The sequence below is a fragment of the Narcine bancroftii genome, chromosome 5, assembly GCF_036971445.1.
Source record: "Narcine bancroftii isolate sNarBan1 chromosome 5, sNarBan1.hap1, whole genome shotgun sequence".
Lineage (NCBI taxonomy): Eukaryota > Metazoa > Chordata > Chondrichthyes > Torpediniformes > Narcinidae > Narcine > Narcine bancroftii.
In genome coordinates, this window is record NC_091473.1 from 215,842,893 (window position 1) to 216,115,568 (window position 272,676).

Consider the following 272,676-nt stretch of genomic DNA (forward strand, 5'->3'; position numbering starts at 1 on the left):
ATTAAGTAGGAGTATAAAATCAGCTTATTTGCAGATGACATCATAGTATACCTAACAGAACCAGAAATATCAATAAAAGAATTACATAAGAAATTGAAGGTGTATGGAGAAATATTGGGGAACAAGATCAACGCAAATAAAAGTGAAGTGATGCCAATGAGTAATGCGGATTATACAGAACTTAAGAAAGAATTACCATTTAAATGGCAAGCACAAACAATCCGATACCTAGGTATTAGGTTAGATAATAACTTAAGCCACTTGTACAAATTAAATTATCAGCAAAAAATTGCAGGAAGACTTAGAACATTGGAAAAAATTACCGCTAATGTTGATAGGGAGGGTAAATTGCATTAAAATTAATGTTTTCCCAAGGATACAATACTTATTTCAATCGTTATCAATTCCCTTAACAGTGAAATTCTTTAATGAACTAAAGAGAATAATAAGGAAATTCTTGTGGAAAGGGGAGAAATCGAGGGGAGCATTAGATAAATTAACAGAGAGATATAACCAAGGTGGTTTGCAGTTACCAAACTTTAAAAATTATTATAGAGCCACAGAATTAAGGTATTTATCAGATTTTTACCAGACAAGTGAAAAACCAGAATGGACTAAGATAGAACTAGATAAAATAGAGGAGAACGTACTGGAACATATACTTTATAAGTGGGATGAAAAGCTGGTGCAATATAAAAGCTCACCAGTATTGCATCATTTACTTAATATATGGAAGAAGATCCACTTAGAAAGGAAAAAAATGAATTACCAAATACCAAAATTGTTATCGACACAAAACCCACTAATCCCTTTTACAATAGATAATGTTTCCTTTAGAGAATGGGAGAGAAAAGGAATCAAAAGAATAGAAAATTGTTTTTTTGGGAAATAATTTATTAACATTAGAACAGTTGAAATACAAATATGGAATAACTCATGGTACAATGTTTGCCTACCATCAACTGAAAGCCTACTTAAAGGAAAAATTGGAACTGAGATTACCAGAAGGATGCAGCTTTAAATATATGATTATGGACACAATGATAATTAAAAGATTTATAATGAACATGTACATTAAGCTGCAACATAAGAAAAATTATGAAATAAGATATCAACCTAAACAAAAGTTGGAAAAGGATTTAAACATAAAGATAAAAAAAATGAAGCATGGGAAAAGTTATGTTCTGGAAATATGAAGAATAAAATAGACACAAGGTTATGCATGATACAGTATAATTGGTTACACAGGGTATATATATCACGCCTCAAAAGTTAAAAGAATGGGATCCAACATTATCAGATAGATGTTTTCGCTGTAAGAAGGTAATGGGAACAACAGTACATGCAATTTGGGCATGTACGAAAGTGAAAATGTTTTGGGAGGATCTAAATCAGATATTAAATAAAATCACAAAATATAACATACCAAAAAATCCAGAGATCTTTCTTCTAAGTAACATAAGAAATAAGGAATTAGGCCTCAAATTGGATAAAGTGCAAAAAAGATTTATTATGATGGCCTTAGCTGTAGCAAAAAAATGTATAATGTCAACTTGGAAAATGGAAGAGAGCCTGAGAATACAGCAATGGTGCATGGAAATGAATAAATTTATTCCATTGGAAAAAATAACATATAATTTAAAAAATAAAGTCACATTATTTGAACAAAATGGGGAACCATACATGGAACATAACGGAGGGCTTGCCTCAGACACCCACCCCCTAAAATGATAAGACAAAACTACTTGATTCAGTGTGTAAAAGTAGATGACACATTTTTCTTGTTTATTTTTTGTTAGAAACAGAAATACCTTCACAGAATTTGCTCGAGACAAAAATTGAGAACAAAGAACATTTATTGTACAACAATGCAAAGTTGGGTGCTTCCCCTTACCCTGGGAATACACATACACTGGGGCTCACCCAACTTTTATACAGTTTATTTCAGTATAGAAGTGCCCTCCCTCTTAAGTCTTCTGCCTCCTGGATTTTGGCATTAGGCAATCCTGTCTGCCTACGTGCTGTTTCTGTGAACTTGGAGGACCAGGGGATATCCTATCAGTGTCCCATCATGTCACTGTCCTTATTCACCTGCCTTTGTCCTTATTCACACCTTCCCAACCCTCAGGGCTTACTAATTATATGCAGAACTTGCTAACTAAATTCTGTCTAAGGCTTACTAATTACATATGCGGAACTTGCTGACTCTCTCTAAGGCTATAGAAGACCCTTATCTTATTCAGACTAACTTTACTTCCTACATTCTATTATCTACCCTTATCCTATTCAGACTGGCTTTATTCATTACACATATATCCATACTAGCTTTCTTCATCTCTCATATTTTCATATTAGTTTTACTCATCTCTCACAATCCTCATTTTTCTTTTAGCTACGCTTCGTGAATTCTCAACTGGAATGTATTACTTGTAAACTTGGTCTTTTTCCCACCGAGTCAGTAAACGAACTGCAGTCTCAACATCATCAGACAGAATTTGGGAAACATACATCCTTTGGGTTATAGTGATCTGATGAGGGATCCGTTGAATTAAATACTGCACACAAGTCTTTAGGCAGGGGAGCACCATAATGGCCAGAATAGCGAGTCCAGCTGCTATAAGGGCTATGGGTATCAGACTCCAGTTACCAATAAAAAGTCTAGTCCGTCCCGAGGTTGCCAAGTCTGAACCTGGGCATGGGAAGATTTTCGAACTCCTGAAGAAGTGTCTTTAACCGCCTGACCGTTGTGAGCATTGTCATTAACCAGTCTTTCACAAACGCTGCCTTCAGCAGTCAACGAGTAATCGAGAGCCAGGCGGTTTTGTTGAACTGTGGCTTGTATCTGTCGTCTTTCTTCAGCCCATAAATTCAGGGCCATCGCTGTCTGTTTGGTGATGATCTCCAAGGCTGGAGTCTGATTAAACGATTTAAATGCCAAGCAGCTGTGGTGTTCTGGAGCAGCTTACGTCGTTTACAACTGGAACTCCCCTTACAGTGGTGGTTCTTAACATTCCGAATGTCTGTGTGACTCAAAGGATGATTTACAGGAGACCAAGTTGGGGAGGGGTGTTTCTTGTCACTTAACCTGTGAGTTGCAGCTTGTCTGTGAACATTAGCATATGTATTCATTCTATCTCTGCTACATGTACAATTCTGACTAACATTCTATCTGTCATTGTCCCACCATCTTCTTTGTGCTATCTCTTTAAAACTCCTCTTTTTAACACCTGTAGAGTCCGAAATACAAATCAAATCTACTCCTCTAGGGCCGTTCTGTTCTCCTGGTCCATGTTGGGATCCTATATTAACCCATACCCCACTATGACTATACTCTATACCTGCGCCCTGTCTACATTCTAAAGTTAAATAATTGTCACCTCTGCTGCCCCTGTTCCAGGAGGACTTAATACATTGTGAGCAATTTGGTGATTTCCCAAAAATTGGGAACCAACAAGTGAACATAACAACAAATCGTAAAAACAGCACTACAGCACTTTTTCCCGGCGTAGTGTAACTTTTAGATCAGAAGGATGAGGGACTGCACGCCAGGTGGAGGGTAGATTATAAATGTCGTTAGTCTGTGGTTCAGCAGCTCGTTTAATTCATTGGATGTGGCTCCATCCCTTTTCTTTCGATTGCACCGCAGTGTCTGTAATCAAAAGTACACAATAGCGGCCATCCCAGACAGGTTTTAGTTGGAGATCTTGCCATGCTTTTACGTATACCCAATCACCAGGTTTAAAAGAATGAATAGGATACTCCAGGGGTGGGGTTTGAGGTAATAAACCCTTCTGTCGTAAGTCATGGAGAGAAGTAGAAAGTCCCTGTAAATATTTAGATATGTATTGGTCATTAGCCTCAGGGATAGGGGTATCAGTGTGGAATCCCATGTAAGGAAGACCAAACATCATTTCATATGGTGAGACAGCAAGGTCCTTACGAGGAGCTGTGCGAGTCCTAATTAAAGCTAAGGGTAAGCATTTAATCCAGGAGAGGCCAGTTTCCTCATGAAGTCGAGTGATTTTTCAAGGTCTGATTCATTCATTCAACATGGCCTGAGCTCTGGGGGTGCCATGGGATATGTAGCTGCCAATCTATTTCCAGTATTTTACACACACCCTGGAGTACCTGAGAGGTAAAATGTCTTCCTCGATCTGAGTCAATGGTTTGAATCATACCATATCGTGGAATCACAGACTCCAGTAGTATCCTGATAATGGTGCTGGCACGATCATTAGGGGTCGGGAAAGCCTCAACCCATCGTGTGAAATGATCTACCATCACCAGGAGGTATTTGTAAACCCCTATCTTAGGTAATTCCGTAAAGTCAATTTGTATCCGTTGAAACGTGCGTACAGCTATATCGCGACCACCAGGCATTACCTGGCACATAACTTTCTTATTTACTCTCTGACAGATTGGACAACCCCGAGTACTTTGTTTTGCTATAGTGTATATTGCTGAGCAATGAAAAGACCGTACAAAAGTATCCACAAGTGCCTGTGTTCCCCAGTGTGTCTGCTGGTGGAGCTGATCAATAATTTGCCGAGCCAAGGCTCTGTTCAGCACTTGGCGTCCTTCTGCCGTCCACCACAACCCATCAACAGTTTGACACATTCCCTGGTCTTTCATGTAAACCTCCTCTTCCCGTGAAAAGATGGGAGTCTTTTGAACCTGATATAGGGTGGGCAGTAACAGCTGCATGTCTATTTTCTCCGTGAGCGCAGCCTGTTTGGCAGCTGGATCTGCCTGTCTGTTCCCCTGTGCTTCAGGACTGTCACCACTTTGATGGCTCCGTACATGAACTACAGCTATTTCCTCAGGTAATGTAAGAGCATCTAGATATTGGACAATTAAGTTTTCATGGATCAACTTTTGTCCTTTCCCAGTTATCATTCCCCGCTCTTTCCAGATCCTCCCAAAGGGGTGCACTACACCAAAAGCGTACTTTGAGTCTGTGTAGACCGTGCCCACTTTGTTCTCTAGACCCTGGAGAGCTCTACAGAGGGCATACAATTCACAAGATTGTGCTGACCAATGACCAGGAAGGCGACCGGCTTCAATCACTACTCCTTCCTTCCCATCCACTACACTATACCCGCTATAGCGAGTGCCATCAATGCAACGGGAAGATCCATCAATAAACCACCTTTCACCCTCCTGTAAAGGCTCATCGCTTAAATCCTCTCTAATTTTGGTCTGTAAATCTATTACCTCTAAACATAAATGCTCTAAATCATTTATGGTATTGTCAGAATTTGAGGAAAACTTTGTTAGAAACAGAATTACCTTTAAAGAAATTGCTCGAGACAAAAATTGAGAACAAAGAACATTTATTACAACAACAATGCAGAGTTGGGTGCTTCCCCTTACCCTGGGAATATACACATACACTGGGGCTCACCCAACTTTTATACAGTAAATTTCAGTATCAGAATACCCTCCCCCTTACATTCTTCTGCCCCCTGGATGGGTTTGGCAGAGGCAATCCTTCCTGCCTATGTGCAGTTTCAGTATACTTGGAGGACCAGGGGGTATCCTGTTGGTGTCCCTTCATGTTATTGTCCTTATTCACACCTTCCTGATTCTCGGAGCTACAGTCTCTTGGTATGTAGAGTTGGCTCATCCTGTCTAGGATTGGCTAATTTAATATGTATAACTTTGTAAATCTGTGTAAGGTTAACTAATTAGATATATAGAACTTGGCACTTCTGTCTATCCAGACTACCTCAACTTCCTACATTCTATTGTTCCTTACCGCTCCTTATCTTATTCTTATGGTGGCTCATTGATCTTGTCACAAAGACTAGAAGATTCTTATGTTAATCGTGCTGACTCTGCTTTCCTGCATCCTAATTCCCAAGCTCATCCTGTTTGTACTGGTTACAGCCATTAACTGATGTATGAATTTTAGTTTCCTTCATGTTCATAATTTTAGATCAGTTTTCCCATCTCTCACAACATAAAAACTGCTGGATTGTGTTCTTTATTCGTAATCAGGGTCAAATAATCCCTATCCATTAGGATCGCTTCATATTTTAAAATTCTAGAGTCTGTGAGCCACCTTCCAGCACGTTGTAAGAGAATATTGCGGACTGTGTGAGGGGTGTGAACTATCATCGGGGCACCAAACGTAATCTTTCGTCCCTCCTCAACTAAAATAGCAGTGGCTGCGATGGATTGCACACATTCTGGCCAACCACGACAAACAGGGTCTAAAACTTTTGACAGAAAAGTAACTGGCTGTCTACAGCCTGCCCTCTCTTGTGTTAGTACTCCGGTGGCCACACCTCCTTTCGCATTGGTATATAGGTCAAATGGCTTATTTAGGTTAGGTAAAGCCAACACTGGGGCACTAATAAGGCGCTGTTTCACCAAGTTAAAATCTTTAATCTCTTCCTCTGTCCAGACAACAGCTTCGCCCCCTAGAATCGTGAGTTTATCATATAGAAATCTGACCAGGCTAGAATAATTTTCAATCCAGATTCGACAGTATCCCACTAAACCAAGGAATTTCCTAAGTTCTTGGGCATTCTTGGGAGGTGGGATCTGTAGAATACCACATATCCTCTCTGGACTTATTTTCCTAGTCCCCTGACTCACCAGATGACCTAAGTATTTAACTTCTGATTGAACAAATTGTAATTTGGATTCGCTCACCCTGAGACCCTTATTCTCCAGAAAATTCAAAAGTTCAACAGTATACTGTTTAACTAATTCGTATGTTTTTCCCGTGATTAACAAATCATCAACATATTGTATCAACTGGCAATTCTCTCTCCGAGGGGCCTCGTCTAGTATTTGTTCTAAGACCTGGCCGAATAAATTTGGTGATTCTGTAAAGCCCTGGGGAAGGACCATCCACCGAAATTGATTCTCGCATCGAGTAAAAGGATTTTCCCATTTAAAGGCAAACATGTCTCTGCTCTCCATTGCTAACAGACAGGTCCAAAAAGCATCTTTGAGGTCAATCAAACTAAACCATTTACTATGGGGATCGATTTTACCCATTATCGTATAAGGATTAGGTACAACCGGGTGACGGGTGAGAATAATTTTGTTCAGCTCCCTCAAGTCCTGCACTAATCGATAGGTACCGTCTGGTTTTTGGACAGGTAAAATTGGGGTATTAAAAGATGACATACAAGGTTCGAGAAAACCATCTTTCACCAACTGGTCAATTACGGGCTGCAGCCCCTTTCGGCCAGCCATAGGAATTGGGTACTGTTTTCGTCTAATTACTTGCTCAGGATCTTTTAAAGTAACTTGCAGGGGAGGAATATCTAACACTCCTCTATTGCCTCTTTTTGCCCATACTCCAGGATTTATTAGTTCCCGATCCTCCTCGGTTAATACATACAATTGAACCCCGATACCTGATTCCAGTGGTCTGGTGCCGATAGCCAATTGGTCCTGTAAATCTCATCCTAACAAACAAACTCCAGCTTGGGGAACTAGTAAAATATCCTGTTATTATCTTTTCTCCCATTTGTATTCTTACATCCCTTTAATACAGGGACAGTAAAATCTCTTCCTTCTACTCCAGAAATTATCTCTGTCCCCTCTATCTTAACACCCTTGGGTGGTTGTAAAATACTAGACCGGGCTGCCCCAGAATCTACTAAAGAGGTCATCTTGTCACTGTGGGGTCTTATGCTTAATTTTACCAATGGTTCTCCATGCAGCCCCACGGTGTGTATTGACTGAGAACTGTGACCCCCCCCCTATTCATAATCTGCTTCCATCAGGGCGTAAGATCGCGTCTCCCTGGCTCGCATTGGGCATTCTCTCTTAAAATGTCCCTCCTTTTTACAATGGTAGCAAACTAATGCTCCTGTTTCCCAATTTCTACCGGGATTACTACGAGGTCCCGGGAACAGTCGTCGTCCCCGGAATTCCCCTCTACCCTTGCCCCTGCTCTGGTCTCTACTCTCCCACTCCCAGCGCTCCTCCCAATGTCCAGGAGCTGGCACACAGCCCCTACCCTTTCCTTGCTGTCCCTCCACGACTTCCTTGACTGCCTGCATCAAAATCTTAGCCTTTCCTTTCTGTTTATCCTCAGACCTCTGGACATATGCCCTTTGTGCAATCTGTAAAAGCTGTGTTATTCCCTGTTCATGCCAATTCTCAGTCTTCTGCAATTTCCTTCTAATGTCTGGGGCTGAGTTTGTAACGAAGCCCGTTAATACCAATTGTTCACCTGCTGGGGATTCTATATCCAGACCCCCATATTGATGTATGGCCTTACGCAATCTATTCAGAAATGCAGAGGTGGTCTCCTCGGGACCATGGGGAACCTCAAATGCTTTCTTAAAATTCTGTCCCTTTGGAACAGATTCCCTGATTCCTTTTATCAGATTAACCCTATATTCCTCCATTAATGTGCGACCATCATTAGTATTCTTATCCCAATTTGGTTTTGCCAGGGGGAATTTAAGTTCCCCAGGTATCGCCTCTGGTCCCCCTTGGTGTTCCCTATCCCAGACTCTAATCCCTGCCTGGCGAATCATTCCACATTCATCCAAAGTGAACAGAGCCCTAAAGATCGATATTAACTCATCCCATGTATATATATTTGGTCCCAAAAATTGATCTAATTGTTCAGCACATCCCTGAGGATCTTCTATCAGGAGGTCATTTCTTGTTTACGCACCTCCGTACTAGTCAGGGGCACATTTATGAACCCGAGACCCCCTCCCACGGGAACTTTCCGTAAAGGTCTCATCCAGTTAATTTCTGGCTTATCCTCTCCTTTATAATGTCTAGGTTCCTGCTCTCCGTGAAATGAATCAAAGGGTTCTGCCCTTTCCTCCCAGAGGGTCTCACACTGTTCTGAGTCCAAGTCTCCTCCCTCTCTTGTCAATTGAGGTGGTAATCTAGTACTTTGTGAATGGTACATCATACCACCCCTACTTTCTTCTCCTTTCTTTAGCTGTGGGGGAGGAGGGGAAGGTGAAGAAGGGTAGAGCATAGGAGAGAGGGGAAAGATAGGAGACGGCATAGGAGGAGCATAAGGTGGAGGAAGGGAATGTAACACATCCCATCCTTGTGTTTCAGGGACAAAAGGTTCCTCATCCTTCTTATCCTTACATTCCTTTTCATTCAAAACCAGTTGATCAACTGATCCACTGAGCCAGCAGGCTGCATATTTTCTGCTCTCAATATTATCTCTTTGGTTTTGATAGAGCCAGATGTTCAATGCCTGACACATCCAGTCCTCATCGGATCCGAACTTTGGCCAATATACCGAATTCCCTTTTATCGGGTTTTAAACCCATTCCAGACAGTGTGAGAGATGGGAAAATTGATCTAAAATTATGAACATGGAAGAAACTAAAATTCATCAGTTAATGGCTGTAACCAGTACAAACAGGATAAGCTTGGGGGTTAGGATGCAGGAAAGCAGAGTCAGCACGATTAACATAAGAATCTTCTAGTCTTTGTGACAAGACCATAAGACTAAGAAAAGGAATGGTAAGTTACAATAGAATGTAGGAAGTTGAGGTAGTCTGGATCAGATAAAGGTCTCCTAGCCCTGGACAGAAGTACCAAGTCCTACATATCTAATTAGCTAACCATACACAGATTTATACATATGAAATTAGCCAACCCTAGATAGAATGAGTCAACTCCGCATACCAAGAGATTGTAGCCCCGAGAATCAGGAAGGTGTGAATAAGGACAATGACATGATGGGACACCCACAGGATACCCCCTGGTCCTCCAAGTGTACTGAAACTGCACGTAGGCAGGAAGGATTACCTATGCCAAACCCATCCAGGGGGCAGAAGAATGTAAGGGGGAGGGCACTCTGATACTGAAATTGACTGTATAAAAGTTGGGTGAGCCCCAGTATGTGTGTATATTCCCAGGGTAAGGGGAAGCACCCAACTTTGCATTGTTGTTGTAATAAATGTTCTTTGTTCTCAATTTTTGTCTCGAGCAATTTCTTTAAAGGTACTTTAATTTCTAACAAATGGGGGCTCGTTCGGGATCACACTCCCTCCACTGACAGAGTACCCCGACGACGAGAGTAGGTGCACCCCGGCTGATTCAGCTGGACTCACGGGCGACGGGTGGCTGGTCAGTGGAAGAAGCGAGTGATATCCGAGAAGAGGCATTGAGAACAAACGATGGGAGGAAGCGCGCTAGACCATTGCTACTGGAACTCGGTAAGAGGAGTTTTACTTGTTTATAAGTATGGGAATAATGAGTAGCAAGGAAGAGAGTCCTGGTTCAGGATGTGAACACCAGATAGCTACGTACAGCCCGCCTGGGTTGATGTTATCTGAGTGGGGCACGGGAAAGACCCGTGGGAAAGACAAACTGACAATGGTCAGGTATTGTTGTATTGAATGGGTTAAATGCCCGGTTAAAGGGAGCTCCGTGTACTGGCCAAAGTTCGGATCCGAGGATGAATGGATGTGTCAAGCTTTGAACATCTGGCTCTATCAAAACCAGAGAGACAATGTTGAGAGCAGGGAATATGCAGCCTGCTGGCTCAAGGGACCCATTGAACAACTGGTTTTGAATGAGAAAGAATTCAGGGATAAGAGAAAGGAGGAACCTTTTGTCCCTGAATCACAGGGGTGGGATGTGTTACATTCCCTCCCTCCACCTTATGTTCCTCCTATGCCGGCTCCTATCTTTCCTTCCCCTCCTATGACTTACCCTTCTGCACCTTCCCCTCATCCCCCACAGCTAGAGAAAAGAGAAGAGAATGACAGGAGAGAGAGATTGTTGTAATTTAGAACAGAGTGAGAACCTACTGGAAGAAAGGGCAGGGTCAGAAACAATAAGCTAGAAGTTAGCTGGATGAGACCCCTGCGGGAGGTTCCCGTGGGAGGGGGTCTCGGTTTTGTAAATGCGACTGAAGTGCATAACTTTAAGAAAGAACTGACCTCCCTGATAGAAGATCCCCAGGGATGTGCCGAACAGTTAGACCAATTTTTGGGACCAAATATATATACAATATGGGGGTCTCGACATAGAATCCCCAGCAGGGGAACAATTGGTACTAACAGGTTTTGTTACCAACTCAGCCCCAGACATTAGGAGAAAATTACAAAAGACAGAAAATTGGCATGAGCAGGGAATAACCCAGCCTCTACAGATCACACAAAAAGCATTTGTCCAGACATCTGAGGATAAGCAGAAAGCAAAGGCTAACATTTTGATGCAAGCAGTTAAAGGAATAGTAGATGAGTAACATGAAAAAGGCAGGGACTGTGTGCCAGCTCCTGAATGTTGGGAGAAGCGTCGGGAGTGGGAGAGTAGAGACCAGAGATAATTTCATAAATCACGACTTCCCACTTCAGTCACTGACCAATATTGATTAAAATTCATGCTAAAAATTAAATGTCATAAATGATTGTTTTTCAATACTGTAGAATTAGCAAATTTAACTACCAGTTAATTCCAATTTATGAAATAAATTGTATTCAAATGTGATTTTGCACAGGGAGTACCTGAGAGTTGTGATGTTATAACATTTGCAGGGAGAAATGTTTGCGCAAATAGGGTGAGTTCGACACATCTTATTTTAAGTGTATGTAAGATAAAGAAAGGATCTGATGTGTAAAGTGGCTGGATCAGCCAGTTGAAGGGGGAGTGTGCATGTCCCTTTAAGTGCACTGTGGCACTTGAAATTGAGGCTTCAGGCTCTTGTCTTGCAGTTAGAGGTATGGAGCCCTATCAACACATTTAATACATTTCTTCTACACATTCAGCAGTCAAGGTCCGTGAGTTTAAAGATCACCCACCTCTGGAGAATAAAGATACCTCTGGGGATTCCTATGGGGATTCCTATAAGTTTAATCATTCATTTCTCTGGTGCATTTTCCTCCGGAGTGAAATTAATGCCTCAGCACAATTTCTCTGTATTGCCACTGTTATTTAATTCATGATAACTTTCCCCCATTCATCAGGTTTATATTTAAATCCGGTAGTGCGGAAGTTACATTGTAAATAATCACGGAGGTAAACCTTGCGCGACTGGATTCAGCTTAATGGAGAAATAAACCTGCGAACTGGTCTATGGTGGTGTGTGAGTACTGCAATAGGTGGAATATGATTTACATTGGTGGCATCGTTCAGAACAATTGGGCGCATAGGAATAATAATAGCATTAATTACTCACAGATCTTGTACCTGATGCTATTCACTACGTCCCAGCTTCAGGACTGGGAAATTGGCATGGTACAGAGAAATTGCCATGGCACCAATATTTCTTGATTCACTAATGACTCCACAAGCTCCAGGATTCATGCAGCTAAACTTTAAGTGCAATATTATAGAAACTAGCCGGTACTTAAATGATTGTGTGTGCAATCAACATTGCAAAAATATGAAAGGTAATACAGGTGCTCCCCTACTTATGATTTTACGATGACACAATAGCATGACTGTCATTTACTTTCATATAATGTGTTAAAGGTCATCACAAGCATCATTGATTTTTCCAATAAACTTTGATAATTTCTCTAAGGTGAATTTTTTGTAGCCTCGTTGGTTAATCACATTTTCGGAAAGCTTACAGGGACTGTTGGGAGAGAGCAGGGTAGTGAGATCAGTATGAGGACTGATACAGTGCTGTTAATGTTAGACAAGGTACGTCTCCAATTAAGATTTTTTTTCAACTTACGCTGGGTCTGCTGGAACGCAACCCTATCGTAAATTGAGGAGCACCTGTGATGTTCTTCTATCTAAAGCCAGCTTTAGATAAACTCTTATCATTCTGACAAATCCAGGTCTAAGCCTAATTTTCCTCCAGCCTTTGAGCAAGCGCTTCCACTGCTGCATCTTACTGATCACCTCCTCACCAATGAATCAGAAGACCATGGTGTATGGCACTCACTGCACAAGCAGTCTGAAAATGTATACAAGCCTGTTCAACTTCATTTTACAAAATCAACAATCGGTTCCAGGCTCCCCAATGCTCTCTGTGGAGAGAAAATTGCCAGATGTTTACTCTTTTAATGCCCTTGGTTATGTTTGCCTCTTCTCAAAGATTACATGGCTGCACAGAGGAGCAAGGCTGAAAGTGCCTTGAAGTAGTCTGTTGGCTGCACTTGTGACCTTTAGTCAGAAAATGCATGGGCTCTTGTCTCACTTTGGGTAGTGCAGCGGTTAGTTCAACTATATTACAGTGGCACTGATGAGTACATGGATGTGAGGGGGTTGGAGGGTTATGGACAGGGAGTAGGTAGGTTGAACTAGTTGGAGTATCATGTAAATCGGTGCGGACTAGAAGGGCCAATATGGCCTGTTTCTGTACTGTTATTGCTATATGGTTATTATATGGAATATGGTTGTGAGCTGTGGCACAAGGCATTTTACTTAAGGCAGAACTAAAGGTTGAATATGTTTCAAGTTCTCTTGCAGAGGCTCTTGTGCTACAATGTCTGTTATGTACTCTAACAAATTGGAGGGTTGTGCCCCATACAGACAAGCAGCTCCAACTGCATTTTAATAAGGTCTAACATATTCAAAACCCATGCAAATATGGTTTGTGTTTCATTTTACAATTTTTACACTAACACAAAGGAAAGTCAGATTGTTATTCATTTTATTAAAATCTAGTGATTGGTTATATGTAAAAGCATGGCAAGAGGATCAATTAAAACCTGCCTGGGATGGTCCCTTCTGTGTACTTTTAATTACAGACACCGCAGTAAGAACAAGAGAGAAAGGCTGGACCCACATTCAAAGAATTAAACCAGCTTCTGAACCACAACATCACGACACACAGATTCAACCCTCAACCTGGCGTGCAGTTCCTCATCCTTCAGACCTGAAACTTACACTGCGCCGTGACAAAGTGCCGTAATGTTACATTTATTGTTGTATTTTTTTAACTGTTTATACATTTATTGTTGTATTTTTAACTGTTTATTTTTTTAACTGTTTATTCATTTATTGGGGTATTGTTTGTTAACTGTTTATGTCACTTCATTACTCGCTATGTTTTAAGTCCTCCTGGAATAGGGGCAGCAGAGGTTAAAATTGTGCTCCTTTAGAATGTAGACAGGGCATAGATTTAATGTATAGTCATAGTGGAATATGGGTTAACAAGGGATTCCAATACGGACCAGGGGAACTGAACAGCTTTAGTGGAGTACATCTAATTTGTATCTTAGCCTACACAGGTATTAAAGACAGGAGTTTTAAAGCAAAGGACATGGTGGGACAAAGACAGACAGAATGGTAGTCAGGATTGTACATGTCGCAGAGAGAGAGAGTTAATACATATGCTAATGTTAGCAGACAAGCTGCAACACACAGTTAAATCACAAGAAACAATCCCCCCCCAGCTTGGTCTCTTTTCATCACCCCGTGAAGGGGAGCACCAGTTACCAACAACGTGAGCTGCTTGACACTTTAATATCAGGCTCCAGACAGCCTTCGGAGATCGGTGGCCCTAGGGTTTGGGGCTGAAGAGGACATCAGATACTAGCCACAATTCAACGGAACCGCCTGACTACTCGTTCGCTGCTGAAGGCAGCGTTTCTCACAGACTGCTACTTGTTCGCTGCTGAAGGCAGCGTCTCTCACAGACTTCGTCAGGACAATGCTTACAAAAGTCGGGTGGTTAAAAGACACTGCTTCAATGTTTCAACGTGAATCTGCCCATGCCCATGTTCAGACGTGGCAACTTCGGATTGATGTGGGATGGACTAGACTCTTTACTGAGAACTGGAGCCTGATACTCGCAACCCTAATAAGCAGCTGGACTCGCTACTCTGACCTTCATGGTGCTCCCCTACCTAAAGACTTTACACAGAGATTACAATTTGGTTATTGACCAGCTGGGTAAAACAACACCTTACACTTGAAAGATCAGTATTACTGATCTAAAAGAAAATTGAGGAGGGGGGGGGGATCAGTCACACTGACACTAGTAACCAAAGATCAGTAACACTGATCATGGTGAAAGATCAGTATTACTGATCTAAAAGAAAAGTGAGGATTGTGAGAGATGGGAAAATTGATCTAAAATTATGAACATGGAAGAAACTAAAATTCATCAGTTAATGGCTGTAACCAGTACAAACAGGATAAGCTTGGGGGTTAGGATGCAGGAAAGCAGAGTCAGCACGATTAACATAAGAATCTTCTAGTCTTTGTGACAAGACCATAAGACTAAGAAAAGGAATGGTAAGGTACAATAGAATGTAGGAAGTTGAGGTAGTCTGGATCAGATAAAGGTCTCCTAGCCCTGGACAGAAGTACCAAGTCCTACATATCTAATTAGCTAACCATACACAGATTTATACATATGAAATTAGCCAACCCTAGATAGAATGAGTCAACTCCGCATACCAAGAGATTGTAGCCCCGAGAATCAGGAAGGTGTGAATAAGGACAATGACATGATGGGACACCCACAGGATACCCCCTGGTCCTCCAAGTGTACTGAAATTAAACGTAGGCAGGAAGGATTACCTATGCCAAACCCATCCAGGGGGCAGAAGAATGTAAGGGGGAGGGCACTCTGATACTGAAATTGACTGTATAAAAGTTGGGTGAGCCCCAGTATGTGTGTATATTCCCAGGGTAAGGGGAAGCACCCAACTTTGCATTGTTGTTGTAATAAATGTTCTTTGTTCTCAATTTTTGTCTCGAGCAATTTCTTTAAAGGTACTTTAATTTCTAACAACAGCAATACCTGACCATGGTCTGTTTGTCTTTCTCGCGGGTTCTCCCCGCACCCCAATCAGATAGCATTAATTCTAACGGACTTTGCTAGTTATCTGATCGTCTCGTCCTTCCTTAGGACTATCTCCCCTGCTACTCACACCTCCCATACTAACAGGTAAGTAAAGTTCCTCTTACCGGGATCCAGTAGCTATTCCTAGCGCGCTTCCTTAACGTCCTCCTGTTGTTTGTTCTCAATGCCTCTTCTCGGATATCACTCGCTTCATCCACTGACCAGTCACCCGCCGTCCGTGAATCCAGCTGAATCAGCCGGGGTGCACCTACCCTCGTCGTCGGGCACTCTGTCAGTGGAGGGAGTGGGATCCCGGATGATCCCCCATTTGTGAGAAACAGAAGCAAACAGAAATTGCTCGAGACAAAAATTGAGAACAAAGAACATTTATTATACAACAGTGTAAAGTTGGGTGCTTCCCCTTACCCTGGGAATACACATACACTGGGGCTCACCCAACTTTTATACAGTTTATTTCAGTATGGAAATACCCTCCCCCTTACATTCTTCTGCCTCCTGGATGAGTTTGGCATTAGGCAATCCTGTCTGCCTACGTGCTGTTTCTGTGAACTTGGGAGGACCAGGGGGTATCCTGTCGGTGTCCCATCATGTCATTGTCCTTATTCACCTGCCTTTGTCCTTATTCACACCTTCCCAACCCTCAGGGCTTACTAACTCTTATATGCAGAACTTGATAACTAATTCTGTCTAAGGCTTATTAATTACATATGCAGAACTTGCTGACTCTTTACTTCCTACATTCTATTATCTATCCTTATCCTATTCATACTGGCTTTATTCATTACACATATATAAATACTAGCTTTCTTCATCTCTCATATTTTCATATTAGTTTTACTCATCTCTCACATTTTTCATTGTGTGATGACATTGTTTTATGGTTTTATTGTATTGTATATGTTGAATATTTATTGGTTTTGGAGGGGGTGGGAAGGGGGTTGGGGGAAAAAAAGGAGAAACGACCACTGTGTATATTTAATGAAAAACGTTTGTATATATTTTGGTTGATATGGTTCACAGTGTGAAAAATAAAATTATTTTAAAAAAAATAAAGTTGACCAGCTCATCATGGATGCAGGAAGCAGCACTAATGAAGTTGTCAATGTGCATGAGGCAGCACGAATGTGGAACAATCCAGGCTGCAAGACTGTACAGATAAGAGTCCTCCACCAGACACATCGCTGGGGTTATGCACAGAGGTAATGCGATGCAAACCAGGGGTTCAGAGTGAAAGCGGAAAAGTTTAGAGGAATTTCATCACATTTCAAAGGAATTTGGTCAGGTATATGAATGGGAGAGGTATAGAAGACTATGGACTGCGTGCAGCTCAGTGGGACGAAGCAACAAACATGTTTCATCCTGTTTCCGTGCTCGATAAAGGCGGGACCATGGAGGAGGGGAAGCACGCGCTGACGTCACAGAGGAACGGGTGTGCCAGCGGACGCGTCGACGTGGAGACGCACCGCCGCAAAGACACCCGCCTGGGCCTGGGCGCCATCAGCATCGCCGAGGACCGGCGCCAGCGGCGCCGGGTAAGTATGGAGAGCCCGCTTTCGCAACACCACCGCGACGATGGGCCGAGTTGACTGGACGACCACCGGCCGCAGAACCTCTCCCTTCACCACCGAAAGCTGTTCGTCCTCCTGGCTCCGCCCTTCCCTGACGTCACCTCAACTCGTCTGTGACGTTACACCACGCTGTCCGATCCCACCCCCCCCCCCCCCAACTCAGCTGCCCTAGGCAAAACAAATCGTTCGGCACAGATAAGAAGGGCCGAAGGGACCTGTTTCAGTGCTCTTGTGTTCTATGAAGGCGGGGCCATGGTGACTGACAGCGGCAGTGACCACAGAAGGACTGGGTGCAGAATACGTCTACGTGGGGATGCACCGGCGCCTTATGCAATTTTACCTTTATTTAAAGGTCACTGACCCGTTGAGCCACCCAGTCTCCTCCCTCAACCTGACCTCGCAGTTGTCAGTCACCCAGTCTCCGCCCTCAACGTGACGTCGCAGAGTTGTCAGTCACCCAGTCTCCTCCCTCAACCTGACGTCAAACAGAGATGTCAGTCACCCAGTCTCCTCCCTCAACCTGACGTCATGCAGAGTTGTCAGTCACCCAGTCCCCTCCTTCGTTCTGACAGTCACCCAAGTCTCTGCTCTGGTCTCATGACAGTTGTCAGGGGTGAGTGCAGGTCGAGCTGCAAGTGTTGGGGGTGGGATTGATGGCACAGTCAATGCTTGACATAAAGGATCCGTGCTCAGACCTGTGGCAGGGAGTTCTGAGTGTACTGTGGAGTGGTGCTGGTCATGTACATCAGGATAGAGAGAATGGAGGGGGATGCATCTGCACAGAAAGGGATGCTACCTGCAGTGGAGGATTGGGGACAGAGTTCCTGCGGCCTGCATAAGGTGCTCTCACCTACACTGGGGTAAGCAGACTTAGATCGGATGGGGGATGAGTGTGGAGACATCAGCTCTCAATCTGCCAGGTGACCTTTGCTGCTGCTCTAACTTTAATCCACATTGCTACCCCATCGTGCACTATTACAACGAGGTGCAGAACAGCTCAGAGACCTACTTCTCACCTTCCACTTGGACAGTAGACTTAATCCTCCACTCCAGCTGTTGTTCACAGAAAGTCCCTTGGTCTCATCCAGAATTCACTGCACCTCCACCCACCTCAATCAAGAGATGCTGGAAATAGTGGGCCAGGCAGCATCTTGAAGAGAGAAACTGTCAATGTTTTCAATCTGTGACCCTTCATCAGGATTGTTGGTGATTGTCATTTTAGTTCTGGGGTTAACAACTCTGTCTTAGCCTCATTCCATTACAGAGTCCTGAAGTCAACAATCTCCCCACTCCCCCATGACAGGGTCCTGGGGTTAACGATCTCCCCCCCCTCCTGTGATAGTATCCTGGGGCTAATGATCTCTCCCCCCTCCCCTATTACAGGGTCCTAAAGTCAACGATTTTCTGCCCTCACCGCTACAGGGTTAACAATTTGACACCTCCCCCATTACGGGGTACTTTGCACATCAATCCCCTCCCCCATGACAGGGCCTCTTGGATAATGATCCCCCTCCATTGGGACAGGGCCCTGAGGTTAACAATCTCTCTCCCATTACAGGGTGCTGAGGTTAATGATCTCCCCCTCCCTGTTACAGGGTCCTTTGGGTAACGATTCCCTCCCCCAGGACGGGTTCTTGAGGCCTATGGGCACCCTGTGCCACGGGATGCTGCGGTGCCTGGACCGACAGTGCACCTTCCGCCTACTGCTGGTCTCACAGCTCCTATTCCTGCTCTACTACTCGTTTGGAGGAATCCGCAACGTGGCTTCGCTGCTGTGGCGCAGTTCCCAGCCTGCCTGGGACTACTCCAGGACGCAGGATGTCTATACCAACCTCAGTCTGATCCAACAACCCATCTCCGAGACCCACCAGCTCCTCTACTGTTCCCAGTATCCTCCTCACTTAGGTAAGAGGCTAGATGCGGCGTGGCAGGTGGATGAGAGCTTGAAATCCAAGGGGGTTCCCAGTGCAGGACTCACCAAAGTTGCAAGTTGAGTCAGCAGTAAAGAAAGGAAACGCAACGTCAGCATTCATATCGTTCTCTCATGTCTGCGTTAATTTCCTCCATGTGCTCTGGTTTCCTCCCACCCTTTAGTAACGGATGAAGATTGTAGGTTAATTGATGTACTTGGGTGACGTGGGCTCGTGGACCATAAGGGCCTGTTACCGTGCAGTTCAGCTGAATTAAAAATTTTGCAAGAGTGGAATATAAAGGCAAGGATATAATACTGAAGCTTTGTAGGGTGTTGGTTAGAGCACATTCGGAGTACTGTGACCAAGTTTGGCCCGATATCTAAGGAAGGATGTTCTGACATTGGAGGGGGTCTACAGCAGGTTAACATAGGAGGAGCATTGGAAAGCTGTGGACTTGTACTCATTGAAGTTTAGACGGATTGAGGGGGTTTTACATCAGATTTATTGTCAGAGTACATACCTGAACAAAAAATGGTGGCGCTGACAGAGCTGCCGTAATGGCAGGGCTGCCGTTAGTGTGGACCCAGGGAGAGCAGGGAGCGGAGATACAGCCCTCCCACAGGGTCCAACCACCCAGTCCGACTGCCGTCAGCTCCAAACATCCTGTTAATGGAGCCGACGGTGGGTTTATTGAAAAATTCTGCCACTGTGGGGTCTGAGCCCAAGATGGCGGTCCCTACCCTTGAGGGGTTGCAGACGCCAGGGAAGCAGAGCACTGGTGCAGGGCACCAGAAAATGAGCAGAACACCCTCCATTTGGGAGGGAGAAGCAGAGGAGATGACTCACGGGTTGGTGACCACGGCGGCGGACCAGTGAAAGGTTCTGCGGCAGAAGAATAGACAGACTGTTGGCGACTCGAGGCGAGGAACCCATGCAGACTGCTGCTGGTGACTGCAGTCGCGGGATTCACAGCAAGCGGGAAGATTGCTGGAAATCGGCCCAAGACTGGCTGAAAGGGCAGCAGGTGTCGTAACCGGGATGCAGGTTGGGGTGGTGTCGAGGGTGTTGATTGTGTTGGAGGTTCGGATCTGGAGCTCATGCTGCTGATGGTTTGGAGTGGACTCTGTGTGGCTGTGGGGTCTGCAGCAGTGCTGGAGGTGAATCCACGGACACTCGGAAACTGAGGGGGACTCTCATTTGCTTCACTTTCTCTGACTGTAAGAGGCACTTCAGGCATTTTCTGCCGATGGCAAATCTGTTGGCATTGTGGGAGACGAAATCAAATTCCGTGTAATTTGCTGTTTTCATTACATGACAATAAACGGATCTTGAATAACATCACATACATACCTGAGATTATTTTACCCTGTGGGCCAGGCCGAATTACCACTTATTGGTTGTGCAAAGAGAAAACTGACTCAATGTACACATGTAAACAAATTAAAGAAATGCAAACAAACAGACTGCAATACAACGAGGAAAAAAGTCAATAAAAGTGCACAAATAGGAGTCCTTAAGAGTCCCTGATTGAGTTTGTTGTTGAGGAGTCTGATGGTGGAGGGGCAGCAGCTATCACTGAACCTGGTGGTGTGAGTCTTATGGCACCTGCACCTCTTTCCTGATGGTAGCAGCGAGAACAGAGCGTGTGCTGGGTGGTGTAGATCCTTGATGATGGCTGCTGCTCTCTTGATGGCAGCGTTCCCTGGAGATGTTCTTGATGGTGGGGAGAGTTTTGCCTCTGATGTCCTGGGCTGTGTCCACTACCTTTAGCAGGGCTTTACACTCAGGGGTGATGCAGCCGGTCAGGTATTTCTAATTGAAACCTGAGATCAAGAAAGTGTGGTTTTGGAGATGATGTTTCTTGCAGTGAGAGAGTCTAGGACCAGAGAACATAACCTCAGAATAGAAGAACATCTTTTTAGAACAGAGGTGAGGAGAAACTTCCTCAGCCAGAGGGTGGTGAATCTGTGGAATGCATTGCCACAGATGGTTGTGGGGGCCAAGTCATGGATAGATTTTAACTGGAGGTTGACAGGTTCTTGATTAGATTATGGGGAGAGGCAGAAGAATGGGGTTAATGGGAACATTGCATAAGCCATGATTTGAATGGTGGAGCAGGCCCAATGGGCTGGATGGCCTCATTCTGCTCCATCGTCTTATGGATGACAGGAATGGGCCTAGGATGTGAGATTGAGTGGTGGAGAGTAATGGCTTAGGACGGTTGGAACTCTCTCCACACTTGCATCTTTGTCCCCGCTCTATCTCTCTCCCTCTCATCCTCTCTCCACCTGCTTTGTCTCTCCCATTCTCCTTTCTCTCCCCCCACTCAACTCTCTGGCACCCCCCCCTCCTCAATTCTGTCCACCTTGCTCTCTCTCTCTCTCCAGTGGGACCTTTATCCATCTCCTTTAACCGGACGCCCTCGCTGGTTGAGATCCAAGATCGGAACCACCTTGTCAAACCTGGGGGATTCTACACGCCGCCAAACTGCCAGTCACGTCACCAGACAGCAGTGATTGTGCCTCACCGTCACCGGGAGCCGCATCTCCGCCACTTCCTCTACTACATCCACCCTTTCCTCCAGCGGCAGCAGCTGCAGTACGGGATCTACGTTATCCACCAGGTGAGATGACCTGCCCTCTTGAACTCCTGGCCCCCTTCGTCCCAAACCACCCCCCCCCCCCGCCATTTCGCTATTCCCCCATCCTCCTTCACAACCTCCCTCATCCCGCTTGTCCTCCCATCCACATCTCTCACCCCCATGCCCCCTTCCCTTTCCCCCTCAATTCCATCCCGTTCAACCTCATGCACACCTATACCCCCTCAACCCCAGAACCCCTTCCCCTCACTCCCATCCCATCCCATCCTTCATTTCCACAAGCCCGAATCCCCTATATGCCACGTACTCTACTCTGCTATCCCTCAACGCTTTGAATTTCCCCATCCACCCTCCTGCCCCCTGTGTATCCTTTAAACCTCAGAATCCCACCTCCTTCTACACCGGTCCCCTAATACCTCACCCCTTGGGGACCCCGTGAGTTCCCCCTTCCCTGTACCCCAAGTCACTCTGTACCCCCACCCTGTTACCTCTCTCCCCTGGAGCAACCCAACCTGTACCCCCAAACCTATACCGACTCCTGCCCCCCATATCCGGCCACCATCCTATACACCAATAACCAGATGGAGAAGGGCTAAAGGACCTCCTTTTTCTGTAAACCAGGGGGAGAGGAGCTGAAGGGCTTCCTGTTCACTTCCACCAGAGGGAGAGGGGTTGAACGGCTTCCTATCCCTGTACAGGAGAGGGGAAGTTCTGAAGGGCCCCTGTTCCCTTACACCAGTGGGAGAGGGTCTGAAGGACCTTATCCCTATACATCAGGAGAGGTATAGACTGAGGTGGGGGGGTGGCATAAGTCTCTCTGGCATGGGTAACAGCGTACTCCTGACCAGGCTGGCAATGAGACGTTTAACCGCGCCAAGCTGCTGAATGTGGGGGTGAAGGAGGCGATGAAGGACGAGGACTGGGACTGCCTATTCCTGCATGACGTGGACCTCATCCCTGAGAACGACCACAACATGTACACGTGTGACCCCGCACACCCACGGCACGTCTCCATCGCCATCAACAAGTTTGGCTACCAGTGAGTACCCAGTGCAATGTTCGCGCACACGGTCACGCACCGTCCCATGCGGTCCCACCTAAACACACACACGATCATACACAGTCTCTCTTTCACACACACACACACACACACACACAGACACACACAAATCCACTTCTCTCTTTAACACACAAACTACCGCTCTTTAATACAAACACATACACACAACCACTTCTCTAATACATACACACAACCGCTCTCTCTAATACACACACAACTACCTCTCTAGATACCATCACACACAACCACCTCCCTCTAATACACACACACACAACCACCTCCCTCTAATACACACACATACACAACCACCGCTCTCTAATACAAACATGGGAACATAGGAAGTAGGAACAGGAGTAGGCCAAAAATGGCCCATCGAGCCTGCTCCGCCATTCAATAAGATCATGGCTGATCTAATTTATGACCTAACTCCACCTACCTGCCTTCTCCCCATATCCCCTAATTCCTCTATCATGCGAAAATTTATCTAACTGAATTTTAAGTATGTTTAATGAAGCAGCCTAAACCACTTCCCTGGTTAGAGAATTCCAAACATTCACTACCCCTCTGGAAAAAAACTATTTTTTCTCATCTCTGTCCTAAATCTACTCCCACGAATCTTGAGACTGTGTCCTCTCGTTTTAATTTCCCCGGCCAGCTAAAAAAACCTTCCTACATCTATCCTATCCATACCCTTCATAATCCTATATGTTTCTAAATATCTCCTCTCATTCTTCTGAACTAGAGCGAATACAATCCTACATGATTTAATCTTTCATCATAAGTCAACCCCTTCATCCCAGGGATCAACCTAGTGAACCTCCACACATACACACAACCACCTCTCTAATACATACACACACAACCGCTCTCTCTAATACACATACAACTACCTCTCTCTCTAAATACTCCATCACACACAACCACCTCCCTCTAATACACACACACAACCACCTCCCTCTAATACACACACACAACCACCACCCTCTAATACACACACACAACCACCTCCCTCTAATACACACACACAACCACCTCCCTCTAATACACACACACAACCACCTCCCTCTAATACACACAACCACCTCCCTCTAATACACACAACCACCTCCCTCTAATACACACACAACCTCCCTCTAATACATACACACACAACCGCTCTCTCTAATACACATACAACTACCTCTCTCTCTAAATACTCCATCACACACAACCACCTCCCTCTAATACACACACACAACCACCTCCCTCTAATACACACAACCACCTCCCTCTAATACACACACAACCTCCCTCTAATACATACACACACAACCACCTCCCTCTAATACAAACACACTACCACCTCTCTCTAATACACACACACAACCACCTCTCTCTCTAATACACAGACATAACCACCTCTCTCTCTCTAATACCCACACACAACCACCTCTGAAATACACACACACACAACCACCTCTGAAATACACACACACACAACCACCTCTCTAATACACATACAGAACCACCTCACTCTAATACCCACACACAACCACCTCTCTCTAATAAATACAATCACCTCTCTCTAATACACACACAACCACCTCTCTCTAATACACACACAACCACCTCTCTCTCTAATACACACACAACCACCTCTCTCTCTAATACACACACAACCACCTCTCTCTCTAATACACACACAACCACCTCTCTCTCTAATACACACACAACCACCTCTCTCTTACACAACCACCTCTCTCACTAATACACACACAACCACCTCTCTCTAATACACACACAACCACCTCTCTCTAATACACACACAACCACCTCTCTCTAATACACACACAACCACCTCTCTCTCTAATACACACATCCACCTCTTTCTAATACACACACAACCACCTCTCTCTAATACACACACAACCACCTCTCTCTAATACACACACAACCACCTCTCTCTAATACACACACAACCACCTCTCTCTCTAATACACACATCCACCTTTCTCTAATACACACATCCACCTTTCTCTAATACACACACAACCACCTCTCTCTAATACACACACAACCACCTCTCTCTAATACACACACAACCACCTCTCTCTAATACACACACAACCACCTCTCTCTAATACACACACAACCACCTCTCTCTAATACACACACAACCACCTCTCTCTCTAATACACATATCCACCTCTCTCTAATACACACACAACCACCTCTCTCTAATACACACACAACCACCTCTCTCTAATACACACACAACCACCTCTCTCTAATACACACACAACCACCTCTCTCTAATACACACACAACCACCTCTCTCTAATACACACACAACCACCTCTCTCTAATACACACACAACCACCTCTCTCTAATACACACACAACCACCTCTCTCTAATACACACACAACCACCTCTCTCTAATACACACACAACCACCTCTCTCTAATACACACACAACCACCTCTCTCTAATACACACACAACCACCTCTCTCTAATACACACACAACCACCTCTCTCTAATATACACACAACCACCTCTCTCTAATACACACACAACCACCTCTCTCTAATACACACACAACCACCTCTCTCTAATACACACACAACCAACTCTCTCTAATACACACACAACCACCTCTCTCTCTAATACACACATCCACTTTTCTCTAATACACACACAACCACCTCTCTCTCTAATACACACACAACCACCTCTCTCTAATACACACACAACCACCTCTCTCTCTAATACACACACATCCACCTCTCTCTAATACACACACAACCACCTCTCCTAATACATGCACACAACCACCTCTCTCTAATACACACACAACCACCTCTCTCTAATACACAAACAACCACCTCTCTCTCTAATACACACACAACCACCTCTCTCTTTAATACACACATCCACCTCTCTCTAATACACACAAAACCACCTGTCTCTCTAATACACACACACAACCACCTAATACATACACACAATCACCTCTCTAATACACACACACTACCTCTAATACACACACAACCACCTCTCTCTTACACAACCACCTCTCACTAATACACACACATTCACCTCTCTCTAATACACACACAACCACCTCTCTCTAATACACACACAACCACCTCTCTCTAATTCACACACAACCACCTCTCTAATACACACACACAACCACCTCTCTAATACACACACACAAGCACCTCTCTAATACACACACACAACCACCTCTCTAATACACACACACAAGCACCTCTCTAATACACACACACAACCACCTCTCTATAATACACACACACAACCACCTCTTGTTCTAATATACACACACACAAGCACCTCTCTTTCATACACACACACAAGCACCTCTCACATATGCCCACATTCACACACAACCAACCTCACACTCAATCATGCACACAGAAAGCCAAACACAGATAACCAGCCAAATCCATGCACACACACTCACACTGAAGACACCATACAAGGCATATTCCTTGGAAGAATGGCTGTACCTGTGGTAATTTGTCGAGGGTGTACAATATGCTGTTCCTACTGTTACAGACTGCCATACAAGACATATTTTGGGGGTGTCTCTGCCGTCACTCCAGACCAGTACCTCCGAATGAATGGGTTCCCCAACGAGTACTGGGGTTGGGGCGGTGAAGATGACGACATCGCCACCAGGTAATTCAGTGCCTCCTGCTCCCCTTTCCCCGAAATCAGATCCCAGCCTGTGACCCACTCCCAGGGATCTGTTATTTTATATATAAACCTGCTGAACCCCTGGATCAGGTCCCAGCCTGTGACCCACTCACAGGGATCTGTTGTTCTACATATAAACCCCTGGACCAGATCCCAGCCTGTTATGCCTCATTTAAACACTCCCACCACCGAATGCCTGGATTAGATCTCAGTCTGTAATCCACTTCCAGGGATGGGATTGGGTGAACTGTTCCATGTGGGAGATTGTGAGGGAGTGAAATGAAGAGAGTGTGAGAGTTGGCATGTTTTGAAAGCAGAGAGGGAGAGCGAGTCACCCAACACTCTTGATTTTCCTTATCAATTGTACCTGTTGTTTTCTGTCTTGCCTGATGTATCACTCATTTTACATTCTTTCTTCCAATCCCACACTCTCTCCGTATCCTTGTTATGTTTCAGTTCCAGGAACTCGGACACTTGAAGGTGAGTGCAACACCATCCCTCAGTGACCCCTCTTGCCTAGTGCTCTATGTCACTGACTATCCCCACTGATGTTAATCCCCCTCACTCACGCCATCCCTCAGTGGCCCTCTCCCCCAGAGCCCAGTGTCACAGACTTTCCCCACTGATGCTAATCCCCCTCACTCACACCGTACTTCAGTGACCCCTCTTGCCCAGTGCCCCATGTCACTGACTATCCCCACTGATATTAATCCCCCTCACTCACACTGTCCCTCAGTGACCCCTCTCCCCCAGGGCCCAGTGTCACTATCCCCACTAATGTTAATCCCCCTCACTCACACTGTCCCTCAGTGACCCTCTCCCCCAGGGCCCAGTGTCACTGATAATCCCCACTGATGCTAATCCCCCTCACTCACACCACCCCTCAGTGACCCCACTGATGTGACCCCGTTGAATCTAACATTGGGATATTTATTGCTCTCTTTGCCCCTGCTTCCCTCCCTGACCTATTTTGCTTGTTTTCCCTTTCAAACCTGCTCTCCCACTATCACTCTGTCTCCCCTCTCCTCTCCCTGCTGTAATTTGCTTCCTTCCTCGTCTTCTCTCTCTCTTTTGGTTTCCCTCCCCCTTCTCTCTCTCACTCCCTCTGTCTGTCTCTGACTCTACATCACTCTCCCTCTTCTCTTTCTCTCTCACTCTCTCTCCTCTGTTTTCTTTTTTGGTCTTTGGAGCTGTCTCTGCATGTGTCTCCCTGTCCTATTTTCTTCCTGAATCTCCCTGTTCACTGTCTTCCTTTATATCTGACAGTGAATCCTTTGGTCTCCCTTTCCCTCACCTTGCTTCACTCCAGCTCGCTCCCTCGTCTCCCCGTTTCTTTCCCCAAATGTTTCCTTCCTTTCAGTCTCTGCCTCCACTGGTCTGTATTCTCTCTGCCTCTCTCACTTCTGCTCCTCTCCCCTCCCAGTTGCCCAATCCCACTGCCTGACCTCTCTGTCTGATCCCTAGGCTCCAGCTGGCAGGGATGACTATCTCCCGCCCTTCCCTGGCTTTAGGGCGCTACAAGATGATCAAACACCCCTCGGACCAGGGAAATGAGCAGAACCCACGGAGGTGGGTGTTGAAGAAGGGAGGGGGGAACTGGTGGGTGAAGGGGAGTGGTACAGGATGGGACTCAGCAAAACAGATGTGTCCCGATGAGGATTCCCTGCTGTGTGGGGGGTGTCGGGCAAAGGAGAGAGGATTGGGAGGGGGTTTGGGGCAGGTCTCAGCGACCGGATCCACCCTAACAGGGATTCCCTGCTGTGTTGGGGGTGTCAAGTCAAGGGGAGGAGACGTAGGGAAAGGGGGTTGGGGAGGGTCCCAAGGGGACTTCCTGCTATGGTTGGTGGTATGGTGGAGGGGGTGGGGGTGGCAGTAGAGGTGAGGCTGATCAACTGTTTAATTATCCAATGATATTGTTTGTCTCTTTCCCTCCCACCTTCTCACCTGCCTTGTCCTCTCATCCTCTCTCTCACACAATTTTATTTAATTGGCCTTTGTTCCTTTCTCATTATCTTTCTTCCATTTATCTTCCTCTCTGTCCCCCTCTATCTACCTTTTTGTCTCTCTTATCCCCCCTCTCCACGCCTTCCCCTCTCCCCTCCTCCCTACCTCTGCCCCTCTCCCCTCCTCCCTACCTCTGCCCCTCTCTCCATCACACACTCCTTTCTTCCCCACTCTCCCCTCATCTCCACACCCTCTCCCCTCCTTCCTCTCTCACTACCCCTTCTCACTACCTCATCCTCCTCTCCCCTTTCTTCCTCTCACCTTGTCATCACATTCTTCCCTCACTTTCTCACCTCTCCCTCTCCTCTCTTTATCCCCTGTCTGTCTCTCTTCATCTCTCCCCAAACACCTACCCTTCTCACCGCCACCCCACCCTATCAGGTTTGACTTGCTGTTCCGCACTCGCCGCTCCTGGTCCCAAGATGGGATGAACTCTCTGGTGTATACCACCATTGCTCGCCAGCACCTCCCCCTGTTCACTAACGTGACTGTGGATATTGGGCCTGCCCCCAACCGGACTCCAGGAACACATGCTCCTGGACCCCGTGGGGGGGCTTCGCAGGGGGTGGGAGTTGGGGGGTCGTGAGGAGGGGCTGACGGGGCAGTCTAACGGAGATCACAGCGAAGGTTATGTTTGCACCCTCACCCCACTCAACTGGGCCCCCTCCTCACTGTAACAGGATGGGAGGTCACAGGGGTGTGGGCGTGCCTGAGGGAGATGAGAGAAATCCACCACACCGCTCTCCCCTCCCCATTCCTGCAATTGTTGCGGCAGCCTAGGGAATGCCCTTCTCTTTGTTGGGGTCCTACCCCAGCCATGGTACGGGGATGTTAGCCCGAGGTCCCCCTCTGTCGTTTTGGGGGGAAGTTCCTGTACCTGTCCCTTGCTCCCCCCTTCTGTGGGGGTGGAGATAGGCTCCCTCTCCCTTTTTGTGTGGACAAGCGTGTATTTGTTTGCGGGTGTGGAGTGTGTGGGTGTGTGTGTGTGTGTGTTTGTGGGGGGGGTTTTGTGTGTGGGTGGAGGAGTGTGTGTGTGAAGCAAAAGTATATGTGAGGGGGTGTGCGTGAGGGTGCATGCATGAGGGTGAGGGGTCAGTATGTGCGTGAGGGGAGTGAGAGGAACGTGTGTGCGAAGGGAGTGCGTGAGGGGATTGTGCATGAGGAGAGAGTGATGGTGTATGTGTGAGGGGGAGCATGTAAATGAAGGTAGTGTGCATGCAAGGGGAGTGTGTGCGTGGGGTGTCTGTGTGTGAAGAGGAGTGTGCTTGTGATGGCGTGTGTAAGGGACGTGTGTGATGGCGTGTGTGCATGATGGTTTATGTGCAAAGAGTAGTATGTATACAAGGGGAGTGTGTGTGTCTCTGTGTGCAACATCTCTCCATGGCTCCCTGTGTGGACTAAAGTCACTTTGAGGAAGGGCTCCGGCCCAAAACGTCGGAAATATATTTTTACCTCCTATGGACGCTGTGAGAGTGGCTGAGTTCCTCCAGCATCTGTGTTTTGACCACAATCACATCTGCAGACGTCCGTGTTTCACTATCTGTGTGGACTGCCTGCTTGTCTGCTTTGATAATGTGCTTTTAATCTCGGCTTCAATTTTCTAGTGGAAATGGATATATGGAGATAAATAGTTTAATTTTTGTACAACTTCCTAGTCTCTGCTTTTCTAAATCGAAGTGAAGCTCCCTCTACACCCTCTCCCCCCCGCTTTTTCCTGGTCGCACAATCCCGAGGCACGGGTCAGACCCAGGGGGAAGCTCCCTCTACACTGTCCCGTCACACACTCCTGGGACACGGGTCAGACTGAGGGGGAAGTTCCCTCTACACTGTCCCATCACACACTCCTGGGGCATGGGTCAGACCCAGGGGGAAGCTCCTTCTATGCCATCCTTTTGCACACTCCCGAGGAATGGGTCAGACCCAGGGGGAAGCTCCCTCTACGCTGTCCCGTCACACACTCCTGGGGCACAGGGACCCAGGGAGAAGCTCCTTCTACGCTATGCTGTCGCACTCTCCCGGGGCACAGGTCAGACCCAGATTGAAGCTCCCTCTACACTGTCCCATCACCCACTCCTGAGGCATGGGTACTCCCAGGCACGGGTCAGATCTGTCACTCCCTGGCTATGCAAAAAGAATGACACAGCACCAAGGGAGCACTGAACTCTGGGAGCAAGGATAAGGTTGGTAAGGGAGCTTTGTGGGAGGGGTGGAGTGAACTCTGTGGGAGGGGTGGTGAGGGAGCTCCATTGGAAAATGGGTTGAACGATCCCTGCAGATTCACAGAAGTGAACCACCCTACCAGCCTTTGCATTCAACATATCCTCTGCAATTTCCACCACTTGCAATGTGATCCCACCTCCTGACACATCTTCCCCTCTTTACCTTTCGCAGGGACCACTCCCTCCATGACATGCTTGTTCACTTATCCCTTCCCACTAATCACCCCTGTGTCCATAGGAAGTGCCACACTTGCGACTACACCTCCACCCTCACCACCATTTGGGGCTGCAAACAGACCTTCCAAGTGAAGCAACATTTGTGAATCTGCAGAGGTCATGAACTGCATCCAGTGCTCCCATTGTGGCCTTCTCTACATTACGGAGAACGGACACAGACTGGGAGATAATTGAGCACCTTTCCTCTGTACCTTGCAAATACCGGGGATCTCCCAGTGGCCAACCATTTCAATTTCTTGCCCCACTCCTACACCAACATGTATATCAATGGCCTCTTGCACTGCCAAGCCAAGGATACCTACAAATTGGAGGGACCACACCTTATTTTGTCTGGGCAGTCCACAACCAGAAGGCATTAACATCAACCTCCAGTTTTGGTTAACCCAATGGTTCTCAACCTTTTCTTTCCACTCACATGCCACTTTAAGTAATCCCTATGCCATTGGTGCTTTGTAATTAGTAAGGGATTGCTTAAGGTGATATGTGAATGGGAAGGGAAGATTGAGAATCAGTGCTCTAGATTCAACTGTTACTGAAATAATTTGCTTGAGAAAAATTGTCATTAGCCCAATTCCTTTGGAGTTATGGAACTGCACATAATGAATCAGTTAGGTACAATTAAAACAGTGGTTTTCAACCTTTTTCTTTCCACCCACATACCACCTTAAGCAATCCCTTACTAATCACAGAGCAATTATGGCATGGGGAATACTTAAAAGTGATATGTGAGTGGAAAGAAAAAGGTTGAGAACCACTGCATTAACCCCTTCCTCCAGTCTCTGTCTTTCATGACCCGTCTTCTTTCCTCCAGCCTGGGGGGCTCTGGTTTCCTCCCATCTTTCAAAACATACCAGTGGTGTAGGTTAATTGGGTGCAATTGTACAGCATGGACTTGCAGGCCAAATGGACCTGTCACCATGCTGTATGTCTAAAATATATCACTGATCTGGATGATAGTATGGTAAATTGCATCAGTAGGTTTGCAGATGACACAGATAGTCGGTGTTATGGATCGTGAGAAAGGTTTTCAGAACTTGCAGAGGGATCTGGACCAGCTGGAAAAATGGGCTGATAAATGGCAGATGGAATTTAATGAAGAGAACTGTGAGGGGTGGAAGGACAAACCAAGAAAGGACATAACATGGTAAATTGTAGAACACTGGGGAGTGCAGTAGAACAGAGGGATATGGGAATACAGATACATAAATCCCTGACAGTGGTGTTGCAGAGTTGTAAAGAGAGCTTTTGGTATATTGGCCTTCATAAATCAAAGCATCGATGATAGGAGTTGGGATGCTATGGTAAAGTATAAGACATTGGTAAGACCAAATTTGGAGTATTGTGTGCAGTTTTGGTCACCTAACCACAGGAAAGATATCAATAAGATTGAAAAGGTGCAGAGATTTACTGGGATGTTGCCTGGACTTCAAGAACTGAGTTACAGGGAAAGGTTAAACAAGTTAGGACATTTTCCTCTGGAATGTAGAAGAATGAGGGGATATTTAATAGAGGTATTTAAAATTTTGAAAGGTATAGAAAGAGTAAATATAGATAGGATTTTTTTTGACTGAGGGTTGGTAAGATACAAACCTGAGGATATGGGTTAAGGGTGAAAGGGGAAAGGTTTAGGGGGAACTTTCTGAAGTGTGGAATGAGGTGCCAGGTGAAGTGGTAAATGCAAGGTCAATTTTAACATTTAAAAAGTATTTGGATAGGTACATGGATGGGAGTGGTATGGAGGGCTATGGACTGGGTGCAGGTCAGTAGGACTAGGCCGATAAATAGTTTGGCACAGGTAGAAGGGCCTGTTTCTGTGTTATAACGTTCTATGGTTCTACTCTCCCATCACAGCTTTTATTTATTATTTTATTATATACACCTATTAATCCACCTGTTAGCCTGTACTCCTACCCCTGCCCCATCCTTTGTCCTCTCCCCCAATCTTTTTATTCAGGCACCTCCTGTTTTTCCACATTCCCAACAAAAGGTCCAGGCCTGAAACTTTTCGTGAAGGCTGCATGAAACTGCTGAGTTTCTCCAGCAACTGTGTGTCCTGCCAAGGAACCACTCGAGCTCGGTTTGGTCCTGTTTTTGTGGTGGGCTTGTGGCGGCTGTCCCTTGGCTGTGGTCTACATACATCACTGATGGGGATCTGACAGATGCCATGTTTCAGGGGTTTGAAGATTTGGAGGGAAGCGGCTGAAGTCTCGAGTGGAGATGATCTGAAGGGAAAACTGGTGGAGGTGGGGAGAGGGTGGTGGAGAGAGAGGGGCAGCCATGAGCCCAGCCCAACAGGACGATGGGGTGTTCTCCGCCCCGGATTTGCCAAACCTGACACCGAAGGTCACCAGCCAGCCTTTGCACGGGACTGAGATGATGGGCGCCAGGTGACACAAAGGCTTGTGGGCAACTACTTGAGCGCATGCGTTTTTGGTCGTCCTGCTCCGACGTCAGCGCATGCCCAACAGACGCAGTGGTGAGGGAGGAGGAGTTGAGTGCCTCATGCCATGCACATGCGCCTTCCTGTCCTGCGAGACGGCGGTGGCGAATTTCAGGTCCTCCCACAGGCCCGAACGGCCGGAGCCGGTCCTCCGACACTGAGCATGCGCAGTCGGCATTTCGGCGGGGATGCCGGAGGTAAGAGAGCCGGCGCAGTTCATTAACTTTCATTTCGTCCGTTCTCTCACCTCCTGATGTGGTCGTGGGATAGATGAGACTGTGGTGCACAGAGGTGCTGCAGGAACTCGACAGATCATACTGGCCAGTGAAGGCTGACCAACGTTTCGGCCCTGGGTCCTTCGTCAGGGATCACCAATAATAGACAGGCGCCTGAATAAAAAGGGAGCAAGGGAAGGGGCATAGGCCAAAGGTCAGAGGTGGATGCAGAATTTATTGCAGTGAATATGTCACGAAATTCGTTGTTTTGTGGCAGAATCACAGTGCAAACAGTCATATAAACCACCTTACAAAGTAAATAAAAATAGCGCAAGGAAAAGTAAGGTAGTGCCCATGTTCCATTGTTCATTCAATGCAAGCTATACCACCTTGAACTGTAAGACCCCGCAGAGGATCGTGAAGTCAGCGGAAAAGATCATTGAGGGCTCTCTTCCTAGCACAGCGGACGTCTACAACACACGATGCAGGCGGAAAGCAATAAACATTGTGAAGGACTCCACACACCCATCACGTAAACCATTCTGCCATCTGGCAGGAGGTACCGAAACACTCAGGCCATTGCATCCAGATTGGGCAACAATCCCCCCTCCCCACCTCCCCAAGCCATCAGGCTCCTGAGTTCCCAGAACATATGTGGATAGGGTGCCTTGGATTTTTATTGCATGTGTGTTAATATTTTAACTCACATTTATGAAAATCTGCTCTGCAGTCCTTGAGAAACACTTGTCTTACCGTGCAATGCATGGTATGAATGATATATAAAGGTCACGATTTGATTCAGGAATCTGATGGCAGTGGGAAAGAAGCCGTCCTTGTGTCAGTCCTTAGGCTCCTGTACTTTTTTCCTTATGGTAGCAATGTGGTGAGGATTCTTGAGAATTGAGGCTGCTTTCTTAAGACACTTTCTCATAGATGTCCTTATTGGAATGAAGTCTGGTGCCTGTGATGTCACAGGCCAAGTTAACACCCTCTGGAAATTTTTACTTGACCTGAGTGTTGGCACCTCCATAGCAGGCAGTGATACAATCAGCCAGAATGCTCTCCACAGTACACCTTTGGAAGTTTTCAAGAGTCTTGGGTGTCATATTTGAGTGTCTTGCCCTCCCCACTTTCTGCAGGGACCGCCTCACCCACAGTTCTCTTCCCATCAATCGCCCCCTTGGTACCTACCCCTGTGACTGCAAGAAATGCTAAACTTGCTTTCACATCTTCTCCCTCTCCGCTGTTCAGGGCCCCAAACAGTCCTTTCAACTGTGAATCTGCAGGGGTTATTTAATGCATCCGCTGCTCCCTATGTTGCCTCAATTATATCAGGTAATTTGGAGATCACTTTGTTGTGTACCTTTGCCCTCCCTGCTGCAATAATGGGGATCTCCCAATGGCCAACCACTTCAATTTCATGCCCATTCCTGCAAGGACACATTTGTTCGTGGTGTCATGCACTGCCAATCCAAGTCCATCGCAAATTGAAGGTGCACTCCAGCCAGATGGCATTAACATCGACCTCCAATTTCCCTCTTCCCCCAGTATCTCTCTTTCCCTGTCCGTCGCTCTCCTCCAGCTCCCTTCACATTCAGAGAGCTACCCTCTCCCTCCATCATATCCCAGTTTTTCTCCTCTCCCCTTCCACCTGTTAGCCTCTGCTCCTCCCCTTGACCCCACCCCCCACCTTTTTTTCAGCAGCCTGTTTGCTTTTGTTCATACCTAGACAAAGTGCTCAGGCCCAAAACAGTTGCCCTAGTTATAGATCAGTGGTTCTCAACCTTTCTCTTTTCACTCACATACCACCTTAAGTAATCCCTTACTGACCACAGAGGACCTATGGCACACATGTCAAACTTTGGCCCGCGATATAATTATATTTGGCCCGCAAGATCATTTCAAAAATGTATTAGAGGTGGCCCGCTGGCCGCCGCGCCAGTATAGCGCATGCACAGCTAATACTATAAATCCCAGAATGCATTGGCGTCAGTCAGCTAATCACCCCCACCTCCTCTGTTTACGTTGCAGGGTCTCACCATGGACTCCGGTTCCGGGCGCTTCCCAGCGCCCGGAACCGGAGGCCTCGGGCCTGACCTCGCCAGGACCGTTGCCCACTCCCCCTCCCTGCCGCAGGCCGACCCGCGACTCACGGTGACGGGGCCGCTGATCCGCTGAGATGCCCCCGCACTGTCGTGTCCCCCCGCCCGCCCCCCCACCGCAGCGCGGCCTGGCCGGTGTCAGGGGAAGCCAAGGCCGCTTCCCAGCGCCTGGAACCGGAGGGCTCAGGCCTGACCTCACCAGGACCATTGCCCACTCCCCCTCCCTGCCGCAGGCCGACCTGCGACCTGCGGGCTGCTGATCCGCCGAGATGCTGCCCTGCAGCGAGAGCCGATGCCCCCGCACTGTCGTTGTCCAACCCGATCGCCTGCAAACCCCGCCCTCCCGCACACAGGCCTGAGTAAGTATTATGAACTTTAATCTCAGGATAAAATGATCTTCCAATAGTTTCATGTCACAGTGATAAATATATTCCTGGTTAAAAATGGTCCTGCACCTGGATACAAGCTCATTAGGCATAAAACTTGAAAAGTGTGTAAATCAAAGGATATCTGTACCGATGGAAAAAGGGCATGGCAAATAACCCTGCTAGAGTTCATGCCCACAATCAGTCACCCATTTGATTGTTTCAGGAATCATGTTATTCTCCCACATTCTCAATAGCCCTCAGATTTTACTATTCGACAGCACACTTGCAACATTTGACAAATCCTCTATAGAGAAATATTATTTATTGAATATTTTATTTCTCATTTGTTAATGCTTCTGGAAAGAGTTTATCCAAAACTACTATTAAACATTTATTTTAATAAGAAAAAGTTTAACATTACATATGTTGAAAGAAGAGAAAACATGCAGATGTTGTTGAAAATTTTCAATAAATATTTAGTTCGGCCCTCGACTTAGTCCAAGTTTTTAATTTTGGCCCTCCGTGAATTTGAGTTTGACACCCCTGACCTATGGCATCCTATGAGTGAAAAGAAAAAAGGTTGAGAAACACTGCTATAGCTGCTATGTGGCCTGCTGACTTTCTCCAGCAGTATCTTTATGTATTAGGCCAAAGGGCCTGTTTCCATGCTCTATGACTCTGAGGAAGGAATTTTTTTAAAAACATTTTTTATTTTTCACACTATGAACCATACTGACCAAAATACACACAGACATTTCCCTCTTGGATATACACAGTGTCATTTTTCCCCCCTCCCTTCCCTCCCTCCTTCATCCCCTCCTTCCCACTCACTCAATGTTCAACCTATATGATACATTAAACCCATTAAACAATGTCATCACACAATGAAAATAAGCAAGAAATTTGTGTCTTCTACTTTTACATACTGGGTCAGTTCATTTCGTCTTCTGTCATTTTAGGCAGTGGAGGTCCGCGGTAGGACTTCTCTATTGTGTTCCATGTACAGTTCCCAAATTTGTTTGAATACTGTGATATTATTTCTTAAATTATATGTTATTTTTTTTCCAATGGAATACATCTATTCATTTCTATGTACCATTGCTGGATTCTCAGGCTATCTTCTAATTTTCAGGTTGTCATAATACATTTTTTTGCTACAGCTAAGGCTATCATAATAAATCTTTTTTGTGCTCTATCCAAATCGAGTCCAAGTTCTTTACTTCTTATATTACTTAGAAGAAAGATCTCTGGATTTTTTGGTATGTTGCTTTTTGTGATTTTATTTAACACCTGGTTTAGATCTTCCCAAAACTTTTCCACTTTCTCACATGCCCAAATTGCATGTACTGTTGTTCCCGTTTCCTTCTTACAGCGAAAACACCTGTCTGATACTGTTGGGTCCCATTTATTTAACTTTTGGGGTGTGATGTATAGCCTGTGTAACCAATTATATTGTATCATGCATAACCTCGTGTTTATTGTATTTCTCATAGTTCTGGAGCATAGCTTTTCCCATGTTTCATTCTTTATGTTTAGATCTTGTTCCCATTTTTGTTTAGGTTTACAGCTTGTTTTCTCATTCTCTTTCTCTTGCAGTTTGATGTACATGTTTGTTATAAATCTTTTAATTATCATCGTGTCTGTAATCACATATTCAAAATTGCTTCCTTCTGGTAACCTCAGACTGCTTCCCAATTTGTCCTTCAAGTAGGTTTTCAGTTGATGGTATGCAAACATTGTACTATGAGTTATACCACATTTGTCCTTCATTTGTTCAAAAGATAATAATTTATTTCCTGAAAAACAATTTTCTATCCTTTTGATCCCTTTTCTCTCCCATTCTCTAAAGGAAAAATTATCTATTGTGAAAGGGATTAGTTGATTTTGTGTCAATATTAATTTTGGTAGTTGATAATTTGTTTTATTCCTTTCTACGTGAATCTTCTTCCAAATGTTGAGCAGATGGTCCAGTACTGGTGAATTCCTATGTTGCACCAGCTTTTCATCCCACTTATATAGTATATGCTCAGGTACCTTCTCCCCTATTTTATCTAGCTCTAATCTGGTCCAACTGGTTTTTCCCTTGTTTGATAAAAATCTGATGGGTATCTTAATTGTGCTGCTCTATAATAATTTTTAAAGTTTGGCAGTTGTAAGCCTCCTTGTTTATACCATTCTGTTAATTTATCTAGTGCTATCCTCGGTTTCCCCCCCCCCCCCCCCCCTTTCCATAAGAATTTCCTTCTTATTTTCTTTTGCTCCTTGAAGAATTTCTCTGTTAGGTGAATTGGTAATGATTGAAATAGGTATTGTATCCTTGGGAAGATATTCATTTTAATACAATTTACCCTTCTTATCAGTGTTAGTGGTAAGTCTTTCCAATGCTCTAAGTCGTCTTGTAATTTCTTCATTAATGGCTGATAATTTAGTTTGTATAGATGGCCTAGATTATTATCCAGTTGTACACCTAGGTATCGAATTGCTTGTTGTTGCCATTTAAATGGTGATTCTTTCTTAAATTTTGTGAAATCCACATTATTCATTGGCATTGCTTCACTTTTATTTGCGTTGATTTTGTACCCCGATACTTCTCCATATACCTTCAATTTCTTATGTAATTCTTTTATTGATATTTCTGGTTCTGTTAAGTATACTATGATGTCATCTGCAAATAGACTGATTTTATATTCCTTCTCTTTTATTTTTATCCCTCTTATTTTATTTTCTGTTCTTATCAGTTCTGCCAGTGGTTCTATAGCTAACGCGAACAGTGAGGGAGATAGTGGACATCCCTGCCTAGTTGATCTGCTTAATTTAAATTGGTCTGATATATATACATTTACTGTCACCTTCACCAATGGTCCCTTATATAATGCTTTAATCCAATTAATATATTTCTCTGGTAGGTTGAACCTCTGTAGTACTTTGAATAAATAATTCCATTCTACTCTGTCAAAGGCTTTCTCTGCGTCAAAAGCAACCGCCACTGTTGGCTTCTTGTTTCCTTGTACAGCATGGATTAAGTTAATTAACTTACAGATATTGTCCGTTGTTCATCTTTTCTTAATAAATCCAGTTTGATCTAGTTTTACTATTTTTGGTACACAGTCGGCCAATCTGTTTGCTAATAGTTTAGCTATTATCTTATAATCTGTGTTAAGTAGAGATATTGGTCTATATGATGCTGATGTTAGTGGATCTTTCCCCATCTTTGGTATTACTGTAATTATTGCTGTTTTGCATGAATCTGGCATGTTTTGTGTTTCTTCAATCTGGTTCATTACTTCCAGGAGAGGAGGAATTAATAAGTCTTTAAATGTTTTGTAGAATTCTATTGGGAGTCCATCCTCTCCCGGTGTTTTATTGTTCAGTAGTTTTTTTAATATATCCTGTATTTTCTCTATTTCATATGGTTTTATTAATTTATTTTGCTCCTCTTCTTTAGTTCAATTTTAGCTAGAAATTCATCTATTTTGTCTTCTTTCCCTTCATTCTCAGTTCAATATAGTTGCTCGTAGAATTCCCTGAAGTTTTTGTTGATCTCCGTTGGGTTATATGTAATTTGATTGTCCTTTTTCCTTGATGCCAATACCATTCTTTTAGTTTGTTCTGTCTTAAGCTGCCAAGCTAGTATTTTGTGCATTTTTTCTCCTAGCTCATAATACTTCTGTGTTCTCTTTTTTTATGTTCTTCTCCACCTTATATGTTTGTAGTGTTTCATATTTTATTTTTTTTCCGCCAATTCTCTTCTTTTTGTTGTATCTTCCTTTATTGCTAATTCTTTTTCTGTACTTGCTATTTCCCTTTCCAACTGTTCTATTTCCCGATTGTAGTCCTTCTTCATCTTAGTTACATAACTTATTATCTGCCCTCTGATGAACGCTTTCATTGCATCCCATAGTATAAACTTATCTTTCATTGATTCCGTATTTATTTCAAAGTACATTTTAATTTGTCGCTTAATTGATTCTCTAAAATCCTGTCTTTTAAGTAGCATGGAGTTTAATCTCCATCTATACGTTCTCGGTGGGATGTCCTCCAACTCGATTGCCAACAACAGGGGTGAGTGATCCGATAACAATCTAGCTTTATATTCCGTTTTCCTAACTCTCCCTTGGATGTGGGCTGACAACAGGAACAGGTCTATCCTTGAGTATGTTTTATGTCTACCCAAATAATATGAGTATTTCTTCTCCTTTGGGTGTTGTCTCCTCCATATATCCAAAAGTTGCATTTCCTGCATCAATTTAACCATAAAGTTGGTTACTTTGTTCTTTCTGCTACTTTTTTCCAGTTTTATCCATCTTTGAGTCCAAATTAAGGTTAAAGTCCCCTCCTATCAGTATATTCCCCTGCGTATCTGCAATCTTCAAAAAGATATCTTGCATAAATTTTTGATCTTCTGAGGAAGGACTTTGAAGGGAATCTGAATGCAGTTGTTATCTGGAACTCACTGCCAGAGGAGACAGTACAATTAGATACGTGGAAGAGGTTTTTAGACAGACTATTAACTAAGCAAGGAGGAGAAGACATAGAACAAATGTTGTATCCCTCTCTGAGGCAGGAGGCAGTAAGAGTAATGGAAATATTTTGGATTAAATTGGCCAAAAACCAGGTTATGGGACAAAGCTGCGCACCTCTTTCTGTGTCTCCCTCCCTCCCTCCCCTTGGCAATGAATTCCAGGTATGGACCATTCTCTGTGTAAATAAAAAGCTGATTCCTCAATGCCCCTTCACACTCCTTCCTCTCGCAAACAAGATACTTGCTCCCCTCCCTCTATTTCCGGCCCCCCTCTCTGCCGATCTCCAATTTCCAAGCTCAAGTTCATATCCCTCCAACCTCTCCTATCCACATACCTGACCACCTCCACCACTTCCTCTGACAGGCTGTCCCACAGACCCACCACCTTCTGTGTGGTGAAAACCTGCTCCACGGGTTCCTTTTAAGTCTTTCCCCTCTCACTTTAACCCTCTACCCTCGAGTTTTAGATTCCCTTACCCTGGGGAAAAGGTGATCATCCACCTTATCTCTGGTCTCATCATTTTATCAACTTCTGTGAAGCCATCCCCACGCTCCAATGAGAGAAGTCCCAGTCTTTCCAACTTCCTGTGACTCGAGCCCCTCCAGTCCTGGCAGCATCCGAGTAAATCTCTGCACCCTTTCCTGATTGGTGACATCCTTCCAATAGCTGGGTGTCCAGAACTGCACACGGAGCCCTATGTGTGGCCTCACCAATGTCTTGTCCAGATTTAACGCGACGTCTGCTCCTGTACCCAGTCCCCTGGACAGGGTGGTGAAGAAGTTCAGCATGCCAAACACCTTCTTCACCACCCTGTCCATGTGTCACCACTTCTAAGTCTACATACCTGAACCCCTCCTCGTAGACTGTTAGGCTTCCCATTGACCCTCTGTGCCAGAGTCAGAGCCCCTTTTTTTGCCCACCTGATTTCCCCTTTGAGTGAATTACATACCCAACGCTCCTCTTAAGGATTCACTTGACCCCAGCTACCTAGACCTGATATGTATGACTGGACCCTCAATATTCCTCCTCATCCAGGGTTCTGCAGCCCTACCAGCCTTACCTTCACTCTAACAGGAACACACTATCCTTGGGTTCTCCCTATCTCTCTTTGAAAGATGCAATACAAGTGCTGGAGAAACTCAGCAATCTATGGGAGGTAAAGGGCAACCAATGTTCTGGGCCTGGGCCCTTTGTTAGGATTCCTCATACCTTACAAGGGCTCAGGCCCAAAACGTTGACTACCCTTTACTTCCTATGGATGCTGCACAAGTTTCTCTAGCACTTTTGTGCATGGCACTTGGCCCCAGCCCCTACAGACTTCTTTTTTTTCAATTTACTTTAAAAGCCCACCACTTACCTGTGCCCTTTACCTCCCAATTAACCTTTGAGAGTTGATGTCTGATGCCATTGAAAGTACCCTTGCTATGTGACCAATTAACTCACTAACCCATACATGTCTTTCGAACTTGGGAGTAAACTGGAGCACCTGGAGGAAACCCACGCAGGTCACGAGGAGAGTGCAAACTCCTGACACACAGTGGTGGATTTGAGCCCAGGTTGCAGACATTGTGATGGTGTTGCGCTAACTGTGCTTCCCAACTAGGATTTTAACACAGGGAACCAGTCCCATCTTCTTCCATAACTATAGCAAACCAAACACGAAAAGAAAATCACAGAAATAGAAATACGGGTTTAAATTTGACACGCCTCGCTGTTAGTTCATCAATCACACAATACAAGCAACCGGAAAATTCACTTTTCCGGCATCTATCAATCCCCATAGGTGCCGGATACCAAATTGAACAGAGTTGTGTTCACTGGTGCCAACCATTGACAGCTCAGCTGGGCCACGTTTCCCAAGAGGAAGTCTAGTGTTGTCCCCTCCACACCCCCCCCCCCCACACCCCCATAGGGCCATCGACAGTCGCAGGAGAAAACTTTTCTCTCTTACCTCCCATAGATTGCTGAGTTTTTCCAGCACTTGTATTGCATCTTTCAAAGAGAGATAGGGGGAGCCCAGGGATAGTGTGTTCCTGTTAGAGTGAAGGTAAGGCTGGCAGGGCTGCAGAACCCTGGATGAGGAGGAATATTGAGGGTCCAGTCATACATATCAGGTCTAGGTAGCTGGGGTCAAGTGAATCCTTAAGAGGAGCGTTGGGTATGTAATTCACTCAAAGGGGAAATCAGGTGAGCAAAAAAAGGGGCTCTAACTCTGGCACAGAGGGTCAATGGGAAGCCTAACAGTCTACGAGGAGGAGTTCAGGTATGTAGACTTAGAAGTGGTGACACATGGACAGGGTGGTGAAGAAGGTGTTTGACATGCTGAACTTCTTCACCACCCTGTCCAGGGGACTGGGTACAGGAGTATATATACAACCTGACGGAACAGTGTTTCTCAAGACTTTGGTGTACGCATGTACATACACAATACAAAGCACATAATAATCACATGTACATAAAGACAAAATAGAAAAAAACCCATATAAATATATATTTTGGAATTATTTACTCGGCTATAGGATACCATTCATCAATCTCCCAGCCTGGCAGCCCTGATTTTATTGCTTTAATGCTCCTGTACTTCCTTCCTGATGGTAGTGGGTCAAAGATACTGTCTTCATGTAGGAAAGGGACCTCAATAAATCTTTGAACCCTATTTAAGAAACGCTCCCAGTGAATGTCATCAATTGAGGAAAGGGAGACTCAGTGATCTTTTTGGCCGTTTTGAATATCCTCTGTATTGAGTTCCAGTCCGATGCTTTGCAGGTACCGTACCATGCAATGATGCAACCAGACAGTCTCAAATGTGCTCCTGTAAAATGCTGTCCAGATGGGACCCAGCAGCCTTGCCTCCTCAGCCTCCTGAGGAAGTGTATATGCTGTTGTGCCATCCTGTCAAATGAGGAAATGTGGGTCCAGGATATAAGTATATGCATCCCAAAAAAACATTTTGCTCCCCACTCTCTCCATGATGTGTAATGGGAGTGGTTGACCTTCATCCAGCTGAAGTCCTTTGTCTTGTCCACTTTGAGACTCAGATTGTTCTTCTTTCAAATATGATGAGCTGCCCAACCTCCTCTCTCTAAGTCAGGGGTGGCCAAACTTGCTTATTGTAAGAGCCACAAACGATAAAGCTCAGATGCTTGAGAGTTGCAGGACAAGAACAAAATTCACACATACGTTTTTATTGTTACATGCACATTTTGTAACAACAATGTTTAAAAATGCATGTTAAATGCAATAATATTTATTCCTGCTTGCAGTTTTTAAACTGTTAATTTGTATCAGTTTCAGTAATAACAAAGACACAAATATGTAAAAAAAGTAAACCAAAAAAATGAGAGATATTTTAATCAGATTTCCACCTTACAAAATTAGTCTTAGTATAATAATTTCTTTTTTTTTTTTTAAATTTTTTATTTTTCACACCATAAATCACAATAGCCATGATGTACACTTTTTCTTTTCCACACATTTACAGTGACTTTTTCTCCCTCCCCCCTCCCTCCTCCCAAGCCACCCCCCCACCCCCCCCCCTCTCATCCATTTTAGGTATACAATCTAGGTTGCATTAATTCAGTTAGACAATGTTGTCATTCAACAAAAATACACCAGAAATTCTACTTAGTCCATTCTTTTCTTTTCTTCTCCTTCCATCAACTTAGGTAATGTTTGTTCCCGGTAGGTTTTCGCTATTGTATTTAATGTAAGGCTCCCATACTTGTTCGAATATTTCAATATTATTTCTTAAACTATATGTTATTTTTTCTAATGGAATACATTTATTCATTTCTATATACCATTGTTGTATTTTCAAATTATCTTCCATTTTCCAGGTTGACATAATACATTTTTTTGCTACGGCTAGGGCTATCTTGACAAATCTTTTTTGTGCATCTTCCAAGTCAATTCCAAATTCTTTATTTTTTATGTTACTTAGGAGAAAGATCTCTGGATTCTTTGGTATATTGTTTTCTGTTATTTTATTTAATATCTGATTGAGATCATCCCAAAATTTTTCTACTCTCTCACATGTCCAGATTGCATGAATTGTTGTTCCCCTTTCTTTTTTACATCGAAAACATCTATCAGATACTGTTGGGTCCCATTTATTTAACTTTTGCGGTGTAATGTATAGTCTGTGTAACCAATTATATTGTATCATACGCAGCCTCGTATTTATTGTATTTCTCATCGTTCCAGAGCATAACTTCTCCCATGTTTCCTTTTTTATCTTTATATTTAAATCTTGTTCCCATTTTTGTTTAGTTTTACCATTTGTTTCCTCATTCTCCTTTTCTTGCAGTTTAATATACATATTTTTTATAAATCTTTTGATTAACATTGTATCTGTAATCACATATTCAAGGTTACTTCCCTCTGGTAAACTCAAGTTGCTTCCTAATTTATCTTTCAGGTAGGATCTCAGTTGGTAATATGCCAGCGCTGTATCTCCAGTTATATTGTACTTATCTCTCATTTGTTCAAAGGATAAGAATCTACTTCCTGAAAAACAATTTTCTATTCTTTTAATCCCTTTTTTTTCCCATTTTCTAAAGGCAAGGTTGTCTATTGTAAAAGGGAGTAGCTTATTTTGCGTCAATATTAGTTTTGGTATTTGGTAATTTATTTTATTTCTTTCTACATGAATCTTCTTCCATATATTGAGGAGATGGTGTAATACTGGAGAAGTTCTATGTTGTACCAATTTTTCGTCCCATTTATATAATATGTGTTCAGGTATCTTTTCCCCTATTTTATCTAATTCTAGTCTCGTCCAGTCTGGTTTTTCCCTTGTTTGATAAAAATCTGATAGGTACCTTAATTGTGCGGCTCTATAATAATTTTTGAAGTTTGGCAATTGTAAGCCTCCTTGTTTATACCATTCTGTTAATTTATCTAGTGCTATCCTCGGTTTCCCCCCTCTCCATAAAAATCTCCTTATTATTTTCTTTAACTCTTTGAAGAATTTTTCTGTCAGTTGTATTGGCAATGCCTGAAATAAGTATAGTATCCTTGGAAAAATGTTCATTTTAATACAGTTTATCCTTTCTATCAGTGTTAGTGGTAGCTCTTTCCAATGCTCTAAATCGTCCTGTAATTTTTTCATTAGTGGATTGTAATTGAGTTTATATAATTGGCCTAGATTTTTGTTTATTTGCACACCTAGGTATCTTATTGCCTGCGTTTGCCATCTGAATGGGGATTCCTCCTTAAATTTTGAGAAATCCGCGTTATTCATAGGCATTGCTTCACTTTTATTTACGTTTATCTTGTATCCCGACACTTCTCCATATTCCTTCAATTTCTTATATAGTTCTTTTATTGATAGTTCTGGTTCTGTTAAGTACACTATCACATCATCCGCAAACAGACTGATTTTATATTCCCTGTCTTTTATTTTTATTCCTTTTATATTATTATCTCTTCTTATCGATTCTGCTAGTGGTTCTATAGCTAGCGCAAACAATAATGGTGATAGTGGGCATCCCTGCCGCGTTGACCTGCTTAAGTTAAATTGCTTTGATACATGTCCATTTACTGTCACTTTCGCTAACGGTCCCTTATATAATGCTTTAATCCAATTAATATACTTCTCCGGTAAACTGAATTTTTGCAATACTTTGAACAAGTAATTCCATTCTACTCTGTCGAAGGCCTTCTCTGCGTCTAAAGCAACTGCTACTGCGGGTGCTTTATTTCCTTCTACTGCATGAATTAAGTTAATAAATTTACAAATATTGTCTGTTGTGCGTCTTTTTTTGATAAATCCAGTTTGGTCTAAATTTACCATTTTCGGTACCTGTTCTGCTAATCTGTTCGCTAATAGTTTAGCTATTATCTTATAATCTGTGTTTAGCAGAGATATTGGTCTATATGACGCTGGTGAGAGTGGATCTTTCCCTTGTTTTAGTATCACTGTAATTATTGCTGTTTTACATGAATCTGGTAAGTTTTGTGTCTCATCAATCTGGTTGATTACATCCAGGAGGGGCGGTATTATTAAGTCTTTAAATGTTTTGTAGAATTCTATTGGGAGTCCATCCTCTCCTGGTGTCTTATTATTTGGTAAATTTTTTTATTATCTCTTGTATTTCTACTGTTCCAAATGGTTCTGTTAATTTATTTTGTTCCTCTATTTGTAGTTTTGGTAGTTCAATTTTAGTCAAAAATTCATCTATTTTCCCTTCTTTCCCTTCGTTTTCGGTTCGGTATAATTGTTCATAGAATTCTCTGAAGTTTTCCTTAATTTCTTTTGGATTATATGTAATTTGTTTGTCTTTTTTCCTTGTTGCCAATACCATTTTCTTAGTTTGCTCTGTCTTAAGCTGCCATGCTAAGATTTTGTGTGTTTTTTCACCTAGTTCATAATATTTCTGTTTTGTCTTCATTATATTCTTCTCCACCTTATATGTTTGTAATGTTTCATATTTTATTTTTTTATCCGCCAATTCTCTTCTTTTGGTTGTATCTTCCTTTATTGCTAATTTTTTTTCTATGTTTATTATTTCCCTTTCCAACTGCTCTGTTTCCTGGTTATAGTCCTTCTTCATCTTGGTTGCATAACTTATTATTTGCCCTCTAATGAATGCTTTCATTGCGTCCCATAGTATAAACTTATCTTCCACTGATTCCGTATTTACTTCAAAGTACATTTTTAATTGTTTTTCAATAAATTCTCTAAAATCCTGTCTTTTAAGTAGCATGGGGTTTAATCTCCATCTATACATTCTTGGAGGGATGTCCTCTAGCTCTATTGCCAATAACAGGGGTGAGTGGTCCGATAATAGTCTAGCTTTATATTCCGTTTTCCTAACTCTCCCTTGAATGTGGGCTGATAACAGGAATAGGTCTATCCTTGAGTATGTTTTATGTCTAGTCGAGTAGTATGAGTATTCCTTTTCTTTTGGGTTTTGTTTCCTCCATATGTCCACAAGTTTCATTTCTTGCATTGATTTAATTATAAATTTGGTTACTTTGTTCTTCCTGTTAATTTTTTTCCCCGTTTTATCCATATTTGGATCCAAATTCAGATTGAAATCCCCTCCTATTAGTATGTTCCCTTGCGTATTAGCTACCTTCAAAAAGATATCTTGCATAAACTTTTGATCATCTTCGTTAGGTGAATATATATTAAGTAGATTCCAAAGCTCTGAATATATCTGACATTTTATCATAACATATCTCCCTGCTGGATCTATTATTTCCTCTTCTATTTTAAATGGCACATTTTTGCTAATTAATATAGCCACTCCTCTTGCTTTTGAATTATACGATGCTGCTGTTACATGTCCTACCCAATCTCTCTTTAATTTCTTGTGCTCCAATTCAGTTAAGTGTGTTTCTTGGACAAATGCTATATCTATTTTTTCCTTTTTCAGTAAATTTAGTAGTTTCTTCCTTTTAATTTGGTTATGTATTCCATTAATATTTAAAGTCATATAGTTCAGCGTAGCCATTTTATATTTTGTTTATCTTCTCTTTCCGTTTTTCCATCATTACCTTTCCTCCTTTTCCATTTCTGTTTTCTTATTTTCAACCCTTTACCAGACAACATTCCTACAACATCCAACATTTTCCTTATTCTCCTATTTCTATCTTCTTTATCCCCAGTCTCCCCTTCCCCTCCTGAGTTGCCCTTTATCCCTTGTCGGACAACCACATCTCCCCTCTCCATTTGGATTTGCGAATCCACTCGCAAGCGTCAACTGATTTTGCAGTGACCGCTCTGTATAATAATTTCTTTATGATTAAAATCCAATGCTACAAATATCAGGCAAATTAAGACGCGAGTCGGGCGGGCGAGGGGGAGAGACCGGCAGCGTGCCGCATCTTAAAGGTCGAAGAGCTGCATGTGGCTTGCAAGCCGTGGTCTGGCCACCCCTGCTCTAAGTCGACTCCTCTTTGTTACCGACGAGGCCAACTACAGTTTTTATCATCTTCCCACTTGATGATTCAGTTAGAACTGAATTTGACAGTGCAGTTGTGTCAGCAGCGGGCACAGTGGCAGGCTGAGCGCCCAGCCCTGAGGTGCGCTCATGCTCAGTGTGATAGGACTTGAGAGTTACAGAGGGGGGAAGCAAGGACATTTTATCCACCAGCTGCTAGAGTCTTCTTCTTTGGCTTGGCTTCACGGACGAAGATTTATGGAGGGGGTAAAAAGTCCACGTCAGCTGCAGGCTCGTTTGTGGCTGACAAGTCCGATGCGGGACAGGCAGACACGATTGCAGCGGTTGCAGGGGAAAATTGGTTGGTTGGGGATGGGTGTTGGGTTTTTCCTCCTTTGCCTTTTGTCAGTGAGGTAGGCTCTGCGGTCTTCTTCAAAGGAGGTTGCTGCCCGCCAAACTGTGAGGCGCCAAGATGCACGGTTTGAGGCGTTATCAGCCCACTGGCGGTGGTCAATGTGGCAGGCACCAAGAGATTTCTTTAGGCAGTCCTTGTACCTTTTCTTTGGTGCACCTCTGTCACGGTGGCCAGTGGAGAGCTCGCCATATAACACGATCTTGGGAAGGCGATGGTCCTCCATTCTGGAGATGTGACCCATCCAGTGCAGCTGGATCTTCAGCAGCGTGGACTCGATGCTGTCGACCTCTGCCATCTCGAGTACTTCGACGTTAGGGATGTAGGCGCTCCAATGGATGTTGAGGATGGAGCGGAGACAACGCTGGTGGAAGCGTTCTAGGAGCCGTAGGTGGTGCCGGTAGAGGACCCATGATTCGGAGCCGAACAGGAGTGTGGGTATGACAACGGCTCTGTATACGCTTATCTTTGTGAGGTTTTTCAGTTGGTTGTTTTTCCAGACTCTTTTGTGTAGTCTTCCAAAGGCGCTATTTGGCTTGGCGAGTCTGTTGTCTATCTCATTGTCGATCCTTGCATCTGATGAAATGGTGCAGCCGAGATAGGTAAACTGGTTGACCGTTTTGAGTTTTGTGTGCCCGATGGAGATGTGGGGGGGCTGGTAATCATGGTGGGGAGCTGGCTGATGGAGGACCTCAGTTTTCTTCAGGCTGACTTCCAGGCCAAACATTTTGGCAGTTTCCGCAAAGCAGGACGTCAAGCGCTGAAGAGCTGGCTCTGAATGGGCAACGAAAGCGGCATCGTCTGCAAAGAGTAGTTCACGGACAAGTTTCTCTTGTGTCTTGGTGTGAGCTTGCAGGTGCCTCAGATTGAAGAGACTGCCATCCGTGCGGTACCGGATGTAAACAGCGTCTTCATTGTTGGGGTCTTTCATGGCTTGGTTCAGCATCATGCTGAAGAAGATTGAAAAGAGGGTTGGTGCGAGAACACAGCCTTGCTTCACGCCATTGTTAATGGAGAAGGGTTCAGAGAGCTCATTGCTGTATCTGACCCGACCTTGTTGGTTTTCGTGCAGTTGGATAATCATGTTGAGGAACTTTGGGGGACATCCGATGCGCTCTAGTATTTGCCAAAGTCCTTTCCTGCTCACAGTGTCGAAGGCTTTGGTGAGGTCAACAAAGGTGATGTAGAGTCCTTTGTTTTGTTCTCTGCATTTTTCTTGGAGCTGTCTGAGGGCAAAGACCATGTATGATCATGATGAACAGCAAGATGAAGTCAATGAACAATTTCCAGCTTGCTGTGAGCTCCCAGTGCATTCTGCTATGCTGGGGTGTAGCTCAGATCCAGGGCAGACCCCTGCTTTGACTCCACCTGGGAAGCTGCAGTGTGTTTGGAGAAGATAACAAGGAGAACAGATCAGCTCTGAGCCTGCCATCTCCCCCACCCCATCAGTCACAGAGTCCAAGGTCACCGGCCTCGTGGTAACTTCATATAGAGGCAGAGACACAGCTACAGATGCAGGCCAGCTTGGTACAGGGGTGGGGGGGGAAGGACGGGATGCTCCATTTTGCCACACACAGGTCAAGTGTAGAGTCAGGGAGGAGGACAGTGGGCTGGAACCAGTTAGACTGCAGAGAGTCCTAGTCATCACCTCCCTCCAAAAGACATGGAGAGGGTGGGGATCTGAAATGTTGTTGCTGAGAAGAGGGATAGGAGAGGGTGAGGTTGGAGGGGTGAGGGACAATCACCAGAGGGTGGGGTCTGGGATTCATTGCCTTAATGACAGATGAACAGAAATCCTTCAAACCTGTGACCCACCAACAGGCCATTCAGCATTCAAACTGTGGAAGGTACGGGAGGAGGCATCAGATTGAGGCACTGCACAAACGTTTCAGATAGTCACTCACTGTGTCACCCTGATAAACAGACAAGGAGCAGGAAATTGAACACAAGTACTGAGGCTGCAGCACGGAAGGCAAGTTCATTCATCTGGTTGTCTCTCATCCTTGTTCCCCACACTCTCCGCTCTCTCACTCTCTCTGTTACCCTCTCTCTGACACCATCTCTCTGTCATCCACTCAACTTCTCTCCCACCATCACCCTCTGTCTCTCTATCCTCGATCACTCACTCTCTGCCCCCTTCTCTCTACTTTTCTCCCTCGACCCTTCTCTCTCTTGACCCCTCTCTCTCACCCCCTCTCTCTCTCACCCCCTCTCTCTCTCACCCCCTCTCTCTCTTCACCCCCTCTCTCTCTCACCCCCTCTCTCTCTCACCCCTCTCTCTCTCACCCCCTCTCTCTCTCACCCCCCTCTCTCTCTCACCCCCTCTCTCTCTCACCCCCTCTCTCTCTCTCACCCCCTCTCTCTCTCACACCCCCTCTCTCTCTCACCCCCTCTCTCTCTCACCCCCTCTCTCTCTCACCCCCTCTCTCTCTCACCCCTCTCTCTCTCACCCCCTCTCTCTCTCACCCCCCTCTCTCTCTCACCCCCTCTCTCTCTCACCCCCTCTCTCTCTCACCCCCTCTCTCTCTCACCCCCTCTCTCTCTCACCCCCTCTCTCTCTCACCCCCTCTCTCTCTCACCCCCTCTCTCTCTCACCCCCCCTCTCTCTCTCTCACCCCTCTCTCTCTCACCCCCCCTCTCTCTCTCTCACCCCCTCTCACTCTCAACCCCCTCTCTCTCTCATCCCTCTCTCTCTCTCATCCCTCTCTCTCTCTCAACCCCCCTTAACCCCCTCTCTCTCTCACCCCCCTCTCTCTCTCACCCCCTCTCTCAACCCCTCTCTCTGTCATCCCCCTCTCTCTCTCTCTCTCAACCCCCCTTACCCCCTCTCTCTCATCCCCCCCTCTCTCTCATCCCCCCCTCTCTCTCATCCCCCCCTCTCTCTCACCCCCCCTCTCTCTCTCACCCCCTCTCTCTCAACCCCCCTCTCTCTCTCTCACCCCCTATCACTCTCAACCCCTCTCTCTCTCATCCCTCTCTCTCTCTCAACCCCCCTTAACCCCCTCTCTCTCACCCCCCTCTCTCTCTCTCACCCTCCTCTCACTCTCAACCCCATCTCTCTCTCATCCCCCCCTCTCTCTCTCTCTCTCAACCCCCCCTTAACCCCCTCTCTCTCTCATCCCTCTCTCTCTCTCAACCCCCCTTAACCCCCTCTCTCTCTCACCCCCCCTCTCTCTCTCTCACCCCCTCTCACTCTCAACCCCTCTCTCTCTCATCCCCCCCTCACTCTCTCTCTCTCTCAACCCCCTTAACCCCCTCTCTCTCTCATCCCCCCCTCTCTCTCTCTCTCACCCCTCTCTCTCTCTCACCACTTCTCTCTTCCTCTCCCCTCACCCCCCACCCCCACCCTCCTCCCCAATCTCTCATCCTGCATATCCCCATAGTCCTTATCCCTCTTTGTGTTTCAGCCCTGATGCCGCAGACAGTGATTGTCATTGGAGCTGGAATTAGTGGCCTTGCTGCCGCCCTCCACCTTACTCGTGCAGCAGCAAACCCGAAGGTAATGATGCCATTGGCAACTCCTCCACTGACCCACCCTCATCACGGAGCTCCCGCACTCCCACTCTCCCAGTGTGGACCTCCCCCACCTCCCCCACTGCCTCTCCCACAGTGCAGAGCTCCCCCACTGCCTCTCCCACACTGCAGAGGTCCCCCACTGCCTCTCCCACAGTGCAGAGGTCCCCCACTGCCTCTCCCACAGTGCAGAGGTCCCCCACTGCCTCTCCCACACTGCAGAGGTCCCCCACTGCCTCTCCCACAGTGCAGAGGTCCCCCACTGCCTCTCCCACAGTGCAGAGGTCCCCCACTGCCTCTCCCACAGTGCAGAGGTCCCCCACTGCCTCTCCCACAGTGCAGAGCTCCCGCACTGCCTCTCCCACAGGTCAGAGCTCCCGCACTCCCTCTCCCACAGGTCAGAGCTCCCTCACTGCCCCTCGCCCAGTGCGGTGCCCCCTCACTGCCCCTCGCCCAGTGCGGCGCCCCCTCACTGCCCCTCGCCCAGTGCGGCGCCCCCTCACTGCCCCTCGCCCAGTGCGGCGCCCCCTCACTGCCCCTCGCCCAGTGCGGCGCCCCCTCACTGCCCCTCGCCCAGTGCGGCGCCCCCTCACTGCCCCTCACCCAGTGCGGCGCCCCCTCACTGCCCCTCGCCCAGTGCGGCGCCCCCTCACTGCCCCTCGCCCAGTGCGGCGCCCCCTCACTGCCCCTCGCCCAGTGCGGCGCCCCCTCACTGCCCCTCGCCCAGTGCGGCGCCCCCCCCTCACTGTCTTTTCCTTCAGCACGAACCTCCCTGACCATCCTTCGCACTCTCCCTGCTCCTCCTCCAGTGGAGCCCCCTCACCATTCTTCTGCCATCCCTGAGCTCCCAAGTGTGACCTGGTATCTCATGTCCCAGATGTAGCATAAAGGTTGAGGTTGGAAACCAGTGAGGTGTGTGGAAATGCTCCGTTGCTCAGCAGTCTTGCAGACTGGAACAGGGAGCGTGGGGTCTGTACTGGCGGGATGGTCTGCTTCTGAACTGTTGGGTGGAGGTTTGCTTATTCTGCTCCCATGAGTTTAAATTGGTGATGTAATGGGATGGGAACCAGAGCAGACAGTGGAGTGGCTGTGGAAAGAGCTGCTGTTAAACCTACAGGCAAAGACAGGAATCAAAAAGTTGTGGGTGGTGGGAATCATGTTCTGAATTGCGCCAATTTCAATGCAAGGAGTATTGTTGGAAAGGTGGACGAGCTTTGAGCATGGATCAGCGCGTAGAATTCTGACATTGTTTTGGTCATTTAACTACAAGAAAGGTATCATTGATAAATGGCAGACCTGCTGCTGGTGTGGACCAGGAAGAGCCACTTAGTCATAATGCCAGTGGCACCATACAGACGTGAAACATTCTGTTATTGAGCCCATGATGTTTTTCTAACTAAAATCCTGCAACCTTGGGTCTGCACCCAAGGTGCCTGTGCTTGGCAGCGGCCACAAGGGGTTGCAGGCTCCGGAAAGCAGGGCATCAGAAATGAGGAGAGCATTTCTCACCCCTCCCCCCACCACCACTGTTGAAAAGGAGAAGCAGAGGAGGTGATCCTACAGGACAGTGGCCATGGTGGCGTACCAGCAAAGAACTCAGTAGCTGAGAGACCCACGCGGCTGCAGGCTGCTGGAGGCTCACAGGAACCAGGTATCAGATCAAGGGTGCTGATGGCAGGAAGGAAGGACTCCTGAAGGGCCTCAGGTGCTGAAAGTATCCAGATCATGTTGAAGGTTGAGGTCTGGAGCTCAGGTTGCCAATGGATTGAACAGGACTTTGTGGGGCTGCAGAGGCTGTGGGACTACTGGAGGCAAATCAACGGACACTCTGTGACTCTGGAAGGACTATCCTTTGCTTCCCTTTCTCTCAAATTATAAGGGGTGCCGAGCAACACTAACTCTTTGTCTCCCTAAGGTAGGTAGAAGACTATTTTGTGTTATAAGACATAAGAGCAGAAATAGGTTGTACATCCACCCCCAAGTCTCCCCCATCATTTAATCATAAGGTGATCCATTTTCCCACTCAGCCCCACTGCGTAGTCTGCTCCTCATAACTTTTGATACCCTGGCTAATCAAAAATCTATCAATCTCTGCCATATGTACACCTAATGATCTGGCCTCCACAACCACCTGTGGCAACATATTCCACAGATTTACCACCCTCTGGCTGAAGGAATTCTTACACATCTCTCTTCCAAGTGGACATCCTTCAATCCTGAAGTTGTGCTCTCTTGTCCCACCATGATAAACAACCTTTCTACATCTGCTCTGTCCACGCCTTTCAATATTCAAAATGTTTCAATGAGATCCCCCGCCCCCCCCCCCCCCCAACTCTATTTTCCTAAATTCCAATGAATAGAAAAGCTGTCATACACTCCTTTTGTTCCTGGAATCATCCAAGTGAACCTCCTTCAAACTCTCTCCAACTTCAGCACATCTTTTCTTAAATGAGGAGCCGAAAACTGCTCACAATACTCTTGTCAGGATGTCTCATCAGTCCTTTATAAAGACTCAACATTATATCCCTGCTCTTGTTCTGACAATAAAGGAATCTTGAAACAATAGGAATGAAAGGTTGCAGAGAAGATTTACAAGGAGGTTCCCAGGATGAGGCTTACAGGCTTCATACTTTATTCCTTGGAACGTTGGAGAATGAGGGGCGAATTGATCAAGGTTTACAAACCAATGAGAGATCGTGAAAACACAGAATTGCTGGAGTTACTCAGCAGGTCTCGTAGCAATGTCGGCCATATACCTTTACTCCCTATGGACGCTGTGAGACCTGCTGAGTTCCTCTAGCATTTTTGGTTTTCACTACAATTACAGTGTCTTCAGATTTTCGTGTTTCACAGAGGTACAGATAGAGTTATTACGAGCAGGCTGTTTCCACTGAGGTGAGGTGAGACAAAAACGAGAGGACATGGGTAGAAGGTGAAAGATGAGGTGTTGAAAGGGAACAACTTCGTGCAGAGTTGTGAGAATGTGGAACGAGCTGCCAGCTGAAATGAATGCAGATTTGATTTTGACATTCAGGAGAAGGTTGAATAGGTCTATGGATCAAAGGGATGTGGTGGGCAATTGATGGGACCGAGGTCAGTGGTTCTCAACCCTTTTTCTTTCCACTCACATTGGTGCTCTGTGATTAGTAAGGGATTGCTTAAAATAGTTTGTGAATGGGAAGGGAAGGTCGAGAATCGCTGCTCTAGACCCAATTGTTACTGAAATACTTTTCTTGAGAAAAATTGTCATTGGCCCATTTCCTTTGGAGTTATGAAACCAAGCACATAACAAGTCAATTGGGTATGATTAAAGCAGTGGTTTACAAACTTTTTCTTTCCACTGACATACCACCTTAAGCAACCTCTTACTAATCACAGAGCACCAATGACATAGGGAATAATTAAAGTGGAATGTGAGTGGAAAGAAAAAGTTTGAGAACCACTGGACTAGGTGGAATTATACTTCGGCATAGACTAGACTGGCTAAATAGCCTGCTTCTATTCTGTAGTGTTCCATGGTTCTCAGGCTGAAGCAGTTGGTGTTCCGAATCCCTTGTATGTTAACCTCTCTCCTTCTATCGCACCTCTGTCCACCCTTCTTTCACCCCACCCCTCCGCGTGACTGCCCTTAATCCCCACCCAACCTGGACAGGTCATCCTTTTGGAGGCCACTGATCGTGTCGGTGGCTGGCTGCAGACATCACGGACAGAAGAAGGGGCAATATTCGAGCATGGACCCCGAGGGGTCAGACCTGCAGGAGCAGTGGGCAACAACACACTCCGACTGGTGAGGGAGTGGGGCCACGGCATGGGAACAGGCTGGGGTCTGATCCAGGAATACGTTGGGGATCTAATATATTGACTCACAAATTCCTGGGAACAGGTCACAGGCTGGTGTCTAATCCAGGGAGGTTTACATATTGAATATCAGGTCCCTTGGCGTGGGTGAGAGGCTGGGATCTAATTCAGGATTTTGGGGATTATTAATAGAATAATAGACATCTGGAAGTGGGTCGCAGGCTGGGATGTAATCCAGGGTCCAGGGTGTTTATTAAAAAATAGTTCCCAGGAGTTTATATATGGAATAACAACCCCAGGAGTGGGTCACAGGCTGGGATTTAATCCAGGGGTTTTAAACCGAGGACTAGAAAACACTGTTTCATTGGGTTGTACTTGTGCAATCAGATGACAATAAACTTGACTTGACCTGGTGTGGGTCACTGGTTGGGATCTGAAGCAGGAGTTTGGGGAGTTTATATATGGAGTAACAGATCCCCAGAAATGGATCACAGTCTGGGGTTTGATTCAAGGTGGTCACTTTTTAAAAAATCTTTTCTCTTCCTCTGTTTTCATCCAGGTGTCCGAGCTGGGTTTGGACTCTGCAATTCTTCCAGTTACTTACAGTAATGCTACATCCAAGAACAGATATCTCTTTGCTGGCGGAAAGCTTTGCAAGTTACCTTCAAGCTTCTGGTGGGTGACCCCTTTTGACGACTTCCCATATGTCTCAGTCCTGTGTCCACCACTGACCACCCAGCCCCTGACCCCATCATCAATCTGTCTCATTTCCATCTCTTATATTAAAGAATCCTCAACTGTGCATGGTGCTCCTGATGTGGTCTGTCTTAACCTATGTGTCTTTGTGTCCATGGCGCCCAATTAACCTACACTCCTGGTGTGTACACATGGCCTGAAATGGCCTGTTACTGTGCTGTATGTCTAAATTAAAAATGTAAAATTAAAAAGTTGGCTACCCCTGGTCTAAAGGATACAGAGACCAGAACTGTGCCCGATACTCGCAGTGTGGGATACCGAGACCAGAACTGAGCATGGTGCTGCCATTGTAATTTGGTCCTTGTGATTGGCTGGCTTGGAGCAAGGCAGGAGGTGGGGACTGGCTGTGTTTTGAGCGGGAGATGGGGATTGGCTGGACAGGCACTAAGCTGGGTGGAGATTGGTTGGCTGGAGTCTGGGGATGGACAGGGATTGGCTGAGTTTGGAGGGGAGGTGTGGATTGGCTGGGTTTGGAGGAGTGATGGGGATTGGCTGGGTTGGGAGGAGATGTGGGGATTAGCTGGGTTGGGAGGGGAGGTAGGGATTGGCTGGCTTTGGAGGAGTGATGGGGATTGGCTGGACAGGGACTAGTTTGGGAGGAGATTGGCTGGGCAAGGCCTGGGATGGACAGGGATTGGCTGGATTTGGAGCGGAGTTGTGGATTGGCTGGGTTTGGAGGATTGATGGGGATTGGCTGGGTTGGGAGGAGAGGTGGGGATTGGCTGGATTTGGAGGTGTGTTGGGGATTGGCTGGGTTTGGAGAAGATATGGGCATGGTCCGAGCTGTATTTGGATTAGCTGATCAGGGGCTAGAAGTGGGGATTGGTTTGCCAGAGGCTATGCAGAATGGAGATTGGCTGGGGAGCATCTGGGCTGGGTGGGAATGGGCTGGATAGGGTCTGGGTAGGTGTCCTCTGTGCTAGCCATTGATCAAGTCCTTCACTGTGACAGGAGTGCCTTCAGCAGACATCCCCCATTCTCCAAGCCACTGTTCTGGAGTGTGGCCCGAGAACCCTTTGTGTCTCGGGGCACGGAGGCAGATGAGAGTGTGCATGAATTTGTCACCCGCCGGTTCGGGGAGGAGGTGAGGCTCTTTTGGCAGTGTGGTGACATGTATTCTCCTCCCATCCACGGCCATCCCCTTCCCCATCACTCTCCCGCTTCCCATCATCTATCCACCTCCCCATCTCTACCTCCCCCATTTCTCCCTCTCCCTGCTCCTTCCCCCTCAGCCCTCCCCTATCACTACCTTCCCATCACTCCCTCCTCCTCTCTCCTTTCCCCTCAACCCCTCCCATGCCTGGAGCAGCAGTCACCTCCGCCAAACCCCCCCTCCCCGTTCCCTTGCGTCACAGCCTCTCAGTCCCTCCCCCTTTCCTTTCTGCTCCTTCTTTCACACCCCCTCTCCTTCTTTCTCTCCTCTCTCCCCTATCCTTTTTCCATCCTCCCTCTCCCTCCCTCCTCATCTCTCCATCCCCATTCTCTCTTTCTTCCTCCTCCCTCCCTCTCCATACTCGCTCTCTCCTCGCTCCATCTCTATCTTGCCCCTCTCCCTCTACTCTCATGTCTCCCCCGCCTCCCTTCCTTGCCCCCATTCCCATGACTAGATCAGTAGCCTCCATTCACTTCCCTCACACCCTCCCATATTCCCCCGCATCTCTCAGCCCTGTTCCCCTGACCCTGCCCCTACTCTCTTCCCACAGCTGGCAACCTATGCAGTGGACAGTCTGTGCCGAGGGGTGTTCGCTGGTGACAGTCGGAAGCTCAGTATCCGGTCCTGCTTCCCTGCCATTTTCCAGGCCGAGAGGCGCTATGGGTCCGTGTTCATCGGGATGATGGCTGGGACAGGTCAGTGAGCTCCCTACACCATCTGACCCGTTCCACGACCCTATCCCTCAGTACTTGACCTTCACCATGACACTGAATCCCCAATCCTCACCCTGTCACTCAACCCTGACCCTCACCCCAACCCTCACTCCTCAACCTTCAGCACCCAACCCTCACACCCCAACTATGACCTCCTGTCTGCTTGCTGCCTGATCCAGTAATTTCTCATCAGAAGACCACAGTCAGTATGAATTGGAAACAACATCTCCTCCTCACTGATCATCAAGGATGCATGCTTAGCCCACTGCTGTACTCGTTATTCACGCATGACTGTGTGGCCAGACACAATTCAAATGCCATCTACAAGTCTGCCGATGACACCACAGTTGTCGGTAGAATCACAAACGAAAATAAGGAACCGTACAGGAGGGGGATAAATGAGCTCATTGAATGGTGTAATGACAACAACCTTGCGCTCTACGTCAGCAAAACCAAGGAGATGATTGTGGTCCAGGAGGAAGTCAGGGGAACACGATGCAATCCTCATCGAGGGTTCAGTAGTGGAGAGAGTCAAAAACTTCAAATTCCTGGGTGTCAACATCTCCGAGGATCTGTCCTGGAGCCTCCGCGTTGATGCAATCACCAAGAAGGCTCGCCAGCGGCTGTACTTTGTGAGGTGTTTGAGGAGATGCGGTATGTCACTGAAGACTCTTGTAAACTTCTACAGGTGTACCATGGAGAGCATTCTGGCTGGTTGTATCACTGTCTGTTACGGAGGCACCAACTCAGGACAAGAATAAATTCCTGAAGGTTGTTAACTCAGCCTGCAACATCACAGGCACCAGACTCCACTCCATTGAGGACATCTACAGAGTTGGTGTCTTAAAAAAGCAGCCTCTATCCTCAAAGATCCCCCACCACCCAGGCTATGCCCTCTTCACTCTGCTACTATCGGGGAAAAAGTAAATGAGCCTAACCACGAGCACTCAGTGGCACAAGAACTGCTCCTTCCCTACTGCCATTAGATCCCTGAATAATCAATGAACCAAAGACACTGTCTTTCTTTTCATTCACGATTATTGTTAATGTTATTTTATTTTTTATAGTTATGTCGTAAGATGGTTATAATATGAATGTTTGCCCTGTGACGCTGCTGTCAAACACTGAATTTCATGACTTGTTCATGACAATAAATCCTGATCCTAATTCTGATTGTCCCTTTATCCTGCCAACTGTGGCCCATTTCCCTCCCTTTAACCCCTTGTCTGACAACCACCCCCACCGATCTCCACCCCATTTCTCACATGCCCTCACTCCCCACCTCAGCCCAGCTCCAACCCTGCCGCCTCGGGTGGTATGCTGGGTGTGGGGTCACCCAGTGGGGGCCACACCACCTGGCCATTAGATATACACTCCTCCACGTGCACTGATGTCCTGAGATTCTGTTCCCCCACAGCTGTGAAGGAACGAGGCCTGCAGACGGGGCTGATGAAGCAGGCCTGGGCTGAGCGCTGGGCTCAGTGGAGCCTACAGGGGGGGATGCAAACTCTGCCAGAGGCCATGGAGGCGGCCCTGCACAGGAGGGGTGTGGAGATCCATCTGCAAGCACCCGTCACCCAACTCCGGCCCTTTGCAGCAGGGGGCTGCCAGGTGAGTGATGGCATCCTATTAGCATCGAGTTACGGGGTCTACTCATCCCACCGTGGTACCGAGGAACCGTTACTCCCAGAATATCCCATCCTATCCTATCCCCAAGGCAGTTTCCAGGGCACACCACACCTGAGGCATCTCACCCAAACCCCTGGATTAGGTCCCAGGGTTTCCCAACCCCTTTCATCATGTTCCAAGGTTCCCCAACCCCTGGATCAAGTTCCAGGGTTCCCCACAGCCCCCCTGACCCAGGTGTGAGTTGTGTGACTCCTCTGACCCTGTTTGTGCTGTGTGACCTCCCCAATGCCAAAATGTGTTACCCAAGTGTGAGCTGTATGACCCCCCCCGGCCCCAGTGAGGGCTGTGTGACCCCTGACCCCAGTGTGAGCTGTATGACCCCTGACCCCAGCGTGAGGTGTATGACCCTCCCCCACCGACCCTGGTATTAGCTGTATGATGCCCCCTGGCCCCAATGTGAGTGACCTCTGACCTCAGTGTGAGCTATAAGACTCTGACCCTGGTGTAAGCTGTGTGACCCTTGACCCTTGTCTGACCTTTGTGAACACTCCTCCCCCCCAACCTAGGTGAGAACTGTGTGGTTCTGACCCCAGTGTGAACTCTGACCCCCATGGCCCCAGTGTGAAATGTGTGACCTCCATCCCATGACCCTGATGTGAGCTATGTGCCCCACAACCCAGTGTGAGCTCTGTGACCCCTGAACCCCAGTGTGAACTATGTAACTTCTGACCCTAGTGTGTGCTGTGTGACCCCTGACCCCAGAGTGACCCATCTGTCTACTCTGTCTCTACCAGGTGCTGTTGGATGGACAGGTATTGACTGCAGACCACGTTTTCTCTTCAGTTCCCGCTCAAGGTTGGTACACTGGTGTGGGATCCGGCCGAGCATCATTCCCATCCCACTGGAGCAGCATCTCACCTCTGCTCTCCTCTCTCCAACAGTGCTAAGCCGCCTGCTACCCCAGGTCAGCCTGACCCTCACACAGGCTCTGCGAGCGATCACCAGCGTGTCGGTGGCTGTCGTGAACCTGGAGTACCAAGGCCTGGTGCTGCCTGTCATTGTGAGGGAACACTCCTATTGGTTGAGTCCAGCTCTCTCCCTGCTCCCTCACTCCCCTCTCCCTCACCCCTCTCTCTCCCTCCCCTCTCTCTTCCTCCCCTTCTCTCTCTCCCCACACCCTTCTCTCCCTACTCCTCTCCCCTCTCTCTCCATTCCCTTGTCTCCCTTCTCTCCCCACATCCACCCTCGCTTCTCCCTCACTCCCAAATTGGATATGATTGCACAGCATGGGTTCATAGCCGAAGTGGTCTGTTACTGTGCTGTATGTTTTAATTTCTCCCTCTCCCCCTTTCTCCCTCCCTTCCCCCTCTCTTCCTCCTCTCTCTTTGCTCTCCTACCCCCTCTCACACCCATTTCTCTCTCCCCACAATGCTCTCTGTAAATCTGTCTTTCCCCTCTCTCACCCCTTCTCACTCACTGCACCCACTCTCTCCACAGGGTTTTGGACACCTGATTCCATCAACGGTGTGTGGGGAGATTTTGGGTGTTGTTTATGACTCCTGCAGTTTCCCTCAGCAGGACCGGCCAGGACAGCCCACCACCCGCCTGACGGTACCATCCTGGATTTAGGAGGGGGTATTTGGGAATGGGCAGTGGGGCTGCTTGGGATGGGGTTGGGAGCACTGTGTGGGTTGGTGGACTACATGGAGGTGTGGCTGTGGTGGATGTGTGCGCATGTTTGTGATGGGGATGGGAGACTCGGTGGGATGTAGGTGGGAGGGGGTTATGTCTGAGTGGGGGATGTTGAAGGAAAAAGGGACAATCAGAATTAGGATCAGGATTTATTGTCATGAACAAGTCATGAAATTCAGTGTTTGGGGAGGGTGGGGAGCTTAGAGATCTGTGAGATTGGGGCACTGTGTGGGATGGCAGGATGGTGGGGCTGGGAAGGTTAGGTAGGGGACAATGTGGTGGGAGTGAGGATAGGGAGTGGGAGGCAGGTGGGATGGGGTGGGGATGTGGGGGGGTGGGTATGGGAGGCTGGGTGGAATGGGTAACTGTGAGGGTATTGGAGGAAGGGATGTGGCATGTGGTGCTGGGGAGTGGGTGGGAGATTGGGTGAGGGGCTTGTGTATAGGGGTTATGGTTGAATGGACTTGGGTGGGGTGAGGGGCAGTGTGGCCATGTGGGAGGTTGGGGATGGCAGTTGGGGGGTGTTGGGGGTGTTGTATGAGACATTGGGCCTGCTTGTTGCTGTCAGAGACCAGTACACCCTGCCCATTGTTCCTTTGTCACATTCCTGTGTACAGTCTACCCTACCAGTCCTATTCCCCTGCACCCTTTCTCCCCTCCTTCACCCTGCCCCCGGATTCTCTCCCCTCTCCCACTTGATGCGGCCAAGTTACCGTAGACGATTCACGTCCTAACCCTGTGTATCACACGGAGAATGTGCAAACTCCATGCAGACAATGCCTGTGATCCACGGAGCAGGGGGTATCAGTACTACCTGTGGCATTGTCGTGCCTCTTGGTCAACTATGGGGCAGAGTGTGGTTACTGCAGCAGGTACAAAGAATTCCATGGGGGGGAGAAGCAGAAGAAGGAGCAGAGCTGCTGCCTCCCAGCTTGTGATCCCAGGTTTGACCTCCACCCCCACCGATGCCCAGATTCTATCCCCACCCCCACTGCTACCTGGAATCGATCCCTAATGAGGATTCGGGTCAGGGGGGTCAGAGTTCACACTGGGGTCAGAACCACACAGTTCTCACCTAGGTTGGGGGGAGGAGTGTTCACAAAGGTCAGACAAGGGTAAAGGGTCACACAGCTTACACCAGGGTCAGAGTCTTATAGCTCACACTGAGGTCAGAGGTCACTCACATTGGGGCCAGGGGGCGTCATACAGCTAATACCAGGGTCGGTGGGGGAGGGTCATACACCTCACGCTGGGGTCAGGGGTCATACAGCTCACACTTGGGTAACACATTTTGGCATTGGGGAGGTCACACAGCTCAAACAGGGTCAGAGGAGTCACACAACTCAGGTTCGACCTCCACTGCTACCTGGGTTCAATCTCCAATCCCTCTGCTACCTGGGTAAACCCCACCCCCACCACTACCCGAGTTCGACCCCCACCGCTACCGGGATTTCACCTCCACCCCCACTGCTACCCAAGTTCAATTGCCATCCCCTGCTTCTGCTTCCACACGGACTTGGGTTCCATCCTCACCTCCAGGTTTCATCCTCACTCCGGGTTAGATCCACACTCGTTAGAGCCCCACCTCTGGGTTAGATCCCTACTCCATGTTAGATCCCCCACTTCTGGTTTGATCCCGACCTCCACTGCTGCCTCCCTGCTCCACGGACCCATTTGATCCCCTCCACCTCTGCTGCCTCCCTACCCCAAGGCCCCACCTCTACCATTGTCAACGTAGAATCTACACATTCTCCCTGTTTGAATGGTCATTGAGGAAATGGGTCTCTGTAAATTGCTCGCAGTGTGGGGGTGAGTGGGGCCAATTTTATACGTGTATTTTTTTTTACCTATTATTTTATCCTTATTTATTTTCCTCAATTTTTTTTTGCTGGTTGCTTGAATTTCAGATACCAGGGGTTTTTACTGCATATGAATATTTGCGATAATTTACTTGGTTACAACTATTCATTAATCTCACAGCTTGCGGAAAGAAGCTGTTCCCCAGCCTAGCAGTCCTGATTTTGATCGTCCTGTATTTCCTGATGGTAGTGGTTCAAGGATACTGTGTGCTGGATGGAAAGGGTGCTCAATAATTCTTTGAGCCCTATTTAAGCTACGCTCCCAGTGAATGTCGTTAATAGAGGAAAGAAGATCCCAATGATCTTCTGGGCCATTTTGAAGATTCTCTGTATTCACTTCTGGTCCAATGCTTTGCAGTTATTATAACCACATGTTGGTGCAGCCAGGCAGGATACTCTCAGTTGTTTTCCTGTAAAATGCTGTCAAGATGGAGACTGGTAACCTTGCCCTCCACAACCTCCTTAGGAAGTGTAGGCATCCCTGACTAATGAAGAGGTGTTGCAGTCTGGGATAGGTCCTCTGTCATATGCGCCCTGCACTCTCTCCACAATAGAGCCACTGAGGTGCAATGAAGAGTAGTCAACCTTCATCCTCCTGAAGTCCACAACTCCTGAATGTAGAGGTGGTGGTCTTCAGGCTTCTGTACCTTCTGCCCAAAGGTAGCAGTGAGGAGAGGTTGTGGCCGGGGTGATGGGGGTACTTTATGATGGCTGGCTGCCTTCTTGAGGCAGCAACTCACATAAATGTCTGCTGTGGATGGGAGATTGGAGCCTGTGATGGACCTGGATATGATTGCCACCTTCTACAGCTGGCGTTGCAGATGTCCCTGACTCCTCTTCTTCCCCATTGCCCAGTGGGGCAGTGATTCACCTGCACCGGCCCAGGGAGTGACCGATGTCAGGGTCCACGTTCCCTCCAGATGGGGAAACCAGATACCGATGAGAGGTTACTTTATGGAGCACCAGTACTCAATCTGCATGGGTTGTCCTGATCTCCTGCCATTCTGTTTCCCCATCTCCTCTTTGGCCTCTCACTGCTCCTACGTAAGCTTGATCAAATATTCTGCACAGAATTAGGGCCTTCGGTCTGCTAGTCACCTACACTAATCCCGCTGCCCAATGCCTGATTCACAACACCCATCCTGCTCGGTGATCCAAGGTCATCCAGAAACTGCTAAACTCTTCCCACCACTCCCTCAGGCAGTGAGTCTGAGTCTAACCCCATCCTCTCCTCAGGGAGGGGAGCTCCCCCTCAGACTCCCTTGACTGGGAAAACTAGGTTGGTCGAGACAGTTAAGGAGTCCTTAGAATGTATCCATGGTAGCTTTCTTATACGTTACTGAACCCACAGGGGAAAGTGCTGAGGCAGATCTGGTCCTGTGCAAAGAGAGGAGTAGCATTAATGATCTTGTAATCAGAGAGAATGATCGTAGAGTGATTAAATGCTCATACAAATAAACACCAGTGGTCTAATGGGGTGAAGGAGGAAATGGCTTGTGTAGTCTGGGAACTACAGTGGAAGAAATTCAAAGAGATTTTTCATGGTGCTCAACGGAAATAAATTCCAGTTAAAAGTAAGAACAGTAAAGGTGTGTAGAGCTAACATTGAAAATAAAGCAGGGCATCGAACTAAAAGCTCATGCATACAAAGTCATGGATAGTGTGGAACTGGAAGATTGGCAAAACTTTGAAAAGCAATGATGAACCACCAAGCAAACAATAAAGAAAGGGAAGATAGATTACAAAAGTAAAGTAGCAAAAAATATAAAAAAACAGACGGTAAGAGTTCTATCGTTAAATAAAGGGTGTGTGAAATGAACGAGGTTCCTTGGAGGATGAGAAGGGGGAATTAATATTGGGTGGTATGGAAATGGCCGAGGCTTTCTGTGCTGGTCTTCATGGTGGAGAACTCGTCTACCATTCCCAAAGTGATGTGTTCTGGATGTGATGGGAGCTGGGGGCTTGGATATGACCATCAGCAAACTTGTGGGTCTAAAGGTTGATAAGTCCCCTGGTCCAGATAGAATGCACCCCAGGGTGTTGAAGGAAATGGTGAAAGTTATAGTGGAGACATGTGATAATTTACCAAAATTCTCTGGACTCTGGGCAGGTCCTGGCACATTGGAAGACAGCAAATGCCACGCCACTGTGAAAGACAGCTCATAATAGGCCAGTTAGTTGAACGTCTCTAGTCCAGAAAACTGACCGTAAGGAAGAACTGCAGCACCCAAATGTGTTGGAAAACCACAGCAGATCAGTCAGCATCCATAGGAAGTAAAGGGTGACATCTTGGTAAGGTATGAGCAAAAACAGACATGCCTGAATAAAAAGATGGGAGAGGAGGGAGGATGGGGCAGAGGGAGGACCGCGGGCTAATGGGTAAGAGACCATGGGTAGCAACAGGTGGGAGGGTAGAAGAGGAAAAGCTGAGGTGATCGGAGGAGGGGTTAGCTCTGATAGGAGACGGAAGGGGTGGGGAGTTGGAGGAAAGGAGACAGGTAGGGAGGGTGTTATTGAATGTTAATGCGGGACACTATAAGGTGTTGCCCCTTGAGTTTGTGAAAGGCCTTGTTTTGGCAGTGCACGAGGCCATGGACAGACATGTCAGTGTGGCAACGGTGAGTGGTTTTGAAGTTGTTGTTGCTGGAAGATCCCCGCTATTGAAGCATACAGAACGAAGATGCTCAGTGAAGCCATCTCCCAGTCTGTGACCGGTCTTCTTGATGTAAAGGAGGCCACAACGGGAGTACCGGTTGCAGCAGATGAGCCCTGCAGATTCACAGGTGAAGTGTTGCTTCACTTGGAAAGACTGTTAGGGGCTCCAAATGGTGGTGAAGGAGGAGTTGTGAGGACAAGTGTAGCACTTCCTCTAGTCACGGGGTAGGTACTGAGGAGGAGATTTGTGGGGAGGGATGAGTGGATGAGGAAAGTAGGAGGGAGAAGATGCTGACGAACCTCCCTCTTCCCTCTCCAGTTCTAGCACAACCTTCCTGTAGCGTGAACTACACGTAGCACTCAACCAGAGATCAGTGAGAGTGTTATTGGCACAGGTTGAATGGCGGGGATGGGTCACGATGTGGGAGCTGTGGAAGGGGACAGAACAATTCTCTTGTTGGGGGGGGGTGGAAATTGGTAGTTCCCTTGCCACTCCAGGATGATGTTTTTGGCAGAGGGTGTGTAAGAAATCAGTTGCCTTATTAGATCCAGGCAAACCTCCTGGATCTCCGCTCCCTAACTTTGTCCTGATCTCTGCAGGTCATGATGGGGGGCACCTGGTTTGCTGATGCCTTTGGGAACCCGCAGACAGTGTCGCAGGAGCTCCTGCTGCAACGGGCCAAGGAGACAGTGCAACAGCAGCTGGGTGTCACTCAGCAGCCACTGAGGGCTATCGTACGGGTGCATCAGGTGAGGAACAGTGGGCACTGAGGGTACACTCCCAGAGCACGGGAGAGGGGGTGGTGGGTACTGGGGGGGGTCACTCCCAGTATATGGGAGAGGGGATGGGGGTGCAGGAGAGAGGATGGGACACAGGAGAGGAGGCGGTGGGTACTGCAGGGAGTTACTCCCGGGGGTGGGGGACACCAGAGTTCACACATCTGGGCAACAGCGGAGAGGTCACACATCCAGAGAAGGGGGTAGGGGGGGGTCACACTTCTGGAGAATGGGGCCACACTCACTGGGAACAGTGTAGATGTCACACTCCTGGGGCATCGGACAGGCCCAGGAGAATCTCCCTCTACACTGTCCATCACACACTCCCGGAGCACAGGTGAGACCCAGGGAGAAGATCCCTTTACGCCATCTTATCACACACTCCCGCTGCACAGTTTAGACTCGGGGGAAGCTCCCTCTACATCATCCCGTCACACGCTCCCAAGGTATGGGTTAGAGTTAAGAGTTAAACTGGAAAAAATTTAGAGAGTGATGAGAAGATGCCATTCCTACCTTGATGGGCAGGTTTTCTGGAGCTGTTGGGGAGTGTTTAAACTAGTTTGGCAGGGGGTGGGAATCAGAATGTGAGTGTCGAGATTAGGATAGAAGGACAAAAGCATGATGCTATGTGTTCTGAGTTGGTGAGGAAGGACAGGCATGGGAAAACCTAAAGTTAGCCAGTTAGAGGGGTTGAAAAGTATCTGTTTCAAGCTAGGAGTATTGGAAATAAAGGGGATGAACTTTGAGCATGGATCAGTATGTGGAACTACAATGTTGTGGCCATTACAGAGACTTGGCTGAAGGAAGAGCAGGATTGGCTGATGCAGGTAACAGAGTTTAGGTGTTTTAAAAAGAATAGGATGGGAGGTAGAAAAGGGGCTGGGGAGAATAGCATTTCTGGTCAGGGATAGAATCACAGCTATAGAAAGGGAGGACACTGCAGAGGGAGTGTGGGTGGAAGTCATAAACAGGAAGGGAGCTACCACTGTGCTGGAAGTAATCTATCGACTCCCAAAAAGCCCTTGGGACACTGAGGAGCAGATAAGCAGGCAGATTTTGGAATGGTGCAGGAAATACAAGGTTGTAGTTATGCGTGATTTCAACTTCCCTAATATTGACTGGCACCTCCTGACTGTAAGAGGGTAGATAGGGCTGAATTTGTCAGGTGGATACAAGAAGGATTCCTGACACAGTATGTGGACCAGCCAACTGGAGGAGAGGCCATACTGGATTTGGCTCTGGGGAATGAGCCTCGTCAGGTGGTGGACCTCTCGGTGGGGGAGCATTTTGGTGACCACAACTCCCTTAATTTCAACGTAGCTATGGAAAAGGATAAAAACAGTCAAAATGGGAAAGTGCTCAACTGGGGAAGGGCTTATTATGAAGATGAGGCAGGGACTAGTGAGAATAAATTGGAAATAAATGTTCAAGGGTGAAAGCACAGAAGTAATGTGGAGTAAGTTTAGGGACCACGTACTGGGTTCAGGATAGGTTTGACCCACTAGGACAAGGAAAAGATGGTAGGAAAATGGAACCGTGGCAAATGAAACAGGTCAGACAACTAGTCAAGAGAAAGAAGGAGGCATACATTAAATATAGGAAACAGGAAGGGCTCATGAAAAATATATGGTAGCCAGGAAGGAGCTTTAGAAAGGATTTAGGAGAAGTTTGAAGGGGGCATGAGAAGGCCTTAGCATGTAGGATTAAAGAGAACCCCAAGGCATTCCTCATGTATGTGAATAACAGAAGGATGACGAGAATGAAGGTGGGGCCGCTAAAGGATATAAGAGGCAACGTGTGTGTGGAGGCAGAGGAGGTTGGGGAGCTTCTAAATGAATACTTTGCTTCATTATTCACAAGAGAAAAGGATCTTGATCAGGTTGAGTTCAAACAGGATTGTGAGCTGGACAATGTGGAGATTAAGGAAGTGGAAGTGTTGGATCTTCTTGAAAACCACGATTGAGAAGTCCCCAGAGCCGGATGCGATATTACCCAGATTGCATTGGGAAGTGAGAGAAGAAATAGTTGGGGCATTAACGATGATCTTTGCATGCTCTGGCTACAGGGGATGCGCTGGAGGATTCCAGAATGGCAAATGTAGTCCCCTTGTTTAAAAATCATGGGAATTATAGACCGGTGAGTCTTATGTCAGTGGTGTGTAAATTAATGGAGAGGATTCTTAAGGATAGGTTCTATGAGCTTTTGGAGAAGTCCAGTTGATTCAAGGATAGTCAGCATGGCTTTGAGAAGGGATGTTCATGTCTCACAAGCCAAATTGAGGTAACAAAGGAAATTGATGAGGGTAGGGTGGTACATGGATTTTAGCAAGGCATTTGACAAGACTCATCCAGGAAGCCATGAGGTACAGGATCAGTGGAACCTTGGCTTTATGGATTAAAAAAAAAAATTGGTTTGCAGGTAGAGAGAGTAGTAGTGGAAGGAAAGTTTTCTGCCTGGAGGACAGTGACTAGTGGAGTACTGCAAGGATCTGTTCTGGGACCCCTGCTCTTTGTGATTTTTATAAATGATCTGGATGAAAAGGCGGACAGATGGGTCAGTGAGTTTGCAGATGACAAGAAGGTTGGAAGAGTTGTGGGTTTAGCTAAAGGTTACAAAGAATATTGTAGCATCGAGTCCACGCTGCTGAAGATCCAGCTGCGCTGGATGGGTCACGTCTCCAGAATGGAGGACCATCGCCTTCCCAAGATCGTGTTATATGGCGAGCTCTCCACTGGCCACCGTGACAGAGATGCACCAAAGAAAAGGTACAAGGACTGCCTAAAGAAATCTCTTGGTGCCTGCCACATTGACCACCGCCAGTGGGCTGATATCGCCTCAAACCGTGCATCTTGGCGCCTCACAGTTTGGCGGGCAGCAACCTCCTTTGAAGAAGACCGCAGAGCCCACCTCACTGTCAAAAGGCAAAGGAGGAAAAACCCAACACTCATCCCCAACCAACCAATTTTCCCCTGCAACCGCTGCAATCGTGTCTGCCTGTCCCGCATCGGACTTGTCAGCCACAAACGAGTCTGCAGCTGACGTGGACTTTTTACCCCCTCCATAAATCTTCGTCCGCGAAGCCAAGCCAAAGAAGAAAAGAAAAAAAAAAGACAAGAGAATATAGACAGGATGCAGAGTTTGGCGGAAAAGTGTCAGGTGGAGTTCAATCTGGATAAGTGTGAGGTGATGCATTTTGGAAGGACTAACCAGAAGGCTGAGTAAAGGGTTAATGGTCAATTACTTAAGAGTGTGGATGAACAGAGGAACCTTGGGGTGCAAATCCATATACCCCTCAAGGTCGCCACATAGGTTGATAGGATAATTAAGAAGGCCTATAGGATGCTGGGATTCATGAATAGGGGGATTGAGTTCAGGAGTAGAGAGGTCATGTTACAACTCAATAAAAGTGTGAGACCACACTTTTGTGTTCAGTTCTGGTCACTTCTATAGGAAGGGTGTGGAAGCTATGGAGAAGGGGCAGAGGAGATTTACTAGGATGTTGCCTGGATTGGAAAACAAGTCTTATGAAGCAAGGTTAACAGAGCTGGGACTTTTCTCTTTGGAGCGTAGAGGATGACAGGAGACTTGATAGAGATCTACAAGATTATGAGAGGCATAGAAAGGCTGGACAACCAGCGCTTGTTTCCCAGGGCAGGATCAGCAAACACCAGAGGACACATGTATAAAGTGAAAGGAGGGAAGTTTAGGGGAGACATCAGGGGAAAGTTTTTTTACACAGAGAATTGTGGGTGCCTGGAATGCTTTGACAGGGATGGTGGCAGAGGCTGAAACATTAGGGGCATTTAAGAGATTCTTAGCTGCAGGGATGAGAGAAAAATAGAGGGTTATGGGGTAGGGAGCGTTTAGTACTTTTTTTAAGGAATATGTGGGTCGGCACAGCATCGAGGGCCGAAGGGCCTGTACTGTACTGTAGTATTCCATGCAGAATTTTTAAAAATTCAATAGTTGAAAGCATGTGATTGTGGAGAATGAAAAGTTGTGTAACATGTTGCAAAAGTAAAATTTTCAATGTGTAACGTGACGGGAAAAGGGCATGGGTCAGTCATGGAGTTAAGGTTCCCGTCCATTCTAACTGTGTTTCTGCACACAGGACTGTATCCCACAGTATGCATTGGGACACTGGAAACTCCTGGGTAAGTTGTGGAAACAGTGTGTTTGAGCTGTGATATGTGACTCTAGACACAGCAAGTCCCCACCATCATCGCTTTCCAAGTTTCCATAAACTGCTTGTCTGTCATCCCCACTCCTGTCTGTAATCCCATCCCCATCCCCATCTCTGTAACACCTTCCAGTCCATATACCCCTCTGTCTCTGTAAATTCCTCTGTCCCCCATACCCCTCCCTTTCTCTGTGCCATCTTCTACTCCCTACACCCCTCCCTATCACTGTAAAAACCTTCCAGTCCCTATCTATGTAACCCCTCTGACACTCCTACTCCCTTCCCCACTCCAATCCCCAACATCCCTTCCTACCTCTGTAACCCCCTCCCATCTTGACACTCCTCCCAATCTCTGTAACTGCCCTGCGGTCCCCTGCACCCCTCCCTATCTCGTTAACCCCTTCTGGACCACACACCCCATCTCTGTCACTGAAATCCCCTCTGGTTCTCTACACATCTCTCACTGTAACCCACACCAGTTCCCACACCTCTCCCTTTCTCTGTAACCCCTTCTGATCCCCACACCCCTCTCTGTCACTAAAACCCCCTCCAGTCCCAACACCCCACTCTGGCTCTGTAACCCCCCCCCCTCCAGTCCCCATCCCTCTCTGTCACTATAACCCCCTCCGGTTCAAACACCCCTCTCTGACATTGTAAACCCCCCCCTCCAGTCCCCACTCATTTCTGTCACTACAACCCTCTCTGGTCCCTATACCGTTCTCAGTCAATGAAACCCCCTGTGTCCCCACACCCTATCTCTGTCTCTGTAACCCCCTCCGGTCCCCTACACCCGTCTCTATCACTATAAACCCCTTGGTCCCCACACCCCTCTCTGTCACTGTAAGCCCCTCCGTTCCCCATATCTCTCTCTGTCACTGTTACCCCCTCTGGTCCCCATACCCCTCTCTGTCACTGTAACTCCCTCCTGTCCCCTCTGGTGCTGACTGTGGGGGCGCAGGAGTTGGACATGATTTGGAGTTTCCTTCCTTCACCTCATCCTTCACTCCTGACGATTCCCAGCAAAATTCTCGTCATTCCTTCATTGGGTTATTGCTGGGATGTAGCAGTTTCACCAATGTGTCCTGTGGACAATCTGCCCTCACTAACTGTACATTTATTTCTCCCAACACCTACTCCCCCTTCTCTTCTCCTCTCTATCTCCCCCTCTCTCCCCATTCTTATCTCTCCACCCCCTCCCCCCCTCCCACTCTCCCCTCTCTTTTATCCCGCCGACACCAGCTGACATCTCCTCCTCTATCGAAAATACTACACTGCCACTGACTCCCATTGGGGCATCGTACCACGGTGTATCGGTCAATGACTGCATCTACTGGGCACAGCATGGAGTCGAGCGTCTCACTGGATGAGGTGGGGGCATACCTCCCCACCCAGGACTCCTCGCCATCCAGCAAGGTGCCTGTGGTCCTGACCGGGTAACAGGACCTTCACCAGCTACCTGGGAGGGGTGGGTTGTGACCTGTACACAGTGGGGTGGGGCCACCCAGACATTGCCCACAGTCTGAGGATGAGAAGAAGTGAGCAGACGGGGGTGAGAGGCGCTGGGGGATAAGGAGAGGGAAGAATTGGAGGAGAGAGAGATAGAGTGGAGACTGAGGTAGAGGGAGAGAGGAACCGGGGGGGGGGGGTGTGGAGGAGAGAGAGAAGGGCCAGGGGAAAGGGAGAGAAAGGGATCCCGTTTGGATGGGGAAAGGAGGAGAAGGGGAACAAGATGCGAACAGCCCTGTGGATGATGAGGGTATCTCTGACAATAAACAAATTTGAATTATATCTGGGTATGGAGTCTCTGTGACAGGGTGAGGGGGTGTCTCTGTTGGGGTGAGAGGGGGTTCTCTGTCAGGATGGTGCTGTGAACTTTATCTCAATAAAACTTTCCCCTGGTTCATCTTGTGGGGGCACAGACTGAGCAAGCTTGCAGAGGCTGGTGGGGCGGGAGGTGACACAATGAGGGGAGGGGAGGCAAAGAGTCCAGTGGTGTATTTCAGGGGAAGGGGGATTGGGAGGGTGAGGGGGATGTAATGGGAGAGTGGCAAGGGGGCTGGGAGGGGTGGTGGCACAGATTGGATGTGAATAGAGGATGGGGGAAGGGCCAGTTAGGGATGGGGGAGAATCAGAGAGGGTGCAGCATAGGCTCTTCTCTTCCCTTCTAACCCTTTTCCCCTTCCCCTTCTCTCCTCACTTCCCCATCTTCCCCTTCTCCCTTTACTCCCTCCTTCCCCCCTCTACCCCCTTTCCCTTCTCTTCCCATCCCCCTCTATTACCCCCTCTTTCCTTCCCCCCTCTTCCCTTTCCCACCCTTCCACTTTCCCCTCCCTCTCTCTGCACCCAGGTTGAGGACTTCCATGCCAGATCCTCGGAGATGTCTTCCTTCTTCAAACAATGTGACTCCCTCTACAACCATCAGCTCAGCACTCACCCGCATATCCTCCATTACCCGCACATATGTCCTGGCCCCCTCCACCCCAACACGCAACAAGGACAGGATCCCACGTCCTCACTTACCACCCTATTAGTCTCTGCACCCAACACATCCTCCTCCACCATTTCCATCCCCTACTACATGATCCCACCACTAGACACATATCCCCCTCTCTGCCTTCCGCTCCCTCCGTAACTCCCTTGTCCTCCCTCTCCACCAATCAATCCTCTTGGGACCTGACCCTGTGACTGCAGGAAATGCTCCACTTATGCTCACACCTCCTCCCTCACGACCATTCAGGACCCAAACAGTCCTTCCAAGTGAAGCAACATTTCACTGGTGAATCTGCGGGGGTCGCCTACTGTTTCCTCTACATCAGAGAGACTGGACACAGACTGGGAGACCGCTTTGTTGAGCATCTCTGCTCTGTCCACCGCAATAGCGTGGATCTCCCAGTGGCCATCTATTTCAATTCTTCATCCCATTCCCTTGCTGACATGTTTGACTATGGACCATGCATGGCCAGACTGAGACCACCCACAAATTGGAGGAACAACACCTCATCTTCTGACTGGGCTCCCTCCAACCAGATGGACTTTTCATCATAAATTCTTATTTCGTCCCTTATCATATCATTAACACCTTTTATTGCTCTGGATTCCTCCCCCAGTCGGCCCTGTCTGTATTCTGAGATTTCTTGCTTCTGGCTCATTCTGCTTATTCCTTGAAGAAGGGCTCAGGCCCGAAACATCGGCAGTATATTGTAATGGATAAATATTGGGAGGAATTTAGTAAGATTAGAGTGGGTTACATACATACACACGTTTTAAAACAGATCTTATTTGAAATACTGAAGAATTCATATTCAGTAACATTGCATGGCGAATGTTATGCACATTTCACAGGTAGGTGCTAATTGAAATGATGCCGTGAAATGAATAGACCATTGTTTGGAATTGGAGACAGGCTGGCTGGTTGGATAACTACAAGGCTTCTGGCCTTTCTGCAAAGTGCTCACAGAAAGGTCACTCTTGGGTTTTGTTTATCTAAGACAACAGATGGGAGCAGAAGGATAACTCCTGTTGTTTGCTGAAGAAGGTGGGGGGTCTTGCAAGTGAGAGAGTCACATAGGCTTTCTAGCAGTTGGAGAGAGAGAGAGAGAGGGGGAGGTGAGACCAAGCTCTCTCAGTGCAGTGTGTGTGTGACACTGAAAGCAGCTGATCAGTGCAAGCCAGGAAGAGCTGGTTGAAACAGAAAGTTCAACAGACAGAACGGCGGATGGCTGGAAGTGCTATCTGTCTGATGTTTCTCTTGGAATATTAGGAACAGAAAGGAACTCTGTGATAGCCTGAAAGAAAGAGGTTATCATCTGGAGAACCTTGATGGAGCAAGTTTCATCAGCGATACATTGAGGTGACTAATGGTGGTACCTCAGTTGTGGAAATTCTGAAACAACAAATCTCTCTGCAAACCCAACAAGAACCTTCCTGAGCGGTAAACATTTACCTTACGAGCACCAAAGCCCGGTGAACTTTATACATGTTAAGTTCTGTGCACAGTATAAGAATTGCCTACAACCAGTGAACTTGGAAGGAGAAGTGAGATTGAACTGAACCAAAGAACTTAAATTTAAACACACATTACATACACTTGCACTTAGAATTAGAAGGGGATTAATTTGGGTTAGTTAAGTATAGAGATAAGTTAAAGTTTGATTCTGTTTTCATGTTTAAAGATAATTAAAAACAATTTTTGTTTAAGTAACTACTTGTCTTGGTGAATGTATATTGCTGCTGGGTTTTGGGGTCCTTTAGGCTCGTAACATTTTCTTTGTCTCCTATAGACATTGAAAAGACCGGCCGAGTTCCTCCAGCATTTTGGTGCTTTTACTCCCCTCCCCCCCCCCCCCACGAACCTCATCCTCTAAACCTTTGCCTGTGGTTCGACGCAGACTGCTTTCCATGAATCCACAATCCTTTCCAACCCGATGTTTGAAAGTCCAGAACTCTTCCTGCTCCCAATTTCAGATGGTTCATTGATGCTCATCTTAAATCAACAACGATCCTTGGGAAGACACTCCACCCCTCCCTACCTGAGTAACCCCTCTCCAATTCCACCAGCACCTCCCTTACTGTGTATCCACCATCTGCACCTACCCCTCCCCTATCTCTGTAACCCCCTCGAGACCCACCTCTCCTTATCTATGTAACACCCCTCCCCTATCTCTGTAACCCCCTCTAGACCCACCTCTCTATCTATGTAACACCCATTCCCCTATCTCTGTAACCCCCCACTAAGCCCACCTCTCCCCTATCTATGTAACCCCCTTCAGTTGCCTCACCTCTCCATTATCTCCATAATCCCTCCAGTCCTACATCCTTCTGAATCTCTTTAACCACCCCTCCCCCCCCCCCCAGGTCCTTACACACCCCCATCTCTTTTTTTATAATTTTTTTATTTTTCACACTGTGAACCATATCAACCAAAATATGTACAAAAGTTTCTCATTAAATATAAACAAGCTTTTTTCCCCCCTTCCCACCCCCCTCCAAAACCAATAAATATTCAACATATAAAATACAATAAAACCATAAAACAATGTCTTCACTCAAAGGAAAAACAAAAAAGAAAAATGTGTCATCTACTTTTACACACTAAATCAAATAATTTTGTCTTATCATTTTAGGGGATGGAGGTACGAGGCAAGCTCTTTCTGTTCCATGTATGGTTCCTATATTTGTTCAAACAATATGACTATTTTTTAAATTATATGTTATTTTTTCCAATGGAATACATTTATTCATTTCCATGTAAAAAGCTGTATTCTCAGGCTCTCTTCCATTTTCCAAGTTGACATTATACATTTTTTTGCTACTGCTAAGGCCATCATAATGAATCTTTTTTGCGCTTTATCCAATTTGAGGCCTAATTCTTTATTTCTTATATTACTTAAAAGAAAGATCTCTGGATTTTTTGGTATGTTGTTTTTTGTGATTTTATTTAATATCTGATTTAGTTCTTCCCAAAACGTACTCACTTTTGTACATGCCCTAATTGCATGTATTGTTGTTCCCATTTCCTTCTTACAGCGAAAACACCTATCTGATAATGTTGGATCCCATTGGTCTATCTGATGCTGGTGTTAATAGATCCTTCCCCATCTTTGTAATTATTGCTGTCTTACATGAGTCTGGCAAGTTTTGTGTTTCTTCTGTCTGGTTCATTACTTCCAGGAGAGGAGGAATTAATAACTCTTTAAATGTTTTATAGATTTCTATTTGGAATCCATCCTCTCCTGGTTTTTTATTGTTTGGCAGCTTTTTTAATATATCCTCTACTTCCTCTGTTTCAAATAGTTTTATGTTTGTTTTGTTCCTCTTCTTGCAATTTCGGCAGTTCAATTTTAGCTGAAAACTCTTCTATTTTATCATCTTTCCCCTCATTCTCAGTTTGGTATAATTGTTCATAAAATTCCTTAAGGTTTTCATTAATCTCTGTTGGGTTATATGTGTATTTCTTTTTCCTTGATGCCAATACAGTTCTTTTAGCTTGTTCTGTTTTAAGTTGCCAGGCCAATATTTTATGTGTTTTTTCTCCCAATTCATAATACTTTTGCTTTGTTTTCATTATGTTCTTGTATGTTTGTAATGTTTCGTATTTTATTTTTTTGTCCACCAATTCTTTTTCTTTTTATCATCCCTTTTCATGAGTTCCTTTTCTATACATGCTATCTCCCTTTCCAGCTGCTCTATTTCCCGATTGTAGTCCTTTTTCATCTTAGTTACATAACTTATTATCTGTCCTCTAATGAAGGCTTTCATTGCGTCCCATGGTATAAATTTATCTTTCACTGATTCTGTGTTTATTTCAAAATATGTTTTAATTTGGCATTCAATAAACTCTCTAAATTCCTGCCTTTTAAGTAGCATGGAGTTTAACTTCCATCTGTATGTTCTTGGTGGTTTGTCCTCCAGTTCTATTGTTAATAACAGGGCTGAGTGATCTGAATGTAGTCTAGCTTTACACTCAGTTTTCCTGACTCCCTTGAATATGGGCCAACAACAAAAATATATCAATCCTTGAGTATGTTTTATGCCTACTCGAGTAATATGAATATTCCTTCTCTCTTGGGTGCTGTCTCCTCCATATATCCATAAGTTTCATTTCCTGCATTGATTTAACCATAAGTTTGGCTACTTTATTCTTTTTGCTTGTCTTTTGTCCAGTTTTATCCAACAATGGATCCAAATTAAGGTTAAAATCCCCTCCTATCAATATATTTCCTTGTGTGTCTGCAATCTTCAAAAAAATATCCTACATAAACTTTTGATCCTCCTTGTTAGGTGCATATATATTGAGCAAGTTCCAAAATTCTGAGTATATCTGACACTTTATCATTGCATACCTCCCTGCTGGATCTGTTATTTCTTCCTCTATCTTGATTGGTACATTTTTGTTAATTAATATAGCTACACCTCTAGCTTTTGAATTATATGATGCTGCCGCTATGTGTCCTACCCAGTCTCTTTTTAATTTGTTGTGTTCTATTTCAGTTAGATGCGTTTCTTGCACAAATGCTATATCTATTTTTTCTTTTTTTCAGTAAATTTAGTAGCCTCTTCCTTTTAATTTGGTTATGTATTCCATTAATGTTTATAGTCATATAGTTCAATGTGGCCATCTCATACCCTGTTTACACCTCATTTCTGCTTCCTCCACCACCATTTCCCCTTTTCCCATTTTTATCTTTTAGATTTTCTCTTTTAAACTCAATGTATGACAACACATTTAAAACATAAAATACTCCAACAATTCCCACACCCAATAACACCTCAACCCCAATGCACCCCCCCCCCCACTGAGTTGCCCCTTATCCCTTGCCAGGCAACCACAACTCCCCTTTCCATTTGGTTTGCGATCTTGCTCTCAAGCGTCAACTGATTTCGCAGTGATGGTTATTCTCTCCCGCCAGCCCTCCCAGAAAAAACTTTTTAAAATACATATAACAAAGCTCTCTTTTCCCCGCCCATTTTTCCTTCCCTTCTCTTTTCCATTTTTAGTTCTTTACATATACATTGTTTTTACATCTTTATATATACTTTATCGCCGGTCTTCTTTCTTGTTACATCTCTTCTCCTGTCCTGCAAACATTCTGCGAATTCTTGTGCTTCCTCCGGATCCAAGAACAGTCTGTTTTTCTCCCCAGGTATAAATATTTTAAGTATGGCTGGATGTCATAACATGAATTTATAACCTTTTTTCCATAAAATCGTTTTCACTGTATTAAATTCCTTCCTCTTCTTTAAGAGTTGAAAACTTATGTCTGGGTAAAAAAATATTTTTTGACCCTTGTATTCCAATGGTTTATCATCTTCTCTAACTTTACTATTTCCATTTCTTCCTGCATTTCTGTCATTCCCAGGACCTTTGGGATCCATCCTTTTATAAATTCCTTCATGTCTATGCCTTCTTCACCCTCCTTCAGGCCCACTATTTTTATGTTGTTTCACCTACTATAGTTTTCCAACATAACAATTTTCTGAGATAACAACTCTTGTGTCTCTTTAATTTTTTTGTCACTTTCTTTCAATTTTTCTCTTAAATCATTTACTTTCATTTCTACAGCCATTTCCCGCCCCTCCACATTCTCTACTCTTTTCCCTATTTCTGTCATTACCAGTTCTAACCTTTGCATTTTTTCTGCTCTTTTCATTTTTCTTTTAATTGCACTAAATTCTAATGATCACCATTCTTTTAATGATCTCATTTGTTCTTCAAAAAAAAAAGCTTTATCTATATTCTGTCCATCTGTTTTACCTTCTTTTTCCCTATGAAGATCTTGGTCTTCTTCTTCTTCTTCTTCTGTGTCTGTACCTGTGTTTGTGTCTTCTTCTCTTCTTTGTATCTGTGTTTTTCCTGATGAATTACTTCTATGTCTTTGTCAGGCCTCCTCTTGCTGGGCCTCTTGCTGTTGGTGTTCCTTTTGTGGGCTCTCTGTCTATCAGGCCTCCTGCTGTTGATCCTCTTGTTGTCGGTCACCCTGCTGTCGTTCTCCCTCGTCTGGCTCCTCGCTCCTTTCCTCACCATTATTTTTATCTTCCAGTTGAGCACCCTGATGCTGGGTGTCCCTCATCTGGTCGTATTGTAACTGCCTGCTCCTCAGCTGAGCCCCTCTCCCGCTGGTGTTCACTTTTTCCTTTGATTGTGCACTTTTGTTTGGCTCCGAGAGCCATTTTTGGAGTCCACCAGTTGGGAAGTCGCAACTTTTCAGGGCACTCACCAACCTCGGAGATCAGCTGCTCTTCACCACCGTAGCTCCCTGCTCCTTCTTGCAGTTAAGGGCTTCTTCTTTCTTCTCCAGTGATTTTTCTTCTTTTTTTCCCCTTGTTCTTACTTTCTCTTTCTTGGGTGCCATCTTCTTATTCTTCTCTGTAACTTTATCTTCTATTTCTTGTTTTATATTCGTTGAGCTCTGTCTTTTCCAAACTTTTTTTCTGGAGAGGGCTGGTTCAACCTGACCGGCCACTACTCCATCACGTGACTTTCCCACCACCCCATCTCTTTAACCCCCTTCTTTTCCCCACCTCCCTCTCTCTAACCTGCTCAGGTCCCTACACCCCACCCAATCACTGTAACATCAGAAATAGGAGCAGGATTCAGCCGTTGAACCTGCTCAGACATTCAATGCAATCATTGCTGATCTGAAGATGGGCTCATCGCCACCAACCTGCCTTTGTCCCATATCCCATAATTCCCTCACTGTGTAGAAATCTCTCCAACATTGTTTTAAATATATTCACTGAGGTCATCTCCACTGCTTCCATGGGCTGTGAATTCCACAGGTTCACCTTCCTCTGTGAAAACCAGTTCCTCCTCATCTCTGTCCTAAATTTACTTGTCTGAATCTTGAGGCGATGTCCCCTAGTTCTAGTTTCCCCCACTAATGGAAACAACGTATCTACCTCAATCTTATCTATGCCTTTAATATGTTTCTATAAGATCCCCCTCATTCTTCTAAATTCCAGTAGAATCCCAGGAGACAATCTCTCCTCATACGCCAACCCCCTCATCTCTGGAATCAACCTGGTGAACCTCCTCTGCACCACCTCCAAAGCCAGTACATCCTTCCTCAAGTAAGGAGACTAGAAGTGCATGCAGCACTCCAGATGTGGGCTCACCAGTACCTTGCACAGTTGCAGCATAATCTCCCTGCTCCTAAATTCAATCCCTCCAGCAATGAAGGCCAATATTGCATATGCCTCCTTGACCGCCTCCTGCACCTGCAAGCCAACCTATTGCGATTAATGTATAAGCTCTCCCAGGTCAATTAGCATTTCTGCAGTCACTTGCCATTTAAAATGCTTTTAACTCCTCCAGCTATTTACACCCGTCACTTAACCCCTCCAGTGCCTACACACCTCCCTATCTCTGTAACCCATTACAGTTCCCATACCCCCAGTCCTTCCATATCTCTGTAGCCCCCTATGGTCATTTTAAACCTCTATTTCTCTATCCCTTACCTCTGGTTGTATACAAAGGAGGTGATGAGTCAGCATACAGGAGGGAGATTGAAAGCTTGGCTGAATGAACCTCGCACTCAATGACACCAAAACTAAGGACCTGATCATTGACTTCAGGAAGAGGAAGCCAGAGTGTATGATCCAATTAACCTTGGGGGATCAGAGGTGAGGAGGGGGAACAAATTTAATTTCTTGGGAGTTATTATCTCGGAGGACTGACACACCAATGGCGTCATGAAGAAAGGACGCCAGTGCCTCTACTTCCTCAGGAGTTTGCAGAGATTCGGTATGACATGAAAACCTTGGCAAATTTCCACAGATATGTGATGGAAAATGTGCCTTTTGGTTGCATCACAGTCTGGTATCGGAACACCAATACCTCTGAGCGGATATCCCTGAAAAGGGTAGTGGACACAGCCCAGGACATCACAAGCAAAACCCTCCCCATTATCAAGTATGTCTACAGGGAACATCTGTCGGAGAGCAGCAGCAATCATCACCACCCAGCACATGCTCTATCCTCCCTGCTGCCATCAGGAGAGAGGTATAGGTGCCACAAGACTTAGGGCACCAGGAACAGCTGCTCCCCCTCCATCATCAGACTCCTCAACAAACTCAATCAGGGACTCATTTAAGGTCTCTTACTTAATTACTGATTTTTTTCTGTTTATATTTCTTGTACATGCATCTTTTTCAATATTTTTATTAAACATTGAAATTTCTCATCCATAATTAGAGTACATACAGATACATGTTACAATTCTAAAAGATACATTACACTTAAATCAAAACTTAAATCCAAGGTCCCCCACATTTTAATCAAACAGATTATATTGCAGATTATAAACCAAGAAAGAAGCTGTTTGGCCAAAAAAAAAACAGATTTCTTATCAGAGATAAAATTATCTCATGAGTCAACATTTCTACCTTCATAAGAAATCAAAGATTATGAAATTAATTCAAGAAGAGTCCCCACAGTGTTTGAAAAATTTCTCAAGACTGGCAGCTCCAGAACATTTGAGTTGTTTAAGCATTTCTTACAATGAGGAGATACATCCGCATAAAAACGAGATACGTATCTCTTGTGCTACTGATAATTCTGCATGGCCCGCAGGAAAAGAGCATCTCAAGGTTGTATGTACTCTGACTTGGTCCCGACACAACCTCCCTACTCTGGCATTCCAGTTCAGAGAAGGGCAGCGGTCCTCTCCCATGGTCCTCTTTACTGAAGAACTGAGTTACGCTCATGCCCGTGCCTTCTGTCCCTCCTGGCTGCCTAGAGTGTGTGTCATGTTTCTGGGACCGAGGCAGCAGTAGGCAGGATGACAATGACAGAGACCAGAGGTGGCTAGGTCTGTATCCCACACTAGTTCAGGTCTGCCTGAACTCCCATCACTGTTACAACTCTGGGTCTCCAGCAGTTCTATGGTGGTGGGGGAGGAGCCTGCATATCAGCATGGAGGGGCCGAATGCCCTTGTGCTGTCCCAGCATCTCCAACTTGGAGACCAACTGCCTTCTAGCCTGGCATTCTCTAAGGATTGGATGGTCCATCCGTGATCGTGGCACAAATGGCTGATTGGTCCCGGTGAGGGTGAGTCCCCTCTTGCAGCCCTGCCACTCATGAGGTCCTGGTGTGGGTGGTCCTTTCACCAGCCTTGCTCCTCATGAGTGTGGTCCGCTCGTCCCCCTCGATCCGGTGAGGCTGGTCCCTTGTTCCTCAGGTTGAGCTCTAACCACAGTACTCGCAGGCAGATCAACAGCACCAGAAAAAGCACCAATCCAGCAAAGAGAGTGAGTCCTGTCCGAGAGTGTACGTGGATCCCTGTAGCACAGAGAGGAAAAGGGTCAGAGAGGGAGGGGTGGTTATTACAGGGAGAGTGGAGAGAGGGGAGGAGTGGCGGATGAAAGAGAATGAGGGGAGGGGTGGGAAGATGGGAATGGGGAGAGAGGGAGGGGTGGGGATAGAACAAAGGCATGGGTAGACAGAGGGGATGGGTAGGGGAGAGAGGAGGAGGGGGTGGGGAGAGGATGGGGAGAGAACAGGGAGAACAGAGCATGTGCTGGGTGGCGATGATTGTTGCTGCTCTCCGACAGCAGCGTTCCCTGTAGACGTACTCGATAATGGGGAGGGTTTTGCTTGTGATGTCCTGGGCTGTGTCCACTACCCTTTTCAGGGATATCCGCTCAGAGGTATTGGTGTTCCGATACCAGACTGTGATGCAACCAAAAGGCACATTTTCCATCACACATCTGTGGAAATTTGCCAAGGTTTTCATGTCATACTGAATCTCTGCAAACTCCTGAGGAAGTAGGTGGAAGAGGAGGTGGTGGGTTAAAGAAGAGAATGAGGGAGTGGGTAGGGGAGAGGAGGAGGGGATAGTGAGAGGGAAAGGAAAGATGAGGGGTTCAGGGAAAGATGGGAGGGGGTAGGGAATGAGAGGGGAGATGGGGATGAGGGGGATGGTGGTGAGAGAGGAGGGGGAGGGGCTGGTGCGGGAGGAGTGGGGAGAGATGATGAGGGCTGAGAAGAGAAGGGATTGGGGAGAGAGAAAGGGGATGTGGATAGAGGGAAAGGGGTGTGGTGACAGATGGGAGGGGTGACAGAGAGAGGGAGGGGTTGTGGAAAGAAGGGTTAGGGATAGAGAGGCAGGGGGTGGGGAGGGAGAGATGGGAGGTCAAGGGGAGGAGAGGGCAGTGAGAAGGAGTGGTTGGGGAAGAGAGGATGGGTAGAGATGGGAGCAGGTGGCAAGAGGGGAGGGAGAGGATGGGGAGAGGGTGGTGAGAGAATGGAGGGAGGGGTGGGGGCGATAGAGATGGGAGGTGGGAGGGAAAGGGGAGTGGGTGGGGAGAGCATCACTGGGATTGGAAGAAAGGGAAGGGTTGGGGAAAGGAGAGGGATGGGGAAAGGTAAGGTATGGGATGAGAAGATGTGAGGGTGGGGTGAGGAGAGAGGTAGGAGGGAGGAGTGGGAGGGGGAGAGTTGAGTAGTGGGGGTGAGAGGATGGAGGAAGTGAGAGGAGAGAAATAGGGAAGATAGGGGAGTGGCGGCTCCTGGAACAATGAGGATCGTCAGAGAGAGTGGGTGGGGGGGAGAGGGAGTGGGGCTAGAGTAGGGGTCTCCAAAGTGGTCAATATCAACCCTTGGGGATCAATAGGCCTATCCAAGGGGTCAAGAAATGCTGGATCCCTGCTCCTACCCTGGGAACCCAAGGACCCTACTCCTGCCGGGAGCCCGAAGCTACTTTTTCAATGCAGACGGCCCAATACCCAATTTTGAGAATGGAGTCGCCATCCCTGATGCTGAAGACATGGATCCAGCTCCATCTGGCATCTTCCCGGCCAGTTATTGTCGTCACTTACTTGATGAATTTACAGATTTGTTACTTGGCGATTGGGGTGTTGTAACAGAGTTTGGGTTGTGGCTGGGAGGCCCAGACACCATGCATGTGGAATACAATTTCTCTCACTAACGCAGATGGAAACTGCACGGCTATCCTTCCATCTATTTATTTATTTATTTACATGTCTGTGGGTCTATGAGGGATCATGGATTTCAGGCGTCGATGGTCTAAAATATTTGGGGACCCCTGGGTTAGAAAGAGAGATTTAGAGGCGTCCAGGTCCGTCAAACTGTGACAGGAAGGGGTTCAGAAAGAGGGAGAGAGTGAGGCAGAGGGAGAGTGTGGGTAGAAGAGGAGAGAGAGGGTGGCAATCCTACAGCGGGGGGACTGGGCTCTGTCCAGGTCCCCGAACAATTCAGGAGATGGTGAGAGAAATGGAAGGGGTGCAGAAGGGTGGGTTGGTTAGAGTTTGGAGCAGGGAGGGTGGGGGGGAGTGGTGTGCAGGAAAGAGAGGGGGAGAAAAGAGTGTGGGGAGAGAGAGGTGGGGGTGAAGGGATAGGGTGGGAATAAAGGGTCCATGGGTGTCCAACAGAGAGATGAAGGATCAGAGAGAGTGGGTGGGGCTCAGGGAGTCAGAGGGAGAGAGTCAGAAAGAGAGGGGGAGAGGTGGGAATGTCAGAGTAAAGGAGGGAGGAGAAATTCAATGAAAGAGAGGGGGATGTGAGAGAAAGAGAATCACCAAATCGAGGTTGGGGTGGTGGTCAGAGAGAGTGGTGGCAGGGATGTATGAGCAGGAAGTGGGGGGGGGGGGGTTACAGAGATAGGAGTGTAGGGACTGCAGGGGGTTATAGAGAGAAATGTGTGGGGACTGGAGGGGGTTACAGTGATAGGGAGGGCTGTGGGTACCAGAGGGTGTTACAGAGAAAGGTGGGGGTGCAGGGGACTGGAGGAGGTTACAGAAAGGGAGGGATGCAGGGAACCAGAAGGGGTTACAGATAAGGATGGGTACAGGGGACCAGAGGGGGTTACAGAGAGGACTGTAAGGGGTATTTCAGAGAAAGGTAGAGGTGCAAGGGACCAGAAGGGTTTACAGAGAAGGGTGTAGAGTGTGTTACAGAAATAGGGATGGGTGTGCCATTACAGAGAGGTGTTACAGGGAGGGAGAGATGCAAAGGGTAGGTGGGGTGAGAGGATTCCAGGCACAGCTTTGCTGTCAGGTGCTGAGGGATGCTGGGTCTTACCACTGAAGGGATTGTGTGCAGGACGGTGGGGATGGGCTGGGCAGGAGGTCTGTCCGCTGCTGGTACGGTTCAGCCTGAGGTTGGAGAGCACACAGCGGAGATGGGGTCCCCAGCTCAGGTCAACCTCCAGCACACTCTGCAGCCAGAAGGTTCCGTCCGCAACCTGCCTCCTGGTTGTTGCCGAGGCCTGGCCGGTGAACTGGCTGCCATTTGCCCAGACCCAGCGCAGCTCATAAGAGGGGTATCCCCCCGATGACAGGCAGCTCAGCCGCACCCCAGCTCCATCCTGGTACCCCTGCCCCTCCAGTTGGGAGCAGCTCACCTGAGGCACGGTATAGGATGCTGGTCAGGTGGGGAAAAGGGGAGGGGGAAAAGGGGAGGGGGAAAAGGGGAAGGGGAAAAGGGGAAGGGGAAAAGGGGAAGGGGAAAAGGGGAAGGGGAAAAGGGGAAGGGGGAAAGGGGAAGGGGGAAAGGGGAAGGGGGAAAGGGGAAGGGGGAAAGGGGAAGGGGGAAAGGGGAAGGGGGAAAGGGGAAGGGGGAAAAGGGGAAGGGGGAAAGGGGAAGGGGGAAAGGGGAAGGGGGAAGGGGGAAGGGGGAAGGGGGAAAGGGGAAGGGGGAAAGGGGAAGGGGGAAAGGGGAAGGGGGAAGGGGGAAAGGGGAGGGGGAAAGGGGAAGGGGAAGGGGAAAAGGGGAAGGGGAAAAGGGGAAGGGGGAAAAGGGGAAGGGGAAAGGGGAAGGGGAAAGGGGAAGGGGGAAAGGGGAAGGGGGAAAGGGGAGGGGGAAAGGGGAGGGGGAAAGGGGAGGGGGAAAGGGGAGGGGGAAAGGGGAGGGGGAAAGGGGAGGGGGAAAGGGGAGGGGGAAAGGGGAGGGGGGAGGGGGAAGGGGGAAAGGGGAAGGGGGAAAGGGGAAGGGGGAAAGGGGAAGGGGGAAAGGGGAGGGGGAAAGGGGAGGGGGAAAGGGGAGGGGGAAAGGGGAGGGGGAATGGGGAGGGGGAAATGGGGAGGGGGAAATGGGGAGAAAAGGGGGAAAGGGGGCAGAGATTAGCTCCTACATCACTGATTTCTCACCCGTCACTGACTCCCCTCTCGCCCACACTCTTCACCGACTCTCCCCGTAACCCACCCTGCCCACCCACAGCCCATGGACCATCTGCTTCCACCCCAGAAGAGACCTACCCCCCTACCGTGTGGGTCTGCCCAGGTCCCCTGCCAGGACCACCCACTCACCGATGACACTGAGGAGCTGGTGTTGCTCCAGTTTGATTCTGGGGGTGCGGATGATGCACCTGTAGGTGCCCTCGTCAAAGGGTGAGACGTTGCGCAACATGAGAGAGGCGTCTCCGTGCAGCAGCAGTGACTCATTCACCACGGCCCTGCCGCGGAACTGTGGGTGTTGGTACTCGGGCAGGGGTGATCCCTGATGGTAGCTGTAAACCACGCGGGGTCGCGGGCTTGTCCGCAGGGTCCACTCCACCAGCACATCCCTGGACTGGTTCTCATCGAAGTGGCAGCTCAGCATGGCGTCCTGGCTGACCCAGGCGGGGGTGCTCACAGCCCCAGCCCCTGATGACAGAGGGACAGGAACATCATCTGGATGTTAGGCAGGGGGTGGCAGCGCTGCTACCCACCCACCCCCCCCCCCCCACTCCAGGGCTCTCCACTGGAGGATTACACCCCCAACCCAGGGCTCCCTGCCAGCTGATTACACCTCCACCTCAGGGCTCTCCACTGGGGGAATTACACCCCAAACCCAGGGTACTCCACAGGGGAGTTAAACCCCACCCCAGGGCTCTCCAACAGAGGATTACACTCCACCCCAGGGATCTACACCGCAGGATTATACCCCCACCCCAGAGCTCTCTGCAAAAGGATTACACCCCACCCCAGGACACTCTGCAAAAGGATTACACCCATGCTCCCTGGTTCTCTGCCGGAGAGTCACACCCCCACTCCAAGGCTCTCTGCTGGAGAGGCAAACCCCCCCCCCCCCCCCCACCACCCCAGGGCTCAGTCTGCATGGGTCACATTCCCACCCAAGTACGCCATCCACACCCTCATGACCGCCACACTCCTGGCCCCCGCCCTCTCCCCGATCCCTGCACTCCCCATCCCCGCACCCTTTCCCTCACCCCACATTCCCTTTCACTCCCCACCCACTCACTGCCCCATTCCCTTGCCTTCCCCACCTCCATGTTGCCCCCTCCCTCCACCACCCTCCTCTCACTGCCCCATCCTCAGTCTCCCCCTTCCCACTCCCACATTCCCCTACACCTTACCTGGCAGGAACAGGTGGAAGAGGAGAAGTGCTGTTCCCATGGCCCTTTGTCTGTTCGGCATGGCTCTCTCTCTCTCTCTCTCTCTGCCTGCTGCTCTCTCCAGGCTTCAGAGTGAGTTGCCTCTGCCGGCTGCTCACTCCTGGAGTTGTGGTGGGGATATATTAACCTGTCCGATTGTCTCCGACCTGCAGCTCACGAAGGTCACCACCACTTCCTGCTCTTCGTGCCAAGCATTTCAATAGAACTTTCACCCTCAAAAGGAATGTTCTGCTGGCACGGAGGGAGGGAGGGAGAGGGGGAGAGAAGAATGACAGGCTAGGGAGAGCAGGAGATGGTGAGGGAGGGAGGGAGGGAGGGAGAGGGGGAGAAAGGGGAGGGAAGAATGACAGGCAAGGGAGAGCAGGAGATGGTGAGGGAGGGAGAGGGGGAGAAAGGGGAGGGAAGAATGACAGGCTAGGGAGAACAGGAAATGGTGAGGGAGGGAGAGGGGGAGAAAGGGGAGGGAAGAATGACAGGCTAGGGAGAGCAGGAGATGGTGAGGGAGGGAGGGAAGGAAGAATGACAGGCTAGGGAGAGAAGCAGATGGTGAGGGAGGGAGAGGAGTAGAGGGGGAGGGAAGAAATGACAGGCTAGAGAGAGCAGATAGTGAGGGAGGGAGGGAGAGCAGGAAATGGAACAGAGAAAGGGAGGGAACCGACAATGGGGAGAGATAGAGAGAGCGGGGAGATCTAAAGTGGAGAAGGCAGAGAGGAGGGGAGTTTAGGATTAGAGTGTGTGGTGTAAATGGGTGTGTGAGAGAGAGGGGTGTGGGGCTGAGGTGGGAGAAGGGAGTGGAGTGAAGGGGGGAGTGGAGTTGAGGGGTGGAGTGAGGGTGGGGGAGTGGGGCTGAGTGGGTGGAGTGGAGTGAGGCAGGGGAGAGGGGAGTGGAGCTGAGGGGTGGAGTGAGGGAGGGGGAATGGGGCTGAGGGGGAGGGGTGTGAGGCAGGGGGAGTGGGGCTGAGGGGTAGAGGGGAGTGGAGGGAGTGGGGCTGAGGGGGAGTGGGGAGTGGAGTAAGGGGGGAGTGGGGCTGAGGGGTAGATGGGAATGGAGTGAGGGAGTGGGGCTGAGGAGGGAGTGGGGAGTGCAGTAAGGGGGGAGTGGGGCTGATGGGGTAGAGAGGAGTGGAGTGAGGAAGGGGGAGTGGGGCTGACGGGGTAGAGGGGAGTGGAGTGAGGAAGGGGGAGTGGGGCTGAGGAGGGAGAGGGGAGTGGAGTGAGGGAGGGGGAGTGGGGCTGAAAGGGGAGTGGAGTGAGGGAGGGGGAGTGGGGCTGAAGGGAGGAGTGGAGTGAGGCAGGGAGAGTGGGGCTGAGGGGTAGAGGGGAGTGGAGTGTGGGGGGTAGTGGGGCTGAGGGGGAGAGGGTGGAATGAGGGAGGGGAGGGGGAGTGAGGCTGAGGGGGGAGGTGGAGTGAGGGAAGGGGAGTGGGGCTGAGGGGGAAAGGGGAGTGCAGTGAGGGAGGGGGAGTGGGGCTGAGGGGGGAGTGGGGAGTGGTGTGAGGGAGGGGGAGTGGGACTGAGGAGGAGAGGGGAGTGGAGGGGGAGTGGGGCTGAGGGGGGAGTGGGGAATGGTGTGAGGGAGGGGGAGTGGGACTGAGGGGGAGAGGGGAGTGGAGGGGGAGTGGGGCTGAGGGGGTTGAGGGGAGTGCAGTGAGGGAGGGGGAGTGGGGCTGATGGGGAGAGGGGAGTGCAGTGAGGGAGGGGGAGTGGGGCTGAGGGGGAGGGGAGTGGAGTGAGGGAGGGGAGTGGGGCTGAGGGGAGAGGCGAGTGGAGTGAGGGATGGGGAGTGGGGCTGAGGGGGAGGAGTGGAGTGAGGTGGGGAGTGGGGCTGATGGGGAGAGGGGAGTGCAGTGAGGGAGGGGGAGTGGGGCTGAGGGGGAGGGGAGTGGAGTGAGGGAGGGGAGTGGGGCTGAGGGGAGAGGCGAGTGGAGTGAGGGATGGGGAGTGGGGCTGAGGGGGAGGAGTGGAGTGAGGTGGGGAGTGGGGCTGAGGGGGAGAGGGGAGTGGAGTGAGGGAGGGGGAGAGGGGAGTGGTGAGGGAGGGGAGTGGAGCTGTGGGGGGAGAGGGGAGTGGAGGGGGAGTGGGGCTGAGGGGGTAGAGGGGAGTGGAGTGAGGCAGGGGGAGTGGAGCTGAGGGGGAGAGGGGAGTGGAGGGGGAGTGGGGCTGAGGGACTGCGAGCAGATTACTTACAGAACCCACTGCCGGTCAGGCACTGCCTGTCCTTGTTTCTCCACCGATATCTGTTCCCGAAGGACGGTTGTTTAAAGTCGGCCAACCAGGAGGGATCTGTGTCAGGGAGGGTAGGAGGGAGGGGATTAACCCCTTCCCCACCCACACACAGGACAGTCTATTCCTCAGGGGAGGGGATTAACCCTCTCCCCACCCTCACACGGGATAGTCTGTTTTTCAGGGGGAAGGGATTAACCCTCTCCCCACTTACACAGAACAGTCGGTTCCCCAGGGAAGGGGATTAACCGTCTCCCCACCCACACATGAGCTACTCCGTTCCCCAGGGGAGGGGATTAACCCTCTCCCCATCACACATGGAACAGTCCATTCCCCAGGGGAGGGGATTAATCCTCGCCCCACCCACACACACCTGTTCCTCAGGGGAGGGGATTAACCCTCTCCCCTCCCACACATGGGCTTACTCCGTTCCCCGGGGAGGGGATTAACCCTCTCCCAACCACACAGGGAATAGTCCGTTCTCCAGGGGAGGGGATTAACCCTCTCCCCTCATACAAACAGGACAGTCCTTTCCCCAGGGGAGGGTACTAACCCTCTCCACACCCACACACAGGATAGTCAGTTCCCCAGGATTTGAAGTAAGTTACCGGTGCCGAGCTCAGCTTTAAAGCATTGGTTTTATTTTTTGCTGAAGGGTTTGGGATTGTTGGGACTGGGTCTGGTACTGGATCCAGAGGGGTTGGGGATTTACAACTGGGTCTGGGACCAGATCTCAGGTATTGGGAGCAGGCCTTTAGTGACTGTTGGTGCCAGTTCGTCCGGAGTGCTGGGTCTGGGATCGGGTCTGGGACTGGGTCTAGGGGAATTGGGGATTTTGGGACTGGAAATGTTGGGATTGGGAGTAGAATTGAATCTGGAGTATTGGGTCTGGGTCTGGGACTGGGACTGGGTCCAGAGGGATTGGGAATGTTGGGACTGAGTCTAGGACCAGCTCTGGAGTATTGGAACTGGGTGTAGGAACGTGCATGGGACTGGGTGTGGAGGGTCTAGGAATGTCAGGACTGGGTCTGGGACCAGCTCTGGAGTATTGGGACAGGGTGTGGAAATGATCCTAGCACCGGGTCCGGAGGGTGTGGAAATGTTGGGACTGGGTCCAAATGGGCTCTGGAGTATTGGGACGGGTGTAGAAATGATCATGGCACCAGGTCCGGAGGGTGTGGAAATGTTGGGACTGGGTCCGAATGGCATGCAACCAGGTGTGGAGGGTCTGGGCATAGAGGGCTTGGGCATGGAGGGACTGGGTATGGAGGTACTGGGCTTGAAGGGTCTGGGCATTGAGGGTCCGGGCATGGAGGGTCCAGGCATGGAGGGACCGGGCGCGTAGGGACCAGTCGCGGATGGTCTTGGTGTGGTGGGTCCAGGCTTGGGGGTCCGGGCATGGAGGGTCTGGGCGTGGAGAGACCGGGCGTGGAGGGTCCGGATGTGGAGAGTCTGTCCAAGGAGGGTCTGGGCATGGAGGGTCTGGGTGTGGAGGCTCCGGAGCATCCTCACACAGCTGCCCTGTCTAGTCCTCCAGGTTGTGGAAGGCATTGTGCATTTCCTCCAGGAGCGAGGCGAAGTCGGCCTTAATCTTCAGCTCTCCGTCCTTCACTGGGTCCTAGTTAGGGAGAGAAAGGGGTCAGGGTAGGGAGACCATGGGATCAGGGTGGGGAGTGAGAGGGGTCAGGGTGGGGAGTGAGAGGGGTCAGGGTAAGGAGAGCATGGGGTCAGGGTAAGGAGAAAGGGGTCAGGGTAGGGAGACCATGGGGTCAGAGTGGGGAGAGGGGTCAGGGTGGGGTGAGAGAGGGGTCAGGGTGGGGAGAGAAAGGGGTCAGGGTAGGGAGACAGGGGTCAGGGTGGGGAGACAGGGGTCAGGGTAGGTAGACCATGGGGTCAGGGTGGGGAGAGAGAGGGGTCAGGGTGGGGAGAGAGAAGGGTCAGGGTAGGGAGACCGAGGTCAGGGAGGTGAGAGAGAGGGGTCAAGGAGGGGAGAGAGAAGGGTCAGGGTAAGGAGATCATGGGGTCAGGGTGGGGAGAGGGGAACAGTGGGGTCAGGGTGGGGAGACAACCCTTCTCCCTCTTCATTCTCTCCATCCTCTCCCCTTCTTTCTCCCACATATCTCTGCTTCTCACTCTCCCTCCTCTCCTACTCACTCCCCTTCTCCATTTCTCTCTCCTTATGTTTCTTTTGCCCCTCTTTATACCTTTATCTTCTCCCACTTTCTCACACCCCCTCCATCTCCCACCTCTGAATTTTTCTGTTGGCCTTCTCTCGCCCCTTTCTCCCCCCATTCTCTTCCCACTCTCTCTCCTATCTCTCACCCATCTCTCGTGTTCTGTCTCATTTTCGCCCCGACTTTCTCTTGTCCTGTCTTTCTTTCACTCCCCTCACCCCCACTTCTCTCTCACCCACTCCTCTCACCCCCGTCCCTCTCACCCCCTCTCATGCCCTCTCCATCTGTCCCTCTCTCAACTCCCCTTCTATCAACCCTCTCCCCTCTCTTTAGCCTCTCTCTAACCCCCTCTTTCTCCTCACTCCACACTCTCTCCTTCCCCCTCCCGTTTCTGAGCTCCTGACCTTGAACTTCATGGCACTGAGTTTGTAGAGGACATCTCCCAGGTTGTCTCGGATGATAGCCCAGGTCAGCTGGTTGTCAGAGTGAGCCGTCGTTTCCACTGAGTGACGGGCCAGGTCGTAGAATGCAATGATGTTCTGCAGGATTCCCACCGTCTTGTAGAAGGGGCAATACCTGGTTGGGTGGGGAAGAGGTAGTGTGAGAGGGATAGAATTGTCTTCTTCTGTCCTGTGGTAACAGGCCTGAGAGGGCTGAATGGCCTCCTATTCTGATGGATCAGGCCAGGGATAGGCAGAATGGTCTCCTCCTGTCCCAGGGTAACAGGCTGCAAAGGGACTGTGGGGAGTGGGGGTTTATCTGTAAAGTGCATTTCCCCACATTCCCCTTACCCCATCACCTCTGCCCTGTCTCCGACACCGTCCCTTCCCCACGCCCCTCTCTACCCTACTCCTCCCCATCCCATCTCCACCTTCCTTCTCTCTCTCTTACCTCATACACAATCTTCTCACCTGACATCCCTCACCCTCCCTTTCCCACCAACCTAGTTCCTCCACTCCCTCCCTCTTACCCTAACGTCTCTTCCTTTCCCACCCTTGTCCCTTCTCCTGTCATTCCCCATACCTGTTTCCCCCATACCTCTCTCCCCATACCCTCCCCCCTTCTCCCTTCTTCCCCTGACGCCCATTTTTCACTCAATGCCCCTTTCCCCACATTCCTTCGCCTATCCCCCACTCTCCCCAGGACCTTCTCCCTTCCCAACTCCCTCCTCCCTTCCCATACAACCATCCCACTTGACCCCACATCCCCCTCCCCATGATCCTCCCCTTCACCTTCCACCATACATCCACTTCATGCCCTTACCCTGCACCTACTCCTTCTTCGACACACCTTTTTGCAAGCTTCTCCTCTTCCCCCCACATTTCTCCCTTTTGCCCCACATCCCTCCCCCTCTCACCATACCCCACCCTCTTTAGACAGATATACAGATCAGCACAGTAACAGGTCCTTTCAGCCCAGGAGTCCGTTCCACCCAATTTACAGTCAATTGCCCTACAAACGCCTGTCTGTTTTGAATGGTGGGGGGATATCAGAGCCCCCCGTGAAAATCCACACAGGCATGGGGAGGACATACAAACTCCTTACAGACAGCGAGGGAGTCAAACCTCGCTCCAGTCCTGATCGCTGGCGCTGTAAAGGTGTTGCATTAACCACTACGCCAACCATGCAGCTCTCTTCCTGCCACATTGCCCCTACCCACACACCCCTCACCTTCACTCACATCCTTCCCCAGGTCCCACACCCACTTCCCTGGCCCTCACCTGTCGTAGGGTGCATGTCCGTTCTGCTGGAGGAAGTCATCCTTCAGCAGCTTGGCCACTTCCAGTGTGATCTTATCCAGCTCAGCTAGAGAGCCCTGTGGGGGATGGTGAAGGGGGGGCATCAACACAGTCCTATTTAGACTATGGTTCGGGCCATGTTTCGACACATACGAATGTCCGTGGGCTCCCTGCACTGAGGTGGGCTCTGATGGTCAATACAGTAATTGATCCAGGGATGTGGGGAATGATCAGGGTGGGACACAGGGGAACGAGGGGCATGGGGGCACAGGCATGAGGGCACGAGAAACATGGGGAATAGGAACATAGGGGCATGGGACACTGGGGCATGAGGGAATGAGGGACATGGGAGCACAAGAGACACAGGGGTACGAGGACATGGGATACGAGACATGGGCATGAGGGCCACAAGGGACGGGGGAATAAGAGACATGGGGCACGAGGGACATGGACCATGAGGATATGGGGGAACGTGAGGGCAAGGACACTGGGGCCCAAGGATGAGGTGCAGGAACTTGGGTATGGGGGCATGAGACATAAGGATACAAGGACATGGGGGCACGAGAAATCTGGCACGAGGACCCAAGGACATGAGAGCCATGAGGAATGAGGGGACAGGCACAAAGGGACCATTGGCATGGGGGACAGTCAGATTAGGCAGCAGCCCAGGAGGCAAAGGTAGATAAGAGGATGACATTGTAATGAGAGGACTGGAGGAGAGGTAGGGCTGGGTGAAACTGGGGGAGGAGAGAGTGATGGGTAGATGGGTATGGGGCGACACGCACCAGCTGCTGTGCCAGGATGGGCGCGCGAGCACACACACACACACACACACACACACCCCATATCTCATACACCACACACACATAAACCGTACTTCTCTCACACACGGTATATAATTAATATTCAATATATAATTAATATTCAGTATAGAATTCAAGTTCGGTATAGAATTAGTATTCAGAATAATATTAATATTTGGTATAGAATTAATATTCAGTATATAATTAATATTCAATGTATAATTAATATTTTGTATAGACAATGTTCCATATAGAATTAATATTCGATATAATATTAATATTTGGTATAGAATTAATATTCAGTATATAATTAATATTCAATGTATAATTAATATTTTGTATAGACTTAATGTTCCATATAGAATTAATATTTGATATAATATTAATATTTGGTATAGAATTAATATTCAGTATATAATTAATGAAATTCAATGTCCACAAACGGGCGAGTCTGAGCGCAGGTTTCTGCAGGGATTCTCATTGCCTTCTATTTTAGGGGCTTTGTTCCCTTTGGCACTCACTAAATTGAATAAACAAATGACGAATCATAATTAAACATTCAATATGAATATGGTTTCAATTTTGTATATTTTCTGGATTGAATAAATTTATATTGTCAAGTCCTATTCTATCTAATTTTTTCTTCCAACCATCTAGAATTGATCAAGCTTTTCTTTGATGGAACACGAAGGGAATAGTGTGTTTTTGCTATTTATTTATGGATAACTGTCTCGTGTTTTTTGAGCAGTTGTCTAATAAATATAATTTGCCCAGATCACATTTTTTTCAGATATCTGCAGATTAGGAACTTTTTAAACATTACTTTATCTACTTTTCCGACACCACATCAGTCTGAAGTTACCGATAAAATGTTATGTTTAAACCCTTTTTTGAAGAATTTAATAGCAACAGTTTATGATTTGATCCTGAAAATACATCCAGTGATTTCTGACAAAATTAAGAATAAATGGGAACGAGAACTTCAGATCCCTTTACCTATAGACACGGGAGAAAATTCTCCAATTAGTTAACACTTTTTCAATATCCTATTCCTGCCTGTTTTGGATGACCAGTTTTGGACTCGGGCCACTGATCTGCTTCAGCTCATCATGTGATTGCACTTGTGACTTTAATAGCCAGGAGATCCATCTACTCAAATGGAAAGACCCGGAACCACCTACTACCTTTCAATGGGTTTCCCAAACCATAGCATGTTTACATTTAGGGAAAATGAGAAGTGGTTCTGTGGACCCTTCGGTTAAATTTGAGGAAACAGATTAGTCAACATTTTCATATGATGTAAGTTGATCCTTTCTAACATTTTTTGTGAGTGTAGAAGAGTGGAATAAACCCCAAAATAATAGATTAACCACTGAAGCATGGTCACCTGGCTTTTGTTTCCTTTTTTGGTTGGGGATGTTTTTGTAATAAAATTTAATCCTTTTCACGTTTGGCCTTTAAGAGTCTGGGAGGCACAGTTTACATCTGTTGCTCGATGGCCGTGTTGGTAGATGTTCATCATTGTTAATGCAATCCCCGTCTCATCTCTTTGTTTATTAATCTGATTCAAAAAGAAAGAAACACCCCACCCCAGCAGTCCTCTCCATGCTTCTGACCTTGCCGACCAACTGCACGATCTCTGCCAGCTCCTCCTCCTCCTGCAGGATCTCCTTGGCACGGGTGCGGAGGGAGACGAATTCAGGGAAGTGACGCTCGTAGTAATCATCCAGCAGGCGGCCGTACCGACTGTAGCTGATCAGCCAGTTCACGGAGGGGAAGTGCTTGCGTTGGGCCAGCTTCTTGTCCAGCCCCCAGAACACCTGCACGGGTCAAGACGGGACGGGGTGAGGGCATCACCCGAGACCATGGACAGGATGGGGGTAACACCAGAGACTAGGGACAGGTGGAGCTCCCTCACTGCTTCTCCCCCAAAGCAGAGCTCCTTCACCTTCTCTCCCCACAGCATGGAACTTTCTCCCACCCCCCCAACATGGAGCTCCCTCACCCCCCCTCTCTTCAGCAAGATGTTCCCTCACCACCCCTCCCCTCAGCATAAAGCTCCTTCACTGCCCCTCCCCTCAGCGTGGAGCTCCCTCACTGCCCCACCCCTCAGCGTAGAGCCCCATCACTGCCCCTCTCTTCAGCGTGATGTTCCCTCACCACCCCTCCCCTCAGTGTAGAACTCCCTTACCCCCCCTTCAGTGTGGAGCTGCCTCACACCCACTCCCCCATTGTAGAACTCCCTCACCACCCTTCTTCATAGTGTGGAGCTTCATCACCACCCCCTCCCCCATCACGGTGCTCTCTCACCTCCTCTCCCCTGGTGTCGAGGCATGGTGCTCCAGGCCCTGTCGGAGGTTTACTTGAGTGAGGGAGGGGGGGGGTGTGTGGATGTGAGTGAAGCTTCGTGCTCTCCACCGCTCCCAGTTTTGATGCCTGAGGCAGTGGGAACCGATCTCACCCTGGCACCGAGATGGAGGAGCAGACAACAGTGTGGGCTGTGTCAGGACGAGACACTGTCTGTCAACACAAGCCGGGACAAGGAGACGCACTCAGGTCGACTGGAGGGGAAGGAGGGGAGAGCAACATGGGACCACATTCAGGAGCTCGGGTCCAGGGGGCTGAAGGATCAGTCATCAGGAATTGGAGGGAGGGTGTAGGGACCAGAGGGGGTAATGGGATAGGGAGGGGATGTAGGGAACGGAGAGGGTTACAGAGACAGGGAGGGTGTGTAGGGACCAGAGGGTGCTACAGAGATAGGGAGGGTGTAGGGACCGGAGGGGGGTTACAGAGATAGGGAGAGTGGAGGGACTGGAGGGGGTTACAGAGACAGGAAGGACTGTTGGGACCGGAAGGGGTTACAGAGGTAGGATGGGGTGTGGATAACTGGATGAGTAACAGAGGTAGGTTGGGGTGTTAAAGCTTCTCTTCAGGACCACCCAACAGGTGGGAGATGGGTGTTGGAAAGAATGGAGGGTTTGGGCAGGTGTCTGCACAATGACCCACATTACCAGTTGAAAGTCAATGAGCATTCTGATGATGCATACCCCTTCTGGGGTCTGGGTCTGGGGTTCCATGGGGAGTGAGAGCCCTTCTGAACCCCCCAGCCTGGGGCCTCATGGGGGTACCCCTCCATCCCCACCCCACTCTTAGATACTGACACCCACATTCTTTTTCCCCATCCACAGAGACGGATGGGGGGAGGGGTGGGTGGGTGAGGAACACTTTCTCCCTGCCTGGGTGAGTGCAATCCAAACAACTCTCGATAAACCCACCCAGGGCAGAGCACCCCCTCCCTCCCCTACACTCCCACCCTCCCTACCTCCAAACCCCCTCCCTCCCTCCAAAACACACCCTCACCTGAACTATACCGAGGGTGGCTGCAGTGACTGGGTCAGAGAAATCTCCACCGGGGGGTGAAACACTGTGGAGTGGACCGTGGAGGGGAGGGGAGAGGGGGAGGTGGGGGAGGAGAAGGGAAGGGAGGGGAGTGGATGGATGAAGGGGAGAGGGGAGAGGAGTGTAGAGTGGGGGACAGGATAAGGAAAGGGGAGAGGAAGGGATTTTTAGGGGATGGGAGGGGGAAGGGGAGATGGGAGAGAGGAGGGAAGAAGGGGAGAGGGGAAGGAGAGACATGAGGAAGGAGAGAGGGGAAGGAGAGGGAAAGGGAGGAAAGAGGGGAAGAGGGGAGGGAAAGAGAGAAGGGAAGGGGAAATGGAAGGAAAAAGTAAAGGGGAGGAGGGAGAGGTGCAAGGGAAGGAGAGAGGGGGAGGGGAGGGAAGGGAAAGCATTAGAGCAAAGGAGGGAGGCCAACATTACCCTCACACCTCCCTCCACCTCCTCACCTCCCTTTGCCTCCTCACTCCTTCTGCCATCCACACTCCTCACACCCCCTCACCTCCCTCAGTTCCTGCACTTCTCCCTCTGCTCCCTCACACTTCCCTCAGTCCCCTCATGACCCTCCACCACCTTACCTCCCTCTTCCCCCTCACCTCCCTCCACCCCCTCATACATCCGTCTACCCCTTGCCTTCCTCCACCCCTCACACCTCCCTCTGTCCCCTTACTTCCCTCTGTCCCCTCACCTCTCTCTGCCCCTCACCCCTCTGCCCCACCTCCACCCCTCACCTCCCTCCGCCCCTCACATCCCCCTCACCACCCCTCACCTCCATTCACCCCCTTACCTCTCTTCATCCCCTCACTTCCCCATCCCTCACCTCCCTTTCCCCATCCCTCACCTCCCTTTCCCCCTCACACTTTCTATCTGCCACCTCATACATCTTCTTCTGCCTCCCCTCCTTCCCCAACATCCTCTCCCCTACACCCTGCCACATTCAATCTCCATTCACCTCCTCCTCTCCTCCCCTCCATCCCTGCCTCCCCTTTAACCCCCAGCTGTCCTTCCTCCTCTCCCAGCCCCATTATACCCACCTCCCATTCCCAAACTTCCTTCACTTCCCCCCTACCCCACACCCCCACACCTCCCCTCCTTCCCCCACCAACCCCACATGCAATACCTCTCCACACCACCTCCCCTCACCCTCCCACCTCCCGTGCCAGCATCTCATCCCTCCCCCATATCATCTCCCCCCACTGTACTGGCATCCACCTCACCCCTACCCCTCATTTATCCCTCTCCAACTCACGCTCCCACGATGCTGACGCTGCCCTCTCTCTCAGGATTACCCAGGCACCTCACCCATCCTGCCCGCTCGTAGAAGGAAGCAAGCCGGGCTCCGAGGTAGGCTGGGTACCCGCTGTCTGTGGAGAGAGGGGGAGATGTCATGGACGAGACACATGCCCCAGGAGTGTGTGATGGGATGGAGTAGATGGACCTTCCCCCCGGGTCTGATCTGTGCCCTGGGAGAAGAGGAAGGGATTAGATGTGATTCCTCACCTGCAGGCATCTCTGCAAGACGACCAGAGATTTCACGAAGAGCTTCAGCCCAGCGGGAGGTGGAGTCGGCCATCATGCTAACATTGTAACCCATGTCACGAAAATACTCTGAGATTGTTATACCTGTATAGGAAGGGGATGAGAGGGAGGTGAGTAAGAGGGAAGGAAGTGAGAGGATGAGGAGGAGAGACAGAAGGGTGAGAGGGAACAGTGAGAGGAAATGGTGAGGGGGAGAAGGAGGGGATTGATGGGGAGGGAGTGAGTGGGAGAGCGAGAAAGAAATAGTGTGAGGAGAGAGGGGGGAGAGGGAAGAGTTGGCAGAGAAAACAGGGACACCACAGGAGGGTTGGGGAGAGAGGATTACACAGAGAGGGAGGGGAAAAGTGGGGATGATGGGCAGGGGAGAGGTGGGGGTAATGGGGAGGGGAAATGTGGGGGTGATGGGGAGAGGTGAGGGTGATGGGGAGGGGAGAGGTGGGGTGATGGGGAGAAGTGGGGAGAAGTGGGGGTGATGGGGAGAAGTGGGGGTGATGGGGAGAGGTGAGGGTGATGGGGAGGGGATAGGTGGGGGTGATGTAGAGGGGAGAGGTGGGGGTGATGGAGAGGGAGGTTCGGGGTGATGGGGAGTCAACCGACAGGATGATGTGGGATGGGGTAGGTTTGGTTCATTGCATGGGGGTATTTGAGGTGTGACAGGGTTGACAGATGGGATAGGGGTGGGGTGGGATGGGTTATTTGGGTGGGGTTCCTTGGGAAGGAGTGGGATAGTGGGGCGAGGGTCTTTGGGAAGAGGTGGAATAGTAGGGTGGGCGTCTTTGAGAAGGGGTGGGATGGTAGAGTGGGAGTCTTTGGGAAGAGGTAGGATGGTGGGCAAGGGTCTTTGGGTGGGTCGAGGAGGGGGGCTGACCAGTGTAGATGGATGCCTCACGAGCAGCCACAGGCATGTTGGAGGTGTTGGCGATGAGAGTCGTCCGCTTCATGATGGTGTCCATCTTCCCCTCCACTTCCAGTGTCAGCTTTGGGGGGTGTGGGGGAGGAAGAGATGGTAACCATGAAAATGGTCTCACTCCACACTTGGGTCACATCACCTGATCACATTCCCCACACCTCGAGATAACCCCAACACCCCCTAGCAACAGCTTGCTGAGACCCCCAACCCAAACAAATCCCACCTGGACACACCCCAACCTGGGCACACCCCAACCTGGACACACTCCGACCCGGACATACTCCTACGTGGATACATCCTGACACAGATACACCCCGACACGGATACAGCCCAACACTGACAGACTCCACATGGACAGACTCCAACACGGATACACCCCAACATGGATACACTCCCACATCGATATAGCCTGACAGGAGTACTCCCCAACATGGATACACCCTGACATGGACCCACTCCGACATGGATACATCCCAACAAGGATATACCTTGACACGGATACACCCTGACACAAATACCCCCTGACATGGAAACACCCCGACATGGATACACCCTGACCTGGATACACCCTGACCCCGACAGACTCCGAAATGGATACAGCGCGACCTGGATACAGCCTGACCCGGATACACCCCATCACAGACACGCCCTGACCCAGACACACCAGACACAAATCCATCCTGACGCGGACACACCCTGTCTCGGATACACCCCAACCCCAGGTTCACCACATCGCCATTAATCCCTGACCCCGGGTGACAGGCCCTGGTACCTCAGGGAAGTCGCGGAGGACCTCAGCCATTTCATTACCACGCTCCCCACAGCCCACGTAGACGATGACGTCGCTGTTGGAGAATTTGGAGAGGGACTGGGCAATGACTGTCTTCCCACAGCCAAAGGCCCCGGGGATGGCCGTGGTCCCGCCTAGCACACAGCTGGGGACAGAGAGCAGAGGTCGGGTCACAGCCAGGAACACTGGTGTCTGCACACATTCCCTCCCCACTCTCCTCTCGCATCCACCTATGCCCCCTCTAACCCTGAATCTATCCCCTCCCCACCATCTCCCTTGTTCAACAGCCCTGTCTGCCCGTGCAGAACAAACTGTCCCACCCACATTCATCCCACCAGCCTGCGTTTGGCACATATCCCTCTCAGCCCATCCTATCCATGTCTCTGTTCAATTTTTTCTTCAAAGTTGCAATAGTACCTGCGTCCACCGACAGCCCATTTCTTACACCTACCACCCTCCTGTTCCCCCTCACCTTAAACCCATGTCCTTTGGTCACCAATTCCCCTTTTCTGGGCAAAAGACTCTCTGAGTTCACCCAATCTGTTCATCTCATGATGTTGTACCCCTCTATGAGATCACCCCTCATTCTAATGTGCTCCAAGGAATAAAACCCCACCCTGGTCAACCACTCCCTGTTGCTCAGGCTCCTGAGTACAGGCAACATCCTTGTGAATCTTCTCTGCACCCTCTCCAGCTCGACACCTTTCCTGCTGCATGGCGACCATAACTGAACACAACACTTGCAGATGGGGCCTCACCAATATCTTATACAACTGGGGCATGACCTCTCCACCACTGAACTCAGAATCAGAATCGTGAACAAGTCATCAAATTTGCTGTTTTGAGGTAGCATCACAGTGAAAACATTCATATTAAAACCATCTTACAACATTACAGTAAAAACATAACAATAATTGTGCCCGAAAAGTAAGGCCGTATCTTTGGTTCATTCGTGAATCTGACGGCAGCGGGGAAGAAGCTGTCTTTGTGCCACTGAGTGCTTGTCTTTAGGCTCCTGTATCTTTTCCCCGATGGTAGCAGAGTGAAGACAGCATGGCCTGGATGGTGGGGGTCTTTGAGGATAGAGGCTGATTTTTTAAGACACCACGTCATGTACGTGTCCTTGACAGAGTGAAGTCTGGTAACTGTGATGTCACAGGCCGAGTTAACAACCCTCTGAAGTTTATTCTTGACCTGAGAGTTGGGGCCTCCAGACCATATAGTGATGCAGCCAGCCAGAATACTCTCCACGGTACACCTGTAGAAGTTTACAAGTCTTCAGTGACCTTCTGAATCTCCTCAGACACCTCACAAATTATAGCAGCTGGTGAGCCTTCTTTGTGATTGCATCAACGTGGACTGATCCTTGGAGATGTTGACACCCAGGAATTTGAAGTTCTTGACCCTCTCCACGACTGAGCCCTCGATGAGGACTGGGTCATGTTCCCTGAATTCCTCCTTAAGTCCACAATCATCACCTTGGTTTTGCTGACATTGAGCACAAGGTTGTTGTTGTGACACCATTCAACGAGCTGATCTATCTCCCTCCTGTACACTTCCTCATCATCGTTTGTGATTCTGCTGACAACTGTGATGTCACCCGTGAACTTGTAGATGGCTTTGGAACTGTGCCTGGCCACTCAGTCATGGGTGTATAAAGAGCAGGGCTGTGAACTAAATGTACATCCTTGGGGTATGCCTGTGTTGATAAATCAGTGAAGAGAAGACATTGTTTCCAATTCATACTGACTGTGGTCATCCAATGAGAAATTCAAGGATCCAGTTGCAGAGGGGGGTACAGAGGCCCAGAGTTTATAGCTTCTTGACCAGCACTGAGGGAATAATGGTGTTGAAGACAGAGTTTTAGTCGATGAAGAGCTACCGTATGTATGAATTCCTGTTTTTGAGGTGATCCAGAGTTGAGTGGAGAGCCAGTGATATTGCATCTACCGTGGAGCGATTGTGATCATAGGCTATTGCAGTGGGTCCAGATCTTTACTTAGGTACATGTTAATTCTGACTGTGACCAGCCTTTTGAAGCATTTCATCACAGTAGTTACTGCTACTGGGCGATAGTTGTTGAGGTAGCCCACCCTACTCTTCTTGGGCACCGGGATGATTGCTGCCCTTTTGAAGAAGGTGGGAACCTTTGACTGCAGCAATGAAAGGCTGAAAATGTCCATGAATGCTCCGGCTAGTTGGCTGGCGCAGATTTTCAGTCCCCTGCCAGGTACGTCATCAGGGCCTGATGCCTTGTGAGGGTTCATCCTCATGAAGATGTTCTGACGTTGCCATCGGAGACAGATATCACAGGGTCCTCAGCCTTTTCAGGATTCTAGTAGGCACTATTTGGTTCTCTTTCCCAAAGCGGGCATAGAAGGTGTTCAGCTCATCGGGTAGTGAAGCATCACAGCCATCTATAGTGTTCGCCCTCACTTTGTAGGCTGTAATGATCTGCACTCTCTGCCATAGCTGGCATGTCTCTGTCTCTGTCTCTAGCTTCCTCCAGAATTCCCATTTCCCTCCGAGACGGCCGTCTGCAGGTTGTGCCTGATCCTGATCCACGGCCTTAAACACCCTTGTTCTTGCCCTCTGCAGGTTGCGAATCTCTGATTGATCCCGGGCTTCTGGTTGGGGAATTTGCACGTGGGCACACGCTCATCTGCGCAGGTCTTGATGAAGTAGGTGACACCTGTTGCATATTCATTCACGTCTATGGATGAGTCTTGAATAGCTTCCTGTCCACAGATTCACAGCAGTCCTACAGACACTCCTCCACCTCCCTTGACCACACCTTCGCTGTCTTCACCACAGGCGCTGAGGCATATTTGCTTCTCGGATTCCCATTGACTGGAGCCTGTAGTATACTCCTTATCTCCACCCATACGGCCCCACCAGCCAACCCATCTGTAATGTCACCTCTGATCATTGCTATGACAGCCTCCTTAAGCAATAGCACTCCCTCTTCTTTTCCCTCCACGTCTGTCCCTCCTGAAGTCACTGATGAGTTGCTAGCCCTGCCCCTCTCTTCCTCTAGTTTCTTAATGATTTCCACATCCCAGTGTTTATCTGACCAAAGTTCATCCCCCTCAGCTGACAAGCCTCTAGCATTAAAATAGCCGCGAATTAAACGAACAGCTCTTCCTTGCTCCAAGCCTCTCTCCTGCCCACTGAACATCCTCCACCCCCCTCCATACATCCTTCCTAACACTTGCCTCTGTCCCTCCTTGCATCCCACCCCTCTGCCAATCTAGTTTAAACCCTCCTGTGTTGCACCAACAAACCCGCCAGGATGTTGGTCCCTCTCTGGTTCAAGTGCAACCCATCCCAATTCTCATCTCTCCTCTCCTGTCCTTACCCACGTCTATCGCTTCTTGCCTGTCGATCCGTGCTCGTCCCCCTGCCATTTCTTCCTTCCTCACCCAGCCTTTTTTTTCACCTGCCTGCCTGCTTTTTGCTCACACCTGGACAAAGGGCTCAGGTCTGAAACGTCGGTAATATATCTTTACCTCCTCTGCACACTGAGAGACCTGCTGAGTTCCGCCAGCATTTTTATGCTTTTACCTCGTGAACGGGACTTTGAGGCAAGGTTAGCATAGCTGGGACTTTTTCTCTTTGGGGCAAAGAAGGTGAAGCACGATCAATTGCACAAAGACTGAAGTAATCGAAACTGAAGGCTTTTATTTGCAAGAGATGGATGGCATCCCATGTCACACTGACCCGGACTCGAACTGGGCTCAGGCTTGTGGCATTACAGCCTTTATGGGGGAGGAGTCACAAGCCAGTGAGAACAGGGTCAAACAGGAAAGGTCATGGCATTTACATATAACGAATATGTACAATGCGTCTTCATTGTTGGGGTCTTTCATGGCGAGATGGCAGAGGTCGACAGCATCGAGTCCACGCTGCTGAAGATCCAGCTGCGCTGGGTGGGTCACGTCTCCAGAATGGAGGACCATCGCCTTCCCAAGATCGTGTTATATGACGAGCTCTCCACTGGCCACCATGACAGAGGTGCACCAAAGAAAAGGTACAAGGACTGCCTAAAGAAATCTCTTGGTGCCTGCCACATTGACCAACGCCAGTGGGCTGATAACGCCTCAAACCGTGCATCTTGGCGCCTCATAGTTTGGCGGGCAGCAACCTCCTTTGAAGAAGACCGCAGAGCCCACCTCACTGACAAAAGGCAAAGGAGGAAAAACCCAACACCCAACCCCAACCAACCAATTTTCCCCTGCAGCCGCTGCAACCGTGTCTGCCTGTCCCGCATCGGACTTGTCAGCCACAAACGAGCCTGCAGCTGATGTGGACTTTTACCCCCTCCATAAATCTTCGTCCGCGAAGCCAAGCCAAAGAAGAATATGTACAATAGTGGTTTCACCACTGAAGGATAAGGGGAGACTTAATAGAGGTCTACAAGATTATGAGGCATAGAGAGGGTGGACAGCCAGTTTCCCAGGCGAGGATCAGCAAACACCAGAGGGCGTGTACAAAGTGAAGAGAGGATGGTTTAGGGGAGACATCAGGGGTAATTCTTTTTTACACAGAGAGTTGTGGGTGCCTGGAATACCTTGCCAGGGGTGGTGGTGGAGGCTGAAATATTAGGAACATTTAAGAGACTCTTAGACAGGCACATGGACGAAAGAGGGGAGGGCTTCGCATTGTTTTGGTAGGAATATACAAGGTCGGCACTACATCGGGGGCTGTGTTCTATGTTCCATGCCTTCTCTCCCCCAGAAGAGATCCCAATGATCCAAAAATCTGAATGCCTGTCCCATGCATTTTCTGGCCTGTTTTCCTATTTCTGACCTCACCAGCACATTGAGAGTTGGGAGTAATCCAGAGATCACTGCCCTTGAGGTCTGGCTTCTCAATCTCTCCCCAACCGCCTGTGCAGGACCTCATCCCATCCTTTACTGGTCGTTTGTGCTGGCGTGTACAACCCACTCTGCCTGACCCCTTGCCCTCACCAGCCCGTTGGCACCCGGGAGGCAACACACCTCACTAGCATTCCCCTCTCCCCCACTCCCCACTGGTCCACCTACACTCCTCTCTGCCCCATCCCAACATAGGAGATTATGCTCCCCTCATTCCTAATCAGGGGTTCACGCCATCCCTGCTCTCACCCCCATCTGGAGGTTTGCACTCCCCTGCCTCCACCCCGACCCAGGGGTCCACACTCTGCTCACCCCCAGCCAGGGGTTCACAGTCCCCCAGCCCAACCCTGACTTGGAGCTCTGCACTGCCTCTACCCCACTACTACTGGGGTCTGTGCTTTCCCCAAACATCCCCACCTCGGGGTCTGCACCCCCCATCCAATCCCCAGCCAGGAGTTCACAATCCCCCTACCCGGGGTCCACACCTCCCTCCCCCACCCAGGGGTCTGCACTCCTCACTCACGGAAAGAGCGCATCCAGTACGCGTTGCCCGGTCAGCAGGGGCTGTGTACTGGGCAGTTTCTCAGCATAGGGTCGCACTTGACGCACGGGCCAGGGATGGGTCAGAGAGAGAGGCTTCCCCTTCCCCTCGAAATCCAGCTCCAGCACCACATCCTGGGGTGAGGGGCAGGAAGGAGGGGTTAGTGAAATAGCAGAGCCCCCCACTAACCAGAACCCCCTCAGCAACCCCCACACTGACCCTCGCCTCCCATTCTGACCCTTCCCCTCCCACACTGACCCCTCCCCTCTCATAGGGACCCCCCTCCCACATTGACCCCTCCCCTCCCACTGACCACTCCCCACACCCTCCCCCAATGTTGACCCCTTCCCCACGCATGACCTACCCACCCCACTCCCACACTTCATCCACCCACCCTGGGCCCTGGACACCCATCCCTCTCTCCCGTGCCCCACTCACCTTGATGGTGTAGTTTCCGGGAGGGGCAATGTAGCTGACGGTGCCCCGCGCCGACGGGGGCACCAGGACCCAGTGCCGGATCAGAGTGTTCTCCTCCACCCAGCCGACAGCGTCGCCCCCCGTCACATGGCTGCCCACCTGGGGAAGAGAAGGGTGAGCACCCGGAGTGGCCCCTCCCCCACTTGACCACCAACCCTTCCCCCACTGACTGCCTTCTCCAACCCCTTCTCCTCCCCCAAACAACTCCCCATCTTCCCTCAATCCTCATCCTCCCCCTCCCCCTCTCCCCCCACACCCTGCTCCCTCTGACCCGGAGCCCGTTGGTGGGGGTGAACTCCCAGTTCCGCTCGGTGTCCAGGGGGCTGACGTTGATGCCACGGGGGATGTAGATGCTGCCTGTGGTCAGACCGATCTCGCTTAGGGGCCTCTGGATGCCGTCGAAGATGGCTCCCATGATGCCGGGTCCCAGCTCCACCGAAAGTGGCTTCCGTGTCCTCAGGACTGGGTCGCCAACACTCACACCAGCTGGGCATGGCTCAGGCCGCAGTGGGAAACAGGTTGGCTCCCGCTCCCCTCTTCCCCCTCAACCTTCCCCTTTCCCCTCTCTACCCATCCACTTCCCCCCCTCCCCAACCTCTTCTCCCTTCCCCCTTCTCCCTCCTCTTCCCTTGTCTCCCCCACTTTCCGCCTCTTCTTCCCTTTCCCCTCCACCACCCTCTCCCCTTCCCCCTCTGCCATACCCCTCCCCTCTCTCCCTCCACACACCCCCTCAGCTCTACCCCTCCCTTTTAAAATTTCCCACCTCCCCTCCACTCTCTGCCATCCTCCTCTGCCATTCTCCTCCCCTTTCTTCTGTCCCCTTCTCCCACCTCCAGCATAGGACCCCCCTTCCCCCAGACGCCTTGCCCCCAGGAAAGGCCAGCAGTGTCTGGGTCTCTCCCCCCCATCACCCTCCCCCACAGCGGGCCTCAGCGAGGACTAGGCCTCAGGCCTGGTCTACATGGAGATGGCTAATCGTGAGCTCCTGCTGGAGATCAGCTCAAAATTTGGGGCCACACCACAGCCACAGGTTCAGCAAGTTTACCACCTCCTGCTCAGTCCCAGGAGAGCCCCACACACGGGCAATGAACAAAAGGGAACGTCACCCCCCCCCCCTCGACAGTGGAGGGACCTGCTTCCTTGGCACAGCAAGATCCCAGAGGGTGCATGATCCAACCAAGCAGGACAGACCTCAGGACAATCTAACTTCCCTCTGCCTTCCATATCCTCTCCCCACTCCCCCTCCGTCCCCCACCCTCCTCATCCTCCACATCCCTTCCGCACTCTTCCCCATCCTCTCCCCGCTTTCCCCAGTCCCTCCCTCCCAATCCCCACCCTGCTCACCCCACTCAACCCCCCCCACCTTCTTCATGCTTTCCCCAGCCCTTCCCTCCCCACTCTCCCTCCTAACCCCACCCTCCTCATCCTCCCCACTCCCTCTCTGCACTCTCCCCCACCCTCCACACTCACCTGCCCTACCATTTCCTCTCCCCACTCCCCTATGCCCTCTCTTCACTCCCCATTCCCCTCCCAGTAGACCCTTCTCACTCTTCCACCTCCCTCCCTGACTCTCCGGTCCCTCTTTCCTGGCCACACTGGATGGTGGAAGGATACAGGTCTCCTCATAGACTTGGATGGTAGCAAGGTCCCCCTCTAGACGGATGATCTCTCCCACCAGCTCTTCATGGCCGACCCGGACTAACTCGTACATCGCCGCGCCTGACATGTTGGATGCCACGACAACTGAGGGAGACCAACATTGGTTACTACAGTTCCCTCCTCCCTCAGAGGGATATCTGTACATTGACCAGTGTGTCTCTGTCCCTCTCACTAAGGGGGATATCTGTACATTATCCTTTGTCTCTCAGTCTCTCACTCAGGGGGATATCTGAACACTGGCCAGTGTCTCTCAGCCCCTCTCACTCAGGGGGATATCTGTACACAGACCTGTCTCTCTCCGTCCCTCTCTCACTGACCAGTGTGTCCATCCCTCCCTACTCCTTTGTGGTGATATGTAATTACACCACTAGGTCACCAGGGGTCATCCCGGTGACCTTGTATATAAAGCAGTCCAGAGTGACAGTCTAGCCTTCCAGGTTTGTCTTGCAGGGAGACAAGACCTCTGAGTGTACATATTAGTTTATTAAAGCTGTCTTATACTCGCACTGCTGTTGAGGTTATTGTCAGTATATCCTTGTACCTGGGCCTGAGACTCCGTGGACGTATCCCATACTGCTCTCTCGTTCTTCATCCCTGATCTTTGGGAGTGTTTCGAAGTCCATGTTGTCCCCAGATCTGTTGTGGGGGAGGGGGTGGAGGGTGTGTAGGGTGGAGGGATGGATCGGGTTCGATGTTGACAGGGATGTGGGTAGATGGGTTAGAAAAAAAAAGCTTGTGTCAGACACAGACATTTCCCCGCAACTGACTCTCACCTCTCACAGACACTCTCCCTGTCACCCATTTCCCTTCCCACGGGCATTCTCCTCATCACTGATTCTCCCCTCCCACACATACACTGCCACATCATCCACACATCTCACCCATTCACCCCTGAGGGTCACTGAGCTCGGTGCTGGGGTTGTCACAGGGCTGGAGTGAGTCTGGGGACTCTCTTTACTGAATAACAGCCTTGAATGTGAGAGCTCTGCATTGAACTTGAAACCCAACAAATCTCTCCCTCCTCCTCCCTCTTGCCTAACCCCTCTCCCCTTCCCTCTTTTCCTTTTTTACTCTCCCTTGTTGCCCCCCTCTCTCTCTCCTCTTGTCTCCCTTCTCCCTGACTCTGGCCCTTTCTCTCTCCCTACCCTATCTCTCCCACCCTTCTCTCCACCCCCTCAGGTTCTCCCTCACTCAGGCTCCCCCCCTACCCAACTCATCCTTCTCTCACCTTCTCTCACTCCTTCTTTCACCCTTTCCCTCCCTGCTCTCAACCTGTCTCCCCTCCCTCTCAACCACTTCTGCTCACTTTCCCCATCTGTCTCTCTCCCTTCCTCTCCATCTCTTTTCCATCCATCCTTTTCTCCTCGCTTGCTGTCTCTCACTTTATCCTTTTTCCTCTCCACCTCTCTTGAGTTTTCTAGTTATTTCTGCCTGTACTGGATTCTCTCATTATTGCCTATGTCTCCCCTCACTATCTCTCCCTGCCTCAGATCCACATTCCCTTCATCTCCCGTGTCCCTCTAACCCTCTCTCTCCCTCCCTCCCTCTCTCTCCATCTTGCTGCTTCGGACCGTCTCTCGACCTGTCTGCCCCCCTACCTTGGTTCCAGCCGTCTCTCCCTCTGTGGAACGATCACAGTAATGACCCTGTCAGTGTGGGCAAGGGCTGTGTGCAGCCAACAGTGTGCTGGAACCAGTGTTAAGTGGAGATGGTGGAGCTGAGCGGGATCAAACCAACATCCAAACAGGTTCAAACTCAATGCAGTTTACCCAAAAACACACAAAACTTTGCCCTCCTCTTCACTTATATACACACACTGGAAAAGCTGTTCCCTGCACCACTTCATCGAACTAAAACCCCCAATCCAGTCCATTGCACCCCTCCCCATGACTGTAACCCCTCTGTTCACCACACCCCTCCTCATGACTGTAACCCCTCTGTTCCCCACACCCCTCCCCATGACTGTAACCCCTGTTCCCCACACCCCTCCCCGACTGTAACCCCTCTGTTCCCCACACCCCTCCCCATGACTGTAACCCTTCTGTTCCCCACACCCCTCCCCATGACTGTAACCCCCTCTGTTCCCCACACCCCTCCTCAACTGTAACCCCTCTGTTCCCCACACCCCTCCTCAACTGTAACCCCTCTGTTCCCCACACCCCTCCCCATGACTGTAACCCCTTTGTTCCCCACACCCCTCCTCAACTGTAACCCCTCTGTTCCCCACACCCCTCCCCATGACTGTAACCCCTCTGTTCCCCACACCCCTCCCAATGACTGTAACCCCTCTGTTCCCCACACCCCTCCCATGACTGAAACACCCTCCCTCCACACTCCTTCCCATGAATGAAACCCCCACCAGTCCCCACACCCCTCCCTAGGTCTGTAACACCCTCCAGTCCCCACACCCATTTCCATGACTGTAACCCCCACCAGTCTCCAAACCCCTTCCCATGATAGAAGCATCTGGTTCCCTCACCACTCCCCATCTGTAACCCACTTTGTCCCCACAGCCCTCCCTGTCTCCGTAATCCCCTCTGGTCCCTACATCCCTCCCTATCTCTGTAACCTAGTCCTGTCCACTTCAACCTCCTCTATCTCTTTAACCCCCTCTGGCCTCTACACCCCTCAATGTCTCTGTAACCCTCTCCAGTCTCTACACTCCTCCCAGACTCTGTAACCCCCTCCTGTCCTCACACTCCTCCCAGTCTCTGCAACCCCCTCCAGTCTCCACACCCCTCTTTGACTCTGTAACTACCTCCGGTCCCCACACCCCTCCCAGTGTCTGTACTCCCTCCTCCCCTCTTCCCTCCCACACCTGGGGCAGCCCATTCCCCGCTGGAGATTAACCCAACCCCTTGCTCCCAAGCATTCCTTAAGAACAGAGAAGAGGAGGAGAGGGAGGTGAATCCTAATGTTGTTGCCAGGTCTTTGGATAGATTTCACAAGGGGGGAGACAGGTTCTTGATCAGAAAGGGAATCGAGGATTAAGGGGAATACTCCTAATGGAATGGCGGAAGGACGAGATGGACCAAGTGGCCTAGTCCCGCTCCCAAGGCCCATTGTCTGGAGATGAGGCGCTGGCACCATCTTTAGCTGAATGTCCCTGCTGCGTCTTTGCAGCATTGCTGTAAAGCATCGATGAATGTCTCCAGGGGAACTGTTGCTAGGCGACAAGCACTGCTGCAGGAAATGCAGCTACAAACAGTGAGAGGCTGAGAGGGAGGGGGAGATAAGGGGGAAAGGGTTGGGGAGGAGACGGGGAGAGAGCGAAGGGGAGAAAAAGAGATAATGGGGAGGGGAGATAAAGGGGAGAGGGAGGAGGGAAAAAATGGAGAGAGGGTTGGAGAGGGGGGAGACGGGGGGAGAGAGAGAGGGGGAGAAAGAGAGAGAGAATGGGGAGGGGAGGAGGGAGAAAATGGAGAGGGGGAGATGGGGAGAGAGAGAGGGGGAGATGGGGAGAGAATGGGGAGGGGGGTAGAAAATGGAGAGAGGATTGGAGAGGGGGGAGAGATGGTGAGAGAGTGAGGGGGAGAAAGAGAGAGAAAGGGGAGGGGGAGATAAAGGGGAGAGGGAGGAGGGAGAAAATGGAGAGAGGTTGGGGGAGACAGGGACAGAGTGAGGGGAGAAAGAGAGAGAGAATGGAGAGGGGGGAGATAAAGGGGAGAGGGGGGAGATAAAGGGGAGAGGGGGGAGATAAAGGGGAGAGGGAGGAGGGAGAAAATGGAGAGGGTTGGGGAGACAGGGAGAGTGAGGGGAGAAAGAGAGAGAGAATGGGGAGGGGGAAGATAAAGGGGAGAGGGAGGAGGGAGAAAATGGAGAGAAGGTTGGAGGGGGACATGGGGAGAGATTGAGGGGGAGAAAGAGAGAGAATGGGGAGGGGGAGATAAAGGGGAGAAGAAGGAGGGAGAAAATGGAGAGAGGGTTGGAGAGGGGGGAGATGGGGAGAGAGTGAGGGGGAGAAAGTGAGAGAATGGGGAGGGGGAGATAAAGGGGAGGAGGGAGAGGGAGAGAGAAGGTTAATAAGGAGAGGGGAGACAGAGAAGGGGAGAGAAAGAGAGAATGAGGGGAGGGGAGAAATGGTGAGTGGAGTGGAAAGAGTAGGAAGGAGAGAGGTGGAGATGGGGATAGAGCAGTGGGAGGGGGGTGAGAGATGGGGAGAGAGAGTGGTGAGAAACAGGTGAGGAGAGAGGGGGAGATGAATGGAGAGAAGGCAGAGAGAGTGTGAGGGAGGGGTAGAGAATGCGAGAAGGCTGAGGGAGATGGGAGAGGGAGGGGGTGGGGAAGAGAGATCGGAGAGAGAGGGGACTGGGAAAGAAAAAGAAGTTAGGGAGAGAGAGAAAAGGGAGAAAGATGGGAGAGGGAGAGAGAAGGAGAGGAGAGAGGAGAGAGAAAGTAGAGAGGAGCAAGAGGAAGAGGAGAGAGAGAGAGGGAGGGAGGAAGGGAGAAGGGGGAAAAGCTGGGTGTCTGATGTGCTAAATAGCTGTGCATATGGTGCTCCTGATTGGCTAGGCATCTGGTGATGCTGATTGGCTGGACAGCTATGGTTCCTTCCTCAGCCCCTCACCCTCTCTTCCTCCTGTGTTGCAGAGCGGCGCGGCAGGGACCTGGGCCCGGAAGGTTCCAGAAGCCAGATGGAGCTGGAGGAGGGTGGGCTCCTCGGCATTGCTGGCCCGCGCCTTCCACAGCGCCGACCTGGTGGGGGACAAATTGGTGGTGTACGGGGGGAGGGGCTCGGCGGACCCCCAGGAGAGGCCGTTGTCTAATGCCGTTGTCCTGGGGGCTGGCTTACTAGAGGTGGAGGGGGTGGTACCAGATGGACCCCCTCGCAGTCACCATGGCACGGCAGTGATGCAGGGACGCTGGCTCCTGGCAGTGGGAGGGTGGGATGGCAGGAGGAGGCTGGCTGGCCTGCAGGCCCTGGATTTGGGGGGTTCAAGCCCGCCCTCCTGGAGGCTGCTGGAGCCCGAGGTGGGCAGCCAGCAGCCTGCGGGGCTGAGTGGCCACAGTGTCACCAAGCTGAGTGAGCAGCGGTTGTGGGTGGTGGGACGGGAGGGAGGTGTCCGCACCCAAAGGAGGTTCAGCAGCATCTTCCAGCTCCACGTCAACATCCAACGAGGGAGTTACCGGTGAGAGCAAGGGGAAGGGGAAGGGGATGGGTGAGGGTGATGGGGAGGGGGGTGTGGAGAGGGATGGAGTAGAGAAGACAGAAATCAGGCTGTATTTTGATGTATTTGGGATCTCAGACCCTGATACGCAGTCCGGATCTGATTGTGTAGTGGGGTACCCTGGAATCAGATCATGTATTGTGGTGCCGTGGAATAGAGATTGGTGTGTTTGGGATTGGACTATGTATCAAAGTATGGAATCATACTGTGTACTGGGGTCAGGGATTAGACTGTGTGTCTGGGTGTGGGATCAGACTCTATCAAGGAATGGGTTGGACTGCGTATTGGGGTCTGGGATCAGACTGTGTATCAAGGCTTGGGATAGCACTGTGTATTGGGGTCTGGGATTGGACGATGTACCAGGGCCTGGGATCAGACTATGTATTGGTAAAAATAAATTGCTGGAGAAATCAGCAGGTCAGTTATGTAGCGAAGGTAAAAATACAAATAACCAACGTTTTGGGCTTGTGCCCTTCATATAGGTATGGAAAATTGACAGCAGAGTCGGGGGGGGGGGGGAGGGGGGAGTGTGGTCACAAAGGCTGGAGGTGACAGGTAGAGAAGGGAGGGAGGGGGCAGTAGTGATCAAGGGGAGGAGGGATGGCTGGGTGAAGGGAGGGGGAAGGGGGAAACAGGTTAGCAGAAACTGGAGAAATTGATGTTAATGCCATCTGGCTGGAGTGTGCCCAGATAGAAAATCAGGTGTTGTTCTTCTAATTTATGGGTGGTCTTGGTGGGATCGTACACAAGGCTACGGACAGACATGTGAGCATGGAGGTGTGACACACAATTGAAATGGTCAGCCATTGGGAGGTCTCTGTTATAGGAGTGGACAGAGCAAAGGTGTTCAGTGAAGTGATCGCCCAATCTGCGCCCAGACTCTCCAAAAGCCACAAAGGGAACACTGAATGCAGTAAATCAGTCCTGCGGATACAAAAGTGAAGTGGTGCTTCACGTCAAAGACCTGTTTGGGGCCCCGGACCATGGTGAGGAAGGAGGTGTGGGCACGTGCGGCACCTCCTGTGGCCACAATACAAGTTGCCATGGGAGGGGATGGGTGGGGAGAGATGAGTGCATGAGGGAGTCACGGAGGGAGCAGTCGCTACGAAAGGCCGAGAGGGGAGGAGAAGGAAAAATGTATCTGGTGGTGGGGTCCCACAGTAAGTTCCGGAAATTCTGGCGGATAATGTGTTGGATGCGGAGGCTGGTGGGGTGGTGGGTGAGGATGAGGGGATTCATCTGGGGGCAGAGGGGGCCAAAGGAGATGGAGGAGATGCAGGTAAGGGTTGAGTTGATAGTGGGGGAGGAGAAGCCACGTTTGTGGAAGAAGGCAGACATTTTGGAAGATCTGGACTGGAAGGCCTCATCTTGGGAACAGATGTGGCAAAGATGGAGAAATTGAGAGAAGGGGATGGAATCCTTGCAGGGGGCAGGGTATGAGGAGGGAGTTAGTGGGTTTGTAATATATATTAGTGGAAAGTTTGTCTCCTGAGATGGAGATAGAGAGATCCAGGGAGGTGAGAGTGTTGTCAGTGATGGACCAGGTGAGTTTGAGATCAGGGTGGAAGTTGGCAGCAAAGTGGATGAAGTTGAGAAGTTCATCGTGGGTGCTTGAGGCAGCCCCGATGTAGTCGTTGATATACCGGAGGAAGAGTTGGGGGGGGGTGGTCTTGCCTGTGCAGGCTTGCAAAATGGATTGCTCCACAAAGCTCACAAACAGGCCAGCGTAGCTGGGTCCCATGTGGGTACCCATGGCTACTCCTGTGATTTGGAGGAAGTGAGATGAGTTAAGGGAGAAATTATTTAGAGTGAGGACAAGTTCTGCCAGGTGGAGAAGGGTGGTGGTAGAGGATAACTTGACGTCTCTGGTCCAGAAAGAAGCAAAGAGCTTTCAGACCTTCTGTGTGGGAGATAGAGATATAAAGGGACTGGACATCCATCATGAAGATGAGATAGTCTGGTTTAGGGAATCTAAAGAGATGGCGGGCATGTGAGATGTTGCGAATGTAGATGGGGAGGGATTGGACCAGGGGAGAAAAGATAGAATTAGAGTAAGATGAAACTGCACAGGACTGTGTATCAGGCTGTGGGATCTGACTGTGTATCATGGTCCAGGATCAGACAGTATATCTGGGTCTGGGATCAGACTGTGTATTGAGGTGTGGGATTGGAGCATTTATTGGGGCATGGTTTGGATTGTGTATTGACCCCAGCCCTGACCCTCTGTCCCTCCCCAGGTACAAGGAGCAGGCCTCGCACTCAGACTCACGCTCCGGACATACGGCCATCCTGTGTCAGAATGGCAGAAACTTCCAGCTTCTCCTACTCGGGGGACGCAACACCCCCTTCTTCCAGCTTGCTGGGCAGTGGGGTGAGGGTGAGATCAAGGTCAGTGTCGGGGTCAAGGTCAGAGGAGAGGGAGGGGAGGGTTAGTGTCGGGGAGGGGAGAGGGAGGTGAATGTTGGGGAGAGGAGGTGAGGGTCAGTGTCAGGGAGGGGAAAAGGAGGTGAGTGTTGGGGGAGAGAGGTGAGGGTCAGGGCTGACAATGACAATGGTTTCCAAAGATTGCAGTGGGGTCTTGATCAGTTGACCAGGTGGGAAGGGGGTAGTGGAGGAGAGCTGGGGGAGGGGTGAAGGAGAGCTGTGAGGAGGTCGTGGAAGGAGAATGAGGGAGGTCTGTATAGGGAAGACGGTGAGGGAGGGGTTTGGGGAGGTGGGGAAGGAGGGTGTGGGAAAAAGTGGAATTGTGGGACGAGGGGAAGTGGGAGAGTGGGGCATGGGGGAAAGCGGGTAAGCATGGGTCGAGGGAAAGAGTCCTGGCGAGGGGCATATGATGGAAACTGTGAATGAGCCTGCCCACTCATCTGATTGTCCTCAGGATCGGCCCCCCTCTGCTCCACGCCTGGTTGAGAGATTGAGCTCCCTGATCGCGGATAGGTTGGTGACTCCCAGCATCCCGAGGGCCAGAAGACACCACTGCATGGTGCAGGTGGGACCTTTCGTGGTGCTGCATGGGGGAGAGTGCTTCAACAAGACCTTTGACACTGTCTGCAGCGACCTCTACATCTACGACACACGTGAGTCTCCAACACAGCAATAGGGTGGTGCAGAGATTCTGACCATGCCCCGGGAGTGTGTGATGGGATACTGTAGAGGGAGCTGCCCCCTGGGTCTGACCCATGCTCCAAGAGTGTGTGATGGAATGGTGTAGAGGGAACTTCCCCCTGGGTCTGACCCGTGCCCAGGGAGTGTGTGATGGGATGGTGTAGAGGGAGCTTCCCCTGGGTCTGATCCATGCCCCGGGAGTGTGTCATGGAATGGTGTAGAGGGAGCTTCCCCCTGGGTCTGGCCTGTGCCCCAGGAGTGTGTGATGGGATGGTATAGAGGGAGCTTCCCCTGGGTCTGACTCGAAAACGTGGATGGGATGGGCTGACGCGACCGTTGTCTGATCCTGTTCCCTCTGCCCTCAGGACCCAATGCACAGCAGTGGTATCAGTTCCCTCCCAGTGACCCAGGGCTGAAGAGGGTCGGACACAGGATGGTGGTGCTGGGGGAGCAGCTCTGTGTGATTGGGGGTCTGGGCCCAGACGGCAAGCACTGCTCCCCCGATATCTACACCCTGGATATAGCCACCTAACGCCTGCAGTGTCCTGGGCTGTTACTGGTCAGGAGCCCATGTGCTCCAAATAAATCAGTGACAACAGGTCACTGAAGGTACATCATATTTGGGCCAACAACTCCATACTTACCACTGGATCCCATCTCTTTCCATTCCACCTTCTATCTGGACTCTGGTTCCCCACTCCTTGGCCATGTTCCCCGTACTCCCCACTCTCCCTGTTCAAGTGTTCCCCCTATAACCCACTCTTCCCTTCCATGTTTTCCCCGTACTCCCCACTCTCCCCGTCCATGTGTTCCCTGAACTCCCCACTCTCCCCGTCTGTGTGTTCCCCATATTCCCCATTGACCCCGTCTGTGTGTTCCCTGAACTCCCCACTGTCCCCGTCTGTGTGTTCCCCGTACTCCCCACTCTCCCCATCTGTGTGTTCCCCGTACTCCCCACTCTCCCCGTCTGTGTGTTCCCTGTACTCCCCACTCTCCCCGTCTGTGTGTTCCCTGAACTCCCCACTGTCCCCGTCTGTGTGTTCCCCGTACTCCCCACTCTCCCCGTCTGTGTGTTCTCCGTACTCCCCACTCTCCCCGTCTGTGTGTTCCTCGTACTCCCCACTCTCCCCGTCTGTGTGTTCCCCATACTCCCCACTTTCCCCGTCTGTGTGTTCCCTGAACTCCCCACTCTCCCCATCTGTGTGTTCCCCATACTCCCCACTCTCCCCGTCTGTGTGTTCCCCGTACTCCCCACTCTCCCCGTCTGTGTGTTCCCCATACTCCCCACTCTCCCCGTCTGTGTGTTCCCCGTACTCCCCACTCTCCCTCTCTGTGTGTTCCCTGTACTCCACTCTCCATCCATGGGAAGAGATAGCTGGGGCATTACTGATGATCTTTGAATCCTCTTTGGCCACAAGGAAGGTGCAGGAGGATTGGAGAATGGTAAATGTGGTCCCTCGTTTTAAAAAAGTAATGGGGAGAATCCAGGGAATTATATCAGTGGTGTGCAAACTATTGGAGAGGATTCTTATGGGCAGGATTTATGAGCATTTGGAGAATTACAGTCTACTCAGGGATAGGCAGCATTTCTTATGAACCTAATTGAGTTTTATGTGGAGGTAACAAAATAAATGGATAAAATGTAGGGCAGTAGATGTGATATATATGAATTTTAATTTGGTTTGCATAGTGGTTAGCTGATTCGGTGCCAGCAACCGGGACTTGGTTTCGAATCCAGTGCTGTCTGTAAGGAGTTTGTACATTCTCCCTGTGTCTGTGTGGGTTTCCTCCCATGGTTCAAAATGCACTGGGGGTTGTAGACCAATTGGGTATAATTGGGCAGCATGAACTTGTGGGATGATTTTTTTTAGATTTGACAAGTCACCCATGAGAGATTTGTTCAGTAAGTCATGGGACATGGGATCCATAGAACTTTGACTGTGTGGGTTCGGAATGAGCTTGCAGAGAATGATAGGGGCAGAAAGTATTCTGTCTGGAGGTCAGTGACTAGTGGAGCTCCACAGGATTTGGTTCTGGGACCCCAGGTCTTTGTGATTTTTATAAATGAGCAGGATGTGGAAGGATGGGCCAGTAAGTTTACAGATGGTGGAGGAGTTGTGGATGGAGTTGAAGGTTGTTAACAAGAGGATATAGACAGGCTGCAGATTTGGGGAGAAAAGTGGCAGATGTGTGAGCTGATGCATTTTGGAAGTTCAAACCTGAAGGCTGAATGGAAGGTCAATGTCAGATAATTAGCAGTGTGGAAGAACAGAGGAACCTTAGGAGTCCAAACCCATAAATCTCTCAAGGTGGCTACGCAGATTGATAGGGTAGTTAAGAAGGCCTATGGGATGCTGGGCATCATTAGTCGGGGGACTGAATTCAAGAGTTGAGCGGTCATGTTGCATGTCTGGTGAGACCACACTTGGAATATTGTGTTTAGTTCTGGTCAACTCATCACTGATGCAGACCCATGGAGGGGGGGAGTGGAGACACAGCTCTCCTGCAGGGTCCACCCATCTAGCCCGACTGCCCGTTATCTCCGTCCAGGCTTCAAACGGCCCGTTAAAGGCAGTGCCTCTGATTGGCAGCAGCCACAAGGGATTGCAGGCTCCGGGGAGAGCAGAGGACTGGCGCAGGGCACCAGAAAACAGGGAGACCATCTGAGAAGGAGAAGCAGAGGAGATGACCCACGGGACAGTGACCATGGCAGCGGATCAGTGAGGGGTTCTGCTATTGATGACTTGAGGCAAGGAATCATGCAGGCTGTGGGCTGCTGGAGACTGTGGTCAAGGGACTCACACCAGGCTGAGGACTGCTGGAGACTGGCTGAACGGGTACCAGAAATGGGGATGCGAGAGGGAGCCAAAGGTGCTGAAAGGCTTCTGCTTGTGTCGTATGTTCGTATCTGGAGCTCGGGTTGCCGATGGTTTGGACTGGACTCTATGTGGCTCCAGAGGCTGCGGGAGCCCTGTAGGTGAATCCACGGACACTCGGCGACTCTCTTTTGCTTCTCTTTCTGACTGAGCTTCAGGAAATGTTTGCTGATAGCGACTCTGTCTACCTTACAGCAGACAAAAGGCAATTTTGTGTAATACTGTTTTTTATTACGACAATAAATTGAATCCTGAATCTTGGAAGCTATGGAGAGGATGCAGAGATTTGCCAGGGTGTTGGCTGGATTGGAAAATAAGTCTTATGAGGCACGGTTAGCAGAGCTGAGACTTTTCTCTTTGGAACGTAGGAGGATGAGAGGAGACTTAATGGATTTCAGGAGGAAATAAGGCGAACATCGTGGGGTCAGCAGTGGAGAAGGTCAAGAACTTCAAATTCCTGGATATCAACATCTCCTAGGATCTGTCCTGGAGCCTTCATGTTGATGCAATCACAAAGAAGGCTTGCCAGTGGCTATACTTTGTGAGGAGTTTGTGGAGATTCAGTATGTCACCGAAGACTCTTGAAAACGTCTACAGGTGTACCATGGAGAACCTTCTGACTGGTTGCATCACTGACAGGTAAGGAGGTATGAATGCTCAGGACAGGAAAAACTCCAGATGGTTGTTAATTTGGGCAGTGACACTCAGACACCAATCTTCACTCAATCCAGGGCACCTACAAGAGGTGGTGTTTTAAGAAAGCAGTCTCTATCCTCAAGGACTGCCACCCCTCTGCTACTATTGGGAAAAAGGTACAGGAGCCTGAAGACGAGCCCTCAGCAGCACAAGGAGAGCTTCTTCCCCGCTGCCATCAGATTCCTGAATGATTAATGAACCACAGACACTGCCTCTCTTTATCCACACACATATGGTGTCTACATACTTGTTCTCAGGTGTAGGAAATTTAATTCTAATTTAGAGATGCAGTACAATAACAAGCCCTTCTAGCCCATGAACCCGTGCCACCCAAAATATACCATGTGACCAACTAACCTCCTAACCCCATAACGTTTTGGAAGGTAGGATGAAACTGGAGCACCTGGAGGTTGCCCATACAGATATGGGGAGAACATACAAACTTCTTACAGGCAACGCTGGATTCGAACCCGGGTCACTGGGGCTGTAACTAACTGTGGCTACACACAGACTGCTGCCTGATAACACAGGGTTCTGAGGACTCCTTTCAGCTGGCACTTTCAAAGTTCTCCCCTCTGATTGTGGGCCTTGCCAAATCTCACCTCTACTTTCTGGGGTGGGGTTTAAGGAGATTGGACGTCATTGATACTCTATCCAATCAGTACAGGTGCACTCTGGAAAGTACACTAGCTGGTTGCATCACAGCCTGGTTTGGGAATACAAGGGTCAAGGAACGTAGGAGCCTGACACAGCCAGGTCCATCACAGGCTCCAACCTCCCCATCCACTGCAGACATCTGTCAAGAAGGCAGCCAATGTCATCAAGGACCCCCCCCCCCCCCCCGCCGCCCCCATCACCCTGGTCACAAACTCTTCTATGACCCTCGGGCAGAAGGTAGAGAAGCCTGAAAACCAACAGTTTCAAGAAGTTTCTTTCTTACAGCTATCAGGCTCTTGAACCTTCCATTCTTACACTCACCAGGGGGTGCTGCAACTCCACAAAAGGGCTGTCTGCTTCTCTTTTCTTGCACTATTTATCTTTTATATCTTTACAATTTAATTGCAGACTACCAGGTGGCATGTTTAGCACAACACTATTACGGTGCCAGTGACTCAGGTTCAAATCAGGTGCTCTCTGCAAGGAGTTTGCGTCCGTATGGGTTTCCTCTCTGGGCTCTAGCTTCGTCCCACGTACCAGCTGTACAGGGTTCGTGGGTTGATGTATATGGGTGTATTTGGGCGGCGTGGACTCATGGGCCAAATGGGCCAGTTACAGTTCTGTATCTCTAAATTAAATTAAAAATTAAAGCTGTTCTTTTTCTCTATGAAAGTGCTGCGAGGTTGCAGCCAGAAAGGATTTCAATACACACGGACCTTCTGGTATGACAATAAACATCATCCTTGATACGCTTCTATGTAAATGCTGCCTCCGGTTTTCCATCAGCAGGCATTTTGGAGCTGGATCAGTAGATTCTTATGTCTCCCATCCTCGCTCCACCCTGAGCTGTGCGCCTCCTTCACCTGCAATGGTCTGCTTTGACACAGTGGACCTTTGGGACCATTCACCATTCGTGGTGACACTTGTGCTGTTCTCCAGAATCATGAAGGCTCCCAGCATACAGGACAAGAGCTTTAATATATTTTGCGATAGTATCTCAGTCCTGTCCAAGACTGAACAACAGAAACAGTTCCACTCCACATCCAGCAACAGGTGGATAATGACAATAACATTTATCATTGTCCACATTGCTAAATGTACATTCTCACTGCAGCAGAACAAGCATTTTTAAAGGAAAATGATCATAGTAAACTAATTGAATTAAATTAAAATATAATAATACATAAGAAAGATAAACGTTCACAGTGATCCTAGTGCAAAGGTGACTACCAACTGCAGACAGTTCTATTGTGCAGTTGGAGTAGTTCCTGATTAGGAATGCTACATTTAGAATGTAACATGTCTATCATTCTTTAACTTTTGCCTACCATAAGGCAGACAGAGAGTTGCCACTTTGTCCAGCACCCCTCACAATGATCCCGGTAGATCACATCGAGGTGGAGGGGGGGGAGACACAATTGATCCGCTCTGCTGCTCTTATAGCCTTGTGGATTGACCTCTGTTCCCATTTCTCTGCAGAAACTGCACCAAACTGTGATGCAGTCAGCTAGGATGTTCTCAATGGAGCTCCTATCAAAGCTTGACATAATGAAGGTTGCCCGCTTCAGTCTTCTCAGGAAGTGCAGTCGCTGTTGTGTCTTCCTGATGTGAGGTCACTGGTTAAGTGAATTTCAAAGAACTTGGTGCTTTCCACTTTCTCTACTACAGAGTTGTTGATGTGTAGTGGAGGGTGGTTGTTCCTGGTCCACCTGAAGTCCACGATCATCTCCTTCGTCTTGTCCACATTGAGACTCAGGTTGAACTCCTGCACCATTTCACGAGATTTTCCACCTCTTATCTGTAGTGTGATTCATTGGTGTTGGTGATGAGGCCGACGACTGTTGTGACATCTACAAACTTGATGACACTGTTGGAGCAGGATCTGGAGTGGGGTGAGCACACAGCCCTGAGCTGCACCAGTGTTCAATGTTTTGCTGCCAACCCAGAGGGACTGTGGTCTTTCCGTTAGGAAGTCCAGAATCCAGTTACAGAGAAAGGTGTTGATTCCCAGTGAGGACAGTTTCTCCACCAGCCTCTGGAGATTAATTGTATTAAACACCGAGCTGAAGTCAATGACCAGCAGCATGGCATATGAGGCATCGTTCTCCAGGTGGGTCAGGATGAAGTGAAGTGACAAGGCTATAGCATAGTCTGCAAAATGGTTTGTTCTATACGTACGCTTTGCTGTGTTCCATCACCAGATGCTCAAACCATTTCATAATGGAGGTCAGTGCCACAGGGCAGTAGTCATTGAGGCCTGTTATTGTCACCCTCTTGGGTACCAGGATGATGGTGGCTGTCTTGAACCCTATGGGACTGGTGCAGTGAGCTGTTGAAGATGTCCATGAAGATCTCCGCCAATTGGTCTGTGCAGTTCTTCAGTACCCGACCAGTATGTTGTCTGGTCCCGCTGCCTGTGAGGGCTCACCTTGGATAGGGTTCTCCTCACCTCGGCTGCAACTACGCAGGGAGGCCCGTTCATCAGGGGCACACGGAGCTTTGTTTGGCATCATCCTGTTCTTGTCATCAAACTGTGCATAGATGTTTAGTCTGTCTGGAAGGGAAGTGTTATTGTCCTTAACTCGAAAGGTTGACGTGACCCGTTATAGTCTTGATCCCTTGCCATGTGCCTCATGTCACAAGAATCCTTGTTTGGATGCAGAGATCCAGGCCCGTAGGTCTACTGTGCGTATCCCTGCTTTGCCTTCTGGATTGCATGGGTGAGTTCAGCCCTGGTTAATCTTAATGCCTTCCTATCCCTTGCCTTGAAGGAAACATCACAAGCTCTGAGAAGGGCCTGGATCTCTGCATCCAAAGATGGATTCTGGTTAGCCCTGGTTGTGAAGCATTTGATCCCAGTGACATCCTTAATGGACTTCCTGATGTAGCCAGTCACTGAGCTCGTGTACTCCTCTATGTTTACGTAGGTGGCCACCTCCCTGTAACAGCTCCAGCACGGTCTTAAAGCAGTCTTGCAGCACTGTTGTGCCCCCATACACCTCTCCCTTCAACCCAGCCACATCCTGATATGTGAACTAACCTAGTTCCGTTTGCCAGTGGTCTGAATGTCAGGGTTAGGACGGATATATGATCTGAGTAATCAAGGTGGGGGTGAGGTGCAGTCTTTATGCACTGGGGACGTTGGTGTACATCTGATCCAGGGTGTTCTCTCCTCTGGTGGCGAAGTTCACATGCTGTTGAAACCATGGTAAGACCATTTTCAGGTTGGTGAGATTGAAGTCGCCAGCAACAATCACTGTACCATCAGGGTGTGAAGTCTTGGCTTCACAGATGGCACCATAAAGCTCCTTCATGGCTTCACCCTCATTAGCCAAAGGTGGAACATAGACTACGGCAATCAGCATGGCTGAGAATTCCCTGGGCAGGTAGAAGGGTCTGTATTTCCACCAGGAGGTGGAAAGGCAAATCTAAATAGTTCATATGCATTATATGGTAGGTTATTGAGATGTGCAGAGCAACAAAGGGATTTAGGAGTTGTGGTAAATAGTACCCTCAAGGCTGATACTCAGGTAGATGGTGTGGTGAAGAAGGCATTTGGAATGTTGGCCTTCATAAATCGGAGTATTGAATTCAAGAGTAGGAAGGTTATGATGAAATTGTACAAGGCATTGGTGAGGCCAAATTTGGAGAACTGTGTACAGTTTTGGTCACCAAATTATAGGAAAGATATAAACAAGATAGAGAGAGTGCAGAGAAGGTTCACGAGAATGTTGACAGGATTTCAAGATTTGAGTTACAGGGAAAGGTTGTGCAGACTGGGGCTTTTTTCTCTGGAGCGTAGAAGATTGAGAGGGGACTTGATAGGTGTGTTTAAGATTTTAAAAGGGACAGACAGAGTAAACCTGGATAGGCTTTTTCAATTAAGAGTGGGGGAGATTCAAACTAGAGGGCATGGTTTAAGATTGAAAGGGGAAAATTATAAGGGGAACATGAGGGGAAATTTCTTTACACAAAGGGTGGTGGGGATGTGGAATGAGCTTCCGACAGATGTGGTCGAGCCGGGATCATTGGTTACATTTAAGGAAAGACTAGATAGTTACATGGATAGGAGAGGACTGGAGGGGTATGGACCGGGTGCTAGTCAGTGGGACTAGGAGGGTGGGGATTTGTTATGGCATGGACTAGTAGGGCCGAACTGGTCTGTTCTGTGCTGTAAGTGGTTATATGGTTATATGGATGTGCATTTCTTTGCTTAACTGAATGAGGCAAGCAAAGTAGGTATATTGAAGCAAGGCTGATGAAGGACAAGCACTGAGGTGAGAGGGCTAAATGTGTTTAACACAGAAGTCTGTTGGGGAAAATAGACAAGCTTTGCATGGGTGGGATGTAGAGGCATGCAAGGAGAGCAGGAAAAGAGATGGGGTTTTTGCAATAATAGCTGGAGGGTATCACAGTAGTCTTTGGAGAGGACAACTGTGTGGGGTGGTCACCTAGCAGTCATTGGGAGCTGGAGGATCAAATATGTAAAGAGATGGTAAAGCCTGTAAAAATAGCAAAGCTATTACTGTAGGCTAGGGGTGGCCAAACCTTCACATGCGAGCCATATATGGCTCTTGACATGTAATGTGCATCTCATGGAAATATGTTGGCTGAAGGAGATACCAGTGCTCCCAATGCCACTCTGGGACACTCCAAACCAGAGGATCCCGGGATGATCACAACCGAGCTGAGACAAGGAGAGGGAAGAGGGAGTGGGCACTGGAGTAACAGCCTCTGCAGAGGAGTGGCGCAAGGAGGACATACCGGAGTTGGGTTCTCCTCGCTCAGGCCAGGCAGCACCACAGCAGAGTGCCACCAACATGCAATATGAAATAGGAGGGTCCTCTGCAGAGGTTGGGAAACTGGGGCTGGGCCAGGAGAGCTCTGATGAGGCATATTCTGCCCCAGAGGTGTCTTTCCGAGGCAGGCACTCTGGCACAGGGAAGCAAGGAGACAGAGACAGGGAGATGGTCTCAATGAGGACATCATCCAGGCACCAAGCCAGGACAGAACTGGAGATGGCAGCAGCAATGAAAGATCTGTCAGTGGCCATCGGCAAGTCCTGGCCCTATCAGATGGAGAACCAGCACCAGACTGCAGAGGTTAGACCGCTCAATATCCCAGCCTCCACTCCCCCCCTCCCCATCCTGCCAGGGACTGGGGAGAGGGAAGCAGAGCTGTGGGCCGCCTGGCCTCACCCTGCTGCAGGAGGCAGCTTTGGATCTGGTCACTTTCCGCATTAAGCACTCAATTGTTAGCACTGCAATGGTGCTGGTATTTGCAGAGACCAGTGGCAGGAGGAATCATCCATCCAGCCCATCGAGCCTTCTCCCACATTCAGTGAGATCACAGCTGATCTGGCCGTTGTCCCAGCTCCACCTTCCCCCATAACTCTTAATTCCCCTACGATGTAAAAATCTCTGATTGTATCTGAAATATATTTAATGAGGCAGCCTCAACTTCTTCCTTAGGCAGAGATTTCCACAGAAAATCAGACAGGATTTTGACAATATTTGGTATGTGTATGTGCACTTTTTGATTATTGAAACTAATTCAAATTAGTAGTTTAAAAAGCTACATACATGAATAAAAGTTAAATAATATTTATGTAACATTTTTATAACAAAATATGCACGAGTAAAAATGTGAATAATTTTATTTTTGCCTTACGGCTCTCCAACATCTTAAGTTTATTGTATGTGGCTCTTGCATGAAGCAAGTTTGGCCACCCCCTGCTGTAGGCAATTTCAACTTCCTAACACTGACTGGGAATGTCAATGTGTCAGTGTTAGGGATTCGATGGAGTTAATTTTAAGTTCCAGAACTTTCTCCAGCAATATGTGGATAGGCTGCCTGGGAAGGGGTGATATTGTAATGGGGAGTAAAGCTGGTCAAGTAACTAGCCCAGTTATTGCTCCTGCCTTGCTGCTAAAGTTATCTCCAACCGCCCCTCTTTCACACGATTTTGGACGCAGTGTTATCTCCCCTACCCTCACCATGCTGAAGTGAGCTGCTCAAGGACTGGGGGGGGGGGGGGGGAGGGAGGTGGGGAGGAAAAGAAACAAGACACGGATTTTGCTTGATGGCTGAATAATTCTTCAAATTTCCAATCCACCGCAGAGCGCTGGTTCCTGAAACATCCTTATCTGCTCATTGTGTCCAAGGTTAGCTCAGAGCTGCATCGATGAGGTTGACAGTCACCCAGCATGGAAACAGGCCCTTCAGCTCAACTTGCTGACCAAAATACCCCACCCACACTGGTCCCTTTTGCCTGCCTCTGGCCCATATCCCTCTAAACCCTTCCAGGTCATGTACCATCCAATTTTATTTTAACATTATAATAGTACCTGCCTCAACCATCTCCGACAGCCCATTCCATGCACCCACCACCTACGGCGTGCAAAAAGTTACTCGTCAGGTTCCTGTTAAATCTCTCCCCCCTCACCTTAAACTCATGTCCTCTGGTTACTGAATCCTCTACTCTGGGCAAAAAAACTCTGCGCTCACCTAATTTATTCCTTTCAAGTGTTTCTGCCCTCTCCTACAACAGGTCTTGGGAGCAATCCACCCTTCACCCATCCAGGCCCATTTGCAGACATGACACTGGACTCCTCCTCACCCGATCCCTGAGCAGGAAGCCCACCTTGGACATGAACAACATGGAAAGATTCAATTGGGACCTCACTCTACCTCCAGGCTGATTGCCCGTTGTCCCGAATGGGTAATTCCTTTCCTCCATTACACCGACACCATTAACAGGCTTCTACAAAACCTTCAAACTCACCTTAATCCTGATTGCCCGTGGCATCGAGCCCTCTTTCTTGCCTTCCTAATTTATTTTCTATGCACCTCATTATACTGCAGTTGACCTTTGCCAGGACCAGTCTTATTTTTTAAAAAAAACAAGTTCTCTCTTCCCCCATTTAACTCTCTGTTTCAGACTTTTCAATAACTATACACTGAGTTATGGTCACTATTCCCAGGATGCTCCCCCCACTCAGACACCAAGATATGGTTCAGTGATTCCCAAATGGCATCAAAAGTCTCCCTGGGCACTGTCCAAACCCCCTCCACTTCATATCAAGGTATTCCCAGCTAATATTTGGGAAATTTGACCCCCCTACCACATTTTTAACCATGACCAATTGTCTGCTAACATACCTGTTAGTCCATTTCCTGTGAGCAGTCGGCACAACATTGTGGGTGAAGGGCCTGTACTGAGTTAGAATATTCTATGTTTAAAGACCACTGCGTGTCTGGAACAGGTTGCCAGAGGAGGAGGTTGAGGCAGGTACTGTTGGGGCAGATACCTAAATAGGAAGGGTTTAGCAGGATTTGGGCTAAAGGCAGGTGGGACTAGTGTGGATGGGATTGATTCATGTGAGGAAGCGAGTTTCTCCTGCCCCCCATCCCCAAGCTCTAACCCCCAGCTGGGCTCTCACCACTAGGGCTGGCAGTGGTCTAGGGTTTAACCCCCAGGGTTCCAGTCTCCCACATCTCCATCCCTTGGGCACCCATCTTCATATTAGTCAGCCGGTTGTCCCTTGGTGATGGGGCTTCCCTATCAGCCTGGCTTCACTGGACCCTTTACACAGACTGTTCAGCCCCTCTCCAGCATATTGTAAAGAGCTCATGAGAGATTTGCCCAGGCTACTGTGGAAAGTGAGGGAGGAGATTGCTAAGCCACTGGTGATGATCTTTGCACTTTCACTGGGGATAGAAGTACTGGAGGATTGCAAATGTTCACATTCAAGAAAAGGAGTAGAGATAACCCAGGAAATTATAGACCTGTTAGTCTTACTTCAGCAGTGTTTGAGAAAGATCCTGAGAGACATGATTTACAAGCATTTCAAGAGGCATAATCAGTACGACTTTGCTAGGGGAAGATCATATCTCACAAGCCTGAATTCTTTGCGGATGTCAAAAAGCTCATTGATGAAGGTAGAGCAGTGGATGTCATGTATATGGATTTCATTCAGGCTTCTGACAAGGTTCCCCAAACAAGGCTCATTTGGAAAGTAATGAGGCCTTGCTTTCTGAATAGAGAATTGGTTTGCCCATAGAAGGCAGAATGTGGTTGTCGATGGTTCATATTCTGCATGGAGGTTGGTGACAACGGGGATCTGTTCTGGGACCCCTTCCTTTGTGATTTTTATAAATGACTTGGATAAGGAAGTGGAAGGGTGGGTGTAAGGTAAAAACATCATGAGATGGGACCGGAGAAGGAGTCACCCAGTTCTAAGGAGTAACAGAATGCAGATGTGACCTTGTCCACTCAAGATAAGCTTTGCACTAACAAGAATGATGTGCAGCAGACTAACAGAGAAGGGTAGCAACAGCTAATTCATTGGACAATGTCATGGTATGATAATTTACTAAGTACGTATCCTGAGGTATAAAAAAAACACCACTTGCTGTTAACGGCAGAATGTGCCTTCTCCAACTAACACGGTTAGTTGCAAGTGTTACAATCCGGTAATAAAGAACAAAGAACCTTGATTTCAACTCAGTCTGGTGTCTGACTCACTCATTCATGAACAAAGCAGACTTAACATGGGTCAGTCAGTTTGTAGATGACACAGTAGTATTGTGGATGCTCTGGAGGGCTGCCAGAGGTTACAAAAAGATTGACAGGATGCAGAGCTGGTTTGAGAAATGGCAGGTGGTTGAACCCAGAAAAGTATGAAGTGGTTTATTTTGGTTGGTCAAATTTGAGGGCAGAACACAATGTTAATGGCAGGACTCCAAGCAGTGTGGATGAACAGAGGTCTTGGGATCCAAGGGACACTCAAAACTGCTGAACAGGTTAATAGTGTTAAGAAGATGTATGGTGTGTTGGCCTTCATTAATCTTGGGATCAAGTTCAAGAGCAACAAGGCAACATTGAAAGTCTACAAGTTCTTGGTTAGACCCCATTTGGAATATTATATGTTTAGTTCTTGTCATCTCAATACAGGAAGGATGTGGCTGCTATGGAGAGAGTGCATAGGAGATTTACAAGGATGCTGTCTGGATTGGAGAGCAGGCCTCATGAGGATAGGCTGAGCGAACTTGGCCTTTTCTCCTTGGAGTGACAGGATGAGGTGCACAACTGATATATGTGCACAAGATCATGAAAGGCATTGATCAAGTGGATACCCAGAGGCTTTTTGCCAGGGCTGAGATGGCTAAGACAAAGGGGTTTGGGAGTAAGTATGGGAACGACACAAGAGGCAAAGTTTTCACACAGAGAATGGTGCAGGCAGGTACAATAGGATCTTTTAAGATGGATACATGGAACTGAGAAAAATGGAGGGTTACGCAGTCAGCACAACAGGTCCATCGTGCTGTAAACTTCGAAGTTCCATATTCATGACCAACTGTGACCAAGCTGAGTGACACGGTAAAAGACTCCAAAACCCAGATACAACCAACCAGTTTACTGATCACGTTAACAGGTACAAATATTACAACAGAGGTGTGACGCAATACAGGACAGGGAAGGGGCCCCGGGGCCAGAGTCTGGAGAAGCAGAGGGCCATGCCCCGCCCATGGGCCCATGCCCCACCTATGGGCCCCGGAGGTGGTGCAGAGGAATTTGGCGTGGGATCCAGCTAGGACACCAAGACCCCGGTGCCTGTGCTCTTGCCACTGGAGTCAGTGTCCCGGGCTGAGCGATCCTCCTCGTTCATCAGCCGGATGTTGTACTTCTCCCGGTACTCTGTCAGCTCTCGGCCCTTACTCTGGATCTGGCTGTTCAATTTCTCGATCAGTTTCATCACCTGCAGGAAGTGGAGAAGGAGCGACAGCAACATCAGCTCAGCCAGATGCACCATAGCGCTGCACATACCCTGGGATGCCACAGGGAACCCCAACCTACGAGCTTTGGAATTCCAACCAAAGTGCCCTGATTGACTGTTCATGGGACTGACTCTTTAGCCCATGACAATTATTCACACCCACTCCAGTTTTCATCTCTTTCTCCACACCCAGGCACCAGGCAGCAACCATTAACCACCCATCCCGCACATCTTTGGGATGTGGGATACCCTGAGGTGGGGGGGGGGGGGTCCACAGGGAATATGCGTAAAGTGAGAGAGCGAGCGTGAGAGCAAGATGGGGATCAAATCTGGGTCTCTTTCAACATTATCATAGAACCACAGAACACTGCAACATGGAAACAGGACCTTTGGCCCATCTAGTTGGTGCTAAACCATCATTCTGTCTGGTCCCATCGATTTCCATAGTCCTCCCATCCATGGACCCATGCAAATCTTTCAATATCAAAATCTAACCCACATTCACCATCTCAGCTGGCAGCTCGTGCTACACTCTCTCCACTCTGAATGAAGGAGTTGCCTCTAAACTACTGTTTATCCATGTTTCCTAGGACTTGATCAGCCAACTTCAATGGGAAAAGCCTGCTTGCTAAAGTCTTTAATCCCTGGAGCATTAGAGAATGAGGGGAGATTTAATAGAGGTAGACAAAATTATGAGGAGTATAGAGTACACACAAGCAGGCTTTTTCCACTGAGGTTGGGCAAGACAAGATGATATGTCTACAGGGTGAAAGGTGAGATATTTAAAGACAATATCAGGGGGAAGCTTCACACAGAAGGGGTTTTTTACACTGAAAAACCGTGTTATTGCTGTATGCACAGAACTGAAAAAAGCCACCTCTGTGTGCCCATTGAGACTACCTAAGTTGCCGGATCGAAGCCAGGTAAGTATAGACCCTTAATCCACCCTCAATGCTTTCACAAGAGTGCTTGAAAGGTGGATAAAACTCTGCTTTCAAGCACTGTGCAAAAGGGGCTAAAGAGTGGTGAGAGTGTGGATCTGCCATCTTAAGTGGGGAATACAAGTTTGTTTTTGACATTTAAGAAACTTTTGGATAGGTTCACGAGAGGGGATGGAGGGCTATGCTCCAGAGTCAGGTCAATGGAACTAGGCAGAATAGTTTGGCTTGGACTAGATGGGCCGAAGGGTCTGTTTCTGTGCTTCACTGTTCTATGGAGCTAGAAGGCAGTGGCACTACCCACTGTGCCTCACACATTTTGTGGCAGCGGAAGGAGCATCACAACTCAGCACCAAGATAAGGCCGAGGTGGAGACGTTGCTGACATTAACAGGAAGATACTGAAGGATTGTGGTCTCTCCTCTTCCTCCCTGGCTGTAGAAAGGAGAATCAAACCTGGCAGCTCAGACTCAGAACCAACAAGAGCAGCACTGAAACCAAGGAGGTGAAGGGGAATGGTCAGCAGGTGTTTCTGTAACTGGAGCTTGTCCACAGGATGTGTCCCCCATCCCTCTTTGCTGTAATGATTTAGAACTAAACACAGGTCAAAGATGGTGCAGGCAATGCTGTTAAACAACAAAGTCTGCAGCCGTTGAGGTCAAGGGAGGTACACAAATGCACCGGAGAAACATCCATAGGAAATAGTGGGCAACCAACCTTTCAAGCCTGAGCCCTTTATCAAGGCACGAGCAAAAACAGGTAGGCGCCTGAATAAAAACATGGTGGGGGGGAGGGGGGTGGGAGGAGAGGAAGGGCAGAGGGAAGAACCCAGGTCATAGTAGATATAGGAAGGAGTGTAGAAGAAAAAAGCTGAAAAGTGGAAGGGAAAGGAGTGGGGAGCTGGAGGAAAGGAGACAGACGCAAAGCAGGAAAGTGTAGGTTGATGTTAATGCCATCTGGTTGCTGAAGGCACAGATGGAACTCAAGGTGTTCCTCCAATGTGCTGGTGGCCTCCATTAGCAGTGCACGAGGCCATAGACGTGTCATTTTGGCAAAGGGGTGTGGAATTGAAATATTTGCCCCCAACCCGCCCCCCCCTCCCCCACACACCTGCCTGCCTGCTTTTGCTTATTTGTGACCAAGAGCCCAGGACCAAAATGTTGGTTGCCCTTTACATCCTGTGGATGCTGAATGATCTAGTGAGTTTCTCCTGCAATTGTAGACATTGTGTGGGCAAACAGCAGTGAGAGTGTGTCGGACTGACAGTGGAGGAGGGGAGAAGTAGCGAATGCACTTTAATAGGGTGATGCAAAGTGGCAAAGGATGTAGAGCAGCAAAGAGTACATCTGTCCTCAAAGGGGCATGGCAGCCCGATACAGTTATCAAACAGGCAGACAGGATATGGCTTCAGGAAAGGGGTTGTCAACTCGAGAGGTGCAGAGGAGATTCACCAGAAAGTTGCCAGGACTCGGGCAGGCTAGCTCTTTATTCTTTGGAGTGCAGGTGGATGAGGGGATGATTTTTCAGAGATGTACAAAATAATGAGGGGGGGGGGGTGGAAAAGAGAGGGTGAATGCAGAGTCTTTGGCCCAGAGTCTGGGAACCAGTAGAGATTTAAGGTGGGAGAGGGGGAAAAGAATTAACAGGAACCACAGAAGGTGGTGGTTGTATGGTATGGGCTGGCAGAAGAGATGGTTGAGGCAGGTACTGTGCAACGTTGAAGAAACATTTGGATGGATACATGGTTAGGATGTTTAGAGGGATATGCGACGAGTGTGGTAGGACAGTTTGATCAGCAAAAACAAGTTGAGCCAAAGGCCCTGTTTTCACACTGGATGACGGTGGGTGTGTATGGGGGCAGTGCTGGAAACATGCCCTATCTGGACCCTGGCGACAATTCTAGCCACTATGTCCTAGAACAGAGTGGGAAGGGGTGGGGGTGTGTGCCTCCTCACCTGTTGTCGGTTGTTCTCCAGGGCTGGGAGAACTTCTTTCACCGTCCGCTCCACCAACACCCCTCCCACCATGCGGTAACACTTGCGGCTGGGGTCCACCTCCACCAGTGTGTCAATGACCAATCTGTAGGGGAAGGGCACAGAAGGTGTTGCTGTGGCTGCTGGCTCACTGTCTCCCGTGAGATCCTCCAACCCAAACTGGAACTCAGAATCCCACCACACATCCCCAAAATCCTGCCGAGGGACAACTCCTCTTCGCCCCCCCCACCAACCTTCTACACCCCACCTTCCCCCAACACCCCCACATTGAGCCCCAGTCTCTCTCAACCCCCACCAATCTCTAACACCCCAATGAGCCTTGGTCTTCCTTTGACCTGACCCCAACACCAACCACTGGTTTCCCTACACCCTCTGTCTTTCTCTTCACCGACAATCAAAACAGACGGAACTCAAGGATGCGTGTTTAGCCCACTGTTGTACTCACTGTACACCCATTTCTGTGGCCAGACACAATTCAAATGCTATCTATAAATTTGCCAATGACACCAAGGTTGTCGGTAGAATCACAGATGGCAATGAGGAAGTGTTCATGAGGGAGATCGATCAGAGAGTTGAGTGGTGTCACAGCAACAATCTTGGATTCAACAACAGTAAAACTAAGGTTGTAGTTGCGGACTTCAGGAGAGGGAAATCAAGAGAACGTAATCTGGTCCTCATCGAGGGGTCAGTAGTGGAAAGGGTCAAGAACTTCAAATTCCTGAGTATCAACATCTCTGAAGATCTGTCCTGGCTCCTCCATGTCAATACAATCACAAAGAAGGCTCGCCAGCTGGTATGCTTCATGAGGAGTTTGAGGAGATTTGGCCCATCACCAAAGACTTGTAAATTTCTAAGGATGTCCCGGGTAGAGCATTCCTACTGGTTGCATCACTGTCTGGAATGGAGGTGCCAATGTACAGGACAGGTAAAGACTACATACAGAGGGTTGTGAACTCAGCCAGCACCATCACAGCATAGTCTTCACCCCATCAAGAGCATCGACAAGAGAAGGTGTCTTAAGAGAGCAGCCTCTATCCTCAAAGACCCTCACTACCCAGGCACACTACCCTCTGCACACTTACCATTAGGAAGAAGGTACAGGAGCCTAAAGACGAGCACCCACCTGCACTAGGACAGCTTCTTCCCTCAGCCATCAGATTCCCAAATGGACAATAAACTACAGACACTACCTCACTTTCTCCTATTTTTAATCACTCATTTAAAATATAATCTGGAGCAATATTTACACCTGTGGAGCAGGTGTAAGCATCCCCAATGACTTAAATTCCATAAGGCTTTCAGAAAATCCAAGTAAATCGATTCTTTTTGTCTGCAGTGATGAGTTAAAGAAATTCATTCATGTCTCTGTTCTAAAGGGATGTGTTTGTATTGAAGCTATGGCCTCTGGTCCCAGAATTCCCCACCACAGGAAACATCTTCACATCCACTCGATCCAGCCCTTTCAGTATTCAATAAGCACCCCTCCCCCATTCATTCTTCCAACTCAAGGGAGTGGAGACCCAGAGCCAACATGCACTCCTCATAGGTTTAACCCTTTCATTCCAGAGTTCATTGTTGTGAACCTCCTCGACCCTCTCCAACCATCCTTCGATAAGGAGCCCAAAACTGCTCACAATATGCGATCTGACCACTGACTTGTAAACCCTCAATATCACATCCCTCCTTTTTTATTCCATCTCTCTCAAAATGAATGCCAGCATTGCATATGCCTTCCTTACTACCAACTCTACCTGTGTTGACCTTTAGGGACTCATAGGTCCTTCATCACCTCCAATTTATGAACTCGTCCATTTAAAAAAGTTGACGCCTTCATTCCTTCCACCAAAGTACATGATCATACACTTCTCTACATTGTATTCCAAATGTGTTTAAGATCTTCTGCAGGCAGTGCTTCCTCAACACATCCTCTTCCTTCCTCCTCTCCTCATATTGTTTGCAAACTTGGCCATAAATTCTATCATCTAACTCATATAATGTGAAAAGCAGTTCTAGCACCAAGCTCTGTGGAACACCACTAGTCACTGGCAGTTAACCAGGAAATGCCCCTTTTATTTCTACTCTTGCCTCGTGCCAGTCAATCATCCATTCATGCTCAGTTCAATGCTGGAGAAACTCAGCAGATCAAACTCAGCAAAGCAAATACATAACAACATTTCAAGCTTGATCCCTTCATCAAGGTATGAGCAAAATTACCTAAAATGGATGAGGGGGGGGGGGTGGGGGGGTGGCTTGGGAGGAGGGGGGGGGGAGAAAAAGTCACTGTATATGTGTGAAAAATAAATAGTGTATATCATGGCTAATGTGATTTATGGTGTGAAAAATAAAAAATTTTAAAAAAAAGGTATGAGCAAAATGTGGGCAGGTGCCCAAACAAAATTGTGGGGGAGCAGTCCCACAGGCAAGAGGTAATAGGTGGATAAGGGAGGGAGGGCACACCAGCAAATAAAAGGAAGCTTCTGTGGATGTATGGAAAGGGATGGAGCTGGAAGAAAGAAGACAGAAGAATGGGGAAAGATAACAGGGAGTGGGCTAGCAGCAACCAGAGAAGTTACTGTTAATGCCATTGGGTTGGCGAGCACGCAGATGGAAAATGAAGTTTGCTACCCCAATTTATCAGATTTCTGGTTTGAGTGCAGATGAGGCCATGGAGAGATGTCGTCACGGGAATGGGATGCAGTATTGAAATGGTTGGCCATTAGAAGATGCGGAAAGATCAAAATTGAGAGAAAGGCATAGAATCCTTGCAGGGGACTGGGTGTGAAGGTAGTTGTGGGGGTGAGCAGGTTTGTAAAAAATCTGTAGGAAGTGTCTCCCGAGATGGAGACAAATCAAGATGGGGAGAGCATCACCAGAGATGGACCAGGTGAATTTGAAGTCAGGCTTTAAGTTACTGCTACCCCTTCTACCCATGCTACTATCTTTGATGTAATACCATGAGCAAATGAGAATTTATTGTTATGAAAGTCAGTGTTTGCAGCAGCATCTTAGTGCAAACATTCATATTCTAACCATCTTACAACATTACTATATAAAGAAATGCACAAAAAGTAAGGCAGTGTCTTTGGTTCATTGATCACTCAGGAAGGAATCTGATGGCATCAAGGAAGAAGCTGTCCTTGTGCCAGAGTCCTTGACTTAAGACTCATGTAGCTTTCACCCCGGATAGTAGCAGAGTGAAGAAGGCCTGGCCTGAGTGCTGGGGGTCTTTGGGGATAGAAGCTACTTTTTTCATGAAGATGTCTACGATGATGTCGCAGGCCGAGTTTATTCTTGTCCTGAGAGTTGGCGTCTCCATATCAGGCGGCGATGCAACCAGTCAGAATGCTCTCCACGGTACACTTGTAGAAATTTATGAGTCTTTGGTGACCTACCGAATCTCCTCAGAAAGTATAGCCTGCAAGCCTTCTTCGTGATTGCATGAACGTGGAGGCTCCAGGACAGACCCTCGGAGATGGTGACACCCAGGAATTTGAAGTCCTTGACTCTTACCACTACTGAGCCCTCAATGAAGACTGGGTGGTGTTCCCCTCACTTCCTCCTGAAGACCACAATCATCTCCTTGGTTCCTCATATGCAGTACATTGTAAAAGGCTTTCAGAAATTTTTGTCTGTCCTCCTGTTTGACGCTCCAACAAGTTTGTTAGGCCAGAGCCCCCCTCCATGCTTCTTTTACCATGATCGCCCTCTAACCCACTCCCGCAGTCCTGGTACTCCCATGGCCATCCACCTGCCACCGATACCCCCGTCCCCCTCCGCCTTGCCCCCCCTCACATCCCTCCCTAACGCCCCGACCGCGCACGGGTCTCTCGACATTCCTGGGCCCGGCCACACCTACCCGTGCTCCGCCAACTCCTGCTCCAGCTCTGCCCCCTTCCCGACCAAACGGCGCTGCTCCTGCCGCAGCCGGTTGAAACCGGCTAACACCTGTTCGGGACTGGGCCCGGAGCCTGGGGCTCGGGCCCGGCCCCCCGCCTGGTTAACAGCGGCAATACTCCCACCAATTCCCCCTCCGCTCTCCATTCTGCGGAGGCGGCGACTGCGCAGTCGCCACTGTGCCGGCTTTTATATGGTGCTTGAGGTGGCCGCAGATATCTGGACCTTCCTATTTTATCAGGTGACAAAAAGATAGAGCGAATGGCTTTTTGTGTCTTTATTACTGGAAGAAATCTGTTTGAATTATCCTTAATCTTCTGTTTCCCCTCACACACCACCCTAAGTAATCCCTATGCCATTGGTGCTCTGGGATTAGTAAGGGACTGCTTAAAGTGGGATGTGTGATTAAAAAAAGGGTTGCTCTAGACCCAATGGTTACTGAAATATTTTAATATGAAAGAATCTGGTTCAAGCATATTCTGGCCGCCTCATTCACCCATCAGGTCCCATCGCACGTTCGGGTCGTAGATTTTGGGATAAGGCACTGGAGCGGCCACCTCAAATGCGTGTGGAACAAGACCCCAACCGTCATCTTGGGTCACAGCGGCCATTTTCCTCTCTCACTAATGTGTCTTCTACAGGCTTGCAGAAGGATCAGCAGGTAATTTTTCCGGCGCCTTCGTCCTCCATCCAAATATTTAAAGCCTTCTCGGTTAGAAGAGCGCAGAGATATTTTCAGTCAGGCTAGTCTACTATGATAGAGGACCCTAATCCCCCTTCACTTGGGCGTGGGCTGTTGCCATGACGGCTTTAGGAGCAGCCAATCAAAATGTGTTATATTTGAATATGCCAATTTTACACGGTCCCCGCCTCTTTGTTGAACACTGATTTCCACCTTCCACCCTTTGACCCCAGCCTGCCTCCCTAACCCTGACCTTTGACCCTCACCTTCCCACTTCATTCCCTTCACCACCTCCCTAACCTTTCACCCTTATCCTACCATTTCGCATCCACCAAGTCGGCACCCACGCCGGGCCCATTGGTTGGGTTGTGGGTTACACCTCTGGGCGCATACCGGGTGCTGCGTACACTGGCTCTGGGTGCACACCAGCTCCAGGCGCACACCAGGTGCTTCGGGCTCCGGGTGCACACCAGATCCAGGCGCACAGCGGGTGCTGCGGACACTGGCTCCAGGTGTACTCCAGCTCCAAGCGCACAGCAGGTGCTGCGGACACCGGCTCCAGACGCGCTCCGGGTGCTGCGGACATCGGGTACTGCGAACACTGGCTATGGGTGGACACTAGCTCCAGGCGCGCTCTGGGTGCACACCAGCTCCCGGCGCGCCGGGTGCTGCGGACACCGGCTCCGGGTGCACACCAGCTCCAGGCGTACACCGGGTGCACACCAGCTCCAGGCGTACACCGGGTGCACACCAGCTCCAGGCGTACACCGGGTGCACACCAGCTCCAGGCGTACACCGGGTGCACACCAGCTCCAGGCGTACACCGGGTGCACACCAGCTCCAGGCGTACACCGGGTGCACACCAGCTCCAGGCGTACACCGGGTGCACACCAGCTCCAGGCGTACACCGGGTGCACACCAGCTCCAGGCGTACACCGGGTGCACACCAGCTCCAGGCGTACACCGGGTGCACACCAGCTCCAGGCGTACACCGGGTGCACACCAGCTCCAGGCGTACACCGGGTGCACACCAGCTCCAGGCGTACACCGGGTGCACACCACCTCCAGGCGTACACCGGGTGCACACCACCTCCAGGCGTACACCGGGTGCACACCACCTCCAGGCGTACACCGGGTGCACACCACCTCCAGGCGTACACCGGGTGCACACCACCTCCAGGCGTACACCGGGTGCACACCACCTCCAGGCGTACACCGGGTGCTGCGGACACCGGCTCCGGGTGCACCCCAGCTTCAGGCGCACACTGGGTGTTGCGCACCCCGGATGATGGAGGCAGGACACGGTATCTCCTTTCCCCGCCGCAGCTCAGCACCTCTCCTCCGCCCTCATGAATGGTCACAATCTCTCCCTGACGGTGGACCATTGCTGTCGCCCCCCTAGCCCGGCCTGACGTCACGCAGCAGGCTCGTGCACCTGTTCCACCACATCGCACAGCGCGGCTGACCTGCAGCAGCGAGCCCGCCCGCTCCTATCAAGGGAGAGGGACTTGAATGGGGAAAAGAAATAAGAAAAAACATGGCCACGCACGGCCTATGGACCCCGGGACCATGTACAGCTTTCTGCTTACACCCCCACATGGTGGACAAATTAACGTCTGGCTCCAGGTGGCGCAGGACGGACGACAGAGAGCTTAAAAGCCGGACTGTCCGTCTTGAAACCGAACATCTGGCCACTTCACCCCTTCAGAATCCTGATTTTTGACTTGCGACCCTGCATTGCACTAGCCTGGCTGTGCCCCACGACCTCTCCCTTGCATTTTCATGACCCTTGACCCCAGCTTCCCATGACATTGAACCCACCCCTCGACCATCCCACCTTCCCATGACCCTTCCAACCGATTTTGCCCCTCCACATTTTGAGCATTTCAAAATTCATGTATTGTCATGTAATAAAACAGAAAATGTAACATTGGTGTAATGTTCCACCAGACAGATTTGCCATCAGCAAAATTGCACAGCGCCCCTTACAGCCAGAGAAAGAGGACCAAATAAGAGAGTCCCCCCCCCCCCCGGGGCCATGGAGTGTCCATGGATTCGCCTCCAGCACTCCAACAGCCTTCAGTCTTAACCAGTTCTCAACCTTTTTCTTTCCCCTCACACACCACCCTAAGTAATCCCTATGCCATTGGTGCTCTGGGATTAGTAAGGGACTGCTTAAGGTGGGATGTGAGTGAGAAAAAAGGGTTGAGAACCACTGCTCTAGACCCAATGGTTACTGAAATATTTTGCTTGTCCCATTTCCTTTGGAGTTATGAAACCATGGACATAACGAGTCAATTAGGTGCAATTAAAGCAGTGGTTTTCAACCTTTTTCTTTCCACCCACATACCACCTTAAGCAATCCCTTACTAATCCCAGAGCACCTATGGCATAGGGAATACTTAAAGTGGTATGTCAGTGGAAAGAAAAAGGTTGAGAACCACCCATCAGCAACCTGAGCTCTGCCATGATCAGGACCCCTTGGCATCCCTTCACATCTCATTTCCGATACTTGATACCCCTTCAGCCAGTTCCCAGCAGCCCTCAGCTTGGTGTGCCCTTTGACCGCAATCGCCAACAGCCGGCATCTTGGGCCCAGACACCCTGGTCGTGAGATTTTGAAATAAACCCCCATCGGATCCTTTAACGGCTGTTTAAAGCCCACACAGAGCAGTCAGAATGGGCGGTTGGACCCCTGCAGGGGAGTCCTGTGATTTCGCTCCCACTTCTCCACCATTTCCGTTGTGAACCTGGCTCCAACCTTGATCCCACATCCCTCAGGATATCCCCCCCCCCCCCCCACATCCCACTCCCATCTCCTGCTGCTTGTGACTCCCTTAGCCCAGCCCCCTCCTGCTTCACCCCACCCACACGGTCCCTCCGCTTCCTGTGATCCTGGCGCCCCAATCCTTCCCTGAGTTCAGGATTTTAACTTGAGGAGCTGTCCCATCTCTTTCTGAAACTACTCCAGAACTGATGCTGTGGTAGCTAATATAACGAAGGCAGTGTGCAGGGGGTTTGCAGTCAGGTGGGGCATTGCGTGGATGAGGGGTGTTGGCACAGGAGAGGAATGTTAGGATGAAGGTGACTGAATAGTCGAGGGTGGTGAGGAGGAGTGGCCATGCAGGGGGCAGCTGGGTGGTTTGCCAGCAATGAGGGTGGGGAAAGGGATATTTGCATGAGGAGGAAATTATATTGAAGCTTGTTAGGGGGGTATATGGGCCTGGGGGGGGGGAGGAGAGGGGATGGGGAGTGAGGAGGGTGTGGAGAGGAACAGCATAGGGTAGGGAGGGAGGGGAAGGGGATGATAACAGGTGGGGAGGGGGAGGTGAGGTGTAGGGAATGAGATGGAAGGTCTGAGGAGGGATAGCATTCGAGGAGTAGGGGAGGGGAAGGGAATGGAGGAGAAGGGAGGGGGAGAGGAAGGAGGAAAGGGGACAAAGGGAGCGGAGGTGAGATGGGGATAGCATGGAAGAAGGAGGGGAAGGAGGAAGGTGGAACACAGGGAGAGGAGGGAAGGGAGGGAGGATCGAGGGGAAGAGGGAGGGAGGGGTGTGAGTATGGGGTCCACTCTCTGCTGCTCTCCCACAGGGGCCTGGCCATGTCAGCAGTGAAGAGGTCTCTGATCGGGGTGTGCCAGCTGAGCTCAACGGGGGACAAGAAGCACAACTTCCGGGAGTGTGAGCGGCTGGTGAGGGAGGGGGTGGAGAGGGGGGCTTGCATGCTCTTCCTGCCCGAGGCCTTCGACTACATAGCATCCAGCACTGAGGAGACCCTCCAGCTCGCTGAGACCCTGGAGGGGGAGGTGGTGCAGAGATATTGTCAGCTGGCCAGGTAACGGGGCAGGGGTCTGCCCATCCACTGTACTCTGACCCCATCCCCATCGTTGGCCCATCCACCACTCCCCAACTGTAGCCCTATCCCCCATCTTGTCCCCTCTTCCCTATCCCCGCACCCTCATTCCCATCGGTCACTGCCATCCTGTCCCCATCCCCCATCGCTGTTCCCTCTCCCCATTTTCCATCCACATTCAAATCCCATTCTCTGTCTCCAATCTCACCCCTCTCGCCCCTTCCCCCTCTTTCTGCTTTGCTGCCCTAAGCCTCCCTCCATCAGTATCTCTCCCTCTCACCCCCTCCCCTCTCGCATTCCTCTCTTCTCACTTCCCACTCTTACCCCACACTCCCCTTCCTCCACTCTCTCCCCCTTATCTCCCCCTCCCTTACCCTTCTCCCTCTCTCTCCCCATCCCACCATCTCCCTTTTCTATTTATTCCTGCACTGCTTCCCTGAGTCTTCCTCTACCATCTCTCTCCCCCTCTCATCCCTCTCTCCCTCCCTCCCTTGCCCTGCTCTCACCCCACATTCTCCCTATTCTCCACTCTTTCTCCCCTTCCTCCCTCACTCCCCACTCTCTCCCCATCTGTCCCCTCTCTCCCCCTTCTCCCTGCACCATTGTCCAGAATCTCTTCCTCCCCCCTCTCCCCCACCTCCACTGCACATTCAACCCCCCCCCCCCATCCCACTACAAGAGTATGTTGCCCTGCAGGGAGACCGGTGTCTGGCTGTCCCTCGGTGGGTTCCATGAGCGAGGACCGGACTGGGAACGGGACCGGCGGATCTACAACACCCACCTTCTGCTCAATGAAGCGGGTATGGGGCAGCGTCGATCCTAGGCTGGGGTGGGGAGAAACTCCCAGCCTGTCAGGGGGAGGAGGGGAATAGACCCCAGGCTGTGTGGAGGAGAGCATAGGCTCCCCAGACTATAGCAGTGAGGTGGGGGGGGGGGGGGGGGAATGGGAAATGAGAACCCAGACTGAAGAGGATGGGAATGGGGAGGAGTCTGGAGTCCAAGCTGAGGTTGAAGGGAAGGGTGTTTGTGCTGTGGGGCAGGGGCTATGTGGTGTCATGGACAGGTCCGTCGTGTGGGGGACGTTGTCTGTAGTGTAATGGATGGGGTCCATGCTGTGTGGGTGGGGGTCTGTGGTGTGGGGGAGGGTCAGGGGTCCACGGTGTCATGGACGAGGTCCATGCTCTCTTGCTGAGCCACCTCTACCTTTCTCCAGGACAGATCGCTGGGCTCTACCGCAAGGCACACCTGTTTGACGTGGACCTGAAGGGTCATGTATCCCTCAACGAGAGCAGCTTCACCATCCCTGGACCACAGATCGAGCCTCCCGTCGCAACCCCGATAGGCAAGGTAAGAGGGTCAGTGCAGAGGGAGTTTCCCCCTGGGTTTGACCTATGCCCTGGAAATGTGTGATGGGATGGTGTAGAGGGAGCTTCCCATGGGTCTGATCTGTGCCCTGGGACTGTGTGTAGAGGAAGCTTCCCCATGAGTCTGTCCCATGCTCCGGGAGTGTGTGATGGAACGGTACAGAGGAAGCTTCCCCCTGGGTTTGACCCATGCCCCGGGAGTGTGTGACAGGACAGTGTGGTGGGAACATTCCCCTGGGTCTGACCTGTACCCTGAGAGTGTTTGATTGGATAATGTCGAAGGAACTTTCCCCCTGAGTGTGACCTGTGCCCTGGAACCATGTGATGGGACGATACAGAGTGAACTCCCTTTGGGTCTGACCCATACCCCGGGAGTGTGTGACTGGATGGTGTAGAGGGAATTTCCCCTGGGTCTGATCTGTGCCCTGGGACTGTGTGTAGAGGTAGCTTTCCCCTGGATTTGACCCATGCCCTGGGAGCGTGTGATGGGATGGTGTAGAGGAAACCTCTCCCTGGGTCTGACCTGTGCCCTGAGAGTGTGTGACTGGATGGTGTCGAAGGAACTTCCCCCTGAGTGTGACCTGTGCCCTGGGAGTGTGTGACGGGATGATACTGAGAGAACTCCTTTTGGGTCTGATCCATACCCTGGGAGTGTGTGACTGGACGGTATACCGGGAACTTCACTCTGGCTCTGACCCATGTGGGCCTTCTCTTGCACAGATTGGACTTACAATTTGTTATGACCTCCGATTCCCAGAAATTTCCTTGGCCCTAGCCGCTGCTGGGGCAGAGGTCCTCACCTTCCCTTCTGCCTTCACAGTGACAACCGGCATGGCACACTGGGAGGTGAGCTATCTCCATTGTATTTCAGCTGTGAAGTATTACTTTTCAATGGTGGTGTGTGTGGTGGGTGGGTATAATGAGGGGGGGTTAGAACCATAGAACATTACAGTACAGAAACAGGCCTCTTCGGCCCTTCTAGTCTGTGCCGAACCATTTCTTTGGCCTAGTTCCACTGACCTGCACCCAGTCTATAGCCCTCCATATTCATACATCCATGTACCTGTCCAAATTCTTAAATTTAAAATTGAGCCCACATTCACCATTTCAGATGGAAGCTTGTTCCACACTTCCACCACTCTCTGTGTAAGGAAGTTCCCCCTCATGCTCCCCCTAAACATTTCCCATGTCCTCTGATTCATATCTCAGCTACCCTCAGTGGAAAAAGCCTACTCTGTCTATCCCCCTCATAATTTTAAATACCTCATTCTTCTATGCTCCAGGGAATAAAGTCCTAACCTGTTTAATCTTTCCCTATAACTCAGTTCCTGAAGTCGAGGCAACTTCCTAGTAAATCATCTCTGCCCTCTTTCCATCTTACTGATATCTTTCCTGTAGTCAGGTGACCAGAACTGCAAACAATGCTCCAAATTTGGCCCCACCTTATACAACTTTACCTTAACATTACAATTCCTGTACTCAATGCTTTGATTCATGAAGGCCATTATGCCAAATGCTCTCTTTACAACCCAATCCACCTGTGATGCAACTTTCAGGGAATTATTTATATGTATTCCCAGATCTCTCTGTTCAACCGCACTCCTCAGAGCCTGACCATTTACCATGTATGTCCTCCCTTCTTCTCCTCCTCTCCCACCCTCTCTTTCCCCACTTTGTCTCCTCCTCTCTCACACCTATCTCTCTCCCCTCTTTCTCCTCCTCCCATTTACCCCATCATTCCCCTTCACCTCTTTCTCTTCCCTTTCTCTACCCACCCTGCTCCCCTCCCTCTCCTCTTTTCCACCCTGTACCACTGCCCTGACCCTCTTCCTTCCACAGCCTCTCCTGCGGAGCCGTGCCATCGAGACCCAGAGCTACGTGGTGGCAGCAGCGCAGACGGGCCGACACAACGTGGGCCGGAGCTCCTACGGCCACTCACTGGTGGTGGATCCATGGGGATGCGTGCTGGCCCAGTGCGGACAGGGTCCCGGGCTCTGCTGCGCCCTTATAGACCTGGACTACCTGTGCCAGCTGCGCCGACAGATGCCCCTGGCGCAGCACCGGCGCCGCGACCTGTACGGGGCAGTGGGAGCCTGCCCCCAGACCCACAACCTCTGACCTTGCTATAAAGCAGTCCAGAGCTACAATCCAGCCTTCCAGGTTTGTCTTGCAGAGAGACAAGACCTGTTAGTGTACATATTAGTTTATTAAAGCTGTCTTATACTCGCACTGCTGGTGTGGATATTGTCAGTACATGTCCATCTGTCTGCACCCTGCCCCGGCCACTCAGCTTGGGATCCTCTCCACCTGGACAGCGATTTCCCCCCCCCCCCCTTGGTCGACAGTAAACACTGAATCCAAACCTATCTCTGCTCTCTCCTTTGTCGACACCACTTTGCCTCCATTACCTTGTGCTGTGTCGGTTTCATAATCTCCTTATCAGAGGTTTTCTGTAAGTCCAAACAACCACAATTACCTTATCAATTCAGTGGTTACACCCTGACCAACCCCGGGGTGATAAATCCAAACCGACTGTGCCATTATTTTCCATGGTGTGTGACGGTGCAGTTGCTGTCAGTCTGTGGGAACGCTGTGGGAGCAAGGAAATTCACCTATGCCTCCTGCCAGCAGTCCTGTCCTAGAGAGGGCATCCTGCTCCCACTCACCTCCCCATTGAATCTGATCACTTTCTCTACTCTCTCTATCAATTTCTGGGGTGAAAGAGAACTTGGGTGGGTGAGGGGGGGGGGAGAGTTTGAGAATGGGGAGGAACAGATTAGAGATGGAGGGAGTGAAAAAGATAGGGAGGATGAGAGAGGAAAGGGTGAGAGAGAGAGAGGGGGGGAGAGTGAGCTGGAGAAAGAGTGTTTTGGAGGAGTAGCACTGTGGGCATCCTGGATTTCCAGTATTTCTGATGCAGGTGAGGCCATTTGGTCCATGCTGTTCTAGCCTTCCGCACTGGGTATGTGTCCCCACATGCCCTGGTTTTTCAACCCCACTCTCTCCTCAGTACTGGTTAATGGTGGGGAAGGTCTCTGCCTCCATGTCCTGTCAGTCCCAGAGCCTCACCTTCTGGGGAAACCCCCCCTCCCTCCTACCCCCTCCAGTCCTCACCCCCAGTTCCTGGACATCTTGACCCACTGCTCAGGGAAGTCGCTCCATCCCATTGACTTGGGATCTCCCATCATTTACCTCAGCCCCACCCAGACTGCTGTTCTGGGGGTGGGGTGGGAAACAACCTCATCCTCTCCAAACCTTCACATTGTCAACATTCCAGTGCTGGTGACCCCTGGTATATTCCCCCACCCTGCACTCCGGGGAGGGGTGACTATGATTTTTGCTTGTACCCTGTCTGGTTCCAGCTCCCTCTCCCTGCTCTTGTGCTGCTGCTCATAAGGCGACTCTCCCACTCCGCTTCTGGGGGTCCTGGAGTGACCGATGAGGTTAGTGTGGGATCTGCAGACTCTGCCACAGACAGGACAGGAAATGTGTGACGGGGCGGATAGGCGGGGAGTTTGTGAGCAGGTGGGCTCCTTCCACCACTAACACAGGTCTGTGTGTTCCAAATCCCATCTCAATCCCATCCTAAGTGTCCCCTCCCTGAGTGTCTCAGATCAAATATTCCCTGGAGCCAGTGGGGACATTGTGTTTCTTCACAGATCACATCCTTGAATCTTTCCCTCTACCTGCCCGGGGACCTCAGCCTGTGGCAGAGCTGTTCCGGGAGTCTGGATCCAGGTCTGATCTGACTAGTGGACTGACTGGGTGTAACTGGGACCTCAGTGCGGGGGTCGTTGGCCTGGGACAGGACACTGATATTGGTTCACTAATCCTCCCAGAGGACTTTGTGGGATCTCTCCAGTTCCTTTGTGGGTAATCTGGCTCTCTGGAGTGGTTAGGAGAAGAGGAATCATTGCTGCCTAGGAGACCAAACATCTGGTGCCAGGCCTGAGGTTCAGACATTTAGACTCCCTGCCCCTGGATGGCCTATTGACAGTAGTGGTAGGAGTCACGATCAACCAGATGTGGCTCTGAGTGGTTGGAAGCAGCTGTCTCCAGACTATCGTACAGCATGGACACCCTACCCCACTCTTGAGAGTGCTCACTGCTGTCTCGGAACTCAAACTCTAATCAAGTGTCCCCCCGCTCTTCGAGACCCAAGATGACGCCGGTTAGCGTAACACTACGGCAAAAGCGCCAGTGACCCGGGTTTGAATTCAGAGCTGTCTGTAAGGAATTTGTACATTTTCCCTATAGGTTTCTGGGGGCTCCAGCTTCCTTCACATTCCACATACTAGAAGGTTAGTGGTTTAATTGGCCACATGGGTGTATTCGGGCGGTGCGGGCTCATGGGCCAGAAGGAACCCTGCTGTATTTCTAAAATTACAAAATATTAAATTCCTTTAAATTCACAAAATTCGTCAACTTTTGCCTGCCTTAAAGACACAAAGGAGTGCCACCAGCCCAGGGCCACCACCGATAAGAGAAAGGAAGCAAGAGTCCCTTCAGAGCCTCCTGCGCTCCCACAGCTTCAGCAGTCGGCCAGCCTTCTGTGCATTCCAGCCACGAAGTTGAGCTCCCGGATCCGATAGGTTCTCAGCAGCCGAGGCCCCTTCGAGAGCCCTTCTTGCATCTCAATCCTGGGCCCAACACTTGGTTCTCAACCACTGAGGTCGGGGCGGCCTTGGTCCAGGAGGAGATGTGCTCGGCAGTGGGATGTGCATGAGTGAGAACTGGTGAGTGCAAGCTCCTCTCTCTGAATCCATTTCCCCCCCACCCCCCACCCCCCCCACCGAGGCAGAGTCACACCCTTTGACCTGCTGCCAAGGTACGGTTTGCTCTGTGTGCCATTCAAAGAATTGCCAGATTCTGCCATCCTCTTGTAATTAAAAAAAGTTAGAAAGGAAAAGAAGCCCTTGCAGAGATGCCAACCAATCTCCTCTGCTGCTCTGGGGACCTGCTCTCCGTCTCAGCCTCCCTGATCTCTGCTCCTGCCAACTACTAAGGAGGCACAGTTAGTGCAGCGCCAGCAACCCAATTACGAATCCAGCGCTGTCTGTAAGGAGTTTGTATGTTCTCACCATGCCAGTATGGGTTTCCTCCGAGTGCTCCAGTTTCAAAACATATGGGGATCGTAGGTCAATTGGGGCGGCATGGGCTCGTGGGCCTGAAGAGCCTATTACCGTTCTGTATGTCTAAATTTAAAATTAAAATGTAAGCATTAAAAAAATTTAATATCTCCCAATGCTTTTTGATCCCTCTTGCCCCAAGGATGAGATCTGACCCTTTCCCCCTCCCCAAATGTCTGACCACTGTGGTGGAGAATTGCCCATCTCTTGATCTTTTCCCTTATCCTGTGACACCGCCCCCCCCCACAGCCTTTGGAAACATTCTCCCTGCATCCAACCCATCCACCCCTGGTGTAACCTGGAATGTTCCTGGCAGAGCCCTTCTCAGTTTGTTGATCCTCTGCTGAATCACCCCAAAGTACGTCAGTGGTCACTCCCCAGAGATGGGCCTGGAGTAGCGTCCACCTCCCCGTGGTGCAGGGGTAAACTATACTTGCCGGAGAATCAACGGGGCTCAGCGGGTCAGGCAACATCCGTGGAAGGCTACAAGCTGTCGATGTTCCAGGCTGGGACCCTTCATCAGGAATGGATGGATGCCCAAATAAGAGGGTGGGGGAGAGAGAGGAACTTATGGGTGATAGGTGACTGCCAGGGGGAAAAATGGGGGCAGGCGGTTGGGAAGAAGCTAGGAGGTGATAGGAGGAAGATGCAGAGGGCTGAGTAAGCTGCTTTCTGATGTGAGGAAGATGAGGAGGTCTGAGGAAACCGCTCTCTGATAGGAGGAGGATGCAGAAGGGTGCGGAAGCTGCTCCGTGATAGGAGGAAGGGAAGGGGAGAGGTGGGGAGTTTGGAGGTGTGGGTTATGGGTAAGTAGAGCAGGCGGGGAGGGAAAAGAAGTAAAGGGCAAGAGAGGGGGGAAAGCACAAAAGGGTCGAGAAAACAAGGGAAGGTGTTAACAGAAATTAGAGATGTTAATGCCATCTGGTTGGAGAGTACCTAAATGGAATACAAGGGGAAATTTGTGGGTGGTCTTGGATTGGCATTTCACAAGGCCATAGACTGACATGTCAATGTGGGAATGGACTGTGGAATTGAAATGGTTGGCCACTGAGCAGGTCCTTGCTGTTGCACCGGACAGAGCAAAGGTGTTCAATGGAATGATATCCCAGCCTGGGTTCAGTGCCCCAGATCAACATAGCGATCTCCCAATCTGTGTCCAGTGTCCCAACTCAATGGAACGATCTCCCAATCTGTGGCTAGTCCTAACTCAACGGAACAATCTCCCAATCTGTGGCTAGTCCTAACTCAATGGAACGATCTCCCAATCTGTGCCCAGAGTCACAACCCAATGGAACAATCTCCCACTCTGTGTCCAGTCCCAACTTAACAGAAGGATTTCCCAATCTGTGTCTACTCCCAACACAATGGAACAATCTCCTAATCTGTGTCCAGTTCCAACTCAACAGAACAATCTTCCAATCTGCATCCAGTCCCAACTCAACGGAGTGATTTCCCAATCTGTCCAGTCTCAACTCAATGAAACGATCTCAATCTGTGTCCTCAGTCCCAACTCAATGGAATGATCTCACAATCTGTGCCCAGAGTCACAACACAATGGAACAATCTCCCAATCTGTGTCTAGTCCTAACTCAATGGAATGATCTCCTAGTCAGTGTGCAGTCCCAACTCAATGGAATGATCTCCCAATCTGTGTCCAGAGTCCAAACTCCATGGAATGATCTCCCAATCTGCGACCAGTACCAACTCAACGGAACGATCTCCCATTGTGTCCAGTCCCAACTCAATGAATGATCTCCCAATCTGTGTCCAGTCCCAACTCAATGGAATGATCTCCCAATCTGTCCCATCTCTTGTGAATCAGCCATGTCACCAAAGGCCTGTCCTCTCACCAATCAACCCTGGTCCTGCAGTGGACTTCTCTGACTAGGACCACCTTCAAAACCTGCCCCTGTGCCTACCTGCTCCCCTTTCACAGCCATTGTATGAGGACCCCCAGGATTCTCCCTTCTCTAGCCCATCCCTATCCAATTCCTAGACTGGGCAGCCTCCCACTGACCCAGGCCACACCGCCTCCACTTCTTCCTCATCTCCACCCTGCTCCTCCCACCCACTGGAGACATCACCCTCCTCCTTGGAGGAAGGCAGCGAGGATCAACTCCCTGCTGAACCTTTTTACTGTTACAATCACCCACTTCAGACTCTTCCGTTCACCTGGCCTCCCACACGCCCCATTTCCAGGCACCTGGCACTCAGTGATCAGAGAGCTGGTCCAGGTAGTTCCTGAGTGTTATGACAGTCTCTGCTTTCACCACCCCTTCAGGCAGTGAGGTCTGGACCCCTCACTCCACGGCAGAAAGCCCTCCTCTCCATACGGGGGAGAAGCCCCCCATGCCATAGAGAAGACCCCTCCCCCACAGAGAAGCCTCCTGATGAGAGAAGCCCCCTCTCCCAGGGAGAAACTCCTTCCCCTCCTTCCCTCAGGGAAAAGACATCCTCTCCATGAGAGTGAAGCCCAAACCCCCGAGCAAGAAACCCTCTTCCCCCCTTCCCCCCCCCCCCTGAGGGAGAAGCCCACTTCCCCCAAGAGAAGTCTCCACCTCTGGGGAGAGAAGCCCCTATCCCTCAGGGGAAAAGCATCCTTCCTGCTGGGACAGGTGGGTGGGAAGGGGTTAACAGACACCTGCCGTGCAGGTGAAGCCTCTCCCTGGGACCGCCCTTCTCCCAGAGCCTCAGGTCAGAGGGAACAGGTCGGGCAAGTGAGGTGCCTGCTGTGGGTGAGACAGAGGTGGGGCTGTCACAGCCACAGGAAGGTGCCAGACAGGCACAGCTCTGTGCTCCACTTGGTCCGGGACAGGACCCTCCGCTGCCCCGAGTTCGGCTCCTCGGTGCCTTCTGCCTCAGAGAAAGAGCAAGGAGCAGTGACGACTGCCATCGCCAGTGAGACTCACCGTGACTCTCACCTGTCCAACCACAACTTCCTCTCCTTCCTTCTCTTATGTTCTCTTTCTCTCTTTTTCTCCCACTCATTCTTCTGTTGCTCTCTGCTTCTCTATCTCTCTCCCCTACCCCATCTCTTCCCTTAACTCACAACCCTCTCTCATCCAGTCTCTCACCCTCCAATCCCCCTTGCTCCTTGCTCTCCCTCCTGCTCCCCCTATTTTCTCTCTCTTTCCTTGTTCTTCTCCCTTCTTCCACTCTCCTCCCCTCTCTTCCCCCCTCTCTCCCTCTCTGCTTCATCCTCTCCTTCTCCCTCCCCTCTTTCTCTCTCCCCTTTCCCTCTCTCTCTTCCCCTTTCTCTCCCCACTTCCCTCTCCTCCTCTGTCTCTCTCTCTCCCCAGCCCATGGGCTGAGACCTGGAGACTGCTCCCTCTGCCAGCCCATCTACTACTGTCTGAGCAAAACTTTCCAAAGACTGGACCCAGTGCCGGGCAATGAGCCAGCTGTCAGCCTTCCTCGTCCTCCTCCTCATCCCTTCAGGTAAGGTTCTGGGGGAAGCTCACAGCATGGGGGTCTTGAGGATGCTCAGAGGGAACGAGGCATGGGAGAGGGGGCAATGGAAACAAGAGCCAAGGTAAGGTTGTGAGGGATGCAGATGGATGGGGGAATGGATGTGAGAGAGTGGGGGGGGGGGGAGGTGATGGAGGCAGAGCAAGACAGAGAAACAGACAGAAGGAAAGGCAGAAAAACAAAGAAATGTGAATTAATTCTGTCTGATGACGGGCCCAGAGCAAGTTGGATCATGCAACCCATTGAGTTTAATATGGCTCACCATCCACCTGTTCCAAATCCACAGGAAATGATGCTGAGTAATCGGGAGGTCCACCGTGGGTCAGACAGAGTGAAGCTCCCTCTACACCCTCCTACCACACACACACTCTCAGGGTATTAGTCAGACCCAGGGGGAAGCTCCCTCTACACCATCCGGTCACACACACCCAGGAGTCGGGTCAGACCCAGGGGGAAGCTCCCTCTACACCGTCCCGTCACACACTCCCGGGGCATGGGTCAGACTCAGGGGGAAGCTCCCTCTACACTGTCCCGTCACAAACTCCAAGGGCATTAGTCAGACCCAGGGGGAAGCTCCCTCTACACTATCCGGTCACACACTCCCAGGAGTCGGGTCAGACCCAGGGGGAATCTCCCTCTACACCGTCCCGTCACACACTCCTGGGGCACGGGTCAGACCCGGGGGGAAGCTCCCTCTGCACCATCCCATCACACACTCCCAGGAATCGGGTCAGACCCAGGGAGAAGCTCCCTCTACACTGTCCCGTCACACACTCCCGGGGCATGGGTCAGACCCAGGCGGAAGCTCCCTCTACACTGTCTCGTCACACACTCCAAGGGCATTAGTCAGATCCAGGGGAAGCTCCCTCTACACCGTCCCGTCACACACTCCAAGGGCATTAGTCAGACCCAGGTGGAAGCTCCCTCTACACCATCCGGTCACACACTCCCAGGAGTCGGGTCAGACCCAGGGGGAAGCTCCCTCTACACCCTCCTGTTACACACTCCTGAGGCACGGGTCTGACCCAGGGGGAAGCTCCCTCTACACTGTCCAGTCACACACTCCAAGGGCATTAGTCAGACCCAGGGGGAAGCTCCTTCTACCCCGTCCCGTCACACATTCCCAGGGCATTAGTCAGACCCAGGGGGAAGCTCCCTCTACACTGCCTGGTCACACACTCCTGGGACATGGGTCAGACACACAGCGAAGCTCCCTCTACACCGTCCCATCACACACTCCCAGGGCATGGATTAGACACAGGGGGAAGCTCCCTCTACTCCATCCCATCACACACTCCCAGGGCATGGGTCAGACCCAGGGGGAACCTCCATCTACACCATCCCATCATACACTCCTGGGACACAGGTCAGACCAAGGTGGAAGCTCTCTCTACACCTCTGCACCCTCTCCAAAGCATCTATATGCTTCCTGTAAAGAAGTGACTAGAACTGAATGCAACTGTGTGGTCAGACCAGAGAATTTTATAGAGCTGAAACATTACCTCATGGCTCTTAAACTCAATCTCCCGACTAATGACTTCCAACATACCATTGGTCTTCTTAACCCTCCTATTCATTTGTGTGGCAATCTTGAGGGACCTGTGGACCTGGACCCCACAATCTCTCTGTTCTCCACACTGTTAAGAATGTTACCATTAACCACGTACTCCACCATCAAGTTCAACCTTTCAAAATGAATTATTTCACACTTATCTGGGTTAAGTTCCATCTGCCATTTCTCAGCCCAGTTCTGCAGCCTATCAATGTCCCTCTTAAACCTTGCAACCTTCCAGACTATCCACAACTCTACCAACCTTCAAGACCCAGAACAAATCACTGCAGAATGCCACTGGTCACCGACTTCCAGACAGAATACACCCCATCTTCTACTACCCTCTGCTTTCTGAAGGGAAACCAGTTCCAAATCTGAGCAGCCAAGTTTCCCTGGATCCCAAGCCTTATCTATTTATGAATGAGCCTACCTCAAACCTCACTAAAATCCATATAGACCACATCCACTGCCCTACCTTCATCAATGGGTACATTGGGTGGATTTCTCTTAGGCACCACAGGGGCTCGAGTGTGTTCTGGACACTGACGACCGTGTTATAATTAGAACCTGTAAATAGTACTGTGATACTATATGCAGGTGATTTCATCTCATCATTGTGTAAACCAGCTTTGTTAAAGGACTAAAAAAGGTCAATCTCAGGGGGAATCTCCCTCTACACCGTCCCGTCACTCACTCCTGGGGCACGGGTCGGATCCAGAGTGAAGCTTCCTCTACATCGTCCCGTCACACACTCCCAGGGCACGAATCGAGCCAGAGTGAAGCTCCTTCTACATTGTCCCATCACACAATCCCAGGGCATGAGTCGGAGCCAGAGTGAAGCTCCCTCTACACCGTCTCGTCACACTCCCGGGGCACGAGCCAGACTCAGAGTGAAACTCCCTCTACACTGTCCCATCACACACTCCCAGGGCACGTCGGAGCCAGAGTGAAGCTCCCTCTACACTGTCCCGTCACACACTCCCAGGGCATGTTGGAGCCAGAGTGAAGGTCCCTCTACACTGTCCTGTCACACACTCCAGGGGCACGAGTCAGACCCAGAGTGAAGCTCACACTATGACGGCCCATTACACCTGTCACACACTCCCAGACCTGTTTAATCAGAGGTATTATTGAGTGAAGCACAATCTCTCAGTAATTGCTAGTCTGTTTTTATTCTGAGGATCTGTTGTTCTCTCCACTCCCCCTGAATTATTTCGCTTTTAGCGATTGTGTTTTTCTGCAATTTAAGATGATAATTAGAACTGGTGCTGAGTCAGGTGGTATGGAAACGGCTTACACTGCCACACTGATACCAACATGGCAACAGTGAACCAGCTCTCAGTGCAGTGTTTCACCACCCACCCCCTCCACAACCCCTCCCTCCTACCCTCCTCAACCCCACTCACCCCCTCTCACCACATCCCTTCACTGCCCTGCCCCCTCACCCCCCCGCCTGTACAGTCCTCCTCTTCCTCTCACCCCATCCCCGCTCCTTCATATGCCCGACCCTCTCAACCCCTACATCTCCTTATCCATCCTGACCTCCCCAACCCCGTCCTCTTGCACCTCCAATCCCCTCGTCCCCTCCCTTCATCCCATCCCCTAACTCACTCGTCCTCTCATTCACCCTCCCTTCGCCCCTGGCCTCATCCCCTCACTTAACCATCTCCTTATTCACTCCTCCCCATCCCCTCAACCCTTCACTTACCTGCCTCCTTATTCCCCCTCCCCATTTCCTCTCCATCCCATCCCCTCACTTCCTCCATTACCTTGCTCCTCTCCCACTCCCCCAACTTCTCATCCCCTTGGTCCCAGATCCCCCCCCCGTGTCTTCATCCACCCTGACCACCCACTCCTCGCATGTCCTGAGCTCTCTCTGGGCTCTTTAGGATGTAAATGGGGGCTGGTTAAGTTTGGGGGTGAGGAGGGGACGGTCTGTTCCCCACACCTTCATGTCCACTTAAGGTGCCTTTGAATGCAGTGGGTCTGGAGTGGGTGGTCCTTCCTGTGACATTGAAAGGCTGTGTTTGGGGTTTACAGTGACCTGTGACTCTGAGGGGCTGTGTTTGGGGTTCACGGTGACCTGGGGTTCTGATGTGGAGGGCGCTGTGATGGTGCAGGCGATGGGAATGAGCGAGCAGTCTTCGGGACAGGACAGGACTTGCCGGGATTGGCAGAGAGCCCTGACTTGTACTTTGTTCCCTCCCCACAAAATGTTTCCCACAGTGTCAGCAAATCACAGCTCAACACTCCAACCTGAGTCACAGGGAGCTCCCTCACTGCCCCAGCCACAGAGCAGCTCCCTTACTGTCCCTCCACAGAGCAGCTCCCTCCACAAAGCAGCTCCCTCACTGACCCTCCCACAAAGCAGCTCCCTCACTGACCCACCCACAGAGCATCTCCCTCCACAAAGCAGCTCCCTCACTGAGAGAGATGGGGAGGAGAAATGAGGGAGTGGGGCACTGAAGACTGCACATGCTGGAATCAGGAGTAAAAAGCAAGCAAATGGAGGAACAGTGGGTCGGGCAGCATCAGGGGAAAGGTTTGCGGACAACTCAGTGCCATTTATAAACAGGAGAAATGTGAGTAGACAGGTGAAGTCAGAACTGGGTGGAGTTAATAAGGGAAAGCCCCTGTTCTGCAGTGGGGAATAGACAAATATTGTTTTGTGAACAGAGAGATGGGTAGGGTTGGAGGGAAGGGTGGAGTGAGGAGGGAGGTGGTGATTTTGAGGGAGGTGGTGGGGTGCAGTAGGAGGGCTCGAGTGAGGGGGAGGTAGTGAGGTGCAAAGGGATGGATAGGGTGTGGAGGGAGGGGTGGGGAATGGAGGGAGGTGGTGGGTTGCAAAGGGAGGGGTGGGGTATGGAGGCAGGTGGGATACGGAGGGAGGGGTGGGGATGGAGGGAGGGATGTTGTGCTGTAGGAGGGCTCGAGTGAGGAGGGAGGTGGTGGGGTGCGAAGGGATGGATGGGGTATGGAGGGAGATGGTGGGGTATGGAGGGAGATGACATTCTCCATACCGGGGCCAGCACACAGGGACAGAAGTAAAATCCTAGATGGTCCTCACCATCGAGGGGTGTGGATGGGGAAGTCAGTCTGAGTGGATGGGGTGTGGGTGGGGGGAGTCAGTCTGAGTAGATGGGTGTGGGTGGGGGAGTTAGGCCGAGCAAATGGGGGTGGGTGGGGGAGTCAGGCCGAGTGGATGGGCTGTGGGTGGGGGAGTCAGTCCGAGTGGATAGGGTGTGGGTGGGGGAGTCAGGTCGAGCAGATGGGGTGTGGGTGGGGGAGTCAGGCCGAGTAGATGGGGTGTTGGTGGGGGAGTCAGTCCGAGTGGATAGGGTGTGGGTGGGGGAGTCAGGCCGAGTAGATGGGGTGTGGGTGGGGGAGTCAGGTCGAGCAGATGGGGTGTTGGTGGGGGAGTCAGGCCGAGTAGATGGGCTGTGGGTGGCACCTCAGCTGGAGCACAGTGCAGAATCTGAGATGTATCCATGGGTTAGGGCGATCAGGGAATGGTTCGGTGGGTCACTGGGAGGCGGGAGGATTCACAAGGAGAGACTGAGTGGGTGGGAGGGGTGCTGAGCTCCACTTGGGGAGGGGCAGTGAGGGAGCTCCATCGGCGGAGGAGCAGTGAGGGAGCCCCATGGGGAGGAGCGTTGAGGGAGTTCCACTGGAGGTGGGGTGGTGAGGGAGCTGCTCTGTGGGCTAGGATGTTGAGGGATCTCCACTGGGGAGGGACAATGAGGGAGCTTCACTGGGGTGAGATGGTGAGGGAGTTCCACTGGGGGTGGCGGGAGGGTGAGGGAGCTCCACTGGGGGCGGGGCAGTGGACAACATAGAACATCCTAGCACAGTGCAGGCTCTTCAACCCATGATGTTGTGCTGACCCATGGAAACCTACACCACGACAATCTAATCCTTCCCTCCATCATACGCATCATCCTTGATTTTGTGGGTATCCATGTGTCTATCTAAGTCTTTGAATGTCCCTACTGAACCAGCCTCCAGCAACACCTCCAGCCATCCATTCCAGGCAGCCACTACTCTGTGTACAAGCCTATCTCTGACATCTCCCCTAAATGTTCCCGCATTCACATTAAACTGATCTTCTCTGGTGTTTGCCAGCGTTGCCTCATGGCAAAGGTGCTGGCTGCCCACCCTGTCAAAGCCCCTCATAATCTATTAAATCATCCTTCATCCTTTGAGGTTCCACAGAGAAACGCCCCAGCTCTGTCAAGCTTGTCAGATTGACGATAAAGGGCTGAGATGGATTCGCTGGGCTAAAAGGCCTGTTGTCCAGAGATCTAAGTCAGGATCACATGATGGATGTGGAAGAAGATGGAGGGGGGAGGGGGAGAGAGAGAGAGAGAGAGAGAGAGAGAGAGAGAGAGGGGCGGTGGGGGGGGGAATAGACAGAGCTGAAGAGATACAGGGGGAGAGAGCAGATGGATGGAGAGGTAAGGAGATAGTTGAGAGAGGCTGACACCCACACTAAAAGCTGACATCGCTAAGCCTGTGGTGAATGTGGAATGGGGTGTGTCAGCAAATTTGTGACACACAGGTTCTCTGCAGTCTTTGTTCCTTTGTGTTAGTCAGGATGAGATGGGCTCCAAATGAACCCACCACGTTGTCAACCCTCAATTACCAAATCCCACAAACCCATCTCACATCTCATTGAGAACACACAGACTGCAGAGGTAATCCAAGCACAGATCTCAAAACAGACCATAAACACCGTTGCAATGTGTGTGGGAAACTGTAACACCAGCAGCACAGATTTGTCCTAAAACTCACTCTACACCGTCCCATCACACACTGACAGGGCCTGGATCAGACATCGAAAGAAACTCCGTCTACACTGTCCCTTCATACACTGAGAGAGCCTGGATCAGATATACAGTGAAACTCCCTCTACATCGTTCGGACACACACTTACAAGGCCTGGATCAGACTTAGAGTGAAGCTCCCACTACACCGTCCCATCACACGCTCACAGTGTCTGAATCAGATATGGTGTGAAACTCCCTCTACACCATCCCATCACCACTCAAAGGGCCTGGATCAAATGTAGAGTGAAGCTCCCACTACACCGTCCTTTCACACACTGAGAGGGCTTGGATAAGACATAGAAGGGAACTCCCTCTACACCGTCCCGTCACACACTCACAGGGCCTGGATCAGTTGTAGAGTGAAGCTCCCACTACACTGTCCCATCATACACTCACTGGGCCTGGATCCGACATAGAGCAAAGTTCCCTCTACACCGTCCTGTCCTGTCACAGGACCTGGATAAGACATGGAAGTAAAACTCCCTCCACACCGTCCCGTCACACACTCACAAGGCCTGGATCAGTCGTAGAATGAAGCTCCCTCTACATCGTCCCGTCACACACTCACAGGGCCTGGATCAGACATAGAATTAAACTCCCTCTACACCGTCCCGTCACACACAGGTCCTGGATCAGTCATAGACTGAAGCTGCCTCTCCACTGTCCCGTCATACACTCACAAGACCTGGATCAGACATGGAGTGAAACTCCATCTACCCATCCCATCACCAGTAAAAGGTCCTGGATCAGACGTTGAGTGAAGCTCCCTCTACATCGTCCCATCACACACTCACAGGGCCTGGATCAGACATAGAATTAAACTCCCCCTACACCGTCCCGTCACACACAGGGCCTGGATAAGACATGGAGTGAAACTCCCTCTACACCGTCCCGTCACACACTCACAAGACCTGGATCAGTCATAGAGTGAAGCTCCCTCTCCACTGTCCCGTTACACACTCACAGGACCTGGATAAGATATGGAAGTGAAACTCCCTCTACACCATACCGTCACACACTCACAGGGCCTGGATCAGTTGTAGAGTGAAGCTCCCTCTACACTGTCCCATCATACACTCACTGGGCCTGGATCCGACATAGAGCAAAGTTCCCTCTAAACCGTCCTGTCATACACTCACAGGACCTGGATCAGACATGGAGTGAAACTCCATCTACCCATCCCATCACCAGTAAAAGGTCCTGGATCAGACGTTGAGTGACGTTCCCTCTACACTGTCCCGTCACACACTCACAGGGTTTGGATCTACATAGAGTGAAACTCCATCTACAACGTCCCGTCGTACACTCACAGGACCTGATTCAGACATGGAGTTAAACTACCTCTACACCATTCCGTCACATACAGGGCCTGGATCAGACATAGACTGATGCTCCCCTATCCACTGTCCCGTCACACATTCACAGAGCTTGGATCAGATATGGAGTCAAACTCCCTCTACACCGTCCCATCACACGCTCAAAGTGTCTGGATCAGATATGGAGTGAAACTCCCTCTATACCATCCCATCACCACTCAAAGGGCCTGGATCAGATGTGGAGTGAAGCTCCCAGTACACCATCCCGTCACACACTGAGAGGCCCTGGATGAGATATAGAGTGAAGCTTCCTCAACACCGTCCCATCACAAACTCACATGGCCTGGATAACACATGGAGTAAAACTCCCTTTACACCGTCCCGTCACACACTCACAAGGCCTGGATCAGTCGTAGAATGAAGCTCCCTCTACATCGTCCCGTCACACACTCACAGGGCCTGGATCAGACATAGAATTAAACTCCCTTTACACCGTCCCGTCACACACTCACAAGGCCTGGATCAGTCGTAGAATGAAGCTCCCTCTACATCGTCCCGTCACACACTCACAGGGCCTGGATCAGACATAGAATTAAACTCCCTCTACACCGTCCCATCACACACAAGTCCTGGATCAGTCATAGACTGAAGCTGCCTCTGCACTGTCCCGTCATACACTCACAAGACCTGGATAAGACATGGAGTGAAACTCCCTCTACCCCATCCCGTCACACACTCACAGGACCTGGATAAGACATGGAAGTAAAACTCCCTCCACACCGTACCGTCACACACTCACAGGGCCTGGATCAGACAAAGAGTGAAGCTCCCTCTACACTGTCCCGTCACACACTCACAGGGCCTGGATAAGACATGGAAGAGAAACTCCCTCCACAGCGTCCCCTCACACACTCTCAGGGCCTGGATCAGTTGTAGAGTGAAGCTCCCTCTACACTGTCCCATCATGCTCTCACAGGGCCTGGATCCAACATATAGCAAAGCTCCCTCTACACCATCCCGTTACACACTCACAGGGCCTGGATAAGACATGGAGTGAAACTCCCTCTACACTGTCCCATCACCACACAAATGGCCTGGATCAGACATAGAGTGAAACTCCCTCGACAGCGTCCCATCACATACTCACAGGGCATGGATCGAAATAGAGTGAAACTCCCTCTACACTATCCAGTCACATATACATGGGCCTGGATCCACATAGAATGAATCTCCATCGACACCGTCCCATCATATACTCACAGGGCATAGATAGACATGGAGTGAAACTCCTTCTACCCTTCCCATCACCACTAAAAGATCCTGGATCAGACATTGAGTGAAGCTCCCTCTACACCATGCTGTTACACACAGACAGGGCCTGGATCGACATAGACTGAAGCTCCCTCTCCATTGTCCCATCACACACGCACAGGACCTACATAAGACATGGAGTGAAACTCCCTCTGAACCGTACCGTCACACACTCAGAGGGCCTGGATCATTCGTAGAGTGAAGCTCTCTCTACACCATCCCGTCAGACACTCACAGGGTCTGGATCAGATATAGTCGAAGCTCCCTCTCCACTGTCCCATCGCATACTCACAGGACCTGGATAAGACATGGAGTGAAACTCCCTCTATCCCGTCCCGTCACACACTCAGAGGGCCTGGATTGGACATAGAATGAAGCTCTCTCTACACCATCCCGTGACACACTCACAAGGCCTGGATCAGTCGTAGAGTGAAGCTCCCTCTACACCGACCCGTCACACACTCACAGGGCCTGGATCAGACAAGAGTGAAGCTCCCTCTCCACCATCCCATCACAAACTAACAGGCCCAGGATCAGATATGAAGATAACTCCCTCTACACCGTTCAGTTACACACTCACAGGGCCTACATAAGACATGGAGTGAAACTCCCTCTCCACCGTCCCGTCACACACTCAGAGGGCCTGGATCGGACATAGAATGAGGCTCTCTCTACATCATCCCGTGACACACTCACAAAGCCTGGATCAGTCGTAGAGTGAAGCTCCCTCTACACCGTCTCATCACACACTCACAGTGCCTGGTTTGACATAGAGTGAAACTCCCTTTACACCATCCCGTCAGACACTCACAAGGCCTGGATCAGATAAAGTTGAAGCTCCCTCTCCACTGTCCCATCGCATACTCACAGGACCTGGATAAGACATGGAGTGAAACTCCCTCTGCACCATCCCGTCACACACTCACAGGGCCTGGATCAGTCATAGAGTGAAGCTCTCTCTACACCATCCCGTCACGTACTCAAAGGACCTGGATCAGACATAGAATGATACTCCCTCGACACTTACCTAAATAATACGCTCACAGGGCATGGATCAGCATTGACTGAAGCTCCCTCTCCACTGTGCTGTCACACACTCACAGTGCCTTGATCAGACATGGAGTGAAACTCCCTCTACACTGTCCCATCACCACACAAATGGCCTGGATAAGACATAGAAGGAAACTCCCTCTACGCCGTCCTGTCACACACTCACAGGGCTTGGATCTAGATAGAATAAAACTCCCTCTACACTGTCCTGTCACACACTCACAGGACCTGGATCAGACATGGAGTTAAACTACCTCTACATCGTTCCGTCACACACAGGGCCTGGATCAGACATAGACTGATGCTCCCTCTCCACTGTCCCATCATACACTCACAGGGAATAGATCAGACATGGAGTGAAACTCCCTCTTCACCATCCCATCACCACTGAAAGGGCCTGGATCAGAAGTAGAGTGAAGCTCCCTCTACATCGTCCTGTCACTAACTCACAGGGCTTGATTCTACATAGAGTGGAACTCCCTCTACACTGACCCGTCACAGACTCCCAGAGCCTGGATCAGTCATAGAGTGAAGCTCCCTCTACCCTGTTCCGTCACATATTCACAAGGTCTGGATCAGACCTAGAGTGAAGCTCCCTCTACACTGTCCTGTCACACACTCACAGGACCTGGATAAGACGGAGTGAAACTCCCTCTACACTGTCCCGTTGTACACTCACAGGGCCTGGATCAGTTGTAGAGTGAAGCTCCCTCACTGTCCCGTCATACACTCACAGGGCCTGTATCAGACATGGAGTGAAACTCCCTCTACCCGTCCCATCACCACTAAAAGGTCCTGGATCAGATGTAGAGTGAAGTTCCCTCTACACCGTCCAGTCACATATACACAGGATCTGGATTGACATAGAAAAAAATGCCCTCTACACCGTCCCATCACCACTCATAGGGCCTGGATCGGCATAGAGTTAAACTCCATCTACAATGTTCCATTGCACTCTCATAGGGCCTGGATCAGCCATAGAGTGAAGCTCCCTCTACACCATGCCGTTACACACTCACAGGGCCTGGATCGACATAGACTGAAGATCCCTCTCCATTGTCCCGTCACACACTCACAGGACCTAGATAAGACATGGAGTGAAACTACCTCTGCACCGTCCCGTCACACACTCACAGCGCCTGGATCAGACATAGAGTGAAGCTCCCTCAACTCTGTCCCGTCACACACTATCAGGACCTGAAGCATACATGGACTGAAATTCCTCTACCCCATCCTGTCACACTCTCACAGGGCCTGGATCAGACAGTGTGAAACTCCCTCTACACCATACCGTCACACACTCACAAGGCCTGGATCCGACATATAATGAAGCTCCCTTGACACTGTCCTGTAACCACTCACAGGGCCTGTATCAGACATGGAGTGAAACTACCTCTAAAATGTCCCGTCATCATTCGCATGGCCTGGATCAGACATAGAGTGAAACACCCTCTACACCATCCAATCACACACTCACAGGGCTTGGATCTACATAGTTTGAAACTCTGTCTACACAGACCCGTCACAGACTCCCAGAGCCTTGTTTGACATAGAGAAAAACTCACTCTACACCGTCCCATCACCACTCAAAGTGCCTGGATGGACATAGAGTGAAACTCCATCTACACCATCCCGTCACAGACTCACAGGGCCTGGATAAGGCATGGACTTAAAATCCCTCTATCCCATCCCGTCACACACTCACAGGGCCTGGATCAGCCATAGAGTGAAGCTCTCTCTACACCGTCCTGTCACACACTCACAGGGCCTTGATCAGATATCGTCAAAGCTCCCTCTCCACCATCCCATCACATACTAACAGGCCCAGGATCAGATATGAAGAAAACTCCCTCTACACCATCCCATTACACACTCACAGGGCCTGGATCAGACATAGAGTGAAGCTCCCTCTCCACCATCCCATCATTTACTATCAGAGCCTGGATCAGACAAAGAAGGAAACTCCCTCTACACCATCCCATTACACACTCACAGGGCCTGGATCAGACATAAAAGGAAACTCCCTATACACCATCCTGTTACACACACAGGGCGTGGATCAGACATAGAACTATGCTCCCTCTCCACAGTCCCATCACTCACTCACTAGGCCTGAATCAGACATAGAAGGAAACTACCTCTACACTGTCCCGTCACAAACTCATACGGCCCATTTCGACATAGAATGAAACTCCCTCTCCTTTGTTCCGTCACACACTCACAGGGCCTGGATCAGACCTAGATTTAAGCCCCTTCTATGCCGACCCGTCACATACTCACAGAGCCTGGATCAGACATTGACTGAAGATCCCTCTCCACTGTCCCGTCACACACTAGAGTGAAGCTCTCTCTAAACTGTCCCGTCACACATTCACAGGGCCTGTACCAGACATGGAGTAAAACTCCTTCTAAAACATCCCATCACCATTCACATGGCCTGGATCAGACATAGAGTGAAACTCCCTCTACAGCAGGGGTGTCAAACTCAAATTCACGGAGGGCCAAAATTAAAAACTTGGACTAAGTCGATGGCCGAACTAAATATTTATTGAAAATTTTCAACAACATCTGCATGTTTTCTCTTCTTTCAACATATGTAATGTTAAACTTTTTCTTATTAAAATAAATGTTTAATAATAGTTTTGGATAAACTCTTTCCAGAAACATTAACAAATGAGGAATAAAATATTCAATAAATAATATTTCTCTATAGAGGATTTGTCAAATGTTGCTAGTGTGCTGTCGAATAGTAAAATCTGAGGGCTATTGAGAATGTGGGAGAATAACATGATTCCTGAAACAATCAAATGGGTGACTGATTGTGGGCATGAACTCTAGCAGGGTTATTTTCCATGCCCTTTTTCCATTGGTACAGATATCCTTTGATTTACACACTTTTCAAGTTTTATGCCTAATGAGCTTGTATCCAGGTGCAGGACCATTTTTAACCAGGAATATATTTATCACTGTGACATGAAACTATTGGAAGATCATTTTATCCTGAGATTAAAGTTCATAATACTTACTCAGGCCTGTGTGCGGGAGGGCGGGGTTTGCGGGCAATCGGGTTGGACAACGACAGTGCGGGGGCATCGGCTCTCGCTGCAGGGCAGCATCTCGGCGGATCAGCGGCCCCGTCACCGTGAGTCGCGGGTCGGCCTGCGGCAGGGAGGGGGAGTGGGCAACGGTCCTGGCGAGGTCAGGCCCCCCCTGAGTTTCTGCTGGACCCCCCTTGACCTGCTGAGTTTCTCCTGGACCCCCCTTGACCTGCTGAGTTTCTGCCAGACCCCCCTTGACCTGCTGAGTTTCTCCCGGACCCCCCTTGACCTGCTGAGTTTCTCCTGGACCTCCTTTGACCTGCTGAGTTTCTCCCGGATCCCCCCTTGACCTGCTGAGTTTCTGCCGGACCCCCCTTGACCTGCTGAGTTTTTCCCGGACCCCCTCCCCTTGACCTTCTGAGTTTCTCCCGGACCCCTCCCCCTTGACCTGCTGAGTTTATGTCGGACCCCCCTTTGACCTGCTGAGTTTTTCCCGGATCCCCCTTTGACCTGCTGAGTTTCTTCCGGATCCCCCTTTGACCTGCTGAGTTTCTCCCGGACACCCCTTGACCTGCTGAGTTTCTCCTGGACCTCCCTTGACCTGCTGAGTTTCTCCCGGACCCCCCTTGACCTGCTAGTTTCTCCCGGACCCCCTTTTCTTTCCGTGCCGGTGTCCCAGGACCTTTCCAGGGCAGTCTCTGCGCTCAGGACCGCGCTGCGATCCCGGTCAGCGGTGGAGGAGCAGGTGAGCGCGGCTAATCCCGATCCAGCCCACGCCACTCCCGAGATTGGCGGGGTGTTCCACCCTACCTGCCTGACCAGCCTCGCTTTCCACGTGTACTCCGGGCACCCGCTGCTGGTCCGGTGGAAAGGCGCAGGGCGGCCGGCGGCCGGCGCCCCCAACGCCCGACGGGGAGCCCCAATCTTCCCTCCGGCGTCCCAACTCCATCTGCAGCTCCAAGAAACGCTGTGCCACTGGGGTTCCGGGCGCTGGGAAGCGGCCTTGGCTTCCCCTGACACCGGCCAGGCCGCACTGCGGTAGGGGGGGGTGGGCGGGGGGGACACGACAGCATGTTTATAAAACCACCCACCACTACTTTTCAAGGACCATGATTTTTCTCTCTCTCTCTCACCCTGGGACACAGCGGTTACTGTGCATGCGCTATACTGGCACAGCGGCCAGTGGGCCACCTCTAATACACTTTTGATATGATCTTGCGGGCCAAATATTGGCCCGCGGGCCAGAGTTTGACATGTGTGCTCTACAGCGTCCCTTCACACACTCACAGGGCCTGGATCAGACATGGAGTGAAACTCTTCTACATTGTCACGTCAACACACTCACAGGACCTGGATCAAATATAGTCGAACCTCCCTCTCCACCGTCCCATCACATACTCACAGCGCCTTATTTATAAATAGTCTGAAGCTCCCTCTTCACTGTCCCGTCACGCACTCAGAGGATCTGGATAAGACATGGAGTTTTGCTTCCTCTGCACCATCCCGTCACACACTCACAGGGCCTGGATGATTCGTAGAGTGAAGTTCTCTCTACACCATCCCGACACATATTCAAAGGGCCTGGATCAGACAAAGAGTGATACTCCCTCTCCACTGTCCCATCACACACTCACAGGACCTAGATAAGACATGGAGTGAAACTCCCTCTACTCTGTCCCATCACTCACTAACTGGGCCTGGATCAGACATAGCAGGAAACTCCCTCTACACCGTCCTGTCACACACTCACAGGACCTGGATCAGACCTAGATTTAAGCTTCTTCTATGCTGTCCTGTCACACACTCACAATGCCTGGATCAGACATAGTGTGAAGCTCCCTCTACACAGTCCTGTTACACACTCACGGGACCTGGATAAGACATAGAGTGAAGATCCCTCCACACCGTCCCGTCACACACTCAGAGGGCCTGGATTAGATCTAGATTTAAGATCCTTCTATGCCGTCCTGTCACACACTCACAGGGCCTGTATCAGACATGGAGTAAAACTCCCTCTAAACTGTCCTGTCACACACTTACAGGCCCTGGATCAGACATATAATGAAGCTCCCTTTACATTGTCCCGTAACCACTCACAGTGCCTGTATCAGACATGGAGTAAAGCTCCCTCTAAAACGTCCTGTCACCATTCACGCCCTGGATCAGACATAGAGTGAAACTCCCTCTACTCCGTCCCGCCACACACTCACAGGACCTGGATCAGACCTAGATTTAAGCTTCTTCTATGCTGTCCTGTCACACACTCACAATGCCTGGATCAGACATAGTGTGAAGCTCCCTCTACACAGTCCTGTTACACACTCACAGGGCCTGGATCAGACATATAGTGAAGCTCCCTTTACACTGTCCCATAACCACTTATAGGGCCTGTATCAGACATTGAGTAAAACTCCCTCTAAAACATCCCATCACACATTCACAGGGCCTGGATCAGACATGGAGTGAAACTCCTCTACATTGTCACGTCAACACTCCCATAGGGCCTGGATCAGACAGAGAGTGAAGCTCCCTCTACACCGACCAATCACACACTCACAGGGCCTTGATCAGATATAGAGTGAAATTCCCTCTCCACTGACCCGTCACACACTCACAGGGCCTGTATTGACATAGAGTGAAACTCCCTCTACACCGTTCCCTCACACACTCACAGGACGTGGATCAGCCATAGAGTGAAGCTCCCTCTACACCATACCGTTACACACTCACAGGGCGTGGATCGACATAGACTGAAGCTCCCTCTCCACTGTCCCGTCACACACTCACAGGACCTAGATAAGACATGGAGTGAAACTCCCTCTGCACTGTCCCGTCACACACTCATATGGCCTGAATCAAACATAGAGTGAAACTCCCTCTCCACTGACCTGTCACACACTCACAGGGCCTGTATCAGACATGGAGTAAAACTCCCTCTAAAATATCCCGTCACCATTCACATGGCCTGGATCAGACATAGAGTGAAACTCCCTCGCCACTGTCCAATCACACACTAATAGGGCCTGGATCAGATATAGAGTGAAATTCCCTCTCCACCGACCCATCACACACTCACAGGACCTGGATCATACATAGAGTGAAGCTCCCTCTACACTGTCCTCTCACACATTCACATGGCCTGGATCAGACACAGAGTGAAAGTCCCTCAACACCATCCCATCACACACTTACAGGGCTTGGATCCTGAAAGTCCCTCTACACCGTCCCATCACATCCTCCCGTGGCATGGGTCAGACCCAGGGGAAGTTCCCTCTACACCATGTCATCACATACTCCTGGGTTTTGTGTCAGCACAGAGTGAAGCTCCATCTACTCCCTGTGCTTGGAGCTCTGTGGCACACCTGTGGAACCTGTTTTACTGGGCAATGAATTGCTGTTTTTATGTCAACTCTGGTGTGTGATCAGTGTGTGAGTTGTGTGTGAGAGGTACTCAAGTATTTCCTGTTTTGGTTTCAGGTGTGATTCACCTGACAAATACTCCTACCTAGAACAGTACAGCACAATAACAGGCCATTCAGCTCATCATGTGTATGCCAAACACTCTGCTAAATTAAATTAAATCTCTGCTGCCTCCATTTGACCCCTCTGAACTTGGGAACATCTTCTGTTCTCTATCCAAAGCCTCCACATCTTTGCATCTAATGGGAAGACTAGTGTTGCATAAAGTGTTCTAAGTGCAGCCTGAGCAAAGTTTTGAGTCATCGTCATAAGGGTGTGGAGTTGTGCAGTATGGAAACAGGCTGTTCGGCCCAACCTGTCCATACTGACCAAAGCCATCCCATTTGCCTGAGTCCGGCCCCTGTAGCTGCAAAGTGACCACTTCCAACTTAATGTCCCACCCAAGGAAGCCCACTCACCTTCTTTACCTCCGATCTGCTTGAGCAGCTACTTTTAATGAGCTATGGACTTAGACCCCCAGATCCTTCTGCATATGAGACTCATTAACCATCTAAGTTCGCCCAACCTAGACCTCCTGAAGTACAACACCTCCCATTTGTCTGGCTTAAACCCCATCTGCCATTTCTTTGCCCACATCTGAACCTGACCTGTATTTAGGGAATACAACAGGCTATAGGAACCTGGATCCCATGTCTCCGTACCTTCTGGATCAGCCACGAGGGACCTTGTCAAATACCTTGCTGAAGTCTATGTAGACAACATCCTTACCCTCATCAATGAACTTTGCCCCCTCTTCCAAAAGAATCTAATTGATATCACATGACATATCCTGCTCAAGATCGGAAGCCGTAGAAGATGGTGAGTCAACTCAGAACATCACACAACCCTCTCTCCCCTCCGTGATCTCCATCTCCCGCTGAAGGACCCATCACATCCCAGACACCCTATCTTCTCCCTCCTCCCATTGGGAACAAGGCTCAGGTGTGGGAAACCTGCACCAACAGGCTTTAGAAAAGCTTCCTCCCTGCAGCCATCAGGCTCCTGAATGAACCCCCACGTCAGTGCTCTCACGCTGTCCTTGCTTGGTCCTCATTGATCTTCCTTCTCATTGTAATCAGGCTCTTTACACTGCTGTTTAGAGTCATCCAGTGTGGATACAGGCCCTTCAACCCAGCTTCCCCACACCAACCAAACTGTCCCACCCACACTCGTCCTACCTGCCTTTATTTGGCCCATATCTCTCTAAACCCATCCTCACCATGAATCTGTCCAATATTCAACATTGCAATGGTACCTTCCTCTACAATCTTCTCTGGCAACCATTCCATATACTGACAGCACCCTATGTAAAAGGTTACCCCTCAGGTCCCTGTAAATCTTTCCCCTCACCGTAAACCCATGACCTCCAGTCACCGATTTCCCTTCTCTGGGTGAAAGACCCTCTGTGTTCATCCAATTGATTCCTCACATGATGTACACATCATCACCCCTCATGCCCTTGTGCTCCAAGGGTAACACCCTAGTCTGCTTATCCAATAGCTCAGGTCACATCCTTATGAATCTTCTCTGCACCCTCTCCTAGTTGGCAAGATCCTTCCTGCAGCACGGTTACCAAAATTAGACATGTGGGGCCCCACCAATATATAACTGCAACAACAAGACTCCCCAGATTCTGGACTCAACATTAACTGATGAAGGTCAATGGGCTGAAAGCCTTTTTGAACCCCTTATCTACCTGTGACTTTCAGTGGACTAAGTCCCTGTACTGCTTGATCCCTCTGCTTTGTGACATTCCCCAGATCCCTGTGTAGGTCTGATCCACTTTAGACATCTCAAAATGCAGCACCTTACATTTCTATGTATTAAATTCTATCAACTGTTCCTCTGGCCAACCGATCAAGACCCTGCTGCAATCTTTGGCAACCGTCTTCGCCACCTACAAGAGCGGGCACTTTATCTGCAACCTTGGTGATTGTGATATGTACATTTTCATCTTGACATAGGTGACAAAGAGCAGTAAAACTGAACACGGGGGTCTCATTAATTTCCAATGTGGTACACCATGGGCTTCCAGCCTGATAAACAACCTTCCACTTTCTGCCATGAAACCAAGAATGTATGTTGGGAGATAACCTGTTGGACTGCTCAAAGAGGAGATAAACTTCAAACTTAATTTGGAGTGCTCCCTTCAGTTCTGGTTGCCTCATTGTAAGAAGAATGTAGGCGCTTTGGAGGGAGCGCAGATGAGATTTACCAGGATGTTGCCTGGATTGGAGAACATGTCAAATGAAGCAAAGAGCTAGGGCTTTTGTCGTTGGAACGACGGAAAATAAGAGGTGCCTTGTATAAGATTATGAGAGGCTTAGGTAGGGTGGACAACCAGCACCACTCTCCTGGGGCAGCAAATGCAAATACCCAAGGTCACCTTTTTAAGGCGTGAGGAGGAACGTTTCGGGGATATGTCAGAGGACAGAGAGTGGCGGGTAGCTGGAATGCATTGGCAGGGGCAGTGGCAGTGGAGGCTGGTACAATGGGGCCATTTAAAGGACTCTTAGATAGACACACAGATGGAAGAAAATTAGACGGTTATGGGGTGGAAGGTGGGAAGGGTTAGACTGTGGAGTTGGCTTGCATAGGTTGGCACAACATTGTGGGCTGAAGGGCCTGTGCAGTGCAGGAATGATATCTGTTTCACAATAAAACAGCCATGCTGTCTGATCTGATCGTGCCATTCCAAATACTGGTGAACCCTTTCCACTGGCATGAAGCTCACCGGTTTTCTTGACGCATCCCTACATCCCTTCTTGAACAAAGGTTCAAGTGCCTGCTGCTCTCCAGACCTCCAGGACCTGGCCGATGGCTAGTGAGGACACCAAGATCTTCATCAAGGCCCCAACAAGCTCCACTCTTGCCTCTTTCAGTACCTGGGTTACATCCCACCAGGTGCCGGGGATCTACCCACCTTAATACTCTTTAAAGAGACCCAGTACCGCCATTTCTCAAAATGCCCAAGAGCATGAGCGTTCCCCACACTGCTCTCTCTATTCTTCATGTCCTCCTTCGTAAACACTGAAGCAACACTCCTATCGTCTGCCTAGTTCTCCTTATGCTTTTAAAGTGTTTCAAAGTGCCTTGGGATTTTCTTTAACCTTGTTCACCAGGGACGTTTCATAGTCTTCCTGATGACCTGCCTACAATCCTTATATTCCTCAAAAACCCTGTCCAACTATCTTTCTTCTTCTTTGGCTTGGCTTCGCGGACGAAGATTTATGGAGGGGGTAGAAAGTCCACGTCAGCTGCAGGCTCGTTTGTGGCTGACAAGTCCGATGCGGGACAGGCAGACACGGTTGCAGCGGTTGCAGGGGAAAATTGGTTGGTTGGGGTTGGGTGTTGGGTTTTTCCTCCTTTGCCTTTTGTCAGTGAGGTGGGCTCTGCGGTCTTCTTCAAAGGAGGTTGCTGCCCGCCAAACTGTGAGGCGCCAAGATGCACGGTTTGAAGCGTTATCAGCCCACTGGCGGTGGTCAATGTGGCAGGCACCAAGAGATTTCTTTAGGCAGTCCTTGTACCTTTTCTTTGGTGCACCTCTGTCACGGTGGCCAGTGGAGAGCTCGCCATATAACACGATCTTGAGAAGGCGATGGTCCTCCATTCTGGAGACGTGACCCATCCAGCGCAGCTGGATCTTCAGCAGCGTGGACTCGATGCTGTCGACCTCTGCCATCTCGAGTACTTCGACGTTAGGGATGAAAGCGCTCCAATGGATGTTGAGGATGGAGCGGAGACAACGCTGGTGGAAGCGTTCTAGGAGCCGTAGGTGGTGCCGGTAGAGGACCCATGATTCGGAGCCGAACAGGAGTGTGGGTATGACAATGGCTCTGTATACGCTTATCTTTGTGAGGTTTTTCAGTTGGTTGTTTTTCCAGACTCTTTTGTGTAGTCTTCCAAAGGCGCTATTTGGCTTGGCGAGTCTGTTGTCTATCTCATTGTCGATCCTTGCATCTGATGAAATGGTGCAGCCGAGATAGGTAAACTGGTTGACTGTTTTGAGTTTTGTGTGCCCGATGGAGATGTGGGGGGGCTGGTAGTCATGGTGGGGAGCTGGCTGATGGAGGACCTCAGTTTTCTTCAGGCTGACTTCCAGGCCAAACATTTTGGCAGTTTCCGCAAAGCAGGACGTCAAGCGCTGAAGAGCTGGCTCTGAATGGGCAAGTAAAGCGGCATCGTCTGCAAAGAGTAGTTCACGGACAAGTTTCTCTTGTGTCTTGGTGTGAGCTTGCAGGCGCCTCAGATTGAAGAGACTGCCATCCGTGCGGTACCGGATGTAAACAGCGTCTTCATTGTTGGGGTCTTTCATGGCTTGGTTCAGCATCATGCTGAAGAAGATTGAAAAGAGGGTTGGTGCGAGAACACAGCCTTGCTTCACGCCATTGTTAATGGAGAAGGGTTCAGAGAGCTCATTGCTGTATCTGACCCGACCTTGTTGGTTTTCGTGCAGTTGGATAATCATGTTGAGGAACTTTGGGGGACATCCGATGCGCTCTAGTATTTGCCAAAGCCCTTTCCTGCTCACGGTGTCGAAGGCTTTGGTGAGGTCAACAAAGGTGATGTAGAGTCCTTTGTTTTGTTCTCTGCACTTTTCTTGGAGCTGTCTGAGGGCAAAGACCATGTCAGTAGTTCCTCTGTTTGCGCGAAAGCCGCACTGTGATTCTGGGAGAATATTCTCGGCGACACTAGGTATTATTCTATTTAGTAGAATCCTAGCGAAGATTTTGCCTGCAATGGAGAGCAACGTGATTCCTGAAATTTACCTATGCGTTGATTTTTCTTTTTGACTGTTCACGGCCTCTCTTGTCATTCAAGGTACTCGTGCCTCGCCGCCCCTGTCCTTCCTCGGCACTAGAACATACTAGTCCTGGATTCTGATCAGCTGGTCCTGAAACAACTCCCACAGGCCAGCCCAGTGACAGCTGCTCCTGGGTTTCTGCCCCTAGCTCAAAGGTGCTGGAATTTTGAACTGAGCCCCTCCAGCAATTCTTTGTACATTCCAACCACCCTCCCATCTCCAGCCCCTGTCTAATCCTGGCACAATTTGATCATGCTCCCCCACTGAATCTCCGATCGCCTGCATTTACCACGTCGGATGGCAGCTCGTTCCACACTTGCCCCACTTTCTGAGTGAAGTTCCCCCTAATGTTCCCCCTTCACCCAAAAGCCATGTCCTTTCATACTTATCTCTCCTAATCTAAGTGGAAAGAGCCTTCAAGCATTTACTCTGCCTATACCCCTCATAATTTTGTAAACCTCTATCAAACCTCCCTCATTCTTCTACACTCCAAGGAATAAAGTCCCAATCTGTTTAATATTTCCCTGTAACTCAACTCCTGAAGACCTGGCAATATCCTAGTAAATCTTCTCTGCACTCTTTCAATCTTACCGATATCCTTCCTGAAATTTGGTGACCAGAACCGCACACAATACTCCAAATTTGGCCTCACCACTAGACTCTTTGAAACTGCAGCACTGGGTCACCCTCCTAGGACCTGGGTGCAATTACTGGGACAAAGGTGCTGGGAGCACCTTTTAAGCTGCTGGGAGATCGACCCATTAAATCGCCAACCCACCCATTTAAGGGCGATCTCACTCCGCGATGACGCGGTAGGTGATGCACCACACACTCAGGGGAACTATCATTAGTCAGTCTTGTTAGAAACAGAAGTACCTTTAAAGAAATTGCTCGAGACAAATATTGAGAACAAAGAACATTTATTACAACAACAATGCAAAGTTGGGTGCTTCCCCTTACCCTGGGAATACACACATACACTGGGGCTCACCCAACTTTTATACAGTAAATTTCAGTATCAGAATACCCTCCCCCTTACATTCTTCTGCCCCCTGGATGGGTTTGGCAGAGGCAATCCTTCCTGCCTACATGCAGTTTCAGTATACTTGGAGGACCAGGGGGTATCCTGTCGGTGTCCCTTCATGTTATTGTCCTTATTCACACCTTCCTGATTCTCGGAGCTACAGTCTCTTGGTATGTAGAGTTGGCTCATCCTGTCTAGGGTTGACTAATTTAATATGTATAACTTTGTATATCTGTGTAAGGTTAACTAATTAGATATGTAGAACTTGGCACTTCTGTCTATCCAGACTACCTCAACTTCCTACATTCTATTGTTCCTTACCGCTCATTATCTTATTCTTATGGTGGCTCATTGATCTTGTCACAAAGACTAGAAGATTCTTATGTTAATCGTGCTGACTCTGCTTTCCTGCATCCTAATTCCCAAGCTCATCCTGTTTGTACTGGTTACAGCCATTAACTGATGTATGAATTTTAGTTTCCTTCATGTTCATAATTTTAGATCAGTTTTCCCATCTCTCACAGTCTTACCCCACCTTCCCTCCGGCTGTAGGTCACCACCCCTGTCAGTCACCCTCCCGTTAGTCATCCCCCCGTTAGTCACTACCCACCATCAATCACCTCCCCCGTCAGTCATCCTTGCCCCGTCAGTCACCACCCCACTGTCAATCAACACCCACCCCATCAATCATGCACCCCGTCTCCTCAGCAACGTCCTGCTGCCAAGAACATTGAGCCTCGCTGCGAACTGGAGTGGCATTTACAGCAGCGGCAGTTCGCGGCACCCCCACTATCTTCACCCTCTCCACCCCTCAGCAGTGATCCCTCTCCCCCTGTGGCAGTGACCCCTCTCCCTCCCTGATCACAGCAGTGACCCATCTCCCTTCCATGGGAGCAACCCCATCCTCTCCTTGATCGTGGCAGCAACCTCTCTCCCCCTGCGCCAGTGAGACCTCTCCCACCGATCGCGGCAGGCACTTCAGCCAGGGTTATCCCTGTTACACCAGTGTGCAAGAGCTGACATCACAGGAGTAACCAGGTTGACCATTTTACTGTTCAAGTCACCAGTGGACACAACCTAGGTAGGTTAGGGACCCGGTTGGATTAGGACCATGCTGACTGGGTCAGACCCTTTCTAACTGCCACGTGAGTGGGGCTTTAACCAGGCAAATTGCCCGGTTAACCCGTTTACATGACAGTTTGAGAGGGCCTAACATTTTATACAATCTCACCATAAGATCCCAACTCCTGTACTCAATACTTTGATTTATGAAGGCCAAGATGCCAGAAGTTCTCTTTACAACCTTGTCTACCTGTGACACCACGTTCAGGGAATTATGTATCTATATTCCCAGATCCCTCTGTTCCTCCGCACTCCTCAGTGCCCTACTATTTACCCTGTATGTCCAACCTTGGTTTGTCCTTCCAAAATGCAACACCTCACAATTGTCTGCATTAAATTCCATCTGCCACTTTCTGGCCCATTTTTCCAGTTGGACCAGATCTCTCTGCAAGCTTTGAAAATCTTCCACGTTCCTATCTTTGTGTCATCAACAAACTTGCTGATCCAATTTACCACAATGGTCCCAGCACCGATCCCTGAAGCACATCACGAGCCACAGGCCTCCTGTCTGAAAAGCAACCATCTATTACTACTCTCTGTCTTCTCCCGTTCTACCAGTTTCAAATCCAGTTTACAACCTCTCCATGGATACCTAGTGTCTGAATTTTCTGAACTCACCTCCCATGTAGGACCTTGCCAAAGGCCCATCTAAAGCCCATGTAGACCATATCCACAACCTTTCCATCTGCCTTCTTGATAACCTCCTCAAAAATCTCTATAAGATTTAAACACAAAATAGTGGGGGGGCCGCAAACTGCCGCTGCTCTGAATGCCACTCCAGTTCGCAGCGAGGCTCAATGTTCGTGGCAACAGGACGTTGCTGAGGGGACAGGGCGCATGATTGACAGGGTGAGTGTTGATTGATAGTGGGGTGGCGACTGACGGGGCGAGGATGACTGACAGGGGTGGTGATAGATGGTGGGTGGTGACTAACGGGGGGGTGACTAACGTGGGGTTACTGACAGGGGGGGCGACCTACAGCCGGTGGGAGGGCAGGGGAAGACTGACTAATGATAGTTCCCCTGAGAGTGTGGTGCATCACCTACCACGTCATCGCGGGGTGGGATCACCCTTAAATGGGTGGGTTGGCGATTTAATGGGTCGATCTCCCTGCAGCTTAAAAGGTGCTTCCAGCACCTTTGTCCCAGTAATTGCACCCAGGTCCTAGGAGGGTGACCCAGTGCTGCAGTTTCAAAGAATCTAGTGGTGAGGCCAAATTTGGAGTATTGTGTGTGGTTCTGGTCACCAAATTTCAGGAAGGATATCAATAAGATTGAAAGAGTGCAGAGAAGATTTACTAGGATGTTGCCAGGTCTTCAGGAGTTGAGTTACACAACCTACCACACACAAAGCCACACTGACTATTCTTAATCAGCCCTTGACTGCCCAAATAATTGTATATCCGATCTCTCAGAATACCTTCCAATAATTTACCCACTACAGACATCAGGCTGTAATTTCCTGGTTTACTTTTGGAAACCTTTTTAAACAACAGAACAACATGAGCTCCCCTCCAATCCGCCAGCACCTCACCATGGCTAAACACATTTTATATATGTCTCCCAGGGTCCCTGCAATTTCTACACCCATCTCTCTCAAGGCCCGAGGGAATATCAGGTCAGGCCTGGGGGATTTATCTACCTTTATTTGCTGTAAGGCAGCAAGCACCTCATCCTCTTTAATCTCTACATGTTCCATGCCACTACTGCTTGTTTCCCTTCCTTCCTTATGCCCGATGTCAGTTTCCAGAGTAAATACTGTTTAAGCTCTCCCCCATCTTATGAGGTTCCATGTAGACGACCGCTCTGATCTCTTAGGGAACCGATTTTGTCCCTTACTATCCTTTTACAGGTCCCACCTGCCAAATGATCCAAACATCTGAATCTCTCCCTCCTGCACCATCTTCCTGTTCCTTGCCCCACCAGCATGTGGCACAGATAATCCTGAGGTTCCAACCCTGGAAGATCTGAACTTGCTACCGAACTCTCTGAACTCATTCTGCAGGACCACGTACCACCCCCCCCCCCCCCCACCCCCAACACCTACCCATGTCATTGATCCCAATATGGACCACGACCTCCAGCTGCTCTTACCGCTCCTTATCTTATTCTTATGGTGGCTCATTGATCTTGTCACAAAGACTAGAAGATTCTTATGTTAATCGTCAGTTCCTATTCAGAGACATGTAGGACCCTAGCATCAGGGAGGCCACACGCTGTCTTGGAGCACGAAGTAGCCACAAGCCCCTTTCACACTTGCCAGTGATCCTAGGAATCGAATGCCAATTGGCCTTTTAAAGTGGCAAGTGTTTAAGCAAAATGTGCTTAACGCCGGTGTCAGATGATGTCATCTCACATTGGGGATTGATGGCCTCGACCCCGAGTCTAATCACTGGCGTCTGCCGTATGAAACGGGCAACAATGTTACAGACCAAACGCCAGGGATAAAGCCTTGCAAGTGTGAAAGCGTTCAGTGTCCCGGTTAGAGGTGGTCTAGTGTGAAAGGTCAAACCCCCCATTCCTATCCTGGGACAGTGAACGGCCGATTTACTGGGATCCAAGTGTGAAAGGGGCTACAGAAATCTGTGTCCCTGACTATAAAGCCTCTATCTAATTTCATCCTTCCTTGTTGAGCCAGTTGTGATGCCAATGACCTACCCGCTGCTGGTAACCCCCGGCCGCCCGCCCGCCTGCAATCTTCTCCCCCTAAGACAACTGTCCTAATTTCCCCAGGCATTTCCTGGGTAGAGATCGATAACTGGTGTCTGCTGCTCCCTTCTGGGACTGGTGGGCGATGCAGGGTCTGGTGGGTGCTGTTGCGACTGATGAGCAATGCAGGGACCGATGGGTGCTGCAGGGACCGGTGGGTGCTGCAAGGACCGGTGGGTGTTGCAGGGACCAGTGGGCGATGCAGGGACCGGTGAGTGCTGTTGCGACTGGTGGGCAATGCAGGGACCAATGGGTGATGCAGGGACCTGAGTGAGAACAGATAAGGAGGATTGGGTGTGAATTTAAGAACCCTGTCAGATTCTGCTGTAAATTGTGAAAATGTGAGTAAACCTTTAAACATTCCAGCAGGATACAACGCTCACTGACTCTCCCTCCCACTCTTTCTACCTGTCTTCCCCTTCCTCTCCCTTCTCTTGCTCCCTCTTCTTCCTTTCCTTCTATCCCATTCCCCTCTCTAACTTTCCCCCTTCATCTCTCCCCTCACTCTTTACTTCCTTTCCCCTCTTCTTCACCTCTCCCATCCTCTTTTTCACCCCATCTCTCTGTCCCTCACCTCCTCCCTCACCCCTTCTATCTCTGCCCCTCTCCCTACCTCTCCCTCTCTCTGCCCTCTCCCTCTCATCTCTACACCCTCTCTCACTCTCTCCATCTAACCCACCTCTTTCTGCACTCTCTTCCTCCCTCCCCCTCTCTCTCACCCCTCCCATTCCCCTCTCCCCTCTCCTCTCTCCACCACCCTCTCTCTCTCTTCCCCTCTCACCCCTCCCCCTTTCTCCTTCCTCCCCTCTCCATGCTCTACCCCCTCTAACCCTCCCTCTCTCTCTTTCCATCTCTCACCACACCCTTTTTCATTGTTCTCCCTCCCATCTTCCTCTCCTCTCACACCTCTCTCTGCCCATATCCCACTTACCCTCTCTCTGCCTCCCCTTTCTTGCTCTCTGCTCCCTGCCCTCTCTCTCCCGTCCCACTCTTGACTCTCCCATTTACTCCCCACCTCCCACTTCCTTCTCCATCTCTCTCCTCACTCCCGCTCTCCCACTCTATCCTCCGTCTCCATTTCCTCTCTCCCCATCTCTCCCTCCCCCCCACTTCCCCTCCTACTACCTCCCTTTCTCTCCCCTTTCTCTTTCACTTCTCTCTCCCCTCCTCTATCCTCCTCTCCCTTTCCCTCTCCATCCCTCTCTCTTACCCCTCTATCTCAACCCTCTCTTTCTCACCCCTCTCTCCCCTCTTTCCCATTCTCCCCTCCCGTTCTCCTCTCTCTTTCTCCACCCATCACCCCTCCTCCTCTCTCACTCCCCCTCCATTTTTTTCACTTCCTGTCTCCCCATCCCTCCTTCTCTCTCCCCTTCTCTCTCCCATCTCTCCCCTTCCCCTCTCTTCCCTCCCCTTCCACCCCTCCCTCTCTCTCTCTCTCTCTCCCATCTCTTCCTCCCCCCTTCCGCTCTTCTCATCTTTCCCTTCCCCTCCTCTCCCCCCAGGTATCTTGGTGTTGGAGCTACAGGTAGACCTGAGAACGGTGGCCACTCTGGGTGGCAGTGCGCACCTGCGCTGTGTATACCAGGGTGTGGCGCAGGTGACGCAGGTGACATGGGACAAGCTAACGGAGCTGGGATGGCAGATGGTGGCCGTCCGCAGCGGGGTGCATGGCTCTCGCACGCACCCCTTCTACGGGTCGCGGGCCCGCTTCTTGCAACCCGGTGATCAGCCTGATGCCTCACTTCTCATTCAGCCCCTGGCACTGGCCGACAGTGGGAACTTCCGCTGCAAGGTGTTCACCTTCCCTGCTGGCAACTTCGAGGGAGACACCTGGCTCACGGTGCTGGGTAGGGGCCGAACCCTTTGTGGCGAGGGGGGGAGGGGAGAGGGATGGAGAGGGAGGGATGTGCAGCGGAGAGGGAAAAGGGATAGAGGTAGGATACACAGGGAGGTGGTGGGGAAGAGGGGAAGAGGGAGGAAAGGGAAAGAGGGAGGGGAGGGAATGGGAGGGGGAGGGATGAGCTGGGGAAGAGGATGGGAGAGGGAGAGTGGAGGGATGAGCAGGGGAGAGGGAGGGGAGATGAGAGGGAGAGGGGAGAGGGAGGGGGAAGGATGAGCGGGGAGAGAATGGAGGGCGAGAGTGGGTATAGGATGTTGGGGGAGGTGTTGGGGTGGGGCAAGGGATGGATGGGGGAACCAGGAGGGGGAAGATGAGGGGCAGGGTATAATAGAGGAGCATTGTGGGAGGGGACATGAGATAGGGGAGGGAGCACTGAGGGAGGGGAGTTGAGGGAGCTTTCTGAATGTTGTAGCTTGTTACGCTTCTTCTCAATGAATCTTCATTCTATCCCCCTCCTCCCGTCCCCTCCACTCCGCCTCCCATTCCTCCCCCTCGTTCCCCTCCCATCCCTTCCCTCTCCCCATCTCCCCTGTGCTGGCAGTCCCCCCCCAGGTGTGGGTGGTACAGGGTCCAAGAGCCCTGTTGGAGGGTGAGCGCCGTGCACTGGCAGCTTCCTGTGTGGTGATGGGAAGTCAACCAGCTCCGAACGTGCAGTGGCAGACCTCGGTGTCTGGGGACCAGGAGCTGATGGACACGGCCAACGAAAACGGCACGGTGACAGTCACCGCCCACTTCTACCTGCGGCCCGAGCGGGGCATGAGTGGGAAGGACATGGTGTGTTTCGTCAATCACTCCACCCTGTTGGAGCCCCTCCTCATCCACTACAGCCTCAACATTTACTGTACGTATCCACGCTCACCAACCCCTGCTCCAGGAGTGTGTGACGGGACATTGTAGAGGGAGCTTCCCCCTGGGTCCAACCCTTGACTCTGGGAATGGGTAACAGGATGGTGTAGGGGAATCTCCCACGGGTCTGATCTGTGCCCTGGGAGTGTACGATGGGATGGCATAGAGGGAGCTCCCCCTGGATCCGACCCTTGACCCTGGGAGTGTGTGATGGATGGTGTAGAGGGATCTTTCCCCTAGGCTTGACCCGTGCCTGGGAATGTGTGACGGGACAGTGTAGAAGAAGGTTTGCTTTATCTTTCCAATTTCCTCCTTGCAGATGTACCCGAGGTTATGGTGAGAAAGTCACCTGAGAATTGGGATGTGGAAATGGAAGGGGCAGAGTTGCAGTGTGAGGAGAACGGGAATCCTCCTGCCACCAACTTTGTGTGGAAAAGGTGAAAGAATACTCACAGCATGGTGCTGTCAAGATCAGTGGGGTATGGGGTCTGGGGGTGAGGTGGGGGAGGGGAGAGTTGGAGTCTTGGGGAGTGTAGGGTTGGGGTGGGAGTGCAAAAGGGATGTGTCTGGGGTGGGGTCTGTGGATGGTAGGGGTACAATTCGCAGGAATTGGGTAGGGATAGTATCCGGATGGAGGAAGTGTGGGTGAGTGGGAAGGGGTCGGGGTCTGAGGGGAGGTTGTAGGTGTGGGGTAGAGTCTGGGATGGGTGCGTTGGAGAGGGAGTTGAGTAGAAAGGGGTGCGATCCAAAGTAAATGAGTTGGGGAAGGATGGGTGGAGTCCGGGGGATTTGGGACTGCTATTTCTGGCAATTTAGGGGTCTCAAACCTGCTTGGTGATTTGTCGACAGAGATGGCAAACCTCTTCCCAAAAACCTCATTGTGGACAGAGGCAAATTGTTGTTCAACAGACGCCTCACTGTGGAAGATTCCGGAACCTATATCTGTGAAGTCTCCAATGAAGTTGGCAGCCGCAGTGCACAGACCAAAGTAACTATCTCAGGTCAGTCATTCACCAGCTTCTCAGGTGGGAGGGTTTACCCCCTGCACGCAGGCTATTTGGCCTTCCTTCTCCCTGTCCTCCATAATGTTTGGGGCAAAGACACCTTTTTCCTTTATTTGCCTCTCTGCTCCACAGTTTTAAATTTGTAATCAAATAATTCACATCTGATTAAAGTGCACGGTCCAGATATTATTAAAGGATATTTGTGTACATTTTGGTTTGACCGTGTTGAAATCACAGCACTTTGTAGACATAGTTCCCTCATTTCAGGACCCCATAATATTTGGGATAGAGCAATGTTATGTCTATTAATGTAATCACATTAATGCACATCCCTTGCAGGGAATCACTGCTTGAGGTCTATGATTCATTTTCTCTGGCAATGCTCTGCCTGGCCTCTACTGCAGCCGTCTCCACTCCTTCTTGTTTCGGGGACTTGTCCCCTCACGTTTTCTCTTCAGCATGTGGAAGGCACATTCACATGGGTTTAGATCAGGTGATTGACTCGGCCATTTCCAGTTTTTAGCTTTGAAAAACTCCTTTGTGGCCTTAGCCTTATACTTGGGATTGTCGTCTTGCAACGCCCAATATGTTTGGATGAATTCGCTCGAACTTGAGGAGGTAAGATGTTTCCATACACCTCAGAATTCATTTTGCTGCTGCCATTAGCAGTTACATCATCAACGAAGATAAGTGGACCAGTACCTGTGGCAGCCAGACATGCCCAGGCCATAACACCCCCACCACCACATTTCACAGAGGAGGTGTATGTTTTGATTCTTGGACAGTTCTCTCACTCGTCCACACTTTGTTCTTGCCATCACTTTGATGTAGGTTAATATTGGTCTCATCTGTCCAGGAGACCTTTTTTTCCAGAATTCTGCAGGCTCTTTTCAATACTTTTTGTCAAACTGTAATCTGGCCATCCTGTACCTGTGTAGTGGTTTGCATCTTGCAGTGTAGCCTCTGTATTTCTATTCATGAAGTCTTCTGCGGACAGTCGTCATTGACACATCCACACCTGCCTCCTGAAGAGTGTTTCTGATATGGGGATTCTTCTTCATTCTGGTGAAAACTCTTCCGTCATCAGCAGTGGAATCTTCCTTGGCCGACCAGTCCCTTTGTGATTAATGTACTGACCTCACCAGGATGCTCTTTCTTCTTAATGATGTTCCAAACAGTTGATTTTGGTCATCCTTAGGTTTGGGCCATGTCTCCTACTGTTTTGTTCTTGTTTCTCAGCCTCATTATGGCTTCTTTGACTTACATTGGCACAACTCTGGTCCTCTTGTAGAAAGATGGCAACTACAGACTCCAAAGGTGATATAAAGGTTAGAAGTCAGTCGAGTTCTCTTATACCTGCATCAATAAAGCAATTAAATATACCCAAGTACTCACATGCATCTGTGAAGCCAAATGTCCTGGACATTATGGTGCCCTGAAATGAGGAGACTACATATAAAAAGTGCAGCAATTTCTACATGGTCAAACTAAAATGTACACAAATAACCATGAATAAAATCTGGAATGTGCACGTGAATTGTTTGATTAGAAATTTAAACTGTCGGTGGGGGGGAGGGGGGGCGTGGCAAGATGGTGTAGAGTCTAGATGTGCAATCTTGACCTCTCTGGCCAGACTTTTAAATACCTGTTTTTTTTTTGTTTCCAAGTTTACATTTTTAAATTTTAGTTTAAAGTATTAAGGAATTATTATGGCCACTAATGGTAAAAAGATTAAATCTCAAGGTCAAAAGAAAATGCATTTTCGAAGTGCTGAAGATTTGGGACCTAGACGACTTGAAGCAGCCCCAGGCTTAATTTCTTCATTGCCCAAATCCCAAGGATCGCCTGTGGAGGCTGAAAAGGAAATGCATTAGGCACCATTACAATCTGAAGAAGTTGTTTTTCTTCGCGAATGGATGAGAAGACAACAAGATGCGGAGGAGACCAGCGGCAACTCCCTGAAGAAGTTGGGATGCCGTCGCTGGGAGTCCAGACCCGCAGTAAATCTTTTAAAATGCCTTTTGTTGAGTTGCAGCAGGAGCTGCAGTTACCTTGTTCTGCAACTATGTCAGAGAGAGCAGAGCTGAACTTTACCGAATCACAGTGTATGCAAATGAATGCAGTTATTCAAGCTGTTATAAAACCTGGAATGGATTTGTTGACATCTCAAATGAATGAAATGGTTCAAATGAATGCTGGTATGAAGGCACGTGTGATGCATCTTATGAAGAATTTAAAAAATTTCAGACTGCTTTTTTGGACTGTAAACACAGAAAAAGTATTGAAGGTGGAAAAATCAGTCATAGAATTAGGAGAACGTGAGAAGGAGCTAGAAAGAAAAATAGATTATTTGGAAAATCAAAGCAGAAGGAATAATGTGAAAATTGTTGGTTTGCTAGAAGGTATAGAAGGACAAGATCCTCTTCGTTTTTTTAAAGACTGGATTCCGCAAATATTAGGTCAAGAATTTTTCTCTGGGGATTGGCACTGGAAAGAGCCCATAGAGCTTTGAGAAGAACACCCTCAGCTGGTCAACCACCGAGACCAGTAATAATTCGATGTTTGAGTTATATGGATAGAGAAGCAATACTTCGACGCAGTACAAAATACGAGACAACGACAAACCCCATTATTGATTCAGAATGGCAGAGTCTTTTTTTTAATCATGATCTGAGTCAAGAGGCCATTCAACGTCGACATCGATTCGATCCAGTTAAAGAAGTTTTGTGGTGTAAAGGTTATAAGTCTACTTTTCGCTACCCTGCAGTGTTGAAGGTGTTTTATGGAGACTATCAATTTCGGTTTTTTGAAAATGATCATGAAGCAATGATTTTTGCTGACTCATTGCCAGATGTAAGAGGACAAAGAGGTAGTCCACCATTATCTCCTAAAGAAAAATCTGGTTGTTCTGGAAATGGAAGAAATGGCAGAAATGGGAAAAATGGGAATAGAAAGAGTCCAACTTCTTCTGAAATGGGATCTTCGAGATTGGAATCTTCTTGATGAAAAGAAGAATTTTTTAATTCTATTTTTTCTTTAGTTATTATGATATTTTGATGTTACTGACTGTGTCTGGAGAGGGAGAGATTTGCACTAAGGTCTTTACTAGTCATCCCCACTGGTGGGTAACCCACACCCAATTTTTGTTTAGGGGATTACTACCTTTTGGTAGTTTATTTTCTTTTTTTTTCTTTATTATTTTTATTTTTTAATTTGTGATTTTTTTATTGGAGGGCCTATATACATTGATTTGAATTTCTATATAAAGATATTATTGGTATTTAGTAATAATATTAGATATGCCAAAGTTGAGGTTTGCTACTTTTAATGTTCAAGATCTTTGGTAAAATGTATGTTTGGTAGAGATATGATTTCACATAAAATGACTAAATTTGAGACTTTTCTTATGAAGGTACCAGAGAAGGGTTATATTTCATCTATGTATCAAATATTACAGGATGGTATGGATAAAAAGGGTTGGGATAAATCTAAAATTAAATGGGAAGCGGATATTGGTTTTATTTTTTCTGAGGATGATTGGTTAGATATCTGTTATGATAGTGTAACTAGATTGATAAATGCACGTTATGCAATGATTAATTACAACTTTTTACATCAGTTATATTTGACACCTGAAAAATTAAAAAAAATTGGTTTTAATGAATCAGATTTGTGTTTTAGATGTGCTGATACGGTTGGAACTTTTCTTCATGCTGTTTTGTCATGTATACATATACAGTCTTTTTGGAAGAAAATTCAATCATTTTAGAATATCTGTATAAGATTAAAATAGTTCTAGATCCAACAGTATTTTTATTGGGTAGTTTGCAACCTTTGAAAGGCTTGGGATGAGATAAGTTCCAGCTTGCTTTTGTATATTTAGCTTTATCTGTAGTGAAAAAATGTATTGCTAGTATGTGGAAAGATACGAATATGATTGATATTAATAGATGGCATAATGAGATGAAATATTGTTTAATAATGGAAAAAATTACATATGTTTCACATGATAATTACAATTTTTAATTAATAAGTAGCTGTTATACTCAGAATATTTACATTTCAATTTATATTGATTAGATTTTAATATGTATATATTTTTTAAAATATTCTTTCCTTTTTCTTTTTTTATGGCTCTCCTTAGGAGAGTTGGCTGAAGGGGGGGTTCTTTTCTTTTCCTTTAAAGTTCATGTTCATGTTTAATTGCTGTATACGTCATATATTATTTGTTTTTTGAACAAATAAAGTTTAAAAAAAATTTAAACTGTGGAGCACAGGGGCAAATAAAGGAAAAAAGTGTATTTGTCCCAAATATTATGGAGGGTGCTGTATGTTCCATCTCCATTTTCCCCAGTGCTTCATCTGCAACCTCCCTTCCCTCCTTTCTGGGTCTGATCCGTGCCCAGAGTGTAGAGGGAGCTTCCCCCTGTCTGACCTATGCCCTGGGAGCATGTGACGGGACGGTGTAGAGGGAGCTTCCCTCTGGGTCTGACCCATGCCCCTGGAATGTGTGATGGGACAGTGTAAAGGGAGCTTCCCCCTATCTGACCTATGTCCTATGTCCTGAGAGTGTTTGACGGGACTTTGTGGAGGAAGCTTCCCCCTGGGTTTGACCCGTGCCCCGGGATTGTGTGATGGGACGGTGTAGAGGGAGCTTTCCCCCGTGCCACGGGATGATGGGGTGAAGGGAGGTGCTGAGCCCTACCTGTTGCCCCACTAGATACCGATGTGGCAGGGGTGAGTGTGCTGACTTTGGCCCTCGTGGTCGTCGGGGTGGTGGGTCTGGTCCTCATGCTGATCTTCATCGGAGCCGTGTTCGCCGTGCACCGCTCCCACCGCAAGAAGACGGAACAAATGGCCTTCAAACTGTGAGTGGAGAGCTGGACATGGGGCACACACAGGATGGGGCTCGTGGGACAAATGCAAGGGACATGGATAAACACAGATGTGGGGAACACATGGAAAACATGGGACAGGGAACATACAGAAAATGGAGCACATAGGTTAAACATGGGTAACACTGGAACATTCATGACCCAGGCATCGCTGTGACAGAGTGTGAGGGAGCAGGTGTGGGCAGAGGGGAAGGGAGTGAGTAGGGACAGAGGGGTGGAGGGAGGGATGGAGGGATTAGGAGGGGGTAATGAAGAGGAGGAGGGAGGGGGAGACATGGAGTAGTGTGGGAAAAGAGGCAGAGGGGAGGGGAGTTGGTAGGAACAGAGAGGGTTGGAGGGAGGGATAAAAGAGGGATTGGGAGGGAGGAATGGAGAGGAGGAGGGAGGGAGAGGCATGGAGTAGGTGTGGGAAAAGAGGCAGGGGGAACGGAGTGAGTAGGAACAGGGAGAAGGGGAGGGAGGGAGTAGGTGTGGGCAGAGGCAGAGGGCATGAGGAGGAGGTGAATGGGGCAGAGGGAGAGGAGGGAAAGATGGAAGGGGAGGAATGGAGGAGAGGGAGGAATGGAGAGAGGGAGGGAGGAACATGGAGGAGGAGCAAGGGACAGGGGGGGTGGGACGGAGAGGGAGGGGTGAATCCTCATTGACTGTATCCCCCCACAGGGAGGAGGTGGATGGGATGGAGGGGGAGGTGGGTCCTCACTGACTATGTCCCCTCCCCATCCCACAGGGAGGAAATTCACACCCTATCTCGCCAACCGTCCATCCGCCGCTGTAACTCCATGTCTACCTCTGTCGATGTGCGCCTGCAGGAGACAGGGGGGAGTCGGGACATCGATGTGAGTGGGGGAGAGGACCTCGTGTGGGGTGGGGCCCGCTTGCTGGGTGGGGAAGGGGTCATTTGTGGGGGAGGGGCAACTTGAGACCTTCCCCTGGCGCGTGTGAAACCAGCGTGTGCAGGATTCAGCCCCTCCTTCCTGTCCCAATTTCCATTCTACCATGTCTGACCTGTGACCTCAGCCCTTCTCTGATGCCACATCCATTTCCAAGCATAGAGATTTCTCCCCATCCAACACTGGGTCCTAGGTCATGACCTCCCTCCTCCCACAGCTAGGGTAAACTCTCTCCCCACATTCACCCCATCAGGAGTTTGGATGTTTCACCTCTCTTCCTAAACCCTAGAGAGGACAGCCACAGTCTGCTTCACCTCTCCTCATGGGATGTTCCCCACCATCTGGGAATTGATCTGGTGAACCTTCACTGCCTTCCCTCTCCCACAGGTAGATCCACCCTCAGGTGGGGAGATCAGACCTGTCCACAATATTCCAGGTGTGGTCTCCCCAGGACCATCGGAGTGAGACTCCTCTACTCTTGGACTCGCCTCCTCTCACAGCAAAGGCCAACACACTGTTTCCCTATAAACACTGCTGTTCCTGCAGAGTAACATCCAGTGACTGGTGTCCAGTGAGCCAGGACCCTTCCAATGCCATCTGTCCCATCCTAGGATGTCCCAGGATCCTCCTTACACCATCTGTCCCATCCCTGGATACCCAACAGCCTGAGAATCGCTCAATACCCCAGGACTCTCACAATGCCAACTGTCCCAACCCAGGATGTCCTAGGACCATCTAACACTAACCATCCCATCCCTGGATGTCAACACCCTGGGACCCTCCCAACACCAACTGACCCATCCCTAGATATCCCAGGATCTGGGATTCTCCCAACATTGGCCACCCATCCCTGGATGTCACAGGTCCCTCCCAACACCAAATGCCCTATCCTTGGATGTCCTAGGACACTCCCAACACTGGCCACCCCAACCCTGGATGACCCAGGGCTCTCCCAACACCAATCGTCCCATCCATGGATGTCAAATGACCCAAGATCCACTCAAAACCAGCTGTTCCATCACTGAATGTCCCAGGACTCTCCCAACACCAACACTTCCCATATCTGGATGTTCCAGGACCCTCCCAACACCAACTGTCCCATCCTTAGATATCCCAGGATCCGGGATTCTCCCAACATTGGCCACCTGATCCTTGGATGTCACAGGACCCTCCCAACACCAACTGCCCTATCCTTGGATGTCCCAGGACCCTCCCAACACCATCCACCCCATTGTTGGATGTCCCAGGACCATCTAACACTAACCATCCCATCCCTGGATGTCCAACACCCTGGGACTCTCCCAACACCAACCATCACATAACAGGATGTCCCAGGACCTGGGACCCTCTAACACCAACTGTCCCATCCCTCGATATCCCAGGACCCGGGATTCTCCCAACATTGGCCACCCCATCCCTGGATGTCCCAGGACCCTCCCAGCACCAACCATCTCATTCCTGGATGTCCAATGATCCAAGATCAGCTCAACACCAGCTGTCCTATCCCTGGATGTCTCAGTACCTGGGATTCTCCCAACACCAATCGTCCCATCTCTGGATGTCCCAGATCCCTCTCAACACCAACCGTCCCATCCCTCACTTTTCCTGTGTTGCCACCTGTTGTGCTGAACGATGCCTCCTATGAGCAAAGAGCCATGAATTGGGGCATTATTGTGGTCCTCGGGAGCTTTTCGTTGGGCGGATGTGAAGTGAAGTGCTTTGGAAGGTGGAACTTGAAGGTGGAGGGGATGGTTGATGGCAGGATTCTTAACAGTGGGGAGGGACAGAGATCATGCGTCCAAGTCCATAGATCTCTGAGATTGGAGCACAAGTTGATGGGGTGGTTAAGAAGGCCTATGGTACGTTGGCCGTCATTAGTCAGGGGATTGAATTCAAGAGCCTGAGGTAACGTGGCAGCTCTCTGAACCTCTGGTCAGACTTCTCTTTCATTCATTACAGGAAGGATGTGGAGGGGGTGCAGAGGGGATTTACCAAGATTTTGACTGGATTGGAGAACATGAGTGTGATAGTACAGATCTATCACCAATGTATATAGTGTATATAGTTACAGTATCTAGACTGTGCTTACAGCGATTGGCTGAGAGCTAAGCCACGCCTACTGTCTGGGCCTTAAAGGGTTGTGTCCCAAGCCAGGTCGGATCATTCCGGACTGGTTGGCCACCTGTGAAGAGCTCCTGTCTTTTGCTAATAAAAGCCTTGGTTTGGATCAACAAGTCTTTGGTTCTTTCAACGAGCTCTACAATGAGGCACAATTTTCTTTTTGGAGCAAGAAAGGATGAGAGGTGACTTCAGAGGGGTGTATAAGATTAAGAAGGGCCGAGGTAGAGGAGACAGCCAGCACCTTTCTCCTGGCCAGAAGTAAGTAAATACCAGAGGATGAGATGAGTAAAATTTAGGGAGGTGTCAGAGGGAGGATGTTTTACACAGAGAGTGATTGGAGCCTGGAAAGCAGTGCTGTGGGTGGTGGTGGAGGCTGGTACAATAGGGACATTTAAAGGGTTATGGGTGTGAGAGAGGGAAAGATTAGATTGTTGCAAAGTAGGTTTACATAGGTCGGCACAACATCATGGGCTGAAGGGCCTGTTCTGGAATATTCTATGTTGAGGCAGTCAACTTCAGGGTCCCCTTTTTCTTGGGACTGTTCCAGCTCGAGGGAGCCCTACTGGATTAACCTGTCTGTCTTGATTGAGGAATGGGACCCCTGCGTGTCCACCCACAGTGGTTCTGAGACTTCGGTTTTGGGGAGAGACGGGATTGAAATGGCCACACACTGTAGGCCGAGAGCAAAGCCTGGGCCTCACTTTTAACACCTTTTCGCCTCTCAGTCCCAGCAGTTGGAGCAGGAGCCAATCTTAGAGGAGGTCACACCACAGCAGAGGAGCAGCTCGAGGGATCTGTTGTCAGCAGCAGGAGAGAACCATCTGCCAACCCTGCCCCTGGGCAGCCATCGCTACAGCCTGCGGTCCACAGCCAGCGAGCCCAGGACCTCCACCATCTCCCCATTCGGGAACTACAGAAACAGCCTGCCAAGCAGCCAGAGGCACAGCATAAGGGAATGGACGCTGGGCCCTAGTGAGAGGTCTGGCTCACCAGGAGATGCTCAGGGAAGCAACAACTATGAGATCAGAAAGACCTTGGAGCAGGTGAATATTGGAGGGGAATATCACCCTGCACTGTCCCATCACACACTCCCTTGGCACAGGTCAGAAAGCTCCCTCTAGTCCATCCCATAACACTTTTCCGGGGTATGGATCAGACACCCGGGGGAAGCTCCCTCTACACCGTTCCGTCTCAACCTCCCAGGGCATGGGTCAGACTCGGGGGAAGCTCCCTCTACACTGTCCCATCACACACTCCTGGGGCTCGGGTCAGACACAGGGAGAAGCTCCCTCTACACTGTTCCTTCACACACTCCCGGGGCTCGGGTCAGACACAGGGAGAAGCTCCCTCTACACCGACCCGTCACACACTCAGGGTGAAGAACAGCACAGGATCAGTGTGGTTCACCATTACTGCTCCCATTTCATTCTCCCTGCATTCTCATCAACTCCCATCCAGATTATTGAGGCAGGGGGGTGACAAACAGGAGTTACAGTGTGGCAGACTCACCGAGGAAGCAGGAAGCAGGTACTTTTTTTTTTTTTTTTAAATTTTTTATTTTTCACACCATAAATCACATTAGCCATGATATACACTTTTTAGGAAGCAGGTACTTAAGGAGAATGTTCCCCGCAGTAACAAGTATCCTGTTTTCAATACTGTTGGGGGTATGACCTACCAGGGAAAAGCCACAGCAGACAGTTCTTTGGCATAAAGTCTGTCTCTGAGGCGCGGAAGGGAAGAGAGGAGGAAGGAGAGAGGATTCATTGGTGAGGAGAATAGACAGGAGATTCTGAAGGGATGAAGGTTTTTGAATGGTATGCTGCCTCCCAGGTGCCAGGGTCAGAGGTATCTCTGATCAAGCCCACAGAATTCTTGAGAGGGATGGTAAACAGCCAGATGTCCTGGTACTCGTTGGTACCAGTGACGCAGACAGGAAAAGGGATGAAGTCCTGAAGGGTGAATGTAGGGTTAGCAGGATCTCAAGGGTGGTAATCTCTGGATTGCTGCTTGCGCCACTCTCTAGCGAGGGCACAGATAGGAAGCTGTGTAGCTGAGGGGATGGGGCAGGGCTTCAGATTTGGGGATTGTTGGGATCTCCTCTGGGGAAGGCAAGGCCTGTATGAAATGAACGGGCTGCACCTGAACTTGAGAGGGACCAATGTTCCGGCGGGCAGGTCAGTTAAAGCTGTTTAAACTAGCTAGGTGAAGGGGGTTGGAAACCAGAATGTTAGGCCAGATAATGGAGTGGTTGATGAAATGGTAGGTGCTATGCGTAGTGAGACTGAAGGAGGACAGGCAGTGGATGGAGCATCAATGCGGTGCACTTTAATGGAAGGAATATGAAGAATAAGAACTTAGAGCATGGATCATAACATGGAATTACGATGTTGTGGTGGAGACTTGGTTAGCACAAGGACAGGATTGGCTGATGCAAGTTCCAGGGCTTGGATGTTTGAGAAGGGGTAGGGAGAGAGGGAGGTAAAAGGTGGGTGGGGGGGGGTGGAAAGTGGCATTGATAATCAGGGGGAGTATCACAGCTGCAGAGAGGGAGGACATAGTGGAGGGATCATCTACTGAATCATTATGGGTGGAAATCAGAAACAGGAAGGCACCGATCAGTCTAATGCAGTGGTTTTCAACCTTTTTCTTTCCACCCACATACCACTTTAAGTACTCCCTATGCCATAGGTGCTGTGTGATTAATAAGGGATTGCTTAAGGTGGTGTGTGAGTGGGAAGGGAAGGTTGAGAATCACTGCTCTAGACCCAATTGTTACTGAAATATTTTGCTGAGAAAAATTGTCATTGGCCTATTTCCTTTGGAGTTATGAAACCGAGCACATGACGAGTCAATGAGGTACAATGAAAACAGTGGTTTTCAAGCTTTTTCTTCCCACCCATATCCCACCTTAAGCAATCCCTTACTAATTACAGAGCACCTATGGCATAGGGAATACTTAAAATGGTATGTAAGTGGAAAGAAAAAGGTTGAGAACCACTGGACTAATGGGAAGACTGAGGAGCAGGTAACCAGGAAGATTCTGGAAAGGTGCAAAAATATCAGGGTTGTTGTCATGGGAGACTTCAACTTCCTAATATTGACTGGCACCTCCTAGTGCAAGAGATTCAGATGGGGCAGAATTTGTCATGTGTATCCAAGAAGGGTTCTTGACACAGTATGTGGACCAGCCAATTAGAGGAGAGGCCATGCTGGATCAAGTCCTGGGTAATGAACCTGGTCAGGTGACAGACCTCTCAGTGGGTTAGCATTTCAGAGACGGTGATAACAACTCACTGATCTTTAGCATAACCATGGACAAGAATAGGAGGAGACAAAACAGGAAATTGTTTAATTGTGGAAAGGTTCATTACCATGGGATAAGGCAGGAATTTGAGAGGATAAACTGGGAACAGGTGTTCTTGGGGAAATGCACAGCAGAAATGTGGAGTATGCTTAGGGACCACATGCGAGTGGTCCCAGGTGGCTTTCTTCTACTGAGACGGGGAAAGGATGGTAGGGTAAAACAAGCATGGTTGACAAGACAGGTGCGATAGCTGGTCAGGAGGAAGAAGGAAGAAATCATAAGGTTTAGGAAGGAAAAGTCAGGAAGAGCTCATGGTAGCCAGGAAGGAGCTTAGAAAAGGACAGGAGAGCAAGAAAGGGGCATGAGAAGTCCTCAGCAAGTGGGATGAAGGAAAGCCTGAAGGGGTGTCAACAAGTACATGAAGAACAAACGAATGATGAGAGTTTGGACTGATTAGGGATGAAGAGGGGGTTCATGACTGGAAGCAGAGGTGTGAGGGGAGATCCTAAATGAATTGCTTCCATGTTCAGCAGGGAGAGGGAACTTGGTGAATGTGAGGTCAGTATGGAACAGGCTCATGTGTTGGAGCATGTCTCGTTTAAGAAAGAGGAAGTGCTGGATCTTCTTCACAATATTCAACTAGATAAGTCCACAGGTCCAGATGGCATGTGCCCTTGGTTACTGCTGAACAAAGGGAGGAGATTGCTGGGGCATTGGCAATGATCTTTGCACCCTCCTTGGCCACAGAAGAGGTATCGGACGATTGGAGAATGCCAAAATGTAGTCTTGCTTATGGAAGGTAAGAGGGAGAATCCTGAGAATTATAGACCAGTGAGACCTGTGTCTGGTGGGCAATGGAGAGGATTTTTAGGGATAGGGATTCATGAGTATTTGGAGAATGTAGTCTTCTTACAGATAGTCAGCATGGCTTTGTGAGAGGCAGGTCATGCCTCACAAGCTTACTTGGATTTTTCGAGGAGGTGACAAAAAAATTGATGAAGGTAAGGCGATGGAAGTGGTGTATCCATAAAATATGGATTTTTGTGAGGTGTTTGACAAGGACTCCTGTAAAGGTCACAAGACGTGGAACCTCGGCTGCTTGGATTTGGAATTGGCTTGCCTGGAGAAGGCAGAAGACAGAGGTAAATGCAACGTATTCTGCCTGGAGGTCGGTGACCAGCGGTGTTCCACAGGGATCTGTTCTGGGACCTCCTGCTCTTTGCAATTTCTATAAATGACCTGGATGAAGAGGTGGAGAAGTGGGTCAGTAAGTTAGCAAAAGCCGGAGGTGCTGTGGACAGCGTTGCTGTAGGTTACAACGGGATGCAACCAGGATGTGGAGTTGGGTGGAGAAGTGGCAGATGGAGTTCCACCCGGATAAGTGTGAAGTGATGCACTTTGGAAGATCGAGCCTGAAGGTGGAGTACGTGGTTAATGGATTCTCAACAGCGGGGAGGGACAGAGAGATCTTGTGGCCCAGGTTCAGACCGAAGGGTGGGTGAGAAAACATATGGTGTTCTGGTGTTCATTAGTGAAGGGATTGAGTTCAAGAGCCGTGGGGTAATAAAACTGGTCAGACCACACGGACTACTGCGTTCAGTTCTGGTCACCTCATTTCAGGAAGGATGCAGATGCTTTGGAGAGGGTGCAAAGGAGATTTAGCAGGATGTTGCCTGGATTGGAGAACATGTTTTTGGAAGCAAAGTTGACAGATAATGTAAGATTATGCCGGACTTAGACTGAGTGGACAGCCAGAACCTTTTTTCCCTGGGACGAATAGCAAAAAAACCAGAGGACATCAGTTTAAGGTGAGTAGAGGAAGATTTAGGGGAGATGTCAGAGGCAAGTGTTTACTCAGAGTGGGTGATTAGAATGCATGGCCGGGTGTGGTAATGGAGGCTGGTACAATGGGGACATTTAAACAACTCTTAGACAGGCAAGAAAAATCTTCTGGCTCCCCATCCCGCAGGATGATATGGCTCCTTTCACCAGTTTTGTGGGGTTTGCTATGTGGGCCATGGAGTGGCTGTACAGGTCGATCCTTGACAGGCATCGCTGGCCATAACCTTGGCAGGTGAGGCCTGGAGGGACAGCAGGGACAGGAACTCCGTTGTGGCACTTTCTGTGCCTTTGGGCCTCTGACCTTTCTCTCAGCACCTTTTCTGATGGTGGCCCTCCACTGTGGGCGATCTTGAGCTAGATCCACCCCTGTTGATGGTGCAATGTCATAAAAGAGAGGGTCATGGGCGTGAGGGTGGGAAGGGTTAGACTGCGTGGGGTAGGTTTCCCTGGGTCGGCACAACATTGAGGGCTGAAGGGCTTGTACTGTGGGGGAATGTACAGCCACGCATGAAAGGTGAATTCATAGCAGCCAATTAACTGAGCAACTCCACTTCTTTAGGTTGTGGGAGGAGACCGAAGACCTCCCCACCCCACAGGGCTACAGAGAGAATGTGAAAACTCTACACAGGCAGTGTTGGAGCTGGGGATGAGTCCTGGGTCCCTGGAGCTGGGGATGGGTCAAAGGGTCCCTGGAGCTGGGGATGGGTCCAGGGTCCCTGGAGCAGGGGATGGGTCCCGGGTCCCTGGAGCTGGGAGTGAATGACTCTATCTTCCACCCACTGTTTCTAATTCAAAATGATTTTTCGTAATTTGCAATCAACCATTTAATGGCAAATTCGGTATTTCTGGAAATTTGTGCGTTAACTGGTGTGTCATTGTCCCTCTCTCCCCTGCTCTCACCTTCCTGTATATCAACCCCGATCCCCTGCTCCTCCTCCCCCATGACAGACCCCCTGCTTGACCCCCTCACTGTCAGACTCGCAGACAGAGGATGAGGAGGAGGTGGTTGAACGGCAGAGATCCATCCACGCCGCCATGGGACACTTCTACCTCCACAACGGAACGCTACGTGCCAAGCCGGGGAGCAGCAACATCTACATCGCCCGCAGGGAAAACTGTGTCTGAGGGGTGGCAGGGGGCAGAAACCCCCTCCCCCCATGGGACGGGCTCCATTGGGCACAGCAGGGATATCTGTATGGAACACGAACATGGACACTTCCAGGGACTGTATGGAACATGGACATGGAATCTCCCGGCCACAGGGTCTGTACAGAACATGGACACTCCTGGCTGCAGGGACTGTATAGAATATGGAATTACCTGGCTGCAGAGACTGTACAGAACATGGAGTCCCCCAGCCACAGGGACTGTATAGAACATGGACTCTTCCGGCTATAGTACTCTACAGAACATGGATTCTCCCAGCCGCAGGGACATACAGAACACAGATTCTTCCATCCACAGTACTGTACAGAACACAGACTCTCCTGGCCGCAAGGACTGTACAGAACACGGACTCTCCCAACCCTAGGGACAGTACAGAAATCGGACTCTCCCAACCAAGGGACTGTACAGAACACAGACTCTCCCGGCCACAGGGACTGTAAAGAAAGTGGACTCTCCTGACCGTAGGGGCTGTACAGAACATAGACTTTCCCATCCACAGAGACTGTACAGATCACGGACTCTCAAGAACATAGGCTCTCTTGGCTACAGGGATTGTACAGATCACGGACACCCCTGGCCATGGGGACTCACCTGGACTGAACAGAACAGACCACAGAGACCCCACTGGGATGCCATTTGTACAGGACATGGAGACTTTCTGATCTACAATGATCAGAGAGACAGGGGTTGTTCTCTCCAGAACAGAGGAGGCTGAGGGGACAGTCAAGGTGGGAGGGGGAAGATGGGTAAAATGAGGGGTGGGGGAGGTGAGCCAGCGGGATGGTGATCTCCCTGTGCAGAGGGGCAGAGATTTACTGGAATTGGGGTGAGTACTGGAAGGGATACCCCAAGAAGGTGAGGGTCTGGGACTCCATGCCTGACAAGTATAGAGAGGCAGAGACCCTTCCCAGATCTAGATGGGTGGGCTTGAATTTCCTACGCTGCAAAGTCGATAACCGGTTCTTTTTTATAAAAAAAAGTTGACTTTATTCATAATAAACAATTTGCAGAAAAGAAAACCGTTCAAAGTCTTTTCACATCCTTAGTTTTGTATCCATACATTTCTATCACTGTAGATGCATTTTCTATTTACCCCCATTACCACCACCATGGCATCTTCCACTGTTGGTTTTTAAAAAATTTTTAAAAATTTTTCACACTATGAACCATACTGACCAAAATACACACAAACATTTCCCTCTTGAATATACACAGTGTCATTTTCTCCCCTTTTTCCCCCCTCCCTTCCTTCCCTCCTTCACCCCCCCCCACTCACTCAACTTTCAACATATATGATACATTAACCCCATTAAACAATGTCATCATACAATGAAAATAAACAAGAAATTTGTGTCTTCTACTTTTACACACTGGGTCAGTTCATTTTGTTTTCTTCGCCTTCTGTCATTTTAGGCGGTGGAGGTCTGCGGTAGGCCCTCTCTGTTATGTTCCATGTACAGTTCCCAAATTTGTTCGAATAATGTGACTTTTTTTTTAAATTATATGTTATTTTTTCCAATGGAATACCTTTATTCATTTCTATGTACCATTGCTGTATTCTCAGGCTCTCTTCTAATTTCCAGGTTGACATAATACATTTTTTTGCTACAGCTAAGGCTATCATAATAAATCTTTTTTATGCTCCATCCAAATCGAGTCCAAGTTCTTTACTTCTTATATTACTTAGAAGAAAGATCTCTGGATTTTTTGGTATGTTGCTTTTTGTGATTTTATTTAATACCTGGTTTAGATCTTCCCAAAACTTTTCCACTTTCTCACATGCCCAAATTGCATGTACTGTTGTTCCCGTTTCCTTCTTACAGCGAAAACATCTGTCTGATACTGTTGGGTCCCATTTATTTAACTTTTGGGGCTTGGTGTATAGCCTGTGTAACCAATTATATTGTATCATGCGTAACCTCGTGTTTATTGTATTTCTCATAGTTCCGGAGCATAGCTTTTCCCATGTTTCATTCTTTATTTTTATGTTTAGATCTTATTCCCATTTTTGCTTGGGTTTACAGCTTGTTTCCTCGTTCTCTTTCTCTTGCATCTCCCTCTGTTGGTTGAGGAGCTTCCCCTCGGTCTCAGGCCCTCAGTGGCTGGTCACGGGAGGACTCCAGACTGTGGTCCTTCCCCACACTGCCCTCGCGTTGGCTGCACCCAGCCTCAGTACATCCCTCAGAAAGTACTCCTGCAGCCTGGAATGTGGGCAGCAGTCCCACATCGACATCTCCATGCGCTGGAAGACCAACGGGTTTCGGGCCGACCAAAGGGCGTCTTTCACCAGGTTGATGGTCTTCCAGCAGTTCTGGATGTTGACTGTGTGTGTCCCTGGGAACAGAGAGTCCTCTGTCACTCTGCTGCTGGGGATGAACTGTGACAAGGACCCTCGCATGCTTTGCTGCCCACTCTAAGCGAATCTGCCTTCTGCAAAGATGTGTGTGACTGTCTCCATTCCGCTGTAGTCGTCTCAGGGACCACGTGCATTATGGGTGATGTTCCAGTTGTACAGGAACGATCCGACTTGGAGAGCACCTCTCACTGCCAGCCAGACCAAGTCTTGGTGCTTTTGCGTGAGCACTGGCAAGGAGGCATTTCACCAGATGGCCTGAATGGTCTGCTCAGGGAACCACTCCACTGGGTCTGTCAAGTCCTCGTCTCTCAGACGTTCCATGCTGACCACTGCCTAATGGTCTCGTTTGTCTGAAGAAAACTTTTCCATGAAGGACAGGTGGAGCGGCAAAGTCCAACTGACTGGGACATTGCTCAACAATGGGACCAGGCCCATTCTTTGCAACACCTGGGACAGGTAGAACCTCAGCACTTAGAGACATTTGGTGCCCTTGTGCTTTGGTTCCATGTGCTTTGGTTCATTTGTGAACATGTGATGAGCTGTCCTCTTTCTTGTGTCTGTACATCACAGAGCTCCTCTGTAAACCTTTTCAAAGAGGCGAGAGCACGTCTCATCCTGCTCCACTATATGGAGTCTGGATTGGAAGATGATCTTGGAGAACACCAAGATGAAAAGCAAGGCTTTCTGGCTCTTCACCTCTGAGTTCCTCCCCAACATTCACCCTGAAGCATGGAGCTGGTCATCAGGATGTGGGCCCTGTTAGGTGTGCCCTCACCCTCATTGTCTGCCCCCCCTTGATCCCTTTCCATCTCAGAATCCCCGCGAACTGGAAGACGGTTCGGTGACGGCCAGGGCGGGCTGAGCCGCAGGGAGTGGGCCACACCTGTGGCACGTACAGCAGAACCGAGAGCACCTTGCACCCGATGGCCACGTCCCTCCCCGTTATTGAGAGGGAGTGCCGCGCCCTCGGACCCAATTTCTGCTGGACCTTTGTGATCCTCTCCGACCAATTCTTGATGCGCACCTCAGCCCCTCCAAATCAGATCCCCGACACCTTCAGGTAGTCAGATTTGAGTGTGAGGGGGATGGTAGACCAGTCGGACCAGTTACTGAGGAGCATCACCGCGCTCTTCTTCCGGTTAACCCTGGTGCCCAATGCAGACTCAAAATGGCTGCAGATGCTGATCAGACTGTGCAGAAGCCAGCGATGTCGCCCATGTATAGGGAGTCTTTGACCTGAGTGCTTCCACTGCCGGGCATCATCACTTCTCTTATGCCCTCGTCCTTCCTGATGGATTCAGCACACAAATAAGAGTGGAGAAAGCCAGCAGCTTGACAGGGAAGCTATGTTTCCCACCCATTAAATTTTGACTGCGTTACAGGTGTCCCTGCAGTGCAGTTTAATCCAATTTTGGCTGCCCTCTCCATTTTGGAGAGCACATCCATGTGCAACATCCAGTCAAAAGTCTTCTCCTGGTCGAAGCTGACCAGGCAGGTGTCCACCCCCCTCCCTGTCCAACACATAGATGATGTTATCACTGAGCAGTGTGAGGGTGTCAGAGATAGTTCCCAGATCCATCCAGGCTGGATCTGGGTGGATAACCTGCCCCATGGTCCACTTGACTTGATTGCTAGTGGCTTTGGACAGGAATTTGTAGTCAATGTTTAACAATGATAGGGGTCTCCAATTCCTGTACCTTTATTTTTGTTTGAAGATGAGGGGGTTGATGCCCTTCCTCATGGAGTCTGACATAATGTCTGCCAGTAGTACAGCTTTGCATATTTCCAACAGATCCGGGCCCATCCAGTCCCACAGAGCTATGCACAAACTGGCTGGTAAAGTGGAGTCTGTCAGCTCCCCCCAGGGTAATTGGCTGGTCCAGCCTCTCCCACTTGCTGTCGTCTAAGACCTTCACAATAGAGGACAGCAAGTTTTGGGAAGTCATTCTGTCTGTAGCCTTAGTGTCCTATAGACCAGAATAAGCGGATGTAATGATCCTGTGTATGTTCATTCGTGAACATGTGATGAGCTGTCCTCTTCCTTGTGTCTGTACATCACAGAGCTCCTCTGTAAACCTTTTGGAGTCTGGATTGGAAGATGATCTTGGAGAACACCAAGATGAAAAGCAAGGCTTTCTGGCTCTTCACCTCTGAGTTCCTCCCCAACATTCACCCTTCTCGACTGCAGAAGGAGGAGTTGCAGAGTCCCCCCGCCTCTGTCTTGCTCTCTCCACACTCTTGGGGATAAAGAAACCTCTTAATGTTCTCTGCCAGGTCCCCCCTCCTTGACTCCCACTATCCCCATCCCCTCCTCCCAGCCACCTCCCTCTTCATCACATTTCCCACCTCATACCTCTGCCCTTCTCTCCCCTTCCTCTCTCCCCTCCTCATCTCCAACCCATTCCTCTCCCCCTCCCACATCCCCTCTATCCCTACTCCCCCTCTATTCCATCTACCCATCTCTCCTCCAGTTCTTTGCCCCTCCCCCTCCCCTCGCCTCTCCCCACTACCTCCACTCTCTGCCCCTTCTCTTCCTCTCCCATGCCCTCTCTCCCATGCCCTCTCTCTTCCATCCTCAAACCCCTTTCTCCCCCTTCTTGCACCCCTCTCTCTGCTTCCATCTCCCCCACCGTTTAAACCCTCCATCTCCTCCCCTATCACTACCACCCCTTGACCCTCCCACATTTTCCCACTCCCACTCTCCTCCTCCTCCCTTCTCCCCTGCTCTCTCTTCCTCTTCCCTTGCCCTCTCCCCCCTCTCATCTCTACTCTCTGCTTCCCCCTCCCCTCCCTCTCTGCTCCCCTCCTCTCTACTCCCTCCCCTCCCCCTCTACTCCCCCTCCTCTACTCCCCGTCCTCTACTCTCTCTACTCTCCCCCTCTACCCCTTCTCTACTCCCCCCTCTACTCCCCCCTCTACTCCCCCCTCCTACTTTCCCCCCCACCCTTACTCTCCAACCTCTCTCCCCAAACCCTGGTTTCCTGACACAGGACGTGGTTCTCGTTCTGTTCGTGCTGCTTCCTGACTGAAAGGGTTCTTCCAGTCATGGTCAGTCTACCCCCCCCATCCTACTGAACTTGACAAGGGTGACAACCTCCACCCAGGGCGTGTGTGTGCTCGCTCTCTCTCTCTTTCACTTTGTCCCACCCTTCTGCTTGCTTACCCCCTCCCTCCGTCACTTGCTTCCTGCCAAGGCGGAACTAGATGAGTGTTCGACCTCCTGCGCTCTGCTCCACCCTCGGTGTCGCTGCCGGCCCTCCCGCAGACTCCCTGTACCTTCCGTCTTCACTCCAGCACCAGGCACAGCTGGACTCGACCACACCCTGTAACCGCGGCACCGGGAGAGTGGGGACAGTGGCAAGGCAGAGCGAAGGACTCCCAAGCGATGGCAACAGGCGGCTTCCAGGTCGTGGGGCCCAACTGGGGCAGGTAGGCCAAAGGTGCCCATCCGTACCCTGGTTGACTGGGGCCGACAGGAAGCGCAGCACGGCAACAAAGACGACCCACCCACCATGAAACGGCAGAAGGGCAAGAAGAAAGGGCCAACAAAGGAGAAGGTGTTCGGCTGTGACCTTGGAACTCACCTGGAGGGGACAGGACAGGACGGTAAGATTCAGAAACAGTGAACCTTGGTGAAGCTGAAAGAGAAGGAATGAGAGGCTCCAGTTGGTGTACAGATATCCCCTAACAGGAGATAGGAACTGAGAGATGCATGTCAGCACAGATAAATTCATGTGAGATGCCGATCAGTGTACAGATTTCCCTTAGTGAGAGGGACTGAGATGCTGGTTAGTGTACAGATATTGCCCTGAGAGAGAGGGACTGAGAGACACTGGTCAGTGTACAGATATTGCCCTGAGAGAGAGGGACTGAGAGACTGGTCAGTGTACAGATATCCTGCTGAGATAGAAGGACTAAGAGACATTGGTCAGTGTATAGATGTCCCCCTGAGTGAGAGGGACTGAGAGACACTCAGCATTGTACAGACTTCCTCCTGAGAAAGAGAGACACCGGTCAGTTTACAGATACCTCCTTGGGAGAGAGGCCACTGAGATGTGAGATGGGTAGGGAAGGGACCAGGTCCTGCATAAAGAACAGTTATCTCTGGATTACTCCCCTGGCCACATGGTGGTGAGCTCAGAAATACAATATCTGGGAGATGAATTTGTGGCTGAGGAGCTAGGGGACAGAATTCAGGTTTTTGGGTCATTGAGTTCTAGGGTAGAGACGACCTGTTGGTTCATAGAAATCTACAGCATAGCACTGGGCCTTCGTCCCACAGGATTGTGCTGACCTAATAACTTACTCTAACAACTGCTTAGAATTTGTCCTACTGCATCATCCTGCATTTTCCTCAGTTCCATGTACCTGTTTAATGGTCACTTAAAGGATCCTCTCGTACCTGCCTCCACTGTGTCCACATACAATTCACTGGTGGAAAGAGGAGTAGGTGTGGCATAATTGGTTATGGACAGATCTTTTTTCCCATTTAAATTTAGATTTATGAATATCCAGTTAAGAACTTTATTCTTGCTTAACCAGGTCGGTGTGGATGTATGCTTTCTTGCCGGATATCAGTGATTCTGTTGAAAATGTACATGGCATGATCAGCAAGTTTGCAGATAACACCAAACATGTCTGGCCTTGTAGATAGTGAAGGTAGTTGCCAAAGATTGCAGCATGGTCTTGATCGGTTGGCCAGAGGAACAGTTGAGGTCTAACGGGGGTCGGACCTACACAGTGAATGGTGGGGACGTGAGGAGTGCTACAATGCAGAGGGATAAATGAGTACAGATATATAGTCCCTTGAAAGTGATGTCACAGGTCGATAGGGGGTCAGAAAGGCTTTCAGCGCATTGACCTTCATCAGTCGGTGTTGAATTCAGAAGTTGGGAGATCATGTTGCAGTTGTACAATCCGATGGTGAGGCCCTGTTTGGAGTGTTGTGTTCAGTGTCGGTCATCGTGCTACTGGAAAGATGTCAAGGTGGAGAGGGTGCAGAGATTCACAATGATGTTGCCAGGACTCAGGGGCCTGAGTTATAGGGAGTGGCTGAACAGACTAAAGTTCTATTCCTTGGAGTGTAGGAGGATGAGGGGTGATCAACAATTATAAGAAGAATAGGTAGGGTGAACGCAGAAGTTTTGCACCATGTCGGGGAATCAGTAACCAGGTTGAGGTTGAGGGGCTGGGGAGCTATAACAGCAAGCTGAAGTGTAATTATTGTATGCAGAGAAGGGTGGGTGTATGGAAGGGGCTACCAGAGGAGGTGGTTGAGGCAGGCACGATTGACATGTTTATGAAATATTTGGAAGAATACGTGGAACACGTGGGTATAAAGCAGAGGATTCCAAACATTTTCTTTCCACTCACATTCCACCTGAAGTAATTCCTATCCCATAGGTGCCCTGCAATAAGTAAGGGAATGCTTAAGGTGGTACGTGAGTGGGAAGGGAAGGTTGAGAACCACTGCTTTAGAGGGGTATGAGCAAAATAAGGCAGATGGGCTCGTGTGGGTGACTCAGTCAGGTCGATATCGATAGGTTAGGCAGAAGGGCCTGTTTCTATTCTGTATGACTCCAAGGGAGAGAGAGAGAGGAACTCAGAGACACTGCTCAGTGAACAAATATCCCCCTGAGAGAGAGGGACTGAGAGACAGAGACACAGGTCAATGTTCAGATATCCCCCTGAGACAGTGGGATTGAGAGAAGCTGGTCAGTGTACAGATATAGGCCTGAGGGAGAGGATCTGTGAATCTCTGGTCAGTGCACAGATAATTCCCCTGAGGGAGAGGGATGGAGAGGCACTGGTCAGTATACAGATATTTCCCCTGAGGGTGAGGTACTGAGAGACAAGAGTCAGTGTTCAGATATACACCTGAGAGAGAGGGACTGAGAGACACTGGTCAGTGTATAGATATCCCCTGAGAGAGAGGGACTGAAAGACACTGGTCAGTGTAGAGATGTTCTCCTGAGAGAGATGGACTGAGAGACATGGGTCAGTGTACAGATATTCCCCGTGAGGGAGAGGGACTGAGAGAATCGGGTCAGTGTACAGATATTCCCCTGTGATAGAGGGACTAAGAGACATGAATCAGTGAACCGATATCCCACTGAGAGAGAGGAATTGAGAGACACTGGTGAGTGAACAGATATCTCCCTGAGGGAGTGGGACTGAGAGACACATGTCAGTGTATTGATATCCCCCCTGACAGAGTGCGACTGAGAGTAACGAGTAAGTGTAAAGATATCCCACGGAGAGAGAGGGACTGAGAGACATGAGTCAATGTACAGCTGTCTCCCTGAGAGAGAGTGACAGAAAGACTCTTGTCAGTGCACAGATATCCCCCTGAGAGAGTGGAATGAGGTACTCTGGTCAGTGTACAGATATACAACTGAAGGAGAGAGACTGAGAGACTCTGGTCAGTGTACAAATATCCCCCTGAGTGTGAAGGATTGAGACACAGAGACACTGGTCAGTGTTCAAATATTCCACCTGATGGAGAGGGACTGAGAGAAACGGGTCAGTGCACATGTATCCCCCTGAGTGAGAGGGACTGATACAAAGAGACACTGGTCAGTGTTCAGATATTCCCCCTGAGGGAGAGGGACTGAGAGACAAGGGTCAGTGTTCAGATATACATCTGAGAGAGAGCGACTGATAGACACTGGTCAGTGTACAGATATCCTCCTGATGGAGAGGGATGGAGAGACACTTGTCAGTGTACAGATATCCCCTTGAGAGAGATGGACTGAGAAACTCTGGTCAGTGCACATATATCACCCTTAGTGAGAGGGACTGAGACACAGAGACAATGGTCAGTGTTTAAATATTCCCATTGAGGGAGATGGACTGAGAGACATGGGTCAGTGCACAGATTTCCCCCTGAGTGACATGGATTTTGACACAGAGACACTGGTCAGTGTTCAAATATTCCCACTGAGGTAGAGGGATTGAGATACCAGTCAGTATACAGATATTCCCCTGGGAGAGAGGGAGTGAGAGACACTGGTCAGTGAACAGATATCACCCTGAGAGAGAGGGACTGAGAGACACTGGTCAGTGTACAGATATTCCTCTGAGTGAGAGAGACTGAGAGAAAAGGATCAGTTTACAGATATCGCTATGAGAGAGATGGGGACTGAGAGTAACGTGTCAGTGTACAGATATGCCCTGAGAGAAAGGGACTGAGAGACACTGGTCAGTGTACAGATACTCCTCTGTGTGAGAGCGACTGAGAGAAAAGGATCAGTTTACAGATATCGCTATGAGAGAGATGGGGACTGAGAGTAACGGGTCAGTGCACAGATATGCCCTGAGAGAAAGGGACTGAGAGACACAGGTCAGTATACAGATAACCCACTGAGAGAGAGGGAGTGAGAGACATGAGTTAATGTACAGCTGTCTCCCTGAGAGAGAGTGACAGAAAGACTCTCGTCAGTGCACAGATATCCCCCTGAGAGAGTGGAATGAGGTACTCTGGTCAACTGAAGGAGAGAGACTGAGAGACTCTGGTCAGTGTACAGATATCCCCCTGAGTGTGAAGGATTGAGACACAGAGACACTGGTCAGTGTTCAAATATTCCACCTGATGGAGAGGGACTGAGAGAAACGGGTCAATGCACATGTATCCCCCTGAGTGAGAGGGATTGATACAAAGAGACAATGGTCAGTGTTCAGATATTCCCCCTGAGGGAGAGGGACTGAGAGACAAGGGTCAGTGTTCAGATATACATCTGAGAGAGAGCGACTGATAGACACTGGTCAGTGTACAGATATCCTCCTGATGGAGATGGACGGAGAGACACTTGTCATTTTTACAGATATCCCCTTGAGAGAGACGGACTGAGAAACTCTGGTCAGTGCACATATATCACCCTTAGTGAGAGGGACTGAGACACAGAGACAATGGTCAGTGTTTAAATATTCCCCTGAGAGAGTGGGAGTGAGAGACACTGGTCAGTGAACAGATATCGCCCTGAGAGAGAGGGACTGAGAGACACTGGTTAGTGTACAGATATCCCTCTGAGAGTGAAGGACCTAAAGACACTGCTCAGTGTACAGATATTCCTCTGAGTGAGAGGGACTGTGAGAAAAGGATCAGTTTACAGATATCACTATGAGAGAGATGGGGACTGAGAGTAACGGGTCAGTGTACAGATATGCCCTGAGAGAAAGGGACTGAGAGACACTGGTCAGTGTACAGATAACCCACTGAGAGAGAGAGGGACTGAGAGAAACTGGTCAGTGCACAGATATACCCTTGAGGGAGAGGGTCTAGGTGACTCTGCTCAGTGTCCAGATATCGACCTGAGAAAGAGGGACTGAGAGGCATGTGTCAGTGTACAGATACCTCACTAAGAGAGAGAGTGACTGATAGACACGGGTCAGTGTACAGATATTCCCCTGAGGGAGAGGGACTGAGAGACACGGTTCAGTGTACAGATATCCCCCAGAGGAAGAAGGACTGAGAGACACGGTTCAGTGTACAGATATCCCCCAGAGGAAGAAGGACTGAGAGACACGGGTCAGTGTACAGATATTCCCCCTGAGATAGAGGGACTTAGAGACATGGGTCAATGTACTAATATTCCCCTGAGGGAGAGATGCTGGGAGACACTGCTCAGTGTTCAGATATTCCCCCATTGGGAGAGGAAATGAGAGTCTAGGGTCAGTGTAGAGATATTCCCCCTGAGAGACAGGGACTGAGAGGGTCGGGTCAGTGTATACATATTCCCCCTGAGAGAGATGGACTGTGAGACACTGGTCAGTGTACAGATATCCCCGTGAGAGAGAGGGGAATGAGAGACACTGGTTAGTGTACAGATATCATCTGAGTGAAAGGGACTGATAGACACAGGTCACTGTACAGATATCCCTCTGAGGGAGAGTGACTGAGAGATACTGGTCAGTGTAGAGATATTCTCCAGAGAGAGAAGTCCTGAGAGACACTGGTCAGTGTCGAGATGTTCCCATGAGAGAGAGGTACTGAGCGACACGGTAAGTTTACAGATATTCCCCTGAGAGAGAGGGACTGAGAGACAAGGGTCAATGAACAGACATTCCCCCTGAGGTAGAGGGACTTAGAGACAAGGGTCAGTGTACTAATATTCCCCTGAGGGAAAGGGACTGAGAGAGATGGGTCAGTCAACTGATATTCCCCCTGAGGGAGAGGGACTGAGAGAAACGGGTAAGTGTATAGATATTCCCCTGAGAGAGAGGGTCTGAGAGACACTGGTCAGTGTCTAGATGTTCCCATGAGAGAGAGGGACTGAGAGACACGGTAATTGTATACATGTTCCCCTGAGGGAGAGGGACTGAGAGATATGGGTCAGTGTATAGATATTCTCCAGAGAGGTACTGAGAAACATGGTTCAGCGTACAGATATTCCTCTGAGTGAGAGAGTCTGAGAAACACGGGTCAGTGTACAGATATCCCCTTCGAGAGAGAGCGACTGAGAGACATGGGTCAGTGTACAGATATCCCCCTGAGGAAGATTGACTGAGAGATACTGGTCAATGTCTAGATGTTCCCATGAGAGAGAGGGACTGAGAGACACGGTAAGTGTACAGATATTCCCCTGAGGGAGAGGGACTGAGAGACATGGGACAGTGTACAATTACATATGTTTCGCGTGATAATTATAATTTTGTTATTAATAAGTGGTTATTATATTCAGAATATTTTCATTTCTATTTATATTGATTAGATTTTAACATGTAGGTGGGGGAGGTTCTTTTCTTTTCTTTTTTTTTCTATATATATAACGAAAGTTCATGTTTACCATTAATTGATGTATATGTCATTTATTATTTGTTTTTTGAATGAATAAATAAAGTTTAAAAAAATGGGTCAGTGTACAGATATCACTCTGAGAGAGAGGGACTGAGAGACACTGGTCACTGTACAGATATTCCCCCTGAGGGAGAGGAATTAAGAGACACTGGTCAGTGTACAGAAATTCCCCCTGAGGGAGAGGGACTGGGAGACATGGGACAGTGCTCACATATACAGCCGAGAGAGAGGGACAGAGAGACACTTGTCAGTGTACAGATATCCTCTTGGGAGAGAGGGACTGAGAAACTCTTCTCACCCTTAGTGAGAGGTACTGAGACACAGAGATAATGGTCAGTGTTCAAATATTCCCACTGAGGGAGAGGGACTGAGAGACACGGGACAGTGCACAGATATCCCCCTGTGTGAGAGGGACAAGACACAGTGACACTGGTCAGAGTTCAAATATTCACGCTGAAGTAGAGAGACTGAGAGACATGAGTCAGTGTACAGATATCCCCCTGGGATAGAGGGACTGGGAGACACTGGTCAGTGTACAGATATCACCCTGAGAGTGAGGGTCTGAGACACACGGGTAAGTGTGCAGATGATCCCCTGAGAGACACATGTAAGTGTATAGATATTCTCCAGAGAGAGAGGTACTGAGACACACTGTTAACTTTAAAGATATCCCCTTCGACAGAGAGCAACTGAGAGACATGGGTCAGTGTACAGATATCCCTCTGAGAGAGAGTGACTGATAGACATGGGTCAGTGTACCGATATCTCAGTGAGAGAGAGCGACTGATAGACACAGGTCACTGTACAGATATCCCCCTGAGGGAGGGTGACTGAGAGATACTGGTCAGTGTAGAGATATTCTCCAGAGAGAGAAGTACTGAGAGACACTGGTCAGTGTCGAGATGTTCCCATGAGAGAGAGGTACTGAGCGACACTGTAAGTGTACAGATATTCCCCTGTGAGAGAGGGACTGAGAGACATGAGTCAGTGAACCGATATCCAGCTGAGAGAGAGGGATTTAGAGACACTGGTCAGTGTACAGATATCACCCTGAGAATTAGTGACTGATAGACACAGGTCAGTGCACAGATATCCCCCTGAGAGATCGGGACTGAGAGACATGGGTCAGTGTACAATTACGTATGTTTCGCATGATAATTAACAAAATTAATAAGTGGTTATTATATTCAGAATATTTACATTTCAATTTATATTGATTAGATTTTAACATGTAGGTGGGGGAGGTCCTTTTCTTTTTTTCTATATATATATATATATATATAGAAAAAAGTTCATGTTTATCCTTAATTGATGTATTTGTTATTTATTATTTGTTTTTTGAACCAATAAATATAGTGTAGAGATATTCTCCAGAGAGAGAGGTACTGAGAGACAATGGTCAGTGTTGAGATCTTCCCATGAGAGAGAGTGACTGAGCGACACTTTAAGTCTACAGATATTCCCCTGAGAGGAATTGAAAGACATAGGTCAATGCACAGATATCCTCCTGTGTGAGAGGGACTAATACACAGAGACACTGGTCAGTGTTCAAATATTCCTGCTGAAGTAGAGGGACTGAGGACAAGAGTCAGTGTACAGATATCCCCCTGAGAGAGAAGGGCTGAGAGACACTGGTCAATGTATAGATATCCCACTGAGAGATAGGGACTGAAAGACACGGCTCAATGTACAGATATCCCCATAAGAGCGAGTGACTGAGAAATTCTCGTCAGTCTACAGATATCCACCTGAGAGAGAGGGACTGGGAGACACTGCTCAGTGTACAGATATCCCCCTGAGAGAGAGGGACTGAGAAACACTGCTCAGTGTACAGATATTCCCCTTTAGGGAGAGGGACTGGGAGACACTGGTCAGTGTACAGATACCCCCCGAGAGAGAGGGACTGAGGAACACGGGTCAGTGTACAGATATCCCCCTGAGAGAGGGGGACTGGGAGAGTCTGGTCAGTGTACAGATATTCCCCCCTGAGATCGAGGGACTGAAAGACACGGGTCAGTGTACTAACATTCCCCTGAGAGAGAGGGACTGAGAGACACTGATCAATGTACAGATATTCCCCCTGAGAGAGAGGGACTGAGAGTTATGGGTCACTGTACAGAAATTCCCCCTGAGGGAGAGGGACTGAGAGACTAATGTCTGTATACAGATATTCCCCCTGAGTGTGAGGGACAGGAAGACGCTGGTCAGTGTACAGATATCCCCCTGAGAGAGAGAAACTGAGAGACATGGGTCATTGTACAGATATTCCCCCAGAGAGAGAGAGAGACTGAGAGACACGGGTCATTGTACAGATATTCCCCCAGAGAGAGAGGGACTGAGAAACACTGCTCAGTGTACAGATAACCCACTGAGAATCCGGGACTGAGAGACATGGGGCAGTCTACAGATATCCCCTTGAGAGAGAGTGATTGAGAAACACTGCTCAGTGTACAGATAACCCCATGAGTGAGAGGGACTAAGAGACACTGGTCAGTGTACACGTATCTTCCTGATGGAGAGGGACTGAGGGATACGGGTCAGTATACAAATATATCCCTGAGAGACAGGAACTGAGAGACACGGGGCAGTTTACAGATATCCCCTTGAGAGTGAGTGATTGAGAGACACTGCTCAGTGTACAGATAACCCCCTGAGAGAGAGGGACTGAGAGACACGGGTCAGTGTACAGATATCCCTCTGAGAGAGAGGGTCTGAGAGACACGGATCAGTGTATAGACATCCCACTGAGAGAGAGGGACTGAGAGACACGGGTCAGTGTACAGATATACCTATGAGAGCGAGTGACTGAGAAACACTCGTCAGTCTACAGATATCCACCTGAGAGAGAGGGACTGGGAGACACTGGTCAGTCTACAGATATCCCCCTGAGAGAGAGGGACTGAGAGATACGGGTCAGTGTACAGATATATCCCTGAGAGATAGGGACTGAGAGACACGGGTCAGTGTACAGATATCCCTCTGAGAGAGTGGGATTGAGAGATTCTGGTCAGTGTACATATATCCACTTGAGAGAGAGGGATTGAGAGACACTGGTCAGTGTATCGATATTCTCCAGAGAGAGAGGTACTGAGAGACACTGCTCAGTGTATAGATTTCCCCTGAGAGAGGGAGATTGAGACACACTGGTCAGTGTACAGATACCCCCAGAGAGAGAGGGACTGAGGGAAACGGGTCAGTGTACAGATATCCCCCTGAGAGAGAGGGACTGGGAGAGACTGGTCAGTGTACAGATATTCCCCGTGAGATCGAGGGACTGAAAGACACGGGTCAGTGTACTAACATTCCCCTGAGAGAGAGGACTGAGAGACAATGATCAGTGTACAGATATTCCCCCTGAGAGAGAGGGACTGAGAGTTATGGGTCACTGTACAGAAATTACGCCTGAGGGAGAGGGACTGAGAGACTAATGTCTGTATACAGATATTCCCCCTGAGTTTGAGGGACTGGAAGACACTGGTCAGTGTATAGATATTCTCCCGAGAGAGAGGCACTGAGAGACACGTGTCACTGTACAGATATCCCCCAGAGAGAGAGGGACTGAGAAACACTGCTCAGTGTACAGATAACACGCTGAGAGTCCGGGACTGAGAGACACGGGGCTGTCTACAGATATCCCCCTGAGAGAGAGAGAGACTGAGAGATACGGGTCATTGTACAGATATTCCCCCAGAGAGAGAGGGACTGAGATACACTGCTTAGTGTACAGATAACCCGCTGAGAGTCCGGGACTGAGAGACATGGGGCAGTCTACAGATATCCCCTTGAGAGAGAGTGATTGAGAGACACTGCTCAGTGTACAGATAACCTCATGAGTGAGAGGGACTAAGAGAAACTGGTCAGTGTATACGTATCTTCCTGATGGAGAGGGACTGAGAGATAAGGGTGAGTGTACAGATATATTCCTGAGAGACAGGGACTGAGAGATACGGGTCAGTGTACAGATATCCCTCGGAGAGAGAGGGACTGGGAGACATGGGTCAGTGTACAGATATCCATCTGAGAGAGAGGGATTGAGAGACACTGGTCAGTGTATAGATTTCCCCTGAGAGAGGGGGATTGAGACACTGGACAGTGTACAGATACCCCATGTATGAGAGGGACTGAGAGACACTGGTCAGTGTACAGACACCCTGAGTGAGAGGTACTGTGAGAAACGGGTCAGGGTACAGATATTCCGCCTGTTGTAGAGGGACTGAGAGACACCAGTCAGTGTCCAGATATACCCACTGAGGGAGAGAGACTGAGAGACTAGGGTCAGTGTACAGATATCCCCCTGAGAGATAGTCAGTGAACAGTTATTTCCTTGAGGGAGATGGACTGAGATACACGGGTAAGTGTTCAGATATCCACCTGAGAGAGTGGGATTGAGAGATGCTGGTCAGTGTACAGATATACCCCTGACAGAGAGGGACTAAGAGACATGGGTCAGTGTACAAATATCCCACTGAGAGAAAGGGACTGAGAGACACTGGTCAGTGTACTGTTATTCCTCCTGACCGAGAGGGACAGAGAAACACTGGTCAGTGTCCAGATATACCCAATGAGGGAGAGAGACTAGGGTCAGTGTACAGATATCCCCCTGAGAGATAGTCAGTGTACAGTTATTTCCTTGAGGGAGAGGGACTGAGAGACAGGGGTCAGTGTCTCGATGTTCCCCAGAGAGAGAGGGGCTGACAGACACGGATAAGTGTTCAGATATCCACCTGAGAGAGTGGGATTGAGAGATGCTGGCCAGATATACCCCTGACAGAGAGGGACTGAGAGACACTGGTCAGTGTACAGATATCCCTCTGAGAGAGAGGAACTGAAAGACAAGAGTTAGTGTACTTACATCCCCCTGAGAGAGAGAGACTGAGAGACACAGGTTACTGTACAGATGTCCCCCAGAGAGAGATGGCCCGAGAAACACTGCTCAGTGAACAGATAACCCCCTTAGAGCCCGGGACTGAGAGACACGGTTCAGTCTACAGATAACCCCCTGAAGGATAGGGATTGAGAGACACTAGTCAGTTTACAGATAACCCCTTGAGTGAGAGGGTCTGAGAGACACTGGTCAGTCTACTGATATCCCTTTGAGGGAGTGGGACGAAGAGACATGGGTCACTGTGTAGATATCCCTCTGAGAGACAGGGAGTGAGCAACACTGGTCAGTGTACATATATCCCCCTGAGGGAGAGGGACTGAGAAACACTGGTAAGCGTACAGATATCCCACTGAGGGAGAGGGACTGAGAGACATGGGTCAGTGTGCAGATATTCCCCATGACGGAGAGGGACTGAGAGAAATGGGTCAGTGTAGAGTTATTACCCCTGTTGGAGAGGGGCTGAGAGACTAAGGTCAATCTGCAGATATTCCCACGAGAGTGAGGGATTGAAAGACACTGGTCAGTGTATAGATATTTTCCAGAGAGAGAGGTACTGATAGACATTGGTCAGTGTACAGATATGCCACTGGGAGGGAGGGATTGAGAGACATGGTCAGTGTATAGATATCCCCCTGAGAGAGAGTGCTGAGAGACAGGGGTCAGTTTGTAGATGTTCCCCTGAGAGAGTGGGATTGAGAGACCCTGATCAGTGTACAGATATACCTCTGAGCGAGAAGGACTGAGAGATTCTGGTCAGTGTACAGATATACCCCTGAGGGAGAGGGAATGAGAGTCATGGGTCAGTGTACAGACATCCCCATGAGAATGAGGGACTTAGAGGCACGGCTCAGTGGACTGATATTCCCCCTGACAGAGAGCGATTGAAAGACACGGGTCAGTGTACAGATATTCCCCCTGCGAAAGAGGGACTGAAAGACCTGGGTCAGTGTACCGATATTCCCCCAAAGGGAAAGGGACTGAGAGACATGGGTCAGTGTACAGTTTTACCTTTGAGAGAGAGGGACTGAGAGACTCTGGTCAGTGTACAGATATCCCCCTGAGGGAGAAGGACTGAGAGACACTGGTCAGTATACAAATATTCCCCCTGAGGGAGAGGGACTGAGAGACTCTGGTCAGTATACAGATATCCCCCTGAGGGAGAAGGAATCGCAGACACTGGTCAGTGTACAGATATCTCCCCGAGAGAGATGGACTTAGAGACGCGGGTTAGTGTACAGATATCCCCTGACAAAGAGGGACTGAGATACATGGGTCAGTGTACAGATATCCCGAAGGGAATCGTTAACTGATAACTGTTCCTGTGCTTTCTTTATCCTCTGTGCACCTGACCAACATTCTCTCCTAGTGCCCCAGGTTTTGAAGCAATGTGCAGAGTTCATCGAGGAGCACGGAATTGTTGATGGAATCTATCGACTCTCTGGAATATCATCAAATATTCAGAAACTGCGGTAATTCATCTCTCTCTCTCTCTCTCTCTCTCTCTCTCTCTCTCTCTCTCTTTTCCACGTCCTCTGGCTCCTCATTCTCTCACATTCTCCCCCACCTCTCTTTCTCCCTCACTCCCAAACCTTCACTCCCAGCTCGTCACCCCCTCTTCCTACCCCCTCTCCCACTCCTCACTCACTCCCCCACACCCCCCAAGGGCCTGGGAGGTGCACCGATGGTTGGGTGTCGGTGGGATGGGGGAGGGGTAGGTGCAGGGTGGTCTCATATTGGGAGGTTGAACAGAATGGGACAGTACCTGCTGAAGTCAATGACCCCCGGGATCCCCAGGGGCTCAAGGGGAGATGTTGAGAAGGTGTCAGAGAGGGAGCAGAATCTGGAAGAGTGTGAGGATTGGGTGGATGGGAGCAGTGTCTGGATGTGCGGGAAGGGGTAGGGATGGGGGAGGGAGTGGGGAAGTTGTGGGGAAAGGGGGAGGGAGTGGGGGAGTGGTGGCGAATGGCACAGGGAGTGGGGGAAAGGGGAGGAAGTGGGGGAATGGTAGGGAGTGGGGGAGTGGTGAGGAGTGATGGGGAATGGGAGAGGGAGTGGGGGAATGGTAGGGAATGGAGGAGGGAGTGGGGGAGTGGTGAGGAATGGGGAGGGAGTGGAGGAGTAGTGGGGAATGGGAGAGGGAGTGGGGGAGTGGTGGGGAATGGTAGAGGGAATGGTGGGGAATGTGAGAGGGAGTGGGGAAATGGTGGGGAGTGGGGGATTGGTGAGGAATGGGAGAGAGTGTGGTGGGGAGTGGGGGAGGGAGGGGGAGGGATGGGGAATGGGAGAGGGAGAAGGGGGAGTGGTGGGGAATGGGGGAGGGAGTGGTAGGGAATGGGTAGGGAGTGGGTGAGGGAGTGGTGGAGTGGTGGGGTGTGGTGTGGAATGGGGAGTGGTGGGGAATGGGGGAGTGGTGGGAAATGGGTGGGAGAGTGGGGGATGGAATGGTGGAGTGGTGAGGAGTGGGGAAGGGATTGGGGGAGTGTGGGGAGTGGTGGGGAATGGGGGAGTGGGAGAGTGAGTTGGAGAGGGAGTGGGTGAGTGGTGAGGAGTGGGGGAGTGGGGAGGGAGTGGGGGAGTGGTGAGAAGTGGGAGAGAGAGTGGGAGAGGAAGTGGGCGAGTGGTGAGGAGTGGGGGAGTGAGAGGTGGAGAGTAGGGGGAAGGAGTGGGGGAGTGGTGGGGAATGGTGAGGGAGTGGTGGGGAGTGGGGGAAGGAGTGGGGGAGTGATGTTGAGTGGGGGAGGGAGTGGTGGGGTATGGGAGAGGGAGTGGGGGAGTGGTGGGGAATGGGAGAGGGAGTGAGGGAGTGGTGGAGAGTGGGGAAGGGAGTTGAGGAATGAGGGAGTGGGGGAGTGAGTGGGGGTGTGGGGGAGGGAGTGGGGGAGTGGTGGGGAATGGGAGAGGGAGTGGTGAGGAGTGGGAGAGGGAATGGGGGAGTAGTGAGGAGTGGGGGAGGGAGTGGGGGAGTGGTGAGGAGTGGGGGAGGGAGTGGGGGAGTGGTGAGGAGTGGGGGAAGGAGTGGGGGAGTGGTGAGAAGTGGGGGAGTGGGGGAGGGAGTTGAGGAGTGAGGGAGTGGGGGAGTGGTGGGGAGTGGGGGAAGAAGTTGAGGAGTGAGTGAGTGGGAGAGTGGGGGAGGGAGTGAGGGAGTGGTGAGGAGTGGGAGAGGGAATGGGGAGTGGGGGAGGGAGTGGGGGAGTGGGGGAGGTTGAGGAGTGAGGGAGTGGGGGAGTGGTGGGAAGTGGGGGAGGGAGTTGAGGAGGGAGTGAGTGGGAGAGTGGGGGAGGGTGTGGGGAATGGGGGAGTGATGGGGAGTTGAGGAGTGGGGGAGGGAGTGGGGGAGTTGGGGTGGGTGAGGGAGTGGGGGAGTGGTGAGGAGTGGGAGAGGGAATGGGGGAGTGGTGAGGAGTGGGGGAGGGAGTTGAGAATTGAGGGAGTGGGGGAGTGGTGGGGAGTGGAGGAGCTGGTCATTTTTGATGGTGACGAGGAGACATTTCTCTCTATGAGGGTGTTGATCTCCCCAATGAGTGATGAGGGGGCTCCTTACTATAGGAGGGGTGACGAGGGATCCCCTCTCTGGTAGGGGCAGTGAGGGAGTACCTCTGGGAGGGGTGGCAAGGGAGATCCACTCTCCCACTGAATATCTCCAGATTATGGACATGAGTCAGTGGGGGAGTCGATGGAAACAGGTGGCAGAGGGGAGCTGATGTCAAGGTTAGACCAGTCCTCATGTCAGTTGGAAGGCAGAAGGCTTGAGAGGCCAAGTGGCCTCATTTCCATTCCCATAAGTTACAGCAAATTTGCCTTTGATCACAGGCAGGAGTTTGACACGGAGAAGACAGTGGATCTGTGCAAGGATGTTTATCTGCAAGACATCCACTGTGTCAGCTCCCTCTGCAAGGCCTACTTCCGAGAGCTCCCCAATCCCCTGCTTGTCTACCAACTGTACGATAAATTCGCAGTAAGTCCAGGGGACTGGGCACAGTTTGTTATGCACCAGCCCAAGACACACTCTGGGGGCACATCAGGCTCAGGAGGAAGTTCCCTCTACACTGTCCCATCACAAACTGCCGGGCTACAGGTCAGAACCGGGGGTTGTTCCCTCTACACTGTTCCATCACACACTCCTGGGGCACAGGTCAGACCCAGGAGGAAGCTCCCTCTACACTGCCCCATCACACACAGCCTGGGTACAAGTCAGACCCAGGAGGAAGCTCCCTCTATAGTGCCCCATCACACACAGCCTGGGTACAGGTCAGACCCAGGGGGGAGCTCCCTCTACATTGTCCCATCACACACTCCTGGGGCACGGGTCAGACCCAGGAGGGAGCTCCCTCTACACTGTCCCATCACACACAGCCTGGGTACATGTCAGACCTGGGGAAGCTCCTTCAATACCGTCCTGTCACACACTCCCAGGGTACGGGTCAAACCCGGTGGGAAATTCACTCTACACCGTACTGTCACACATTCCCAGGGCACAGGTCAGACCCAGGGAGAAGCTCCCTCTACACCAGGCCATCATACACCCCGGAGGCACGGGTCAGACATGGAGTAAAACTTATCTTTCAAACATTGCCCTCTTACATTGCCAGGATGCAGTGAACACACAGATGGAAGCTGATCGTCTCATGAAAATACGCCAGGTTCTGCAGGAACTGCCACCGTCCCATTACAGGTAACATCTGATGCTAATTCACTGCCCCTCCCCCAGCGTGGGGATCCCTCGCCGCCCATCTACTGATGGCTCTTTTTGTGTCCAGGACCCTGGAATACTTGATGAGGCACCTCCTGCGAATGGCCTCCTACAGCCCCCAGACTAACATGCACAGCCGCAACCTTGCCATCGTCTGGGCCCCCAACCTACTGAGGTCAGGCCTCGGACACAGAGACCCTCACCAACCCCCTCCCATCCTTACACCCCTCTCCTCAAATCCCTGCTCTTAACCCCCTGCCCACCTCCTCTCCTCTTCTTCCCCTCTTCACTCCCCTGGTCCTCTCCCTTCTCCTCACCCCCTCAAACCCCTGCCTAACACACCCATAATTCATTTCCCTCATTTAGCCCCCCTCCATCTCTTCCCTGCCCCAGTCCCCTGCCTTCCCCCTCTTTCCCACTCCTTCCTCCCTACCACATCTTCCCACTCTTCCATTATCCACTTTACCCCTCATTTTCTCTTTGCCTCCTGCTCACTCCTCTCTTCAGTACTTCCTCCCTCAATCCCTCTCTCCCCATTTTTCCTTCCCTCAATCCCTCTCTCCCCATCACTCCCCATCACTCCCTTCCCATTATTCCTCCCCTCAATCCCTCTCCCTCTCCATCACACCCTCCCCATCACTCTCTCCCTCAATCCCTCTCTCCCCATCATTCCTTCCCTCAATCCCTCTCTCTCCCCATCACTCCCTCCCTCAATCTCTCTCTCCTCATCACTCCCTCTCTCTCCCCATCACTCTCTCCCTCCCCATCACTCCCTCAGTCCCCTCTCTCTCCCCATCACTCCCTCCCTCAATCACTCTCTCCCTTCACCCCCTCCCTCAATCCCTCTCTCTCCCCATCACTCCCTCCCTCTCTCTCTCCCTTGCCAATATGATAGTGCAGAGGGAAGGTTGAGAGGGACTGGACGGGGGTTGAAACAGAGGGTGTGGAGGGGCTATTGAATGGATGGAGGGAGGGGAATTGAACTGGAGGGGAGGGAGGGAGTGACAATGTGGAGGGTGTTGAGTTTAGCAAGAGGTGTGGGGAGGGGCTGGGAGGTTGGAGGTTGGAAGGAAGGAAGGCAAGTAACTGTTGAGGATGGAACCCTGTCTGGGGGTGAAACTCATGCTCCTCCCCTTTCGCCAGATCCAAGGAGATTGAGACGTCAGGGTTCAATGGGACGGCAGCCTTCATGGAGGTGCGGGTCCAGTCCATTGTGGTGGAGTTCATCCTCAACCACGTGCACCAGCTCTTCAGCTCCAGTGATCATTTCTCTCAACATGGTAAACTCCCAGTCGGTCCGGCAGTCAGTCGTCTCACCTGTCCCTGATTCTACACCGACTCCTCATTTCTCTGTCTGTCTCTCTCCCCCCACCCACTTTCCCCTCCCCTCCCCTTCCCCTACTCCTCTCCTCCTCCCTTCCCCTATCCCTCTCTCCCACCCCTCTCCTCCCCTTCCCCCACCCTTCTCCTCCCCTCCCCACTCTTTTCCTCCCCTTCCCACTCTTTTCCTCCCCTTCCATTCTCCTCCCCACCCTTCCCACTCTTTTCCTCCCCTTCCTCTCTCCTCCCCTTCCATTCTCCCCCCACTCCTCCCCACCCCTCTCCCCACCCCTCTCCCCACCCCTCCCCCCACCCCTTCCATTCTCCTCCCCACCCCTTCCATTCTCCTCCCCACCCCTCCCCTCCCCTTCCCCTTCCCCCACCTCTACCCTTCCCCCACCCCTCCCCTTCCCCCACCCCTCTCCTTCCCCCACCCCTCTCCTCTCCCACCACTCTCCTCCCCTACCCCTCCCCTACACCTCCTCTACCCCTCTCTTCCCCTACCCCTCTCCTCCCTCACCCAACTCTCTTCCCCCTCTCATGCCCTCTCTCCCTACTACTATCTTCTTTCCTGGGATGGGATGGTTGGTGTTGAGAGGGTCCCGGTTCCCTTAACACCAGTCACTGGACGTTACCCTGCAGGAATAGCAACGTCCGGTAGGAGACAATTTGTTGGCCTTTGTTGTGAGAGGGGTTGAGTCCAAGAGTCAAGACGTCTCAGTCCGATGGTCCAGGGTCCCAGGGAGACCACACCTGGAATATAGGAAAGGTCTGGTCTCCCCACCTGAGGGAGGATCTACCTGTTGGAGAGGGAGTGCAGCGAAGGTTCATCGGATCAATTCCCGGGATGCCAGGTTTTCACATGAGGAGAGGTGAAGCAGACTGGGACTGTCCTCTCTGGGGTTGAGGATGAGAGGTGACCCCACTGAAATGTCCAAACTTCTGACGGGGTGGATGTGGGGAGTGGGCTTCCCCCAGCTAGGATGTCAGGAAAAGGGTTCCTGTTCTCAGAGTGAAGGGTGGGCTGCTCAGCTCAGAGATGGGGGTGTCGACATGTCAAGATGGAGGTCAGAGTGAGCCAGGCATTCCAGTAGATGAATCAAAAAATGTCTAATGAGGAGATCAGGTCACAAGTTGACCTTGGTTCAAGGGTGGCACAATCGAAGAACAGGGAGGTCTTGTTCCAACTGTGCAGGGTGTGGTGAGGGCTTGGGTAATGATGTACAGTTTTGCCCCCTTTAGCTGACAGAAAATTCAGGAACCTTGGGGATGGGAAAAAGGGTATAGATTGGGCAAGTTCCCGAGCAAGGGAGTATCAAAACAGACTAAGTCATTTGGGTCTTCATTCCTCTGAGTTTAGAAGAACGAGGGGCGATCTTGTTCAAACGTGAGATCCCAGGGAGGATGGACAGGTCTCAATCAAGGGGACAGAGAGACAGGATGAAGGGCCAGGCCTGGAAAGTTAATACCTCTCTGATGGTGGTGGCGGCGCGGTTAGCATGATGCTGTCACAGTGCCAGCGACCCAGGCTCGAATCTGCCACTGTCTGCAAAGAGTTTGTCCGCTCTCCCTGTGACTGCGTGGGCTTCCTTTGGGTCCTCTGGTTTCCCCCCCACCCCCCATGCCCCCAAAGACATGCAGGGAGCATTTGGGTGGCCTGGAAGGCCTTGAGCCATTGAAATTAAAAATTCAGCATCCATAGGAAACAGAAGGCAGCCGATGATTCGGGCCTGGGCCCCTCTTCATCAGGAGAGCCAAAACTCAGACAGATGCTTGAATTAATAGGCAGGAGGGGATGGGAGTGAGAGAAGAGGAGGGAGGAAGGGGAAGGGGTGTAGGAGCACAGGCTAACTGGTGGGAAGGTAGAAGCTGAGGTGATGAGGGAGAGGAGGAAGGGGATGGGGAGCTGGAGGAACAGAAGAGTTTGGAGAAATGGTACAGGTGAGGCCGTGTTGGGATTGAGGGGAAGAATGCCCTCCTCTGTCTCCTGATGTCTTGTTGTGATGGGAGTAGTCACGGGATAAGAGGTCAACGGTGCCAAGGCCATGGTCTGATCGGGGACGGGGCAGGGGAGTCAGTTCCTCATTGGTCCTGCTGTTAAACTTTTTCTCCCCACCCTCCCCCCTACACAGATGGAGATACTGAGCGATGCCAGTCGCTGCCCTGCCTCAGTCCTCGGATGGAGCAATTGACGGGTCGGACCCATCCCTCACAGATCCCACATATCCTTCACTTAGGTGATGGGCCACCCGCCATGAAGCCCTACCACACCATCATCGAGCTGCCGGATAACAGGTGAGGGCCAGGGATGGAGAGGTTGTCACAGTTGGTCACAGGCTGGGGTCTATTCTAGGGGTTTGGGTGGGTTTATCTATATAACAACATCCAGGATAGTCACTCACGGCTGCGATCTTATCCAGTGGATCAGGGGTTTGTAAAATCGAATAACAGATCCCTGGGATCTGGGGGTTTGGGGATTTATATATGTTTAGACCTAGTCTGTTATTCCTATTAACACAGACGGAAAGGCTCCTTAAAGGCGAAGAAGTGGCGATCGATATTTAACCTTGGGAGATCTGGGAACGATTCCAAACGAAAGTTGTGTCGAAATGAGGGAAAAAGGTGAGTAAAAGTGAAAGGGTGCTTCTAGAAACTGGAGAGATGGAGGGAGGTGGGTGCTGGACACAGTGAGAAATTTGGGAGTGAAGTGGGAGGCACAGTGAGGGTCAGCAGAGGGACTAGAGGAATCGATTTGTGGACTTGCCAGGAGTGAGCATGCATATTTGTAGGATAGTGTTACAGGGGTAACTAGGCTCCAGGGGGAGGGGGATGTGGATGATGGGAATGGGTGGGAAAGGGTGGGTCTGTGGGAAGGGTGTCATTGACAAAGGGTGGGGTTGGGTTGGAGCATGGGGAGGGAGTGGGAAGGGGTAGGGTCAGGTCAAAGAGGTGAGGGGGAGCAGGTGGAAAGGCATGGGGTTTGGAGGGGAGCGGGAGGGAAGACGTGGGGTCCAGGGAGTGGATGGGTGGGAAGGCGTGGGGGGGGAAGTGGGAGGGAAGGTGTGGGGTCTGGGGGTGGAACGGGTGGGATGATGTGGGTTGGGGGGCAGCGGGTGGGAAGGCATGAGGTCTGGGGAGGGAGTGGGTGGGAAGGCATGGGGCCCGGGGGGGCGGGTGAGTAAGAGGGAAGGCTGGGTTTGTGGGCGGGATGTGGGAGTGGTGGGTCTAGTCTGACATTTCCTTCACGTTAACCCATCCCTTCCCCTCCAGATTTGAAGACCTCCTCTCTCACTCTGCGACCAGCCAAGAGCATGGATTCATTGAGCTCTGCACCTTTCACCAGTGATGGTGAGTCTTGGCACCTCCAGCACCCACCACACCTGTGGTATCTCCTCGTGTTGCTTGCCCACTGCCCTGCCAACCTCTGTGTGCTCCCGAGATTCAGGCCAGAGATGTTCCTCCTCTCATGGGGAAGCATTGTTGAAACCACGAAATCTGTGCTTGTGGGGGTGTCAGGCAGGGTACTTCAGGGAATATGGTCTAATCTCTCTCCACACCCCCTCCCTTGTCTCCATCCCATTCTCTCTCCCTCCCACCTCACCCACCCCCCTGCCTTCCCTTCTCTCCCTCCCCAGGATCACCCCCCCCATGGTGATGGGCGGAGCCCCCTCAGCCGCAGGGACAGTTTCTCCAGCCCCCCGCTGGAGCGGGAGGGCTTCCTTACCTCACTGCCCCTGGTGGTGGGGAAGCCAGTGCTGCGGGGGGGACCCAACTCCCCTCGTTCGGCCAAGGAGGTGCAGGAGAGGGCGGGCCGCCGGGTGGCCCTCCACATCTCGGAGCCCTTCTCTGTCTCCCTGCCCCAGCATGTCACCACCCTCCTGCCAAGAGCTCTGGCCCACAGGCAGCCAGCAACCTCTCCACGGGCTGGGATGAGGATTCTGAGCAGACAGCCATGCTGGCCCAGGATCCAGAGGGCGAGGAGGATGAAGAGGGTGAGTGAAGAACTGGGGAGGGGGCGGTGGGAGAAGAGAGTGGTAGGGGAGTCTGGGGTGTGGTGGGGGTGTGGGCATCATTAAGGGGGGGCCAGAGTGGGGGTGGGTTGTCAGGGAATGGTAGGGGTATCGGGGGTGTTTGGGGCTTGGGTGTCAGGGAGGGGATGTTGGGAATGGTAGGGGTGTCGGGGAGGATGGGGTGGGGGTATCGGGAACAGTGTAGGGCGCTGGGGTGGGAGGTGTTGGGCGGTGTTGGGAACAGAAAGGGTGTGGGGGGGCTGAGGTGGGTGTACAGGGGAGGGGCAGTATCAGTGTGGTGGGGGTATCAGGATCAGTAAAGGTGTGTAATGCGTGTCGAAAGATCCAAGGACTTGTTGATCCAAACCAAGGCTTTTATTAACTAAAAGACTGGAGCATATCACAAGTAGGTCGACCAGTCCAGAATGACCTGGTCTGTCTAGGAGCAACCCTTTAAGACCTGCCAGTAGGTGTGGCTACACTCTCAGCCAATCACAGTACATATACACATTGGTGATAGAATCTGTATTATCACAAGGTGTTGGGGGCAGTGTCGAGGGGAGGGCGTTGGGAACAGTGATGGTATTGGGGACTGTGTGAGGATGTCAGGGAGGGGTGAGTTGGGGTGGTGGGACTGTCAGAGACTGGGTGAATGTCAGGAGTAGTTTGTCAGGGCAGGGGCATGTCGAGGGCAATGGAGATGTGACTGACAACCCCCCCCGTCCCCCTCAGCCTCAGCTCTGACCCAGGAAATCTCCTGGGAACTCCAGGACACCTTCTCGTTCCTGGACAGCCAGGACATGACGGAGCTGGGCGACGCCGAAATGCAGGAAGATTTTGGCCGGCCGCTCCGCACCCCTGAGGAGATGGATCCGTCCGAATCGCTCCCGGCCTTCGAGCACGAGGCCTTGCGGCTGGACATGAGCATCGAGTCGCAGCTGATGGAGCTGGATGAGGGTAGACAGCTGGCCTACAGAACCCAGGTGAGGATAGGGTCTCCCGGAATCCAGGCCCTTGGGCCCCTGAACTCCAATGTGCCCATATGTCTTTTGAACATTGTTATTGTGCCCACTCCTCTCGTGTTCCTCTGGCCACTTGTTCCAGATACGAATCACCCTCTGAGTGAAAATCTTTCCCCCAAGATCTCTCTTTAACTCCTCCCCTCTCACATTTAACCCATGCCCTCTCGTTCCTGGGAAACGATCTTTGAGCTTCCACTTTATCCCTTGCTCCTTGTGCTTTACAAGCCTCCGTTAAATCACCCCTGCATTCCAGGGATAAAGACTCAGCCTCTCCCTGTACCAGCGACAGCCTGCAGAATCTCCTCTGCACATGCAGGCCCGCGCGCCCAGTGCCTTCCTCACCCACCACCGGTCCACCCAAGTTGCCTCTTTGAAGGAGCTTATGCTCTCTCCAGCGCCCGATCATTCACCATGCCACTTCCGCCCTGGTTTGACTCACCTCACACTTGCCTGAATTAAATTAGATTTGCCACACCTCCCCAAACTGATGGATATCCTGTTAGATATGACCACAAAATAAATGCCTATACCTCCTCCCCCCACTCCCCCCCCTACCATTTGGGGGCCCCAGTCCTTCGAAGCAAGGAAGCACTTCACTTTGTGAATCTGTAGGGGTCATTTTCTCCACCCGGTGCTCCTGATATCGCTTCGCCTACGTCGGGGAGACTGGGCACAGATGGGGAGATTGTTTCGTTGTCACTTCCACTCGGTCCGCTGCAATAACAGGGTGGTCAACCGTTTCAATTCCACACTCCACTCCAATACAGACATCATGTACTCCCACACCGACGTCATGCTCTCCCACACTGCGGCCACCTGCATGTTGGAGGTACTCCAGTCTTTATTTCCATCTGGGCACTCTCCAGCCTGATGGCATTAACATCGACCTCTAATTTCCATTAAACCCCTCTCACAAATCTCTTTCCCTCCATGTCCCTGTTTCCTTTCCTCCAGTTCCTCCATCCCTTCCCTCTCCATTCAGAGCTACTCTCACCCCACCACATCTCAGCTTTTTTCTCCTACCCTCCCACCTGTACGAACTCTGACCTGTGCTCCTCCTGCCTTCCTCACCTCCTCATCCACTCAACCCCCTGCCATTCCCTCCTCTCCTCCCCACACTTCAACCCCCTGCAACTCTCTCTTCTCCTCCCCTCAACCCCCTTCCACTCACTCCCCTCCTCAACCCCCTGCCACTCTCTCCTGTCCTCTCCTCCCCTCAAACCCCTGCTACTTCCTCCTCTCCTCTCCACCCCTCAACCCCCTGCCACTTTGCCCTTCACCTCAGCAGGTACAGACAGTGTTTGATCTGTCTCACGAATAAAATTTTCCAGCTGTCCCGAAACAATCTCCCCATCTTGTCCCAATCCACAACTTCCTGTCAAATTGCTCCAAAAAATCAGCCTCACCCTGATTGAACTTTATCTTGTAACCAGTCCTATCTTTCTCCAAAACTAGATAAAATGGATGGAGTTCCAGACATTGGATCATGGGGCGGGGTGTGGGGATAGGGTGTGGGATCAGGGTGGGGAGTGAGATGGGGTGTGGGGATGGGGTATGGGGTCAGGGTGGGGAGTGGGATCAGGGTGGGGTGTGAAATGGGGTGTGGGGTGGGATATGGGGTCTCGGGGTGGGGTGTGGGGATGGGGTACTGGATCTTGGAGTGGGATGTTTGGTGTGGGATATTGGGGTGGTACTGGGTTGGGTGTTTGGGGGTCTGTTTTGACCTTGTCCATATTGACCTGTGGTTTCTCCCCCCCCACCCCCCCCAACAGCTCCATCTCTGGGAGTTCTCAGTGGAGCCCCCTTGCGAGGATGAGTGGGAGTTGGATCAGGTTCATCCCCTCTGCCCCATGCCTTCCCCTCCCCCGCTGAATGTCCCTAAACCAAGGGATCCCACCCCTTCCAGCCCAGAGTCTGGCAAAAGATGCTACACATCGGCAGGGGATATCACTGGCCAGGAAGATTCAAATGCGGTGACTGGGACAGAGGGCTGTTCAACCACAGGAGGTGTCACTGGGCAGGAAGATCCCAGTGCGGTAACCGGGACAGAGGGCTGTTCGACCACAGGAGTTGTCACTGGGCAGGAAGATTCCAGTGCGGTGACCGGGACAGAGGGCTGTTCGACCACAGGAGGTGTCACTGGGCAGGAAGATCACAGCGCGGTGACTGGGACAGAGGGCTGTTCAACTACAGGAGTTGTCACTGGAAAAGGAGATCCCAGTGCAGTGACTGGGACAGAGGGCTGTTCGACCACAGGAGGTGTCACTGGGCAGGAAGATTCCAGTGCGGTGACTGGGACAGAGGGCTGTTCGACCACAGGAGTTGTCACTGGAAAAAGAGATCCCAGTGCGGTGACCGGGACAGAGGGCTATTCGACCACAGGAGTTGTCACTGGAAAAGGAGATCCCAGTGCAGTGACTGGGACAGAGGGCTGTTTGTCCACAGGAGGTGTCACTGGAAAGGAAGATCCCAGTGCAGTGATCGGAACAGAAGGCTGCTCGACTATAGAAGGTGTCCTTGAGGTGGGGGATACCTTGGCAGAGAGTCGGGGGTCTGAGAACTGCTGGGCCCAGGGTAATCTGGAGGGAGAGCCGGGGGAGGGGCTGGAGGAGGATTTGGGGGCCCAGGGGAAGATGCCAGGGGAGGGTCCACTGCTCACTGCTGTCCCCATGCTCTTGAAGAGCTCAGTGCTGCAGTACCACCACTCACGGGCCTTGCCTGTCGTGCCACCCAAGCCTCATTACGCTCTGCTGCCCCCCGCCTTGAAAGGTCGCCCACGGCCCCCAGCCCCAGGCGAGCACCGTCCCCTCACACCCTCACCTCGGAGCCTGGCATGGAGGAAGAAGGGCAGCCAGTCATTCGATGAGGTGGTGGCTCGGCGGAGGGAGCAGCAGTGGGTGGATTTGGCCCAGCCCCGGACCCAGGCCCAGTCCCGGGCCCTCCTCCGAGGTGACTCTCTGCCCTGTCCTCGGGACAGGCTCAGTCTCCCGGCCCCTGTGGACCTTCCCCCAGCTCAGACCCGCTGTCGCTCACTGGCCCTGGAGGGGGAAGACTCGGGGTGAGGGGGACCAGCACAGAGATGGAGGTTGGGGAGATGGAGGTCGGCAAGGACAGAGTGAGGGGGTCGGGGGCTGTGTCTGTGCTGGAAGACGGAAGTCGGGGAGATGCAATAAAGAATCTAGCACCAGTCAATGGTTGTGTGATCACTCTGTGTCCTTCCCTTACTCCTCTTCTGCTCCCCTCACCCTCTGTCCTCCTCCCCAACTCTTTTCCTTCCCCCTCTCCCCTCCACCCAGCATCTCCTATCTCCATCATCACCCTTCTCTCCCCCATTTCCCCTCTCCTCCCACCCCCGTTTCTTCCCATACCCCTGTTTCTCTACCCGGCCCTCCTCTCTCACCCAAACCCTGTTGTATCCTCACAACCCCCCACTCACCTCTCATCCCATCTCTCTCCCCATCTGCCTTTCAATCTCAACCCTCTCTCCCCACCACATCTCTCTCCTCCTCCTTCCTCGCCCCCCCACTCCCCTATCCCCATACTTTTCTCCCCCACTCCTCCCCTCTCGCCCCCTCATCCCTTCTCTCTCCCATCTACCTCCACCTTCCTTCCTCCCCTTTCGCATCTGGTGCTCCCATTGTGAGCCCCTCCCTCCTCCATGACGTCTACTCTGCTGTGCCATTTCTCCTCATCTTCCTGGTCCCAGCCCTACTGTTCCTCTGCCAGGGTGAGGCCAATCACAGACTGGAGGAGCAACTCATCCGGTCTGCACCTGAACAGGACACCCTCAAGCTCTGTTTCATCCCTACTCCCTGCCTCAATACTCCCAGCCTGGCCCGGGTCCTCCCATATAACCATTTACAGCACAGAAACAGGCCAGTCGGTTCTTCTACATATTGATTAATAAAACTTTCTTGAACACACTTAACACACTCTACCCCATCCAGCCCTCTTACTGAATGGATGTCCCAGTTAATGTTTGGAAGGTTGAAATCTCCCACAACTACCACCTTGTGTTTATTACACATATACGCAATATCTTTACACATTTGCTCCTCTAATTCCCTTTGGCCATTTGATGGTCTACAATACACTTCCATTAATGTATTCATACCTCTAACATTCCTCAATTCTACCCAAATAGCCCCCCACACCAAACCATCCTGCCACAGCACTGCTGTAATGTTCTCTATAATAAGCAAGGCAACTCCTCCACCTTTTATCCACCTTCCACCCACCCCCCCCCCCCCCACCTCTCCCGTTCTATCATGCCCTAAAACAACAGAATCCCGGAATATTTAACTGCCAAACATTCCCTTCCTGCAACCAAGTTTCACTGATGGCCACAATATCGTATTTCCATGTGTCTATCCATGCCTTAAGTCATCCTCCTTATTTACAATGCTCCTTGCATTAAAATATATACACTGGAAGTCCGTCTTCAACACATACTCCTTTCGTTACCAACCATCTTTACCTTCCTCTCTCCTTCATTATATATTTTTGTTCTGTTCCCTCCATTCCTTCCCATCTAGGTGTACTCTCATTCTGATACTGGGAGCCCTGATCTCATCCAGCAAGCCTCCTATCTGCTCACCTCACCAGTGAGTCCCCAACTACAAGAGCCCTACTCTTTTCCTCCCCTTCCTTTTTGAGTCAAGGGTCCAGCCCCTGTGGCAGAGACGCAACCTCCATGACTTGTCCCTTGTAGATTGTCCCCATCCCAACAGTATCCAAAGCAGTAAACGTTGTTGAGGGGAACGGCTGCAGGGGTACTCTGCACTCCCTGTCTCCCCCCACCCCCGGGTCCCGGCTTGGCTTTATGGGTGGCCCAGGCTTTATGAGTGGACGGGAGGGAGGGCAGGGATTGAAACTGGAAAGCCTGCAATCACTGGGGTCGAATGCAACACACAAATGTGCTGGAAATCTCAGCAGGTCATGCAGCAGAGGAAATAAATGGCCACCAACCTGTCGAGGCCTGAGCCGAATATTGGCAGTTTGTTATTGCGTGCCAAATGACAGGATGGCTATGGAGAGTAATGTTAAGCAAACTGTTGTACACGCAAGAGAGGGAGCTTCTTCCATGGTGTCCACTCCAGGCCCAAGCCCGTTGGTTTCACCACCGCCCCTTTGCGGAGCTCGTGTGTGCGCAGAGTGCTGATGTGGCTAAGGTGGCTGCAACGTCCTTGTAGCAGGGGCTGAGCAGCCAATAGCAGGGGGCTGTTCACTTCCCCTTTCTTGAGCAACCTCCCACATATCACAGTTTAAGCTAATGCTGCACATTACATCGATTACATTTGAGTAACAAAGCTTCAGGTTGGTTAACAGATATCCCCAAATTGTGCCCTGTAGTAGCTCTCTGTGGGTGCCTCAGCTGAGAGTATGTGGTGCCTGTTGTCTCATGGGTGGTCACTGAGGGAGTCCCGCCAATATCCTGGAACACAGTCTTGTTAGGATTAATTTGGGATGGGGGTGGCTCCCTTACTGGAAGGATGTGTCGTCGGTTTCTTCTGTACACCCTCCCTTTTGATCGGACCAGGTATGACCTGGCAGCTCCTTCTGACTAGGTCCATGCAGTCGTAGCCCTGTGGACTCTGCATCCTGATGAACTGCCCTTTTGCCAATGGCTCGAACGGTTGGGCTTGTTCTGTCGCAGCATTTCCTCTGCACCAGTCTTTGGCTCAGCAGCTGGGCCTTGATTCCTCAGTTAAGGCTCCAGAAGTCTCCTCGCCACTGGAGAGCCCACCGCGGCACCACGAGGGACATTCCTCAGGTGAGGCCGACTGAGGAATATGCCCACCTTCTCCCTGTGAAACTTTTCCATGAGCTGTTTTGTGCTTTTTACAGCTTTCTCAGCTAACCCGTTTGACTGTGGATACTCTGGGCTGCTGTTGATGTTGGCTGAAGTCTCCGAATCTCTCGCTGGTGAACTGTCTGCCATTGTCTGATAGCAGAGTGTGAGATGCCCCATGCACCGAAAAGGGTCTTTTTAGCTTGGTAACGACCGTTGCATTACGGATCTATATGGAACCATCCCGAGTACAAATCAATTAGTACCAAGTATTGCTGACTTCCCCATTCAATTGTCCGATGCCACGTTGACCAGGGTAGGTCTGGCACTGGGTGAAGCTGCAGTGCCTCCTTCTGCTGGCGTGTGACTTGGTGCACAACGAGCAAGCTCGCACGTTTTGATCAATATTTTTGGTCATGCCTGGCCCAAAAAAATTCGTCCTTTGTTTTGTGGCCTCTGCCCTGGATGCCCCCTGTGCAGATGCCATCGTATACATTTTGCAGTGAACCCAGGATCACCTCCTTCTGGCTCTTCATTACGATTCCTTCATCGATAAGCTGCTCATTGTGGAATGGGGAGTAGGGCTGCCCTTCTGGTGGCAGGCGACGCTGCTCCTCCGGCCAACCACCCCCATAAAAGAACCTCGGCTCCTTAAAAAGTGGCGTCTCCAGCCATGTGTCTTATTTGTTCCTCCAACCGGGATGAGGAAACGTGCATGACCATCATTACATCAAAAGTGTGCTCTTCCTCAACCTGTTGAACTGTGCATTTTCTGGGGGCGAACGGGGTAGTGCGTCGGGTAGGTGCTTCTCCACACTTGTATGCCAAAGTGATGTTGTACTTTTGAAGTCTGAGCATCATTCTTTGCAACCTTGCTGGTGCTATGTGTATCGGCTTCTTCAATATTGTGACCAGGGGTAGGTGGTCGGTTTCTGTGGTCACTGGTCTCCCATAGACGTTGAACTTGGAACAGGCAAAAACCACTGCCAATAACTCCTTTTCTCTCTGCTTACGTGTGGTGACAGTAAGCAGATACAAGACTGGTAAAGACTGAACAGGCTTTATTCTACTTAAAGTCTTCTGCTGTATTTGGCTGCACTCCGAGTGACTGACCTGGAGGGGCTGAATGTGGTTTAAATCCCGGCAGATGATTGACAGCTGACCGGGTGAGGCTTGATTCATTCGGGTTGGCTGATTGACAGCTGGCCAGGTGTGGTCTGTCCTCCGGTGCTCTTCCTGCAGATATACAGGTCGCCCCCTGCACTAGGCTAGTGGTGTATCACCACAACACGCATCTGGTTTCCCTGCCAGTGAATGGCCTTGATGCAGAGGCCACAGGTGTCCTGTCGTGCAGGCATGCTGCACCTAGGCCATACTGTGGTGCACCACAGGTCAGCTGCACTGGTCTTTGTACCAAACTGGTGGGCATGTCATATGACTCTTTAAAGTGTCAAATGCAGTCTGTTGCTGTTCGTCCACACTCCACGTCTTTAAGTGTCAGCTGTCTCAGTGGAGTTGTGAGTTCGCTGATGTTAGCCAGAATCAGACACACAAGGTAAAGACTGTACAACAGGCTTTAATCCACAAAAACCTCCACAGAGCCAGGCTGGCTGTGGTTGTAGCAATTCAGTGTGAGGCCTCGGGAGGCCGGCGCAGGCTTATATCCCGGAGGGTGATTGACACCTGATCGGGTGGGGCTTGATCCATTCAGGCCAACTGATTGGCAGCCGGCCAGGTGTTGTCCTGTCCCCTTACACTCCTGCAGGTACAGAGGTTGCCCCCTGCAGTAGGCCGGTGGTGTACCATCACAGCTGGAGTTCGGGATGAACTTGCCCAGGTAGTTAACCATGCCAAGGAATCTTTGTAGGGCGGTCACATCCACCGGCACTGGCATCTCACCTTGGTTGTCGAGGGTCCACCTTCAGGCCCCTGCTCGTAAATACATGACCTACGTAGCTGACCTGACTCAGTCGGAATTTGCACTTCCAGGGCTTGAGCCTTAGCTTCACTTTTCTGGCTCAGTCTAGTTGGCTTCTTTAAATTTGCGTCACGTTCCCTGAAATTCTCGCCACCCACGAGTACGCCATTGATGATGATGGCACGGGGGACCCCGGCAAAACGTTTGCTCCATGGAGCTCTGGAATACTTTGCTGGCCAAATAGATCCTGGAAAGGCATCTGCAGAAATCTGTATAGACCGAGCCCAGGGCTGAATGTGATCAGTAGTGATGATTTGTCGTGGAGCTTGATTTGCCGGAAGGTGTGTTTCCTGTCTAGAACTGAGAACACAGTTGCGCCAGCCACTTGTGCACCATCTTCCCCCATGGTGCACATCGGATGGTGCGGTCTCTTCAGGGCTGCATTGAGGTCTCGTGGGTTTAAACATATCTGGATATCTTGTCTGTCTTTCTTCTTGCCAGCCATCGTGGAGGACACCCATTTGGTCGGCTCGGAGACCGGGGCAATCACATCCAGGTCTTACCTTCTGTCCAGCTCGGCCTTGACATTGCCTTTCATCGCCGCTGGTATGCAGTCTGCTGGACGAACCTCTGGTCTCACTTCCATGTCAAGCCGCATGGAGTACATTCCCGGCAGCATCCCCAGCTCATCTGCCAAAAGGTCGCCATATTCTGAAAACAATTCTCTGGGACAAACCATCTTCGGAGGGGCTTATTTGATGCACTTCTCTGCTAAGTGAGACAAATCCCATCTCCATGCATGCGCTCAGGCCCAACAGACGTGGGACATCTTCGTGGACCATGAAGAACATTAGCATGTGTGACTGTCCCTGTATGTAGCACCACAGCTGCACCGTGCCGTTGGTTTTGATCCTGCTGCCTCCATTCGCCACTGGACTCGTTGACCTGACGCATGGCTTAATCTGATCTGTTTCCCTCAGCCGACTGAATGTTTTCTGCAACATGACGTTGCACTTTGCTCCCGTGTCGACCCTAATTTCTGCTGTCTTGCCATTGACTTTCATAGCCACAAAGGTTTCGTTGTTTCATCTGATTCAGCTGAGTTCCCTGCCGTCTGCAGAGTCAGCCCATCGACGTAGACCTCATCGTCTGGGTTGCTTCCCCTTTGCTCTGTCTCCAGCTGGTTGATCATCCTCCTAGACCTGGGCCTAGCATTGGTCAGCTGCAGCACCTGCTGAAATGGATCCATTTTCTGCAGGCTCTACTGCTGGCTGAACACCGGGCACATTTCTCACCTTGCCAGCATGGCCTCGCTGGCTTTTCCTCCTGACCTTCAGTCATTGTCTGTTCGCAGGTCCCGCCTGGACTGCGTCAATGCTCGTGGCTTGTTGTGTGGAGAGGATAGCTCCCTGCTATTTCCTCTGTGGTCGTAAGCCAAACAGGTAGGGATGGCGTTTGCTCGCGTTAAGTCATGGCCACGCAGAAGTGCCTTTCTCATACTGTCGTCATGAATGCCAGAGACCATCCTGTCTTCAATTAATTCTTCACAGAGCGTGCCAAAGTTACAGGTCTTTGCCCTGATTTTAAAATTGCTGATATATGAGTTGACTCCACAGGCTTTTGGTCTCTAGTGTTAAACTTGTATCTTTTCATTGTTACATTTCTCTGGGGGTTGCACATTTCCCTAACTTTTCATTTTAGACACTTGGAATCTTCTCTTGACTCAGTCAGGCTGCAAACAAGTTCCCCTTCGCGCACTTCATCTGTGTACAGACCTCTCCCTTTCAATGGCTTCTGGGCCCGCCAGCTTCAATAAAATATATGCTCTGATGCGGGCAGGCTTGTCGCTGCCACAATAAATATGTCGTACTGTTGTACTGTTGTCGTACTGCTGCTCAAAAATATGCCAGTTCTCAGATACATTCCCCTTGAACACGAGTGGGTCAGGCTGTCTGCCATATATAATATAACTATATAACAATTACAGTTCAGAAACAAGTCAGTACAGCCCTTTTAGTCCATCCAGAACATCTTCTCCCGCCTAGTCCCATTGATCTGTACCCAGCCCATAACCCTCCACACCGCTCTCGTCCATATACCTATCTATCTTTTCCTTAAATATTAAAATCGAGCCTGCATCTACCAGTTTGGCTGGAAGCTCATTCCACACTCCCACCACCCTCTGAGTGAAGAAAGTTTCCCAAACTTTTCCCCCTTCAATCCCAATCCATGACCTCCTGTTCGAATCTTCCCCACTCTCAGTGGAAAAAGCGAGTCGACATCGACTCTCTGTCTCCCTCATCATTTTAAATACCTCTATTAGATCTCCCCTCAATCTTCTACGCTCCAGAGAGTAAAGTCCCAGCCTGTTCAACCTTTCCCTGTAACTCAAACCCCGAAATCCAGGCAACATTCTTGTAAACACCCTCTGCACTCTCTCTATACTGTTTATATCCTTCCTGTAATTCGGCGACCAAATTTGCACTCAATATAACAAATTTGGCCTCACCAATGGCTTATGTAATTTCAGCATGACCCTGTACTCAATACTCTGATTTGTGAAGGCCAACATATTGAAAGCTTTCTTCACCACCCTACACGTGATTCCTAATTCCCTTTGAGATACCCTTCCCACTAAGTTTTTTTTTCTCTTCCATCCTCCCACCTGTGTTCCTCCCCAACCCTCCCCCCTCTCCCACCTTCTCACTGAGCCTGTTTTTGCTCGTACCTTGATGAAGGGCCCAGGCCTGAAATGTTGGCCACTCTTCACTTCCTCCAGATGCTGCCTGTTCTTCTGAGTTTCACCAGCCAGTGTTTTACGGCAGGGAGGCAGGGATCACTGCTGAACTCATTTGCCCATCTCCTCTCCTTCTCCTCCTGTGGTCGTGGTTTAGCAACACGGAAACAGGCCCCTAAACTCATCCATGCCGACTGAAGAGCCTTCTGGAGAGAGGCCCACTTGTCTGTTCATTCCTGAGAACCGTTCCCATCCATGGACCCATCCAAATGTCCCTCAAACACTGGAATTGCCCCAACCTCCTACAGTGTGACAGCTGGTTCATAGACACACCCGCCCACTGTGTGAGAAGGTGCCCCTCGATAACAGGCAGTAACTCCCCTTCGGATGTTGAGGCTCTATAAGGCACTGGTGAAACCTCACTTGGTGTATTGTGAGCAGTTTTAAAATTTTCAATTTAGACATACAGCACGGTAACAGGCAGTTGGCTCGCCCCACATCCTCCACTGCCCGCCACCTCGACTTGTTATTGTTTTCAGGCCCAGCAACAATGCTGCAAGGATATCCTCGGAGCACCCCGTGTCCTCTTCAATCCGGATGGTCGTAGATTAGGAGCGTGGGGCTGAAGTACAGCCAGAATGTGAGGAGCAGCCCCTTCAGGTAAGTGAAGAGGGGCTGCAACCTCTTGCACTCCATGTCCGCGTGGCACATCATCATCTCCCGACCACAGAAGTGATGGATGGCCAGAGTGTGGGTGAACGGACTCAGGAAGCAGTTGCACGTCGCTGCTCAATACAACACTCTCCACCCCAGGTCCCCGATGTAAAGGAGTTGGACTCCCAAATAGAGAGACCTCCACTAGGGACCCCCCTCACTGCCAGGCAGAACACACAGCACTCACACACACCTCCTCAAATGCACTACTTACCCACCCATGTCTCCTCCCACACACACCTCCACACGTATAAACCCTCTTACATACACAGCTTTATATATATATATATATATATATATACACAATCATACTCACAAACCTCTCACACATTCACAAACACAGACTCCTAAACACCCCCACAAACATGCAGTCACACACACACACACACACACACACACACACACACACACACACACACACACACACACACACACACACACACACACACACACACACACACACACACACACACACACACACACACACACACACACACACACCCCAAATCACAGGACAACTTCTAAACAATTTTATTGGATGTTGGAGATATCAAATTCAATAAACATCAGTGGGAGGTGTAAATGGATTCAGGCAGAAAGATAGTGAGCTGTCCCAGTCTGCACTGAACTTCACTCTGCCATCTTCCCCTGGGTCCTACCAGTGCCCCAGGAGTGTGTGGCAGAATGGTGAAGAGGGAGGTTCCCCCGGGAGTGTGTGACGGGATGGTGTAGATGGAGCTTCCCCCGGGTCTGACCTATGCTCCGGGAGTGTGTGACAGGACGGTGTAGAGAGAGGTTACGCCGGGTCTGACCCTTGTCCCAGGAGTGTGTGACGGGATGATGTAGAGGGAGTTTCACTCTGGGTCTGACCCATGCTCCCGGAGTGTGTAACGGGACAGTGTGGGGAGAGCTTCCCCTGGAATTGACCCATGCCCAAAGATTGTGTGATGGGACAGTGTAGAGGGAGCTTTTCCCTGGGTCTGATCCATGCCCCGGGATTGTGTGATGGGACAGTGTAGAGGGAGCTTTCCCCTGGGTCTGACCCATACTCCAGGAGTGTGTAAAAGGACGGTATAGAGGGAGGTTCCCTCAGGTCTGACCCATGCCCCAGGAGTGTGTGACGGGATGATGTAGAAGGAGTTTCACTCTGGGTCTGACCCGTGTTCCGGGAGTGTGTAATAGGATGGTGTGGAGGGAGCTTTCCCTGGGTCTGACCTATGCTCCGGGAGTGTGTGACAGGACGGTGTAGTGTGATGGGACGAGGTGGAGGGAGTTTCCCCCGTCTCTAGAACTTCCTGCAGAACCCCCTTACACATAGTGCCATGCTTTGTGGCTGCTGCTCCTTTGCACAGCCCCCAGTTGGCCTCCCTGCTCTGTCTACACAGCTCACCTTCCTCACCACCCAGCCCACCCCACATGACACAGAGCAGAACTGCCATGCTCCCATTTGCCAGCTGGGTCTGGAGTCTGGTGTTGGAGTGCGGTGGGAAGGGGTCAGAGTGGATACTGAGCAGGAGTCCAAAGTGTGGTCTGGGATGGGGCTTTGGATGGAATCAGGCTCCCGACTGAGGTTAGGGTCCTGTGTGGGGTTAGGGTCCTGTGTGGGGTTAGGGTCCTGTGTAGGGTTAGGGTCCTGTGTAGAGTTAGTATCCTCTGTGAGGTGAGAGTCCTTTCTGGGGTTAGGGTCCTGTCTGGCATTAGGGTCCTGTGTGGGGTGAGAGTCCTGTGTCGAGTTAGTGTCCTCTGTGATGTGAGAGTCCTGTCTGGGGTTAGGGTCCTGTCTGGCATTAGGGTTTTGTCTGGGGTTAGAGTCCTGTCTGGCATTAGGGACCTGTGTGGGGTGAGAGTCCTGTGTGGGGTGAGGGTCCTGTGTAGAGTTAGTGTCCTCTGTGAGGTGAGGGTCCTGACTGGGTTTAAGGTCCTGTGTGGAGTAGGTGTCCTGTCTGGGGTTTGTGTCCTGTCTGGGGTTAGGGTCTAGTGAGGGGCCTCGGCTTGTGGCTGATAGAGATTTCAGGGTTGGGTTGATGCTGGGGTCCAGAATGGGGATATGGTTGTCTAGGATGGGGTGCCCAGCCGGCTGGGCATCCCTCTTGGGCTCCAACCCTGCTATGTAGTAGGAGTAGATGACGCGGACCACTCTGCGCCCGCCCGGGTTGTAGACCTGCAGATAGAGGTTCTCAGTCAGTGGGCCCCGGGTCAGAGACTGCAGGATGTCCCGCCGGGGGCTCCAGCCGGGGTAGTGGAGGGAGACCCCTCCGGCCTGCACCAGGGTCTTGTAGGTGGAGATTTGGCCCCTGCCATTCAGGGCGTAGGTCCCATCCTCACGGCGCACAGCCAGGCAGGTGTAGAACCGGCCCAGCCCCTTCCGTGGCTGCTGTTGGACTTTCAGGCTGGCTGCCCCTCGGGGCACGACCCCCACCTCCGTGTAGTTCACCCTGGGGTCAAATATCAGAGGTCATCAGCACACCCCTTGTCACCACCCCTTACCTCCGTTTAGTTCTCCCTGGGGTGTCAGAGGTCATAACCACATCCCACCAACATCACCCCCACCTTGGGGCAGTTCATCCAGTGGGGGGGGTAGGGTCAGATGTCATCACCACACACACCCCCCACCCCAACCCCATTACCACACCCCCGCGGGGCTGGGAGGTGAGAGGGTAGGGAATGTGGGGATTGAAAGGAGAAGGGAGGGCTTGGGTGGAGAGGTGAGAATGGGGTGGTGGTGGGTGGGGAGTGAGGTTATGAGGGGCAATGTGGAGTCGGATGGCATGGGAAGGGGAAATGGGGAGGGGATGTGGGGAGGTGGGGGGAGAGAGGAGTTGGGGAAGGGGTCTAGCGAGGTTTGAGGGAAGGGGATGGGGGGAAGGGAGAGGGGGAGGGGGTGGGTGGTTGGGAAGGGCGGTCCTGCCAGCTGTCACTCACACTTTTCCGTGGAAGCGACGGATCACCCGGTAACACTGGGCATTGCTGCCACCGCATACCCCGCACAGACTATAGCGTTTTCGGGAGCCGATCAGCCCATCGCAGCCGGTCTTGATGCACTGACCCCGTACACACACCGCATTGCTGTGCGGGAAACATGGCGTGCCATCCTTCACCTGGGGGAGGGCAGAGGGCAGCTGAGGTCACAGGTCAGCTGAGGGTTACAGGTCAGCAGATGATCATAGAAGGCAGCCGGGGTCACAGCGGGCAGAGGTGAGCTGAGGGTCATAGGGGACAGAGGAGAGCCAAGGGTCACAGTGGGCAGTCAGCTAAAAGAGTAGACTTGACCTGCATTGATGCCACATTGACCCTGTGAAGACTCATTGACCACATGATAACTCCGTGTTGGAGAGGAACATGGAGGATCAAGGGTCAGACCCAGGGGGAAGCTCCCTCTTCCTCATGGAGGAACAGAATCGTGGGGTTGGGGCGCAACTGGGGAGAGAGAGGGGAAGGGCTACCTGAAGGAAAGGGGAGAGAAGTGTAGCTTGGAGGAGAAGATGGTGACCTCAGCAGTGGGAATGGGTCAGGGGGAAGATGTGGGAGGGGAAATTGGGTGGACATACCTTGGCGGAGAAGACGGTGTCCTTGGCAATGGTCTTCAGCAGGCAGGTAGGGCACTGGGAGGGACGGAGGCGGGGAAGGCATTCTGGGCACGTACCTTGGTGGAGAAGATCGTAACCATGCCTGTGCTCTTCTGCAGGCAGTTGAGCTTGCAGAGGTCGGCCCAGAGGATGCCATGGTGGTACGGCTCCCACTCCTGCAGCACCCCGTCCACTGACTGACTGCTCCTCTCCTCACACTGCTCCTGCCGGTAGGTCTGACCTATCACACAGTGGGAGTCCTGTCACAACTGGCTCACCAGTACCACCCCCTAGTGAGGGGAAGAGAGAGAGAGGGAGGGGTTGAGTGAAGGTGGCGTGAGAGGAAGGGGTGCGAGGGCGGGGAGGCAAGGATGGGATGAAGGGAGGGGAGAAGGAGGGATTGGGGTAGGCCGAGGGGAGAGGTCCAATAGAGTTGTGGAAGGGGTGCGAAGCCTTGGTGAGGGTGGTCAATGGGAAGAGGCTCATTGAGGTGGGATCAGTGGGGTGTCTGGGGCATTTGGTAAGAGGGGCTCAGTGATGGGGGTTGGTCGGTGGGTGGGTTCTGAGGGTCTCGTGGGGGGTTCAGGGAGTTGGGGAGAGGAGTCAGTGAGCAGGAGGTTGGTGAGAGGGAAATCGGGGACAGAGTTGGGGCGTAGGGTCGAGGGGGGTTCAGTGGGGGGTCTGAGAGGGGTCAGAGATGGGGGATCAGTGAGGAGGGGTCGTAGAAGGGGTTTAGTAATGGGGTGGTCGAGGAGGGGGTCAGAGTAGTCTGGGAGGAGGGGGTTGGAGAGGGGGGTCGGGGAGAGAGGGACGAGGAGGAGTGTCGGAGAGGGGGATTGTGGAGGGGGGTCAGTGGAGGGGCGTCTGTGAGGGGTCAAAGAGGATGGTGAGTTGGGCAGGGCTGCCAGCACGGCTGGCCTACAGCAGATGGGGCGTAGAGTATCGGGACTGTGCAGCGACGTACCTCGAGTGTCCGCACAGGTCTTCAGGCTGCAGGACTGGAAACGCTCCCACCTCCCCAGGCAGTACACTCCGAAATTGGCAGGAACGGGGTTGTCACAGCGGCGCCGGGAGTATTGCACCCCTCCCCCACAGGAACGAGAGCAGGATCCCCATGGACCCCAAGACCCCCAGCTCCCATCTACACGTGTCTGCAAAACAACAACATGCAGCAGGCGTCAGACCCAGGGTTAAACTCCCTCTACACTGTCCATCACACACTCCTGAGGCATGGGTCAGGCCCAGGGTTAAACTCCCTCTACACTGTCCATCACACACTCCTGGGGCATGGGTCAGGCCCAGGGTTAAACTCCCTCTACACTGTCCATCCCACACTCCTGGGGCATGGGTCAGACCCAAGGGGAAGCTCCCTCTAAACCCTCCATCACACACTCCTGGGGCATGGGTCAGACCCAGTGGGAAGCTCCCTCTACACTGTCCATCACACACTCCTGGGGCATGGGTCAGGCCCAGGGTTAAACTCCCTCTACACTGTCCATCCCACACTCCTGGGCACGGCTCAGACCCAGAGGTAAGCTCCCTTCACACTGTCCCATCATACACTCCCAGGGCACAGGTCAGACCCAGGGGTAGGCTCCCTCTACATTGTCCCATCATACACTCCTTAGGTAGGAGTCAGATTCAGGGGGAAGCTACCTTCACACTGTCCCATCACACACTCCTGGGGCATGGGTCAGACCCCAGGGGGAAGTTCCCTACGTCCTGTCATACACTCCTGGGCCACAGGTTAGACCAAGGGGGAAACTCCCTCTACTCCTCCCCGATACGCACCAGCTGTTTCCAGTTGTGGGTGCACCTCCCCGAGAGGCAGATGGCCCCTTCTCCACAGGGTGTCCCATCTGCCGCCGGAAGCTGCTTGCTTGCATGGTGCCATTCTCCTTGGTGCCTGGCCACGCACCACAGAATTGGGCACGGGTCCAGCATCGGACGCGCCCGGTGCCCAGGGCCAAAGGACAGCCGGCACTGGACATCCCGGTCATAGGTCGAACCGGCCAGTGGGGCTGAGTCAGCCAGGGAGATGGATGGCTTGTTCAGGAGGCAGTCACCTGTGGGGTAGAGGGACATGACCGATGGGGGAAGGTGAGGGGGGGGTGCAGAGAGAGAGAGAGAGAGAGAGAGAGAGAGAGAGAGAGAGAGAGGAGAGAGAGAGGGGGAGTGGGAGAGAGAAATGAGAAAGAGTGAGGTGAGAAGGAGAGGGGAAGGGGGAAAGGAGGATAGAGGGGTGCGAGAGAATGAAGAAAGAGAGAGGGAAAGGTGGATGGAGGAGAAAGAGGTGGAAGGAGATGGGAGAGGGAGAGAAAGGGTGGAGAAAGAGAGGGAGAGAAACGAGAGGGCAGAAGGGGAGAGAGGAGGGTGGAGATAGAACAAATAAAAGGTGGATGTGAGAAAAGGAAGATGTGGATTGGTCCCTGTTCTGAGTCTCAGCTCTCACCCTTCTCTGACACTCTATCAATTCATTCCCTCATGCACATTTTCTTCCCTTCTCCCGCTCTCCACTGTCTCTCACCCACTCATTCCCTCTGCTCGCTCTCTCCCACACTCTCTGTCAATGCCTCTTCCCATCCTCTCAACCCCCCTCTCTTCCCCCATTGCCATTCATCTTCACTACAAAGGGAAAAGCCCCAGCTCTGCCAACCTTGCTTTAGATGACATATTCTCCAATCCAGGCAACATCCTGGTGAATTTCCTCTGTGCCCACCCATCCTGTAATGAAACGACCCTGAACTCAATATTCCAAGTGTGGTCTAACCAGAGTTATAGAGAGCTACAACATGGCTCTTGAACTCAATCCCCCGATTAATGATGGCCAACACACCATACTTCTTCTTAACTACCTAATCAGCTTGTGCAGCAACCTCGAGGGAACTATGGACCTACAATTTCTCTATTCCTCTCTACGGTTAAGGATCCTGCTGTTGAGGACGCTCTCTGCCTTCAAGTTCAATCTTCCATCACTTCACACTTACCTGGATTGGACTCCATCTGTCATTTCAGGGGTTCTAGAACTGATGGCTACAGAACGCCACTTGTCCCTGATCTCCACGCAGAATTCCCTCGCCGCCCACGGTCTCCTACATTGCCAGACTGAGACCATCCATAAATTATGGATCAACACCTCATCTTACGACTGGGCACTCTCCAACGGGATGGTATTAATATCAACTTATCTGGCTTTCGTTAAAGCCCCTGCATCTCCCCCCTCCCCCACCTAGTCCCCCACCTACCTAGTCTCCCACCTACCTAGTCCCCCACCTACCTAGTCCCTTATTGCATCCAATTAACACCTTTTGTTGGTCTGGATTCCTCCCCCCATTGTTTGAATTCAGAGACTTTCTGATACACCCTGCTTCTGCTTTTTCCTTGAAACTTTTTCCTGAAACGTTGGCAATATATATTTGACTCCTAGAGGTGCTGAAAAGACCTGCTGAGTTGCTCCAACATTTCGGTGTTTCTCCACACAGTTTATGCTCCATCTACTGTTACCCTCTGCTTTCTGCAGGCAAGTGATGTGGGGAAGAGAGTGGGAGGTGAGGAGAGGAGAGGAAGGGGGTGTGAGAGGGAGAGAAGCAGACAAGGTTCCTTGGATCCCATGCCTCATAACTTTCTGAATGAGGCTACCATGGGGGACATTGTCAAACATCCACTGCCTTACCTTCATGAATTTTCTTTGTCACCTCTTTGAAATCACTCAATTAGACTAATGAGGCACAACATGCCTCCCCCAAAGCCATGCTGACTATACCTCCTTGTTAACGCTGTCCTGAAGAATCCTCTCCAATGGTTTGCCCACCATTGACAGCAAGGGGACTACATTCTCCAATCCAGCAGGAGCACTCCTGTGGCCAGGGAGGGGGCACAAAGATCATTGTCAATCTCTTCCCTCCATCCTGCAGTAACCTGGGTTATATCCCACCAGGCCTGGGGACTTGCCCATCCAAATATTTTTTTAAATATCCAGCGCTTCCTCTTTCTTAACCCTGACATGCTCCACACCGACCTCACATTCACCAAGTTCCCTCTCCCCGCTGAACACTTAGGACCCTGCTGAACATTTAGGACCTCCCTAACTGCCTCCAGGCACGTTCCCCACTCTTGCCCTCACTTTCGTGATTCTTTTACATGCATGTAAAACACCTTTGAGTTTTCCTTGATTCTACTTGCCAAGGCCTTCTCAGGTCCTCCTAAGACTTTTCCTAAGTCCGTTCATGGCTGCCTTATAATTCTCATGAGCCCTTCTTGACCTTGGCTTCCCAAACCTTAACGTTTGCTTCCTTCTTCCTCCTGACTCACTGTTTCACCTCTCCCGTCAACCGTGGCTCCTTTACCCTTCCATCTTATTCCAGTCTCAATGCAACAAACCTCTCCAGGACTCCACACATGATTATTAAACATCCTCCACATTTCTGCTGTGCTCTTTCCCCAAGTTTCTGCCTTATCCCCTGGTAATTATCCCTTCCAATTAAATAGTTTCCCATTTGGCCAGCTCCTATCCTTGTCTAAAGCATTTTGGTCAGTCTCCAAAATTCTCACTCACTGACAGGTTCTTTACTCAGTATGAGATCTTGAATGGACTCTCCTCTAGTTGGCTGGTCCACATACTGTGTCAGGAATCCTTCTTGGACACCCATGTCTTTGGGAAAGGCAGTGAGGACAAGCTGGAGATCTCCAGGCCAGTGAGCCTCACGGCAGTAGTGGGCCTGTTACTGGAGGGGATTCTGAGGGACCTTGTCTGCCAGCAGTTGGAGAGACCAGGGCTGATTCAGAAGAGTCAGTGTGGCATTGTGTGTGTGGGGATCGTGCCTCATGGATTGGACCGAGCTGAGGGAGAGGACTGACGAGGATAGGGTGGTAGAGGTCGTCCGCACAGACTTTAACGAGACCTTTGACAAGGCTCCTCCTGGCGGGCTGGCCCGGGATCGTCAAATTGCACGGGGTGCAGGGAGACCTGATTAACGGGACCCAGAATTGGCTTGGCAGTGGGAGACAGAGGGTGGTGGGTAGAGGATTATTACTCAGATTGGAGGCCTGGGACCAGTGGTGTGCCACAGGGGTCAAGGCTGGGTCCACTGGTGTTCGCCATCTATATTAGTGACCATGAGTTTATTGTCATACCTGATATAGAAGGCACATGTGCACTGAAATTCTCACTTGCTGCAGCCAAACAGGTATTTGATTAAAAAAAAACTCTAAAATTATACCAGATGGAACAAACATTAAATATCGATGATAGATGATCTTCACAGTTTACAGTTACTGCAAGAAAAATAAAATTGTGTTTCGGTTGTACAGACAAATCTTACAGTGGTCCAAGAGTAGGTCATGGTGAGGAAAACGATAGTATGGGGAGGTTCCAGAGTTTGAGAGCTGTTAGAAAGAAACTAATAGCTCCCTCACCGTCACTCTCACGGTGTGAAGCTCCCTCACTGCTCCTCACACTGTGTGGAGGTCCCTCACTGCTCCTCTCATGGTGTGAAGCTCCCTCACTGCTCCTCACACTGTGTGGAGGTCCCTCACTGCTCCTCTCACGGTGTGGTGCTCCCTCCCTGCCCCTCTCCTACTTGTCTGCCCTCTCACTGCCCTTCACCCTCACCACCCCTCCATCTCTGCCCCTCCCTCTGCATTCCCTCACCAAACCTCTCTCACCCCTCCATCTGCATCACCCTCACTGACCCACCCACACCGCCCCCTCGCTATCTTTCCCTCACTGCTCCTTCCTCCCCACCCCTTCCAGAGTGCAGAGCTCTCTCACCAGCCCTCCCCCAGTGCCCTTCTGCTAGTGCCCCTCCCCCAGTGCTCTTTTCCTACCACCCCTCCTTCATTGACTCACCCCTGCCACTTGCGAAGAATCCCAGGGATAATCGAATACTACATCGAGACCAGGGCTCAGAGAAGTCAATTCTGGACAACATTGGGGACATCATCTGGTTCTCCCGGGGGGATTCCCCTATCTGAGCACAAATGGCTGAGTTGTCATGAGCCATTCCAATGAGATGTCCTATGCAATAACAGGAAGAAAACACGTGTCAGACCCAGAATGACGCTTCCTCATCACCGTCCCATCACACACTCCTAGGACACAGCTTGGACCCGGGAAAATCTCCCTCTACACTGTCCAGTCTCACACTCCCAGGACACAGATTGGACCTGGGGAAATCTCCGTCTACACTGTCCTGTCTCATACTCCCAGGACAAGGATCGGACCCTGAATGACATTCCCTCAACACCGTCCCATCACACACACCCAGGATACGGATAAGACCCGGGGGAATCTCCCTCTACACTGTTCCATCTCACACTCCCAGGACATGGATTGGACCCAGAATGACGTTCCCTCAACACCGCCCCATCACACACACCCAGGACATGGGTCAGACTCAGAGGAAGCTTCCTCTACACCACCCCATCACTTTCTCCCGGGGCACAGGTCAGACACAGGGAAGCTCCGTCTACACCATCCTGTCACATATTCCTGGGGCACAGGTTGGACCCCAGGAAGCTCCCTCTACACCATCCCATTGCACATTCCCGGGTCATGGGTTAGACCCAAGTGGAAGTCATGGTATGTATTGTTGGGAAGATTTAGAAAAATAAAAGATTTAAAGGGCTGAAACAGAATCCAAACTGAAAAGAGCTTTTGTCTGAGCATTGTGGGAGTACTCTGGCAGAAGTTTGCTGCTTTTGACTTGAGTTCTGTTGTTTCCAACTACAAAGTTCGAGTAATTAGCAGGCAGCTTTCCAGGGTGGATGTATTCCACTGCTGACCTATTTTCCCTTGTCTAATCTGATCGTTATAAGTTTAATATTAGTGATGCCACCACTAATTAGGCTCGGTGGTCAGTTGTTGGTAACGTTTCAATAGAGTCTCAAGTCCTGAGAGCCCCAGCTTCACCTATACATCTTATGGGGCTTTTGAGATGTTGGAAGATTGCCATGGAGCCAGTTTGTGAAGCATCCAGCAATTTCTACTCATTGCTCTGCTCTCTCATCTCCCGTATAGGACTCACATCTCAGAGTAAGTGGGGAATATGGGATGGTGTGCTCCCGGGAGGATGACTTCAGTCACCACAAGGATTCTCTCTCTCCTGAATATTTGGTATTTATAATGGTCTAGTTACATTGTGGCAATAACTTCAGTGACCTCTGTGGCCAGGAATTCTTTTGCATCACTGGAAGACAAGGATGCAGTCATGATTCTGGTCCCCAACTACAATGGTTGAAAGATCCACAAAGGCAATGGTGGGGAGCGATGGCACCCCGGCCATTACAGTGTGCATGAAAATGGTGGGGAAATCCATGATTTACCTCCGAAACGGGAAGGCGGTGGGACTAGTTGAGTCGATTCACGGACTCACCAGCCATCTGTCAGTGACTTGGTTGAGACCACATTTCACTGAGGTATGGAGTGTGTAAGAGTGCAGCCCCTATGCACGTGCGTGAAGGGGCTTCTCCTCAAGTTCTGGCTGCATTTCAGCCCCACAGCCCTGATCTGTGGGCTCCCAGTACAGAGGAGGAGGGTCAGTCAAGGGTTCTAGACTAATGCAGTACTTGTAAAGTTTGGATATGAAGATTAATTAAAGGGCAGGGTTCAGACCCAGGGGGGAGCTCCCTCTAAACCATCCCGTCAACCACTCCCAGGGCACAGGTCAGATCCAGAGTGAAGCTCTCTCTACATTGTCCAGTCACACACTCCCAAGGCATAATGTCAGACCCAGAGTGAAGCTACATCTACACAGTCCCGTCACATACTCCCGAGCATGGGCCAGACCCAGGAAGAAGCTCTCTCTACAATGGCCCATCACACATTCCCGGGGTATGGGTGAGACCCAGGGGGAAGCTCCCTTTACACCATCACGTCACACACTCCTGGGTCATAATGTCAAATCCAGAGTGAAGCTCCCTCTACACCATCCTGTCACACACTCCCAGGGCACAGATCAGACCCAGGTGGGGGGAGGTTAATATGGTTGGGGTGGTCCAGTATGGGCAGGTCAAGCTGAATGGCTTGTTTCTGTTCTGTACAACTCAATGACTCCTTGATGAAGTTAATCACCAATCTCGTGCGCAATGGTGAAGGCACTCTGCAGACCGATATCTTGCACCACAGCACAATTCTGGCCACTGTCCACCTCACACACAGTCCCAATGTGGCCCAGGCCCAGTGACTCACAGAAGTTTTCCTGGCAGATATTCTGTGGAGAAAACAGGACCAATCAGTGTATAGATAAACCCCTGGAGAGAGGGACTGAGAGACACAGGTATCCCCCTGAGAGAGAGGGGGAGGGGGGGGGTCAGTATTAAAGGCAAAGTTTACAGGCATAGGGAACCTTGGTTTTCTTGGGATCCTGGGGTTCTGGTTTGGAGGAGTATAACAGGTATATGTAACACAAAGCAAATGAGGTTCTTGAGTATAAAAAATGCAAGAAAAGAGATATAAATCAGGAAGGCTAAAAGAAGACATGAGGTTGCTTTGGCAGACAAGGTGAAGGAAAATCCTAAGGGTTTCTACAGGCATGTTAGGAGCAAAATGTTAGTAAGGGACAAAATTGGTCCCCTTGAAGATTAGAGTGGTCGGCTTGGTGTGGAGGCAAGAGGGATGGGGGAGATCCTAAGTGGTTTTTGTGCATCAGTATCTACTCATGAAACTGGCAGAGAGACGTGGGAACCATGAGGAGGCGGCACTTGCTGTCTTAAAGCAAATAAAAGTAGATAAATCCCTAGGACCTGACAAAATATTCCCTCAGACCTCGAGGAAGGCTAGTGTAGAAAGTGCGGGGGCTCTGTCAGAAATATGTAAAATGTCCTTAGCCGCAGGATGGTGGTGGAGGACGGTTGGAGGGTAACCAACCTTTGGGGCTTGAGGCCTTCAGCGTGGTTATCAGGAAAATGTAGGTAGGAGGCCAAACAAAATGGTGGTGGGGGGAGATTGGTGGTGTGAGGAGCACAGTCCCAAAGGAAAAAGAGGACAAGGGAGAAAGGGCACACCAGGAGACGGGAGAGGTGCCATGGCTCTGTGAACGGAAAGGGAAGATGGGGGGAGGTGGGGGAGAGCCAGAGGGAAGTCGACAGAGGGATGGGGAAGAGAGGGAGAACAGGGAGGAGAAACCGGAGAGGTCGGCATTAATACCATCCAGCTGGAAGTAGCTCCTCCAATTATGGATGGTTTTGATTTGATAGTACATAAGCCGTGAACAGACGTGTCAGCGCAGGAATTGGCCACTGAGAGATAGAACCCTGTCATGGATGCAGACAGAATGAAGCTGCTCAGTGCTATCCCAGTCTGCATCCCGTCTCTCCCATGCAGAGAAGGCCACGTCGGAAGCACTGGAGGTAGTAGATCACACCCACAGATACACAAGTGTTGCTTCACTTGGAAGGTCTGTTTGAGGCCCCAAATGGTGGTGGGGGAGAAGGTGTGGGTGCAAGTGGAGCATCTCCTCTCACATCATGGGGGTAGGTGCCAAGGGTGCAATTAATGGGAAGGGATGTGTGGCTGGAGGGAATGGTCCCTAAGGAAGGCAGAGAGGGCAAGATGTGTCTGGTGGTGGGATCATGTTTTAGGTGGTAGTAATTGCAGAGGATAATGTATTGGATGCAAGGGACTGGTGGGGTGGTAGGTGAGGGCAAGGGGAATTGTTTGTGTCTAGTGGGGCAAGAGGGGGTCAGGACAGATGGACTGGAAGTGGAGGAGATGCAGGTAAGGGCTGAGTTGATGGTGATGGAGGGATTTAATCTTCAACAAGGTATGAGCAAAATGTAGGCAGATGTCCGAACAAAATGGTAGCAGTGAAGGTGGGGGGAAGGGCTGGAAGCAGGGGAGGAGCGCAGTCCCACAGACAGGAAGTAATAGGTGAATAAGGGAGGGAGGGCATACCAACAAGCAGGGGGAGGAGGGATGGCTGTGTGAATGGAGAATTCAGATATTCCACACTTTCCTCCCACCTCCCTCAAGAGAGAGGGGACTGAGAGACAATGGTCACTGTACAGATATCCCCCTGAGAAGGAGGGACTGAGAGACACCGGTCAGTGTACAGATATCCCCCTGAGGGAGAGGTACTGAGAGACTCTGGTCAGTGTACAGATACACCCCTGAGGAAGAACGACTGAGAGACATTGATCAGTGTACAGAATCTCCCTGAGAAGGAGGGACTGAGAGACACTGGTCAGTGTACAGATATCCCCCTGGGGGAGAGGGACTGAGAGACACCGGTTGTATTGACCTATCTGTGCCTTTTGGCCTAGCTTTGCGGTTTCACTTGAGGACCTGTTTTTGTTCCATGTTGTTAGGGGAGGTGGGGGGTGAGGGTTGTTGCTGGAAACATGTGTTTTTCTGTAGTTTGTTTCCTTGACAAATCCAGTAGGATGCCAAATGCTTTGATTGTTTCTTAATTCCTATTAATGGAATGTGGCAGAAACCAATGAACAGCAGAAGTCCAAAGTTGGAGAGAAAGGGAAAGAGAGAGAGAGAAATGGGGTGAATGGGTGAGAGGGAGAGGAGAGGAAAGTGAGGTAGAGTGGGGAGAGAGGGATGAAGAAGTGAAGAGAATGGGGAGAGAGAGGAAGGACATAGAGGGAAGGTTAGGAAGAGAATGAAAGAGGGAGGGAGGCAAAGTGGAAAGGAAAGGGAGAGGGAGGGATTGGGAGAAGGGAGAATGAGTAAGAGACTTTGTGAAAGGGAGAGAGGTGATGAGTGTGTGTGTGTGTGTGTGTGTGTGTGTGTGTGTGTGTGTGTTTTTGAGAGAGAGATCCAGACTGAGTGACGGAAGGAGAGGTGGAGAGAGGATTGGAAATTGTTCAGGAGTGCATCCTTTGTGCATGAATGTGTGTACAGTGACCTGGTGGAGACGAGATGACTGAGTGTGATGCCAGAGCATGGGGCCAACCACAAGTAGTTAGTGTGCTCCAACACGTGTGAGGACGTTGTATCCTAGCACGACTGAGTACAGAGTATGTGTGATTAGAGAGTGCGACCCTGGTGAGTGTGATCTTGGTGTGCCCCAGCAATTGAGCTGGTGAGTGTGAATGCGAGTATGAACTGGCAAGTGGGAGCATGGAGTGACACGAGTGGCCCCACGTGTGACCCAGCGAGTGTTACCTGGTGAGCGTGAGCATGGTGTGAGCTAGGCTGAGTGATGTCGTGATTGTCTCAGAGAGTGTGCACTGGCAAGAGTGAACCTGTGGGCGTGATGTGACCACGTGAGTGTCAGTAAGTGGTTGTCCAGTGATTGTGAGCAGTTGAGTGTAAACATGGTGTGAGTTGTAATTGTGAGTAGGAAGGTGTGACCTGACAAGTGTGAGCAGCTAAGTGTGAGATTGGTGTGATGTGGTGAGTAGGCCAGTGTGAGCAAGGTGTGTGCTGGTAAGAGTGAGTATGGGGTGATTCGGTATGTGTCGAACAAATGACGAGTGTGAGCATGGTTTGGCAATGAGTGTGACCGGGTGAGTGTGAGTGTTGAGTGACCCGGTGAGTGTGCACCGCCGAGTGTGCCCACCTGTCGTGTCAGCAGCAGAGCAGCATCGTATGGAGTCTGGTTCCAGGCGCCCTCTGCCCTCCTCTCCCTCTGCCACTGGCAGAACTCGTGCAGAGCCAATGCAGCCTCGGAAACCACACGCGGACCCCGAGCCTCATCCCACAGCACCTCCACGTGACTGACAGCCAGCCGCAGGTCGCTGGCCAACGAGGGGTGTCGATACAGGCGATCGGCTGCTCCCAGCAAGGCCAGGACGTAGGTCCTGACCTCGCCGCCCAGCGCTCGGGCCAGTCTTGTGTCCACCACCACCAGCAGCTCCATCCGATGGGTCCTGGACACCCCCCACTGCAATGGCGAGTTCCTGCCACCCTCCACCAGCAGCAGGAAGGACAGTCCCAACAACCAGCCCAAGCTCATCGCCCCCAATCCCCTTCACACCCTGGTGCAGGGTAGCTCACGGGACGGGGCTGTGGGGGTAGGGGGATGGGACAGGACAACGTGGCTCCGCTGGCTCCACTCACCGTGCCACAGGAGGACTTATCACAAAAAAGGGCTCCGGATGACACGTCCCTTCCAGGAGGGAGGAGGGAGGAGGGAGGAGGGAGCAAGGAGCCGAGCCAGAAAATCCCAGAATTGGCAGTCATCGTTGTTAACTCACCGCTCCCCATCCTCAGATAGGTCAGTGTGTGTCCATTGCAGGGGTGTGAACTCTACCCCCCCCCCCCCCCACCATACACAGGACAGCCTGTTACCCATCACAGGGGACTAACCCTCTCCCCACCCATGTGTGAGGCAGCTCCTTCCTCATCGCAGGGGGATTAACCCTCTCCCCTCCCACACAGGGGAAGCTCTTTCCTCGTGGGAGGGAGAGTTGCCACTGAAGGGTGACAGGGCAGCGAGATGGGACAGGCTATTCTGTTGCGCTGGGGCTGCTGTTGTTCCATCTGAAGGACACTGGAGATTAATTGTTTCAATATGCTTTCCACGTGTGACTGTTTGCTCCAGATGAGCTGGCCAAGGCTGAGTCTCACTGAGCAATCGACCGGCAACTAAAATTCTTCAAATAATTAACTCGATCGTAACATTTTCAACGCAGCAGTGCCACATGTACAAGAAGAATATTGAATTCAAATGGACAAGGTAAGACAATGCAAAACAAAACTTCCTTGTACTGGTCACACTGAAGTCGCAATAACAGGAGAGTTCCCAAATTCCATGAAATCACTAGTAAAGGAGTGTTCCCTCATACCCGCTCAGACACACACACACACACACACACACACACACACACACACACACACACACACACACACACACACACACACACACACACACACACACACACACACACACACACACACACACACAGTGAAATCACTCTGCATATGTTTGGGAGATGGTTAATCCCTTCACCAGGGAATGGGCAGCCTGTGTGGAAATCAGAGGGTTAATGTGTCCTGTGTTAATTCACTTATTTGTGTTTTGCTCTGTCTCTTCCTGTCTCCATCCAAATGTTTTTGATTGAGTGTAATTGCCATTTCCTCTGCAATGGGAATGTTGTCTTCACTCTGACTGTGCCAGGTTGGATTTCTGTCTGAACACTGGCCATATGGATTGTTGAATCTTCCCAAATAGCTTGGTTATGCCTTGTGAGGGTGGAGAAACTGGCAGGATTGGGAAGGGGGATGGCGGGGAGGGAGAGAGATATGGACCAGCATCTTGGGATCAAGCTATCTACAGATAGGGTGGTTCGGTTTGTGTAGCAGTTAGCGAAATGCCTTTACAACGCCAGCACCCAGAACTGGGGTTTGAATCCCGCAGTCTTTAAGGAGTTTGTATGTTCTTTCCATATCTGCAGGGGTTTTCCCCGGGGGCTCTGGTTTCCTTCCACCATTGGTTCATTGGATGCAAAAACTGAGCAGTGTAGACTCGTGGACCGAAATGACCTGTTGTTATGCTGCATGTCTAAATTTAAAAAATATCCTCTACAAACCCACTAAGAACCAGTTTCCCGGACTTCACCTCTTCACACCCTGTCTCCTACAAGGATTCTATTCCTTTCTCTCAATTCCTCCATCTCCATCACTGTGGTGCACTGTTTCCAAGATCAGACACACACAAAGATAAAGACTGTACAACAGGCTTTAAACCACAAAGACTTCGACAGAGCCAGGCTGGCTGTGGCTGCAGCATCTCTGTGTGAGGCTTCGGGAGGCCGGCGCTGGCTTATATCCCGGAGGGTGATTGACACCTGACTGGGTGGGGCTTGATCCATTCAGGCTGACTGATTGACAGCCGGCCAGGTGTTGTCCTGTCCCCTTACACTCCTGCAGGTACAGAGGTTGCCCCCTGCAGTCTTTTTTTTTTTTTTTCTTTGGCTTGGCTTCGCGGACGAAGATTTATGGAGGGGGTAAAAAGTCCACGTCAGCTGCAGGCTCGTTTGTGGCTGACCAGTCCGATGCGGGACAGGCAGACACGATTGCAGCGGTTGCAAGGGAAAATTGGTTGGTTGGGGTTGGGTGTTGGGTTTTTCCTCCTTTGCCTTTTGTCAGTGAGGTGGGCTCTGCGGTCTTCTTCAAAGGAGGCTGCTGCCCGCCAAACTGTGAGGCGCCAAGATGCACGGTTTGAGGCGTTATCAGCCCATTGGCGGTGGTCAATGTGGCAGGCACCAAGAGATTTCTTTAGGCAGTCCTTGTACCTTTTCTTTGGTGCACCTCTGTCACGGTGGCCAGTGGAGAGCTCGCCATATAATACGATCTTGGGAAGGCGATGGTCCTCCATTCTGGAGACGTGACCCATCCAGCGCAGCTGGATCTTCAGCAGCGTGGACTCGATGCTGTCGACCTCTGCCATCTCGAGTACCTCGACGTTAGGGGTGTGAGCGCTCCAATGGATGTTGAGGATGGAGCGGAGACAACGCTGGTGGAAGCGTTCTAGGAGCCGTAGGTGGTGCCGGTAGAGGACCCATGATTCGGAGCCGAACAGGAGTGTGGGTATGACAACGGCTCTGTATACGCTTATCTTTGTGAGGTTTTTCAGTTGGTTGTTTTTCCAGACTCTTTTGTGTAGTCTTCCAAAGGCGCTATTTGCCTTGGCGAGTCTGTTGTCTATCTCATTGTCGATCCTTGCATCTGATGAAATGGTGCAGCCGAGATAGGTAAACTGGTTGACCGTTTTGAGTTTTGTGTGCCCGATGGAGATGTGGGGGGGCTGGTAGTCATGGTGGGGAGCTGGCTGATGGAGGACCTCAGTTTTCTTCAGGCTGACTTCCAGGCCAAACATTTTGGCAGTTTCCGCAAAGCAGGACGTCAAGCGCTGAAGAGCTGGCTCTGAATGGGCAACTAAAGCGGCATCATCTGCAAAGAGTAGTTCACGGACAAGTTTCTCTTGTGTCTTGGTGTGAGCTTGCAGGCGCCTCAGATTGAAGAGACTGCCATCCGTGCGGTACCGGATGTAAACAGCGTCTTCATTGTTGGGGTCTTTCATGGCTTGGTTCAGCATCATGCTGAAGAAGATTGAAAAGAGGGTTGGTGCGAGAACACAGCCTTGCTTCACGCCATTGTTAATGGAGAAGGGTTCAGAGAGCTCATTGCTGTATCTGACCCGACCTTGTTGGTTTTCGTGCAGTTGGATAATCATGTTGAGGAACTTTGGGGGACATCCGATGCGCTCTAGTATTTGCCAAAGCCCTTTCCTGCTCACGGTGTCGAAGGCTTTGGTGAGGTCAACAAAGGTGATGTAGAGTCCTTTGTTTTGTTCTCTGCACTTTTCTTGGAGCTGTCTGAGGGCAAAGACCATGTCAGTGGTTCCTCTGTTTGCGCGAAAGCCGCACTGTGATTCTGGGAGAATATTCTCAGCGACACTAGGTATTATTCTATTTAGTAGAATCCTAGCGAAGATTTTGCCTGCAATGGAGAGCAACGTGATTCCCCTGTAGTTTGAGCAGTCTGATTTCTCGCCTTTGTTTTTGTACAGGGTGATGATGGTGGCATCACGAAGATCCTGAGGCAGTTTACCTTGGTCCCAACAAAGCTTGAAAAACTCATGCAGTTTGGCATGCAGAGTTTTGCCGCCAGCCTTCCAGACTTCTGGGGGGATTCCATCCATACCTGCTGCTTTGCCACTTTTCAGTTGTTCGATTGCCTTATATGTCTCATCCAGGGTGGGAACCTCATCCAGCTCTAGCCTTAGGGGCTGTTGAGGGAGCTGGAGCAGGGCGGAATCTTGGACTGAGCGGTTGGTACTGAAAAGAGATTGGAAGTGTTCTGACCATCGGTTGAGGATGGAGATCTTGTCGCTGAGGAGGACTTTGCCGTCTGAGCTGCGCAGCGGGCTTTGGACTTGGGGTGAGGGGCCGTACACAGCCTTTAGAGCCTCGTAGAAACCCCTGAAGTCGCCAATGTCCGCGCTGAGCTGTGTTCGTTTGGCGAGGCTAGTCCACCACTCATTTTGGATCTCCCGGAGTTTGCGCTGAAGATGGCTGCATGCGCGACGGAAGGCTTGTTTCTTCTCTGGACAGGACGGCTTTGTAAGGTGAGCCTGGTGGGCAGCTCGCTTCTTTGCCAGCAGCTCCTGGATTTCCTGGCTGTTTTCGTCAAACCAGTCCTTGTTTTTCCTGGAGGAGAAGCAGTATTCCAGTGGTATACCACCACAATCACACCTGCTCCCAGGACGAGGTCTTCCATTCCAGAATTTCCAAGGTTCCTCCTCCTTCAGAAAATGTGACTTCCCGTCTACTGCCACAACTCGGCCCTTACCCTCTATTTCCCGCACATCTGCCCTGATCCCCCCTCCTCAAGGATAGGATTTCCCTTGTTCTCACTGATCACTCCACAGCCTCCACATCCAACATATACTCCTCTTCAATTTCTGCCACCTACAACGTGATCCCACCACCAGACATAGCTTCCCCTCTCTGCCTTCCACAGTAATCACTCCCTCCCTCTTCCACTCTTCCTTTCCCACTGATCGCCCCTGTTGTAAAGGTTAAAGCCTTGCGTTTTCAATTCTTAGTTAATTTTGTGCCTGTCTCTTTAAGAGAACTATTGTTTGTAGTGTTACCGTAGTGACTATGATGTAATATGTTGTAATATTTGCCTAGGCTAACGGCTTGCTCATTCTACAAGATGTGAAGGAACGTGAACACAAGAAATTTTTCTTTGAATTGTGTATCACTTTAAAAGCTTCTTATATCATTTGTTTCTTTATATATCTTTTGTACCTCTGTTATACAGTGAATACTTTGTTATTCATCGTTATGAAAGTCTTAATGCGAAACTATGCAAAATGTTGATCTGTTTTATCAATGAATTAAAACTACATAAACTAACAGCCATGGAGTTTGATTTGTTGGATTAAAGAGATAGAAATTCAGGATATCTTTGGAAGATAATACTTTGAAATTAGGATATATTGGAATAAGAAAAGTGTTGTAAATACTCATGACTGCAAGAGGTCCTACACTTGTGCCACCCCTCCTCCCTCACCACCAGTCAGGACCCCAAACAGTCCTTCCAAGTGAAGCAACAAGTGAATCTGCGGGGCTCATCTGGTGCTCCCATTGGTGTCCTCCTCCACATTGGGGATACTGGATGCAGACTGGAAGATCGCTTCTTTGAGCACCTTCGCTTCATTCATTGCAATAGCAAGGATTTCCCAGTGGCTGACCATTTAATTCCACAACTCCTTAACACACCAACATGTCCATCCATGGTCTTGTGCACTGCCAAACTGAGGCTACGTGCAAATTGGAGGAACAATTTTTTTTTCCGTCATGGCATTAACATCAAATTCAATTTCCAATAACTCCCTCTCTCTGATTCCATGCCTCCTCCTTCTCCTCACCCCCCCTCCACCCTTCCTACCTGCCGATCACCCATACCTTCATTATTCCTATCAAGGTGCATCTTCCTCAGCACTCTGTCTCTTCCTCCAATCAGGGTGCATCTTCCTCAGCACTCTGTCCCTTCCTCCAATCAGAGTGTCTTCCTCAGCACTCGGTTCCTTCCTCCAATCAGGGTGCATCTTCTTTAGCACTCTGTCCCTTCCTCCAATCAGGGTGCATCTTCCTTAGCACTCTATCCCTTCCTCCAATCAGAATTCCTTCCTCAGCACTCGGTCCCTTCCTCCAATCAGGGTGCATCTTCCTCAGCATTCTGTTTTTTTTTCAATCAGAGTGTCTTCCTCAGCACTTTGTCCCTTTCTCCAGTCAGGGTGCATCATCCTCAGCACTCTGTCCCTTCCTCCAATCAGGGTGCATCTTCCTCAGCACTCTACTCTCCTCTCATCAGAGTGCATCTTCCTCCTATCACCTTGCAGCTTCTTACTTTACTTCCTCCTGCCCCTGCATCGACCTACTGGCCCGTGCTCCTCCCCCTCATTCAGGCATCTGCCCATTCCTGGTGAAAAGGCTCCTGGCCCAAAGCGTCGACTGTCAGTGGCCTTCTGCTTCCTGATCCCCTGAGTTCCTCCTCCAGTCCGGGAGTTGCTCCAGTTTCTTGGCATCTGTCTTCTTTTGTTTACACACCCTGTTGCTCCCCTAACTCTTTCTCTACATCCTGTTACCCCTTCAGTATTAACTCACACTTTATTGCCCCAACTTACACCCACACTACTAACCTTCCAAAATCTTGAGAACATGACCCAGTCCTCTTCGAAGGCTTGGTGGTGGAGAGGATCAAATTCCTTGGTATCAACAGGTCCGTGGATCAGTTCTGGAGCCTCCACATTGACGCAATCACAAAGAAGGCTCGCCAGCGGCTACACTTTGTGAGGTGTCTGAGGAGATACAGTATGTCACCCAAGATTCTTGTAAACTTCTACAGGTGGACCGTGGAGAGCATTCTGGCTGGTTATTTCTCTGCCTGGTATGGAGGCACCAACTCTTAGGACAAGAATAAACTCCATTGGGATAAAAGGTACAGGAGCCTAAAGACGAGCACTCTGCTTCTTCCCTGCTGCCATCAGGTTCCTGAATGATCAGTGAACCGAAGGCACTGCCTTACTCTTGGAGCACTATTATTATTTTATTTTTTATCGCAATGCCATAAGACGGTTATAATATGAAGGTTTGCACTACGATGCTGCCGCAAAACCCCGAATTTCGTGACAACAAATCCTGATTCTGATTAACCTTCACATCCCTTTCCCTGACAGTGTCATCCACACACCCCATTACCCCCACAATATTAATCCCACACCCTATTATCCTTTCATCCCTTGACCTTGTTACCCCAACACCTTATTGCCCTATACCCCATCGCACACCAAACAACCCAACCCCTCGTACCCAGTACCCTCACATCCTGTTATCTCCACTCACAATATCCCATGATATTTGCTCTATATTCGCTTCAGAGAGGAAGCAGAGGAGATCGGCAAAAATGCTGCACAGATTGGAGAGCAGGCCTCTTGAAGGATAGGGTGAGGGAAGTTGGTCTTTTCTCCTTGGAGTGATGGAGGATGAGGGGAGACCCAATAGAGGCAGACATGATGAGAGATATTGACCAGAGGCTTTTCTCCCGGGGCTGAAATGGCTAAAACAAGGAGGAATGGGAGCAACTATGGGGGTGATGTAAGAGATAAGTTTTTCCACGGTGGATGCATGAAATTCACTGCTGGCAACGGTGGTGGAGGCTGGGATAACAGGACCTTTCAGAGACTATTAGATATATAGAACAGAGGAAAATAGAGGGTTATGCAGTGGGGAAATTCAAGACAGCTGTTGTACAGTAAAATCCCTGGCATCTGGCCTATGGGAATTGGCAGATGCCAGATAAGTGTATTTCCGGTTGCTTGAGACTTACTTTCACAACGCACTTGCATTAAGAATCAACTTTTTACTGGCTGTTTGAATTTTGGATACCAGGGGTTTTACTGTAGTAAACAGTGAACATCTGACTACTGCAACAATGCACCAACGGTCTGGAGGCCATTTGGCCCCTCTTGGCCACCCTGGCCTTCAACAAGATCAGAGCTCTTTTTTCTCTTGGTCATGTCCCCCTGACACTCCTGCCCCCACATCCAATCATCTAGCTGGCTCAGTCTTGGCACATGAACCTCTGCAGTCCACATGTCCAGTCTCCGAGCAAGGGACAGAAGCGTTGGCTCACCAACACTAGGAGATTGCGATGTAACCCTGCAATACCGAATACGAGCCTACAACCTCAGACCCATTACCCCAGCTCCCCACTATTTTCCCATCCAGTTACCCCTGCTCCATATTACCCCTCTCATCCTGTTACTCTCACTCCCCACTACCCTCCCATCCAGTTACCTCTGCTCCCCATTATCACTCTCATTCCATTACTCCCACTCCCTGTTATCCCTCCCATCCCATTACCCCTACACTCCATTACCCTCCCATCCCGTAGCCTCCGCTACACTCACACCCCATTATCTCTGCTCATTTACCCCATGTCTATTACTCCTGCTCCCCATTGCCCCTGCTCCCCACTACTCCCGCTCCCCATTACCCTCCCATCCTGCTACCCCCGCTCCCCATTACCCCGCTCCTATCCCATTATCCCTGCTCCCCCACACCCTATTATCTTTCCATCTCATTAACCCTGTTAGCCCCGCTGCCTGTTCTCCCTCTGTGCCCTGCTACCCCCACACCCCATTAGGGCCCAGCCCTACATGAACCACGCTGGAGAACACTGTTTCATCGGGTTGTACTTGTATAATCAGATGACTATAAACTTGATTTAATTTGTGAGGAGACTCCCTTCCCCAATTAAGCTCGCACCTCAACAACCCCAGGTGGGCCTCTCAGTCTCCGGATCCCCTCACCTGTGCCCAAAAGCAATCCCCACACAACCAGCCCGCCGCTGCTTCCAGAACCCCCTGAGTGTCCCAGAGACCCTTCTGTGGTTTCACTGCAATCAACAGGGCCTGGATTCCTGCCTCCTGCATCTGGAAGATGTCTAAGAGGTTTGGGAATGTTGAGAGGATGAAGGGTTCTGATGAGAGACAGCCCCAAGGAGGAGGATCAGCCATGGTCTATGAATGGGAGAGCATGGGCATGAGGGGGCGCTCCTGGGCTAATTTGACTGGCAAGTGTCTCTCTTCTTCCTCTGCCCTCCAGAGAGTGCGGTCGAGTCAGGATGGCGATCAACGTCTGGTCCACCACTCTCTCCCTCCCCACCCAGCCCCATGCACACTGAACGGAGGAGAGGGGGCTTCACTAACCTGCAGTCTCCTTCGCTTGGGGATTTTTTTTGCCAGATTGCAATGATTTCTCCAGTATCAAGCAGTAATTTAAAACATTTGGGGCTATTTAAGTGCAGTACACAAAAGTGCTGGAGAAATTCAACTGTTAATGCAGCATCCAGAGAATGGGGGAAGGGGGAGCCCAGGCCAATAGGTAAGAGTTCACAGGTAGGAGGTGAGGGCTCTGCATCTTTTCCCCTCCAACTGCTGTCAAGACATTAACTGTCACCTCTCCACTCACTGATTCCAATCTCACCACCTCCATCCTCCACAAATGTTAGCCCGTGCTTCTCCACCAGCCCCTTCCCCCCACCTTTATATTCAGGCTTCTGCCTTAAACCTGAAGAAATGTTGATTACTCATCCCTACGTCTCCTCCCCTTTTGCCCTGGCCATAAAGGTTGAGCTACCTCCCCCTTTCCGGCAGTCCTGTTCCTGGATCCAGGCCAGCAAAAGTCTTGTGTGTATTAAGGCCTATCGTTCCTTCAGTCCATGACTCTGTGGTTATTGATTGAGCCTATCAATTTAATACACACAACAACGCCTCTCCGGTAATGGAGAAATTGTAGTGCCCCCGATCGGTTGGAAGTGGAACCCCAACTCCCAGAAGCGTCGGAATACTATGAGCAGTGGGTCAACTGCTTCGATAACTTTCTCAATGCCGCGGCCGAATTGGTGGAGAATTGGTCCGACAAGAAAAAGTTGAAGGTTCTACAAGCAAGAGTCGCCCAGAGAGCCTTCCAGGCCATAAAGGGCTGTGCTACTTATACGGAGGTGATGGCCGAACTCCGGGCCCTCTACAAGCTGAAACTCGACGAGGTGTACTCGCGCTACTTCCTGGCATCCCGGAAACAGCAGCCTGATGAGTTGGTGGAAGATTTCCTTTGTGCCCTGTTCGTGCTGGGTAAAGGCTGTTGGGGTAGCTCCGCGGCTCCAGTGCCGATGGCCCAGTGCGTCGAAGACCTGGTCCGGGACGCCTGTGTGTCAGGATTGAGGTCCGATTACATCAGGCAAAATCTGCTTGAAGAGGACCAGCTATCGCTGAAATGGGCTGCGCAGCTGACTAGAACTCTTGACTCGGTCCAGTGTCACGTGGAATCGATCACGGGAAAAACCGGGTCCACCAAGTGCGCACCACTGACGCCGCCATCTTGGGCGATGGCACCTGGGACTGCTGACCCGCCTGCTGCAGCTGTGGCAGCCGAGCACTCGAAATGTTACTTCTGCAGACAAATGAAGCACCCATGATGAATCTGCCGTGTAAGGCACCACCTGCTCCGGCTGCGGTGAGAGGGGACAGAATAAGCAGGTCTGTAAAGCCAGGCCCTCCACACGAAGCAGCGTGCCGTGCACGACCGATGAGTGGGTCCCCCCTTCACTTCCGGTGCTGACCGTGTGTGTGGTGAGGGGAGTGCCATCTTACCTGCTGCCGCCCCAGCCCTCCGCGTGGACAGCACCGCTACTGCCCACCTCGATCTGGATCTGTGACTCCGCCACTGTAGAAGACACCGGCTCCATCGTCTCCCTCTACCTTGGCAGCGATGACTGCGTGGTCAACAAAGAGGCTGCCATCTTGTTCATCGGGCGTCTCCACCGCCACTCCACTCCTGACCTCAATTATGCTGACAGGCCAACCCTCATCCGATCACCCACTCTATGATGGAGATAGAGGTGAATGGGCACAAAATTAACTGCCTCTTTGACAGTGGCAGTACGGAGAGCTTCATTCACCCTGACGTGGCCTGCGGACTCTTGCTCCCTGTCTGGCCGATGAGCGGCTCCATATCAATGGCTGCCAAGGACCACCAAACTAACATCTGTGGGTACTGTGTTGCATCTCTGACAGTGGGGAAGGAAGACTACAATGACTTTTCCCTGTTGGTTATGCCCCAGTTCTGCGTGCCGATCCTCCTGGGCCTGGACTTCCAAAGTCAGTTCAGGAGTGTGATGATGGTGGTCGGGGGCCCCAAACCACCACTCACAATGTACAACCCACAACTCACTGAACCCCCCTCCCTCTCACAGTTCCCCAGCTCTGGCCTGTGGCCTTTTCACCTTTCAGGTGTCCCCTCTGTCATTATTCGCTAACCTAACCCCAGACTGCAGACCCATAGCCACCAAAAGCTGGTGCTACAGCATCGAGGATATAGCGTTCATCCGGGCCAAGGTTCGGTGACTCCTGTCGGAGGGGATTATCGCCTCTAGCTCCAGTCCCTGGAGAGCCCAAGTCTTGGTGGTCAGGGGTGGGAGCAAGCCCCGGATGGTTATAGATTACAGTCAAACCATCAATCACTTCACCTAGATGGACGCATATCCCCTTCCCAGGACAGCTGACCGACATGGTCAGTAAGGTGGCCCAATACTGGGTCTTTTTGAACATTGACCTCAAGTTGGCATATCATCAGCTTCCCCTCCACCCAGGAGACCATATATATATATATATATATATATATGGGCTTTGAGGCCGATGGCAAGCATCTCACGAATAGCATCTGCATTCCAATGGGTGATGGATTGGATGGTAGATGAGCACAACCTGGCAGCATCGTTCCCTTATTTAATGTCACCATCTGCAGTCATAACCAGCAGGACCACAATGCAAACCTTGCAAAATTCTTGTGTACGGAAAAGTCTCTTAATCTGACCTATAATAAGGACAAATGTGCCTTTAACACAAATTGCCTGGCCCTACTTGGAAGCAATGTGGCACATGGTGTCATTGCCCCGGACACCGACCGCATCTGACCCCTGATGGAGCTCCTGGTCCCAAACACCCTGAAGGTGCTGAAGAGGTGCCTGGGGCTGTTTTCATATTATGCACAATGGGTGCTCAATTACGCCGATAAAGCCCACCCCTGATAAAGTCCACAACCTTCCCGTTATCGGCGGAAGCCCGGGCTGCTTTCCACTACATCAGAGGAGATATTGCAAAAAGCACAATGGATGAATCCATCCCCTTCCAGGTGAAGAGTGATGTCTCCAATTTCACACTGGCCGCCACACTCAACCACACAGGCAGGCCAGTAGCATTTTTTACTCGCACCCTTCACGACCCCGAGACACGGCACTCCTCTGTCAAGAATGAGGTGCAGACAATCGTTGAGGCAGTGCGCCATTGGCACCACTACTTAGCCGGTAAAAGGTTTACCCTGCTGACGGACCAACGAGCAGTCACCTTCATGTTCAACACAAAATTGAGGGGTAAAATAAAAAATGACAATATCCTCAGGTGAAGAATTGAGCTCTCCACCTACAACTATGACATCTTGTACCGACAAGGCAAGCTCAACGACCCTCCAGATGCCCTTTCCTGGGGGACGTGCACCAGTGAGCATCTTGACCGCCTCCCACCCCTCCATAATGACCTCTGTCACCTTGGAGTTATGAGACTGTTCCACTTCATTAAGACTCGGAACCTTCCGTACTCCATCGAGGACGTCAGGTCAATGCCCAGATGTTGCCGGGTCTGTGCCAAATGCAAACCGCACTTCTTCTGACCCAGCGAGGTACCCCTCATAAAGGCCACACGCCCTTCCAAACGACTCAGTGTTGATTTAAAGGCCCCCTCGTCCAACGGGAATATCAATTTCCTTAACTCATAGACAAGTACTCCAGGTTCCCTTTTGCCATCCCTTGCTCGGATATTAAGGCACTGTTCAGGGACCCCAACTACATCCACAGTGATCGGGGGTCCTCATTCATGAATGAGGAGCTGCGACAGTACTTTCTAGCCAGAGGCATAGCCACCAGCAGGATCACCAGCTACAACTCCAGAGATAATGGCCAGGTAGAGAGAGAGAGAACGCCACCATCTGGAAAGCTGTGCTCCTGCCCTCAAATCCAGAAACCTGCCAATATCCCACTGGCAAGATGTTTTGCCAGAAGCTCTGCACGCCATCCAATCACTCCTGTGCACCGCAATGAACACTACCCTGCATGAACATATGTTTGCCGTCCCTAGGAAGTCGGGAAGAACGGGACCTCAATGCCCCCCTGGTTGGCAACCCCAGGACTGGTCCTGCTCCAGAAACATGTGAGGGAGCATAAGACAGATCCGCTGGTTGAAGAGGCGCACCTCATACACACAAACCCACAGTATGCTTACGTGTGGTACCCAGATGACTACGAGGACACAGTACCCGTCCAGGACCTGGCATGTGCCAGAGAGCCCGGAACTACCCCATCCACCCCTGACCACCCCACTTTTCATGTCACTTTTCGTTGTTAGACACTGAGTTGCCCGGTGCATCCTTCCTAGAACACACTCCAACAGTGCCGACCCCCGTCAAGGTACTGAACCCTTCCTCTTCCCATACTTTTCCAGTCAGCACCCTAGCACACAGTCCCTTCCCCACACATACAGATGGCCCCCCCCCCCCCCACCTCCAGACACCCGACCGGCAGTACGGCAGAACATCTCCATGCCTGCTCTTCGCCGGTCCCACAGACAGAGGAGGATGCTGGTGCGGCTGGACCTCTAGCATTGAGTGTTTGGGGGGGGGGGGTGTCTGTTTTAAAGGGAGTGGTGAATGTACTGATATGTTTCCTCCACTGTATAGTCCCTACCGGCTACTATATATATGAGGCTGGCCCGCCTACTAATGACTCATCCTCCAAGTTTCCCTTGTCATAAAGGTCAAGCTACCTCCCCCTTTCCGGCATTCCTGTACCTGGATCTGGGACAGTCAAAATCTTGTGTGTATTAAAGCCTATCATCCAAGACTCTCTGGTTATTGATAGAGCCTACCACTCTGGCATGTTTGTGTGTTGCTCTTTTTGTTTGAAAATTTTATTTAATGATAAAAATATCATACAATCAGAATACAAGCCAATACATGATATTTTACCCCATATAAACCCCCCCACCCACCACTCCTAACCTCCCTCTAAACTACCTACTTTCTCTAAAAAGAAAGAAAAAGGAAAAAGAAGAAGAGATCAACTAACATAATACCATTCAATTATTTGCCATGGATTTGGGACAACACCATCAATGTATGGGAAAGAAGACATTAAAGATTCAACCGCATGTATTCCATATACGGTCTCCAAGTTCTAAACAAAAAAAGAATAATTTAGTTTGTAAATTTTATCTTATCTTTTTCAAGGGAATACAAGATCTCATTTCTAAATGCCATTGTTGAATATTCTAATTAGTCTCACTTTTCCAACTAATTGCCAAACATTTTCTAGCCACAGCTGAGGCCAATTTCAGAAAAATGTTACGGAGTCCAGAGGACCCCAAAAACCAGCAGCCATAGATATGCCCCATAACACAGGGTTACTTCAACAAAAGTAGTTTTTAATTATATTTGAACAAGAAAATAGAATTAAACTTTAACTTATTACTATCAACTTACTTAACCTACTTAACCCTCCAACCCCCCCCCCCCCCGACACTAAGTGCAGGTGTGTGTAATGTGTATATCTTAGAAAAGTTCTTTGGATCACAGTCCAATCTCACTGGTTGCTAGCAATTCTTGTACTATGCACAGAAGTTAGCATTAATAAGCTTTGGTGCTTAACAGGCAAATGGTTACCACTCTGGAGGGTTCTGGTTGGTTTTCTGAGAGAGATTTCTTTTGTTCCAGGACATCTGCACCTGGTTCCTTTCCAATCAGTTTTGTGGACAAAACTTGCCCCCTTCAGGGTTCTTCAGATGATCCTCTTTCTTTCAGGTCACCTTTCAGACAGCCAGTCTTCTTCTTTGACCAGGCAGTCTTCCAAAGTTTGCCAGCTTGTCCCTCTGGAACCGATTTCTCTGCCTTGCCTTCTCTCTCAGCTCCCTGCCTCTCTGAGAGCAAAGCTGTTCCCCTCTGCCTGCAAAGATCACATGCACTCCAAGGCACGCTGCTGAATGTTGCTACTTTGTTGCTTTCTGCAAAATAGCACTTGGCAAAAAATTCTGTGTTATAAAATGATTGTGTGCAACCTGCTCTAACAATAATCCCAAACCACCTTTAAATACTCTGTCACAAAAGCAATTTGAAATCTATTTAATTTTAATTCCAAACTCAATTTTTTTTAATATAGCTCAATAAAAATATCATAGGATCAAGTGAAATTTTAAATTCAAACATAACATAAAAATTCCCTAATTTTATTCCAAAAAGGTTTAACTGTCTCACATAACCAAACAGAATATAAAAAAGAACCCACTTCCTTATGGCATCAAAAACATAAATCAGAAGAAATAAACTGATATTTCCTTAATTTATCTGGAGTTAAATATAATTGATGGATAAAATTATAATGAACCAATCTATACCTTACAGTTACAATTTTAGTCACATTGTCCTCACATAGAGTCATCCACTCATCCTGAGAAATAGATACAGCCAAACCTTTTTCCCACTTTATTCTAGATTTACAAACGTCTGGTTTAAGAATTTTATTCTGTAATAAAGCATACATCTCAGAAATAAATCCTTTCTTACCACCGTCAGTAAGTAAAATTTCAAATTTAGACCATCTAGGTAGCCTTAAGGTACGCCCAAAATTGTCCAATAATAATGCTTTAACTTGATAATAAGAAAAAAAGTGTTCGAAGATATTTTCTATTTCTCTTTCATTCTTTGAAAAGGAAATAAAATATCCCGCTTTGTAACAATCTTCTACCAGTTTAATTCCTTTCTGTTCCCATAACTTCAAAAGTTGATTATTAATATAACCAAATAACCATTTACAGCGCAGAAACAGGCCATGTCGGCCCTTCGAATCCACACTGATTCACTTGAATAACTCCACTAGCTCCCCCCTCCCGGTCTCCGCCCATAACCTTCCAACCCCCTCACATCCATATACACATCCAACCTTCTCTTAAATTACAGAAGGGACTCTGCCAAAACAATCTCTTTTGGAAGATCATTCCATTCTGCCACCACTCGCTGAGTGAAAAAGCATCCTCTAATATTTCTCCTATACTTTTTCCCCCTTACCCTTAACTCATGCCCTCTTGTTCCAACCTCCCCTGGCCTCAGGGGAAAGAGTCTATTTATGTCTAGTCTATCTATTCCTTGCATAATTTTAAATAGCTCTATCAAATCTCCTCTCAGTCATTTATGTTTCAATGAATAAAGTTGCAGTCTTCTTAATCTCTCCCTGTAATCCAGATGCTATAAGCCAGGCAACATCCTTGTAAATCTTCTCTGCACCCTTTCTATATCCCTTCTATAATTTGGAGACCAGAACTGAGCACAGTACTCCAAACCTGGCCTCACCAATGCCTTAAACAGCTGCAGCATAACTTCCCAGCTCCTATACTCTATACTATGATTTATGAAGGCCAGCATAACATAAGCCTTCTTAAACATCTGGGAATCCACCTTCAATGAACTCTAATACCATAATCCCCAGGTCCCTCTGTTCCTCTGCGTACCTCAGTGCCCTCCCCTTAACTGCATAAGTCCTATTCTGGTTATTTTTACTGAAATGCAACACCTCACACTTGTCTACATTGAATTCCAACTGCCATCTTTCAGCCCACTCTTCCAAACAAACCAAATCCTTCTGCAATCCAAGAAAACTTTCCTCACTATCCACCACTCCTGCTATTTTCGTTTCATCCGCATATTTTCTTACTCAGTTAACCACACCCTCCTCTAAATCATTAATATAAATGATAAACAACAAGCACCGATCCCTGAGGCATCCCGCTTGTCACAGGCTTCCAACCTGACAGACAGTTGTCTACCATGACTCTCTGCTGTCTATCTTCCAGCCATCTCTGAATCCAATGTCACAGTCTCTCTACTAATCCCTAGTGACTGAACTTTCCTTATTAACCTTTCATGTGGAACCTTATCAAAAGCTTTCCTAAAATCCAGATAGATCACATCCACTGCTCTACCTTCATCCACCTTTCTTGTCACTTCTTCGAAAAAATCTTTTGACGAACTTTATTTCCCCTTCACAAACCTATGCTGGGTGCTCCTGATCAGTCCCTCCTTATCTAGATATTTATACACACCATCTCTAAGAATACCCTCCATAACTTTCCCTACCACCAAAGTCAAACTTACAGGCCTATAATTACTTGGCTGACATCTCGTGCCTTTTTTAAACAATGGAACTACATTAGTCACCCTCCAATCCCACGGCACCACACCCTCCTCCAGTGATTGTTGAAAAATCACTGACAGTACCTCTGCTATTTGCTCCCTGACTTCCTTTAACATCCTGGGAAAAATCCCATCAGGACCAGGAGACTTATCCACCTTTATTGACCCTAGAAACTCTAAAACCCTCACTTTACTAATCCCTATCCTTTCCATAACTAAGCCATTTGCCTCACTTACCTCATATAGCCCAAATGTCCCTTTTTCTCATGAATACAGATGAGAAAAAATTGTTCAATATCTCTCCCATCTCATACGGTTCCTCACATAGTCCACTGGTCCCATCACCTAGTGGACCTACTCTATCCTTAACCCTCCTTTTACTGTTTAATCGTAAAGGGAAAAAGCTTATTTTGAAACAAAGGTGTTTTAGCCGAAATTTTACCTAATGTTTCATTTTTTTAATTCCATAATTCCATTAAATGTTTTAACACAGGTAAATTATAATTACTTAATAACTGAGAATTCCATCGATAAATAAATTGATCCAACTTTTTCCTCACCAATCTGAGATCATTCAATATTGGCCCATATTAAAGGATTATCCACTCGAAACATCCTGGTAATGATTTTCAGCTGTGCCGATTCATAATAATTCTGAAAATTGGGGTTGTAAACCTGCTAATGCATACTTCCAAGTTAACTTCTGTAATGACACCCTCGATACTTTATCTTTCCACAAAAACTTCCTCACCATTCCAATCTTTAAACATTTTATGAGGAACCCTGCAAGGAATAGACTGAAAAAGATATTGAATTTGGGGAAAGATATTCATTTTAATACAATTAACACATCTTATCAATGTGGTAAGTAAATCTTTCCACGGATTCAAATCATATTTAATTTTAGACAATGAAGGTCTAATAATTTAATTAATATAAATGGTAATAATTAGTATCTATTATAATACCAAAGTATTTGATCCAATCAGACCATTTAAATTTCAGAACATGCCTACAAAGCAAACAATCAATTTCAGCCAAAGGCATAATTTTACTTTTTTCCCAATTAACTTTATATCCCGATACTTCACCGTTCTGCACCAATCTTTCATGCAACTTCCCCAAATATTTCAAAGGTTGTGTTAACTATATCAAAAAGTAATCTGCAAACAAATTTATTTTATATTCATCAGCGTTCACCTTGATCCCTTTAATATTACTGTCCTGTCTAATCATCTGAGCCAAAGGCTTAATGACCATTGCGAATAGAGCTGGTGACAAAGGGCAGCCCTGCCTAGTTGATCTAGATAATGGAAAAGGTAAAGATACCTGTCCACTTGTCACCACCCTAGCAGAAGGATTTTTATATAAAGCTTTAATCCAACCAATAAAAAGAGGCCCAAAATTAAACTTTTCCAAAACTTTAAACAAAAAAACACCATTCCACTCTATCAAAGGCCTTTTCTGCATCAAGAGCAGTTATCATTGGTTGGTCGGCCTGCTCCCGAGAAATATTAACTAAAGAAATCAACTTTACAATATTATCTGCTGAATATCGATTCTTAATAAAATCTGCCTGATCTACATGAATCAAACCGGGTAAATATTTGGCTAATCTATTAGCCAGAACCTTGGCAACAATTTTATAATCCACATTTTATGTGTTGCTCTTGATGCCAGAGTCTGCAGACTTTCTTGTCTAACTCAGTTCAGGAGGTATTTAAATTTTATGTTCAGCAAAGATGAAAAAGATGATGCATTTCTAACTCATGTGCCTTCTCCCCAAGGGGAAGAGAGGAGATTTTAATTGGGACATTATGTTGTCCGCTTTCCAAAGGTAGTGTGAAATATAGACTGGGTCAACAGGAGTTGGGGGTGAGGGGAGAAGAATTGGTTTGCATGATGGTCCGAGCTGTGTTCAGACCTTCTGAAATTTCTTGCAGCCTTGGGCAATAGTGGGTGCCAAACCAAGCTGTGTGGTGCATTTGGACGGAACAAGTACAGGTGCGTCTGTAAAAATCAGGAGAAAACATTGGGGACGTGTGAGTACAATCTCACTGGACGTAATCCAGACTGGCATTGGGAGAAATCAGAGAATTTCACCTCCTCGGGAATCAATAAACCTGTTTCTCTAGCAGTAAACTTTATTGGGGGGGGGAGGGGAGGGGAAATCCAGTACAACTGGGGAGTGGGGGTGGGGGAGGGTTGGTAAAGATATTCTGACTAAAGAAATTAAAATTGTCAGCCAGAACATTGCAGATGTCACTGGGTTTGAGGAATATGTCTGCCTTGTTGACCAGGACAATGGTTCCTTGTGATGAATGAGTGGTATACTTTGGAGCATGTAGTTTCTGGCCTGGGGCTGGATTTTATGTTGAGTTACTGCTGATCTTTTTTTTTTGCAAATTTAATTTATTAATCAAAATAAGCCTTACAATAAAAATAAATACATAATATTTCATCCCATATAATCCCCCACTCCCAACCCAAACCCACCCACCCCCATTCTAAACTACCCAAAAGAAAAGAAAGAAAAAGATGGAGTAGAAGAGGAAATCGACTTACATAACAACCTTCAATTATCGCCATGGTTTGGGGCAACCCCAACAACTGTGGGAAAAAAAACTATTACAGATTCAAACCCATATATCTCATATACAGGCTCCAAACTTTAACAAAGAGAGGATAATTATGACATACATTGCACATTATCTTTTCTATTGGAATACAAGACCTCATTTCCAAATGCCACCATTGAATACTCAAATTGGTCTCGTTTTTCCAAGTAATTGCCAAACATTTTCTTGCCACAGCTAAGGCCAGTCTTAAAAAAGGCAATTTGAGACTTATCTAATTTTAATTCCAAACTCAATTTCTTAATATAACCCAGTAAAAAAAAACCATAGCAAAATTATAAATTTAAATCAAACTTTTAAAAGTTCCTTAATTCTATTCAAAAAAGCTCTCACTGTTTCACATAACCAAGTAGAGTGCAAGAAAGAACCAACTTGCTTATGGAACCTAAAACATAAATCAGAAGAAATAAACATTTGACTTCTCAGGATATAACTGGTGAATAAAGTTATAATGAACTGACCATCAGGAAAATGTGTCACACTCTCAGAGCAAAGTATCACAAATACTCAGCACCATGGAAAATGCAAACCATGTGCGTTAGCTTGTCGAGGCGGTAGAGAGGCGCGGCAGGTAGTGCTGCTGCCCCCAGCTTCAAAGACCCAGATTCGATCCTGATCGCCAGTGCTGATGTATGGACTTTCTTACCCATGCGGGATTCCTCCTTGGACTCTGGTTCCCTTCGCCATCCCAAAGACATGCGAGTCGGAGGGATAATTGGCCATTATAATTGCCCCTAATGTCTGGGCGAACAGTGGAATCTGTGGGGGGAGGGGGAGGGGTAGGGCTTTCCAGGACAGGGGCAGTCTGAACAGCAGCAAAATTGTCCTCACTACACCCTCCTGGCCCAGCACAGCATCTCCACCAAACCAAGTGATCAATCCTGGTGAAAAGGAGAGTGAGGGAGTGTGAAAGTGGATCTGAGTTACTTGGCAAAATGAACACAAACACGGTGACAAATTTCACTGTACTTGCTTTGCAAAGTGCGAGAAATGTGTGGAAGCAAGA

The 272,676-nt window shown here is 50.0% G+C and overlaps 10 protein-coding genes across 25 annotated transcripts; 6 read left to right on the forward strand and 4 right to left on the reverse strand.

Annotated features, from left to right (window-relative positions):
* Positions 1 to 17,103: 17,103 nt before the first annotated feature.
* b4galt3 (UDP-Gal:betaGlcNAc beta 1,4- galactosyltransferase, polypeptide 3) lies at positions 17,104 to 30,224 on the forward strand. The gene is made up of 7 exons (XM_069941149.1): positions 17,104 to 17,262; positions 18,894 to 19,203; positions 21,599 to 21,834; positions 22,659 to 22,849; positions 26,433 to 26,555; positions 28,038 to 28,142; positions 28,959 to 30,224. The coding sequence occupies exons 1-7, from the start codon at positions 17,119 to 17,121 to the stop codon at positions 29,161 to 29,163; spliced, it is 1,314 nt and encodes a 437-aa protein (XP_069797250.1). The 5' UTR covers positions 17,104 to 17,118; the 3' UTR covers positions 29,164 to 30,224.
* A 3,298-nt stretch (positions 30,225 to 33,522) lies between these two features.
* ppox (protoporphyrinogen oxidase) lies at positions 33,523 to 75,864 on the forward strand. 2 transcript variants are annotated; one of them, XM_069941148.1, is made up of 15 exons: positions 33,523 to 33,670; positions 50,804 to 50,954; positions 52,390 to 52,481; positions 56,148 to 56,282; positions 56,853 to 56,968; positions 58,001 to 58,133; positions 58,753 to 58,897; positions 60,333 to 60,526; positions 61,339 to 61,399; positions 61,486 to 61,604; positions 62,042 to 62,155; positions 67,351 to 67,500; positions 71,639 to 71,681; positions 72,947 to 73,120; positions 74,055 to 75,864. In XM_069941148.1, exons 3-14 carry the CDS (start codon positions 52,395 to 52,397, stop codon positions 73,072 to 73,074), a joined length of 1,425 nt encoding a protein of 474 aa, XP_069797249.1. In that variant the 5' UTR covers positions 33,523 to 33,670; positions 50,804 to 50,954; positions 52,390 to 52,394; the 3' UTR covers positions 73,075 to 73,120; positions 74,055 to 75,864. The 2 variants fall into 2 exon arrangements, with proteins under 2 accessions (XP_069797249.1, XP_069797248.1); XM_069941147.1 differs by lacking the exon at positions 74,055 to 75,864 and having other exon boundaries at positions 33,524 to 33,670; positions 72,947 to 73,332.
* Positions 75,865 to 82,351: 6,487 nt separating this feature from the next.
* On the reverse strand, positions 82,352 to 89,728 carry LOC138764833 (butyrophilin subfamily 1 member A1-like). Of its 3 annotated transcripts, XR_011358327.1 has the most exons (5): positions 88,523 to 89,728; positions 87,474 to 87,809; positions 86,248 to 86,589; positions 83,781 to 83,965; positions 83,398 to 83,487 (listed from the first exon to the last, which is right to left on the reverse strand). XR_011358327.1 is itself a non-coding variant. In XM_069941162.1 (4 exons), exons 1-4 carry the CDS (start codon positions 88,581 to 88,583, stop codon positions 83,312 to 83,314), a joined length of 915 nt encoding a protein of 304 aa, XP_069797263.1. In that variant the 5' UTR covers positions 88,584 to 89,710; the 3' UTR covers positions 82,352 to 83,311. The 3 variants fall into 3 exon arrangements, 2 of the variants coding, with proteins under 2 accessions (XP_069797263.1, XP_069797264.1); XM_069941162.1 differs by lacking the exon at positions 83,781 to 83,965 and having other exon boundaries at positions 82,352 to 83,487; positions 88,523 to 89,710; XM_069941163.1 differs by lacking the exon at positions 83,398 to 83,487 and having other exon boundaries at positions 83,494 to 83,965.
* Positions 89,729 to 91,402: 1,674 nt separating this feature from the next.
* On the reverse strand, positions 91,403 to 113,080 carry LOC138764830 (V-type proton ATPase catalytic subunit A-like). Of its 9 annotated transcripts, none has more exons than XM_069941152.1 (16): positions 112,776 to 113,080; positions 111,287 to 111,405; positions 110,230 to 110,324; positions 109,644 to 109,772; positions 108,301 to 108,515; positions 107,991 to 108,128; positions 107,535 to 107,686; positions 102,117 to 102,279; positions 101,303 to 101,411; positions 100,396 to 100,518; positions 100,145 to 100,259; positions 98,860 to 98,923; positions 97,089 to 97,319; positions 94,679 to 94,773; positions 93,362 to 93,533; positions 91,403 to 92,401 (listed from the first exon to the last, which is right to left on the reverse strand). In XM_069941152.1, exons 1-16 carry the CDS (start codon positions 112,812 to 112,814, stop codon positions 92,309 to 92,311), a joined length of 2,052 nt encoding a protein of 683 aa, XP_069797253.1. In that variant the 5' UTR covers positions 112,815 to 113,080; the 3' UTR covers positions 91,403 to 92,308. The 9 variants fall into 9 exon arrangements, 8 of the variants coding, with proteins under 8 accessions (XP_069797253.1, XP_069797254.1, XP_069797252.1 ...); XM_069941153.1 differs by lacking the exon at positions 112,776 to 113,080 and adding an exon at positions 112,689 to 112,772 and having other exon boundaries at positions 97,116 to 97,319; XM_069941151.1 differs by lacking the exon at positions 112,776 to 113,080 and adding an exon at positions 112,689 to 112,772.
* On the forward strand, positions 112,758 to 122,953 carry LOC138764831 (kelch domain-containing protein 9-like). Of its 2 annotated transcripts, none has more exons than XM_069941160.1 (5): positions 112,758 to 112,895; positions 114,279 to 114,817; positions 117,094 to 117,244; positions 117,735 to 117,933; positions 121,206 to 122,953. In XM_069941160.1, exons 1-5 carry the CDS (start codon positions 112,830 to 112,832, stop codon positions 121,211 to 121,213), a joined length of 963 nt encoding a protein of 320 aa, XP_069797261.1. In that variant the 5' UTR covers positions 112,758 to 112,829; the 3' UTR covers positions 121,214 to 122,953. The 2 variants fall into 2 exon arrangements, with proteins under 2 accessions (XP_069797261.1, XP_069797260.1); XM_069941159.1 differs by lacking the exon at positions 121,206 to 122,953 and adding an exon at positions 118,327 to 121,101 and having other exon boundaries at positions 112,776 to 112,895.
* Positions 122,954 to 131,594: 8,641 nt separating this feature from the next.
* Positions 131,595 to 138,981, reverse strand: pfdn2 (prefoldin subunit 2). Its single transcript, XM_069941164.1, has 3 exons — positions 138,757 to 138,981; positions 134,862 to 134,985; positions 131,595 to 131,951 (listed from the first exon to the last, which is right to left on the reverse strand). The coding sequence occupies exons 1-3, from the start codon at positions 138,939 to 138,941 to the stop codon at positions 131,784 to 131,786; spliced, it is 477 nt and encodes a 158-aa protein (XP_069797265.1). The 5' UTR covers positions 138,942 to 138,981; the 3' UTR covers positions 131,595 to 131,783.
* Positions 138,752 to 146,921, forward strand: nit1 (nitrilase 1). The gene is made up of 7 exons (XM_069941161.1): positions 138,752 to 139,035; positions 139,298 to 139,455; positions 143,068 to 143,310; positions 144,025 to 144,128; positions 144,542 to 144,675; positions 145,413 to 145,538; positions 146,532 to 146,921. The coding sequence occupies exons 1-7, from the start codon at positions 138,988 to 138,990 to the stop codon at positions 146,808 to 146,810; spliced, it is 1,092 nt and encodes a 363-aa protein (XP_069797262.1). The 5' UTR covers positions 138,752 to 138,987; the 3' UTR covers positions 146,811 to 146,921.
* A 5,541-nt stretch (positions 146,922 to 152,462) lies between these two features.
* LOC138764835 (nectin-4-like) lies at positions 152,463 to 198,490 on the forward strand. Of its 3 annotated transcripts, none has more exons than XM_069941165.1 (9): positions 152,463 to 153,259; positions 181,002 to 181,346; positions 181,941 to 182,240; positions 182,565 to 182,682; positions 183,095 to 183,246; positions 187,970 to 188,117; positions 188,872 to 188,980; positions 191,881 to 192,198; positions 196,864 to 197,243. In XM_069941165.1, exons 1-9 carry the CDS (start codon positions 153,214 to 153,216, stop codon positions 197,065 to 197,067), a joined length of 1,740 nt encoding a protein of 579 aa, XP_069797266.1. In that variant the 5' UTR covers positions 152,463 to 153,213; the 3' UTR covers positions 197,068 to 197,243. The 3 variants fall into 3 exon arrangements, with proteins under 3 accessions (XP_069797266.1, XP_069797268.1, XP_069797267.1); XM_069941167.1 differs by lacking the exon at positions 196,864 to 197,243 and adding an exon at positions 192,614 to 193,594 and having other exon boundaries at positions 152,472 to 153,259; XM_069941166.1 differs by lacking the exon at positions 196,864 to 197,243 and adding an exon at positions 197,253 to 198,490 and having other exon boundaries at positions 152,478 to 153,259.
* A 4,458-nt stretch (positions 198,491 to 202,948) lies between these two features.
* Positions 202,949 to 228,742, forward strand: LOC138764836 (uncharacterized). 2 transcript variants are annotated; one of them, XM_069941168.1, is made up of 11 exons: positions 202,959 to 203,433; positions 215,875 to 215,977; positions 218,319 to 218,463; positions 219,098 to 219,180; positions 219,266 to 219,373; positions 220,342 to 220,478; positions 222,651 to 222,813; positions 223,039 to 223,137; positions 223,787 to 223,866; positions 225,261 to 225,511; positions 227,323 to 228,742. In XM_069941168.1, exons 1-11 carry the CDS (start codon positions 203,340 to 203,342, stop codon positions 228,610 to 228,612), a joined length of 2,553 nt encoding a protein of 850 aa, XP_069797269.1. In that variant the 5' UTR covers positions 202,959 to 203,339; the 3' UTR covers positions 228,613 to 228,742. The 2 variants fall into 2 exon arrangements, with proteins under 2 accessions (XP_069797270.1, XP_069797269.1); XM_069941169.1 differs by lacking the exon at positions 219,266 to 219,373 and having other exon boundaries at positions 202,949 to 203,433.
* Positions 228,743 to 237,225: 8,483 nt separating this feature from the next.
* On the reverse strand, positions 237,226 to 252,487 carry LOC138764837 (A disintegrin and metalloproteinase with thrombospondin motifs 4-like). Its single transcript, XM_069941170.1, has 8 exons — positions 251,787 to 252,487; positions 248,348 to 248,486; positions 246,125 to 246,292; positions 242,068 to 242,342; positions 241,241 to 241,427; positions 240,354 to 240,517; positions 239,633 to 239,808; positions 237,226 to 239,145 (listed from the first exon to the last, which is right to left on the reverse strand). Exons 1-8 carry the CDS (start codon positions 252,180 to 252,182, stop codon positions 237,996 to 237,998), a joined length of 2,655 nt encoding a protein of 884 aa, XP_069797271.1. The 5' UTR covers positions 252,183 to 252,487; the 3' UTR covers positions 237,226 to 237,995.
* Between the last annotated feature and the right edge of the window lie 20,189 nt (positions 252,488 to 272,676).

Bases quoted from the DNA above. Each gene is read 5' to 3' on its own strand.
- b4galt3 (XM_069941149.1), top strand. From the start codon at position 17,119: ATGGAGGAGGGGAAGCACGCGCTGACGTCACAGAGGAACGGGTGTGCC. The intron at 22,850-26,432 runs GTGAGTACCCAG...CTACTGTTACAG, and splicing joins ATCAACAAGTTTGGCTACCA to ACTGCCATACAAGACATATT. The intron at 28,143-28,958 runs GTGGGTGTTGAA...CCACCCTATCAG, and splicing joins AATGAGCAGAACCCACGGAG to GTTTGACTTGCTGTTCCGCA.
- ppox (XM_069941148.1), top strand. From the start codon at position 52,395: ATGCCGCAGACAGTGATTGTCATTGGAGCTGGAATTAGTGGCCTTGCT. The intron at 56,969-58,000 runs GTGGGTGACCCC...TCACTGTGACAG, and splicing joins AAGTTACCTTCAAGCTTCTG to GAGTGCCTTCAGCAGACATC. The intron at 62,156-67,350 runs GTACCATCCTGG...TGATCTCTGCAG, and splicing joins AGCCCACCACCCGCCTGACG to GTCATGATGGGGGGCACCTG.
- LOC138764833 (XM_069941162.1), bottom strand. From the start codon at position 88,583: ATGCCGAACAGACAAAGGGCCATGGGAACAGCACTTCTCCTCTTCCAC. The intron at 87,810-88,522 runs GTAAGGTGTAGG...CTCTGTCATCAG, and splicing joins CTTCCACCTGTTCCTGCCAG to GGGCTGGGGCTGTGAGCACC. The intron at 86,590-87,473 runs GTGAGTGGGTGG...CCACCTGACCAG, and splicing joins CCAGCTCCTCAGTGTCATCG to CATCCTATACCGTGCCTCAG.
- LOC138764830 (XM_069941151.1), bottom strand. From the start codon at position 112,751: ATGGGCCTTGGGAGCGGGACTAGGCCACTTGGTCCATCTCGTCCTTCC. The intron at 110,325-111,286 runs GTAGGGGGGCAG...CCCCCACAACAG, and splicing joins GAGAGACGGCTGGAACCAAG to ATCTGGGGACAACATGGACT. The intron at 107,687-107,990 runs GTGAGTGGGGCA...CCCTCACCCCAG, and splicing joins CCGGAAACTACACCATCAAG to GATGTGGTGCTGGAGCTGGA.
- LOC138764831 (XM_069941159.1), top strand. From the start codon at position 112,830: ATGAATGTCTCCAGGGGAACTGTTGCTAGGCGACAAGCACTGCTGCAG. The intron at 112,896-114,278 runs GTGAGAGGCTGA...CCTGTGTTGCAG, and splicing joins AGGAAATGCAGCTACAAACA to AGCGGCGCGGCAGGGACCTG. The intron at 117,934-118,326 runs GTGAGTCTCCAA...CTCTGCCCTCAG, and splicing joins CCTCTACATCTACGACACAC to GACCCAATGCACAGCAGTGG.
- pfdn2 (XM_069941164.1), bottom strand. From the start codon at position 138,941: ATGGAGAGCGGAGGGGGAATTGGTGGGAGTATTGCCGCTGTTAACCAG. The intron at 134,986-138,756 runs GTAGGTGTGGCC...CTTCCCCTACAG, and splicing joins CAGGAGTTGGCGGAGCACGG to ATTGGTCATTGACACACTGG. The intron at 131,952-134,861 runs GTGAGGAGGCAC...CACTTCCTGCAG, and splicing joins TGGAGAACAACCGACAACAG to GTGATGAAACTGATCGAGAA.
- nit1 (XM_069941161.1), top strand. From the start codon at position 138,988: ATGGTGCTTGAGGTGGCCGCAGATATCTGGACCTTCCTATTTTATCAG. The intron at 139,456-143,067 runs GTAATTTTTCCG...GCTCTCCCACAG, and splicing joins GCTTGCAGAAGGATCAGCAG to GGGCCTGGCCATGTCAGCAG. The intron at 143,311-144,024 runs GTAACGGGGCAG...GTTGCCCTGCAG, and splicing joins AGATATTGTCAGCTGGCCAG to GGAGACCGGTGTCTGGCTGT.
- LOC138764835 (XM_069941165.1), top strand. From the start codon at position 153,214: ATGAGCCAGCTGTCAGCCTTCCTCGTCCTCCTCCTCATCCCTTCAG. The intron at 181,347-181,940 runs GTAGGGGCCGAA...CTGTGCTGGCAG, and splicing joins CACCTGGCTCACGGTGCTGG to TCCCCCCCCAGGTGTGGGTG. The intron at 182,241-182,564 runs GTACGTATCCAC...TCCTCCTTGCAG, and splicing joins CTACAGCCTCAACATTTACT to ATGTACCCGAGGTTATGGTG.
- LOC138764836 (XM_069941168.1), top strand. From the start codon at position 203,340: ATGAAACGGCAGAAGGGCAAGAAGAAAGGGCCAACAAAGGAGAAGGTG. The intron at 215,978-218,318 runs GTAATTCATCTC...CTTTGATCACAG, and splicing joins TCAAATATTCAGAAACTGCG to GCAGGAGTTTGACACGGAGA. The intron at 223,867-225,260 runs GTGAGTCTTGGC...CGTCCCCCTCAG, and splicing joins TGCACCTTTCACCAGTGATG to CCTCAGCTCTGACCCAGGAA.
- LOC138764837 (XM_069941170.1), bottom strand. From the start codon at position 252,182: ATGAGCTTGGGCTGGTTGTTGGGACTGTCCTTCCTGCTGCTGGTGGAG. The intron at 239,809-240,353 runs GTACGTGCCCAG...GCCCTCCCCCAG, and splicing joins TTACGATCTTCTCCACCAAG to GTGAAGGATGGCACGCCATG. The intron at 239,146-239,632 runs GTGAGTGACAGC...ATTTGACCCCAG, and splicing joins CGTCGCTTCCACGGAAAAGT to GGTGAACTACACGGAGGTGG.